Here is a 288358-nt window from a genome sequence, read left to right on the forward strand (position 1 = left end):
CTTTGGGGTCTGCTAATTTGGGATGGAAACCGCAGGCACTGTAAACTTGAAGTCATGCAAAAGTATGAAATGGATTTCTTCAGCTCTTCTTAGGAATATTTAAATTACTCTCATATTCAGTTTAAGCCATGGACTGTGTGTACCACTCCGACGCCAAGAGATCTGCCACATCCTTTCAGATGAAGAAACTGTTCTCGAATATTCGTCCAGATACAGAGTTCTGCCCCTCTAAGCTGTTATGCAGTTTCCTGTCTCCATAAACCCCTCCCACTCTCTTGCCCGTGTCGGGGGAGTTTGTTATTTCCTTGGGTCTGTCTTGTCGCAACAAAAATTTGATGCAACAGAAGGACCAGTGTTACAGCTCCATGTTACAACTCAGTTTTGTTTAGAAAGTAAAGGAAAATACATCCTCCAGTTGTGAGGGCATGCCAACCCAAAAGACCCAAAGAGAAGAGAGGCCCCCCAGCCCAATTTTGGCTCCCCTTTTTATATGTTTTTTTCTCCTCCCCCTGAGCCTGCCCTATGTAAATTGGTCTAGCATGGAGGGCTATTTGTTTTACCTGAGGTTCTCTCTCCGGTCTTCCGACCTTCCTTTGTTCTATTTTAGTGGGCTTTTCCCTTCCTTGTCTTTTAGCCACCTCCATTCTGGACTCCTTTTTCCTATTTTGACTACCTAACACCACCAATGTATTTGTAAGATTGAAGTTTGTAGCAAGTGCCTACTTAGGAGTTCTTTGTGGATTGTTTTAATTTTTTTTTTCTTTTCTTTTTTTAGCTGCCATTTAAGCATTCCTGTGGCACCCATCAATCATTTCAATATAATTGTTTACTTGGAAGCGGTTTCTCCTAATTCAAATTGTTTTAAGCAGAGGTAGAGAACCTCTACTGATCAGAGCATTTGTGATTTAAGGCTTAACAGCCTTGGGGAGAATCTTCACCCCGTCTCACTTTCTTCCCCAGGAGGGGGTGCTCGGAGCAAGTGGAGCTCGCTGACAGGGGGGCGGCCCATTGGAGAGAACCAGGTCAGATGACGTCACAGCCCCAAAGAGCAGCAGGTGTGGATGGATCCCTTTGTCCCTCGGGCTTCCCAGGCCCCCTGTGACTGGGGAAAGGGCTGTTATACTGCACTCAGGGAGACCACTTCTCAGGATGGGGTCGGATGGAGAGGTCTTTGGGGAGAAGGACATCCCCCATCATAAGTAGCATGCTATCAGTGACACTTAGCTTCAGCCCTTGAGAGGAGGGAGCTCCCACTGTGTTGGGGGCTACAGGAGTCCTGGCCAGAACTCCCTGTTTCCCCTTCCACTGTGAAGGAGCAGGTTGGAACAAGGAAAGCCGGGGCTGTAGAAAAAAATGTAGGGCAGGATGCCAGGGCATCTCCCACTTAACTCTTCAGGAATGGCATCCCAAGTTGGAGGCTTCCTGACAGCGGCAAAATCGTACCAGTTGAGTCCAAGAATGGCTTTCCCATTGGCCAGGGGGGAGATGGCCATCTCCCGTTGGGAATGTGGCAGAGCACCTCACATCCATTCCTTGGATGCTAATGACTGTGGGAATGAGGGAGTCATCTAAAAAATAAATAAATAAACCTCATCACAAAGAACAGTTGAGTTGAATCACTGTTGTGCCTGACACAGTGGGAGGCACATGGTAGGCACTCAGTTCAACAGGATGGGGGAAAAAATATACTGGGTTGGCCAAAACGTTCATTTGGGCTTTTCCATACCATCTTACGGAATATCCCTTACTTATATCCCTTAGAAAAGTACAAAACAAACTCACGAAAGCCCAGGCTGATGACAGGCACTCCCCTCAGTGCCATCAGATCCTGAGTCACAGTAGAGGCTTCAGGGACCTCCGCTCCTGCCTCTGGATTTTCCCCCGTCAGGCCCTGTACTGTATGCCACTCGAGCTGCAATTATGCCTCCTGACAGAGCTGTGCTGAAAACAGATAGCCCTGAACATAGGACTCCCTCATTCAGATTCCTGTTATGAATTGGAGCCTGTAAGCAGCACTCCAAGAGCTCAGCGCAGCTGTGGAGAACCCCCTGAGACAAGATACAGCTGATTGTGGGACCCCCACCATAACCTACTTGCAGGAGGAGGGGGCCTCCCCTCTCCTAGGTCCCTAGCCAGGTGCCAGGTGACGAAGGAGGTCACCCCTTCCCAGACCCCTAAGCTCCCTGTGGGCTCCTTAGGATTCCCTGAGTGAAGAGCAAGGAGAGTTCATAGACTTCAGAATGATTATCTCCACATTCATATGTGATCCAGCTCTTCACGCCTTAGTTGGGACATTCTGCTGAAGGAGGGGACTCAAGGGTTCACAACAGACCCAACATCAGCTTGTCGTCTTAGCCCTGACCAGCAGTTGGCTTGGACAGCATGTGTGTATAAACCCATGGGCAATCGATCGTCTAAGAGTTGATGATAAAAGAATGAGAGAGTCATTTCCTAGGCAGGTTGATAGGAAATCTAGGGGTCCCCAAGGAGAGAGGGGTCTGGAATTCTCAAGGAGGAAGAAAGGACAAACTTTTCACAGTCTTTGTAGACCAGGACCTGGGGACTGGAGTCGATGAAAATGAGAGGGTAACAGGCAAGAAGGCCAGGGGTCTCCAAATGGAGAAAATAGCCTACAAGTGTCAGACATTTTTATCTCTCTTAAGCGGCAGGAGGAAACAAACTAGCAATATTTTTTCCTTCTTTATACAAATTTAAAGGGAGGTTTCTCTTAAAATACTGTGTTGCCATAATGACACCTGGTTTCACCTGAAGTTAGCTATTCTTGAGCCTAGAGATAACCAATGCCTTTTTCTTATGGAAATGTTTGTCTTAAGCTATGCTAATGTACTATGCCTTTACCCCAAACTCTGTCTCCAAGTCGGTTCCGCCTCTTGGCCCAGAACCTACTTGACAAACCAGTATGTTATACTTAGATATTGTTCCCCTAATCTATGTAAATGAAACTATTTGTATGGTGGTCTGCCCTTCTTCAAGATTCAAGTTAATCATTTTATGGCCCAGGATAAACCATTTGGGGCCAAGATTATCCCAAAATGCATCTTATGGGTGAGGGGCCTGGTGCCATTCTAAATTTTAAGACATTCCTTTCTTTCATTAACAGACTGCTGGTGACTATATAACATCCAGCTGAAGACTAGCAGGGGGGTACTCTTTCTGCCCCCTTCTGATGCCTATGTCAGAAGCTTTCTCTATCTCCTTTATACTTTAATAAAACTTTATTACACAAAAGCTCTGAGCGATCAAGCCTCGTCTCTGGCCCCGGATTGAATTCTTCTCCTCCGGGGGCCAAGAATCCCGGTGTATTCGCGTGATTCAACAACAACCTTTCAAGAATTCTGGGAATTTCTTCCCTACCAGATACCCATGATGTACATCAAGGTAACACTTGTCTGTATATATACTGAGGCCTCGCCAGGACACTCTTATCCACATCAGAGGCCCAGGTACTGCTGATAGTAACCAAGGCACTCATTTCACTTCTCAGGACATCTGGTGGAACACGGCATTCAGTAGAGTTTTAACCTCTCTTCCAAGTCTCAGGGTTCAGGCCTCATAAGAGCACCATAATGGCTCATTGAAATAAATTTAAATCAGTTGAATGAAAGATGACCTTTTCCAGTTATCAATCATCATCTGAGATGAATATTAGTGCATCTGTCTTTATCTTTTTTTTTCTAATAGACTTATTTATGGCAGTTTTACGTTTACAGAAAACTTGATGAGAAATTAAACAGAATTCCCACATAACCCCTGTGCCTCTGGATAGTTTGCCCTATTTTTAGTAATTTGTATGACTGTGGTATGTTTGTTACATTCAATGAGCTAATATTGATGCATTAAAATCTACATGTAAAATTGCTTTGATTCTGTGTGTTATGGGGTTGGCCAAAAAGTTCCTTTGGGTTTTTCCATAAGATGTCACCAAAAATCCAGATGAACTTTTGACCCACCCAATAAACGGTCTGGGCTTTGATGTTAGGAAATAACATATCTTTCATTTCTGTATCTTGTACTTTCGCTCTTCTAAAAATCCCTTGTGCTCCACCTCTTATTTTCTCCCTCCCACCCCAAATCATTGGCAACCGAAGATCTTTCACTTTCTCATAGTGTTGTCATTTCCAGAAAGATACAATCACTTAGCAATCTTATTTTAAGGTTTCTCCATGTCTTTTTAGCTTGATACATCATATCCTTTTATCACTGAACAATATTTCATTGAGTGGATGTTCTCATGATTCTTTTCTCTATTGTTTATTGGAGGATATCTTGGTTACTTGTAAGGCTTGGCAATCATGAATAAAACTCTTATAAAAATTCATAATTAGGTCTTTTATGAACCTAAGTTTCAGCTCATTTGGGGAAATAGAAAGGGACATGCTGGAGTGGGTGGAAAGAATGGGTTTAGTTTTAAGGAACTGCCTGTTTTCCAAACTAGGCATCAGTTCAGTCACTCAGTCATGTCCAACTCTTTGCAACCCCATGGACTGCAGCATGCCAGGCCTCCCTGTCCATCCCAACTCCCAGAGTTTACTCAAACTCATGTCCATTGAGTTGGTGATGCCATCCAACCTTCTCATCCTCTGTCATCCTCTTCTCCTCCCACCTTCAATCTTTCCTAATCAGGGTCTTTTCAAATGAGTCAGCTTTTCGAATCAGGTGGCCAAAGTATTGAAGTTTCAGCTTCAACATCAGTCCCTCCAACAAACACCCAGGACTGATCTCCTTTAGGATGGACTAATTGGATCTCCTTGCAGTCCAAGGGACTCTCAAGAGTCTTCTCCAACACCACAGTTCAAAAGCATCAATTCTTCGGTGCTCAGCTTTCTTTATAGTCCAACTCTCACATCCATACATGACCACTGGAAAAACCATAGCCTTGACTAGACAGACCTTTGTTGGCAAAGTAATGTCTCTGCTTTTTAATATGCTGTCTAGGTTGGTCATAACTTTTCTTCCAAGGAGTAAGCATCTTTTAATTTCATGGCTGAAACTAGGTATATCATTTTACATTTCCACCAATAGTGAGTGAGGGTTCCTGTTACTGCACATTTTCTCTACTGTTCGGGGTTTGTTCTTGATGATTTGATTTGAGCCATAATAGTAAGTATCTAGTCATATCTCCGGAGAAGGCAATGGCACCCCACTCCAGTACTCTTGCCTGGAAAATCCCATGGACAGAGGAGCCTGGTAGGCTGCAGTCCATGGGGTCGCTAAGAGTCAGACACGACTGAGCGACTTCACTTTCACTTTTCACTTTCATGCATTGGAGAAGGAAATGGCAACCCACTCCAGTGTTCTTGCCTGGAGAATCCCAGGGACGGGGGAGCCTGGTGAGCTGCCGTCTATGGGGTCACACAGAGTCGGACACGACTCAAGTGACTTAGCAGCAGCAGCAGCAGCAGCAGCAGTCATATCTCATTCTTCTTTTATTTGCAGAGACATTACTTGGAATGTCTGAAAGAAAAGGTGTGGCCTTGGGAGTTTTGACACAACCCCGAGGGCCTCGCTAGCAACCTATTGCTTATCTAAGCAGAGAATTAGACGTAATTTCATGCGAGTGGCCCCACTGCCTAAGAGTAATTGGGGCAGCGGCTTTATTAACACCTGAAGCTTTAAAAATAATTAATGGACAAAATCTTACTGTACTGACTTCTCATGATGTGAGTGGAATCTTAAATTCTAAGGTTAATATTTGGATGACAGACAGTAGGCATCTTAAATATCAGTCACTGTTGTTAGAAGGACCACTAACTAAGCTTAAAGTTTGTGGAAATTTAAATCCTGCCACTTTCCTTCCTGAGAAGGAAAATGAAACACCTGATCATGATTGTTCCCAATTCCTAACTTTAAACTATGCAGCTCAGGAAGATCTAATGGATACCCCATTAGACAATCCTGACATGGAAATATTTACAGATGGCAGTTCTTTGTTTGGGATGGAGAGCGTAAAGCAGGTTACATCGTGGTGACTGCTGAACAGGTTTTAGAAGCAAAACCTCTCCCCCAGGGAACCAGCACTCAGTTAGCGGAGCTTGTGGCTCTGACCCGAGCTCTAGAGTTAAGCAAAGGGCAGCGGGTAAATATCTACACTGATTCTAAGTATGCTTATTTGACTTTACATGCTCATGCTGCAATATGGAAAGAAAGACAGTTTAAAACAGCAACAGGAGAACCTATTAAGCATTTCAGAGAGATCGAGAGACTTTTAACTGCTATATATTGTCCTAAAGAAGTAGCTGTTATGCATTGCAAAGGACACAACAGAGATGGGAGTAAAGTAGCTGAAGTAGTCAGCTGGCTGACTGTCAAGCCAATATACTGAGGAAGAATTAGAAAGATATGAGAAAAGAGGAGCAAAGATTACTTTATCAGTAATCAGGATGGTTACAGTCCGAGAATGGACGATTAATAATGCCTGAAAATGCTCAATAAAAAATTCTTAAGGGTTTACACCAGAGTTTTCATTTGGGTGCAGCGAGTACTTACCAGATGGCTTCTCATTTGTTTGAAGGTAAAAATGTAATGAAAACCTTAAAGAACATTATCAAAAGGTGTGAGGTTTGTCAGAAAAATAACCCAAAGACTGAAAAGCTAGCAAAGTCTGGATTACAACGAAGTGGGAAGTATCCTGGAGAGGACTGGGAAATTGATATTACTCATATGCCGAAAGCTAATGGATATTCTTGCTTACAAGTTTGGGTGGACACTCTTACTGGATGGATTGAGGCTTTTCCCTGTCGTAGTGAACAGGCTAAGGGGGTTATAAAGATTTTAATCCATGAAATTACCCCCAGGTTTGGGCTGCCATGGAGCCTTCAGAGTGACAATGGCTCCGCCTTTAAAGCTTCTGTAACTCAGGGGGTGTCTAAGGCTCTAGGAATAGAATATCACTTACACTGTTCCTGGAGACCCCAATCCTCAGGGAAGGTTGAAAAAGCTAATGACATTATCAAAAGACATCTGCTCAAATTAACCCAAGAGATGCAGGACAACTGGGTTATAGTCCTACCCATAGCTTTGATGAGGGCTCGAACTTCCCCGAAAAGGAGGGACTGTCCCCCTTTGAATGTATTTATGGAAGGCTTTTCTTATGCACAGACATTGTTATAGACCCTGAAGCCTTGGAATTAACTAGTTATGTAATTTAGCTCTCAGCTTTTCAACAGACATTAACAGAACTCCGGGAGATGACTCCTGACCCAGCCTCTGAGTCAAGCAAGCCCCTATTTGAGCCAGGAACCAAGGTCCTCATAAAAACATTGGGGTCTGAGGGCCCATCCCTTGAGCCCCTCTGGGAAGGCCCTTACCAGGTTATTCTTTCTTCTCCCACAGCTGTCAAAGTGCCAGGAATTGATTCGTGGGTACATCACACTCGAGTTAAGAGGTGGCACCCTGACCAGAACTAAGTGACTTCATTTTATATCTTTACTTTCTATGCTCTGACTTTATACTTTTCAGATGGGCCTGATAATCTGTGTGAGCCTACTTCTGCTGACTCCAAAAATCCTGAGTCTGCCATTTGATCCTCAAGACAATGCCTTCCTGTCCTGGGCTCACTCCTATGCTGCATTCCACAATCAGTCTAACTGCTGGGTCTGTGGAGTGCTCCCCTCATCATCAGTGGAAGGCTTCCTGTGGTGGACATCTCCACTTCAAGGAAAACACTTTCTCCAAGTCTGCAAATACCTTCAGTGACAATCGCATGTGATTCCTCTTCTTAAACTGATGACATCTAACAATCCTAAGATGGACTGATGTAACTATGGACATGATTTTTAATTTTGATTTTAACTTGTTTTATTGACTATTTTGCCTTGCATCTGTAACTGTGTAATTGGATTTGTTTCTAGTCGCATAAAGGCTTTTAAGTTACAAATGGTTGTCCAAGCTCCTATGAGTGCCACAGCCTCTTCCAAATATTACTTGGGGCCTCTGGATCAGAGACCCTCAATATGACGGTTAGGAGAATATGTTGCCTTGCCCATTTAGGGACAATGCCCCTTATCAGCTTGGAAGCAGTTATGGAAAGAAAACGACACCCCTTTCCCCTAGCAACATAATTCTCCTAAAAGAAAAGGGGGGAATGAGAGAGTCATTTCCTAGGCAGGTTGATAAGAAGTCTAAGGGTCCCCAAGGAGAGAGGGGTCTGGAATTCTCAAGGAGGAAGAAAGGACAAACTTTTTTGTCCCTCTACATTCCTTAGGATTATATAACAATAATGTATCCTGCTTGAAGACAGTCTCTAGAAAAAACCTTCTGGCTAATCCTGTTATCTTAAGGTGTAAATTAAGGGAGTAGGTCTAGTGAGGTCTTTACAACCTCCAGACATTCTTTTGATTCACTGTAATGACTAATTAGAGAGTATATAACTCCATGGCTAACACTAGCAAGGGGATACTGTTTCTGCCCCCTTCTGATGCCTATGTCAGAAGCTTTCTCTATCTCCTTTATACTTTAATAAAACTTTATTACACAAAAGCTCTGAGTGATCAAGCCTTGTCTCTGGCCCCGGACTGAATTCCTCTCCTCCGGAGGCCAAGAATCCCAGCGTCTTTGTGTGGTTCAACAACAACTTTTCACACTAGTAAAGAATCCACCTGCCAATGCAGGAGATTCGGGTTCGATCCCTGGCTTGAAATACCCCCCGGAGGAGGAAACCCACTGCAATATTCTTGCCTGGGAAATCCTATGGACAGAGGAGCCTGGCAGGCTATACACGTCATGCAGAGTGTCAGACACAACTGAGCAACTGAGTGCACGTCATAAAACATATCGCTGTCCTGGGAAAAGATCAAAATTCAAACTTCAAAGTATGATTTCTACTTAATTCATATTGCTTTCATACCATTGTAAAGTTGAAAAATTATAAGTTAAAGCATCATAAGTTGGGGGCAGTTGATAGAAGCCTTTTTTTGTTTGTTTGTTTTCCCCTTGTTGTTTTTGTTAGAAAGGAATTTGTAAAATTTTTTATGGTCTGTGGTTTTATATCTGTTAAATATTTAAAGGATTAAATCTTGAAGTGATTTCCTATGTAGAAAAGTTTAATTTCAAAAAGCAAAAACTAGGGACTTCCTTAGTAATCCAGGGGCTAAGACTTTGAGTTCCCAATGTAGGGGGCCTGGGTTCGAGCCCAGGTCAGGGAACTAGATCGTACATGCATGACTAAGACACAGTGCAGCCAAATAAATAAATATTAAAAAAATTAAAATAAAAAGCAAAAGCTAATTAAAAATAATGATTAATTGTAGAAAAATACAGCATATGTAAGTTTCTCTTCTTATTTTCACTAAGTAATGCATGGGAAGGTTGAATCAAAAACCAATTTTTAAAAAAATTCCTAATATAGGAAACTTGTGGTGTTGGAGAAGACTCTTGAGAGTCCCTTGGGCTGCAAGGAGATTCAACCAGTCCATCCTAGAGGAAATCAGTCCTGATTATTCATTGGAAGGACTGATGCTGAAACTGAAACTCCAGTACTTTGGCTACCTGATGCGAAGAACTGACTCATTGGAAAAGAGCCTGATGCTGGGAAAGATTGAAGGCGGGAGGAGAAGGGGATGACAGAGGATGATATGGTTGGATGGCATCACCGACTCAATGCAATAAGTAAACTCCAGGAGTTCGTGATGGACAGGGAGGCCTGGCATGCTGCAGTCCATGTGGATGCAAAGAGTCGGACACAACTCAGTGACTGAACTGAACTGAACTGAAGATAGGAAACTAACCTACATATCCTGCTCTATTTTGCTCGTATTTCAGCCACCCTGGAGTAAGAAATGGCAACCCACTCCAGTATTCTTACCTGGAGAATTCCATGGACAGAGGATCCTGATGGGCTACAGTCCACGGGGTCGCAAAGAGTTGGAGACAACTGAGTGAATAACCCTTTGAAATAAGCAGTTTTGATTACTTCCTGATTTCATTTTGTTAGTGTTTCCTTGTATAAAAACAAACCAATGCGAATGCTTACTGGGTTTGTTCTCATAATGAGCTGTCAGGGGTTCACATATTTGATGTTTGCCTAGTATTCTTGCCTGGAAAATCAAATGGATGGAGGAGCCTGGTAGGCTACAGTCCATGGGGTCACAAAGAGTCGGACACGACTGAGTGACTTCACTTTCTTTCTTTCTAGTACTAAAAGTTAAGCCTCATCCCTCCCTTTTATCCTAGTGGCTTCCCTGCTGGCTCAGACGGTAAAGCGTCTGCCTGCAGTGCGGGAGACCCGGGTTTGATTCCTGGGTCGGGAAGATCCCCTGGAGAAGGAAGTGGCAATCCACTCCAGCACTCTTGCCTGGAAAATCCCATGGACGGAGGAGCCTGATAGGCTACAGTCCATGGGGTCACAAAGAGTCGGACACGACTGAGCGACTTCACTTTCTTTCTTACCCGGACAGGCTGATAAGAAAGCCTGGAGGCTCTTGCTTTGTGAGCTGCTGTTTGCTGGGGAGCTTTTCCTATGCCCTGTGCTGGCTGCCCCTGTGTAGCATGGTTGACCCCACCAAGCCTGAGTTCTATATACAGAGGACACCGAGTTGGAAGTTTTGGGAATTCCTTATCTTTTCTGAGTAGGAGTATGGGAATTAGGTCTTTGTTAAAATAGTGCTCAGTCGATGTGTTGGCTGGAACCTGCCTGTGTCTTTAAGTAAAAATGTAATTGAGGCTGGGATTGCCTGCTCTTAGGAGAAGAAAAGCCTGATTACACCCTGTGAAGGAGGTGAGCCCTTCAGATGGTCACTGCTTGAAGAACAGTTATTTCAGAGAAAAAGCATTCGGAAAAAGCGGCCACTAGGTGGCAGGCTGAGCCCACGCCTAGTAGCAGAGGGCTCAGTCAGTCAAGTCAGTCACAGTCACTCTCCTGTCCGATTCTTTGTGACCTCATGGACTGTACCCCGCTAGGCTCCTCTGTCCATGAGATTCTCCAGACAAGAATACTGGAGTGGGTTGCCATTTCCTCCTCCAGGGAATCCTCCTGAGCCAGGAATCGTACCTGCATCTCCCGTGACTCCTGCTTTGCAGGCAGATTCTTTATCTGTGAGCCACTGGGAAAGCCCTTCACTAGGACCTTTAGGTGTCTCTGCTGCTGCCCCTGCCTCTACTGCAACAAAGCTCCTGACCCTCTGAGTTAGGGGGACAAAACACATACACAGCAAAGGCATTAGTTCAAACCTGTTTAAGCCTGGGGTGCTTAAATTCTATAAAATAACCAGTTATCGTGGAGGAGGTCTCTGATCCCAGTGACACTAGTGTGCACCTCTCTGGAAGCAAACATTTATGAATGCCAGGGTAGAGAGGACACGCTCTTTTCTAAGTATATCTTGTGACTTAACACATTATTGGGGCTTCCCTGGTACCTCAGCTGGTAAAGAATCTGCCTGCAATGCGGGAGACCTGGGTTTGATTCCTGGGTTGGGAAGATCCCCTGGAGGAGGGCATGGGAACCCACTCTAGTATTCTTGCTTGGAGAATCCCCATGGACAGGCGAGCCCAGCAGGCTGTAGTCCATTGGGTCGAAAAGCGTCAGACACTACTGAGCAACTAAGTACAGCGCACACACAGCACAACACATTATTGACTAGGGTATTCTTACAGAAACTAACACTTGTGGCATTAATACTTCTCCAGTCAATAGTGTGTTAAATTGTAATCTAGGGAAGAACAGGAGAGAAGGAACAAAAGGAAAAAGATACTGGAAAAGGTCCAGAATTTTCCAATTGGAAATACAAAACGCACTAAAAGAATTTACAGGAGTTTCCCTGGTGGCACAGTGGTTAAGACTGCGCTCCCAATGTGTGTGTGTGTGTGTGTGTGTGTGTATTGGGGAGGGGTGGGCTGGGTTTGACCCCTGGTCAGAGAACTAGATCCTGAATGCCACAACAAAGACCCTGCATAGCCAAACAGATTTCTTTTAAGTAAGAATTTACATAGCTAAACAGATAAAAAAGACAGTCCTTGCCTTTTGGACCTCAGAATGTAGGGTTTTTTTTTGTTTGTTTCCTTTGGTTGGTTTTATTATGTTTTTTAGCTGCAGCCTGCAGGATCTTAGTTCCCCAACCAGGGCTCAAACCCATACCCCTGCATTGGGATCGCAGTCTTAACCACTGGACCACCAGGCAAGTCCCGACAACTTAGGTTTAGAATCGGTGTTACTGTCTTCCATAATGAAAGAATTTACAAACCTTCCTACAGTTACTCACTGCAAAGTCTTGTATTTGCTCTATTTAAATTTATACTGCATGATCTTAGAGGAATTGCTGAATATAATATAGAGGACATATTGGTATACTTTAGAACTCTGCCTGTCCTTATGATCACAGCGCCCATTGTTGTAAAATATCCAGTAGTGAGCAGGAAAGCTCTGAACCAGTAAATCATACAAATTAAGTTCTTGCTACTTCCAAATTGCCTTCACAAAATGAAATTCCATGGTCCTTATGCCTTAGTTAAATTAGTGGTATGGTCCAGTACAAGTTAAAAAGGGCCTTTGAGGATTGAAAACTGTTGTTAGAAACCTTTAATTTTGGGATTATATAAATTTGCAATTATCCCCAGTGCTTCTACTTTGAACAGCCTCATTTGACCTGTTCTTAAGCCTAGAAAGAATTACAGACACCTCACAGCGGAATGCCATGGTCTTGAGGCTGTTGTCCTACCAAGTAAACCCCTTATTCCCAGTCTCCAACGTTGTGGAAATGACTGACTCCATCCACTCAACAGCTGCTGAACATTCTGCTTTCACAGATTTGGCTAAGTCTGTTCTGTTCAGTGTCTATTTCAGCAGCCCCTCATCTGCATTTGGCCTTCTCCTCTGAAGGGACATGGATAGCTTTACTTGGTTACCCTGGGGGAACCTCAGCACCATTGCCACAGCACGCAGCCTCAGCGGGTAGGGTCTGTGCTGGATCCACTTTGGGCCATGAGCAGAGGGGTGCCGTGCCATTAATGACATCCCTTCTGAGGAAGTTCATTTGACATTTAGGACATACGATATTGAAAAAGGAGGGTTTTAAAAAAGTGGATGGGCATTGCTTCAAACATATGAGGCCTTTCCTCAAGCAACTTCACTTATATTGACATTTTTTATTTTCTTATAACCAGCAGTGCCAGATAATCAGACAGGTTTCTGACCATAGGTAATATTTATGGGCTCCTTCCTCCAGAAAAACAAACAGACAAACATATGAGGCCTGCTGCTGCTGCTAAGTTGCTTCAGTCGTGTCCAACTGTGTGACCCCATGGACAGCAGCCCACCAGGCTCCCCTGTCCCTGGGATTCTCCAGGCAAGAACACTGGTGTGGGTTGCCATTTCCTTCTCCAATGCATGAAAGTGAAAAGTGAAAGGGAAGTCGCTCAGTTGTGTCCGACCCTCAGTGACCCCATGGACTGCAGCCTATCAGGCTCCTCCATCCATGGGATTTTCTAGGCAAGAGTACTGGAGTGGGGTGCCATTGGACATCCTTTAATGGATGCATTAAAAAAATAAATAAACAGAAGGCTTCCTCCTTCCTGATACCATGAAGAAATAGCAGTAGTCCCTCTCAGCACACACAACACTGTCTAGATTTCTTCGGTGTTTTGGAGGCAACAAATCCTTTGTTTACAAGTTTATTGGAGCGCATATGCTGTTACTTGCAAATTGGGCCACCTTGAACTGAAATCCCCTACTACAGAAGGCTCTAGACTGTTTAATTTGCCTTACAAAAGGCACACCACAGGGCCTTCAGTACCTACCTCATATACCTCCTGGTTACCCATGATGCCTTACATTATAATTTCTGTCTCTCTTTTTTAAATTTTATGTATTTATTTTTGGCTGCACCGGGTCTACATTGCTGCATAAGTGGTTGTAGCAAATGGGGGTTACTGTCTAGTTGCAGTGGTCAGGCTTCTCATTGCAGTGCCTTCTCTTGTTGTGGAGCACAGGCTCAAGGGTGCGTAGGCTTCAGAAATTGTGGTGCAGGGGCTTAGTTACTCTGTGGCATGTGGAATCTTCCCAGACCAGGGATCAAACCTGTGTCCCTTGCATTGGCAGGCAGATTCTTAACCTACTGGACCACCTGAGAAGTCCTCTCTCTTATCTTAGTAATGATCACAAGATATTTATCAGTTTTATTAATCATGCCAGAGAACCAGAGAACCAGCTCTCTAATTGCAGTGCACAGGCTTCTCACTGTGGTGGCTTCTCTCGTTTCAGAGCATGGGATCTAGGTGCATGGGCTTCCATAGTTGTGGCTCACGGGCTTAGTTACTCCATAGTATGTGGAGATTCCTGTTTTGGAGGAGTAAACCTTTTCATAGTCTATTGGGAGCATGTGATATCATCAGCTGAGGAATTCCTGTGCTCAGGGATTTAGCTGCTGTGTTGCATTTAGTCACTCAGTCGTGTCCAACTCTTTGTGACCTGGTGGACTGTAGCCTGCCAGCCTCCTCTGTCCATGGGATTTCCAGGCAAGAATACTGGAGTGGGTTGCCATTTCCTTCTCCAGGGGATTTTCCTGACCCAGGGTTTGAATCCAAGTCTCCTATGTCTCCTGCATTGCAGGTGGATTCTTTACCACTGAGCCATCAGGGAAGCCCAGGGATTGAGCTGTCATGCTTCTTTACTCCCTAGGGGAGCTTGGATGTAACTGTATGTAGGAGGGCAGCCTCTAGAGTGGCTACTCAGGAAACAACTTCCTCCTGAATGGAAAATGATTTTTTGTTCTTTTGGAGGAAAGTACTGCTGACACCTTTATATGATGTATCACAGACAAATCCACCATCTGACCATTATGGACTAGAAGAAGCTCCCTTGCAATCTTCAGCTTCTTAACTTAAAAAAAAATTTGGCTGCATCGGGTCTCAGATGCAGCATGAGAGGCCCTTGTTGAGTCATGTGGGACACTTTGTTGCCGTGAATGGGCTCTCTTGTGGTGTTTGGGCTCCGGAGTACACAGGCTCAGTAGTTACAGTGTGAGCCCAGTTGCTTTGCAGCATGTGGGATCCTAGTTCCCTGACCAGGGATTGAACCCGCATCCCTTGCATTGGAAGACAGACTCTCAACCACTGGACCACCAGGGGAGTCTCACTGACTTTTGAAAAAGTGTCAGCAGGCCCCAGGAGAGATTGTTGTGGTTCTATAGGAAAACACTTTTTTGGTATGTTGTTATCTCTGTGTGTGTGTACCAAAAATTGGCTGCAAACAGTCTTGATGTACACAAACATAGGGAGTTTATAATCTTAAGTTTTTATGCCTTCTTCCTCATGTCTGAGCTTGAAGTTACAAATAACTTTCTAACCTGTCAACTTGAACAGAGAGAAAAAGAAAGAACTGGGTTTGTGATAAATATTACACAAAGTAGAAGCTGTGCTTTTCTGCAAGAATATTTTCATTCTAAGTTGGCAGCATCTGATTACTTCTAAGGGCTTGGAATACTTTAGGACAAAATGGCCAGCTGGATCTTGTTAAAAGTTGGATGCCACAGGCCTCCTGAACTCTCATATTTGGAGATGGGAATAGAACGCTATGCTTTTATTCATTTTACCCTCATGCAGACTTGAGCCTCTCTCATGGAATGTATAAATGGTGGGTAGTAAAGAAGGAGAGGAAGGAGTTTTTCTCTCAAGAAGTGGGTGATCTTGAATTGATATTATTTGTTTCATTTGTATAGCATTTCTGCCATTTCTCAACATACTGTGGACCCTGCCACTACATAGCAATAGATTTGTAATGCGGGGCTTCCCTGGTGGCTCAGCGGTAAAGAATCCGGCTGCCAAAGCAGGAGACACAAGTTTGATCTCTGATGCGGGAAGATCCCACATGCCTCGGAGCAGATAAGCCCATGTGCCACCACTGCTGAGCCCGTGTGCAGCAACTACTGAAGCCCATGGCCCTAGAAATGGGGCTCCACAAGAGAAGCCACAGCGGTGAGAAGCCCGAGCACTGCAACTAGAGAGCAGCCCCCACTTGCCACAGCTAGAGAAAAGCCCACACAGCAACGAAGACTTGCTGCTGCTGCTGCTAAGTCGCTTCAGTTGTGTCCGACTCTGTGTGACCCCATAGACGGCGGCCCATCAGGCTCCCCCGTCCCTGGGATTCTCCAGGCAAGAACACTGGAGTGGGTTGCCATTTCCTTCTCCAATGCATGAAAGGGAAAAGTGAAAGTGAAGTCGCTCAGTCGTGTCCGACTCTTCGCGACCCCATGGTCTGCAGCCTTCCAAGCTCCTCCATCCATGGGATTTTCCAGGCAAGAGTACTGGAGTGGGGTGCCATCGCCTTAGTGTAGGCAAAAATAAATAAAACAGACTTGTAATGTGATCACAGTAAAACAATGTAAGTAGTTTTCACATGTTTATGATGCTGTTAAACTTATGAAGAAGCAAGCGTGGACAGAGAGTTTCTGATGAACAAGTCAAAAAATAAATGGGAAATAACAGAGTCATAAGTAACCCTCCTATAAGTACAGTATGGATGTACAGGGCTGTCAGTCTCACTCATCCTATTGTACACATATTTGGGATGTTTTAGGACTCAGTGGTCTTTGAGGATGTGACTGTGAACTTCACCCTGGAAGAGTGGGCTTTACTGGATTTTTCACAGAAGAAACTCTACAGAGATGTGATGGGGGAAACATTTAGGAACCTGGCCTCAGTAGGTAAGGATGACAACTGACCTTCACCTTGTCAAAGGACAAGTTTTCTGCCCATCAGTATTTTTCTAAGAGGTGGAACGTGTAAAGGGAGGACATTGGTAAATAAATTAGGTGTTGTCACAGCTTATTGTAGAACTAGAGTCTACTGATTTTTCTATAACTTCTAATACTTTGGAATAATTTTTATGTGTATTTTAGGAACAACATGGGAAGATCATGACACTGAAAATCAGTACAGAAATCAGGGGAGAAAACTAAGGTGAGTGGCATTCACAGGAGAAAGCAGTATTTCACATGAGAATTATGTTATTGTACCAGATTTTAAAAAGAAACAAGGTAACCCATGCTTCAAATGTATTGCTTCTAAAAATTTTCACCAAATTACTTTCTTATATATGATATAATGTTCAGTGTTTGCAAAATAGTTCACTTGGAAACAATATTAATAAGCCCTATATATAAATATCACCATTTTGGTGAGTCCTCTTGTAGAGTACTCGGTATATTCAATTTCGAACAATTCACACGTGATAGGAAAAAACCTATGCTTTTGCTATAAATTGTAAAAGTGTAGCTGAAGCATTTTAAATAAATATGAAGTCATTAACAAAGAGATCATTAATACTTCCTTCTTGTTTTTTTTTTGCAGAAGTCAGAAGGCAGAGAGAATCTGTGAAGGTAAAGAAGATAGTCCCTGTGGAGAAAACGTCAACCTTATTCCAAATCACAATCCGAACAAGAAAACTCTTATCAGAGTAAGACCACGAGGACGCAAAGTATGTGGAAAAGACCTCATGCATCATTCCTCCCATAACAGGTCCACCAGAAGTCACATTGGACACAAGCCATATGAGTATCAGGAAAATGGAGAGAATAAATGCAATGTATGTGGGAAAGCCTTTAGTTACCTGCAGTGTTTTGAAAAACATTAAAATAAGTTACAGTGGAGAAAAAAACCTATAAATGTAAGAAATGTAGGAAAGCCTTCATATGGCTCAGAACTTTGCCTCTTATAAGTGTAAAGGCTGTGGGAAAACTTATAGTTCTTCAGCTTCACTTCAGATACATGAAAGAACCCACACTGGGGAGAAATCTTATGAATGTCAACATTGTGGAAAAGCCTATAGATATTATCAAGCTTTCCGAACACAAAAGAGGACTCACACAGGAGAAAAATTCTATGAATGTAGAAAATGCAGTAAAGCATTCAGTTGTCTCAGTTCACTCTGAATACAGGAAAAGACTCATACCAGAAAGAAACCTTATGACTGTAAACAATGTGGTAGAACCTCCAGATATTACCCCTCCTTCAAAACACAAGAGTTCACACAGGAGAGAAATCCTATGAATGTTAGTCATGTGGTAAGACTCAGTTCTAACACAAGTTTCCAAATACATAAAAGAAATCACAATGGAGAAAAACCCTACCAATGAAAAACATGTGGTAATGCCTTCAGTTGTCCCAGTTCTTTTCGGAAACATCAAAGAATTCATACTGGGGAAAAACCTCATGAATGTAAGGAATGTGGAAAAGCCTTTAGAGCTGTTGCAAGCCTTCACGCGCACTTGATCACTCACACTGGAGTTGGACCTTATAAGTGTAAGCAGTGTGGGAAGTGTTACTGAGAGGGTAACAGGCAAGAAGGCCAGGGGTCTCCAAAGGGAGGAAATACCTGCAAGTGTCAGACATTTTTATCCCTCTTAAGTGGCAGGAGGAAACAAACTAGCGATTTTTTTCCCCTTTTTTATACACATTTAAAAGGTTTCTCTTAAAATACTGTGTTGCCATAATGACACCTGGTTTCACCTGAAGTTAACTATTCTCAAACCTTGAGATAACCAATGCATTTTTAATGGAAATGTTTGTCTTAAGCTATGCTAATGTGCTATGCATTTACCCCAAACTCTTGTCTTCAAGTCAATCCTGCCTAATGGGTCAGAACCTACTTGACAAACCAGTATGCTATACTCAGATATTGTTACCCTAATCTATGTAAGTGAAACTATTTGTATGGTAATCTGTCCTTCTACAAGATTCAAGTTAATCATTTTATGGCTCAGGATGAACCATTTGGTGCCAAGATTATCCCCAAATGCATCTTATGGGTGAGGGGCCTGGTGCCATTCTGAGTTTTAAGACATTCCTTTCTTTCATTAACAGACTGCTGCTGCTGCTGCTGCTGCTGCTGCTGCTGCTGCTAAGTCGCTTCAGTCATGTTCGACTCTGTGCGACCCCATAGACAGCAGCCCACCAGGCTTCCCCATCCCTGGGATTCTCCAGGCAAGAACACTGGAGTGGGTTGCCATTTCCTTCTCCAGTGTACGAAAATGAAAAGTGAAAGTGAAGTCGCTCAGTTGTGTCTGACTCTTAGCAACCCCATGGACTGCAGCCTACCAGGCTCCTCTGTCCAGGGGATTTTCCAGGCAAGAGTACTGGAGTGGGGTGCATTGCCTTCTCCGAACAGACTGCTAGTGACTATATAACATCCAGCTGAAGACTAACAGGGGGGTACTCCCCTTCTGATGCCTATGTCAGAAGCTTTCTCTATCTCCTTTATACTTTAATAAAACTTTATTACACAAAGCTCTGAGTGATCAAGCCTCATCTCTGGCCCTGGATTAAATTCTTCTCTGGGGGCCAAAAATCCCGGTGTCTTTTTTTGTTCAACAACAACTTTTCATCTATTTCCCCCAGTTCATTTCAAATACACCAAAGAAGTCACACTGGAGAGAGACTTATGAATGTAAACGGTGTGGCAAAACCTTCAAGTGTTACCCCTCCTTTCAAAAACATGAAAACCCACACTGGAGAGGAACCCTATGAATATAGGGAGTGTGGAGGAGCTTTTAGCTGTTCAACCTCACTTTGAATACATGAAAGAACACACACTGGAGAGAAACTCTATGAATGTAACCAGTGTGGAAAAACCTGCAGAGGTTATACTTCCTTAGAAATGCACAGAAGAATTCATATTCTACGAATGTAAACAATGGAAAGGCCCTTGGATGTTGTCAAAGTTTTCAAAGACATGAGAGCAATCACACTGGAGAAAAACCCTACGAATATAAAAAATGTCATAAAGTGTTCAGGTGTCCCAGTTATCTTTGAACATGTGAAAGAACTCACACTAGAGAAAAACCCTATGGATGTAAACTATGAGGTAAAGCCTACAGAGGATACAGTTCCTTACAAAACCATGAAAGGACTCACACAGGAGAGAAACGCTATGCATGTACAGAATGTGGAAAAACTTACAGGTGGCATCAGAGTTTTCGAAGACATGAGAGAACTCACACTGGAGAGAAACCCTATGAATGCAAAGAATGCGGGAAAACCTTCAATCATCCCGCTTCCTTCCGAAGGCATGAAAGGACTCACCTCATGGGGTAAAACCTTTTGACTGTAAAGAGTGTGGGAAAGACTTCAGTTGGTCTTCATAGTTAAATGTTAAAACTCCTACCATAAATAATTACAAATGTGAGTAACATGAGAACTCATAGCTTGATGAAAATTAATCTGGGTATAATGTTCCAGAGTGCCAAAGAATCGATGCTTTTGAACTGTGATGTTGGAGAAGACTCTCAGGAGTCCCTTGGACTGCAAGGAGATCCAACCAGTCCATTCTAAAGGAGATCAGTCCTGGTGTTCATTGGAAGGACTGATGTTGAAGCTGAAACTCCAATACTTTGGCCACCTGATGCGAAGAGCTGACTCATTGGAAAAGGCCCTGATGCTGGGAAAGATTGAGGGCAGGAGGAGAAGGGGATGACAGAGGATGAGATGGCTGGATGGCATCACTGACTCAATGGACATGGATTTGGGTGAACTCCGGGAGTTGGTGATGGACAGGGAGGCCTGGTGTGCTGCAGTTCGTGGGGTCACAAAGAGTTGGACACGACTGAGCAACTGAACTGAACTGAACTGAATGTTCCAGAAAACTTTCAACCACAAAAGAATTTTTTTAACAGGCTGTAAATATATTGGGTTTATCAAGCCTCTTTCTTAAATTACATCACTAGAGTGTGAGTTTCTACTAGTTAGTTTTATACATGAGTATTGGGGTTATATAATTCTGCAAGTCATCTTTCAACAGTAGTTGTTCAGTTCCTCATTCATGTCCAATTCTTTGCGACTGTAGCCCACTAGGCTCTTCTGTCCTTGGAATTTCCTAGGCAGGAATACTGGAGTGTGTTGCTCCAGGGGATCTTCCCGACCCAGCAATCGAACCTGTGTCTCCTGTGACTCCTGCACTGGCAGGTGCATTCTTTACCACTGGGCCACCCGGGAAGCCAGCCAATAGTAGTACATGAGATTAAAAAGTAGTGCTTTTCCTTTGAATCAGTTAATATTTTCTCTCTCCATCTGAAAGTCTATTGGATCCATGGGTGAATTGAAATGCATATCTGATGCATGTGTAGTCAGGTTTCATTTTTTATAATTTTATTCTGTATTAAGAAGCAACTGGAAAATGTGGTCATTTGTTGGGATATTCCTACAGGATATCTGGATTCTGGACAATTTCTGGATGTCTTTATAGTCTGTTTTCTGTGTTTTATCTTTAACAACAAAGCTCCTTTTTTGAGACTTTCATGTGAATAATTGTTTTTATATTTGGACCTTTGCTTGTTGTCCTTCCTCTGACTGGTATTTGGTGAATAGATTTTGAGAAGAGAGACCTGTGATGGGACAGATATCTGATTCTCTGTGTAATATTAGAAACAAAATTTTCTAGCATCCATCCTATTTATGGTTCTATGTTAGAATTCACTGATAGCCTTACTTGCCTGGGATTTGGAAAGCAGAAGCAAACAAGGCATTAGTCAGAGTTTGGAGGCACCATACATGAAGAGAGACGCCTATATATGGGCTTCCCTTGTGGCTCAGCCGGTAAAGAGTCCACCCGCAATGCGGGAGACCTGGGTTCAATCTCTGGGTTGGGAAGATCCCTTAGAGAAGGGAACGGATACCCACTCCAGTATTCTGGCCTGGAGAATTCCATAGACTCTATAGTCCATGGGGTCACATACAGTTGGACACAACTGAGTGACTTTCACTTAAGGATACTATCCATGGGGTCACATACAGTTGGACACAACTGAGTGACTTTCACTTAAGGATACTATCTTTAGCCCATCATTTTGGATTCTTTGACCTTCCAATCAAGAGTACCTCAAAACCACCACCAGTGTTTGGTTTCCATTTTTGTAGAGCTGTAGGTTTCCATGATGTCTTCCTGAGATCCACATCAAAGATCCATCGGAGTTGGGATTTTTCTGTCCGGCCTCTTGTGTCCACCAAGAAGCTACTTTGGATTTTACTGTTTGGGAGTATTGTCTGATTCCCCTTTTCTCTAGACTATATCCATTTAAAGTCTAAAGTGTTTAACAAACACCTTATGCTGTTAATGGTGCTAGCGAGTGTGTTTTCCTGATTCACCATGACATCTACAGTGGTGCAGTAAAAAAACAAGGGAGTTTGTTTTGGCTGCCTTTGCCTGATCTTTTATTTATTTCTGAAAATAAACTCCTTCCTTGTGTTGGTGTGTCCTGTTCTTGTAGTTGACTATAATCTCTCACTATGTTTTAAATTATGTTTGTATGTAAGAAGTATGTGAGGTTTTTTGCCACAGGAATGCTTTGGTAGTTGTTTCATAGAAACATTTTATTAACTATTCTCTAAACCATCATGTGCTAATAAACACTGTGTTTTTAATTTCTTGAGAGGTTATATGAAAATGACCCATTATAATTATCAATTTTCAGGTAAACTTTCTAATTTTCTTCCTTTGTTCACTATATTTTATGAGTCAAGATTATGTGCATATGAATCCAGGTGTTTTTTCTGCCAGGAAATTTTTCTTTTTTTTTTTTAGTTTTAATTTTGGTCATGTAGCTAATTTCTTAATTGTTCTTAATACCCAGAGGTTAAATCATGTGGGGTTTTTTTGTTTGTTTTTTGGCTGTGCTATAGAGCATGCAGGATCTTAGTTCCTGGACCAGGGATCGAACCTGGGCCTTCTGCACTGAGAGCATGTAGTCCTAGTCACTGGACCACCAGGCAAGCCTGGGATTTACAGTTTCTGAGAGTGAGGTATTAAACAGTAACAGAGAATCTACAGTATTAGCATCATGCCTGGGATGCTTTGAGCTGCATGTTGGGGAGTCTCTGCTTTAACCATTCAGTTAGATTCAGTGCAGAAAAAAATGAAAAAAGGGACTGTCTTTATTTTTTCTCTCAGATCTTTCCCCTGAGTTTTATTCATCTTTAAATTCGAAGTAGACTCTATCTCTCTAGAGTTTGCTGCCACTCTGGGATTCAGTCTTCCCAGACACCAAGACCCAGGGCTGACTGCAGAATCATGGCTGACCCACTCATTCCTCTTAGTCTATTTCCTACCTTAGAGGACCTGTGATGAAGGAAAGGAGTCAGTGAACATCCTGGTGAATCTGAACCTCAGAGAATAAAGTAGTTCACACGGAACTTGAGACTGCCAGGGCTTCGGGGAAGGGGGTGCAGAACATGGAGGAATAGAGATGGGGTGATGGCTGCCCAGGAGTCAAGGAGAGAGGTGTTCAGGGGGTGACTAGGAAGGTAAACCTCACTTAAGTGGGATGTCAATTTTGTTCTTTAGCCACATCTGTGCCTATTTCACCAATCCTGGTGTCCCTGAGGGTGTGAACCCATCAGACAGAAGTTGCAGTTGTCTTCAGCACAACGAAGGGGAGACCTTTTCTCTCAGTCCACTGTGAACCAGGTGGGGGCCAAGCCAAGAAAGGCCTGGAGGTTGTGTCCGACCAACGTGGTTTACTTCTGTTCCAGCCAACCTCCTCTGGAACCTGTCTGGGAAAAGGGGACTTGCGCAGGTCTCACTGCAGCTTCCTCAGGTCCAGGTGTGGCAGGTAGTAGCCCATGCTATCGGGCTGTAGCTGCTGAACCTCATAGTCTGCCTCCTTCTTCCGCTGGTGGGCTCTGACCTGCGAGGGTGAACAGAGGGCTCAGAATGGACCAGTCATCTAGCCAACTGTGGGAGGCTACAGGTGAAGGACACGGCCGCAACCACAGACACCTGCTGTGCCTGTGTGTCTCTCTCCTCGTTTTCTCTTAATTTTCTCTCAGCCTCTCCTTTTCCCCTCTTTCACCTCTTTTTCTTCTTTCTTCCCTTGAACTCTCCATTTTTTCCTACCATTTTCTCTCTGACAGCCCCTTCATTTTTTTATCTTTTAAAAAAATTTGGTTTTTTGTTTCTTTTTTCTGATATCCTCTTCATATCTTGTCTCCTTCCCCTAACCCCAGCTTAACTGATATACAGTAAACTGCACATATTTTTAAAAAATGTTTAAAGTTTATTAGAATTAGACATCTTTCAAAGAATGAGAGTATGTAGTGGGTTTTTTTTTTTTGCCATTTACTTGAAATGTGATCAGTAATGTGCATGGTGGGTTCATTAGCTTTCAGCATCTGCTTGTAAATTTGGAATCAAATAACAGAAGGAATATATATTCCAAGTTATATATATATATACATTTTAAATTATTGGATCATGGTGGTCTAGCTGCTAAGTCGTGTCTGACTCTTGCGACCCCATGGACTGTAGCCTGCCAGACTGCTCAGTCCGTGGTATTCTCCAGGCAAGAATACTGGAGTGGGTTGCCATTTCCTTCTCCAGGGGATCTTCCTGACCCAGGGATCGAGCCTCAGTCTCCTGCATTGTGGGCAGATTCTTTACTGACTGAGCTACAAGGAAGCCCCTTATTGGACCATAATTGTTAACAAATACTGGTTGTCTATATATTAGTTATTTTATCAGTCAGTTTTAGTAATATTAATACTGTCTTTAAAAATTTCCTGTACCTTTTTCACACTCTGATCATTTAGTAATATGTGACAGTACTTTGAAAAATTATTTATTTATGGCTGTGCTTTGTTACTGTGGTCTTTGTTACTGTGCATGGGATTTCTCTAGTTGCGGTGAGTGGGAGTTAGGGCTGCTCTCTAATTGCAGTGCATGGGCTTCTCATTGTGGTGGCTTATCGTTGAAGCTCTTGAGCTCTAGAGCACAGACTGAGTAGTTGTGGTACATGGGCTTAGTTGCTCTGCGGCATCTGGGATCTTCCCTGACCAGGGGTTGGACCCATGTCCCCTGCATTGGCAGGCGGATTCCTAACCACCAGACCAGGAAAAGTCCTGCAGCATTACTTTTTTAATCAACTCACTTTACTAAAGAAAATAAAAATGCTGAATATTTTAGCTTTTGAACAAAATCATGTAAGCTTTTACATTATTATGAAAAATTGTATTATCCAATATTTTCTATTATTGTAAAGACTGTATAGACTCCAGAGAAGGTGATGGCACCCCACTCCAGTACTCTTGCCTGGAAAATCCCATGGATGGAGGAGCCTGATGGGCTGCTTTCACTTTTCACTGTCATGCACTGGAGAAGGAAATGGCAACCCACTCCAGTGTTCTTGCCTAGAGAATCCCAGGGACGGGGGAGCCTGGTGGGCTGCCGTCTATGGGGTCGTACAGAGTCCGACACGACTGAAGCTACTTAGCATATAGACTCCAGCTTCTAGTAATACATCATTGAGTAATTTGGACTAAATTTCTTATAAAGATAGGTAGAAAACTTAGATAGAATGAAAAAATGCCTATTTGAAACCTTTGGAGAACAAATAATGTTACTAGACTGGGATATATAAGATAATGGAGGCCCTGAGAAGGATCCTATTTGTAGGTAAACTGCATACATTTAAAGTGAATGATTTGATAAGTTTGGATTATAAACTTATTGAACCATTCCCTGTAATCAAAATTAGGAATGCTCATTATTCCCCCATTTTCCCTCATGTTCTTTTGTAATTCTTCCTCCCCTGCTATTTACAAACACATTCTTATTCCCAGACAACCACTGATCTGATTTCTATCCTCAGAGATTAATTAGTATTTTCCAGAGTTTGCTTATAAATGGAATCCTACAATAAGTATTCTTTTTCATCTAACTTCTTTCATTCAGCATATTCAAATTCAAATTATTTTGAGATTCATCATTGTATATGTTAATAATCCAGTATTATTGCTAAATAGTATTGAATTGTGTGAATATACCACACTTTGTTTACCCATTCACTTATTGATGGACTTCTTGGTTTGTTTTTTAGTTTTTGGCTAGCACCCCACTCCAGTACTCTTGCCTGGAAAATCCCATGGACGGAGGAGCCTGGTAGGCTGCAGTCCATGGGGTCGCTAAGGGTCGGACATGACTGAGCGACTTCACTTTCACGCATTGGAGAAGGAAATGGCAACCCACTCCAGTGTTCTTGCCTGGAGAATCCCAGGGACGGGGCAGCCTGGTGGGCTGCCGTCTATGGGGTCACACAGAGTCGGACACGACTGAGGTGACTTAGCAGCAGCAGCAGTGCAAATATTATTATGAACATTTGTGTACAAGTCTTTGTATAGATATGTGTTTTAATTTCTCTTAGACAAATTCCTAGGAGGGAACGGTTGCACAGACATATGCAACTTTGAAAATTTATTTTTAATTGAAGTATAGTTGATTTACAATGTTGTGTTTGTTTCTGCTGTAGCAAAGTGACTTAGTTATACACACATATATACTTTAAAAATATTCTTTTTTATATTATGGTTTATCCTGGGATACTGGATATAGTTCCTTGTGTTAAAAAGTAGGATTTTGTTGTTTATCCATTCTATATGTAATACTGTGTGACTACTAACCCCAATGTGACATTTACTTATTTTTATTGTAATTGCTCTACAGTGCTATGTTACTTTCAGGCATGAGCAAAGTGAATCAACTACATGTATACATATTTTATACATTTATACATTTTTTAGATTTCCTTCCCATTTAGTGGAGAAGGGAATGGCAACCCACTCCAGTATTCTTGCCTGGAGAATTCCATGGACAGAGGAGCTTGGCGGGGCTACAGTCCATGGGGTCACAAAGAGTGGGACACGACTGAAGCAACTAACACTTTCACTTTCCCATTTAGGTCACCACAGAGCACCCAATGTAACTTTTAAAGATGCAGCCAAGCTATCTTCCACCAGCACTATAGGAGAGTTCCAGCTGCTTCATATCTTCACTGACACTTGTTAACGTCATTTTGCTTTTAACCCTTCTCATGCATAATGGTATCTCATTATAACTTTCATTTACATTTCCCCAATGACAAATGTTGTTAAGAAAAGGAAAAGGCAAACCCCTCACAGACTAAGAGAAAATATCTGCAAAACACATCCCCGCAGAGGACATATCCTTCTAATATATAAAAAACTCTTACAACCTGATAGTAAGAGAACAACACCTCCTTGCTTACCAGGAAAAAGCTGATCAGGCCCATGATGAGCACCAGGAGTCCTGCCAGGCAGATGAGGATGATGGCCCAGAAGGGGAGGTCTGGGGAGACAAGTCCTGGTGTGAGACACCATCTATCATTCCTCCAGGGCCCTGCTTCCCCTGCCCCCACGCTCCCCTGGCCCACCGACCCTGACTGTGCCTTAGAAATCCCAGTCTTGGGTTGACCAACTTTCATCATCATCCAATACCCTGGGTATGTGGCTGTTTTCAATGAGGCAGAGAACCAGAATATTCCCTCTCCACCCTGGGCTACAGCATCTTTGAGGCTTACCAGAATTCTCAGTCACAACATCATTTCTGTTGGGAGAATACCCTGAAAGTGAATGAAATGGAGAATACATGTGAGTGTGTTTTACCCTTTTAAATAAAACTTTTCAAATATACAGACAAACAGAACCAAGTCATAAATATCCATCATCTAGAAGTAACAATATTTATTTCACACAGTTAAAACAATATTATTTGTTGTTTAGTCACTAAGTCGTGTCTGACTCTTTGTGATACCATGGACTGTAGCCCTCCAGGCTCCTATGGACAGAGAAGCCTGGTGGACAACAGTCCATGGGATTTTCTAGGCAAGAATACTGGAGTGGGTTGCCATTTCCTTCTCCAGGGGATCTTCCCCACCCAGGGATTGAACCTGTGTCTCTTCCATTGGCAGACAGATTCTTTACCACTAAGCTACCAAACAATATCATACCTAGTGTATAACTATTTGGCTTCCCAGGAAACGCTAGTGTAAAGAACCTGCCTGCCAATGCAGGAGATGGAAGTGATGGGGGTTTGATTCCTGCGTCAGGAAGATCCCCTGGAGAGGGGTACGACAACCCACTCCAGTATTCTTGGATGGAGAATCCCATTGATAGAGGAGCCTGGTGGGCTATAATCCACAGAGTCACAGAGTCGGACATGACTGACATGACTTAATAAGCACGCACGTATGTATAACTTATTAACACTTGCCACACTTGTTTCATCCCATAATTCCATTGAAATATTAAAGTCATGTCGACATAATGTTTCACCCCATTTTAGTTTGCATCACTGGAAAATGAGGATACTTTACTACATAATAACAAAGCCACAATCACACTACAAGAGTGTGATATTTCAAATCATACCTCTGGGAATGGATGGATGACTGGTGATGGACAGAACTATCTTATGCTAGTGAAGGGGAGAATGGGTCATAGGAGTTGACAAGACCATGGGCTCTCTCTAAATTTATAAATTCCTGCTCAAAAGCCTTCTGCCTATGAACACATTCACTCCCTTTTCCCTTTACTGAGTTTAATACTTATTTTCCAAGATTCACCTAGACTGTAATTTCCTCCAGGAAGCCTTCTGATTACCACTCCTAAGTGTGGATTGGTTCACATCAAATAATTCATTGTTTTCAACTGCCTATTCTTATTATTTCCAACTGTAACATAAACTATATGAGAAATGATTGGCACAGACTGGGGGAGGGTTGTAGGCCCCCCTTGCTGTACAACCTCTCCCTAGCCAAAATCTTTTTTCTTTTTAATTTTACTTATTTCTGATTTTAATTGAAGTATTCTTTTTAATTGGAGTAAAATTGCTTTACAATGTTGTATTAGTTTCTGCCTCACAACGAAATGAATCAACCATAAATATATGTATATGGCCCCCTCTCTCTTGGATCTTCCTTCCCATCTCTCCTCCCCAGGCAAATTCTTAAGATGTGCTGTGTGATATAAGCAGTGACAAGTGCCATTTTAAATTAAAATTAATTTTAATGAAGTAAAGTTTAAAAAAATCTGGTACTCTGTACTATTAAAATTCAGTAACCATAAAAGCCAGTCACAATAAGTGAAAGTGAAAGTCGCTCAGTTGTGTCTGACTCTGTGACTCCATGGCCTATACAGTCCATGGAATTCTCCAGGGCAGAATACGGGAGTGGGTAGCCTTTTCCTTCTCCAAGGGATCTTCCCAACCCAGGGATTGAACCCAGGTCTCCTGAATTGCGGGTGGATTCTTTACCAGCTGAGCCACCAGGGAAGTTCAAGAATACTGGAGTAGGTAGTCTACCCTACCCCTTCTCCAGCAGATCTTCCCGACCTGGGAATCAAACCAGGGTCTTCTGCATTGCAGGCAGATTCTTTACCAACTGAGCCATCAGGGAAGTCCTCAGTCACAATAACCATACTTCAAATATACTCAGGAGTCTCATGTGATGTATGCTCTGGGCAGCACAGGTATAGGACATTTCCATCATTAAGAAACTTCTACTGCATTATGCTGTCCAGGAGAGATGGCAAGTGTCTCCTGTGTCCCACTGGGTATTGCTTCTTCTCCCTCAGTGATGGGTAAAGTTTGGAAGACTGTGCCACCTCTGCCAGCCTGGGAAAGTTCAATGCTGACTCATCCTCAGGTCTCCAGACTCCCAGGAAAGCCCCTATGTGAGGAAGTTGGAAGCCCTCACTCCTGCCCCCATGATCAGGGAGTCTTACCGTCCACAAGGAGACTGTTCCTGTCCAGGGTGAAATTCTGCAGCTGAGTACCATTCTTGGTCAGACGCAGGAATTCCTCATAGATGACAACTTGGTACGGACTCCGAGCCAAAAACGCGAAGTTACACTGAGCGTTTACCCCAGTGTGGTTGCTTGGAGGGACAGACCTGGAAGGACACCAGTATATGGAGTTCTACCCCCGTTCTAGGTTCTCTGCTGGCCCTGTCCAGGACAACTTTCTGCAATGATGTAAACATTTGTGTCTGCAGTATCCAGTCATTATTTGCCCCTTGTTACCAAGCACTTAAAATATGGCTACTGTGGGACTTCCCTGGTGGTCCAGTGGCTAAGACTCTGTGCTCCCAATGCAGGGGGCCTGAGTTCAATCCCGGGTCAAGGAATCAGATCCCATATGCCACAACTCAGAGTCTGCATGCGACAACTAAAACAGATTCCGCATGCTGCAATTAAGACACGGCAGTGGCTCAGATGGTGAAGAATCTGCCTGCAATGTGGGAGACCCAGGTTTAGCCCCTGGGTCTGGAAGACCCCCTGGAGAAGGGAATGGCAACCCACTCCAGTATTCTTGCCCATGGAGAATTCCATGGACAGTCAAATAATAAATTAAAAAAAAAAAAAAAAAAAAGGGTGAATCTGCACATTATGAAAGCAAACCAGAAAGAAAGAAATCAAATTTGCCTCAAAAAGAAACATGACTAGTGTTAAGTGAGAAACTAAATGTCTCATTTTATTTAATTGGATTAATTTATAAATAAATAAGCACAACGAGAACATTTTGAAATGCTGGAGTAAGGACTCTCGAAAATCTGTAAAAGCAATGAGAACACTGGTAAACATGGCCAAAATCAACTTTTTCAGAAGTCTAGAAATTTACCAAAGGCTGGCAACAAGCCAAGCAGCATTTAGGTAAGAAAAAAATGTATCTTGGTAAACAGAGTCAATGTTATGGCATTATAGCTTGCACAGTTCTCATTCCACTCTCACAAGGGACTCAGTAACTGTGAAAGCCGGAAGGTTAGAACCAGTTGACTCATTAGCATGGATCTTCCTCATTCTTCCCTCACCCCCACTAGCAAACAATTTCCGTTCTCCCTCTAGGGATTTACTCTTCTGGACAATAGGCATTCCATTTTTATGAGAATCACATGCTGTGTGGTCTTTTGTGACTGATCTCTTTCATTAGAATAGTGTTCTTAAGAGGGAGATGAATATAGGCATAATTATGACTGATTTGCATTGTTATACAGCGGAAAACTGAAAGCATTAGTCGCTCAGTCGTGTCCAACTCTGCAAAACCTTGGACTGTAGCCTGCCAGGCTCCTCTGCCCATGGGATTTCCCAGGCAAGAATACTGGAGTGGGTTGCCATTTCCTCCTCCAGAGATCGAACGGGTGTCTCCTACAGCTCCTGCATTGCTAGGCAGATTCTTGACCGCTGAGCCACCAGGGAAGCCCCAGTGTTTAGGTATCAGGTCTGTGTTCCTAGGGCTCTCTTCCATAACAGGTAGGAACTGAAAGACTGCAGCAGTGGGGACACTTCTAAAGGACAGTGCGAGTCTCCAAAGTGATCAGGTCCTGAGCTGGAACTCACCTGAATGCTGAAACTTCACAGTCAGAAAAATGAGTCTTGATGCTGCTGTTTCGGAAGAGCTGGTTGAGCTGAAAGATAGGGCAAAATTTCCTAGGTCAGAATCCATGACTCTGGCACTGGAGAATGCCAATTAGCCAATGAGTACACTGCCCCATTTATTTATTTTTCTTTTGGTCAAATGGTAAAGAATCTCCGCTGCCACTGCAGAGGGCACGGGTTCAATCCCTGGTCAGGGAACAGAGATCCTGCATGAGGCACAGTGCAACCAAGAAAACAAAAAATAAAAGAAAAACCAGCCCAGGTATGTACACCAAAGCATGTTCTGTTCCAGGATATTACTTGGGCTAGTAATTGAACTCGTCTATGGCTGTCTCTTCATTTGTCAAATGCGAATAAGAACCTATCTTTATGAACTATTAAAAAAAGAAGTCACCTTCTGGATAACCAACAAGGATCTACTGCATAGCACAGGGAAATACACATAATATTTTATAATAACCTACAATTGAAGATAATCTGAAGAAGGATATATATATATATATATATATATATATATATATATATATATATGAATTGCTATGCTGTATATCTGGAACTAACCCAATATTGTAAATCAACTATACTTCAATTAAAAAAATGTCCAGGGGACTTCCCCTGGTGGTCCAGTGGTTAAGAACTGCCTTCCAATGCAGGGGATACAGTTTTGATCCCTGGATGGGGAACTAAGATCCCATATGCTGCAGGGCAACAAAGCCCACAGGCTGCAACCGCTGAGCCCATGCACTCTGGAGCCCATGAGCCACAACTACAGACGTCTGTGTGCTACAATGAAGACCCAGCACCACCAAAATAAAATAAAAAATAAATAAAATTTAGAAATGTCCAGAGGCTAAACTGAAAAAAAATAAAGGTAAATGTGCACACTAAAATAAAAGGTCACCCTCTGACTCCTCGGTGTCCATAGGTCAGTCTCTGCAGAGGAACAGATTGGGCACAGAAGCCCATTCTTACCGCATCCTCAATATTTCTCTTATTTCTCTGGTATTTGGGAGTGTCTGGCTGCTTCATGTCTTGAGAATAGAATAGGTTGGTGACAGTGAAATTTAGCTGGACTTTCTGGAAACTGGGAGTGGTCGTTGGTTGGTCTGTGGGTAGGTGAATTGATGGCTCTGCTTCTAGAATAAAAGGAAAGTGAAAGTTCCCATTAGGGGAAGTTTTCAACAAAGAAGTCATTAGAGTCAGTCTACTTATTCCTGGCACTGTGGACTGAGCTGGGTTTTTAAAAGTGTGTTACAGGAACTTCTCTGGTCCCCGAGTGGTTAAAGATCTGCCTTGCAATGCAGGGGATGGGGATTTGACCCCTGATAAGATCTCACATACCGTGGGGCAACGAAGCCCACTTGATGCAAAAGAGAAGCCAGTATGCTGCAACTAGAGAAAGCCTGCGTGTGCAGTGAAGACGACCCAGGGCAGCCCCGCCCCCGCCGCCAAAAAGAGTAGGCTATAATAAAAAAGAATGAAATAATACCATTTGCAGCAACATGGATGGCATAGAGATGATCATACTAAGTGAAGTAAGTCAAAAAAAGAAAGACAAATGCCATATGATATTACTTATATGTGGAATCTAAAATATGATATAAATCAACATATCTATTAAACAAAATCAGACTCACAGACATAGAAAACAGACTAGTAGCTGCCAAGGGGGAAGGAGATAGAGGAGGGAGGGAATGGAGTTTGGGATTAGCAGAGGCAAGCTATTATATATAAAATGGATAAACCGCAGGCCCTACTGTATAACAGGGAACTATTAATATATTCAATTGTCTGTGACAGACTCTAATGGAAAAGAATATGAAAAAGGAAAATACATATGTGTATATGTTCTTGTTGCTTAATCGCTATGTCATGTCCGATTCTTTTGCGATACCATGGACTGCAGCCTTTCCAGGCTCTTCTGTCCATGGGATATCCCAGGCAGGAATACTGGAGTGGGTTTTCATTTTCTTCTCCAGGGTCTTCCTAACCTGGGGATCAAACCCATGTCTCCTGCATTGGCAGGCAGATTCTTCATCACTGAGCCACCTGGAAAGCCCATATATAACTGAATCGTTTTACTGTATTGAAGAGGGTAACACAGCATTGTAAATCAACTGCACTTCAGGGAAATTTTTTTAAAAATTGGCTACTGAAGACCATCTGCCCACCTTGAGTCCATTCATCTGTCTGCCTGTCCAGCTGTCCACTAAGCATTGTGAGAGTTCACAAGGTTGGGGGGAAGAGGAGATTTCTCTGAAGCAGTTGGCAGGTGCTGACCATTCCAGTGGGCATCCATCATCTTTGCTGATCTAGGTCCCTAATATGTCTTTCTCCCCCTCCCCAATCATTGACCTGGTAGAGGAGAATCACCAGAGGACAAGCTTTCTAAAGTAGAACGCTGAGTGTGCCATGTTCCTCCCCAAACCATTCCAGTGCCCAGGAAAGTCTCTGCCCACATCTTTAGCCACAGTTGTCACCCATCTTATGTCAAGGTGTATGCTCCAGCCACACCAAACTCCTTATAGCCTCCTTCAATGACATGCTTTATCTTCTAGGTTACAGACACATGTGGCTCAACTCCCTATTTCTTCCCTTCAGCTAAGTCCTATTCTCCTTCAGATCTGTTTCTTCATCACTTCCTCTAGAAAACTTTCCAAGAGAAAGCAGTGTAATCCTTCTTTGGAATTCCCACAGACTTTCAAAATTCCTCTGTCATAGCAGCAATTACAATGTATCATCAGTGCCTATTTATTTTCATGATATATACATTTAATGAATAAATGAATGAATCAACCAATGTATGACTCATAACAGCCTAACAAGGAAACCCAGGATCCTTCCCATTTTGGGTTAGAAAAACTGACATGTGAAATAATCATTCTGTTGGTTACAATTGCTGGATTTTCTCTTCCTGTCTCCTGTTGGATGACATTGCCATGAGTCATCAGCATGGGCTTCCAGAAAGCCTCTCCTTTTTCCTCTGTAGCCTCTATCCATGTCGCTCATATCCAGAAGCCCTATCCTTCTTCATAAAACCATCTTTTGGACTTCCCTCATGGTCCAGTGGGTAAGATTCTGACTGCCAATGCAGGGACCCCTTGGTCTGGGAAGATCCCACATGCCGTGGGGCAACTAAGCCTGCGCACACATCACAACTACTGAGCCCATGCTCTGGAGCCTGACAGCTACAACTACTGAAGTCCAGGTGCCTAGAGCATATGCTTTACAATGAGAGAAGCCACCACAAGGAGAAGCCTGCACATTGCCACTAGAGAGTAGCCCCCGCTCGCTGCAACTAGAGAAAGCCCACTCAGCAATGAAGACCCAGCGCAGCCAAAAATAAATAAAATTTTTAAAAAGACTAAGAATATACAGTAGTCATGTACGGATGGAAGAATTGGACCATAAAGAACACTGAGCACCAAAGAATTGATGCTTTCGAACTGTGGTGCTGGAGAAGACTCTTGAGAGTCCTCTGGACAGCAAGGAAATCAAACCAGTCAACCCTACAGGAAATCAACCCTGAATATTCATTGGAAGAACTGATGCTGAAGCTGAAGCTCCAATACTTTGGCCACCTGATGCGAAGAGCTGACTCATTGGAAGAGACCCTGATGCTGGGAAAGATTGAGAGCAAGAGGAGAAGGGGGCAACAGAGGATGAGATGGTTGGATGGCATCACTGACTCAATGGACATGAGTTTGAGCAAACTCCGGGAGATGGTGAAGGATAGGGAAGCCTGAGGTCATAAAGAATCAGTTGGACATGACTTAGCGACTGAACAACAACAAAAGAATTTTTAAAAATACCTTTTCCAGCCATGACATATCCCCCTCTATGTCCCACCTGTCACATGCACATCTGTCAGCTGGTAGGTGGCACCCAGCCAGTGGGATGAGGCGTTCAGGGTCTTGTCTAGAAATACTTGCTTCACCATGCTGGAGTCCACTCTGGAGGAGAACTGGGCCTTGATGGTGACCGATATGGGATCCAACCTGGGAACAGAGACCATGGGATCTCAGCCAGCACCCAACACCAGCAGTGTGTCCTGAGTTCCTGCTTTGTAGACTCAAAGACCTAAGGGTAAGCACCGCAGTATCTGACTGCCTTCTTGCTCCAGGCAAGGGAAGAGACCCTGACCAAAAAGGGAAACGCTTCTAGGAGTTAGGAAGAGAAGCAATAACAGTAACAATAATGAATGTCTGTTGTGGACCTCTAAGAAGTGACTTCCACAGTCCTTCCCGGTCACTCTGGTAGAAGCTATAATTACAATCTGTTGTTTAGTCCTGTCCAACTCTTTGTGACCCCATGAACTGCAGCTCAATAGGCTCCTCTGTGGGATATTCCAAGCAAGAACACTGGAGTGGGTTGCCATGTCCTTCTCCAGGGGCTTTTCCTAACCCAGAGATTGAACCCAAGTCTCCTGCATTAGCAGGTGGATTCTTTACCACTGAGCCCCCAGGGAAGCCTATTTTTATCATTATCCCCATGTTAAAGACAAAGGAACTGAAATTACTAACTTTCAAAGTCAGCAGCATGTCCCATGATCCTCCCTCTCTCTAGTATAGATGTCCTAGGCCTCTACTCATCCTTCAGAGATGTGAATTCAAACCCAACTTCTGTGCCTCAGTTTTCCCATGCGAACATGTGGGATGCACATATTGCATCTCTCATGCAAGAATGTTAAGAAAATGAAATGAGATGATCGTGCATGACAGTACTCAACAGGCAGCCTGGCCATGGTAAATATTATTAGATTACTATTAGCTGAAAGTTGAAGGAGGTGGGTGCAGGGAGATGGTGGGTCCATGAGGGTAAGCCTTTTCCTGTACCCCAAAGACCTATGGAAGGAGATGGTAAGCTGTCAGGCATGTGGGAAGAATGGGCACCATGTCAATGACTTCCAGTCCAAGGATGTGCCAGCCAGTGCTCAGAGCCTTGAGCTGCCATCTCAGCCAATGCTTTCAGTCTCCTCAACTTACGTCAAGTTGGTGACCAGGCAGGAGAGGAATACGCCTTGTAGCTGGCTGCTTCTGTAGAGTTTGGTGACCTAGAATAAAGGGGAGGGAGGCTGGGTGAGATGGAGGTCTCTTGGGGCTGGAGGGCGCCACTGGAGCCAGAGAGGAACAAACACAGGTCTTGAAGCAAGGGAGGCCTCAGTTCTGATCCTGGTTCTGCCCTTAACTCCATTGTGTGCCCGTAGGCACAATGTTCCCTTTTCTGAGCCTCAATTTTCCCATCTGAAAAGTGGGGCAGCAGCTAGGGTACCAACTCTGGAATCTGAAATAACCTAGAACATGTAGGTAAAGGGAAGAGTTGAAACAATTACTTAATAGATGCAGGGCAGGACTTCTCTGGTGGATAAGAATTCACCTGCCAATGCAAGGGATATGGATTCGATCCCCAGTTAGGGAAAATTCCACATGCTGCAGAGCAGCTAAGACTACGCCACAACTACTGAACCCGTGCTCTGGAGCCCAGGAGCCACAACTACTGAAGCCTGTACACCAAGAGCCTGTGCTCCACAACAAGAGAAGCCGCCGCAGTGAAAAGCCCGTGCACCATGACAATGAGTAACCCCCACCTGCCGCAACTAGAGAAAGCCCGAGTGCAGCGATGAAGACCTAGCACAACAAAAAATAAAATATAATAATAATAAACATGGAAGGGGAATAGCTTAGAAAAATAGGTGCATGTCAGACTGAGGAATGAGAGGGGCACTCAGGGTAAGGAGAGATGGGAGGGGCGAGAAAGACCCCCACCTTGTCACTGATGTCCCACAGCAGGGCGATGTACTCTGATGATGTGGGGTCTTGGTTGCTGAGATTCCAGTTGATTATGTGGAAATTTAGCTGGTATTCCCTCTGGATAGATAAACTCTGGGGTGCATAGCCTGGAGCCACAGAGAGGAAGAAAAGACCGACAAAGACTCAGCTTTTAGCATAGAGACATGTTGGCCCAGGGGACACCTTACCTACTACCACCATAATCAAAATCAGGTCCATGTGTTGGAGACTGTAGGGGTTCTTGAATGGAAAGTCACCCCATAGAGGAGGAAAACTGGAATTTTATAAGAAATCTCCTGAGCTGAGCTTTTCTGCTTGAGCTTATGCAGTTCCTGCTTCCTGGAATGCTCTTCCACCCTCCTCTTTTCCAGGAAAACTCCTATTCCTACTTCAGGAGCCCATTGAGATGGAGCTCAATAAGAGCAGGCACTCATCTGTCTTGTTCTTGTCATGTCCAGTGCCTAGTATAGTTTCAGGCACATAATATCCTCCTCCAGGAAGCACTCCTTGACTTGCCCTGCCTCTGCACTCCCATGGCACCCTGTTAATAATAGTGTCTCTGCCTTTTCTGTGTCCCCAAGTAGTATTTTTTTTTAAGTTTATTTTATTGAAATGTAGTTGATTTAAAATATTGTGTTAACTTCTACTGTGCATGCGTGCGTGCTCAGTCGCCTCAGTCGTGTCTGACTTTTTTCGACCCTGTGAACTCTAGCCCACCAGGCTCCTCTGGCCATGGGATTCTCCAGGCAAGAATACTGAGTTGCCATGCCCTCCTCCAGAGGATCATCCTGACCCAGGGATCGAACTCAGGTCTCCCGCATTGCAGGCAGATTCTTTACTGCTGAGCCACCAGGGAAGCCCAATTTCTGCTGTACAGCACAGTAATTCAGTTATATATATATCTTTCACATTCTTTTCTATTATGGTTTGTCCCAGGATATTGAATATAGTTCCCTGTGGTATAAACTAGGATCTTGTCGTTTACCCATTCGATATATGATAGTTTGCATCTGCGAACCAAACTCCCACTGGATCTCTCCCCCATTCCCCTCCCCTTGGCAACCGTAAGTCTGTCCCCTGCGAGTCTGTTTCTGTTTCATACATACTTTCATTTGTGTCCTATTTTAGATTTCACATATAAGTTATATCATATGGTATTTGCCTTTGTCTTTCTGACTTACCTTACTTGTGTCCCTAAGTAATCTTTAATTCCCTTGATTATGACTTTTTCAGGATTAGAACTTGTGTATTCTATCTCCATGCCCAGAATATGGCTTGGTACAGAATGGTCATGCATATGAGTTTGTTGAATGAATGAATGTGAATTGCAATGGATCCCCAAATATTAGGACTGAGATACTCAACTTGCATTTGTTCACTCATTCATTGGGTATTACAAGGTACCAACATATTAAGAATAGGATCCAGTGCCATGTTAAACAAACACTAATTCTGTAGAGTTTGAACCATTAAATAATTGCTGCAAAGTGTGATAAGTGTTGGGCTTCCTAGGTGGTGCTAGTCAAAGAACCCGCCTGCCAATGCATAAGAGCCCTGGGTTCAATCCCTGAGATGGGAAGATCCCCTGGAGGAGGGCATGGCAACCCACTCCAGTATTCTTGCCAGGAGAATCCCATGGACAGAAGAGCTTGGTGGGCTGCAGTCTATGGGGTTGCAAAGAGTCAGACGTGACTGAAGCAACTGAGCACGCATGCATGTGATAAGTGTTGGTTTGGTGCTCAGCTAGGAACAATGGGACCATGTCCAGCAGGGTTTCTCATCCTCAGAACCACTGAAATTTGAGGCTATATAATTCTTGGTGGTGAGGGTCTGCTGTGCATTGAAGGATATTGGTTACATTCTTGGCCTTTATCCACTAGATGCCAGGAGCACCCTCCCCTACTGTGGTAATCAAAAATGTCTCCAGACACTGCTGAGTATCTCTCAGTGGGGCAGAAATCACCTCCAGGTATGAACCACTGCCATGGAAGAACCTTGCATTGAACTTCAGTCCCAAGAGATCCCATGGGTTAGACATTTTGGTTTTGAATGAAAATTCATTGACATTCATTTGGTCAAAGAATGTCATGCTACTTTCCTGAACTGACAAGGAAGACCAATCCCATGGAGGTTTGGAAGGTGCTCCCCAGACAGAACTTGGGCTGACTTGTTCAAGAGGAAATAAAACAGAACAGGGACAAGTAGTGATCGCTGTTAATACAAATTCAGCATAAACACTCACCATTGATGAAGAGGCTGTCCTTGACCAAAGTGTAGAAGCCCAGCTGGGTGACACCATGGGTCAGTTGGCTCAGCTCCCAGTAAAGCTGCTCTATGTCCAGCCTGTGGCCCATGGGGTCAGGGTGGTAGGTGCAGACGACATACACGCTGGTGGCTGCACTATCCTTCTCAGGTCTAGGGAGAGGGAGGTGGGAACTCAAAAGACAAGTCTTGAAACCTCTGGGTGTGGGGCCCAGAAGAGGGAGAAGCAAATGAGAGGTCAGTGGGAAGACAGAGAGGGGTAGACACCAAAAGTGTTCTTTACTGGCAAATACTCAGGAAAAGGAATTACTTGAGGGAGATCAGTCTGCAACTTGAGTAGAAGGGGCCCAGGCTGCTCTTCTGGAACAAGGATCCAAGCTGGGGAGACAGGAGAAAGATGATGAGCAGAAAGGACAGGCACTGGGGCAGAGGATACATGGGAGTGATCCCACCAGTGGTTGCTGGGACCAGCATCTCACCAGGCGATGCAGGATCATCTTGGTGGAGTTGAACATGGCGAAGCCATTGCTCATGTCTGATGAGTATGGAAGGTTGGTGATGGTGAAGTTAAGCGTGAGGGCCTTCAGGTTGTATCCCATAGCTGCGATAAGAGAGGGGGATAGATGGTTACCACTGAGAGCTGACCTGGAACCACATCAGAGTTCCATATTCATTGTAATTGGTTGTCTTCCAGTAGCACTACCACCCACCAAGTCAAAACCAGTGTTATCTGTTCAGCTCCTCCTCCCTCATCTCCAGTTAATACCAGTTGTACTTGCAGAACAGTTCCTGCATACATCCCCTCTCTCCATCCCTGTCGCAGCTCAGGTTTTATCTTCTCCGACCTGAACTGACACCCCAGCAGCCTCGCTGCATGCCCTTACTAACGGATGTTCTCTACACCGAACAGTAGAAGAAATTTTCTTAAATAAAAACCTGACTATTGTCACCACTGTTCTAGGACCACTTGTGGCTCCCTATGGCCTTCAGCACGAAGTTCAACTTTTTTGATCTGGCACTCAAAGTCCTTCTTAATCTGGTTCTTGCCAACCTTTTAGCTGAATGTGTCCATTTACTTCATCTACACCAGGGCTTCCCTGGTGGCTCAGACAGTAAAGAATCTGCCTGAAATGCAGGAAACCCAGGTTCAGTCCTTGAGTCTGGAATAACCCCTGGAGAAGGGATAGCTACCCACTCCAGTATTCTTGCCTGGAGAATTCCATGGACAGAGGAGCCTGGTGGGCTACAGTCCCTGGGGTCACAAAGAGTCAGTGTGACTGAGCAACTAAGGGATCCATCTACTCCAGCTTAAGCTTTAAACTTCATGCAAACCAAATCCCTCTCAGTTCTCCCCATACGCTATGCTGTTTTTGACCACTGACATTTTTGCTCATGGAATCCCACCAGCCAGAAAAACTTTTCATTCCCTATTTGCCTGGATGGCTCTTACTTTTACTTAAAGACTCAGGTCATATGAAAGTTTCTCCAGAAACCCTTTCCCTTCTAAATACCAGTTGTACTTGCAGAACAGTTCCTGCATACATCCCCTCTCTCCATTCCTGTCACAGCTCAGGTTTTATCTTCTCTGACCTGAACTGACACCCCAGCAGCCTCACTGCATGCCCTTACTAACGGATGTTCTCTACACTGAACAGTAGAAGAAATTTTCTTAAATAAAAACCTGACTATTGTGCCAGGGGCCTTTCCCCAAGACATACATTATAATAGTCTGTTAGTCACAAGAGTGGGGGCTCCATGAGGGCCAGCATCAGACTGAATTGTTGGTATAATCTTTGAGATAAAAGCATGATTGCCCTAAAGCCAGAACTGCACACCCTGGCCTCCCAGCTCCTATGTTACAATTGGCCGGTGGATATGTGGGGCTGGAGAGCTTCTCTTGGGCAGGAAAAGGGGCCTCCGATACCTGTGGTGGATTCTGGTTGCACAGGTGATGGTGAAGTAGGAAGGAACGTGGTAGCTGGTGCGGGAGCTGTGGAAAGGGGAGGTATTAGGGAGGAACAGAGCCCACTCCCAGACTTGGAGAAGCCCCCCAGGCTCACCTGGGCTGTATAAGTGGTTGTCCAAGCACAACCATTCATAGGTTTACCATTAATGAGTGAGAGCAAAGGAATCATTGGGTAAGTAGAGGGATGAACAAACCTGTGAATGAAATGAACCCAAGAGAGTGGGTAAACAACAGAGAGACTGAACAAAGAGGACAGACAGATGGAAGGGCAGAAATATGGACAGATGGATGGGATACCTGGATGATCAGAAGAAGAATGGACAAAAGGAGGATCAAAGAGAAGGAAGGAAGGATAAACACAAGGAAGAAAAGTTGAGAGACAGATGGAAGTGCAGAAGGAAAGAAGGAAAAACAGGTGTATAGGCAGAAGGATGTTTGGATGGATGAATGGATAGATGGATGGATGGATGGAAGGAAGAAAGGGAGGGAAGGGGGAAGGGAGGAAGAGGTTGGAGAGCAGGTATAACTGGGAGGATGGAAGAAAGGATTGGTGAAAAGATAGGTGAAGTGATCACTACAAGCGTGAATGGACCGATATGGCCAAACCGCTGAGTAGCCACTGGAGCTTGCACCTTGACACTATGACCCCTTCTGCCTCTCCTATAAAAGATTTTGTTATTAGGAAGCAGAGACTACAAGGTCATTATATGACCTCAACCCTTATTACTGTAGGGAATGCTCATTCAATTTCTTCCTCCAACCCAGAAGGGTGTGGAAAATTTGGAGAGCCAATACCATGGCTGTGGGTCCCAAAAAGAGACCAAGGACTCATCATCCTTTCTCCCACTGACACTTTGTCCGCACTCAGGAGACACAACCTGAGTTTGAGGCAAGCTCCCTTTGTCAGTGAGAAGAAAAGTTAGGTTAAAGACCATTGAAGGCTGAAATGGACAGTGGATGAAAAGATACCTACTTGTAGGAGGCTCATCTGGACCACGTTCATTATAACCTGGAAGCAAAAAAGCCACACGTTAAGGGGAGGTGGAGAAACAAGCCCGGGTATCCCTGCCTTTGTCCACATGGGGTTCCTTTCTGGATGTCATTCCTTCTGTACCAGGTGAGTATCCATGCATCTTCTAGGATCAGACTTAAATGTCATCTCCACAATTAAGGCTTTCCTGACCTTTGGATTAGAAATTAATTGTGGGACTTCCCTGGTGGTCCAATGATTAAGACTCCATGCTTCCAATGCAGGGGGTGCTGGTTTGATTCCTGGTTTGGAGAACCAAGATCCCACATATTGCACAGTATGGCCAAAAAGAAAAGAATAAAATGAGCGTCATAAAGGACCAGGATGTCTCCCTGCCTACCTGATGGGGCAATGGTGAAAAGAAAGTGTGAGTTGTCAAACTCTATTCCCAGGCCGGGGACAGACAAGGGAACCAGAGTATAATTTCAGTCAACTTCATCACAGCTGTGCACTGACCATCAGGGACCCCCTTAAGGGTCACCCTTTCAAATGCTGTTTCTTTCTGGATTTGAGGCTCATTCCCAGTGTGTCTGAAGCTTGGACCTCCTAGATGTTCAGAGTTCCTGCCTTCCTTCCTGGCTAGAGGCCCCATCCAAGAGAGAGGCCCATCTTGGTCAAAAGTGAGGAGTGGGACACAGGAAACTCTACTCAATACTTTGGAATGGGTCTATATGGGAAAATAATTTTTTAAAAAGTGGACATATGTATATATATGTATAAATAAGCAAAATTTTTAATCATTCCAGTTGCACATTTAAATAAAATGATGATGTTTTAAATCACTAAATAAAAGGAAGAAATAAAGGAGGTCAATAACTTAAAAAAAATTACCCCAAACTGATGTAGAATGTAGAATTAGATGCTATGTCATTTGTGAGTAGTGATGGTTTTGCTTCTTCCTTGCTGGTTTGTGTGTCTTTTGTTTCTTTTTCTTGTCTGATTGCTGTGGCAGGAACTCCAGTGCTATGTTGGGTACAGGTGGTGAGGGTGGGCATCCTTGCGTTGTTTCTGGCATTGGGGGAAGGGCTTTCAGCCTTTCACCATTGACTGTGATGTTGGCTATAGGTTAGTCATAGATGGGTTTGTTGTGTTGGGATGTGTTCCCTCCGTACCCTTTGATGGGGTCTTCAGTTGTGAATGGGCGTTGAATTTTGTTGAGTGCCTTCTCTGCATTTCTGATCATGAATTGATCATGGGATTTTTATCCTTCCTTTGTTGGTATGTTATATTACATTGATTGACTCGTATACGTTGGACCATCTTTGTATTCCTGGAATTGATCTTATTTAAGCATGGTGTATTAAAAAAGAAAGTGAGAAGTGGGGAAAGGAAACAGATATGAGCTATTCTTTCTCTAAGTCTTCCCTAGAAAGATTTTTTTTTTTTTGTGGCCATGCCCCTCAGCATGTGGGATCTTAGTTCCCTGACCAGGGATGGAACCCATGACCCCTGCATTGGAAGCATGGAGCCTTAACCACTGGACCACCAGGGAAGTCCCTAGAAAGATTCTTCTATGAGTTAAATGTATAGAATGGAGCACAATTTTGGATCCTGAAAATAGTCTTGTACCCTGACTCTGCCACTCTCAAGCCACACCCACTTGGAAATTACATAATCTTTCAGAACCTCGGTTTCTTTGCCTCTAAAATGGGTTTGATCAAGGACCAGGTTTGCAGGGTGGCTGTGTGAGTTCAGTGTGGAGTCAAGATTCACACCAGAGTCTGTCTCAAGGTTTCCCCTGGAGAACTGACTAGCTAATAGAGACTCTTCTGGAGTTAGGGTGTGGACCCAGTGAAGTGGGCTGAGAACCACTCACCATTGAGGTAGAGACTGTCCTTGTCCAGAGAATAGGGACCCAGCCGGGTGATGCCGTGGGTCTGTCTGCTCAGCTCATGGAACACCTTCTTGGCCAGCAGACCGGGGCCGCTGGGGGACTGCCGGTAGGTGCAGAGGATGTTCACACCTGTCTTGGCACCATGGTTCACAGACCTGCGGAAGGAGAGGTTGGCCTTTGGGAGATGCAGTCCACCTGGCACTTATTTATATGGTCACCACATATACCTCACTTTCTGTGTTCCAGCCTTTTGGAACCATTCTTAGTTTCTTCACCTAGTCATACTCTCTCACCCTAGGATCTTTGCACATGCAGTCCCTTCTGCCTGTAAGCTTCTCCCCTTCATTTTTTACTTATGTAATTTCTTGATCATCCTTCAGGTTGCCACTTACATACTTCATCCTCCTCCAAGAAGTCTCCCAGACTGGGTCAGCTTCCATTCAGGCTCCCACAATATCCCATGCTTGTCGAATCACAACCCTGGCTATCTTCTATGTGAGCATATGTTATTTGTCCCTATTACCTCCGGATGGTGACCTCCATGAGGTCAGGGAAAGGACAGTCTAGTTCACTGTTGTCCTGTGGAGCCCCCCGTACCTAGCACACTGCCTGCTCTGTGTGAAAACACAAGTCCTGCTGAACGGATTTTCAAATATGGTTCATCCATACAGTGGGATGTTATCTGGCCTTAAAAAAGAAGGAAATTATGGCAAACGCTGAAGCACAGATGGACCTTGAGAACATTATGTTAAATGAATTAAGCCAGTCACACACACAAAAATACTGTATAATGTACAGTTCTATGAGGTACCCAGAGTCATCAAGTTCATAGAGACAAAATAGAATGGTGGTTGTCAACATTCAGGGGTAGATGGAAATGAAGAGCTGTTGTTTAATGTTTAATGGGGATAATTTCAGTTTTGTGAGTTCTGGAGCCTGTTTGCACAGCAATATGAATGTATGTAACACCACTGAGCTATATGGGCTTCCCTGGTGGCTGAGGAGTTAAGAATCCACCTGCCAATGCAGGAGATGCAGGTTCAACCCCTGGTTTGGGAAGATCCCCGGAGAAGGAAATGGCAACCCACTCCAGTATTCTTGCCTAGGAAATCCCATGGGCAAAGGAATCTGGTGGGCTGCAGTCCATGGGGTCGCAAAAGAGTCGGACATGACTTATCAACTAAACAACAACGACTGAACTATACACTTAAAAATGGTTCAGATGTAAGTTTCATGTGATGTGTATTTTACAATTAAAAAAAATCAATTTGACATATGGTAGATATTCATTTAATAGGAACTTGGAGAAGGAAATGGCAACCCACTCCAGTGTTCTTGCCTGGAGAATCCCAGGGATGGGGGAGCCTGGCGGGCTGCCGTCTATGGGGTCGCACAGAGTCGGACACGACTTAAGCGACTTAGCAGCAACAGCTATGGTAGGGAGAGATTAGAAGGGTTTAGAGTTGTTTAGCCCCTGAATCCCTTGATCCTTGATGAGACCATTCCTACAAAATGTGATACACTAGACCCTAAAAAAGGTTCTTGCAAAACCAGCACTTCAAAAATGCATGCATGTATACGTGGAATCGAGAGAGATGGTACTGATGAAGCTACTTGCAGGGCAGCAATGGAGATGCACACATAGACAACAGACATAGAGTGGGAAGGAGAGGGTGGGATGACTGGAAAGAGTAGCGTGGAAACATACACATTACAATATGCAAAACAGATAGCCAGTGGAAATTTGCTGCATGACTCAGGGAGCTCAAACCAGTGCTCTGTGACTACCTAGAAGGGACATATGTATACCTATATACATATGTATACTTATACCTATGTATGTATACATATGTATATGTATACCTATGTATGGCTGATTCATGCTGATGTATGGCAGAAACCAGTGCAATATTGTAAAGCAATTATCCTTCAATTAAAAACCAACTTCTTAAAAAAAATGTATGCCTGCAGTGGCATTTACACCTCCATAAATGCTGAGAACTAGGTGTCTAGTGCTAAAGAAAGACATGCTAAAAAAATGTTCTTGTGACAAGAAGAAAAATGTAATTATGTCTTGATGGGTGTTAACTAAATGTATTGTGGTAATAATTATTTTACAATATACAAATATATCAAATCATTATGTTGTACACTTTAAACTATTAATAATACAGTGCTATATATCAATTACAACTCAATAAAACTAGAAAAGATGAAAATAAAATGACACACAAAAGGCAAAAAGGAAAGAAAACATTCGTCTTCCTTAAAAGGACAGTATAAATTCATGTGTGTGTGTGTGTGTGTGTGCTAAGTCGCTTTAGTCGCATCCGACTCTTTGAGACCCTATGGATCGCAGCCTGCCGGACTCCTCTGTTCATGGGATTTTCCAGGCAAGGATATTGGAGTAGGTTGCCATTTCCTGCTCCAGGGGATCTTCCCAACCCAGGGATTGAGCCTGTGTCTCCTGCTTGGCAGGAGGAGTCTTTACCACTGAGCCACCTGGAAAACTGCTCTCCCATTTCTATTTCTTTATGCTCTCACTGCCTTTGAAATCACCTTACTTAGATATTTATTCTGCTACTAGGTATCAGTTTTATTGACTAGATGTGGGCAGGTCTACTGCCTGCCACCCAGAGTACCACCTGCCTCAGAGGCTGTACCATCAGTGTCAGTTGAATGAAAATATGAATGAAAAGTACTTCACCCATACCAACAGGTCACAGACCGACCAGGAGAAGTGAGATTAACTGCTCAGTGGACACGGAGTTTCTGCTCAGGGTGATGAGAAGTTTTGGGAGTAGACAGTGATGATGTCAGCACACCATTGTGCATGTAATCAATATCACTGAATTGTACACTTAAAAATGGCCAAAAAGGCTAATTTTACATCTGTATTATTTATGTTATTGGGCTTCCCTGGTGGCTCAGTGGCAAAGAACCTGCCTGCCAAAGCACGAGACATGGGTTCCATCCCTGGGTTGGGAGGATCCCCTGGAGAAGGAAATGGCAACCCACTCTAGTAGTCTTGCCTGGAGAATCCCATGGACACAGGAGCCTGGAGGGCTATGGCCCATGAGGTCACAAAAGAGTTGGACATGACTTAGGGACTAAAACAATGATAACAACAACAAACAAAATTATGTTATCACAATTTTTAAAAATTAATAATGTAATGTGAAAAAAATGGATGTAGAATAGGACCCTCCAAGGATAGCCTGCTGCCTCTGGGAGCAGCTCCCACAGCCAGGAGTCCACGTCCTTAGGTGGCGTGCCAGTGGTGGGGATGGTGGGGGTGTTCTCACCTTAGGGAGATGACTCTGCAGCCCGCATACCGGGCACCCAGGCTGCTCCTCTGGAACAATGGGCTGAGCTGGAGAGAAAGGAGAGAGCCATTGGTGGTCACATGTGGGTGTCGGTCCACAGGAAGGGCACGATGGGGTGAACGGGAAAGGAGGCATCTCACCAGGTGCTGCATGAGGGTATCTGTGATGTTGAACTTGTGGGAGCCTGGGTGACCCATGTCTGCAGAGTAGCGCAGGTTGTCGATGGTGAAGTTCAGCGTGAAGGGCTTCTCGCTGACCTCCCCAGCTACAGTAGGTAGAGAGAGAGTCCAGGCTCACTGGGAGCTTGGGTCCCAGTGTCCACCCAGGTGGGGCTTCCAAGGGTCCTGTGTCTTCTTCCCAATCAACCTGAAGGTCACTTGCTGATGTGATGGCTCCAGCAACCAGTGAGGGTTGGCTTAATGATTTGGGGACTCATTTTTTGCGCCCTTATGTAGGCGTGGAGGGCTCTGTGAAAACACTGGTGGCTTTGTCCTTTCCCAGGAGAAAAGGGCACTGATGACCCCAGACATCTGTCATAGTCTCTCTGCTTTCCAACTCTCTGTCTCTGTCTCTCTCTCTATGCACATATATTTATATTTAAATATAAATTTATAAGTGAATGTATACTATGTAAACATGTAGTTAATATATTGTATATTATGTAATATATAAATAAATATACATATCTTCCCATATATATATATGTGTGTGTGTGTGTGTATATTTCTTTCTCTTTCTCCTCCCCTTACAGCCAGGTGTGCCAATCTTTTATGCATTGGTTAAAAAAACCCAACAGTCTAGCAGCTATAACCAACCTTTCAGCATCTCAGTGGACTGATGTGTAAGATAATATAATAATGACTCCTGCTTCAAAGGTTGTTATGAAGTTTCAACAAGTTAATTTTTGTAAGACATTTAAGCACAGTGCCTGGAACAGATGGATCAATAGTTGGGGTGACTTGTATACACCCCAAGAGGAGTAGAATAAAGGAATGTATGATGCAAGTGAGACGAGAGACCCCTTGACTTGACTCTAGACTAGATAAGCACAGCAGGAGCTAAGTGATTAAGCGAAAACTTTTCTCTGGGATAAAACTTTACTTCTCTCTCCTCCTTTCCCTCCACTCCTTTCTATGTATGACTACTTCCAGCTTTCCTTCTGCTCACCTTTCCTTCCATGTTTCTTCCCAAACATTTGTCCTTTCTTCTTCCTTCTATCCTTTCTTCCTTTTTTCCACCCACCTATCCGTACACCTGTCCTTTTATCCTTCCTTTCTTCTATCCATCCACTTATCCATCCATCCACTCATCCATCCTTCTTTCCTACCTCACTTTCCCTTCCTTCTTCCCCTTCTTCTCTCCTTCTATGATCCTTCTGTCCCTCTTTCCTTCATTCCCTGCTTTCTTCCATCCATCTTTCCTTGCTCCCCCCTCCTTCAATCATTTCCTTTCTTCCATCCATCCGTCCTTTCATTCCATTCATTCCTATTTCCCTCCTCACATCTGTTTATACATCCTCCCTCCTCCCCTTCACTTTCCCTTCTTCCATTCATCTTTCTGCCTTTCATCAGCTCATCCATCTTCTCTCTCTCTCTCCTTCCACTCATCACTTCTTTGATCAGTGATGGACCCAAGGACAGTTTGGGTGTGTTGAAATAACACACTCCTAAGGCAAGGGTGAGTTTCCCTGATGTGTTAATAGTAAAGAATCTGCCTGCCATGCAGGAGATGCAGGATACACGGATTTGATCCCTGGCTTGGGAAGATCCCCTGGAGGAGAAAATGACAATCCACTCTGATATTCTTGCCTGGAAAGTCTCATGGACAGAGGAGGCTGGCAGGCTACAGTCCACGGGGCAGACAAGGGCGGTAGATTCTTGAAAACCTACAAGGTCCTCATTACAGGATTTGCTGGGAATGCATTTTGGTGAACACCTATTATGTCTGGTCCATGAACTAGAACATAATAGGTGTGCACCAAAAATCAGCATGTCTTTTGAGATAAACTCACTATAAATAGCAAGAAATGACAACATGAGTTTTGGAATTGCATGAACTCTTGGTTTTCTTAGTTATCTGCTGTGTAGCTTGGGATTCTGAGTCTAGTTTCCTCAACTGTAAAATGGAGCAAAATCACATGACTGCATGGAGAATTAAGGTATAGAGTGCATATACTTTAATGAATTGTCCCCCCATTCATATGTTGAAGTCCCAGTCTCAGTTCCTCAGAAGGTGACTGGAGACCTCCCTGGTGGTCCCGTGGCTAAGATTCCCAATGCATGGGACCTGGGTTCGAGCCCTTGTCAGGGAACTAAGATCTCACATGCCAAAACTAGGAGTCTGCATGCCGCAACTAAAAAACGATCCTGCATATGCACCTTAAAAAAAGGTCCTGAATGCTACAACTAAAGATCCTGCATGCCATAACCAGCACCCGAAGCAGTCAAATAAATAAATAAAATATTAAAAAAAGAGTACTAGGGAGATGGTGTTAGGAGAATTAAAATGCAAGCCATATGAAGGTCAGAATATAGTGGGATAACACTTGTTTTTCAGTCACTCAATCATGTCCAACTCTTTGTGACCCCATGGACTGTAACCCACCAGGCTCCTCTGTCCATGGAATTCTCCAGCAAAAAACACTGGAGTGGGTTGCCATTTCCTTCTCCAGGGGATATTTCTGACCCAGGGATTGACTTCACGAATCCTGCATTGTGGGCAGATTCTTTGCTGCTGAGCCATGAGGGAAGCCGGGTGGGAGAACATAAATGTGTCTAAAACCTCCTGGGCGGGAACTTCCCACCAGGAATCAGGAGAGAGAGAAGGGATAAGGTAAGGACCTTCCAGAAGCTTCCCTCATGTAGGACAGAGGGTGAAGGAGAAAAACTGCTTTCCAACCCCAAAGTGGAGGCGGGCCAGGAAATCCAGGCCAGGCATACTCACTGGTGGTAGTGGGGGCCAGGGCTGCATAGGTGTAACCTGCAGACAGAAGATGAGAGAAGCTGAATCAGCATTGGGGTGAACGTAAAAGATTAAGGGATATATGGTATTTGTTCTTCTCTTTCAGACTGTCATATAGAATTAATTAAGTCAAAAAGAGTAAAACAAATATTGTATATAAACGCATATATGGGGAGTCTAGCAAATGGCCCTGATAAACCTATTTGCAGGGCAGGAATAGAGACAGAGACATAGAGAAAGGACACGTGGACACAGCGGGGAAGGACAGGGTGGGATGAATTGGGAGATTAGCATCGACGTCTATACACTGTGTGTGTGTGCTGAGTTGCTTCAATTGCATCTGACTCTGTGTGACCCTATGGGCTGTAGCCTGCCAGGTTCCTCTGCCCATGGGATTCTCCAGGCAAGAATACTGGAGTGGGATGCCATGCCCTCCTCCAGGAGATCTTCCTGACTCAGGGATTGAACCCACATGTCTTATGTCTTCTGCATTGGCAGGCAGGTTCTTTACCACTAGCGCCACCTGAGAAGCCCTTATATACTCTGCTATGTATGAAATAGCTAGCTAGCAAGCTCCGAGAGTTGGTGATGGATAGGGAAGCCTGGAATGCTGCAGTCCACGGGGTTGCAAAGAGTCGGACATGACTGAGCAACTGAACCGAACTGGGAAGCTACTGTATAGCACAGGGAGTTCAACTCAGTGCTCTGTGATGACCTAGATGGGTGGGATGGGGGCGGGGTGGGAGGCTCAGGAAGGAGGAGGGGTATGTATGCTGACAGTTGATTCACACTGTTGTACAGCAGAAACTAACACAACATTGTAAAGCAATTATGTGCACGCATGCTCATTTATGTCTGACTCGTTGTGACCCCATGGACTGTAGCCTGCCAGGCCCCTCCAGGATTTTACAGCCTTCCAGGCCCCTCTGGGATTTGCCAGGCCTCTATGGGATTTTACAGGTGAGAATACTAAAGTCGGTTGCCATTCCCTTCTCCAGGGAATCTTCCTGACCCAGGGATCGAACCCTCTCTCCTGTATTTCCTGCACTGGCAGGCAGATTCTTTATCACTGAACCACCAGGGAAACCCCAATTAAAAAAAAAAAATGAAGGAAGTTATTTCAAGGAAAAATTGAAAACATGTTATTGAGAATTTGAAGCATTTTAATGGATTAATGTCATTATTGCTATTAGAAAAATAAAATTAAGCAAAAGTAGTGGCTCAGATGGTAAAGAATCTGCCTGCAATACAGGAGATCTGGGTTCGATCCCTAGGTTGGGAAGATCCCCTGAAGAACCCACTCCAGTATTCTTGCCTGGAGAATTCCATGGACAGAGGAGCCTGGCAGGCTACAGTCCATGGAGTTGCAAAGAATCGGACATGTCTGAATGATAGACACTTTCACTTTCATACAAAAAATAAAATAAAAAATATTATACATTAAAAAAAAGATTAAAGAAGAGGGTGGATTTAGGGACCTATGTGGGGAAAGCAGAGAAGAAGAGGTGGTGGAGTGATGTTCAAGAAGAAGCAAGCAGGCAACAAGATTGGGCAGAACCAAGTTATTACTTCATCATAATGAAGACAACCCAGACCAGAAGGAGAAAAAGACGGATCAGAGCTCCCTTTAGAAGAATGAAAACAATGGCAACTCAAGTCCCCCTCCTCTTGATAGACCATGGCTATAACAGTCCCTCACCATTCACGTAGAGGCTATTTCGGTCCAAACTGAAGGAGCCCAGTTGGGTGATGCTGTCTGTCTCACGGCTCAGTTCCCAGTACAGCTGCTGTTTGTTCAGTGCGGGTCTTGCGGGGTCAGAGCGGAGGCTGCAGACTACATTCACTCCAGTGGCTGCTCCCCTCTTTTCGGGCCTAGAGAAGAAAAGATGTAGGAACGTGGAGTACTACGGAGGAGGCCGTCTAGGTGTGAAAGGGAGGAGGCTAAGGGAGATGCTGAAGGCATTAGCTTGGACGGCTGCAGGGGTTCTCCTAAGTGTCTTTCATCTGAGACCAGCCCCTAGCAACTCAGGACAGAAAATGTTTTAATTAGAAATTTGCAGGGGTGTTCCCTGGTGGTCCAGGGTTAGGACTTGGTACTTTCACTGCCCTGCTTGGGTTCAATCCCTGGTGGAGGAACTAAAATCATGCATGTGATGTGACCAAAAAAAAAAAAAAAAGAGGGACTTCTCTGGTGATCCAGTGGTTAAGAATCTGCCTGCCAATGCAGGGGACATGGGTTTGATCCATGGTCTCGGAAGATCTCACATGCTGCAGAGCAACAAAGCCTGTGTGCCACGACTGCTGAAGCCAGCGCACCCTAGAGCCCGAGTTCCACAGCCAGAGAAGCCACCACAGAGAGAAGCCCATGCACCACAACTAGAGAGTAGCTAGCCATAACGAGAGAAAGCCTGCGCAGCAACGAAGACCCAGCAACGCCGAAAATAAATGAAAGCATAAATAAATAAATCGATTTCTTTAAAAAAAGGAATTTGCAGATAGGAATTTGCACTGATTATCCCACTTCTTCGCAGAGGACAGCTTTCATTTGAAACAAAATATCATACAGATTCTGTAAATAACAATGATGCCTTGTTTCCAAGCATGGAGCATAGTACCATCTGGGCATGAAGAAGGCATGAGGGGTTATGGTGGGCACTGGAGCTCAGTACTTCCAGGGACATGCCTAGCCACTGAGTCCAGCGCCCAGTGCAAGAGGGTCCACTGACCGGATGAATCATTCCATCTGAGGGAGTCTCACCTGAGCAACTCCAGCCTGCAGCCAGCATAGAGGGGGCCGACACTGGTCTTATTGAGCAAGACCCTGAGCTGGTGGGGAAAGAGAGGGAGGTGAGCCGAAGGGACGAGAGGATACACAGGGGCAAGGTGGACCTAACAGAGGCCGTCCAAGGGTCTCACTCGGTGCTGTAAGATCCTTTCGGTGGTGCTGAACTTCGGAGAAGATGGGCGCCCCATGTCCTCCGAGTAGTGCATGTTGGTGATGGTGAAGTTCAGGGTGAAGGACACCAGGTGAAGGTCAGTGGCTGCAGTAGGGGAGGAAGAGAAGGATGTCCAGTTGGGGCCACAGTCATGGCCAAGGTTTCCTGGGAGACTGGGACTGACATATACACCCTGTGTGTGCTAAGTTGCTTCAGTCGTATCTAATTCTTTGAGACCCTATGGGCCGCAGCCCACCAGAATCCTCTGTTCATGGGATTCTCCACGTAAGAATACTGGAGTGGGTTGCCATGCCCTCCTCCAGGAGTTCTTCCTGACCTAGAGATCAGACCCACATCTCTCACATCTCCCTCATTGGCAGGCGGGTTCTTTACCACTAGGGCCACCTGGAAAGCCCATAATACACTACTGTGTTATTAAAATAGATAATTAATGAGAACCAACTGTACAGCAGAGGGAACTCTACTCAAGGCACCAGAAGCAGATTAAGGAAAGCTGTGGGCTTCTCAAGCTGAAGGAGAGAACATTCTGGAATTGCCAAGACATGAGGAACCTTCGTTCATTCATTCTGTGAGCACTTATTGAATACCTAGTGTGTGTGAGGTTCTGTGTTGGACTCTGCGTGCCCAAAGATGAATAGGGCATGGGACTTCCCTAGTGGTCTAGTTGTTAAGATTCCACACTACCGATGCAGGGGGACGGGGTTCAATCCCTGGTCAGGAAACTAGATCTGGTGTGCCACAACTGGGAGTTCACATGCTACAACTAAAACTTGATGCAGCCAAATAAATAAAATATTAAAAAAAGATGAGTAGGGTAAAGTCTTTCATTGTGGCCAGTGGAGTGAGCAGGTCATTATGCTGCAGGGGAAGCTGGGGGTGGGGGATGGTGTGCAATTCCAGGATGGTCACCCAGCCAATGACTGGGAAAGATTCTTAGAGGAAGCATTATTTTAAGTGTAACCAAACCTATGAGTAAGAGTTAGGTGAATAGGAACGGAGCAGTGTTAAGCAGAGGGAACAGCGTGGCTATAGTCCTGGCAGGACGGCAGAACAATTACACTCAGAATGAAGTGCATTGGCCATGGGGGAGTGTAGGTGTGAGACTGGAGGGATCCTCTGAGCCCAGAAAACTGGGGCAGTGGTTATGCGGGACAAGGGTCTGGACTTGATTTGTAGACCAGATGGGGCCATCCAAAGATTGTCCACAAGAGAGGAATTAGGGCTCCCCTGATGGTCCAGTGGTTAAAAGTCCACCTGCCAATTCAGAGGACAGGAGTTTGATCCCTTGCCCAGGAAGACTTCACATGCCACAGAGCAAATAAGCCCATGCACCTCAATACTGAGCCTGTGTGCTGCAACTACAGAAGCCCGAGCACCTGAAGTCCGTGTTCCACAGCCACAGAAGCCACTACAGTGAGAAGCCTGTGCACCGCAACTAGAGAGGAGCCCCTGCTCGCTGCAACTAGATCCAGCCTGCAAGTGGCAGGGAAGGCCCAGCACAGCCAAAAATAAATAATAAAAGACAGGAATTATATGGACAGAGGCTCATTGGGAGGGACACTGCAGCTGCTGGGGGGAAAACTGTAGGAAGCCAGTGTGGAAATGACTGCAGTATCCAAATGCTGGTGGCCCAAAGAAAGATTAAGCAATGCAGATGCAGGGAAAGGAAAGACTCTCAAGACATTCCGAAAGGAGATGATTTTGTGATGGACGGATGTGGGTGGTGAGCAAGAGGGAGGGCCTAAGCTGGCACTCATGTCCCTACCTTTGGTGATGGGGAGAAGGAACAAGTTTGGGAGAGGATGATGATGTTAAGGGTCAGAGACCAAGAGGCCGTGTGATGTCTGGCAGCTGGGCGAACCCAGGGTTGGGAGCTGCTGTGTGGTTGGGACTGGACTCAGGGTTTAGATTCTGAACAACTGGACCCTAAGCAGCCAGATGGCCCTTAAGATCCATGGAAATGGATGTGTTCACTCAGGGAAGGTGAGTAAGCAATGAAGGAAGAAGTGATCTTGTGGGAATGATTTTGTAAAAATGCCTTGGGTACCAGTAAGAGCCTTTCTACCTGTAGGTTTGGAGGATGGAGCCAGAGAAGACACTAGGAAGAATGTGGAGGTCCAAGCAGAGGAAAAAGACACCAGAAATGAAATTGAGAGTGGTACATCTGTAAAGAAATAGTGGCAGTGGTGGTGGTTCTAGTTATTAAAATGTGCTTCTTTTCAGTTCAGTTCAGTCACTCAGTTGTGTCCAACTCTTTGTGACCCCATGAACCGCAGCACGCCAGGCCTCCCTGTCCATCACCAACTCCTGGAGTCCATCCAAACCCATGTCCATGGAGTCAGTGATGCCATCCAACCATCTCATCCTCTGTTGTCTCCTTCTCCTCCTGCCCTCAATCTTTCCCAGCATCAGGGTCTTTTCAAATGAGTCAGCTCTTCGCATCAGGTGGCCAAAGTATTGGAGTTTCAGCTTCAACATCAGTCCTTCCAATGAACACCCAGGACTGATCTCCTTTAGGATGGACTGGTTGGATCTCCTTGCAGTCCAAGGGACTCTCAAGAGTCTTCTCCAACACCACAGTTCAAAAGCATCAATTATTTGGTGCTCAGCCTTCTTCACAGTCCACTCTTACATCCATACATGACCACTGGAAAAACCATAGCCTTGACTAGATGGACCTTTGTTGACAAAGTAATGTCTCTGCTTTTCAATATGCTGTCAAGGTTGGTCATAACTTTCCTTCCTCTTTTAGCAGTGGATAAAGAAGATGTGTGTACACACACACACACACACACACAGGAATATTACTCATTCATGAAAAAGAATGAAACAATGCCATTTGCAGTAACATGGATGGGCCTAGAGATTGTCACACAGAATGAAGTAAGTCAGACAGAGAAGGAGAAATATCATGACATCCATTACAGGTGGAATCTAAAGAGATATGATACAAATGAACTAACTTACAAAACAGAAAGAGACTCACAGACTTAGAGGATAAGCTTAATGGTTGCAGGGGTGAGGGGGAAGGATGGGGGAAGGGATAGTCAGGGAGTTTGGGATGGCCATGTACACTCTGCTATACTTAAAATGGATGACCCACAAGGACCTACTTGTATAGCACAGGGAACTCTGCTCAATGTTATGTGGCAGCCTGGATGGGAAGGGAGTTTGGGAGAGAATGGATACATGTATGTGTCTGGCTGAGTCCCTTTGCTGTCCACCTGAAACTATCACAACATTGTTAATCGGCTATACTCCAATACAAAATAAAAAGGTAAAAAAAGTAAAAACAAAGAAACAAAAAATGTGTCCTTCTCTGCCCCGTGTAGCCTGCAGTCAGGGCACCATCCTCAGTTGTGTGTATCGGGGAGGGGAGGAGAGGTGACTCTTGCCACCTGCAATTCAGTCCACGTTTGCTATGCAGGTCCTCTGGGCCACTACCATCCAGAGGGCTGTAACAGGAGGGAAGGGTTGGCTGGTGAAACAACTCCTGTTTTTCAGGGGAAGGGAGGTGGTTATAGGCACATAGAAATACTCACTGTTGGCAGTGGTGGCTGAGGTCCGATGGGAGTAACCTGTAAAGAAGGGGTGAGACGATGAGAAAGGGGATGGAGAGACGTTTAATGAAGAGACAGCTTGGCCATTGGAGAGATGGCAGCTGGACTAATATGGCTCTGAGTCGTTAAAAGGAAGACCGCGTGCTCACCGGGAAGGGATCAAAGTCTACTACTGCCCTCGGTCTCCAGAGAGACAAAGGTGTGCTCTGTTGTTGTTTAGTCGGTAAGTCATGTTGGACTCTTTGTGATCCCATAGACTGTAGCCGCCAGGCTCCTCTGTCTGTGGGATTTCTCAGTCAAGAATACTGGAGAGGGTTGCCATTTCTTCCTCCAGGGGGCCTTCCTGACCCAGGGATTGAAACCGAGTCTCCTGAATTGCAGATGGATTCTTTACCACTGAGCCACCTGGGAAGACCAAGGTGAGCCCTAAGCACTTTGAAACATGAGTCCGCAGTGGAAGTGCAGAACCCTTCTGCAGCAGAGCCCACTCAGTGGGGATGAAGAGACCCACCCCCAACATAGCCCCTCACCACTGATGGAGGCACTGTCATCACAGAAGCTGGGAGAAAACATCCCAAGTGCTTGGGTTGGGGACCTCATCATCTTGGGGAATCCAGGAAGGAAGGGGCTACACCTGGGACTTTGGTGGGTATTGGTCTCTGTTTTCCCAGGGTTGGAGGGAAATGGGGGTAGGGAGAGGAGGCAATGGGCTCCTGGACTCTTCTCTTCCCAAGGGCTGGGATTCAGACAGAGGGTTATAGAGACTTCTGAGGCCTCTTAATACTGCTAGGCGTGGTGAGCTGAGTTTGGTGGTTGTATCCTACACATGTAGGGGGAGGAAGGGAGAAGAGGGGGAAAGATGAGTCAAAGTGAAGAAAGGATAGGGAGAATGTGGGGCCTCATGAAATGCAAACATTAAAAAAATGATGGTGGTCTTCCCTGGTGGTCCAGTGGTTAAGAATTTGCCTGCCAATGCAGGGGTCATGGGTTCAATCCCTGGTCTAGGAAAATTCCACATGCTGAGGAGCAACTAAGTCCATGCACCACAACTACTGAAATCCACATGCTCTAGAACCCATGCTCCGCAACAAGAGAAGCCAGCACAATGAGAAGCCTACACCCCACAACAGAGAGTAGCCTCCTCACTGCAACTAGAGATTGCACGGCAACAAAACCCAGCAGAAACAAAATAAATAAAAAGGATGGCAGACCCTCACCATTGACGTAGAGACTGTCCTGGTCCAGGGAGTAGGGGCCCAGCTGGGTGACACCGTGTGTCAGTTGACTCAGCTCCCAATACAGCTGCTCTCTGTCCAGCCCAGGGCCCACTGGATCAGGGCGGTGGGTGCAGACAGCATCCACTCCAGTGGCCGCTCCATTCTTTTCAGGCCTGGGAAGAGCAGCAGGAGAGGAGGTTGACAGTAAATGGAAACTCTAGGAGTAAGGGAGGGTATCGAGATCTCTGGGGATAGGACAGGAAGGGGCCAGGGGAAATGGGAAGGCTGGTAGAGAGGTGAGAAGTCAGACTTAGATTTTCTGAGAGCACAGACTTCCAGCCAACCTGGGACTTTAAGCAGAGTTGGTGTTGGGGGGAGGAAGTATTTCAATTAAATTGCAAATCTGAAGCCTGCTTCTTTCTGGGATGGGGACAAGAGAGCTCACACTGGAGACAGATGAAGAGCTGGATAGGTGAACAGCTGGAATTTGGGATTAAAGCAGGTTAAGAAGGCATGTTTCTCTTGAGAGAAATCATCAGGATAGAATTGAAAACCTAAAGGAAATGCCCTCATTGGTCAAGGGGAGGAGAGGGGGGGAATTCAGAAGGATGACCAGGCTAGGGGCTCAATCCTGCTGATAGTCTGCAGAATCTGGGGCCTGTTGGGGGAAGTCCTTGGTCCTTAAGTCGGTGACTCCTGAGTACCACCTCAGCTGAGGATACAGGGAAGACAGGAAGGAGGAAGGTCAAACTCCTTGGGTCTGGGAGCACTTGAGGCAGCTCTGGCTGCCAACGCCAAGGTCTTACCTGAGTGCTGTCAGTCTGCAGCCTGAGTATAGGTGGCCCACACGGGTGTTCTTGAACAAGAGTCTGAGCTATAGAGGAGGGAGAGGGAGAATAGGAAGTGTGAGGGTTGGGAGACGGGCAGATGTGATATGGGCGTGGTTGGCATCCGTGGGAGCAAGGGTGAGGTAGGTGGGGCTTGTGTTTGGTGGGCGGGGCAGGAGTGAAGTGGGCGGGGCTCTCACCAGGTCCTGCAGGACTCTCTCCGTGTTGTTGAACTTCCAGGAACCAGGGCGATGCATGTCTTCCACATAGAGCAAGTTATTGATGGTGAAGTTGAGGGTGAATGGCACCAGGGCAGGGCTGGCTACTGTAGTAGGAGTTTGCGAGAGATATCCACTGAGCTCACCCTATGCTCAATAAGCTGGGGCATGGGTCATCCCATGTACATGTCCTCAAAATTGGGGAGGGTCTTCCTCCAGCATGGGTAGTTTCCACAGGGAGATCCCAGACATCGCCCCCACTGGAAGCACTGGGGATAGTTATGGAAAAGTGCACTAAAGAGTAAATATTGGGTTGGCCCAAAAGTTCCTTCGGGTCTGTCCATGTGCTATAACAGAAGAACCCAAACAATTTTGGGGCCAACCCAATATATCCATAGGCAGGATGCAAGCATATCTGACTCTTCAGTTAACTAAAATTCCAGACAGATGTCCTGTTTTTTTTTTTTTTTTTTTGAGCTTTTTTTAAAGAAACAATTATTTTTCTGAGATTCATCTACTTATTGTTTTTAAAATTTTGTTTGAAGAAATGCTTGCATTGCATTTTTATGGGTAAGACTCTGTTGTAAGTACCTTCCTTACATTTTAACTCATTTACTTCTTGAGGCAAAACCTTTGGAGGGAGATAGTATTCTTATCCCCATTTTACAGATGTAAAAACTCAAGGGAGGTTAAGTAATTTGCCCCAAGCCATTTAATCTATAAATGGCAGAGCATAGAATGAATCCAGCTGTGTGGTCCAGGAATCTGTGCTCCTAACCCCTCCACTTAGGACCACTGGCAAGAACCACCTGTAGTGACCACTCATTCTGGCCTGAGTGGTCAGTGGTGAGAACTCCTTCGGATGCCCTAGCTGATGAGTATCTAGAGATTCAAGCAAGCCAGAGATAATGATATCTCAGACTCTCAGTCGGGTCAATGGGTGGTATTGAAATCTACTCTGGGCCAGTTGGAGGCCAGGAATGGGAAGCTGGCCTCTGATCAAGCCAGAGTCTGCCTAAGTCCCTGACCAGGACCTGTGAGACAGCTATACTTGTAGCTCATGCTATTCCTTTCTTTTCTGGAAATAAAAACTAAATTCCCTGAAAGAACCAACTCTTCTCACCACCAAATCTCACCCATGATAATGCTAATTATAATTCAATATTTACTTGCACATTCACATCTTTAGTCTCTGTCTTTCATGTTGGAAGGCCATCTAAGACTAGCCCTTTCTATTCTCTTTGCTGCTGTATCACCGGGGCCTTTTACATAGTAAGTGCTAAATAAATACTTATCAAATGAATGAATGAATGAATGAGTATGATGATCTCCAATGACCAAGTGGCCAAGATCTTTGCAGGAAAAAAGTGCAGAGAGGAAGCTCCTACCAGTAGATACTGAGATGGGGGCCATAGAAGTCGCTGGGAAGATGGTAGAGGTTGTGGCAACTGAGAGGAAAACACAGCAAGGCAAATATAGCAGTAGAGAGGGCTTCTCTAATCAAGGAGGGCCCATCATGGAACCTTAAGATCCTTTTCCTGTTCAGCCTAAGGGCTGTACCGGGCTTGTCTTTTCCCAGCTGGAGAGTGAAAGTAGGGAAAGTCCAGAGATTTCTTGGTTCCTTCCACCTCTGGGTACATGGACTAAGGATAACAGGGAGGAAGGATGGGCCCCAAAGCAATGGGACATTAGGGCCCACAAATTACTACTCACTGCTGGGGGTGGAGTTCAGGGCCTGATGGGTATAGCCTGCAGAAAGAGAAGGAGACAAAAGATCAAGGTATAAGGATGGTGGGGTGGAAGTGGCAAGAATCTGGGGCAAGAATTTGAGTTTCTATGAATCTATTTATTTAATAGATTTATTTAATACCCACACTGGTAAAGAATCTGCCTGCCAAGCAGGAGACACAGGTTCAATCCCTGGGTCAGGAGGATCCCCTGGAGAAGAAAATGGCAACCCATTCCAGTATTCTTGCTTGGGAAATCCCATGGACAGAGGAGCCTGGAAGGCTACAGTCCATGGGGTTGCAAAAAAGGTGGACATGACTTAGGGACCGAGTCACTATAACAGCGATTTATTTAAGTAGTGTTCATGGGGCACCCTCAAAGTGTAGACCGTATAGACAAACCTTAGAGAATGCAATGAAAACAGAGAGATTTTTTAATAGATTAAAAAAAAATGTGGACCACTTTTAAAGTCTTTTATTGAATTTGTTACAATATTGTTTCTGTCTTATGTTTTGGCTTTTTGGCCACAAGGCATGCAGGATCTTAGCTCCCTGACCAGGGGCCGAACCCTCACCCCCTGCATTAGAAGGTGAAGTCTTAACCATTGGATCAGCAGGACAGTCCTGGGGGGACTCTCTGAATCAGGTCATCTGTTGTTTATCCCTCTGCCATCTCTCCCCCTCACCCTGTCTGAGTGTCTGATCCCTCAATGTTTCTCCAGAAATGCTGTGAACGAGGGAACAAACCAAAGGTGCAGGCTGGTTTGAGACAAGCTCAAACCCTCCCCATACCGGGTAGGAGGACAGGTGATCTAAAATGTATGCCATGAGCCCAGGGCACGCGGTCTGCAGTGAGCCCCGCAAGGAACCAGGAGGAGGTCCTGAGTGTAGCTCATGGTATGGTGAACGGTGGGGAGGGGCAGTTAGTGCAACAAGGTTAAGGGAGATGTGGGGACCCAGTATGAGTCAAGGATACTCTGGTGCAATAAAAGGGGTTTCAGGGGGTAGAGGCCATCAAGGATTCCCCATCAGCATCCTCTCATCAGGAGAGAAGGTCTTGAGGGTGGATTCAAGATTAAAAAAACCATGAGGGGCTTCCCTGGTGTCTCAGTGATACAGAATCCACCTGCCAGTGCAGGGGACATGGGTTCGACCCCAGGTCCGGGAAGATCCCACATGTTTTGGAGCAACTAAACCTGTGTGCCACAGCTATTGAGCCTGTGCTCTGAAGCCCGGGAGCCACTACTGTTGAGCCCAAGTGCCGCAACTACTGAAGCCCGTGTGCCCTAGAGCCTGTGCTCTCCAACAAGAGAAGCCACTGCAACGAGAAGCCTCAACTAGAGAGTAGCCCCCGCTCAACTCAACTTGAGAAAGCCCACAGAGCAAAGACCCAGCATAGGCAATAGATAAACATATTTTCTTTTTAAAAAAGAAGAAACCATGAAGCCAAGATCTGAATCAACACACCCAGAGCACACAGCCAAGCCTCTAAGGGCAAGACATTGAGTGTGATCTCAAGTCTGAGGGGCTCACCATTGACGTAGAGACTGTCCCTGTCCAGGGTGTAGGGACCCAGCAGGGTGACGCCATGGGTCAGGTGGCTCAACTCCCAGTACAGCTGCTCTCTGTCCAATCCAGGGCCTTTGGGGTCAGGGCGATGCATGCAGATGGCGTCCACTCTGGTGGCTGCGCCATCCTTCTCAGGCCTGTGTAAAAACCTCCATATGGTTGGTCCAACTAGCTCTCCATCTGTCCATCCTGCCTTCCCTCTCTTTGCCACCCCTAAGGCAGAAACCTCAGAAGCCTGAATTAACAAGAAAGCTGCTGGGATCACCCTCTGTGTTTTTTCAGTCTTCTAATTTTACTGAGACTTTCAATGGCTAAGTCAAAGATCTCTCTTGGTAAATGTCACATTGCACTTGAAAATATTTGGGTTATTTTCAAATATCTTTGGATATTGATTTCTAACATAATTCCACAGTGATAAGAGAACAGACTCTGTATGATTTCAATACCTTTAGGTTATGAAATTTTTGCACCTTGTTTTATGTCCCTGGATATGTTCCAGTGTCTCCCAGTATATAGTCTATGGGAATTTGAATAGAATTTGTATCCTACTGTTGTGTGAAAACTGTATAAATCTTAATATCACATTCCTATAGGTAATTATTCCTTGGAGAAGGGCATGTCAACCCACTCCAGTATTCTTGCCTGGAGAATCCCATGGACAGAGGAGCCTGGTGGGCTACAGTCTATGGGGTTGCAAAGAGTCAGAGACAACTGAAGTGACTTAGCACACACACACGCACATGTAATTACTATACCTACACTGTATATAATATAATATATACCGGGCTTCTCAGGTGACATTAGTGATAAAGAAGGTTTTTTATTATGTCTCCTGCCAGTGCAGTAGACATAAGAGGTGCAGGTTCAATCCCTGGGTGGGGAAGATCCCCTGGAGTAGAAAGTGGCAACCCCTCCAATATTCTTGCCTGAAAAATCCCATGGACAGAGAGCCTGGCAGGCTATAGTCCATGGGGTCACAGAGGGTCAGACACGACTGAGGGACTGAGCACACACCCTGCAAGGATGTAATGCAGGCAGTGGAGGCAGTGCTGTTTAAGGGCTAGGAGCTTGGCTCTAAACCTGAAATGCTGGGGTTGTTCTGTGTGACCTTCACAAATGACTTAATCCCTCTGAGCCTCAGTTTCTCCTTTTGTTCTTGCTTCCTGAGTGTAGGGAGAAGACTGATGATTAAATATAAAGTAGCAGCACACTGCCTTGGTCTTAGCACTTGTTAGTTGCTGGTGTTATTGTTGTTATTAGTACTTAGTATCCATGAACAGTAGTCATTCTAAGCGTGAGTGAAGTCAGGGAGCTGGTAGACTATGGTCCCATTAACCTGTTGGCTGTGTTGTTGGGGAGGGTCTTACCTGAGCAAGGCTAGTCTGCAGCCCGAATAGAAGGATCCCAGACTGCTGCTATTCTTGAACATGTGTTTGAGCTATTAAAAAGGAGAAGGGAGTTGAGAAGGAACCGCTGAGAGAGGCCAGGAGGAGCTGGGATATAGGTGGACTAATAGGTTGGGTAGGTGGGGCTGGCACTAGTGGGCGGAGCTGGGGCAAAGTGGGTGGGACTAGTGTTAGTGGGTGAGGCTGGCATTGATGGGCAGGGCTCTCACCAGACCCTGCAGGATCAACTTGGTGGCGTTGAATTTCCAGGAGCCAGGGCGCTGCATGTCCTCCTCGAAGGTTAGGTTGGTGATGGTGAAGTTGAGGGTGAAAGGCATCAGAAGAGGGACTCCTGCTGCAGCAGGGGAAGGAAAAAGACCACTCCTGAGTCAGACCTGGGCTGAGCTCTAAGATAACTTCCAGGGACAGAAATGGAGGGCCCAGATCTGAGGAAGCAAAGATTCCTAGCTGGCAGGCCACCGTAGGACCAGAGACAGAAGGCTAAATAAGGGGCAAAGCAAAATGCTGTTAAATGCAGTAGGGTGCACATTCCTTAGGATGACTATTATTTTTTTAAAAAAGAAAGAAAAAGAAAAAGAAATTTTGGGAATTCCCTGGCAGTCCAGTGGTTAGGACTCCACCTAGTCTTTCACTGCTGAGGGCCCAGGTTCAATTCCTGGTTAGGGAACTAAGGTTCGGCAAGCCATGCCGTGTTAAAAAAAGATACTGTTGGTGAGGATATGGAGAAATTGAATCCTCATGCATTGTTGGTGGAAAAGCTGGTGGAGTTGCTATAGAGAACAGTTTGCTGGTTCCTCATAAAGTTAATTCACTCCTAGGTATGTACACCCAAAGAACTGAAAACAGGGACTTGGAGACTTGAAAACAAATGTTCACAGCCGCAGCATTTACAGTAGCCAAAAAGTGGAAGAGACCTAAGTATCCATTAACAGATAAATGGATAAAGAAAACGTGGTATATACAATGGAATAGTATTCAGCTATAAAAGGAATTTAGGAAGTCAAGAGATACCTGGAGTAACAGGCAAATTTGGCCTTGAAGTACAAAATGAAGCAGGGCAAAGGCTAACAGAGCTTTGTCAAGAGAATGCACTGGTCATAGCAAACACCCTCTTCCAACAACACAAGAGATGATTCTACACATGGACATCACTAGATGGTCAATACCGAAATCAGATTGATTATATCCTTTGCAGCCAAAGATGGAGAAGCTCTATCTAGTCAGCAAAAACAAGACCAGGAGCTGATGTGGCTCAGATCATGAACACTTTATTGCCAAATTCAGACTTAAATTTAAGAAGGTAGGGAAAAACCACTAGACCATTCAAGTATAACCTAAATCAAATCCCTTATGATTATACAGTGGAAGTGACAAATAGATTCAAAGGATTAGATCTGATAGACAGAGTTCCTGAAGAACTATGGATGGAGGTTCATGACATTGTACAAGAGGCAGTGATCAAGACCATCCCCAAGAAAAAGAAATGCAAAAAGGCAAAATGGTTGTCTGAGGAGGCCTTACAAATAGCTGAGGAAAGAAGAGAAGTCAAAGGCAAAGGAGAAAAGGAAAGATATACCCATTTGAATGCAAAGTTCCAAAGAATAGCACAGAGAGATAAGAAAGCCTTCCTCAGTGATCAATGCAAAGAGGTAGAGGGAAACAATAGAATGGGAAACACTGGAGATCTCTTCAAGAAATTTAGAGATACCAAGGGAACATTTATGCAAAGATGGGCACAATAAAGGACAGAAATGGTATGGACCTAAAATAAGCAGAAGATATTAAGAAGAGGTGGCAAGAATACATAGAAGAACTATACAAAAAAGATCATCATGACCCAGATAACCACGATGGTGTGATCACTCACCTAGAGCCAGACATCCTGGAATGTGAAGGCAAGTGGGCCTTAGGAAGAATCATTATGAACAAAGCTAGTGGAAGTGATGGAATTCCAGTTGAGCTATTTCAAATCCTGAAAGATGATGCTGTGAAAGTGCTGCACTCAATGTGCCAGCAAATTTGGGAAACTCAGCAGTGGTCACAGGACTGGAAAAGGTCAGTTTTCATTCCAATCCCAAAGAAAGGCAATGCCAAAGAATGCTCAAACTACCGCAAAATTGCACTCATCTCACACACTAGTAAAGTAATGCTCAAAATTCTCCAAGTCAGGCTTCAGCAGTATGTGAACCGTGAACTTCCAGATATTCAAGCTGGATTTAGAAAAGGCAGAGGAAGCAAAGATCAAACTGCCAACATCTGTTGGATCGTTGAAAAGGCAAGAGAGTTTCAGAAAAACATCTACTTCTCCTTTATTGACTATACCAAAGCCTTTGACTGTGTGGATCACAACAAATTGTGGAAAATTCTTAAAGAGATAGGAGTATCAGACCACCTTACCTGCCTTCTGAGAAATCTGTATGCAGGTCAAGAAGCAACAGTTAGAACAGGACATGGAATAACAGATTGGTTCCAAATAGGAAAAGGAGTACATCAAGGCTGTATATTGTCACCTTGCTTATTTAACTTAAATGCAGAATTTATCATGTGAAATGCTGGGCTGGATGAAGCACAAGCTGGAATCAAGACTGCTGGGAGAAATATCAATAACCTCAGATATGCAGATGACACCACCCTTATGGAAGAAAGCTAAGAACTAAAGAGCCTCTTGATGAAAATGAAAGAAGAGAATGAAAAAGCTGGCTTAAAACTCAACATTTAGATAGCTAAGACCATGGCATCCAGTCCCATCACTTCATGGCAAATAAATGGGGAAACAATGGAAACAGTGACAGACTTGATTGTTTTGGGCTCCAAAATCACTGCAGATGGTGACTGCAGCCATGAAATTAAAAGACACTTGCTCCTTGGAAGGAAAGCTATGATCAACCTAGATAGCATATTAAAAAGCAGAGACATTATTTTGCCAATAAAGGTCTGTCTAGTCAAAGCTATAGTTTTTCCAGTGGTCATGTATGGATGTGAGAGTTGGACTATAAGGAAAGCTGAGCACCAAAGAATTGATGTTTTTGAGCTGTGGTGTTGGAGAAAACTCTTGCGAGTTCCTTGGACTGAAAGGAGATCCAATCAGTCCATCCTAAAGGAAATCAGTCCTGAATATTCACTGGAAGGACTGATACTGAAGCTGAAGCTCCAATACTTTGGCCATCTGATACAAAGAACTGACTCATTGGAAAATACCCTGATGCTGGGAAAGATTGAAGGTGGGAGGGGAAGGGGATGACAGAGGATGAGATGGCTGATGGCATCACCGACTAGATGGACATGAGTTTGAACAAGCTCTGGGAGTTGGTGATGGACAGGGGGGCCTGGCATGCTACAGTCCATGGAGTTGCAGAGTCGGACACAACTGAGAGACTGAACTGAACTGAACTGATAAAAGGAATGAACTTGTTATACTTCTACAACATGGATGAATCTTAAAAACATTATGCTAAGTGAAATAAATCACACATGAAAAGACAAATACTGTATGATTCCCCTCACATAAAGTTACCTAGATTAAGTAAATTCACAGAGGCAGAAGAGAGAATAGAGGTTACCAGGGCTGGGCACGGGGGTTAAGGGGATTTAATGTTTAATGGGTTTGGAGTTTCTGTTTGGGATGCTGCAAATTTTCTGGAAATGGATGGTGGTGATGACTGTACAATATTGTGAATAAACACTTAAAAATGGTAAATTAAAAATATTTTAAATAGTAAATTCTATTGGTTCTATAGTAAATTCTCTCAGCCCCTCACCAGTCATGTGACCAGGGGCACGTTACTTAACTTGTCTGCCTATCTCCACTTCTTTATCTGTAAAATGGGGAGAATTATGCATTGTAGAGAAATTATGAAGGTTAAGTGACCGTTAAAAGAGTCTGCACATTTCAAGGATATTATGCTGAATGAAAGGAGCCAATCCTCAAAGGTTACATGTACTTATATAACATTCTCGAAATAACAAAATTATAGAGATGGAAAACAGATCAGTAGTTGCCAAGGGTTCGAGTGGGAAAGATTGTTGTTTGTCATGTCTGACTGAGACCCCATGGACTGTAGTCCTCCAGGCTCCTCTGTCCTTGGGATTCTCCAGGCAAGAATACTAGAGTGGGTGGCCATTTCCTTCTCCAGGGGATCCTCCTGACCCCAGGAGCAAACCCAGGTTTCCTGAATTGCAGGCAGATTCTTTACCGTCCATCACAAGGGAAGCCCTTAGTGGAGGGGAGGAGGGACTAAAATCTTATTCCCTCTGCCTAGCACAGAACACATATCCAATAAATATTTGTCACACTAAAATCCTTGGTACTCCCTGTGGTAGGTGTTTTATGCACATTTTCTTTCTTTTTACATTAATTTTTTAATTGGCATATAGTTGATTTACTCACATTTTTATTTCACTTTCACAACGACTACCAAGTATTATTATTCTTACTTGGCGGGTGAGGAAACTGAGGCATTGAGAGGATAAGTAAATTACGCATGGTCATCAGAGCTGGATGGATGAAGAATTCATATTTCATGCCCTTAAGGAATTTAGAGCAGTGCAGGGGCAGCCCATGGTAGTTCTCATTGTTTCACGGCAGCTTGTCTCTGAAACCCAAGGGTCCTAGCTTTGAGGCTTCCTAGAAGGATCTGGGGGCTTTCCTGGTGGCTCACACAGTAAAGAATTCACCTGCAATGCAGGAGACCTGGGTTCAATCCTTGGGGTGGGAAAATCCCTGGAGGAAGGCATGGTCACCCACTAAATTCTTGCCTGGAGAATCCCATGGACAGAGGAGCCTGGTGGGCTACAGTCCATGGGGTCGAGAACAGTCGGACATACTGAGTGACTAAGCACACACAGCAACAGAAAGATCTGGAGAAAGAAGTCACCTACCTGTGGAGCTAGGGAAGTGGGTTGGCACCATGGAGGTCCCTGGGAAGGTTGGGGAGGTCCCAGCAGCTGAGGAGAAATGGTCCGGAGTGAGAATAGGGATTCCAAGCGGTGCATGGATGCCACCACATGTATCTTTCCAGTCCAATTGGAGCCACTGTACGTAGCGGGCATTGGATGAGACACCCGGGTCCTCCCATATCTCTACTCCCTGAGGCTCTGGAAGGAGGGGATCAGTGTTTGTCCACCAGGGGCCTGGAGCACAGGGTTATCAAGGTCTTGAGTACTCACCACTGGTGGTGGAGGCTAAGGTCCATTGGGTGTAACCTGCAATGAGAAACGGAGACAGGATTGGGATGCAAGCAGGAAAGAGATGGCCAAGATAGAGCTCAAGGACCAACACCTCCCACCCTCGACTGAGACTTCAAGTTGCAAAGCAACAGTTATGATTGAGGAACAACCGTATCTTGTTCTTAAAAGGCTTGTGACCCCGTGTGACCTCTTAAAAGGCTATAGACCACCAGGCTGAGAAATCAAAGATCCAATATATGTCTTCACGGGTTCACAATTTACTGTTGTTTTTTAGTCACTAAGTCTTGTCCAACTCTTTGCAACCCCATGGACTGTAGTCCACCAAGCTCCTCTGTCCATGGGATTTCCCAGGCTAGAATATGAGAGTGAGTTGCCATTTCCTGCTCCAAGGGATCTTCCGGATAGAGATGAAACCTGTGTCTCCTGCCTTGGCAGGTGGATTCTTTACCACTCAGCCACAAGGGGAGCCCTTGCAATTTATTTGGGAAGATAAATACACTGACATTTCTAGAATGTGGGCTCTAAATTTGTGCTTTTCTAGAGGAGATTTTGAGATATTGCCAGGGGGAAGATGAATGGCCAGACTCTTGGGTCCCCATTGGCTACAGGCAGATTGATAGTATCTTTCATCTTCTTTTTTTTAAATTTATTTATTTGGTTACACCAGGTCTTAGTTGTAGCATGTGGGATGAAGTTCCCTGTTAGGAGCAGAGTTAGTTGCTCTATTGTGTACAGCTCTTTGCAATTCCCATGGACTGTAGCCAGCCAGGCTCTGCTGTCCATGGGATTCTCCAGGCAAGAATACTGCAGTGGGTTGCCATTTCCTTCTCCAGGGGGATCTTCCCAATCCAGAGATGGAAGCTGGGTCTCCTGCATTGCAGGCAGTTTCTTTAGCATCTGAGCCACCAGGAAAGTTTCCTGACCAAGGATCAAACCTGGGACACTTGCATTGGGAATGGAAGTTCTAAGTCTCTTTCATCTTCTGGAGAAAGGCTCTGTGCCTCAGACAAGTTTATAAATCAAAGTCCTGGAATGCAGGAATAGCCCATGGGCTTTCTTGAGTCATCAAGAGAGATTGCTCAAGTGGGAAATGATACACAGGATGGGTCCTGTGGCAAACTGGAGAATCCCATCCCTTCTGGGAGGGCAGAGCATCAGCTTCAACATGTGGTTACAAAAAGGACACTCAGATTTTGCCCATCTCTGACAGTGAAAGTATTTGATGAATGTCTGTCCTCTATTATGTCTAAGATGGAGAAAATGATTCTTTCTAGAGTTTTGATCATTAAATGGCAGGACTCATGGCATACAGTTAGAATGCAAAGGCAATCCATAAGTGATCTATGTGTATGTATAAGGCATTTAAAAATGTTTATTTTATATTGGTGTGAAAATGTGAAGTCGCTCAGTCATGTCTGACTCTTTGTGACCCCTATACAGTCCATGGAATTCTCCAGGCCAGAATACTGGAGTGGATAGCCTTTCCCTTCTCCAGGGGATCTTCCCAACCCAGGAATCGAACCCAGGTCTCCCACATTGCAGGCGGATTCTTTACCAGCTGAGCCACCAGGGAAACCCATATGAGTGTAGTTGATTTGCAACGTTGTGTTGGTTTTGGGTGTGTAGTGGGGGTGATTCAGTTACACACACACACACACACACATATATATATCCACTCTTTTTTAGATTCTTTTCCCATGTGGGTCATTACAGAGTATTGAGTGGAGTTCACTGGGCTGTACAGTGGGTCCTTGTTGACTTTCTATTTTTTATATAGTAGTATGTGTATGTTAACTCCAGATTTCTAATTTATCCATCCTCCCCCTTTTTTTGCATAAGTGTTTAACTGGAAATTTTCTATGTGCAAAATTTAATCCCTCTATATGAAACTTTTATCCCAATTTTACTGACAAAGAGACTGAGGCTTAGAGGGATTAAGTAAATTATTCTAAGTCACAAGATTGAATTTATCCCAAATCTGTGGAGTTCCATTCCTTCTTTCACACCATCCTTTACCTTAGAACTACTCAGTCGTGTCAGACTCTTTTTGATCCCATGGACTATACAGTCAATGGAATTCTCCAGGCCAGAATACTGAAAGGGGTAGCCTTTCCCTTTTCCAGGGGATCTTCCCAACCCAGGGATCGAATCCAGGTCTCCCACATTGCAGGCAGATTCTTTACCAGCTGAACCACCAGGGAAGTCCAAGAATACTAGAGTGGGTCCTCTCCAGTTGATCTTCCTGACCCAGGAATCGAATCAGGGTCTCCTGCTTTGCAGGAAGATTCTTTACCAGCTGAGCTACCAGGGAAGCCCACTTAGAACTATTCATAAAAACCTAAGAAGGGCTTCCCAGGTGGCTCAGTGGTAAAGAATCTTCCTGCCAGTGCAGGAGATGAGGGTTCGATCCCTGGGTTGGGAAGATCCCTGGAGGAGGAAATGGAAACCCACTCCAATATTCTTGCCTGGGAAATCCTATGGACAAAGGAGCCTGGCAGGCTACATACAGTCCATGGGGTTGCAAAGAGTCTGACACAACTTAGCAACTAAAATAGCAATAACGACCTAAGAAAGATAACACTGTTGGAAATAGCTGATATGCATTAAAACAAAAAACCTTTAAAATATGTTAACATTATTTAGATGGAATATTACATTGGTTTGTCATCTGAAAAAAAAAAAGAAAAGACGCTCACCATTGACATAGAGGCTGTCCTTGTCCAAAGTGAAGGATCCCAGCTGGGTGACACCATGAGTCTCATGGCTCAGTTCCCGGTACAGCCTCTCTCGGTCTAGTTTAAGGCCCATGGGGTTAGGTCGGTGGGTACAGACAGCATCAACTCCAGTGGCTCTTCTGTTTTTTTCAGGCCTGGGTAGGGTAGGACACAGGCATAGGGAGGTGGGAATTCCAGAAAAGGGCACTGGAAAGCCTCACTGAGGGAAGGAACTGAGAAGGGAAAACTGGAATGGTTTTGGTGTTGAGGGAGAATTGGAAATGACTATGCCAGCCAAGGTCCCTGAACACAGAGGATGTAGCATCTAGAAATGCTGATATTTGTGCTAAGCTGGCACTTATAACAAGGCATCACACACCGTAACAACAAAAGCAGGACAGAGGGGTTGGAAGGAAGGAATCTGAGGGTTCGACAAGGTTAAAAAAGGTGATGTCAAATTCCTTAAATTCCAGCCTTGCCACTTAACTGCTGAGTGACTTTGGCTAAGTCTCTCAACCTCTCTGTGGCTCAATTTTTTTCATTCATTAAATGAGGTAATAGTATAGACCTCACAGTACTTAGCACTCAGCTCAATAAAGGCAGCCAAGTTTACTACATATTAATAGGGCCAGTGTGCTTGGTGAATGGACCCTGTGATGAGAGAGACTGAGTTTTTTGAAATAGTGAGGTCAAGCTGCCAGTCTAGGGTAGAGGTGAGATGGGGGACGGTATCGCAGAGCCAAAAATATCTCAGTGGATCAATGGAATCAGTGGAAATGGGAAGACCTAGAATCATGTCTGGAGGGCAAGAGTGACTATCTTTGGAGCTGGGGGCATTCCATTCTCTGACAAAAGGTCAGTGACCGGGAGATGTCACCCAAGGGAGTAGGGTACCCTGAGTATACATATGGGGTTTTCCACATGCTGAATTTACTCTCAGTACTTGAATATATAAAACACTGTAGGGCTTCCCTGGTGGCTCAGGGGTAAGGAATCCGCCTGCTAATGCAGGAGACAAGGTTCGTTTGATCCCTGATACAGTAAGATTCCACATGCCGTGAAGCATCTAAGTCCGTGCACCACAACTACTGAGGCTGTGCTCCAGAGAGTAGCCCCCACTTACTACAACCAGAGAAAGCCCATACACAGCAACAAAGATCCAGCATAGCCAAAAATAAATAAATATAATTATTAAAAAAGATTGTGAATAATTTATTGCATGCATAGATATAATGATGCAACCTCTACAGCAAGCTTTCTTAACCTTGGCACCATGAACTTTTCAGGTCAGGCAATTCTTTGCCTTCGGAGACTGTCCTCTGTATTGTAGGATATTTAGCAGCATCCCTGGCCTCATTCACTAGATGCCCTCACCAGTAACCTCCACTCTTGAATTGTGACAACCAAAAAAATGTCTTGGATTTCCCTGGTGGCACAGTGGATAAGAATCTGCCTGCTAATGCAGATCCCAGGGTTTGATCCCTGGTTTGGAAAGATTTCACCTATTGCAGGGCACCTAAACCTGTGGACTACAACTGCTGAGCCCTTGCTCTAGAGCCCAAGAGCCATTAACTACTGAGCCTGAGTGCTGCAACTGCTGAAGCCCTTGCACGTACAGCCTGTGCTCCACAACAAGAGGAGCCACTTCAGTGAGAAGCCTTTGCACCACCATTAGCGAGTAGCCCCCACTCACCGCAACTAGAGAAAAGCCTGCACAGAACAACGAAGACCCAGCACAGCCAAAAAGAAATAAATAAGTAAAATGATTTTTACAATGTCTCTAGATATTGCCAGATATCCCCTGGGAGTGAAATCACTCTTGGTTGAAACCTACTGCTCTCTAGTGGTGAAGCTGACATGACTATTTGGTTCCTTGATGAGTTCCAGAAGAAAGGTCTTTCTGAAAAGTTCTACCTTCTCTTCCTGGGAAGGAGAATCTAAGGATTTTGCATTTTCTGGTCAGAAACACAGTGTGAGGCAGGGTGAGAGCTGGTGGTCAGCTGGCCCTGGGATAGTGGGTATAAGTTGTGAGGCTCTAGGTCTTGGTCATTACCCCACCCTCTTCCCCGCATTACCCGGGGGTCTACTTTGGCATTCTCACCTGAGCAAGGTCAGTCGGCAGCCAGAATACAGGAGTTCAATACTGCTATTCCGGAACAAGGGTTTGAGCTGGGGATGAAAGAAAGGGAAGTGAGCATATGATGCTCAAGGGTCTGGGCAGGACTCAGGTAGGCACTGGAGGGGTTCTCACCAGGCGATTCAAGATCCTTTCCATGGTGTTGAATAGCTCAGATCCTGGGGGACTCATGTTGTCTGTGTAGTTCAGGTTGGTGATGGTGAAGTTGAGGGTGAAAGGCACCAGAGACGGGCTCATGCCTGCCGTGGGAAGGGAGAGAAGGGTTCATTACGACCTCTGGCTGGGATGGCTGTAAACGGTGGGTCCAGAGCTGTCACCTTAGCCTCAGCGTCCAGGGAGTCAGGCTTGAGATATCCAACCCGTGTCACCCTTGCATCCAGCCAGACTTAGAGAAGGCGAGGGGCCTCCGTACCGGAAGGACAATTTTAGCTGGAAAAAGAACCGCAACTCTTTTCAGCCTGATACGTTTGAAGATAAACAGCTATTAGATATTTCTGGGGGAGGAAGAGAAGCAAAGTCACTCGATCACCTCCAGCGGCAGAGACCTCCCATAGTCTCTGACTTCATCAGGAGAGACTGTGAAACTACTGAGTGGTCAAGACTGTCCCCCTCATGAAAGTGACCCCTCCTTCTTTGTCAATAACCATTGTTGAAGAGTGCATTTTATTTTATTTTTTAGTAAATAGTTTCAAGCTGAAGTATAGTTATTTACAATGTTGTGTGAATTTCTGCTGTACAGCAAAGTGAAAAAGTTGAAGCCATGGTGGCTGAGACTTTCTCAAACTTCTTTAAAACATGCATTTTCAGATTCAGGAAATTTTATAAAATCCAAAAGAGGAGAAACTCAAAGAAAACCATGCTCAGATTCATCATGATCAAACCGTTGAACACCAAAGATGAAGAACAAATTGTGGATACATCTAGAGACAAATGACAGTGTCAGTCATGGGGTAACTTGATTTATAGCACATGTCACATTTCAGACATGTTATATAAACAGTTAAGTGATCAGGGTGGAGCAGTGAGGAAGAAGAAAGCATGCATCCTGCCTATAACGTGTAAAAAGTTTGCAGTGTCTTGACTTGCAAAACAGAATTCCTGAAGGCAGAATTCAAATTACGAACCATAGTTTGTATCTCATAACTCTGGATTCACATGGTGGGATTAAGGTTCAAGGATGCTTACCCTCCACCATGACCTGTATAGTCAAAGCTATGGTTTTGTCATGTATAGATGTGAGAGTTGGACCATAAAGAAGGCTGAGCACCAAAGAATTGATGTTTTCAAATTGTGGTGCTAGATAAGACTCTTGAGAGTCCCTTGGACAGCAAGGAGATGCTTTCGGAAACTCAAAACAGTCAATACTAAAGGAAATCAGTCCTGAATATTCACTGGAAGGACTGATACTGAAACTGAAGCTCCAGTACTTTGGCCACCTGATGAGAAGTGCTGACTCTTTGGAAAAGACCTTGATGCTGGGAAAGATTGAAGGCAGGAGGAGAAGCGGGCAACAGAGGATGAGATGGTTGGATGGCATTACTGATTCAATGGACATGAGTTTGAGTAAACTCTGCGAGATAGTAAAGGACAGGGAAGCCTGGCGTGCTGCAGTCCATGGGGTTGCAAAGAGTCAGATACCACTTAGTGACTGAACAACAATTCTCACTCTGGGCATGATAAAGACCCAAAGACTCAAATTAAAAAAAAAAAAATCTTGGGCCTTTCCTGGTTTAAGAATCCACCTGTCAGTGTAGGGGACACAGGTTCGATCCCTGGTCTGCGAAGATTCCACATGCCTTGGAGCAACTAAGCCTGTGAGCCACAACTACTGAGCCCATGCACCTAGAGCTTTTACTTTGCTACAAGAGAAGCCACTGCAATGAGGAGCCATTCCACTGCAACACAAGAAAGCCCGCGTGCAGCAACGAAGATCCAGGGCAGTGAAAAAAAAAAAACCAAAACCAAAAACTTAAGGGCTGGGGTAAGACAGGTTTTATGGTATAAACCAAGTCCCTGTACCAGGTACCTGGAAATTCAGGAGCCCTCAGATGAGAATATGGAGCAAGAATCAACTCAAGACTAAGATCCTATTTTCTGGATGTTCAAATACAATCCACAAATTCGAACCTATACTGAGATTGCTATATTCATCCAATCAATAAACATAAGGTGAATGCTGATCAGGTGTTAAGCTTCAGGGTGACAAATGCACAAAGACTGAATAAAGCAAACTGGGGTAAATTCCATGCAAGAAATACTCAAGGTGATATAATAGAGAAAGACCCGTGAGCCAGGTATGGATTCAGGAGAAATGCTGTATCATTTAAGTGATTTTGGAAGGTCTTTCAGTGAAGGTGGTGATCAAGCTGAAATGTGAAAGTTAAATACGTTGCTAGGCATACCTCACGGAGAAGGCACTGGCACCCCACTCCAGTACTCTTGCCTGGAAAATCCCAGGGACGGAGGGGCCTGGTGGGCTGCAGTCCATGGGGTCGCTGAGTCAGACACGACTGAACAACTTCACTTTCACTTTTTACTTTCATGCATTGGAGAAGGAAATGGCAACCCACTCCAGTGTTCTTGCCTGGAGAATCCCAGGGACGGGGGAGCCTGGTGGGCTGCCGTCTATGGGGTCGCACAGAGTCGGACACGACTGAAGCAACCTACCTAGGCATACCTCATCTCCAGAAAGGGCTACTAAAGAGGCAAGACAGAGGTTAGGACAGTAGAAGAACAGACAAGCCTCTGATGTGGCCAAAGCTTAGAAAGCGTGAGAGAAAATGTGGGACAGGATGAGGCTGGGTGGCCATTAGGGACCAGACAGTGCAGAGTTAAGTTTCCTAGGTCCCAGAGAGCAGGTCCTACCTGTAGAGCTGAGGATGGGGGACAGAGATGTGGAGGATTCCAGAGAGAATGTAGAAGTCACTGGAGCTGAGGAAAAAAAATGGGGAAAATGATTGAATTCCATCTGGAACAGATTGTAGAAGCAGAAATTTTTCATTGGAATTTGTATTTCTATCTTAATTTTTTATTTGATGTGGACCATTTTTGAAGTCTTTATTGAATTTGTTATAATATTGCTTCTGCTTTAGTATTTTGGTCATGAGGCATATGGGATCTTCTACAGGTGGCTCAGTGATAAAGAATCCACTTGCTAGTGCTGGAAACGCAGGAGATGCAGGTTCAGTCCTTGGGTTGGGAAGATCCTCTAGAGAAGGGCATGGCAACCCGCTCCAGTATCCCTGCCTGGACAATCCCATGGACAGAGGTGTCTGTTGGGCTATAGTCCATGGGGTCACAAAGAGTTGGACACAACTGAGCAAGCATGCAGGCTCCCCGACCAGGGATCAAACCCACACCCTCTGCACTGGAGGCGAAGTCTTAACCACTGGACCAAGAGGGAAGTCCCTGTGTTTCTATCTCGACTCAGAACAATAACTTGGGTAGGTTAGGAGCTGCTCTGAGGCTACGGCTGGGCATTTAGGGAGGAGGCATTGGGAATTTCTCTCTTGAAAGATGTGCTCTGGGGAATAAGGGTCCAGCGGGCATTGAAGAGACACAGTTTGAAATACTCACTGCTGGTGGTGGGCATCCAGTACTGACGGTTATAACCTGCAGAAATGGAGAAAAGAGTACAGAAGGACTGTTATGATGTTAAGGAGTTGGATGGCAGACCTAGAAATGAAATTAACAAATTCCCTGAGATCTGCGTGAACAATAATGGTTACATCTTATTCTGTGACCTGTGCCTTGTCCTTTGAAAATAACAACGAACATCCTTACTATTGTTATTGCTAAAGTGTTTTAAATTAATTTTTTATCAGAATATAGTCACTTTACAATGTTGTGTTAGCTTCGACTGTATACAGATACAGAAAACAAACGTATAGATGTTGTTCAGTCACTAAGTTGTGTCTGACTCTCTGCAGCAGCATGGACTGGAGCACATTAGGCTTTCCTGTCCTTCACTATCTCCCAGAGTTTGCTCAGACACATGTCCATTAAGTCAGTAATGCCATCCAACCACTGTATGAACACCAAGGGGGAAAAGCAAAATGGGAGGAATTGGGAGATAGGGGATTGACCTGTATACACTATTGATACTATGTATAAAATAGATAACTAATAAGAACCTACTTTATAGCACAGAGAACTCTACTCAAGGTGCTTTGGTGACCTGAATGGGAAGGAAGTCCAAAAAGGAGGGGATATATGAATATGTATGGCTGATTCATTTTGCTGTACAGTAGAAATTATTGCCAAAACTAAAATGCATTAATAATATCTGGCTCTATTTATTGGGAATGCATCAGAAGTAATGCTAAACACTATAAAGATAATGGGGCAAATTTATGAATGAGTGTGTGTTCCAAGCCTCTGCTCTCTCAATCTCTAAAGACAATTTTGTCCTTGCTCTTTCACCTTCTCTGCCGCTACAAAATTTTTATGATAGTATGGTCTTTTCTGGCTTAGTTTCTGGTTTTTTCTTTGATTGTGTGTGTGTGTGTGTGTGTAATGTAGAATTGACAAAATTGTGGCAGGTGGGGAGAGCGGTATGTGGTGATAAAGGTACAGTGAGATGGAAGAAAGGGGATGCATGTGGTTCAAAATAGAGAAAATCTGGATCTGGGGTTGGGTAGTGAGAAAGAGGGAGAAGGCAATGGCACCCCACTCCAGTACTCTTGTCTGGAAAATCCCATGGACGGAGGAGCCTGGTAGGCTGCAGTCCATGGGGTCGCTAAGAGTTGGACACGACTGAGCGACTTCACTTTCACTTTTCACTTTCATGCATTGGAGAAGGAAATAGCAATCCACTCCAGTGTTCTTGCCTGGAGAATCCCAGGGATGGGGGAGTCTGGTAGGCTGCCGTCTATGGGGTCGCACAGAGTTGGATACGACTGAAGTGACTTAGCAGCAGAGGCAGCAGTGAGAAAGAGAATAGACTCAAAAGTCAGATGAATGGTAGAAAGATTGGAGCCTGAAAGAAACTGGGGAAAAGAGAATTTCTTTTTTTTTTTCAATGATGATGCATTTTATTTTTTTAACTTTTTATTTTGTATCGGTGTATATTGGATTAACAATGTTATGATAGTTCCAGACAAACAGTGAAGGGACTCAGCCATACATATACATGTATCCATTCTCCCCCAAACTCCCCTCCCATCTAGCCTGCTACATAACATTGAGCAGAGTTCCCTGTGCTATACAGTAGGTCCCTGTTGGTTATCCATTTTAAATATAGCAGTGTGTACATGTCCATCCCAAACTCCCTAGCTGTCCCTTTCACCCATCCTCTGACCCTACCCTGGCAACCATAAGTTCATTCTCTAAGTCTGTGAGTCGAGAAGAGAATTTTTTTATGATGTTCCCTCCATCATGGAATGCATGTCTCTGATACTCTCTGGGAGATGCGAGTGAAGGCTGGACTAAGGGGAGCTCCGTGATTTACTTGGATTGTTGCTAGATCATCTCATTTGATTGTCAGGACAATCCTGTGTGGTATGTGTGTTTAGTCCATTCTATAGATGGGGCCTTAGAGCCTGGAGAGGTCACATGGCTTGTCCAGCGTCACATAAAACAGAGGTCTGTCACTCATCAATCTCCATGCTATTAATATGCTTTCAGTTAGTCCCAATCCTGGAGTTAAACCTTCTATAGACACCACACAGGATGTGTTATTGTCAATCCAGTAAAATATGTATTCCAAACCATATAGAAAGGACATTTCCAAGCTGACATAGAAGGGAAATAACTAATCAAGCATCAGGTTGGATTGCTGGCTAGAGATCATCAAACCCTCTCTCTTCCTGTCCTGACAGGCTTGCACTGGATGGTCTACAGTGTTGCCCTGTGGTTCAGAACTTGGAATTTAGACTTAACCTTCCATTTGAGTCTTGACTCTCCCTTGCATTATGGATGGGTTATCTGGGGCAAATGATTTCCTGCCTGAATGCATGATGGCTGTCTGTAAAAATGAGTGGAATAAGTCACAGAGTTTGGGGTAAAATTAATATGAGGTCACATAAATAAAGTCCTTATCATAATTCCTGGCACGGAAGAAACTTTTGGTATGAATTAGCTACGGTTGCAGTTATTAGTCTTGGGGCACCGTGGCCACTGCTGCTGCGGTGCGTTGCATGCGTGCATGCTCCATCACGTTCTACTCTTTGCGACCCCATGGACTGTAGCCCACCAGGCTCCTCTGTCCATGGAATTTTCCAGGCAAGAATACTGGAGTGGGTTGCCATTTCCTCCTCCAGGGGACCTTCCCAACCCAGGAATCAAACTTGAATCTCCTCCATGGGCAGGCAGTGTCTTTACCACTGAGCTACCTGGGAAGCTCAGGTATATATTTCATTACATATCACAATTAATAAAGTGTGCAATAAGCGTAATGTGCTTGAATCAAACCATCCCCCCTCCACCTCCACTCTGGTTCGTGGGAAAATTTTCTTCCTCAAAACCAGTCCCAGGTGTCAAAAAGGCTGAGGACCACTGGTCAAGAGAGTTCTTCATGGTGGGGAGGCTGCCTTTTGCATTGTGGGATGTTTAGTAAGACCCTGATGCTGGGAAAGATTGAAGGCAGAAGGAGAAGAGGGCGACAGAGAATGAGATGGTTGGATGGTATCACCGATTCAATGGACATGAACTTGGGCAAACTCCAGAAGATGGTGGCGGACAGGAAAGCCTGGCCTGCGGCAGTCCTTTGGGTCTCGAAGAGTCAGACACGACTTGGCGACTGAACAAGAAATGTTTAGTAGCACTTCTGGCCTCTAACCACTAAATGTCACTAGCAGCCCCCCAGTGATGACTTGAAAACTGTCTCCAGACATGGTCAAATATCCCCTGGGATGCAGAATCTTCCCAGGTTGAGAACTATTGGTATAGAGAGACATGGGACTGTAGGAAACCCTGGCTGCAACACGGACACTCACCATTGACATAGAGGCTGTTACTGTCCAGAGTGTATTTGCCCATCCTGGTGACACCATGAGTCAGCTGACTCAGCTCCCAGTACAACTTTTCTCTGTCCAGCCCAGGATGTGTGGGGTCAGGATGGTAGGTGCAGATGGCATCCACTCCAGTTGCTGCTCCATCCTTTTCAGTCCTAGGATGGCAGGAACAGAGGAATAGGGACATTCAGAGATGTGGGTGAGTTATATACTTTGTTCATCTTGAAATAGGCTGGGACCTGGGATGTAAGACTTTGATGCAGGGCTTGCACTTGGACAAATGTCTCCTCCAGTAATAAAGTATGAAGAAAATATAATGGGCTAAAAATAACTGAGTGTTTTTGTGCCTGTGCTCAGTTGCTCAGTTGTGTCTATTTGTGACCCCATGGATTGTAGCCTGCCAGGCACCTCTGTCCATGGGATTTCCCAGGCAAGAATACTGGAGTGGGTTGTCATTTCCTTCTTCAGGGGATCTTCTCCACCCAGGGATTGAACCCATGTCCCCTGCATCTCTTACATTGGCAGGCAGATTCTTTACCACTGCCCCAGCTGTTGGGGCAAATTATAGACAACAAAATACAAAGAGAACAAACAAAAAAAACCCCAACCCAACTGTCACTTAACAAAAACAGGGGTTTGGGAGCAAAAATAGGATACTACGCATGCACCTTGCACACAGCACCACCAAATCGGTGGGCAGACCACCCAGGTCACCGCTCTGGCCTGACCCCCTGGAAGCACCCCTATCCTCAGCTCATATAAGGGCCAGTTTGCTCCACCCCTCGGGGAGCAAACAAACAAGGGAACCGTTGCTTGCTCTCACTCCCTACTGCTTCCGCAGGAACTCCAATAAAGCCTTGCCTGAATTTCCTGTCTGGCATCTGATCAATTTCTATTAAGGACAAGAACCCTGGTTGGTAACAGTCTCTCTCTTAATGAATCCTCCTGCCAATGCAGGAGACAGAGGAGGTGCAGATTCGATCCCTTGGTTGGGAAGATCCCCTGGAGGAGGAAACGGCAACCCGTTCCAGTATTCTTGCCTGGAGACTCCCATGGACAGAGGGGCCTGGCGGGTTACTATCCATGGGGTCTCAAAGAGTCTGATACGACTGAGCGACTAAACAACAGCTGCCCCGCCACATCATAAACCACAGGTCTTCCCCTCCAGGTGAGCTGGCCTGTAACAGTGCAGCCCTCAGGTTGTGTGTGTGTGTGGAGGTGGGGGAGCCTTGCCTTACCTGAGCAGGGTCAGTCTGCAGTTAGAGTAGAGTGGGCCGACACTGGTGTTCTTGAGCAGAGGACCAAGCTGAGGGGGAGGTGAGAGGGAGATGAGTGGGAGGAGCCAAGGTGCCGGGTGGGGTGAGGACAAGGCAGGCCAGCACAGGGACTGAAGGGCTCTTACCAGGTGATTCAGAACCTTCTCAGTGAAGTTGAACTTCTCGGATCCTCGGTGCCCCATGTCTGGGGTATAGAACAGGTTGGTGACGGTGAAATTAAGGGTGAACGGCACCAGGGCTGGGCCCATGTCTGCAACTGGAGGGAGAAAGAGAGAGAGGAGACCTGTCAGTCTTAGGTCTGAGCTGTTCAGGGCAGGGGCGTAGGAGGGACTAGTGGCATCTCTCTGGGCATCACTGTTCAGTAGGTGAGTCAGACTGAGATGGCCCACTGGGATACCCCCCCACTCTTCAGTCAGCTAGAGGAGGAGAAGGGACCTTTGTCTTAGAGGTGTGACATCAACTTGAAAGGGAACCTCAACTCTCTTATCTCAGAGTGTCCAAAAGGTTGACATGATGTGGGCTGTTTTGTAGGAAGGAACAGGAGGTACCAAGACCTTTTGAGCTCAAGCTTTAGGCCACAAATACTTGAAAAAAGTCAAGAAAATCAAAATAGCAGTAACTTTTTAAAATGTGCATTTTATATATTCTATTAATCCTAACTTATAGTTACCAGAGGGGGAAGGAGGGAGGGAAGAATAAACTGGAAGATTGAAATTGACATATATACACTGCTGCTACGTCGCTTCAGTCATGTCCAACTCAGTGCGACCCCATAGACAGAAGCCCACCAGGCTCCTCCGTCCCTGGGATTCTCCAGTCAAGGACGCTGGAGTGGGTTGCCATTTCCTTCTCCAATATATACACTACTATATATAAAATAGATCACTAATAAGGACCTGCTGTATATCACAGGGAACTCAACACTCTGTAATGACCTATATGGGTCATTATATGGTCTATATGGGAAAAGAATCTAAAAAAAGAGTGGATATAGATATATGTAGAACTTTGTTGTACACCTGAAACTAACACAACATATCCTAATAAAAATTGAAAAAAAAGTGCATCTTATATATTTCATGGACAAGTCTACATTTATTAAAATTTTTTTGAATGATTTGAAAAATTTTACACAGTTTTAAATTTGCAACTATTTCCATTTACAGGTATTACAAAATATTGGCTACATTCCCTGTGCTGTACAATACATACTTGACTCTATCTTACACCCAATAGTTTGTATCTCCCCCTCCCCACCTCTGTATCGCCCTTCCCCAACTCCCAATGATAACCACTACTTTCTTCTCTATACCTGTGAGTCAGCTTCTTTTTTGTTATATTAACTAGTTTGTTGTATTTTTTTAGATTCCACATATAAGTGATATCATACAGTACTTGTCTTTCTCTGTCTGATTTATTTTACTAAGCGTAATGCCCTTCAAGTCCATCCAGGTTGCTAACAAATGGCAAAATTCCTTTCTTGTTTAAGAGGAGTAGTATTCCATGCTGTGTGTGTGTGTGAGATCTTTATTGATTCATCTGTTGATGGACACTTAGGTTGCCTTCATAACTTGACAATTATAAACAGTGCTGTTCTGAACATTGGGAGTGCAGTGTCTTTTCGAATCAGTGTTTTTGTTTTCTTTGGCTATATATACCCGAGTTAAACTGTTGGATCATATAGTGCTTCTACTTCTAGTTTTTTGAGAAACCTCTATATACTGTTTTACTCAGTGGCTACATCAATTTACATCCCCATTAACAGTGTACAAGGGTTCCCTTTCCTCCACATTCCTGGTAACAGAATAGCAGTAATTTCCAGGAAGGAACTATTCATAGAAATAGAATAGAGATCAGCTAGGGAAAAGCTATTTTCTAGGAGGTGGTGTCTGAGCAAGAACATGCTGAGATGAGATCTGGAGAACAAGGAAGAACCAAGCACAGCTGAGTTCATAGAACAGTAAGTTCCAAGAACAGTAAGGATGGATGGATGTTTGGGCCCTGCAGGAACAGAAATGAGGCTGGACTAGAGAGCAGGGTAGACAGTGGGATGGGCTGAGGCTGTGTGGGCATCAGGGTCCAGACCATGCAAGAATCCATCAGCCATTGAATGGAAGTTGAAGTTTCATGAGATCCAAAGATTAGATTCTTACCTGTAGAGCTAGGGATGGAAGTTGGAGATGCTGGAGGTCCTGGAGAGAAGGTGGAGGTCACTGGAGCTGAAAGAATAAAACTGTTGGGGCCTTTCATAAAGCTATGAGAGGTAACAGTGGTTGATGGAAACTTATATCTGTTCCTTGGCTTAACATGAGACTTCTGCTGGTCTGAGGCTATTGTGGGGCTGAGGATTTGGGGAATGGGGAATGGGAAAGGGAACAGGTTTAGGGTGGAAGGGTCCCAGGGTCATGGAAACATTTGAGCCCTCATTACTCACTGCTGGTGGTGGGGATCCAGTACCGATGGTTGTAACCTGCAAGGAGAGGCAGAAAGAAAGCATAAGATGATGGGAGAACATTAAGAAAGGAGTGAAGTGTAGAACTAGAAACACAAACTTACAGACCTTACTGAGTATTTTCTTTGAGATTCACCAATAAATAATGATGGTTCTTCTTTTTTTTTTTTAATTTTTTGGCCACACAGTGCAGCATGTGGGATCTTAGGTCCCTGACTACAGATCGAACCTGTGCCCCCTGCATTGGGAGGGCAGAGTCTTAATCACTTGACCACTTGGGAGGTCCTGATGGTTACTCTTTGTGAGTGAACTGCCTCTTACTCTGGTCCTTCTGATTAATTTCATCCTCATAACCATTAACCTCAAAGAAGACAATGATCAAACCACTCTCAGTTTTTTTGGGAATTTACCAGCTGCCTGGAATATTATCAACCTCACCAAATGAGTGTGTTAGTCTCTCAGTCATGTCCAATTCTTTGCCACCTCATGGACCTGTCCATGGAATTTTCTAGGCAAGAAAACTGGAGTGGGTTGCCATTCCCTTCTCCAGGAGATCTTCCAAACCCAAGGATTGAACCCATGTCTCCTGCATAGGTAGATGGGTTCTTTACCACTGAACCACCCAAGAGGACCCTATCCACGATCTAGAACCATACTTATTCAAATCCTCTTTCCCCCATTTTCTCTTATTCTCCAACTTTATGCTCTCTGGCTGACCCCCAAGTCTCTCTTTCTCTCTCTTTCTGTCACTATCTCAATGGAGTGGGTTGCCATTCCCTTCTCCAGGGGGTCTTCCTGACCCAGAGGCTGAACCCGGGTCTCCCACATAACAGGCATCTTCTTTACCATCTGAGCCACTGGAGCTTTATCAAATGAACAAGGACAACAATTTCCTGTGAGTGTTTTCAGCCTTGTTTTTGTTTCTTCATCCATGATATACAATTTTGACCTTGTGCTTTGAGTTTCTCCCACTCCCCAACTCTCCAAAGACAAAGCTTGAGCTTTGACAGCATAGTTCTTGGACTTCTGTGATGTTGGGATTGAGATAGTGAGAGAGAGGAAGAAAGAGAGAGACGTGGGGGTCAGACAGAGAGTATAAAGTTGGAGAATAAGAGAAAATGAGGGAAAGAGGATTTGAATAAGTATGGTTCTGGATCATGGCTGGGATCCTCATTGGTGACTCAATGGTTAAGAACCTGTCTACCTATGCGGGAGACATGGGTTTGATCCCTGGGTAGGAAAGATCCCCAGAAGGAAATGGCAATCCACTCCAATATTCTTGCCTGGGAAATCCCATGGACAGAGGAACCTGGTGGGCTACAGTCCATGGAGTTGCAAATGAGTCGGAAATGACTTAGAGAATAAATAATAACAACAAAGAAATGTAACTGAAACTTATTTTGTATTTGATGGTTCGAATGGGTTTATTGAAATAAAACTCCTCTCTGAGACTGGGCCACATGGTGCCCAGTTAACTTGAATTATTCAGGTTTATCTCATTTGACCCTCACACTAATCTTAGATGACTTTAAAAAAGAACTTCACTCTAAAAAATGGACAAAAGTCTAGAGAGGTCATGACTTGCCCAGGGCCACAGAGTAAGTAAAAGGCAGGACCAGGGCTTAACTGAAGCAAGACCTGTAATTCACCAAAACCCACAGTAGTTAATTACTGCTTTTAGGTAATTCTTAAGGACTACTGAAATACAAAACAGATTTTAATCCAAGAAGAAAGACATTGTCCAAGTTGATATAATGAGGACATAATTAGTTTAAATTGTCATATTAGAGGTCCTTTATTTTTTGAATATTTGTTTCTATTTACTTGTTTATTTGGCTGTGTTGGGGCTTAATTGTGTCACATGGGGTCTTTACTTGTGGCATGTGAACTCTTAAGTGCAGCATGTGGGATCGAGTTCCCTGACCAGGGATCAAACCTGGGTCCCCTGCATTGGGAGTGTGGAGTCTTAGCCACTGGATCACCAGGGAAGTCCCTAGAAGTCCTTTAATATGCTTTTCCATCCCAATATTTGAGCTTGGTATTTAGCTGGGTTAGTCTGGAGTGTAGCCTAGTAATTAAGCAGGCTTAGATTTTACAGTCAATTTAGGTTTGAGTCCCAATTCTACCAATTGTATTAGTTTGTCTGGTCTTGGAAAAATGGATTTCTCTTCCTGAGCCTTGTTTGTTCCTCTGTAAAATATACATAAAACTCCAAAAATATACATAAAACTCCAAAATATACATAAAAGTCCAAATATACATAAAACTCCATGTTGGGCAGTTTTACCAAGGCATAATACATACGCTCTAGAACATGGGTCCTTCAATATATACTAGCCTTTAGTCCAGGTGTTATTGTAGGTATTGTTGCTAAGAGCATTATTGCAAAGGAATTTGTTGCTAAAAAACATTACTAACAGCTTTGTTGTTTATTTCTTAGGTGGGGTTTAGTTCCAGCAGAGCCTTGGAGAGTGAGTAAAGGACCACAAGCTGTTATTGGGAAAATAAAGACGTGAGGATTAGTCACTGCATTGCAAACTCATTGTTTCTCGGGGAAGAGTTAACCCCAGTGACTGCTGTGGGCTTGCTTTCTTCCTAGATGTCTGCGTGTTTCATTTGGGCTTCTGTGAAAGGTCATTGGAATGAAGAAGACTTTGGAGGGAATCTTTATTTCCAGATCTGAAAAGTTCCTTTTAAGTTGTTCTGAGGGGAGAGAACTGAGTCCCTATGGAAATTCTAGGTTGTTCCAGAACCATGAAAGTGGGTACAGAGAAATCACACTGCAAAGAGGCCCCATCTGGGGAGAGGGAGGAGACCCCAGCTAGCGCAGAGCTACTCACCATTGACATAGAGACTGTTCCTGTCCAGGGTGTAGTGGTCCAGCCGAGTGACACCCTGGGTCTGCTGGCTTAGTTCCCAATACAGACGTTCCGTGTCCAGCCTGAAGCCTGTGGGATCTGAGCGGTACGTGCAGACAGCATCCATCCTGGTGCCTGTTTCATCCTTATCAGCCCTGGGGAAGAAGGGACACAGGAACAGGAACATGAAGGACGCTTAAAGGTTGGATGCTCTTCACATTGCTTCCCCTTCAATTGTACTCCTTGGTTTTATTTTTTAAAAATTCTTTTTGGAGGATAGTTGACTTACAATTTTGTGTTAGTTTCTGCTGTACAGCAAAGTGAATTAGTTAGACATGTATCCACTTCTTTTAAGATTCTTTTCCCATATAGACCTAGGCCATTAAAGAGTATTGAGCAGAGCTCCATGTGGTATAGAGTAGGCCCTTGCTAAGTTGCTAAGTCGCTTCAGTCGTATCCTACTGTGTGTGACCCCATAGACGGCAGCCCACCAGGCTCCCCCATCCCTGGGATTCTCCAGGCAAGAACACTGGAGTGGGTTGCCGTTTCCTTCTCCAATGCATGAAAATGAAAAGTGAAAGTGAAGTCGCTTCAGTCGTGTCCGACTCTTAGCGACCCCATGGACTGCAGCCCACCAGGCTCCTCCGTCCATGGGATTGTCCAGGCAAGAGTACTGGAGTGGGGTGCCATTGCCTTCTCTGAGAATAGGTCCTTAGTTGTTTATAAAAATGAGTTATCTGTTTTGTATAGAGTAGTGTGTATATATCAATCCCTGTCTTCCAATTTATCCCTCCCTACACCTTACTTGCTGGTAACCATAAGTTTGTTCTCTACATCTGTAACTCTATTTGCATTTTGTAGATGTTTATTTTTACCCTTTTTAAGATCACTTCCCTGTTTTTTTTTTTTTTTATTAATGAAGGCAGTTTTTTTATTTGTCTAATTTTTCAGTAATGCTGAAATATATTAATATTTTATTTGTTTTCTGGCAATTTTTACTTCTATGAATTTTCTTTTTTTTATTCATTTTTATTTTTTATTTTTTAATTTTATTTTATTTTTAAACTTTACAATATTGTATTAGTTTTGCCAAATATCAAAATGAATCCACCACAGATATACATGTGTTCCCCATCCTGAACCTTCCTCCCTCCTCCCTCCCCATACCCTCCCTCTGGGTCGTCCCAGTGCACCAGCCCCAAGCATCCACTATCATGCATCAAACCTGGACTGGCAACTCGTTTCATACATGATATTATACATGTTTCAATGCCATTCTCCCAAATCTTCCCACCCTCTCCCTCTCCCACAGAGTCCATAAGACTGTTCTATACATCAGTGTCTCTTTTGCTGTCTCGTACACAGGGTTATTGTTACCATCTTTCTAAATTCCATATATATGAGTTAGTATACTGTATTTATGTTTTTCTTTCTGGCTTACTTCACTCTGTATAATAGGCTCCAGTTTCATCCACCTCATTAGAACTGATTCAAATGTATTCTTTTTAATGGCTGAGTAATACTCCATTTATTTGTTTTATTTTATTGTTTTGGCTGTGCCAGGTCTTCATTGCGACATGTGTGGGCTCTAGTTCCCTGACCAGGGGTGGAACCCAGCCCCCCTGCATTGGGAATGTGGAGTCTTAGCCACTGGACCACCAGAAAAGTCCCTGGGTCAGCACTCTTCCCTGGATTTCACCTGCTTTTTCTAACACATCTTTTTCCATCTTATGTGGGGCTCCAGATCCCTCCAGCTCCTAAGTGCAATACTCTGCAGGGCTACTCCTTAGCTCTATTTCTTGTTTTCATCCCCATTCTTTTTTTTAAGTTTTAATTTTTTAAATTAATTTTTATTGGAGTATAGCTGCTTTACAATGTTTGTTAGTTTCTACCGTAGAGAAAAGTGAATTAGCCGTATGTTTACATATACACCCTCCCTTGTGGACTTCCTTCTCATTCAGGTCACCAGAGTGCATTAAGTAGAGCTCCCTGTGCTATACAGCATGTTCCCATCAGTTGTCTATTTTATACATAGCAGATCAGTAGTGTATATAAGTCAATCATAATCTTCCAATTCCTTCCATCCCCCCTTCTGTCTTGGTATCCATTTATTTGTTCTTTACATCTGTGTCTCTATTTCTGTTTTGCAAATAAAATCATCTATACCATTTTTCTAGATTCCACACGTGTTAATTTACGATATTTGTTTTTCTCTTTCTGACTTATTCACTCTGTATGATGCTCTCAAGGTCCATCCACATGTCTGCAAATGACCCAATTTTGTCCCTTTTTATGGCTCAGTAATATCCTCATTCTTTTTATTAATTGATTCAAACTCATTGTTTCACCTACCAGCCCTTAATACACTCCCTGTCTACTCATGAAGGTAAATACAGATAGTGACCACTCCAGTAACCAGAGTCCTGCTTGGGCCCTGGGGTTGGGGATGTAAAAATCTTAGGGAGGACAACAGAGATTTCTAGGATAGGGAGCATGTGGAATTGTGGTGCTGAAAAAGACTCCTGAGAGTCCCTTGAACTGCAAGGTGATCAAACCAGTTAATTCTAAAGGAAATCAACCCTGAATATTCATTGGAAGGACAGATACCAAAGTTCCAATACTTTGGCCACCTGATGTGAAGAGCAGACTCATTGGGAAAAGACCCTGATGCTGGGAAATTTGAAGGCAGGAGGAGAAGGGAGCAACAGAGGATGAGATGGTTAGATAGCATCACTGACTCAATGGACATAAATTTGAGCAAACTCCAGGAGATACTGAAGGACAGAGGAGCCTGGCATGCTGCAGTCCATGGGGTCCCAAAGAGTTGGACATGACTTAGCAACTGAACAGCAACAGCATGTGGAAGGGAAACCCAAGAGCATCATAGACCTTGGAGACTGTGAATGAATCACCCCATGGCTGGCTGTGACATGGTGTAACAACCTTCATGGAGCCTGAAAGGGGGGGATTTTATTTTCACATGGGCAAATCCAAAGGCTGAGGTCAACTCTTTGGGAACACATGTTGGGTGGGCAACCAAGTTTGGAGAAAAACAGAGAAAATGAGTTAAGAAGAAATAAAGGGAAAGATGGTTCAAAAATATCTTTGTCTTGTGGAAGCAACCTAGATGTCCATCAACAGATGAATGGATAATGAAGATGTGGTACATACAAACAATGAAATATTACTCAGCCATAAAAAGGAACAAAATTGGATCATTTGTAGTCATGTGGATGGACCTAGAGTCTGTCATACAGAATGAAGTAAGTCAGAAAGAGAAAAACAAGTTATATTAATGCATATATATGGAATCTAGAAAAATGCCACAGATGAACCTATTTGCAGGGGAGGAATAGAGATGAAGATGTAGAGAAAGGACATGCGGACACAGGGGAGAAAGAGGACGGTAGGATGAATGGAGAGCATAGCACTAACGTGTATACACTACCATGTGTGAAACAGATAGCTAGTGGGAAGCTACTGTATACCACAGGGAGCTCAGCTTGGTGCTCTTTGACAACCTAGAGGGGTGGGATGGGGGTTGGGGTGGGAGGGAGGCTCTAGAAGGAGGGAATAGATGTATACATATAGCTGATTCACTCTGTTGTACAGCAGAAACTAACACAATATTGTAAAGCAATTGTGTGTTGAGTTGCTCGTGCATGTGTGTGTGCTAAATCATTTCAGTTGTGTCTGACTCTTTGAGAACCTGCCAGGCCCCTCTGTCCATGGAATTTTCTAGGCAAGAATACTGGAGTGGGTTGCCATTTCCTACTCCAAAAGCAATTATACTCCAATTTAAAAATGTTCTATAAAAAATGTTATATATAAAAAGAACTAGTTCCATGAAAACATATTTTAAATAAATAAATAAAGGAAAAAAAATCTTTGTCTTGAATTTAAGCTGACCCTTCAGTGATTCACCCAAAGCAGTGGCTTTTTCAGGAAGGAAGAAAGATCCCATTCCTCTCTTGTCTGGGAATTCTGTTTGGTATTATCCATGCACTTCAAAGTATTCCCATCACATGTCCCTATAGCATAGTACAGCAGTTCTCAAAGTGCAGCCCAGACTCCCCTAGAGTTCCTCAACCTTACAGGGCATCCACCAAGTGAAAAATATTTTCATAGTTATACTAAGATATTATTTTCACTTTTACTCTTTCAAGAGTATACAATGATTTTTTTCTCCAGAGGCCACAAGGTGAAATATTGTAAATATGGAATGCAGAAGCATATAGTCTGCTGTGTCTTCCACTAAAGCCAGATGGTAATATTGTGGAAAAATAGAAACGATGACCCCCTTCCTCATTATGCTTTTCTTTTGGCGGGGGGTGGGGGTAGGAGAAATATGGCTATTATTCATGCATTCTTCTTCTTTTTTAATCTTTTGGCCATGCCACGAAGCATGTGGGATCTTAGTTCCCTGGGAGACGTCTCACCTGAGCAAGGTCAGTCTACAGCCGGCGTACCGGGAACCAATGCTGCTGTTTCTGAACAAAGGCCTGAGCTGGAAAGAATGAGAGGGAGATGAGTGAGAGGGACAAGACAGCAGGCTGTTGGGAGGCCGAGGCAAGGTGGGCGTTGGTGTGGGTCTCTCACCAGCAGCTGCAGGTCTTTCTCAGTGTCTTTGAATATCTTAGAGTCCGAGTGTCCCAGGTCTTCTGTGTACTGCAAGTTGGTGATGGTGAAGTTGACAGTAAAAGGCATCAAGAAAGGATATGCAGCTGCAATGGCTGGGAAAGTAAAATGAGGCCAGTTCTGAGTCAAGCCTGGGCTGAGGGTGGGAGCTAAGGCTCTGAGGGCACACCTTTATCCCACTCCCCACATCGGGGTCTGGCATAGGCTGTCCCACCTGGGACACCCCATGCAGCAGTCCTTGTCCAAGCTCCTCCCATATCAGCTGACCAACCATCCCAGTTTGCTTGGGATTACATGGATTCTTAGGGCATCCCTGGTGGCTCAATGGTAAAGAACCTGCCAGCCAATGCAGGAGACACAGGTTCAATCCCTGGGGCGGGAAGATTCCCTGGAGGAGGATATGGCAACCCACTCCAGTATTCTTGCCTGGGAAATCTCATGGACAGAGGAGACTGGTGGGCTATGTCCAGTCCATGGGGTTGCAAAGAGTCAGACATGACTTAGTGACTACAAAAACAACAATATGTAGGTTCTTAGGATGCAGAATCGATCACCTTGTTCCCACTTCCCCTTTGCTCTTACCATTTCAGCACATACCAGCACCTGCATCTCTTTGTCTTAGGGGACTTAGGCCCAGGGACCATCCCTGTAGCAGTGATTCCTGGGAGTTGGTAGATAAATATCCTAGCTCCCTCCCCACCCAAGATAGGTTAATTCCACAGTTCATGTTCTGTGCATTCTCCTAGGGTCCCCCTCCAGCCTCCAGAACTGTGAGACAACAAATTTCTGTTGCTTAAGCCACTCAGTTTTTTGTACTTTGTGAAGGCAGGCCTAACAAGTAATTCACCAAATGACTTAACAATTTCTATTCTAGGTATATACCCAAAGGAATGGAAAGAGGGACTCAGAGAGATCAGTGCACACCCAAGTTCATAGCAGCATTATTCATCATAGCCAGAAGATGGACACAGCTTGAGTGTCCAACAGGTGACCGGACAAAATGTGGTCCATCTGTACAAACGGAATATTATTCATCTGGTGGCTCAGTGGTAAAGAATCTGCCTGCCTCTGCAGAAGATGCGAGTTCAATCCTTGGGTCAAGAAGATCCCTGGAGAAGGAAATGGCAACCCACTCCAGTATTCTTGCCTGGAAAATCCCATGGACAGAGGAGACTGGAGTGCTACAGTCCATGGGGTCTCAAAAAATCTGACACGACTTAGTGACTAAACAGCAAAAGTCAACAGGAATGAAGTTCTGATAAACACTACAACATGGATGAACCTTGAAGATACCATGCTACACAAAACAAGCCAGACACAAAAGGAAACATACATTGTATGATCCCACTTATATGAAATGCCTATAATAGGCAAATTCATATAGACCATGAATAGATTAGATGTTACCATGGGCTGGAAGGAGTGGGAAAGGGGGAATTTTTGCCTAATGAGTTCACAGACCCTGTTCAGGGTGATAAAAAATTTTGAAAACAGGTAGTGGAGATGTTTGCACAACAGTGTCAATGTAATTCATGCTGCTGAACTCTCCATTTACATATGATTGGTAAATGTATATACTATTTCATATATGCCCAGTTGCTTAGTCGTGTCCAATTCTTTGTAACTCTATGGACTATAGTCTGCCAGGCTCCTCTGCCTATGGGATTTTCCAGGCAAGAATACTGGAGTGGGTAATAATACTCCAATTATTTCATATATGTATATTTTTTATCACAATAAAAACATTATTCTTACTTGTTCCTGAAGTCACAGTCACAGAGGCCAAGGTGGATGTTCCAGGTGTGGTCACATGGGCAAAAGGACTTCCAGCCAGTGTGTTGAAGGTGGTTGTGGTCTCGGCCACAGTGGGGCCTGAACCTGTGGCAGCTAAATGAGTGGTCTCAACAGTGGTGGTTTTCAGGATAGTGGTTGTACTTAATTCTTCCACATGACTGGTTTTTGGTTGCATTGTGGTCTCTGATGGTCTCAAGGTCACAGTGTCCCCTGCCACATTTTTGGGAAATTCTGAGAGTTCAACTGAGGTTGCAGGTGGTGAGGTTTCTGTGTTCCCAGAAGTTACAGTATAAAGTTCAACGGTTGTTGCAGGGGTCCTGGAAGGCCCAAGACCACCAGGGGAAAGAGTCAGAGCAGGGAGACTTGTACTGGCCTTGGCTTCAGGACTGGTGGCCAGTAAACCTGTGGTCTCTGGTAAACCATGGGAAATAGCTGACACTCTAATAGCTGTGCTGAGTTCTGTCTCCTCAGTGGAGACTGAGGCTGTTTCTGCAGGAACACCAAGTGAAACAGTTGGATTTAGATCAACTCTGGCTGTCATGGTCACAGGTATGGTGAAGAGAGAGAATGTTTCTGGTGGACTGAGAGAAACAGTCTGAGATGGAAGAGCTGTACTAGTCTCCAACTCAGGCCAGATGGATGGTGAGGCTGTGGTTTCTGGTAAATGAGGAAAAACAGTTGAAGCAGGAGAATTTGTGCTTGTCTTCGCACTGGAAGAGGTGACTAATAAGGCTGTGGTTGCTGGTTCACCAGGAGAAAGAGTCAGAGGTAGAATAACCATGGTGGTGTCTGTCTCAGAGTTCACTGTATATGGTAAACTAGGGGAGACAGTTGTAGCTGGGACAGCTGAACTGGTTTCTGTCCTAGGTCTGGTGGCTGTTGAGGGTGCGGTGTCAGATTCACTATGGGAAATACTGGGGGTTGTCTTCAGAACAGTTGGGCTGGTCTCTTCAGGATGGGTGACAAGTGAGACTGTTGTATCTGGCCTTCCAGGAGAAGCAATCAGAATTGGAACAGCTGAACTTGTTTCAGTCTGGGTGACCCCTGAGGCTGTAGTCTCTGGTTTCAGTGTGGAATTAGTCTGAGGTGGAGAAGTTGTACTGATCTGTGTCACGGAATTGGTAACCAGAGAAGTCACCAGCCCTGATACACCAGGTGAGACAGTTGTAGCTGGGACAGCTGAACTTGTTTCTGTCCCAGGACTGGTGGCTGTTGAAGTTGTGGTGTCTGATTCACTCTGGGAAACTTTGGAGGTTGTCCTGGGAACAGTTGAGCTGGTCTCTTCTGGATGGGTGACAAGTGAGACTGTTGTATCTGGCCTTCCAGGAGAAGCAATCAGAATTGGAACAGCTGAACTTGTTTCAGTCTGGGTGACCCCTGAGGCTGTAGTCTCTGGTTTCAGTGTGGAATTAGTCTGAGGTGGAGAAGTTGTACTGATCTGTGTCACGGAATTGGTAACCAGAGAAGTCACCAGCCCTGATACACCAGGTGAGACAGTTGTAGCTGGGACAGCTGAACTTGTTTCTGTCCCAGGACTGGTCGCTGTTGAAGTTGTGGTGTCTGATTCACTCTGGGAAACTTTGGAGGTTGTCCTGGGAACAGTTGGGCTGGTCTCTTCTGGATGGGTGACAACTGAGACTGTTGTATCTGGCCTTCCAAGAGAAGCAATCAGAATTGGAACAGCTGAACTTGTTTCAGTCTGGGTGACCCCTGAGGCTGTAGTCTCTGGTTTCAGTGTGGAATAAGTCTGAGTTGGGAAAGTTGTACTGATCTGTGTCACAGAATTGGTAACCAGAGAAGTCACCAGCCCTGATACACCAGGTGAGACAGTTGTAGCTGGGACAGCTGAACTTGTTTCTGTCCCAGGACTGGTGGCTGTTGAAGTTGTGGTGTCTGATTTACTCTGGGAAACTTTGGAGGTTGTCCTGGGAACAGTTGAGCTGGTCTCTTCATGATGAATAACCAGTGAGACTGTTGTATCTGGCTTCCCATGGGAAACAGCCATAGTTGGAACAGCTGAACTGGTTTCTGCCTCAGGACTAGTGTTTGTTGAGGGTGTTGTGTTTGATTCACTATGGGAAACACTGAGGGTTGTCTTGGGAACAGTTAGGCTAGTCTCTTCAGGATGGGTGACAAGTGAGACTGTTGTATCTGGCCTTCCAGGAGAAGCAATCAGAATTGGAACAGCTGAACTTGTTTCAGTCTGGGTGACCCCTGAGGCTGTAGTCTCTGGTTTCAGTGTGGAATTAGTCTGAGGTGGAGAAGTTGTACTGATCTGTGTCACGGAATTGGTAACCAGAGAAGTCACCAGCCCTGATACACTAGGTGAGACAGTTGTAGCTGGGACAGCTGAACTGGTTTCTGTCCCAGGACTGGTGGCTGTTGAAGTTGTGGTGTCTGATTCACTCTGGGAAACTTTGGAGGTTGTCCTGGGAACAGTTGAGCTGGTCTCTTCAGGATGGGTGACAAGTGAGACTGTTGTATCTGGCCTTCCAGGAGAAACAATCAGAATTGGAACAGCTGAACTTGTTTCAGTCTGGGTGAGCCCTGAGGTTGTAGTCTCTGGTTTCAGTGTGGAATTAGTCTGAGGTGGAGAAGTTGTACTGATCTCTGTCACAGAGTTGGTAACCAGAGAAGTCACCAGCCCTGATACACCAGGTGAGACAGTTGTAGCTGGGACAGCTGAACTTGTTTCTGTCCCAGGACTGGTCGCTGTTGAAGTTGTGGTGTCTGATTTACTCTGGGAAACTTTGGAGGTTGTCCTGGGAACAGTTGGACTGGTCTCTTCATGATGAATAACCAGTGAGACTGTTGTATCTGGCTTCCCAGCGGAAACAGTCATAGTTGAAATAGCTGAGCTTGTTTCTTTCCCAGAATGGGTGACCTCTGAGGCTGTTGTCTCTGGTTTGTGAGTAAAATCAGTCAGAGTTGGAAAAGTTGGAACAGCTGAACTGGCTTTTGTCTCAGAATGGGTGATCCATGAGGTTGTGGTCTTTGATTCATATAAGGAATCAGTCAGAGTTGGAAAAGTGGTACTGGTCTCTGCCTCAGAAATGGTAACCAGTGAGGTCACCATTCCTGGTATACTGGGTGAGACAGTCTTAGCTGGGACAGCTGAACTGACTTCTGCTGCAGGACTGGTAGTCATTGAGGGTGTGGTGTCTGATAAACCCTGGAAAACATTGGAGGTTGTCCTCGGAACAGTGTGGCTGGTATCTTTGGAATGGGTGACCAGTGAGACTGTTGTTTCTGGCTTCTTAGGGGAAACAGTCATAGTTAGAATAGCTGAATTTGTTTTTGTCCCAGAGTGGGTGACTGCTAAGGCTGTTGCCTCTGGTTTGTGTGTAGAATCAGTCATAGTTCTAAAAGTTGTACTGATCTCTGCTCTAGAACTAGTGATCAGAGAAGTCATAACATCTGGCACACTAGGGGAGATAGTTGTAGTTGGAATGGCTGAACTGGCTTTTGCCTCAGAACTTGTAGCCATTGAGGGTGTGATGTCTGATTTACTATGAGGAAAACTTGGAGTTGTTCTAGAAATAGGAGTATTGGTCTCCATAGAATGCATGACCCATGAGGCTGCTGTCTCTGGTTTATGTGAAGAATCAGTTGGAATTGTAAAAGCTGTACTTGTCTCTGTCCCAGAACTTGTGAAAAGTGAGGTCACCAACCTTGGCATAGTAGAGAAGACAACTGAAGTAGCTGAACTGGCCTGCATCTCAGGATGAGTGACCAATGAGGCTGTGGTCTTTGGCTCAAAGGGAGAAAGTGTCAGAGCTGGAATAACCATACTAGTTTTTGTCTCAGAACTGGTGGCTTGTGGGTTCACTATATGTGGTACACTAGTGGAAACAGGTGGAGTTGGACTAGCTGGACTGGCTTTTGGCTCAGAATGAGTCACCCATGAGGCTGTGGTTTCCACTTGACCTGGAGAAGAAGTCAGTGTTGGAAGAGTGGTACTAATTTCTTTCCGAGAACTAGTAACCAGAGAGGTCCCCAACTTGGATACACTAGGTGAGACAGTTGTAGCTGGGACTGGTGAACTAGATTCTGTCCAAGGACTGGTGGCTGTTGAGAATGTGGTGTCTGTTTCAGTATGGGAAACACTGGGGGTTGTCCTGGGTAAAGTTGGACTTGTCTCTTCAGGATGGGTGGCCACTGAGACTGTTGTATTTGGCTTCCCAGGTGAAACAGTCATAGTTGGAACAGCTGGACTTGTTTCAGTCCCAGAGTGGATGATCCCTGAGGCTGTTGTCTCTGGTTTGTGTGTGGAATCAGTCAGAGTTGGAATAGTTGTACTAGCCTCTGCAACAGAACTGGTAATCAGTGAGGTCATCATCTCTGGTACACCAGGTGAGATAGTCATAGCTGGGACAGCTGAACTGCCTTCTGCCCCAGGACTAGTGGCTATTGAAGGTGTGGTGTCAAATTCACTCTGGGAAACATTGGGGGTTGTCCTGGGAATACTTCGGCTGGTCTCTTCAAGATGGGTAACCAGTGAGACTGTTGTATCTGGCTTCCCAGGGAGAATAGTCATAGTTGGAATTGCTGAACTTGCATCTTTCTCAGTATGGGTGACCCCTGATGCTGTTGTCTCTGATTTGTACATAGAATCAGTCACAGTTGTAAAAGTTGTACTGGTCTGTGCCACAGAATTGGTAACCTGTGAAGTCACTATCCCTGATACAGCAGGTGAGACAGTTGTAGCTGGGACAGCTGAACTGAATTCTTCCCCAGGACTTGAAGCCACTGAGAATGTGGTGTTTGATTTACTATGGGAAACACTGGAGGTTTTCCTGGGAACAGTTGAGCTGGTCTCTTCAGGGTGGGTAACCAAAGAGACTGTTGTATCTGACTTCTCAGGGAAAACAGTCATAGTTGGAACAGTTGAACTGACTTTTGTCTCAGAATGAGTGACCCATGAGGCTGTGGTCTTTGGTTCATGTAGGGAACCAGTCAGAGTTGGAGAAGTTGAACTAGTCTCTGCTGTGGAACTGGTAACTGGTGAGGTCACCATTCCTGATATGCCAGGTGAGACAGTTGTAGTTGGGACAGAACTGACTTTTGCTCCAAGACTGGTGACCACTGAGAGCATGGTATCTGATTCATTATGGGAAATAGGCATTGTCTTAGGAACAGTTGGGTCAGACTCTGGAGGCTGGGTGACCAAGGACACTGTTGACTCTAATTCATGCAGGAACCCAGTCGAAGTTGGAAAGGTTGTACTGGTGTCTGTCCCAGAACTAATAACCAGTGAGGTCACCATCACTGGTTTGCTAGGTGAGATAGTCATCACCGGAGTGGCTGAACTGGCTTCTGCCCCTGGACTGGTGGTTGCTGAAGATGTGGTGTCTAATTCTCTAGGGGAAAAATTCAGAGTTGTTTTGGAATCAGGTGTGCTGGTCTCTGTGGAATGAAGCCATGAGGCTGTTGCATCTTGTTCATCAGGGGAGACAGTCAAAGTTGAAAAAATGGAAATGGCTTCTGTCCCATGATTGGTGACCAATGAGGCTGTTGTCTTTTGTTCATGTGGGAAACCAGTCGTAGTTGGAAAAGTTGTGCTGTTCTTTGCCCCAGAAGTGGTGGTTGGTGAGATTTCCACCCTTGATACATCAGGGGAGACAGTTGGAGTTGGAACACTTAAATTGGCCCGTGTCCCAGGATGGGTAATCAAGGAGACTGTTGTTTCTGGCTTACCAGGGGAAACAGCCAGAGTTTGATCAGCTGAGCTGGTCTCTGTCCCAGGACTAATAACCAGTGAGGTCACCATCCCCAGTACTTCAGGGGAGACAGTTGGAGTTGGAACAGCTGTACTGACTTCTTTCCCAGAACTTGTAGTTGTTGGGGATGTGCTGTCTGATTCTCTAGGAGAAACATTCAAGATTGCCCTGGAAACAGTTGGACTGGTCTCTGCAGGATGGGTGACCCATGAGGTTGTGGTCTCTGGTTCATCTGAGGAAACAGTCAGAGTTGGAACAGCTGCACTGGTTGTACTGGGAACTACAGTGCTGGTTTCTGCCCCAGAACTAGGGACCAGTGAGGTTGCAGTCTCTGGTCCTCTACTGAAAATAGATGAGGTTGTCATGGGAACTACAGTGCTGGTCTCTGCCCCAGAACTAGTGACCAGTGAGGTTGCAGTCTCTGGTCCTCTACTGAAAATAGATGAGGTTGTCATGGGAACTACAGTGCTGGTCTCTGCCCCAGAACTAGGGACCAGTGAGGTTGCAGTCTCTGGTCCTCTACTGAAAATAGATGAGGTTGTCATGGGAACTACAGTGCTGGTCTCTGCCCCAGAACTAGGGACCAGTGAGGTTGCAGTCTCTGGTCCTCTACTGAAAATAGATGAGGTTGTCATGGGAACTACAGTGCTGGTTTCTGCCCCAGAACTAGGGACCAGTGAGGTTGCAGTCTCTGGTCCTCTACTGAAAATAGATGAGGTTGTCATGGGAACTACAGTGCTCATTTCTGCCCCAGAACTAGGGACCAGTGAGGGTGTAGTCTTTGGTCCTCTACTGAAAATAGATGGGGTTGTCATAGGAACTGTGGTGCTGGTCTCATCTCCAGGTCTGGTGGTCAAAGAGGCTGTCATCTTTGGACTATCTGGGGTTGTGATGATCGTTCCTATTGTGCTTGTGCTGGCCTTTTTATCTGATGTCCTGAGGAGAGGCAGCATTCCTGAAGTGGGAGTAGACACTCTGGTAGTCACTGTCACTGTGGTCTTCAGAGCTGTGGCAGTGGTCTCTGTCCTCTCTGTCCCTCTTGTTGATAATCCTGTGAAGTGTAGGATGGACACAAAATTGGGACAACATGATTACTCTTTACTGGGTTGGCAATTGCTTATTTTGCCTCCATGTCAGGAAAGGGAGAGAAATGTCTCTGCCTGGTATGTGCTGAGATCCTTCTGGAATGGGAAAATGCCCTCACCTTGCCTGGGGTTTCCCAGGTGGTGCTAGTGGTAAAGAACCTGGCTGGCAATGCAGGAGATGTAAGAGATGCAGGTTTGATTCCTGGGTCCAGAAGATTCCCTGGAGAACAGCATGGCAACCCACTCCAGTATTCTTGCCTGGAGAATCCATTGGACAGATGACCCTGGTGGGCTTCAGTCCATGGGGTCGCAGAGTCGGTCATGACTGAATCGACTTAGCATGCATGTTCCTTGCCTGACTCACCTTGGGCTGCACCTCCTCCATGAATTTTTTTTATGTTGTTGTGGGTTTGTTTGAAAGTATTACATGTATAATATCATGTATGAAACGAGTCGCCAGTCCAGGTTTGATGCACGATACTGGATGCTTGGGGCTGGTGCACTGGGACGACCAGAGGGAGGGTATGGGGAGGGAGGAGGGAGGAGGGTTCAGGATGGGGAACACAGGTATACGTGTGGTGGATTCATTTCGATATTTGGCAAAACTAATACAATATTGTAAAGTTAATGTTCATCGCAGCACTGTTTATAATAGCCAGGACATGGAAGCAACCTAGATGTCCATCAGCAGATGAATGGATAAGAAAGCTGTGGTACATATACACAATGGAGTATTACTCAGCCATTAAAAAGAATACATTTGAATCAGTTCTAATGAGGTGGATGAAACTGGAGCCTATTATACAGAGTGAAGTAAGCCAGAAGGAAAAACATAAATACAGTATACTAACGCATATATATGGAATTTAGAAAGATGGTAACAATAACCCAGTGTACGAGACAGCAAAAGAGACACTGATGTATAGAACAGTCTTATGGACTCTGTGGGAGAGGGAGAGGGTGGGAAGATTTGGGAGATGGCATTGAAACATGTAAAATATCATGTAAGAAACGAGTTGCCAGTCCAGATTCGATGCACGATACTGGATGCTTGGGGCTAGTGCACTGGGACGACCCAGAGGGATGGTATGGGGAGGGAGGAGGGAGGAGGGTTCAGGATGGGGAACACATGTATACCTGTGGCGGATTCATTTTGATATTTGGCAAAACTAATACAATTATGTAAAGTTTAAAAATAAAATAAAATTTAAAAAATAAATAAAAAAAAATAAATAAAATACTGCAGCTGGGGAAAAAATCAGTTTCTGAGTTAATTATAAATATTAAGGGTGTGAAAATAAAAAAGAGAACAATGAAAAATTGAAAATGGAAACCAACTTAAGTTTTTATTTTTCCCCACTCAGGTAGAAATCAGAAAAATAACAGAAACAAAATTTAAAAACATAATGAAGCAAAACTCTCCTTAACAAAGAACCATGCACATAAGATGAAAGAGCTCTCTGTAAGCCAAATAAATCAAATTGCTCTTTTTATTAAATATAGACAGAGGTGGCAGCTATGTTGCCCAAATTCCAGAGAGTATAAATAACTCAGGACCATATTGGAATAATCTCTAATCTAAAATGAGTGAAAGCAGAAAAAGGAAGAGAGGAAAGGTATGAAAATTAGATCACTGTTTTTTCTTTTTTTGACTGGGCCCTGTAGCTGTGGTTAAGATGCTGCACTTCCAACGCTGGGGATGCAGGTTTGATCACTGTTTGGGGAACTAAGATCCCACATGCTACATGGCACAGCCAAAATACTCCTAATGAGGACTTATTGTATAGCAGAGGGCATTCTAGTCCATACTATATAATTGCCTATATGGAAAAAGAATCTGAAAAAGAGTGGATAGGGACTTCTCTGGTGGTCCAATGGCTAAGATTCCATGCTCCCAATGCAGAGGACCTGGGTTTGATCCCTAGTCAGGAACTAGATCCCAAATGCCACAACTAAGAGTTAGCATGCTGCAACTAAGACCCAACACAGATAAATAAATAGTTTTTTAAAGAGTGGATATATGTATATGATACATGAAACATTCACTTTGCTGTATGAAGCTAACACAACATTGTAAACCAACTATTCTCCAATAAAAGTTGTAAAAAGTTATATCATCATTATTTTGTTCCTTTGCTGTCTCCTCTACTGGACTGAGAGAGCTCCACGGATGCAATGCCAAAATATTTTCATCTATGTATCCTTAGTTTATGTCACAGTCTCGAACACACAGTAAATTAATAATAGGCATTGTTAGAATTAAGTGAATATGTGAAGTTGACACATTCAACCTTGAACTAAACTCACTCAGCCATGTTAGGAGGGAAGGAAAAGTAGCATCTACCTGGTAACTACTTGACAAAGATCCAATTGGGACAGGGAAGCCTATTACAACTCCATATAATTCTTTGTCCAAAGAAACAGGGCTTCCCTGGTGGCCCAGTGGTGAAGAGTCCACCTGTCAGTGCAGGAGACACAAGTTCCATCCCTGATCTGGGAAGATCCCACATGCTGCGGAGCAATGAAGCCTTTGTGCCACAACTACTGAGCCTGTGCTCTAGAGCCCGGGAACCACAACTACTGAGACTCTATGCCCCAACTACTGAAGCCTGCATGCCCTAAAGCCAGTACTCCATTATAAGAGAAGCCACTGCAATGAGAAGCCCGAGAACCACAACTAGAGAGTATCCCCTGCTCTCTGCAACTAGAGAAAAGCGTGCACAGTAACAAAGACCCAACACAGCCAAAAATAAATGACTAAAAGAAAGGAGGCAAGAATATACAATAGATTAAAGACAATCTCTTTAACAAGTGGTGCTGGGAAAACTGGTCAACCACTTGTAAAAGAATGAAACTAGAACACTTTCTAACACCTTACACAAAAATAAACTCAAAATGGATTAAAGATCTAAATGTAAGACCAGAAACTATAAAACTCCTAGAGGAGAACATAGGCAAAACACTCTCCGACATACATCACAGCAGGATCCTCTATGACCCACCTCCCAGAATATTGGAAATAAAAGCAAAAATAAACAAATGGGACCTAATTAAACTTAAAAGCTTCTGCACAACAAAGGAAACTATTAGCAAGGTGAAAAGGCAGCCTTTGAATGGGAGAAAATAATAGCAAATGAAGCAACAGACAAACAACTAATCTCAAAAATATACAAGCAACTCCTACAGCTCAACTCCAGAAAAATAAATGACCCAATCAAAAAATGGGCCAAAGAACTAAATAGACATTTCTCCAAAGAAGACATACAGAAAGAAAAAATTTAATTTTTTAAAAAAGAAACATTTCATCCTTCTCAAGCAAGAAATAAAAGCATAAGTCATATTATTGGGAAATAAAGTGTTGAACCTACCTGTAAGACTAGCAGATGCGGATGCCTGGGGAATATGGATGGTGGTGCCTCCATGGGCTGCTTTATTGGGTATCTTTGTGATATGCTTCACAATGTCATCAGTGCCTGTAGGAGAAGGTAGGGAAGAAACCTAAGGTAACTCATCTCTTCCAGAAGGAGAACATGATCTAAATGGATCCACTTAATTTGACTACACAACTCAATTCTTCTCAACCGTCTGTATGGACTGGAACCAGGGCTATATGTCTTGAGTGGCCACACCCATTCATAGATCCATCCATTCACCCAGAGACTCAACCATCCATCTACCCCTATATCTACCCATTTATTCTTTCATCCATTCATCCTTTTATCCTTTCCTCCTACCATGCATCTTTCTTTTCATATTTCTCTCTTCTTTCTTTGCAACTTTTCATCCCTATTTCTTCAATCTTCATTTCCTTTGATCCTTCCTTCCACCCATCTTCCTTATTTTCATCCTTCCCACTATATATTCACCCTTCCTTCTATACACCCATCTTTTCTTCAGTCGTCTCTCTCTTCATTCTCCCTTTCTTCCTTCCTCCCACCCAACCATAGTTCTACCTTTTTACCATTCTATTCATCACTTGCTTTCTGAACACCCATGACTCAACTACCAAGTAATGCTTTAAGGATGCATCAATCCCATTCAGTGTGTTGAATTTGGTTGTGAATTGTTAAAGCTAGTTTGAGAAGTAAATCACCCTCCTGTACATATTGCCTAGTGAACAAGTGCTGGAGTAGTTGGAGGGCCTCACTGGATTTGTGTCCAGACAAAATCTGTGGTTGAATTCAACTTAACCATGGAATGAAATCCCCCTAAGTTCCCTCCCTCATCTGCTGTTCTTTTGAATGTGGTATTTCTCCTCCTAGGTCTTAAGGTCCTCCCATATCCACAGATACTTTTTCCCTCAGTTTTCATTCACTCCTTTTTCTTTCCCTTGCTGATTCTGTTCTCAATATAGAAACAGGCTCAGTTTAAAGGGGGAATCTCTCCTTTTATTTATGTATTACTTTACCTGTCGTTTCAGTCCTCTAAAACTCAGTGATGCTCCTAGAATCTTTGAGGACCACATGTTGTCAAAGAACTCACCTTATTTCCACTTGGCTCTTCTGCAGCATTTGACAGAACCATTACTTCTTAAAACTCTCCCTTCTGGCTTCTAGGAATCTCCTGCTTCTTCTACGTCTCTGACCATTCCCGCCTAGCCAAGTGGTTAAGAGCATGGTTCCTAGTGCCATGCTTTTGCTTATACAGTCTGAGTTCTTACTACTTACCAGCTTTAATGACTCTGAACAAATTACTCAACCTCTCTCTATATCTCTATAACTCATTTGTAAACCGAGTTTATAATAATTCCTTCTCAAACGGTGTTCCAATGGGAATTAAACAACTTACTAGAATAGCATTTGACACAGAAGAAGTGTTCTATAAACATTTGTTGCTGTTATTATTATTGCTGTCATTAGAATTAGCAGTAATGTTAGAATATCCATCATGGTACTCTAATTACTCAACTGCTTGCTTACTTAGTTTTGTTTCCCCAATGCCCATCTCAGTGCCTGGAAATGAAAATAGATCAACATATAGTTTTTCTAAAGGAATTTCTGGTGCAGTAATAGACTCCTAGGGCTTCCCTGGTGGCTCAATGGTAAAGAATCCGCCTGCCAATGCAGGAGGCATGGGTTCAATCCCTGGGTCAGGAAGATCCCTTGGAAAAGAAAATGGCAACCCACTTGAGTATTCTTGCCTGGGAAATCCCATGGACAGAGGAGCCTAGTGGGCTACAGTCCATGGGGTCACAAAAAAGTTAGATGTGATTTAGCAACTAAACATCAACAAACAATCAGACTCCTGATTAATGCCATTTCCTTCTCCAGGGGATCTTCCTGACCCAGGAATTGAACCTGGGTCTCCCACATTGCAGGCAGATTCCTTACCATCTGAGCCACCAGGGAAGCCCAACTCCTTTTTTACCTCTCAGGAAAGAAGCCAAGCCCCAAATAATGAGAGTGTAGGAGCTGTGGGTCCTTACTTGTTGACTGTGTTGAGTGTGGAATAACTTGAAAAGAACTTGTCACTGTTCCCAAACCAACATTCCCTGTCATTCTAGTGTCCATAGTGGGTGGCAAAGATGTCCTGTATGGCTGGGTCCAAGTCTGCAGAGTACTGGTCATAACCAAGGGTGATTCACTCGTTCTTCTGCTCTCTGTGTCAAGGTTGGTGTCTACTGTGCTTGAGGTGGCTGGGGAGGAAGTAATCCAATGAGAAAGGGAGCTCATTGAAGGATCAGTGGTATGTAAGGTTGAAGAGGGGAATGGTGTTGAAACTGAAGAAGATAGACCATTTGCAGTGGTAGACTTGGTATCCTCCTTGGGGTCTGATTCTGTCCTAGAAAATGGACCATCTGAGGAGGTAGCTGAGATGGCACCTGGAACTCCAGATGTGGCAAAGGAAGCCATGGCCTCTGATGCGGGAGATGTCAGTGTGTTAGCAAGAATGGTCTCAGCTGAAGACACCATATCTGTGTGTAGGTGATGAGTACTTGCTGATACAGGCATAGAAAGACTGGATTCTGGGAGAGTTATGCCAGCAGATCCTATTACGGAGGGAGAAGCATAAAAGCGCGTGACTGTTTTCACTGGAACGTCAGTATCCTGTGTAGACAGAGACTGAACTGGTGCTGATGATGTCACAGAAGAGGTAACATCCATCTTGGGACTCTTCAAACCATGAGTGGACAGAGCCAATGCAGGTGTGTTCGTGAGTGTGCTGGAGCCAAAACGCAGGGTCATACTTGTCTCCTTCAGTCCAGGCGTCAGATGGGAAAGTTTCTTGGTCTCAAATGTTGTGGTCTCAAAGGAGGAAGGCTTTAATGTGGAAAGAGTGATCCCATCCCTGGAGGAAGCAGGATATGTGATCCTGGAGGACTCAGGGAAATTTGAGCCAGAGGAACTAAGTTCATGGCCAGAACTGCTGGAACCCTCAGTGGTCATTGTGGTGTGCATGGAAGGAAGAATTTTCACTGTATCTGTGGAGAATTCAGAAGTGGAAAGTGTCTCCATGGTAGGACTACTCAAAGGTGGAGATGAAGTGGTCACTGGTTTGAATATGGCATCCAATTTCTCTGTGGTATTCATGAGACCACTGGTGAGAAGTGAGGTCGCAGGGGTGGGAGAGGAGGGGCTCTTCCCTGGTACTATGGAGAACTGAGGGGAGGGTGACATCATGGCAGATGAATGCACTGAGGAAGATGGAGAGCTGGTTGATGTGTCCAAGGTAAGTGTGCCCTGTGATGTAGCCTCAGGGAGACCTCTCTGGCTGGTGATGGTCATTTCTGCAGATTCTGTGGTCATAGGGGATGTGGAGAGGTTGGTGATGATGCCTTCAGGGGTGTCTGGGGACACTGTGGATTGAGTGGGGCCAGGGATGAATGTGCTGCTGGAGGAGATGGGTTGTGTCTTAGAGAGCTCAGTAGTTGTATCAGTGGGCACTTTGGAAAGAAGAGTGATTTCCTCTGTGGTTGAACTGTTCTGCTGGATGGTGCTGGTCTCTCTAAGTTCAGGGCTCAGAGAGGATGTGGAGTCTGTCTCAATTGTCATAGTTTCAGTAGAGTGAGGCATTGCTGTGGAAACAGCAGTCTCTCTAGAGGTGGAAAGAGAAATGAATGGAGACGTGACATCGGATGGCTCTGAGTCAGCTGGGGTAGAGGAATGAACTTCAGGTCCAGAACTTGTGTTGACCCCATGGGTCCTGGCTGTGCTTTTGGAAGGCTGAATCACCTCTGTACTTGTGGAGACTCCAGAAGTGGACAGTATCTCAATGGTGGAGCTGATGTTAATGGAAGGTGAACTGGTCACAGGTCTCAAGCCAGTGCCCAATGTGTCTGTGGTCTTCACCAGACCATGGGTAAGAAGTGAAGTCACAGGGGGAGGAGAGGAGGGGCTCCTCCCTGGTAATGTGGGAGACTCAGGGGAGGGTGATGTTATGGCAGATAAAGTCACTGGGGAAGATGGAGAGCTGGTTTCTTCCACAGAGGCAGGGCTTGTCCAAGACACATCCTGGGGACCCCTGCTCATGAGAGTGCTCATCTCTGAATGTGTAAAGCTCTGAGTCACAGCTGGGTGAGTCCCTGGCCCAGAGGCTTCAGTCACTGTGTTCAAGGTAAGTGTGCCCTGTGATGTAGCCTCAGGGAGACCTGTCTGGCTGGTGATGGTCATTTCTGCAGATTCTGTGGTCATAGGGGATGTGGAGAGGCTGGTGATGATGCCTTTAGGAGTGTCTGGGGACACCGTGGATTGAATGGTGCCAGGGCTGGAGATGCTGGTGGAGGAGATGGGTTGTGTCTTAGAGAGCTCAGTAGTTATATCAGTGGGCACTTTGGAAAGAAGAGTGATTTTCTCTGTGGTTGAACTGTTCTGCTGGATGGTGCTGGTCTTTCTAAGTTCAGGGCTCAGAGAGGATGTGGAGTCTGTCTCAATCATTGTAGTTTCAGTAGAGCGAGGCACTGGTGTGGAAACAGGGTTCTCTCTAGAGCTGGAAGGAGTAACAATTTGAGATGTGACATCGGATGGCTCTGAGTCAGCTGGGGTAGACGAATGAGCTTCATGTCCAGAACTTGTGTTGACTCCATGGGTCTCAGCTGTGTTTTCTGAAGGCTGAATCATCTCTGTACTTGTGGAGATTCCAGAAGTGGACAGTGTCTCAGTGGTGGAACTGATCTCAATTGAAGGTGAACTGGTCACAGATGCCAAGCCAGTGCCCAATATATCTGTAGCTTTCACCAGACCATGGGTGAAAAGTGAAGTCACAGGGGAAGGAGAGGAGGGGCTCCTCCCTGGTAATGTGGGAGACTCAGGGGAGGGTGATGTCATGGCAGATAAAGTCACTGGGGAAGATGGAGAGCTGGTTTCTTCTACAGAGGCAGGGCTTGTCCAAGACACATCCTGGGGACCCCTGCTCATGAGAGTGCTCATCTCTGAATGTGTAAAGCTCTGAGTCACAGCTGGGTGAGTCCCTGGCCCAGAGGCTTCGGTCACTGTGTTCAAGGTAAGTGTGCCCTGTGATGTAGCCTCAGAGGGACCTGTCTGGCTGGTGATGGTCATTTCTGCAGATTCAGTGGTCAGAGGGGAGGTAGAGAGGCTGGTGATGATGCCTTTAGGAGTGTCTGGGGACACTGTAGATTGAGTGAGGCCAGGGCTGGAGATGCTGGTGGAGGAAATGGGTTGTGTCTTAGAGAGCTCAGTAGTCATATCAGTGGGCACTTTGGAAAGAAGAGTGATTTTCTCTGTGGTTGAACTGTTCTGCTGGATGGTGCTGGTCTCTCTAAGTTCAGGGCTCAGAGAGGATGTGGAGTCTGTCTCAATCATTGTAGTTTCAGTAGAGCGAGGCACTGGTGTGGAAACAGGGTTCTCTCTAGAGCTGGAAGGAGTAATAATTTGAGATGTGACATTGGATGGCTCTGAGTCAGCTGGGGTAGAGGAATGAGCTTCATGTCCAGAACTTGTGTTGACCCCATGAGTCCTGGCTGTGCTTTTAGGAGGCTGAATTGCCTCTGTAGTTGTGGAGACTCCAGAGGTGGACAGTGTCTCAGTGGTGGAGCTGATCTCAATTGAAGGTGAACTGGTCACAGATGCCAAGCCAGTACCCAATGTGTCTGTGGTCTTCACCAGACCATGTGTAAGAAGTGAAGTCACAGGGGGAGGAGAGGAGGGGCTCCTCCCTGGTAATGTGGGAGACTCAGGGGAGGGTGATGTCATGGCAGATAAAGTCACTGGGGAAGATGGAGAGCTGGTTTCTTCCACAGAGGCAGGGCTTGTCCAAGACACATCCTGGGGACCCCTGTTCATGAGAGTGCTCATCTCTGAATGTGTAAAGCTCTGAGTCACAGCTGGGTGAGTCCCTGCCCCAGAAGCTTTGGTCACTGTGTTCAAGGTAAGTGTGCCCTGTGATGTAGCCTCAGGGAGACCTGTCTGGCTGGTGATGGTCATTTCTGCAGATTCAGTGGTCAGAGGGGAGGTAGAGAGGCTGGTGATGATGCCTTTAGGAGTGTCTGGTGACAGGCTGGACTGAGTGGGGCCAGGGCTGGATGTGCTGGTGGAGGAGATGGGTTGTGTCTTAGAGAGCTCAGTAGTTGTATCAGTGGGCACTTTGGAAAGAAGAATGATTTTCTCTGTGGTTGAACTGTTCTGTGGGATGGCGCTTGTCTCTCTAAGTTCAGGGCTCAGAGAGGATGTAGAGTCTGTCTCAATCATCATTGTTTCAGTTGAGTGAGTAACCGATGTGGAAACAGTGGTCTCTCTAGAGGTGGAAAGAGTAACAACTGGAGACGTGACATTGGATGGCTGTGAGTCAGCTGGGGTAGAGGAATGAGCTTCATGTCCAGAACTTGTGTTGACCCCATGGGTCTCAGCTGTGTTTTTGGAAGGCTGAATCGCCTCTGTAGTTGTGGAGACTCCAGAGGTGAACAGTATCTCAGTGGTGGAGCTGATCTGAATTGAAGTTGGACTGGTCCCAGGTCCCAAGCCAGTACCCAAAATGTCTGTGGTCTTCACCACACCATGGGTGAAACGTGAAGTCACAGGGGAAGGAGAGGAGGGGCTCCTCCCTGGTAATGTGGGAGACTCAGTGGAGGGTGATGTCACGGCAGATAAAGTCACTGGGGAAGATGGAGAGCTGGTCTCTTCCACAGAGGCAGGGCTTGTCCAAAACATCTTTTCAGCACCTGTGCTGTCTTCCATCTTTGTCACCTCAGTAACAGAACTAGTGTTCATATCAGGAAGGATAGTCGTTTTCTCTGTGGATGATCTGGTTTCCTTGGAGGTGCTGGTTTCCCTCATTTCAAACATCAAGGAGGAACTTGTCTCAGCTTCAATTCTTGGAGTCTCAGAGAAGCTAGACATTGGGATGGAAACAGTGGTTTTCCCTATGGTGATGGCTGTATTCATTGGAAGTACAGTTTTGGATGGTTCTGAGTCAGTTGAGACAAAGGAACGTGATTTGTGTTCATCATCGGTGGTCCTCATATTGGTTACTGCTGTGTTTTTGGAAGGATCTCTACTTAAGCTTTCCTCCTGATGGGTGCTGGTATCCCTCAGTCCAGCGGTCAAGGAGGATGTTGGCTCTGTCTCAATCTGTGCAGTTTTGGAAGAGTCTGGAGTTGATGTGGAGACATTGGTGTCTCTTATGGTAGAAGAGATAACCACTGCAGATGTGGCTTTGGGTGGCTCTGTGTTGGCTGAACTAGTGATCCCCGTATCAGTTACTGCTGTGATTCTTGAAGAATGAGTTGTTTCTGTATCACTGGTGGCTTCTGAAGAGGTTTGTATCTCCTGTGAGATGTTGTTCACACTTTCAAGTGTACTGGTCACAGGTTCCAAGCTTGTGCCCAAAACTTCTGTGGTTTTTCCCAAGTCAGAGGTAAGAACTGAGGTTGCGGGTACAGGAGAGAAGGTATTGTTCCCTTCCGGCATAGACAAATGTCCTGGATCTGCGGCAGCTGTGGTGGAAAGCTGGGTAGAACTCTTCTCTGCTTCCTTGCTAGCAAGATCTGGCCTCCTCAATAAAGTGACTTTAGGGCTACTTACTATTGTAGCAAGAATGATCCTACTTGTAATGTCCCCTGTGGAGGTTTCTGGCTGAGAGGTAGTTGTGCTGATCATGTTCTCCAAAGGGAGTTTGGAAGGAGTTGTGACCCCTTGATGAGCTGAGGTAGTGGTTATGGCTGATGACACAGAACTCCTGGTGACCCAGTCATGAGTGGACAGAGAATCAGGCAGAGGAGTGGATGGGAGGACCTTGGGGCTAATCTTTGTATCTGGATGGTCCATGGAAGCCATTGAGACATGCATGGCTTCCATTTGTCTTCTACTGGGAGTCCAACTGGTGCTTAAAATGTCAGCAAATGAGGTGCTCATCCTCTCAACAACAGAAGTTGAGATGGGCACAGATGCAGTTTCATCTAAAGGACTAGATGTTCTTACACTTGTGCTGGCCTCTGTCTTTTCAGCTGAAGCATAGGAGGATGGGATGATTAGGCTGGTTCTGACGACAGTCACAAGGTCATGGAGGGTAGCCTCAGAGCCTGACTCAGTGCTTGATGCTAAGGATGAAGTTTTACCCATTGCAGAAATTGCTGTAGGAGAACTTGTGGCTTCCAAGCTTGAAGTCATGTTTGGGATGGTCCAGGGACCAAACGTTGAGGCTGGTGAAGCTGTGGATGGCCACATGAGTGGGTACTCAAGAGCAGATGTGCTGGTCTCTGTGGCCAAGGTGCTGTCCATGGTGCCCACACTCTCCTTTGGCTTAGGCTTGGTAGTCAGGACCGAGTTGGTTTCCATGGTGGTGATACTTGGAGTGAGGGCTGTGGTTACATCCGTGGTGCTCACTGCTGCAGGAGATGAGGTCTGTGATAGTTGCCCAAGATCAGAGGCAACATCACTGGTCACTACACTTGTAATGGCCGCCAGCATCTTAGACCCCATTGAGGGGAATGTGACAGATGGTGAAGAGGTTGTTTTTCCTTCTGAGGCATTAGTGAGGCTGGTCATGGCTTGGTTTTCAGAGGTCAGAGTTGCCAATATGGTTGGTTCTATGGAGGTTTTAGGCAACATGTCTGTGGTCCCAGGAGATCCACCAAGAGTGAGGTCCCTCCCAGCTGTCTGCTCTGACCTCATTCCAGTTGTCCTTGGAATCTGAGTTGGGCTGCTTTGTGGACTAGTCCCTGTGGTGACTTTAGGAGCTGACCCTAGGGGGATAGAGGACACTGTGCCTGGTGACTTCTTGGTCCCTTCTGGAGTCCCAAGGTGAGTGTTGGTCCAGTCCTCAGATGGGGAGCCTGAGACCCATTCTGTAGTTGTTCCTCTTGCTGGTGACTTGGCTGCTGTCATGAATCCTGAGGGTGAGTGCAGGAGGCTGATGCGGCCACTCCCTGTGGCCATGGACTGAAGGGTACCTGGTTCCACAGTGCTCACCATAGGGAGAGCTGCTGTTGAAGTCTTCTGAGAATTTTCCAGAGTATACCTGGTCTCTGGGCTGATGCTAGGCTCCTGGGAGCTTATGATTTTCAAGGCTGTAGCCATTTCTGGGCTTCTTGTGGACATACCTGTGATTAGAAAGCGAGTTGGTAGGTGATATGCAAGCGATACAGAAAGGGTGTCCTCCTGGTTGACAATATAATTTGTTCCTTCCTGTGATTTCAATTCAAAATATTTCCTTCTTCTCCAGAAAAGAAAATATTTACCCTTTCCTACCACACTTCCAGAGTCTGGACACCAGGGAACATACTGACCATCCCAAAGTTGGATCAGAGTGGGTTGGGATTAGGGTGAGTGGGGTGAGGGCTTTGACTCATGTTGTTTGCTCAGAAGAAATTGTTACCTGGAACCCAGTGTACTGCATACCCTAAAAAGAAAGACTCTGTACAAGGAAGGGCGTGATGAATCTGGACTCTGCCCATGCTAGAGACTTTCCCTACTCTGTTTTTACTTTCCTCCTTGGTGCCTGCTCTTGTTGAACCACTTTCAACCTACAACTTGCAGCCTCCTCTAGATGTCCTAAATCTTAGTTCACTGAAAGGCCATGTAAGGATTTCTATTTGAGAAGCAAGAGACTAGAAAGGCGACAGAATTCTTTTTCTTTACCTTCAACCTCTTTCAAATTCATCTGTCTCCCTGAACCCTTTTCCCATCCTTGAGGAGAAGGACATGTAACTGCCACAGGGGTGAGAAGCTCAATCTTCTAAGAGCACTCTTTCTGGGGACTACTTTTTCATATTATTCTCACTATGGTGGCATGGCCAAGGACCATGATCCCTTCTTCTACTGCAACAAAAGAAACCTATATTACCTTAAGTCTGTCTGTATCCTCCCTATCAACACAAGATTCCAGCAATGATCTCTGATTTAGAAACAAAGTGGGCAGAGAACTGGCCCTGTGACATTTTCTGTTGCTGAATTGATTGGCTATTATTAAGAACAATACAAATAACTAAGGTGAAGCAATAAACGTGTTCCATGAATACAATCTCTAGGAAAAAAACAATCAACATCCTCAGAGGGGCAAAAAGTCAAAGAAATCAATTTCAAGCCTTGTCATTTTACTTCCTTAAACAATGCAACTTTTGACCCCAGAGATGAGGGGAAAGGACAGACATGGGATAGCCTTGAAGGAAATAGAGATGATGGGCTTCCCTGGTGGCTCAGTGGATAATAATCCATCTGCCAGGGCAAGAGACATGGGTTCAATCCCTGGTCTGGGAAGATCCCACACTCCTTGGAGTAACTAAGCCTGTGAGCCACAACTACTGAAGCCCTCATACTCCAGAGCCCATGCTCTGCAACAGGAGAAGCCACCTCAGTGAGAAGCCCATGTATCGCAAGTAGAGAGTAGCTCCTGCTCGCCACAACTCCAGAAAAGCCCATGTGTCAACAAAGACCCAGCACATCCAAAAATAAATAAATAAAATTATAAAAAAGAGAGGTAGAGATGGTGCTCCTACTTACCCACACTGATCGTAGTCATAAGAGATGCAGGATTACTGGTTGGCCGAGCGACACCTCCATGTTCTCCTTGACTTGGCTCCCTGGTGATAGTGGCCACAGACTCATTTGGCCCTGAAGTAGAAGACAGAGGTGTCACCTTTGATTGCCTAAGAATATGGATCTGTGAGGACCATTCTCACTAGTAACTGGATTAGCAATGCCTTCATTTATCTCTCAGAAGGGATTTAAAGAATAACTGTCTCTTTTACATTAAATCTTATATTAAATCAAACCCTCAAGATGGTCATAAGGGATGAAAAGCTTTTTGTTAATTGTGGGGACTTCTCATTTGATTGGTTTCAATAAAATAATTTTCTGACAAAAAAAGATTATTTTTTCCTTTAAAAAAAAAATTATTGACGTATGTTTGATTTACAATGTTGTATTAATTTCTGTTATACAGCAAAGTTATTCAGTTATACATATTATATATTCCTTTTCACATTCTTTTCCATTATGCTTTATCACAGGGTATTGAATATCGTTTCCTGTGCTGTACAGTAGGACCGTGTTGTTTATCCATCCTATGTATAGTAGTTTGTATCTGCTAATCCCAAACTCTCAATCCTTCCCTCCCCACCCCTGGCCCACTTGGCAACCACAGTCTGTTCTCTATGTCTTTAAGTCTGTTTCATAGGTATGCTCATTTGTGTTGTATTTTAGATTCCACATATAAGTGATATTATATGGTATTTGATAGCAAGTCTGTGCACAGAAATGAAAAATCCCGCATGCCTCAATGAAGATCCCACATGCTGCTACTAAGACCCAACACAGCTAAATACATAAAAAATTTTTTAAGGTAGATTCTGCCTAGGAGGTATTAAAGGAGATCCCTGACAGCCATCTTCTCCCATTCAGTCACATCCACAAAAGCTTAGAATTCCAATGCAAAGGAATTGAGGGTTCTTACTTGTAAATGGGGTGAAATTGTCAAGGACTGGAGCAGATCTGAACTCTGCACCAGAGGAGCTCTCCTTGGTAAGTGTAGTCTCAGCTATGCCAGATATGGGGACCTTTGGTGGTTCATCCTTAGCCGCTGAAGTGGTGATGTCCACAGTGGTCATCCCAGGGGTCCTGTCCTCTCCTGTAGCAGTGCTCAGGGCCCAGCAGGAATCTTTTGGGGATCCAGTACCTGGGAAAGTGTTGGTTTTCTGAGACTGAATGTTTGTGGATAATGTGACTGGTGTCAGCTCTGAAGCAGGAGGAAGTGACATGAGGACTGTGGGTTCCCGTGCTTCAGAGGAACTGGAGGAAGGTAAGATGAAGCTGGGAAAAGAGACTGGGGAAAAGAGAAATTTGGTTTCTTCTTTAGAGAAAAAGCTTTTCATGATAGTGTCCCTGGACCTCTGCTCACAGGAGCAGTCATCTTAGTCATATCCAAGGGTATCCCTTCCCAGAAATCTGTGATTGTTTTGTCCAGAACAACTGCATCCCCAGGCTTCATCCTAGTGGGACCCGTTGATGTTGTAAAGGTAATATGTAAAGATTCCATTGTAAAACTGTTGGAAGAGGAGGTAGAACTGTTGACATTGGTTCCTTTGAAGATATTGGATATCCCCAAGGACTGAGCAGGGTCTGGGCTACACATTCTGTCCCGAGATGTGAACTCAGTCCTGGTGACATCAGTAGCAGCAGCACCATCCACCTGAGAAGGGATTGTGCTTCTCTCTATGGCTGAGCAGGTCTCCATTGGCCCAGAGGTTTCAGTGGAAACAGGTTCTTCCTGAGTCCCGGTAGACACAGGATAAGTGGGAAAAGTCTGAGACAGGTTGGTGGTCTCCACAGTGGACGTCGTAACCACTGAAGAAATGGTCTTGTGAGACCCTGAGTGTGCAAGGGCAGAGGAACATGGCTCAGAACCAGAACTGATAGCCTGATGAGTGGTCACTGCCGCTTCTGTCAAATGATTCACCTCTGTGTCTGGGGTGGTCTTGGAAATGGCCAGTCTATCCGGTGAACTACTGATTAGAATTGGAGATTTCTTGATCCCAGATTCCATGCTTGTGCCCACAAGCTCTGTGGTCTTCAGTGGTCCAGAAAAGTGAGAGAACTCCTTGATTGTCTCCAGGGAGATGGAAGAGACTGGTGCTATTTCTGTGGTCAGTTGTGTGGTCAAAGATGTCTGTACTTCACTTCTAGAGATGGATGGATCTGTCATCTCCAATATAGGAGCCCCTAGGCTCTGTCCCTGGGCACTTGAATTGAGGGTTTGGGTTCTCACTGGAGATGTGATCTCTCCAGGAAGAGTCATTGAAACTGTGGACTTCTGTCTCGAAGATATAGAAGTCATGATGGGAGAAAGCACGGAGCTCTGCTCTGGCTCTCCACTGGTGAGCACAAGCTCTCCGGTGATGGACACTTCAGTGCTACTGACTGACTGTGGCAACGTGACCCCATCTGTCATGGTCCTTGGAGGGAATGGCAGCAATGAGACAGATGAGTTATCACTGGACCCTGAGGTGACTCCTTGAGATCTTGTGGTTCCAACATGAACTGAACCTATTATAGACGCTGAAGACACAGATCTTCTAGGGGCCAAATCCAAAATGGAGACATCAGGCATAAAGGCTGGAGGGGAGCCATTATGTCAGTCTGTGTGTTTGGCAGCTCAAGAGAAGTAATGAAAACAGGGAGGGCTGTTATATCAGATCCTTGGGGAGTTGAGTTTGTACCTGAAATCTCAGAGTGCTCACTTCCTGGTCATCAGGAAAAATTGCAGTGGGAGCAGATGTGCTTATGTTCTTTGGACTTAAGGCTTGTGCTGAGGTCAGTGATTTTTATCTGAACAAGGGGACTATAGAGCTCCCAGAATCATTCCAGTGAAAATTGAAGAATGATGGGTAGATCCTGTTGCTGTGGCCGTTGCTAAGGACGATGATGTTCTTCCTGTATTATTGACTTCAGGAAAATCATATAAGTGGCCAGCTGTGCCTGTGGAAGTCCATGGAGAAGTCCCTGGTGCTTGGGTGCTGGGTGGGGTTTTGAAGCCTCCTCTGTAGGGTAGGTATTAAAGGTGAAACTGACCTCACTCCCTTGGGGCTGGAGGTGATGACCTTCTGAGTGAGGTCCCCACCCTCGATTGTTAGCTGTGCAGGAAATGATGTCACAGAAAGGGCCCCAGGTGGAGATGTAGTTTCAATGATCTCCTGTCCTGTGATGGACTCAGACTTTGGCCCCACTGAAGAGAAGGTAGCCAGCAGTCTCTTGCAATACTGATAAAGCTGATAGTGGTTGAGTCTTCTGGTCTACCAGAAATCCAAGGCTGAAATAATGTAGGCTCTGGAGGTGGTAATAGCTATGTCTGTATCTACAGAGGAGACCCTCAGTGTCAGGTCACTTCCGGCTGTCTGTTCTGACCTTGGGCTAGCAGAGGAATAAGCATCACCCACAGGTCTATGTATTATAGCTGCTATTTAGCTGTCATTGTCTTTTTACTCAGGGCAATGGAAGGAATGACTATGGAGCTGACCCATATCATGGTTCTGAGTTCAAATTTATCTGTCACTGAACCTTTGATTACTTTTTTTTTTTTTTAGGCCACACTGCTCAGCATGTGGGACCTTAATTTCCTGACCAGGAATCAAACCCATGACCCTTGCAATGGAAGCGTGGAGTCTTAACCACTGGACTGCCAGGAAAGGCCCAACCTGGGGTTACTTTGGTGATCATAACAAAGCTGGTTGCAGAGTCTTGAAGGCTGGTGGGGCATGTGCTTAAAAGGGCATACATGTTCAGTATGGTCCTTCCTATGGAGCCAAGCCATGTGAATAAGTCATTTCAATTGTCTTAAGAATCAGAATTGAGCTGACTCACTGAATATTCCCTATGAAACAAGGGAGGATATTGATCCTCTTTTTTAAACTTTTATTTCCTTCCTTATACTTTGAGTTTATTCTGTTCTTTTTCTTTATTTATTTAAATATTTTTTGGCTATGGTGGGTCTTCACTGCTGCATGTAAGCATCCTCTAGTTGCAGCAAGCAGGGCCTGCTCTCTAGTTATGGTGCCTGGGCTTCTCACTGCAGTGACTTCTCTTGTGGAACATGAGCTCTAGAGTGTGTGGGCTTCAGGAGTTGTGGTACACAGGCTTAATTGCACCACAGTGTGTGAAATTTTCCCAGACCAGGGATTGAACTTGTGTCCCCTGCCTTAGCTGGTTGATTTCTAACCACTGTACCCCCAAGGAAGTCCCCTTCTTCCTACATATTTTTATATGCTTTCACTTCTCTCATCAAAAAAGAACAGAAACCCTTTATCTTCTAGCACAGAGGGACATGTCAAATTATTATCACATATTTACACTTTTATTAGAATTCCTTAGAACTGTAAACAATTGGACAACATATCAGGAAAAAAACATGGAACATCAACATCCTTTAAACTTGTACCACTTATATATTTACACATAAAGTTACTGTATATATAAAAAATATTTTCAAAGATTCATGGGCTTGGGGATATTTAAAAGACACTATTGCCACATTTGAATATTTACTAAAAAAATTCCACAAAATAATTTCAAACATTAAGCTACTGCAAAGATACAGCAGATATAAAAAAAAAATGATAAAAGTATAAACTTTCAAGAATGTCCCAGACAAACTCTCAGTGAAGTTTTGCATCATTCTAAACATTTTAAGTGAATACCTCCTCTCAACTACAAGCCATGTATTGAAAGCTGTAACAGTGGACAAGAATTCTTTCACCTTCTGTTATAATCATCTTAGCAATGAACTGTCCTATAAAATAAACCTATGGCATCTCACTTTTATGTTTCCTGCTCATGGCCACCACTGATCTATCTTAGTGATAGTGCCTGTTTTAGGAAAGCCCTTCATACTTGTCCGCTGACTTGTAGAGTCACTATATTTATTCCTAAGTGGATGCAGTTGGCTCTTGCGGATATAAATTACCAAACAGAAGCAATTCATGTTAGAAGTCAGATTAGAAATCTCCCTAAAAATGAGTATCAATGGCCTCTGAGTACAAAAGTAGAAAGTTGTGATTATCTACTAGAATCTGGAACACAGACAATCAATTATCTTACTTTAAAGTGAAACTGTTAGTCACTCAAGCACGTCTGACTCTTTGCAACCCCATGGACTGTAGCCACTAAGCTCCTCTGTCCATGGAATTCTCCAGGCAAGAATACTGGAGTGGGTTGCCATTTCCTACTCCAGAGGATCTTCCTGACTGAGGGATCAAACCTGCATCTCCTACATTGGCAGGCAGATTCTTTACTGCTCAGCCACCAGGGAAGCTTCTTACTCCAAAGACCAGGAGAAAAGACTCAAGCATTATGTACCAAAATATGATCATACATACCCAGACTGATGGTCTCCAGAGATGTGGAGCTACCCATTGGCTGCGTGGTGCCTCCAGGTTCCTTCAGATCCATGGTGGTGGTTGCCACTGACCCTGAGGGAGAAGGGGACAGAAGTGTTAGTCTCCCATCCCCTTAAGATGCACATCCACAGGAAATGCTCTTGCTAGATCCTGGCTCAGTATCTGAGCCTCATCTGCCTCTGAGAAGGCACTCTGGAAGGAATAATTCTCTTATTGGCATGAAATCAAACCCACAATATGACCTGCGTCTTAATTGTGGAAAATAGTGGGATTGCTGAATGTATTGGCCTCAAGCAAAAACATTTGGTGATAGTATGTCTACATCACTTAAAAAAATATATTGAGGACTTCCCTCGTGGTGCGGTGGTTAAGGGGGACACAGGGGGACACGCGGGGGACACGCGGGGGACACGCAGGGGACACAAGTCTGATCCCTGGTCTGGGAATTTCCCACATGTCATGGAGTGATTAAGTCCATGCATCACAACTACGGAGCCTGTGCTCTAAAGCCTGGGAGCTGCAACTACTGAAGCCTGCGTGCCTGGAGCCTGTGCTTCACAACAAGAGAAGCCAGCACAATGAGAAGCCCATACACCGCCACTACAGAGTGGCCCCTGCTTGCCGCAACTAGAGAAAGCCAGTACACAGCAAGGAAGACCCAGCACAGCCCCAAATAAACAACTGAATAAGTAAAATAAAAACACTGGATTCTCCTTTATTCATTTATTTATGGCCACACATGTGGGATCCTAGTTTGCCAACCAGAGATTGAACCTGCACCCTTGGCTCAACTACTGGACAATCAGGGAAGTCCCTCCATCACTTATAATGTGTGAACTCACCATTGTTTAATTTTTCACTCCTATCGTTTGGACTCCACATAAGTAAAATCAGAATAATACCTGGAGTTACTTTATCTGGTTAGTTAATATATACAATTATTTCTTGATTACTCATTTGGTCATTTTCTTTTATCATTCTTTTATAATTATTATCACACACACTCTACCGCTGGGAAGGGAAAAGCTAGGCTCTGGCTGGAAGGACCTGAATCTGGGCTCAAGAATGCTAAAAGTGTCACTAGTTGCATACAGATAATAGAATGACCCGATGAGATAAGTGGAAACTGAAAGGGGAGGTGAAGGATACTGCGGAGACTTTGTAAGTGAGAGCAGAAGGAGATGGGGACAAAACATGGAGCTGGTTGCTTCTAGCAGAGCCGGGCGCAGGAGGTGAGGTGGTGTTTCTGGCATTCTCAGACTGGTATGTGAAGGCTGAAACTGGATGTGTTAGTTAATTAAAGGTGAGGTTCTGGGGGTGGGGATTTCTCTGGTGGTCCAGTGGCTAAGACTCAGAGCTCCCAATGCAGGGGTGCGTGGGTTTGGTCCCTGCTCAGGGAACTAGATCCCCCATGCTGCAACTAAGAGTTCGCATGCCGTAACCAGGAGTTCGCATGCTTCAACTAAGACAGAGCTCAGCCAAAGTAATAAATAAATAAAATAAAAATAAGGTAGATGCTAGGGGCAGAGACTCTCTCTTCTGACAACTCCATTGAGGGAATGAGGTGGAATACCCAGGAGGACCAGAGGTGTGCTTCCATAAACCAACACTTGTGGCGATATGCCTTGGTGATAAGGAAGTCATAAAAGGTAACTTGAGCTGTTCCCATTTACTAGTTTCAGTTTTATCCCTTAACATGCTACTGAAAAATGTGGTCACTGTGACTGTGTAAATGAGAGCAGAAGGAGATGAGGACAAAACATGGAACTGGTTGCTTCTAGCAAAGCCAGGTGCGGGAGATGCTGCTGCTTCTGCTAAGTTGCTTCAGTCGTGTCCGACTCTGTGCGACCCCATAGACGGCAGCCCACCAGGCTCCACCGTCCCTGGGATTCTCCAGGCAAGAACACTGGAGTGGGTTGCCATTTCCTTTTCCAGTGCGTGAAAGTGAAAAGTGAAAGTGAGGTCGCTCAGTCGTGTCTGACTTAGCGACCCGGTGGACTGTAGCCTACCAGGCTCTTCTGTCCATGGGATTTTCCAGGCAAGAGTACTGGAGTTGGGTGCCATTGCCTTCTCCGACAAGAGATGAGTGAATTGCAATTGTTTGTGGAGTCAGAGGTGGGCTGGTTCCAGTCCCAGAAAGTGTAATCCCACCAGGGGTCAAATGATAGAGTGCATCAGAAAATGTACCAACTGGGAATTCCCTGGTGGTCCAGTGGCTAGGATTCTCACTTTCACTGCCGGGGATTGGAGGCTGGATCCTTGGTTGGGGAAATAAGATCCTACAAGCCGGACCCATGGCAAAAAAAGGAAAGAAAGAAAAGAAAGAAAAAGGTGGTGCATATATACAATGGAATATTACTCAGTCATTAAAAATAATTAAATAATGTCATTTGAAATATCACATGACATCCCTCATATGTGGAATCTAAAAAGAAATGATTCAAATGAACTTACAAAACAGAGACTCACAAACTTAGAAAATGAACTTATGGTTGCCAGGGGGAAGGGAAGTTAAGGACATTGGGAAAGTCATGTACACACTGCTATATTTAAAATGGATAACCAACAAAGAGCTATTGTACAGCATATGGAACTCTGCTCAACGTTATGTGGCAGCCTGGATGGGAGGGGAGTCTGGGGGACAATGGATGCATGTACATGTGTGGCTGAGTCCCTTTGCTGTCCACCTGAAACTATTACAACATTGTTTGTTAATCCAGCTATATCCCAATACAAAATGTTTTTGGTGTTAAAAAAATAAAAATTAAAAAATAAGTTAACAAAATGGATAACTAACAAGGACCTACTGTACAGCACAGGGAACTCTGCTCAATGTTACATGGCAGCCTGGAGGGGAGGGGAGTTTAGGAGAGAATGGACACGTATATGTATGGCTGAGTCCCTTCACTGTTCACCTTAAGCTATCACATTTTAGTTGGCTATATACCAATACAAAATGGGCTTCCCTGGTAACTCAGCTGGTAAAGAATCTGCCTGCAATGTGGGCCACCTGGGTTCGATCCCTGGGTTGGGAAGATTCCCTGGAGAAAGAAATGGCTACCCACTCCAGTATTCTGGCGTGGAGAATTCCATGGACTACTCCATGGGGTCACAAAGAGTCGGACATGACTGAGTGACTTTCACTTTCAATACAAAATAAAAAGTTCAAAAAATAAGTAAAATTAAAAAAAAAGAAAATGTGCCAACCAATTGGCTTGAGGGCTGGAGCTAGAAGCACCCACTGACTGAAATGGAGACATTGAGTTTGGGACACTGCTCTTGGCCAAGAAAAATCTGTAGATGTCTCAGAGGGAGATGTGGTTCCCACGGGCAAGTGGCTTGTTCCCATCTTTCTTTCACACTCAGAGCCCCTTGTGGATTTTACACTGGTGGGAGCTAGAGAATGAACAGTGACTGGGCCACTTGTGTCTCTGCTGTGAGTGTGGCTATGGGTGCTTCCCTAAGAGAAGTCCTTTCCATGGAGGTTGCTATTGGAGAAGTAAGTCTAGGAAACACCATGGAAGCAAAAAGAGAAAAGGCAGAGGCTGAAATAGTGGTTGGTGCAAAACATCATCTTGAAAGTGTTGAAATGAAGTTGTTGAAATGAAATGGTTAGTCTCTCAGTCATGTCTAAGAGAAGTCCTTTCCATGGAGGTTGCTGTTGGAGAAGTAAGTCTAGGAACCACCATGGAAGCAAAGAGAGAAAAGGCAGAGGCTGAAATAGTGGTTGGTGCAAAACATCATCTTGAAAGTGTTGAAATGAAATTGTTGAAATGAAATGGTTAGTCTCTCAGTCATGTCTGACTCTTTGCGACACCATGGACTGTAGCCTGCTAGGCTCCTCTGTCCATGGAATTCTCCAGGCAAGAATACTGGAGTGGGTTGCCATTCTCTTCTCCAGTGGATCATCCCAACTCAGGGATCGAACCTGCAAATACTGAGCCAGATACCGCAACCCACACACACTAGAGCCTGTGCTCCACAAAGAGAGAAGCCACAGCAATGAGAAGTGCAGGCACTGCTACTGGAGAGTAATGTCTGCTCTAGTGAAGTGCCCTTGCAGCAACGAAGACCCAGCACAGTCAAAAATAAATACATAAATAAGATAATTAAATAAAAAACTAAACTGGTCTCTGGCCAGATTCTGTTTAGACATACAGTGAAATAAATAAAAGTGCCGTTGTTGGATATCACTACTGCAGAAGCAACGCAGAAGTCCTAGATGAGAAGGGCTGTCCTGGTGGAGTTTGTAACTGAGACACTGCTTGTGGCTCTGAGCTAACTCCCTAGGTGGGATGAAGAAATCTGAGTTGAATGTGTGCTGTGTGTTTCCATGGTGAGGAAGCTGTGGGTAGGGGGCAGAGGTGATGACCTAGGTGGTCATTAAACTGAAAGTAGAGGTCTCAGGTCGAGACATGGATAGATTCAAAATTTCCCTTGGTTTCCTCTCCAGTAGGTGGGGCTTCCCAGGTGGCTCAGTGGTAAAGAATCTGCTTGCTATTGTAGGAGACACAGGTTCGATCCCTGGGTCAGAAAGATCATTTGAAGAAGGAACTGGCAACCCATTCCAGTATTCTTTCCTGGAGAATCCCATAGACAGAGGAGCCTGGTGGGTACAGTCCATGGGATCACAAAAGAGTCGGACGTGACTCAGCAACTCAACAGTGTTAACAATAAATAGGTGACTGTTGGTCTCTGCTGAGGAGGAAGGGGTGAAGAGAGAAAAGTGGATTTCTTTCGAGAAATATTGACAAGGTTGAGGGGATGAGGATCAGCTGACCCCTCTGAAGCCAAGGGGGTGAGTGTGGGGAGGGTGGGTGAACCTGTGATATCAAGAGAGATGCCAAGCCTGAGGACACATTTGTCCCTTTGCCTGATAGAGATGAGACACACAGAGTGGAAGTCATACCTCTGACTCTTTCAGTACCTGTTTCTGCATTACTGAGTGTACTGGAGAGAGGGGAGGCCGAGCTGGGCTCTGTCTTTGCTGTGGTCTCAGAGGTCTCTGTGTGCACAGAGGAGGTGAACGTAAGATCTGAGGATGTGCCGAGCCCTGATGCTGTACCACCAGGAATTGAAGTGGACATCAGCAGAGGAGGGCTGGTGCTTTTCATGATATCTCCTGCAGGGCCGGTTTCAGGAGAGAAAAAATGATGTCTGGAGGTTGATGGAGTCAGACCCCAGCTGCTTGGCTCTCCAGAACCAGGATTCCCTGTAGATAAGACTTCTGGAATTGTGGAAGAAATCTTGCTTGATGTTGGGGTTGTCCCTGCTGGAGCACTTGAGCCAGGAGCCACTGTGATCACTGCTGTAGCCATAGACACTGGGGCACTGCTGATGGCCGGGGTCAAATGTGTAATAGTTTCAGAGGAAGCTGTGTCTCTGGTAGTTGGGTAGGTCATATCCTGGCTGGTCCTTGTGTCGCTGTCACCTGTCTGAGAGATCTCAGTGGGAGACATAAACTCCTCAGTGGTTTGTCTGGTTGCGGCTTCTAGGGTGGGTGTGTCTGAAGATGTTTCTCCAGGTGATGCCGTTTCAGTGAAGCTTGTGCTGGAGGTGTTGATACGGCCTGTCTCACTGGTCAGTGTTTCCTCTCCAGAACTTGTCTCTGTCCCCCAGGTGGACTGGGGTTCAGTTGAGGGTTCACTTGTACCTGAATTGGTCCATGATGCTTCTCCTGGGGTGCTGGAATCAAGTGTCCTGGAGATGTCTGAGCTCTCAGGGGCAGTTGTGCTGGGGCTGTGTCTTTCAGAAGTGGTGTGTGGTGTTCTGAGCTCCCATCCTGGATGGGATTTTGAGACCTGAATTGAGCTTGTCCCCCTGCCGTCCGCAGAACTGAAGCCTGGGGAGGGGGCTGAAGTGGTGGCTGAATTATTCTCCCGTCCAGGAGCAGAGGTCACAGATGGAGCCACAGGTGCAGTCAAAGTTTCTCTGGTATGTTGCTCAGTCATAGATGGATGAGTACTGGTCACCTCTGAGACAGAGGTGGTGGAAGGGGATGTAGTTTTCACTCCTGGAACCTGGGTGATGCCGAGGGTGGCCAGACCAGTGGAAACTTCTGAAACCAAGGTGCTGGCTGTTGTGATGGGAGGTGAGTCTGTGGCATCAGGGGATGTACTAGGCATGAGGACAGTCCTTGCTGTCCCTTCCCCTGAGGGAGATGGGTGGTCCAGAGGGAAAGTAGTACCTCTGACTCTTTCAGCACTGGTTTCTGTATGACTTGATGTTCTGGAAAGAAGAAAAGCTGGGTTTGGCTCTGTCCTTCCTGTGCTCCCAGGGGTCTCTGTGTCCTTGGAGGAGGTGCCCATGTGGTCTGAAGATGGGCTGGACCGTGATCCTGTAGGATCAGTAATGGAGGTGGACAGGAGCAGAGGAACGCTGGTGGGGCTCATGAGGTCTCCTGGTGGGCTGGTGTCAGGAGAGGAGAAGTGATGCTCAGCATTGGATAGAGTCAGAACCTGGCTTCTTCCCTCCTTAGAATCTGGCTTCCCAGGCATTTTGGAAGAAGTCTTGCTTGATGTTGGGGTTGTCCCTCCTGGAGCACTTGAGCCAGGATCCAGCATGGTCACTGCTGTCAGCATGGACACAGGGGCAGAACCGAAGGCTGAAGTCAAACCTATAGCTGTTTCAGATGGAGCTGTGGCTCCTGTAGGTAGGGGTGCTGTATCCTGACTGATACTTGTGTCACTGTCACCTGTCCATGTGATCTCAGTGGAAGGTGTAATCTCCTCAGCCGTTGGGCCAGCTGTGGCTTCTAGGGTGGGTGTGTCTGAAGATGTTTCTCCAGGTGATGCTGTTTCAGGGAAGCTTGTGCTTGGCTCAGTGGACACAGAAACCACCCAGGTAGTAAGAGACGTGTGGATAGGGTCTGTGTCAGCGGTCACTGTTTCCTCTGTAGGACTTGTCTCTGTCCCCCAGGTGGACTGGAGTTCACTTGAGGGTTCACTTGTACCTGTGCCAGCCCACATTTCTTCTGATGAGGTGCTGGAATCTAGTGTCCTGGAGATGGCAGAGCTCCCGGGGGCAGTTGTGCTGGGGCTATACCCATCAGCAGTGGTGTCAGGACTTCTGAGCTCCCCTGCTGTGTGTGATGGAGAGACCTGAGTAGACCTTTCTTGCTGGCTGTCAACAGTGCTCAAATCTGAGGTGTTAGAGCTGGTACCCCAACTGTGTCTTTTTTCAGTAGCAGAGGTCTCAGGTGAAGATATAGAGGCACTCAAAGTTCCCTTGGTCTCATTTTCAGCCACTGTTGAATAGTTGATGGTGTTCTCTGGGACAAAGATGGTAGAAGGAGATGTAATTGTCACTTCTGAAACGCCGGAAAGGTTGATGTTCTCAGGACTCCTTTGTTCTCCAGAAGTTAAAGTACTGGTTTTGCTGATGCTGGTTGAATCTGTGGTCCCTGTGGGTCTAGAATTCTCCGGTGTGATGTGGGTGCTGCTGCCTGGTCTTGTCAAGGACTGGGTAGATGTCGTTGATGCAGTGGGGCCTGTGGGTTCAATTAGGGATGGGTCATTGTTAGCTCTTGGTGTTCAAGTTTAAGACTAGTCCTCTGGAACTTCCCTGGTGGCTCAGTGGTAAAGAATCCACCTGCCAATGCAGGGGACACGGGTTCGATCCTTGGTTTTGGAAAGATCCCACATGCCGAGGGGCAACTAAGCCTGTGTGCTACAACTACTGAGCCTGTGCTCTAGAACCCGTGTTCCACAGTGAGAAGCCTGAGCACAGCAAAGAAGAGTAGCCCCACTTTCTGCAACTAGAGGAAGCCCTCGGACAGCAACAAAGATCCAAATAAATTTTATTTATTTATTTTATAAATAAATAAAGATTTAAAAATAAATAAAATTTTAAAAGAAAAAAAAGTAGTCCTCTGAGTGGAGTTGGCTGCTACAAACCTACTTTGCTTTGCTTTGCATGAGTGCTCAGTCATATGAGACTCTTTGTGACTCCATGGACTGTAGCCCTCCAGGCTCCTCTATCCATGGGACCTTCCAGGCAAGAATACTGGAATGAGTTGCCATTTCCTCCTCCAACGAATCTTCCCAACCCAGGGATGGAACCCAGGTCTCCCACACTGCAGGTGAATTCTTTACCACTGTGCCATCTGGGAAGCCTACTACTGAGCTCCTGCAGTTTTATTTTGTGGTGTGAGATTTAGGTAGAATCTCTGGGCTCTGTTGGACAAAGCTGGGTCTGTGTGAACTGTTATATAGTAGGGGCTGGACGAAACATGGGCAACTCTTCTGAACAAGAATACATAAATTTGGGTGGAATGAACTGGGAGGTTGAGATTGACATATATACACTACTATGCATAAAACAGATGACTAATAAGAACCTACATATAGGCCAGGGAACCCTACTCAGTGCTCTGTGGTGACCTAAATGGGAAAGAAATCCAAAAAAGAGGGACTATATACAAGAATTGTAGCCTCCAATCTGTTCTGGACTATCTTTGATTGGTTTGTGTGCTGTTATGTGAAAAATAGCTGATGATACGGTTAGATCTGGGCTTCCCTGTTGGTGCAGTGGTAAAGAACCCACCTGCCAATGCAGGAAACACAGGTTTGATTCCCGGGTCAGAAAGATCCTGCCGGAGGAGGAAATGGCAACCCACTCCAGTATTCTTGGCCTGGGAGAATCCCCATGGACAGAGGAGCCTGGCAGGCTACACAGTCCATGGGGGTCTTGAAAAGGTTGGACACGACGGAGCGACTAAACAACAAATGTATGTATGTATGTGCATAGCTGATGCACTTTGCTGTAGAGAAGAAACTAACATAAATTGTAATGCAGCTATACTGCAATAAAAAATTTTTAAAGAAAAGTGAATTTGGGCAGGAGAAACAGGAGGGTGTTGCAACCACAGGAAGTTCTTGAAGATGAAAAGCTAACCATTTCTCAGTTCCCTTTCTGAAATCTTTCAATGGATCCTCACTGCCTACAGGATAGAGTTCCTTAGTGTGTCATGGTCCTTAATGATCCATCCCCTTGTGTCTCTAAAATGGTGCTTCTCAACCCGTTGTGATTGTTCTTCCAGAGAACAGGTATTATCTATGCACTTTCAGTTGTCAAAGCTAGTGATCTTCTACTTCCATCTAGTGGTCAGAAGCTAGGGATGCTCCTAACAACTGTAATGCATAGCCCCTCCTGCAAAGAATTACCAGGCCTTAATCTCAATAGTGGGTCCCTGGTGGCTTAGAGGTAAAGAATCCTCCTGCCAATGCAGGAGATGCAGGAGACACAGATTCAAGCCCTGGGTCGTTAAGATACTCTGGACAATGGCTTGGCAATCCATTCCAGTATTCGTGCCTGGAAAATCCCATGGACAGAGGAGACTGGTGGGCTATAGTCCACGGGGGTCACAGAGTTGGACACAACTGAGTGACTAAACTCAACAACATCAATAGCGCTGAGGGTGAAACTCTCTGCTCTGTCCTTATATCCCACAGAATCCATCCTCTCATCTTCTTTAAACCACAGCCATGTTCTCACAGTTCCCCAGCCCAACAGCAGAATCCTTCACTCATCTTTCCAATGATCACCATGCCCTTTACACAAATGAACACCTATTCATTAATTCAGCTTCTGTTATTGTATTCACTCTTCTCTTTTTACTGAACTGTCTTTTTTTCTTTCTTTTTTTAATTGGCCTCACCTGCAGCTTGTGGGATCTCAGTTCCCCAACTAGGAATGGAACCCATGCCCCCTGCATGGAGGGGAGTTGGAAGTGTGGAGTCTTAACCACTATTATTGTTGATGTGTCTTGACTCTTTTGTGACCCTATGGACTGTAGCCCATGAGGCTCCTCTGTCCATGGGATTTCCCAGACAAGAGTACTATAACTGATTTAACTTTTATGCAGATTACATCATGCAAAATGCTGGGCTGGATGACTCACGAGGTAGAATCAAGATTCCTGGGAGAAATATCAACAACCTCAGATATGTAGATGATACCACTCTAATGGAAGAAAACTAAGAGGAACGAAAGAGCCTCTTGATGAGGATGAAAGAGGAGAGTGAAAAGCTGGCTTAAAACTCAACAGTCAAAAAACTAAGATCATGGCATCTGGTCCCATCACTTCATGGCAAATAGATGGGGAAAAAATGGAAACAGTGACAGACTTTATTTTCTTGGGCTCCAAAATCACTGTGGATGGTGACTGCAGCCAAGAAATTAAAATATGCTTGTTCCTTGGAAGAAAAGCTATGATAAACCTAGATAGCAAAGAGATCAAACCAGTCAATCCTAAAGGAAAAGCAGCCCTGAATATTCACATCAGGTGGCCAAAGTATTGGAGTTTCAGTTTCAGCATCGGTCCTTCTGATGAGTATTCAGGACTGATTTCCTTTAGGATAGATTGATTGGATCTCCTTGCAGTCCAAGGGACTCTCAAGAGTCTTCTTCAACACCACAGTTCAAAGGCATCTATTCTTCGCCACTCAGCTTTCTTTATAGTCCAACTCACATCCATACATGACTACTGGAAAAACCATAGCTCTGACTAAATGGACTTTTGTTGGCAAAAGGACTGATGCTGAAGCTGAAGTTCTAATACTTTGGCCACCTGATGGGAAGAGTGGACTCATTGGAAAAGACCTTGATGCTGGGAAAGATAGAGGGCAAAAGGAGAAGGGGGCAACAGAGGATGAGATGTTTGGATGGTATCATCGACTCAACAGACATGAGTTTGAGTAACCTTGGGGAGATGGTGATGGGCAGGGAAGCTGGGTTTGCAAATGGACGCAACTTTGTGACTGAACAACAATTAACTGATTCATGTTGCTGTACACCTGAGACTAACACAACATTGTACAGGGTTGGCCAAAAAGTTCATCTGGTTTTTCTGTAACATCTCATGGAAAAATCTTTACAAACTTTGAGGGCAACCCAATAAATCAACTACGTGTGTGCTTAGTCGCTCAGTTGTGTCCGACTCTTTTTGACCCCGTGGACTGGAGCCTGCCAGTTTCCTGTGTCCATGGGCTTTTTCAGGGAAGAATACTGGAGTGGGTTACTATGCATCAACTATACTCCAATAAAAAAAATTTTTTTAAAGTAACAGTTCTTTGTCTCTGAAGCATCTTCCAAAGTTCACGTCCCAGATGAGCCATGCTTTCAGAGATACAACTGTGAAGAAAGCAGAGACTCAAAAAAATAGGTTGAACATTGTCCCCAGGGATGTCCCAAAGCAGGACTCATGACAGGACTGGGGACCGAACCCTGGCTGAAGAAGAGGTATCTGTGGGTACCACTTGACACAAACCCAGAGGCTTCTTCAGAAGGCCCTGCGGCGATAGAGAAAGGGGTGCAGAGGGAGAGGTGGCAAGCTGAAGGCTTCTGTAAGAGCCTGGGGAGAGCTCAGCACTGAGCTGGTCCTGGGGCTCTCAAAGGAACTGCAACTGTTGGAGAGATGCTTTGCTTGTCTTCCTGTCAGTGCTGTAGCACCTGAGCTTGGGTTCTGCTTCGGACAGAGCAGACGAACTAGCATCCCCTTAGGCTATCAGGACAGCTGTCATGACTAGGGAATGAGGCTGCAGACCAGTAAGTCTCATCAAGTGAGATTTTTTGCCTTTATTATTCATGCAACAAATATTTCCTGCATACCTACTATTTCCAGGTACTATGACAGGCTGCATTTGGCAACGTCTGGAGACACTTTGGGGATTCCCAGGTGACTTCCCAGAGCAACTCAGTGGTACAGAATCTGCCTGCCAGTACAAGAGACACAGGAGACTTGGCTTCCATCCCTGGGTCGGGAAGATCCCTGGGAGAAAGTAATGTCAACCCACACCAGTATTCTTGCCTGGGAAATCCAATGGGCAGAGGAGCCTGGCGGGCTACAGTCACAAAGTATCAGACCTGACTGAGCACATACTCATGGAGCATTTTTGGTTGTCATGATTCGAGGGTCGGTTGCTATTGGTATCTTGTGGGTAGAGACCAGGGATGCTGCTTAATATCTTCCAATGCACAGGACAGTGCTCCCACAACAAGGAATGATCCAGACTCAGATATACTGACCTCTGTGCCCTCTGTGTGCGCTTGGTCTAAGCTTATAGCTGTTCCATAGAAAAAGCAGATAGGAACCCAATTTAGTGGGTTGTCAACAGCACCAAAAATGTAAGAGGATAACAGAATAAGGCATCAGGGCACACTGGGTGCAGCAGGGGTAAATGATTTTACAAAAGTATTTTTAGATACACACACACCTAAGCACAGAGCTGGTCACAATGTAAAATGTATTTCTTTTTCATTCCCTCATAGCTCAGTTGGTAAAGAATCTGCCTGCAATGCAGGAGTTAAAGTGAGTCTCTCAGTCATGTCCAGCTCTTTGCAATCCCCTGGACTATACAGTCCATGGAATTCTCCAGGCCAGAACACTGGAGTGGGTAGTCGTTCCCTTCTCCAGAGGATCTTCCCTACCTAGGGATCCAACCCAGGTCTCCCGCATTGCAGGCGGATTCTGTACCAGCTGAGCCACAAGGGAAGCAATGCAGGAGACCCCGGTTTGATTCCTGGGTTGGGAAGATCCACTGGAGAAGAGATTAGGCTACCCACTCCAGTATTCTTGGGCTTCCCTTGTGGTTCAGCCGGTAAAGAATCCACCTGCAATGCGGGAGACCCGGATTTGATCCCTGGGTTGGAAGATCTGGACAAGGGAAAAGATACCCACTCCAGTATTCTGGCCTGGAGGATTCCATGGGCAGAGGAGCCTAATGGGCTATAGTCCATATATTCGCAAAGAGTCGGACACACAGAGCAACATGCACACACACACACACACACACACACACACCCTCTCCCTCTTAGACTTCCCTCCCACCCCACCTCCCATCCACCTTTCTAGATCATCCCAGAGCACCGAGCTGAACCTCCTGTGCTATACAGCAGCTTTCTACTAGCTAGCTATTTACACATGGTAGTATATATGTGGGTGCAGGTGTGCATGCTAAGTTGCATCAGTAGTGTCCGACTCTTTGCGACCCCATGGACTGTAGCCTGCCAAGCTCCTCTGTCCATGGGGATTCTCCAGGCAAAACTACTGGAGTGCGTTGCCATGCCCTCCTCCAGAGGATCTTCCTGACCCAGGGATCAAACCCAGGTCTCATGTCTTCTGCATGGGCAGGCAGGTTCTTTACCACTAGCGCCACCTGGGAAGCCCTAGTGTATATATGTCAATTCTAATCTCTCAATTCATCCCCCCTTCCCCACAAAATGTCCATATGTCTGATCTCTATGTCTGCTTCTCTATTCCTGCCCTGCAAATAGATTCCTCACATTTTTTTTTAAGATTCCACATATACACATTAATATACAATATTTGTTTTTCTCTCTCTGACAGTTCACTCTGTCCTGCTGACTCTAGGTCCATCCACATCTCTACAGATGTATTTCTTATTACGGATCCTAGTCAGAAACTCTGCCAGGTGTTCCTGCATCAGCTCATCCTCTGCCATCTAGCTTCGCCTGGCTTCCTTCCCCATCCCATCTCTTCTCTCACACTGGTGTCACTGGGAAGGGAGCTGGTGTCAGCATCTCTGGGCATTTACAGAGCCAGGCCGCCTGGAGGAGAGCTCCAGCTCTCCCACGGACCAGCGGCATGAGCTTGGGCAAGTCACATACACTAACAGCGCCTCCATTTCAGTTTCCTTATCTGCAACGTGGAAGTTATAAGAGTGCTTCATCAGGCCACTAAGAGGATTAAATGAATTAATCTATGTAAAGGGCTTAAAATAGTGTCTGGGACTTCCCTGGTGGTCCAGTGGTTAAGACTCTGCCTGCCAATGCCTGGGACACGGGTTCGATCCCTGGTCGGGGAGGATTCCATATGCCGTTGGGCAACTAAACCCGTGTGCCACACTACTGAGCCCACACATCCTGGAGCTCGTGCTCCACAACAAGAGAAGCCACTGCAACGAAGCCCAGGCACCACAACTAGAGAGGAGCCCCCGCTTGCTGCAACCAGAGAAAGACTGTGCCCAGCTTTAAATAAATGCATTTATTAAATAAATAAAAAATCCCATTGTCTGGCATATATTGCTTTTGATTGCTGTATGAGTATAATTTGTCAAAATTCACCAAAGACAGTGGACTGGATGTGAATTAAAATTTAAAAACATAAAATAAAATAGAATAATAAAAATAATTGAAAAATATTGTTTGTATCTTGGCTCATTTTAGCATAGCACTGATTGCTGTTATTATGATTATTAGTTAGAAGGAGGATGTAAATGGTATCAGAGTACCGTTAGGGAGTACTTCTGATTCCCAGAGAAGTGGGAATCAGAATAAGAATCAATGATGGGGGCTTCCCTGGTTGTCTGGTGATTAGGAATCCTGGTGCCAATGCAGGGGACACAGGTGAGGAAGTTCCCACAGGCCTCAGAGCAACTAAGCCTGTGTGTCACAACTACTGAAGCTCGCACATCTAGAGCCCGTACTCTGCAACAAGAGAAGGCACCGCAATGAGAAGCCCGAGCACCTCAACTAGAGAAAGCTCTTGAGCAGCGACAAAGACCCAGTGCAGCCAAAAATACATAATAAAATTTAAAAAAAGGATCAGTGATGGGGAGCAGGGATCAGATTCACTGTATCTTGTTGCTTAGTTGCTAAGTCATGTCTGACTCTGGGACCCCATGGACTGCAGCACGCCAGGCTTCCCTGTCCTTCACCATCTCCTGGAGCTTGCTCAAACTTATGTCCATTGAGTCGGTGATGCAATCCAACCATCTCATCCTCTGTCGCCCTCTTTTCCTCCTGCCTTCAATCTTTCCCAGCATCAGGTTTTTTCCAATGAAAAGGCTCTTCGCATCAGATGGCCAAAGCATTGGAATTTCAGCTTCAGCACCAGTCTTTTCAATGAATATTCAGTACTGATATCCTTTAGGATGGATGGTTTGGTCTCCTTGCTGTCCAAGGGACTCTCAAGAGTCTTCTCTGGCACCACGTTTCATAAGCATGCATTCTTTGGCACTCAGCCTTCTTTATGGCCCAGCTCTCTTGGGGAGTCCCAAAACTGGGTGCCCAAAGGACAGCTGTCCCAGAACAGACATTGCAAGCGGCTGGCTGGTCCAATGGAAATGAATGAGACTGGTCAGGATGGGTAGGGGACAGCCAGGCAGGATGCCCTGCTCAACTTCAGTGTCTGTTCCCTTGACTGTTGAGAGGTCTGGCCCCATGCATGTATGGGGCCGCACCAGCCAGGGCAGCTCCTGGGATGTCTCCTCCAAGGCAAGGACCCAAGGTGGGGGCGCAAGGAGGTGAAGCCCAGCCCAGACAGCAGAGGAAATGCCAAGCCCAGCCCTACCCTCAGGAGGGGACTCAGGTAGTGCACTGAGTCCCTTGGTCCTACCCTGCCTTGCTGACCTACCCTGCACCCCCCAAGGGACTGCTGGTTGGGTAGGGGTCCTTTGGGGGTTTCAGCACCAACCAAAGTCCTACCTTCCCTGGGAGGAGAGATCTAAGGGCTCCTCTCCCTCCCTGAGAAAAGTGAGGACATGCTGTCAGAAGAGAAAGAAGAGGACCCATCAGGGCTTCCACGGTGGCTTAGTGGTAAACAATCCACCTGCCAATGTCAGGGACACAGGTTCAATCCCTGGTCTGGGAAGATCCCCAGGCTGGGGAGCAGCTAAGCCTGGGTGCCACAACCACTGAGCCTGTGCTCTAGAACCCAGGAGCCATAACTACTAAAGCCCATGCTCCTACAGCTTGTGCTCCACAACAAGAGAAGGCACTGCAGTGAGAAGTCTGCACACCACAACCAGAGAAGAGCTCTCGCAGCAACGAAGACCCAGCATAGGCAAAAATAAAGAAATAATTTGTTTTTGTTTTTGTTTTTTTTTTAAAAAAAGGAGAGTACCCCTCATAAGAAAAAAGAGCTTGTTTTGCTCTCTCCCTGTCTCACACACACTGTCCCACATACATATGCACACTTACACAAGTGCACACACACAGCCAGAACTCAAGTCCTGGTGTCCTGGATTTCAAGCTGGTCCTGCCCCGCTCACTCAACGGAACCTCAGTTTCCCCATTTTTAAAGCACAAATAACATCAGAGCCCACCTGCCTCTGGGTTGCACAGGGTTTTACTGGGATGCATTAGTTCATTGACTCACAGGAGGCTTCCCCTCACCCTGCCCTACTGACGAGAGCAATCCACCCCAACACACTCCAGCACCCCAGATTCTCTGCCCAAAATCTCTTCTCTTTATCACCATTTTAGTACTTACGTGTGCCTAATTGCTTAGTCATGTCCAACTCGTTGCCACCCTTTGGACTGTAGGGTTCCAGGCTCTTCAGTCCATGGGATTCTCCAGGCAAGAATACTGGAGTGGGTTGCCATTTCCTTCTCCAGGGGATCTTCCTGACCCAGGAATCAAATCCTTATCTCCTGTGTGTCCTGCATTGCAGGCGGATTCCTTACTCACTGAGCCATCAGGGAAGCCCCTCTTAATACTTAAATGCATAATTTATTTACTGTTGATATGGGTTTTGATCTGTCTCCCCTGCCAGAATGTCAGCTCAGCAGGGATCTTTGTATTGCTCATAGCAGTATCCCCATCACCAGAACAGTGCCTGTCACACAGTAGGTGCTCAAGAAATTGTCACTGAACAAATGAATGAATGAATGAATCACTGTGTAATAGTGTTGAGTAAAGAGGTGAGGACCTCCCCAATAGACTGAAGATGCACAGGGACCCTTAATGTGAGGGGAAGGGGGACCCCCTCCGACTGAGGAGAATGAAGACCCCCCTCTCTGGGGGAGACTGAGGACACCCCTAGAAACCAGACATGAAAGAGAAGGGTGAAAACTCCATCCAGGTGGGCTGGTGGGATGTAAAGTTGTTGCTTTTTAGTCACTAAGTTGCGTCCGACTCTTTGTGACCCCATGGACTGTAGCCCACTAGGCTCCTCTGTCCATAGGATTTCTCAAGCAAGAATATTGGAGTGGGTTGCCATGCCCTCCTCCAGGGAAACTTCCCAACCTAGGTATCGGACCCACATCTGTTGCATCTCCTGCATTGGCAGGTGGATTCTCTACCATCGTGCCACCCAGGAAGCCAGGATATTAGCCCCTAGACAGCTGAAGTGCATATGAAAGGAACAATTTCAGTGAATCCAGACTCTTGCATCTTCCTGTACTTAAGTGAAGTGAAGTGAAGTGAAATCGCTCAGTCGTGTCCGACTCTTTGCAACCCCATGGACTGTAGCCTACCAGGCTTCTCTGTCCATGGGATTTTCCAGGCAATAGTACTGGAGTGGATTGCCATTCCCGTACTTAGAAAGGCACTAAATTCCTTAACTTGGGCTATCTGGTTTTCCTCCTGTATTTCTTTCTTTTTTTTTGGCTGTCCCTTGCAGCATGTGGGATCCTACTTCCCTGACCAGGGATGGATGGAACCCATACCCCCTACACTGGGAGTGTGGAGTCTCAACCCCTGGACCACCAGAGACCCTGGTTTTCTTTAATTAACATCATCTTTTGATGTTCAGACTACCTGCCCTTTGTTGCAAAACTTTTATATAACCTGGCTCCTCCCCTCGCCTCCTCGGAGCAGTTCTCTCAGGGTTACTTGAGATGCTGCCTCCTGGGCTTGAAGTCCTAAAAATTTCCACCAAATAAAACATAACTCTCAACTTCTAAGTTGTGAGTATTTTTTACATTGACAGAGGGGTGATGAAGGGCAGTTGCTGTCTACCCTGGGGGATGGGGATACCCAAGGGCCAGAAAAAGCCAAGAGAGGAGAAACACTCCTCAACCCTCAGTCTTTTCCAGGCAGAGGGTGAAGTACAGGGCTTAGGAATCATCCAGAAATGGGAGTTCGGATCCCTTCCCTCACTTGTTAAAATTTTTTTTTAACCTGATGCAAAGAGCCAACTCATTGGAAAGACCCTGATGCTGGAAAATATTGAGGGTAATAGGAGAAGGGAGTGGCGGGGAACAGATGGTTGGATAGCATCATCGGCTCAGTGGACATGAAATTGAGCAAACTCTGGAAGACCGAAGAACAGGGAAGCCTGGTGTGCTGCAGTCCACGGGGTCACAAAGAGTTGGGCACGACTTAGTGACAGAACAACAAAGTAGTTGCTTTACCTCACCATGCTAGTTACCACTGTACAGCAAAATGAGTCAGCTGTACATATACATATGTGCGCGTGCAAGCTAAGTCGCTTGAGTTGTGTCTGACTCTTAGCGACCCCATGGACTGTAGCCTGCCAGCCTCCTCTGTCCAGGGGATTCTCCAGGAAGAATACTGGAGTGGGTTGCCATTCCCTTCTCCAGGGGATCTTCCGGACCCAGGGATCAAACCCAGGTCTCCTGGGTTTCCTGCATTGGCAGGCGGCTTCTTTACCACCAGCGCAGCCTGGGAAGCCCATGCACATACATATATCTCCTCTTTTTTTGGATTTCCTTCCAATTTAGGTCACCACAGAGCCCTGAGTGCTTGCTGTGTGACTTTAAACAAAGGGCACAATCTCTCTGAGCCTGTTTTCTCTTTGGTAAAATGGGAGGCAATGTACCCCTACTCTCACCCATGCAAGCTTAATCCAGGGGTGAAAGCTCTGGTACGTAGTAGGTCCACAATAGAAAATGATGATTACTGTGGTCCTCTGGGATCTTGTCAGGTTTCAGCCACACAGTCAAAGAGGGGAAAAGTACAGGATGCAGATGTAGAAGAAGATTCACCGCATGGGGTCTAGGGTGGAGGGAGAGGTGAGAGGGGAATGGATCTTCACCAGCTCTGGAATTTTAAAAATTACCCTTTAGTGAGATAGAAACTCAGAGAGGTTAGGCATCAGGCCCAAGGACACACAGCCTGTCAGCACCGGATTTACATTTTTTTTAGTCTCTGACCAGGAATCGAGGAAGTCTTTTCCAGAAATAAAGTGAAGAGTCCAGAAAGGTGTCTGAATTGACCTGCCAGGGGAACCCTCCCTGACAGGCTCCCTGTTTACTGTGGAATTGATGGGCAATTGGGGAGGGATGTCAACCCTTAGTCCAGGCAACCAGCCCTCCTTGGGGTGGGAGCAAAAGCCCGCTCCATTTACACGGCCCTGGGCATCTGACTCTGAGGAAGCCTCGGGGTCAAAAGCAGTTAAACAGCCTCTGTTTGTGGTGACATGCTCTGGGGACAGCTCAGGGGGACACGCCCCATCAGAGGTGGTGGAATTGTCTGGTACAAACCCGCCCACCATTCAGGCCATTGTGTGGGTGCCTTTCAGTGGCGTCCAACCGCAAAGCTTTTCCAGGGCCCAGAGCTGTCCTGGGTGACTCAGGGCTGGGGGCTGGGGCACCCTCTCCACCTGTTCCAGGAGCTGCAGAGAGTGAGGCTTGAGTTGGGGAGGGACTAGGAGGTGGCCCACCCACCCTGGGTGGCTTCCAGCCTGCTAGTGTCTGTGGCCTGAGCCCCTGAGAATGGGGGAAAAAGGATGCCCTCACCCTCACTCCCCTTCAGGCTCTAGAAGCTTCTGTTTTGCAGCCAAGCATTAAGGACAGTCCTTTCTCCTGGGAGGAGTAAATTAACAGATATTTAAGCACCTGGCACAGTGCAGGAGATGTGGGTTTGATTCCTGGGTTGGGAAGATCCCCTGAAGAAGGAAATGGCAAACCACTCTGGTATTCTTGTCTGGTAAATCCCATGGATTTACCAGTGGGGCCTGGTAGGCTATAGTCCATGGGGTCATAAAAGAATCAGACACGACTTAGTGATTAACAAACAACAACAGTGTGGATGGCAGTTTTCAGGTTATTTTGCACACCAGAGGACTTCCCTGGTGGCTCAGACAATAAAGAATCTGCCTACAATGCAGGAGACCTGGGTTCAATCCCTGGGTTGGGAAGTTCCCCTGGAGAAGGGAATGGCAACCCACTCCAGTATCCTTGCCTGGAGAATTTGGACACCAGAGTGGTTTGGCTGGAGAGCCTTAATTTCCTACCCAAGGGGTAAAACTGTGCGGGGGTCTGGAAGCCCTAGAGTGACACATGGAGAGTCTTGGACCTTCTTTTGGTAGAGAAGAGAGCCTGGTTCCTCTCCCCAGCACCAAGCTGGAGTCCCACCTCTTCCTGAGGCCAGTGGGCTTTCTCTGGTTAGCCAGGCCCAAGCTGACCTCCGAAATGACTAATAGACCTGTGAGGTCCTCCTTGGGGTCCAAGAACACACCTTCCTTAACCCTCACAAGCTGCCTTTCTGCTTCCACCCGTCCCCTCAGTATCCCCTGATCATGCAGCCCAAATTTGCTCACATCACATCAAAGGACCCAAATACACCTTGCAGCTTCCTGTCTCCTGGCCTTTGCCCCCTCGGTTCTCCCTGCCAGGAGTGTCCTTTTCCTTCTTCCACTGACCTCGTCTGTAGAAATTCCAGCCAATCCAATACTGCCCTGCAGTTTTGGGGAAACTGCCCCTTCTCTGTACCCCTAAGGTGGCAAAGCTCTTGCTCAACTTTGTACCAAGAGAGACTGGGCACCCCTCTGTCTTGCCCACCAGCCTGGAGTTCCTGCAAGCCTGGGGCTGTGACTTGCTCATTTCCTATCTGAGAGCTGAGCACAGGTACTGAAATCAGAGGTGTCAATAAAACAACAAAAAAACAAAAAAATTGGAACTTCCCTGGCTGCCCAGTGCTTAAGACTCCAGGTTCCCAATGCAGGGGGCACGGGTTCGATCCCTGATCGGGGAACTAAGATTCCCAAACACTATGTGGCTCTGTCAGAAAATATAAAATAAAATAAAACTCATCATAAAAAAGAAACCAAAACCCAGATGGATAACCAATAAGGACCTACTGTACAGCACATGGAACTCTACTCTATATTCTGTGATAACCTTTATGAGAAAAATCTAAAAAAAGAAGGAATATATGTACATAAATTACTGAATCAGTTTGCTATACACCTGACACTAACACAACATTGCAAATCAACTATCTGCTTAGTCATTGAATCGTGTCTGACTTTTTGGGACCCCATGGACTGCAGCCAACCAGGCTCCTCTGTCCACGGGGATTCTCCAGGCAAGAATACTGAAGTGGGTTGCCATGCCCTCCTCCAGGGGATCTTCCCAATCCAGGGACTGAACCCAGGTCTCCCACATTGCAGGCAGATTCTTCGCCATCTGAGCCACCAGGGAAGCCTATAAATCAACTATACTCCAATTAAAAAAAAAAAAAAAAAAGCCCTAGGAAATGAACGTGTCAGTGAGCCAGTGAAAGGAGGAATACTTGACCATCTCTAGTCCTGCAATATTTTATTCCCACTGTAGCCATTCTGTGATGTCTCCTCCAGTCAGCGTGGAAAACCAGCCCGACCTGGCTGACTGTGATGGAGGCCTTTGCCAAAGAAAGCAGAAGCCCTCCGGACTGCCCCCGAGGGGGCTCGGGAAGCCTGAGGCACCTGTCACATCTGTCCCTCTCTCCTCCAGGTATGTATCTGCCTCCTCCACTGACCCCAACCCAGCCCGGCTTACCTGGCCAGCAGGTGAGGAAGAGGCTCACGGTCAGAGCCACCAGGTGCCCTCGCCGATGGCGCCCTGGGCGTGCAGGGTCTTTCCTGCCCATGCTCCTGCCCACCCTCCTGCCCACCTGCCTGGGCAGTGCTCCTCACACCCCGAACGAGCCCCAGTGACTGAACCCAGCCCAGCCCGGCCGGGCTCCTGGGAGGGTGGTGAGGACACGCCTTGCTGAACTTCCCAAGAGGGGCAGGGCTTGCCCTAGGGGGAAGTAGTGGTTCTGTGGCTGGCAAAGGTCAGCTGGCTTTATTCAGAGCCCTGGTGATGACTAATGCCTGCAGACTGATACTGATACTGTGCAGGGCCCTGTGGGGCTCCTGGGCGCAAGCCCTTTCTGTGTCCCACACCTCCATTTCTTTGATTATAGGAAACAAACCTTCATTCAGCCTTTAAGACCTTCCCTGAGTTCCAAGGGGCAGATTCAAGCAGTTGTTAATTAGCGAAGGGATGGAGTGTAAGACCAGGGAGAAACTAACAGTCAAGAGCAGCCTTGGGGCAAGGTCCTGATTCCCCATCAATGGATACACAGAACATCTTTGAGCTCTTTTGCAGAAACTGAAAGCCTCTCCAGGTGGGAGAAGTTAATGATTAATAATGGTATGCTGCCCACAAGCATGTAGACCCCAAACCATTGAACTTGAAGGTTGATGATGCTGAGTCCTACTTACCTCACCACTGACCCCTCAGAAGAATATCCACAAGCTGATCATGCCCTCTTTGAACAATTACTATAAAACCTCTCACTCCTGGTGGCTCAGCAATAAAGAATCCACCAGCCAATGCTGGAGATGCGCGCTCCATCTCTGGGTCATGAAGATCCCCTCGAGAAGGGCATGGCAACCCACTCCAGTATTCTTGCCTGGAGAATTCCATGGACAGAGGAGTCTGGGTGGCTATAGTCCATGGGGTTGCAAAACGTCAGACACAACTGACTAACACACAGCACAATCTTTCCCAAGAGAAAACACGTGGTTTTGAGGGCATGTGCCTGCTGTGTCCCCCTTTGCTTGGCAAAGCAATACAAATTTCCTTTTCTACTTCACCTGGAATTCGTCTCTGATATTTGATTCAGCACTAGTGTACAGAGAAGCTGAGATTTTGGCATCAATACCCTCTGTGAAGAGGGGCACATGGGACCTCCACACACCAGACGAAACCTGGCTCCTGAAAAGCCTGCTGCCAGACCAAGAGATGCCCTGAAGTGGCCATCTGGCTGGGCTTAAAGGCAAACAGAGGTCTGGGCATAGATCTGCCCTAATCTTTCAAGGCCCCTGGTTTTACCTGGCTGACAACTTCCTGCTCAGGAGCTGGCACTACCAGACTGAGCCGGGTGGACCCTCTCCGGGGGAGGCACGGCTGGCTCAAATGGTTTTGGAATGTGCGGGAGTGGACGGGAGATTGCATTCCCATGTGAGAACTCTCTGGCTGCTGGGGGAGTGGAGGGCTGGACTTGGAGTACCCTTGGGGAGACCTGCAGAACTGCCCTCTGCCACCCCTGGACCCCTCTAGGACCCACATGGCCAGCATGGAGGATGTAGCTAAGCCATTCAGCAGCCCCCAGGGGCAGAGAAGGCCAGGAGGGGCTGGGCTTGAAGGTTACTTATCACCCCAAGCCTGGATTGTTATAACAGCTGCCCCTTAAAAACTGCCTCTCCCCCACCATCTGCCAAACACAGACTGTGCCAGGATGATCCTCTGTAGGTACATGATCCTCAGTGGCCCCCATGTGCCTGCCTCATCCAGAGGCTCAGGAGATCCCCATCCTCCTTCCTGGTACACCCCTCAAGCCTCTCACAGCCAGACAGGTGGGTTTATCTTCTCATCCAGGGGATGACATAGGAAGGCACCTAGTGTGAAGGTGACAGGCAGGGGCTACCCCACAAAACCTCACATCTCTCCTGCATCTGGTTGCTGTTGTTATTTAGATGCCCCGGTACCCAGAGCCAAACTCCATGGATCTGTAGCCAAGGCGAGCTTATCAGAACACTCCCACACCCAGCTCCTTCATGCTCAATGCAACTTCCTGCTAACCTGTTCTCCTCCCTTCTTGCCCTGATGATCTCAGTTCACCCATTCTCAGCTCAGACACACTCTGAGCCCTGAATACCCTTCAGGCATGCAGCCTGGCCAAGATGCACAAGCGATCAAGATGGGCTGACAGAAGCACTGTAGTGGCCCAGTGGCTAAGATTCCGAGCTCCCAATGCAGGGGGCCCAAGTTAGAGATCTCCGGTCAAGGAACTAGATCCCACATGCCGCAACTAAGACCTGACACAGTCAAATAAATAAATAACTGAGAAGTCAGTTGGAGATATCAGTCCCAGACTGGGAAGGGGCAGAGGATCAAGGAAGGCTTCCTGGAGGAGGTGCCATGTACACCAAGTCCTCAAGCTGGAGCCAGCTGGGCCAGGGTAGTTGGGGAGTGGAGAAAGGAGTGTTCTGGGGAGAAGACACAGCAATAGCAAAGACTGGAGGCAGCAGGAAGCCGGAAGTGAAGTCCGGCTTTTGTCCAAATCCTCTCCCTTGGTTGTCTGCCTGGGCACCCCCTCCCTTCCTTAAGAAAACAATCACAGAGAAACAGAGGCCAAGCCAGAGAGTCCAGTGGGAGATTACAGGGTTCGGTTCCCCCTGCCTCACAGCGGGGAAAATTTGGTACCAGAAAAACACCAGGACCAACAAGATCTGTGACAGAGGAGGACCAGACCCCAGACCTCGAGATTCTTCAAACTCTTCCTGATTTAGCAAATTATTTATTTATTTATTTTTGGCTGTGCTGGGTCTTCATTGCTCTGTGCCAGCTTTCTGTAGTTGCGGCAAGTGGGGTCTACTTTTCATTGCAGCGTGCCAGCTTCTCATTGCTGTGGCTTTTCTTGCTGTGGAGCAGTGGCTCTAGACACTCGGGTTTCAGTATTTGTGGTGCCTGGGCTTCGTTGCTCTGAGGCATGTGGACTCTTCCTGGACCAGGAATCAAACCCACGTCCCGTGCACTAGCAGGTGGATTCTCATCCACTGCACCTGCAGGGAAGTCCTGTTCAAACGATTTAAATCTTCTGTCTCTCCAGAACACGACAACAAGCACTTCCGAGCACCATGTGGGAGTCCTCAGGGTCCTGGAGCTGCCCTGCTCTTGAAGGGGTGCACAAGGGTTTATAGGTTTAGGTTCACGGTGGGTAATCACAACTTTACTGTTTACTGAATACCTACTACATGCTGGGCATGGCTTCCAGTCGTCATCGAGACCCTGAAGCTAGGTGTCACTCCCACAGCAGTTCCCGAAAGTGGTTGCTACTCATTGGCCCCATTGCAGAGATGAGAATGCTGAGGCTTAGGGATTTGCCCCAAATCATGCATCTAGCACACCACAAAGCTAGGGCTTGAACTCTGTTTTGATGAAGAACAGTGCTCCTCACCTAAGGGCTATTCCCCTCCCCCCACTCTCCACTCCCTCCACTCCCTCCCCTCTCCTCCCCACTTTCAAGGTAGCTCAGTGGTAAAGAAACTGCCTGCCAATGCAGGAGACGCGGATTCCATCCTTGGGTCAGGAAGATCCTCTGGAGAAGAAAATGACAACGTACTCCAGGATTCTTGCTTGGGAAATCCTATGGACAGAGGAGCCTGTCGGGCTACAGTCAAAGGGGTCGCAAAGAGACCAACACAACTGAGTGACTGAACAACAATAAATAGTCGTTTTTGGTTGTCACGAGGAAAAGAGGCGCTGCTACTGGCATCTAGTGGATGGAAAACACAAATGTTGGTTAATAGCCTATAGTGTGCACTGGACAATAAATTATCCAACCCCAAATGTCAACAGTGACACTGATTAAAAAACAACAGAACCAAAGCAGAAAGCAAAAAAGCCTGATCTAAAGCCACACTGTTGTCCAGTGGAACTTTCTGGATAATGTTCATTTTCTATTTGTTGGACAACAGGGTCATTCACCAGGAGCCACACGTGGCCACTGAGCACTTGAAATGTGGCTAATGTGACTGAGGAACTCAGTTTTTAATTTTGTTCAATCTGAATCAAAAACAATAATCTTCAGTTCAGTTATCAGAAAATTTATGAGTAGGTTGGAACAGCACAAATGCTTGCATTTTTCTTTTTTTTAATTTATTTTATTGAAATATAGTTGATTTACAATGTCTTGTTAATGTACTGTACAGTAAAGTGATTCAGATATATAGATAGTTAGATACACATATGTATACATAGAGAGCAGTAAACACATATATAGAGAGGTATACAAGGACTGTATGGGTATGGTCCATGGAATTCTCTAGGTCAGAATACTGGAGTGGGTAGCCGTTCCCTTCTTAAGGGGATCTTCCCAACCCAGGGATCAAACCGAAGTCTCCCACACTGCAGGTGGATTCTTTACCAAGCTGAGCCACAAGGGAAACCCAGGTATACATACACACATATATGTGTATATTCATATACATATATATATATATAAATGTATATTCAGATACATATATATGTATATTCAGATACATATATATATATATGTATATTCAGATATACATTCTTTTTAGTGTTCCTTTCCATTATGGTTTATCCCAAGATACTGAATATAGTTCCCTATGCCATACAGCAGGAATTTGTTGTTTATCCATTCTATATACAATATAACAGTTTGTATCTGCTAATCCCAATCTCCCAGTGCACCCCTCCCCCACCCCTTCCCCTTGAGAACTACAAGTCTGTTTTCTATGTCTGTGTGTCTGTTTCTGTTTTGTAGACAAATTCATTTGTGTCATATTTTAGATTCCACATGTTTTAGATTCCATAAGTGATTCATAGTATTTGTCTTTCTTTTTGATTTATTTCACTTAGTATGGTAATCTCTAGGTCAATCCATGTTGCTGCAAATTGCATTATTTCATCCTTTTTATGGGTGAGTAGTATTCCACTGTATATATGTACCACACCTTGATCCATTCAGCTGTTGATGGATCACTAAACTGTCTCCCCTAAGTTAGTGGTCCCTGCACTTGTGACAAGGATGGAGTGGGATCCATATTCCCCTCTCTGCCCCTGGTGATGTTTAACTATGTCAGCAGGACCACTTGGGAATGGGGAAAGATGACGGCAGGTCTCTGGATGCTCTTCTCTCCCAGGTCTGCCTGCCTCTCTGTGAGCACGCACTGCAACTGTGGAGCCCAGGTGCTCTGGAGTCCATGTGCCACAAGTAAAATTGGTGCATCACAACAAAAGATCTCACACGATGCCACAAAGATCCTGTGTGCCGCAACTAAGAGTCAACACAGCCAAATAAATAAATAATTTTTTTAAAGTTCTATAACTCACACAAGACTGTGCAGTGATGCAGTTTGAGTTTCCATTCATAATATGTTTAAGAACACGCAAGACTAACAGATGGGGATGGAAGTCAACGATGTTCTGAGGATGGAGACACTGTTTGGAAAAGGAGCATGAAGGAAACTTCTAGAGCAGCAGTTCTTAATCTAGGGCAATTATGCCCCCCAGGGGACATTTGGCACTGTCTGGGGGACATTCTGGGCTGTCCAAACTAAGACGCATTCTCAAAGAAGACATACAGATGGTCAACAGGTACATAAAGGTGCTGAACATCACTAATTATCAGGAAAGTGCAAATCAAAACCATAAGGAGATGTCACCTCAACCTCTTATGATGGCTGTTATTGAAAAGACAAGAGATAGTTCATAGCAGTGCTGTTCACAGTAGCCAAGGCATGGAAACAACCTAAACAACCATCAACAGAGGGACGGATAGAGAAGATGCGGTTCATGAATGCAGTGGAATACTACTGAGCCATAAAAAAGAATGAAATAATGCCATTTGCAACAACATGGATAGACCTAGAGATTATACTAAGTGAAGTAAGCTAGACAAAGACAAATATTATATGCTATCCTTTTTATGTGGAATCTAAAAAAAATTACAAATGCACTTACACACAAAACAGAAAGAGACTCACAGAAAACAAACTTATGGCTATCAAAGCGGAAAGGAAGAGGGGCAGGGATAAATTAGGAGGTTGGTATTAATGTATACACACTACTATATATAACACAGATAACTAACAAAGATCTACTGTTTAGCTCTGGGAACTATACTCAGCATTTTGTAATAACCTATAAGGGAAATAACCTACAAGGAAAAAATAGTTTCCCTGATAGCTCAGACTGTAAAGAATCTATCTCTGAGGCAGGAGACCGGGGTTCGATCCCTGGATGGGGAAGATCCCCTGGAGAAGGAAATGGCAACCCATTCCAGTATTCTTGCCTGGAAAATCCCATGGACAGAGGAGCCTGGCAGGCTACAGTCCATGGGGTCACAAAGAGTCAGACTCGACTGAGCAACTTTCATAAGGGAAAATAATCTGAAAAAGAATACAAATATATATATATGAATCACTGTTCTGTATAACTGAAACTAACATGATATTGTAAAATGATTATATTTTGATAAAAGATAAAGAGTTTAGCACCTTAAGATAATCATATATATAATATATATATACATGCATACACACACATATATATGTATATATCAGATCAGATCAGATCAGTCGCTCAGTCGTGTCTGACTCTTTGCGACCCCATGAATCGCAGCACGCCTGCTATAAAAAAGAAAAGAGATAAAAAATGCTAGTGTGAATGTGGAGAAAATGGAATCCTCATGCACTGTCAGTGAGAATGTAAATTGGTGCATTAAAATATTTAATTTAAAATATTAAAAATACTTAATTTAAAATATTTAAAATAGAACTACCATAGAATCCAGCAATCTCACTTATGGGTATTTATCCAAAGGAAACAAAATCACTATCTCAGAGAAATATCTACACCTCCACTTTCATTGCACCATTATTCACAATAGCCAAGACAGGGAAACAACTGAAGTGTCCATCAATGGACGAATGGATTTAAAAAAGCATCACACACACAGTGGAGTATCATTCAGTCATAAACAGGGGAAATCTTGTCATTTGTGACACCATGGATGCACCTGAAGGGTATCATGTTAAATGAAATGTCAGGCAGAGAGAGACAAGCACTGTATGATCTCACGTGAAATCTAAGCAAACCATATTCAATAATACAGAGAACAGGACTTCCCTTGTGGTCCAGTGGTTAAGACTCTGCCCTTCCACTGCAAGGGACATGGGTTCCATCCCTAGTCGGGGAAGTTCCCCATGCTGTGTGGTGTGGTCAAAAACAACAACAACAACAAACAACTGAAATAAAACCAAGCAAAAAAAAAAATAGAGAATAGATTGGTGGTTGTAAGAGATGGGGAATGCGGTGTGAAGGAAATGGGTGAACATAGTCAAAAGGTGCAAACATCCAAGAAACAAAGGACAAGTGAGAAGCGATGCGTGGGTGGTGACTGGGGTCAAGGTTAACACCCTGCAATGCACAAGAGAGCCCCTCCCAACAAAGAAACGTCCTGCTCCAAATGTCAGTGCAGTAGAGACTGAGAAACCATGTCTTTGCAGAAAGGAATGTTCTATACCTTGTGCGGGGCGAAGGTTATACGTAAGTAAAAACTCATTGAGTCATGCACTTATGACCAGGGCATTGTGCACTTTACAGGGTAGCTGTTATACCTCAACAAAAAGTCTTTTTTAGGGACTTCCCTGGTGCTTCAGTGGTTGACACTTAGCCTTCTTATTCAGGGGGGTGTGGGTTCGATACCTGGTAGGGGAGCTAACAGCCCACATGCCTCAAGGCAAAAAAACCCAAAATATTAAGAAAAAGACAAATAATAATGCAACAAATTCAATAAAGACTTTTTAAAAAGTTTTTTTAACTTTAAAATTTAATTTTTATTTTCTATTGGAGTACAGTTGATCTGGGCTTCCCAGGTGGCACTAGTGGTAAAGAACCCACCTGCCAATGCAGGAGATGTAAGAGACCTGGGTTCGATCCCTGGGCTGGGAAGATCCCCTGGAGGAGGGCATGGCAATCCACTCCAGTATTCTTGCCTGGAAAATCCCGGGATCAGAGGAGCCTGGTGGGCTACAGTCCATAGGGTTGCAAAGATTTGGACAGGATTGAAGGCATTTAGCACACATGCGCAATTGATTGACAATGTTGTGTTAGTTTCAAGTGTACAGCAAAGTGATTCAGTTATACATACACACATACCTATTCTTTCAGGATTTGAAATAGCTCAGCTGGAATTCCATCACCTCCACTAACTTTGTTCATAGTGATGCTTTCTAAGGCCCACTTGACTTCACGTTCCAGGATGTCTGGCTCTAGGTGAGTGATCACACCATCGTGATTATCTTGGTCATGAAGCTCTTTTTTTGTACAGTTCTTCTGTGTATTCTTGCCACCTCTTCTTAATATCTTCTGCTTCTATTAGGTCCATACCATTTCTGTCCTTTATCGAGCCCATCTTTGCATGAAATGTTCCCTTGGTATCTCTAGTCTTTCGCATTCTGTTGTTTTCCTCTATTTCTTTGCATTGATTGCTGAGGAAGGCTTTCATATCTCTTCTTGCTATTCTTTGGAACTCTGCATTCAGATGCTTATATCTTTCCTTTTCTCCTTTGCTTTTTGCTTCTCTTCTTTACTCAGCTATTTGTAAGGCTTCCCCAGACAGCCATTTTTCTTTTTTGCATTTCTTTTCCATGGGGATGGTCTTGATCCCTGTCTCCTGTACAATGTCACAAACCTCAGTCCATAATTCATCAGACACTCTATCTATCAGATCTAGTCCCTTAAATCTATTTCTCATTTCCACTGTATAATCATAAGGGATTTGATTTAGGCTGATGATGCTGTGAAAGTGCTGCACTCAATATGCCAGCAAATTTGGAAAACTCAGCAGTGGCCACAGGACTGGAAAAGGGTCAGTTTTCATTCCAATCCCAAAGAAAGGCAATGCCAAACAATGCCCAAACTACCACACAATTGCACTCATCTCACATGCTGGTAAAGTAATGCTCAAAATTCTCCAAGCCAGGCTTCAGCAATACATGAACCATGAACTTCCAGATGTTCAAGCTGGTTTTAGAAAAGGCAGAGAGACCAAAGATCAAATTGCCAACATCTGCTGGATCATGGAAAAAGCAAGAGAGTTGCAGAAAAACATGTATTTCTGCTTTATTGACTATGCCAAAGCCTTTGACTGTGTGGATCACAATAAACTGTGGAAAATTCTGAAAGAGATGGGAATACCAGATAATCTGCCCTGCCTCTTGAGAAACCTATATGCAGGTCAGGAAGCAACAGTTAGAACTGGACATGGAACAACAGACTGGTTCCAAATAGGAAAAGGAGTATGTCAAGGCTGTATATTGTCACCCTGCTCATTTAACTTATATGCAGAGTATATCATGAGACACGCTGGGCTGGAAGAAACACAAGCTGGAATCAAGATGGCCGGGAGAAATATCAATAACCTCAGATATGCAGATGACCCCACCCTTATGGCAGAAAGTGAAGAGGAACTAAAAAGCCTCTTGATGAAAGTGAAAGAGGAGAGTGAAAAAGTTGGCTTAAAGCTCAACATTCAGAAAACGAAGATCATGGCATCTGGTCCCATCACTTCATGGGAAATAGATGGGGAAACAGTGAAACAGTGTCAGACTTTATTTTTTGGGGCTCGAAAATCACTGCAGATGGTGACTGCAGCCATGAAATTAAAAGACGCTTACTCCTTGGAAGGAAAGTTATGACCAACCTAGATAGCATATTCAAAAGCAGAGACATTACTTTGCCAACAAAGGTCTGTATAATCAAGGCTATGGTTTTTCCAGTGGTCATGTATGTATGTGAGAGTTGGACTGTGAAGAAAGCTGAGCACCGAAGAATTGATGCTTTTGAACTGTGATGTTGGAGAAGACTCTTGAGAGTCCCTTAGACTGCAAGGAGATCCAACCAGTCCATTCTGAAGGAGATCAGCCCTGGGTGTTCTTTGGAAGGAATGATGCTAAAGCTAAAATTCCAATACTTTGGCCACCTCACGCGAAGAGTTGACTCATTGGAAAAGACTCTGATGCTGGGAGGGATTGGGGGCAAGAGGAAAAGGGGACGACAGAGGATGAGATGGCTGGATGGCATCACTGACTCGATGGACGTGAGTCTGAATGAACTCCAGGAGTTGGTGATGGACAGGGAGGCCTGGCGTGCTGCAGTTCATGGGGTCTCAAAGAGTCAGACACGACAGAGCGACTGAACTGAACTGAGGATACCTATTCTTTTTCAGATTCTTTTCCCTTATATGGTTATTATAGAATATAATGGAGTTCCCTGTTCTATGCAGTAGGGTCTTGTTGATTATCTATTTTATGTATAGTAGCCTGTATACATTAACCCAAATTTCTAATTTATCCCTCCCCACTTTTCCCCTCTGGTAAGTTTGTTTTTGAAATCTGAGTCTGTTTCCGCTTAGCAAATAAGTTCATTTGTATCATTATTTTTTAGATTCCCCATATAAGTGATATCACATAATATTTAAAATATTTTATATGCAATTGGCAGAGGGCAATGTTGAACCAAAGCCTGTCTGAATAATATTGGGTTGGCCAAAACGATAGTTCTGGTTTTTCCATTAATACCTGAACAAACTTTTTGGCCAACCCACAGTTTTTCACCTGAACAGCAGTCACATGTTGCTCATCGACTCCCTGCTTGCCTTCCTCATCAAATTCCTCATCAAACCTCCACAGCCCTCAGGTCTGACTTCAACCATCTCTTAAGCCTTTTTCCGCCCCGCTCTTCTCTCCACCCTCTCTCTCTCTCTCTCTGATCTACCACACTGGTTTCCTTGCTGGGAGTTGCACATGTGAAAGCTGTGCAACCTCAGGGCCTTTGCACATGCTCTTTCACCTGCCTGACTCTCTACATAACTGGCACCTGCCCATCCCTTTAGCCCCCACGGAGATATCACCTCCCCAGAGAGGTTTACTAGTCACCATCCCTGCCCCCCACACCCAACTGTTCTGCCTTATCCATCACTTGCCATCTCATCCTCCTCTTTTTTCTCCCCGCCCCATTCCCGGGATTCCCTGAGGGCTCAGACAGTAAAGAATCGGCCTGCAATGTAGGAGACCTGGGTTCAATCCCTGGGTCGGGAAGATCCCCTGGAGGAGGAAATGGCTACCCATTCTGGTATTCTTGCCTGGAGTATTTCATGGACAGAAGAGCCTGGCAGGCTACAGTCCATGGGGTCACAAAGAGTGGGACAGGCTGAAGAACTATCACATCACCCCCACTCCAATTTTCTAAACTATATTATCCATTTGTTTGCTTGTCTATTGTCTCCATTTGCTCCTGGTGGGCAGGGCTGAGTCTACCTTAGATATGGCTGTATCCACCCCGCTAAACCCTGGGTGGGACAAAATAAGCCCTCAAATATTCGTTGAATAAAAAAATAAAGTCCTAGGATTTCCTCAGTGGACTTGAGAAGGAAACTCTGTTCTATTTACTGTTTGAGGGCCTAGTAGCCTAGAAATCAGCCTTCTAGGGATGCCCCACGTGGAACCCAGTTCTGGACCACCCTTCACTTCCATCCTCAGAATATTCTATGTTATTCTTTTTTTACTATTATTATTTTTTAATTTTTTTTGGCTGTGCTGCCACAGCATGCAAGGGCTCTTAGTTCAGTTCCCCAGCAAGGGATCGAACCTACACTCCTCGCAGTGGAAGCATAGAGTCTTAATCACTGGACCGCCAGGGAATCACCCACCCCTTCTACCTCATTCTTGCCTCTCTGCCCCCAGCCCCACCTGAGTTCAAGCCTTCGTCATCTCTGACTTTTTGAAATTTGGCCTCTTTACTCATGCTCTTCCTCCAGCTCCACTCACCCTGTTCCCCTCCACCCAGCCGACAGAATGACTTTCCAAAAATGCAAAATGGCCCATGCCCCACCCCTGGGCTGAATTCTTCAGTGGCTTCTCACTGCCCTCAAGTCCAACCTCTCCAGCCTGGCCCTTAAGGCTACTTCTGATCTGGGGCCAGCCCCCCACACCCACCACCCCATTCCCCTCCCTCCGCCCCTCTGCATCCACTTGAGCACTGTTTCCCCATGAACCAGTGCTTTAGTCATGCTCAGAGCATCCACCCACCCACTACCCCAGCATTTGGCTTGATCGCTCCCCTTCAAGCCTCTGCCCTGACTGTTCCTCTGCCAGGACTCCCCTCCCCACTTTCACCTGATACTTTCCTTCAAAGGCTTTGTTTATAGGTCCTGTGATTCATGAAGGGCTCCTCCCACCTCTCCCCCACCTCCGCCTCTCCTCAATGTTTAGCTCCTCTCCTGGTTATCAGAGATTCCTCCCTGAAAGAGCTTGACCCCATGAGCACACATCTATGTTTGTATCTCTGACAGTCCCAAGATCAGTGAATACTACAAAGGGTATCTGACACACAGAGTGTGCAAAAAAATAAAAATAAAATAAAGGAATTTGCTGACTGATTCATTCATTTACTTACCTATCACCAGGCACCAAGCACTGGACATAAATAAAGAGATGAATGAAACAGATCCACTGCACCTCCTCTGTGTTTTCTGTACCTCTCTGGTGCTTCGTTCCCTTCCCCCCACCCTTTTAAAGACATTTAGTATTATTATTTTATTTTTTGGCATAAGGGATCTTAGGTACCCAACCAGAGATTTTGAATAGGCGCCCCCCTACAGTGGAAGGGAGGAATCAACCACTGGGCCACCATCCACGTGCCTGCTGAATTGCTTAGTCGTGTCCCACTCTTTGCGACCCCATAGACTGTAGCCCACCAGGCTCCTCTGTACATGGGATTCTCCAGGCGAGAACACTGGAGAGGGTTGCCCTCCTCCAGGGGATCTTCCCAACCCAGGGATTGAACCGAAGTCTCTTACGTCTCCTGCATTGGCAGGCAGTTTCTTTACCACTAGGTCCACTTGGGAAGCCCATTGATGTTTAGAATCAGATAATCCCTTGCTGTGGCAGGGGGCTGTCCTGTGGGGGTGTTTGTAGGGTGTTTGTAGGTTTGTAGGGTGTTTAGCAGCATCCTTGATCCTTACCTACAAAATGCCAGCAGCCCCTCCCCAGTACTGACAGTCAAAATGGCTCCGGATATCACCAGCTGTGCTCTAGGGGCAAAGTGAAAGTGAAAGTTGCTCAGTTGTGTCCAACTCTTTGTGACCCCATGGACTATAGAGTCTGTGGAATTCTCCAGGCCAGAATACTGGAGTGAATAGCCTTTCCCTTCTCCAAGGGATCTTCCCAATCCAGGGATCAAACCCAGGTCTCCCATATTGCAGTCAGATTCTTTACCAGTTGAGCCACCATGGAAGCCCTAGGGGGTAAAATCACTCCTAATGGAGAACCTAATTGATTTATAGTCATATCAAAGAATCTCGTCCGAAGACAAAATCCAGTTATGAGGAAGAAAAGTAATTCCAAGTCCAGCCCAGTGGTTACAGCTTAGAGTTCACATAAAAATTCACTGAGTGATACACTTAGGATTTGTGGATTTTACTGAGCATAAATTATACTGCCATAAGAAGAATAACGGAGAAGGCAATGGCACCCCACTCCAGTACTCTTGCCTGGAAAATCCCTTGGACAGAGGAGCCTGGAAGGCTGCAGTCCATGGGGTTGCTAAGAGTCAGACACAACTGAGCGTCTTCACTTTCACTTTCACTTTTCACTTTCATGCATTGGAGAAGGAAATGGCAACCCACTCCACTGTTCTTGCCTGGAGAATCCCAGGGAAAGGGGAGCCTGGTGGGCTGCCATCTATGGGGTCGCACAGAGTTGGACACGACTGAAGCAACTTAGCAGCAGCAGCAGCAAGAAGAATAAAAGAGAGGATAATGTGCTGTATCTCTGGGATGAGGCTGGTGATATTTTATAGCTCAATAGAAATTCGGGTTATACCAATGTATGTATTTGTTCAAAGTTGGCAAATTACACCTGAAGAAGGTGAAAGTGAAGTCACTCAGTCGTGTCCGACTCTTTGCGACCCTGTGGACTGTGCCCATAGGATTTTCCAGGCAAGAGTACTGGAATGGGTTGCCATTTCCTTCTCCAGGGGATCTTCCTGACCCAGTGATCGAACCCCGGTCTCCCACATTGTAGGCAGATGCTTTACCATCTGAGCCACCACACCTGAGATCTATGCATTTCACTAAATGTAAATTAGATCTCAAAAGATAAAAATCTACACACAAATACTGAGCTTTAGTTAATACTCCACATGGTGAACTACTTGGAGGGTACTGATAATTCAACTTCTTTGGGATGCATCAAAATTAGGATGGTTAGATAAGATGGATAGAGGGATGAAGGAATGAATGGATGGATGGATGCTGGATAGATGGATGGATGGATAGATGGACAGATAGACAGATGTGTGATAAAGCAAGTATGCCAAAATGTGAAAGTAGAAACCAGTTGGTAGGTATATGAGAGTTCAAAGCAGGATTCTTTCAACTTTACTGTATGCTTGAAGTTTTCCAAAATAAGCTGTTGGAAAACAGTGCCTTGGGCTATGTATGATTTTGTGCATAAGTTTTCATTCCTTAAATAAGGAAAATATAATAGCCTCTATGGCTATAGGTTCAGATCCACCTCTGACCAACCTGTGCCCTTTCTTCCTCTGAACCTGCTTTCTCTCCCAACTAGGGGTCGTGATTTATTGAGGCAGGGTTACGGGCATAAGCCCTGGAGTCAGACACATGGGGTTCACATCAGGACTTTACCACATCAAAAGTAAGTAGCCTTGGACAACGGCCTCACACTCTGTGCATCTCAAACTGGACAATGGCATTTGCAGCAACATGAATGGAGTTAGAGGTTGTCATACTAAGTGAAGTAAGCCAGAGAAAGACAAATAAATGATCTTTCTTATATCTAAATCTATAAAGAATCTAAAAAGAAGGATTCAAATTAGCTTATTTACAAAACAGGTAGAGACTCACAGACATAGAAAACAAACTTACAGAGAGTAGCACTGACATATATATGCTGCCATGTAAAGCAGACAGTGGGAAGCTTCTGCATAGCACAGCAGGCTCAGCTTAGTGTTCTGTGATGATCGAAAGGGGTGGGATGGGAAGGGTGGGAGGGAGGCTCAAGAAGGGGGGATATATGTATACATACGGCTGTTTCACAATGTTGTACAACTGAAATTAGCACAACCTTGTAAAGCAGCTATACTCCAGTAATAAAATAAAATTACAAAAAAAGAAAACAAGCTATGGTTATCTAAGAGGAAAGGGGGGAGGGGTAAAATAGGAGGTTGGGATTAACATATACACATTACTATATATAAAATGGGCTTCCTAGGCGGCACAGTGGTAAAGAATCTGCCTGCAAATGCAAGAGATGTAAGAGACTTGAGTTCGATTCCTGGGTTGGGCAGATTCCTGGAAGGAGTAAATGGCAACCCATTCCAGTATTCTCGCCTGGAGAATCCCCATGGACAGAGGAGCCTGGCGGGCTACAGTCCATGGGGCAGCAAAGAGTTGGACACGACTGAGCTACTGAGCATGAACACATATGTAAAATAGATAACCAACAAGGACCTACTGTATAGCATAGGGAACTACAGTCAATATAGTAACCGATATTATATTTGTAATCACCTATAAGTGATGGACACGGAGGCTTGGCGTGCTGCGATTCATGGGGTCGCCAAGAGTCAGACACGACTGAGTGACTGAATTGAACTGACTGATAAGGGAAAAATGTAAAAAAGAATTATATAACTGAATCACTGTGATGTACATCTGAAACCAAGACAACATTGTAAAAAAACTATAAGTCAATTAAAAAAAAATGAATCAAGGGGTGAGGGAAAACACTGGGCAATAGCTGTACCTCTGTATTTCACAGCACTGCCAATGGGGCTGAATGAGAAACCTGGTATGTGTGCAGCAAAAGAGGTGGCAGTGAGCACACTAACCTGGGAGTGTGGGTGAGACACCTCACTGCCATCCACCTGGGGGAGACCTTGAGAGACCTTAGAAAAGTAGAAGAGGATGGCAGGGAAGGGCAAAGCCAAGGGAATATTTTCTTGTAATTATTTACAATAAATAAATAATAAAATCTATTCATTCTCATTCCCCCTGGTGATGCAGCCTGAGAAATAGAGATTCCAAAGGCACATTTGCTCTTCTTCACTTGCAGATCTTGAAAGCAGGATTAAGATGCCTTCCAGGGACTTCCCTGGTGGTCCAGTGGTTATGACTCCATGCTTCCCCTGCAATGGGCATGAGTTCCATCCCTAGTCAGGGAACTAAGATCCCGATTGTCATGGGATAAGGTAAAAAAAAAAAGACACCTTCTAGGACTTGCCATGGAGTCTCCAGCCCTCAGCTTAAGGGTTTATTTTACTAAGTCCCTCTACCCATATTTCCTGAATTGTGTGAAAGTGGAGGCAAAGAAGATTGAGGTTTCAAGTGTGGGTGACTCTGAGGGCATAATCCTCATGTTTATGGGTTAAATTGTGTCCTCCCCCCAAAAAAAGATATTAAAGTCCTCACCCGCCAGTGCCTGTGCATGGAACCTTATTTGGAATACGATCTTTCCAGATGATCAAGTTAAAATGAGATCATAAGGGTAATCTCTAATCCAATATGACTGTGTCCTTATAAAAGGGGGAAACTTGGATACAGGTAGACATGCACAGGGAGAAGACACGTGAAGATGAAGGCAGAGGTCAGAGTGATGTATCTGTGAGACAAACAATGCCAGAAATTACCAGCAGGGACTTCTCTGGTGGTCAAGGGGTTAAGAATCCACCTGTTAATGCAGGAGATACAGGCTCCATCCCTGGTCTGGGAATATCCCACGTGCCGTGGGGCAACTAAGCCCGTGTGCCACAACTACTGAGCCCATGTGCTGCAAGTACTGAAGCCTGCAAGTAGAGCCCGTGCTCTGCAACAAGAGAAGCCACCGCAGTGAGGAGAAGCCGGTGTACCACAACTAGAGAGTCACAGCTAGAGAAAACCCCAGGCAGCAGGGAAGACCCAGCGTAGCCAAAAAAAAAAAAAAAATAAACATAAATAAATTTAAAAACAAGCTTTCCAGCAAACCACCATGATCTAGGAGAGAGGAATGGACCAAACTCTGCGCTAAAGCCATCAAATGAAGCCAACCCTGACAACACGTTGATCATGGACTTTCATCCTCCAGAACTCAGAGATAATCCATTTCTGTTGTCGAAGCCACTCAGCTTGTGATGTTCTATTACAGCAGCCCTAGGAAACAGATACACCTGTATCCAGTAACAAGGAAGCCAGCCCTGGGGCAGGAGGATAAAGGGGCAATGAGTCAGATCAAGCTGACCAGGTGTTTCCAGGGGCTGCTGCATGACAAGTACTGTGCCAGGTATGAGGATGTAGTTGTGTGCAAGGGTCACAGCCTCTGCCTGGAGGGAGCTTTAGAGTGACCCAAAGGTTGGGAAGATATTCTAGAGGAGGAAACGCCAACCCACTCCAGTATTCTTATCTGGAAAATTCCATGGACAGCGGAGCCTGGTGGGCGACAGTCCATGGGGTTGCAAAAGAGTCAGACACGACTGAGTGCATACACACACACACACACACACACACACACACACAAGGAGCCAAGCAGTAAGGAATAGTCCACAGCCACTGTGACTGCAGATGATTTACAAGGTGGGGATTTAATCTAATCTGGGAAGTTGGGGAAATGGGGTTGGGGAGGGTGGTATGGAGACATGAAGTGTGAGTAATACCAGAGGAGCATTTAGACAGATGGGACAGCATGCCCCAAATCCAGAGATTAGAGTGAGCTGGGGCAGAAATTTGGGGAATGATAACCAGAGAGAACCTGGAGAGACAAGTGGTGGGACCAGAAGACAGTGGACACAGATGTGGCTGGCAAAATCATGCCCTCCCAAAGATGTCCATGCTTTCATCCCCAGCATGTGCAAATGGGACTTTCCATGGCAAAAGGCGAGGACCCTGATTGAGCAGAGTTCCCTGGGCTGTACAGTAGGTCCTTGTTGCTGATCTATTTTAAATACAGCAGTGTGTGATGGATGAATATATTCACAAAACCATTCACAGCCCTGCAGCTGAGATGTCCTTCTCTTGGGACCCTCCTCAAGGAGATGATGGCACTGACATCTCTGGGAAGAAATCTTTGGGGAGTTCTTGGGCCCTGCAGGCAGGAATGGGGGGCAAAGGATCCACTTTGGAGAGGCTGGGACCTCTCGTAAGATCACTGAGGGATTCAGGAAAATTCAGTTTTAAAAGAAGAACTTCCCAAGAGGGGTCTTTACAATGGTGCCACAGTCACAGATTTTTAATTACATGCTTGGGTCTTGCCCAGCCTATAAGGACCTGATGTAACATTCCCCAGGCAGAGTCTTTCAGCCTTCATTTGCATGCCTCTAGTGATGGGGAGCTCACTACCTTACTCAACTCTTATGATTAATCATATTAACATATCAAAAGTCTCATGATTAATCACGATGGCACACCTCTATTGGTCCAAATTCTGACCTCTAGAGCGCCAATATCTTCTTCTTTCTTCCAGTGTGAGATCCTTTGGGTTCTTGTCAGAGGCAGACGGGCAAAATAATGTATGTAAATGCCTACTTAGATCTCTGCATTCATAATAAGGCCCAACGTCACATGATGACTGAGCTAGTTGCAGTAGGCAACTTTCAAAGTTGGTCCTCCATAGAGAACAGAGGTTGTCAAGGAGGAGGGTGTTGGGAGAGGAATGGAGTGGGAGGTTGGGGTTAGCACATGTAAGCTTTTATATATAGAATGGATAAATGACAAGGTCCTAGTGTACAACACAGGGAACTACATGCAATATCCTGTGACAATGGAAAAGAATATAAAAAAGAATGGGGCTCCCCAGATGGCACTAGTGGTAAAGAACCTGTCTGCCAGTGCAGGAGATGAAAGGGACATGGGTTTGATCCCTGTGTCAGGACGATCCCCTGGAGGAGGGTATGGCAAACCACTCCATTATTCTTGCCTGGAGAATCCCATGAACCGAGGAGCCTGGTGGGCTATAGTCCATGGGGTCACAAAGAGTCAGACATGACTGAAGTGATTTAGCACACATGCATGCATGCATATACATGTATAACTGAACCACTCTGCTGTACAGCAGAAATTGACACTACATTGTAAATCAATTATATGTCAATAAGAAAAATAAAAAGCAAAGGTGGTCCTCAATGTTCCCTACTTTCCAACAGTCACCCCCTTGTGGAATCCCCTCAGGTATGAGCTGGACTTAATGAATCAGCTCAAATGAATAGAATATGGCAAAAGGGATGGTATGTCACTTCATGAGATGTTACAGAAGACTGATGCTTTCATCTTGTCAGAGGTCTGTTGCCTTCCAGGCTTGCATGCATTAACGAAGCAAATAGCCACGTGGGAGAGGATCATGTGGCAAAGAACTGAGGGTGGTCTCTGGTCAAGAGCCAGCAAGAGGGATTTCCCTGGCAGTCCAGTGGTTAAGGCTTAGTCTCCAATGCAGGGGTTATGGATTCGATCCCTGGTGGAGGAGCTAAGATCCCACATGCTTCTTGGCCAAAAACCCAAAACATGAGATAGAAAGAATATCATTACAAATTCAATAAAGACATTAAAAATGGTCCACATCAAAAAAAGAAAAAAAGAAACTCAGAAGAAACTGGGGGTCCTTAATCCAACAGCCTCTGGGAATTGAATCCTGCCAACAGTGCACTTGGAAGGCAAGTTCTTCCCCAGCTGAGCTTTGAGATGACTGAAGCCACAAATGTCACCTTGACTGCAGCTTGTGACAGAAATTGAGGCAAATGACCCAGTTAAGCCCACCCAGATGGCTCCCCACAGAAACTGTGACATAGCAAATGTTGTTTTAAATTTTTACATTTTGGGGGGAATTTGTTACTCAGCAACAGATGACTAATACAAATGCCCCACCTAAGCTGGTGCCTGCCCACCCTCTTGACTTCATCTCACAGAACTCTTCTTATTCACAACACTCCAGGCACTCCAGCCCTCTTAAAGCCCCCCAGTCCCTTGAGACACATTCTCTCCTTAGAGCATTCACAAAGGCTGCTCCATCTGCCTGAAATGCCTTTCTCTTTGCAGGATCTCTCTTACCATTGAAACTTGGCTCAAATGTCACCTCTTCAGAGAGGCTTTCCCTGATCACTTTGTCTGAGGTCACCACCAATGCCTTGTTCACCCAGTTCTATGTTCACTTTTTTTTTTTTTTAACACCCTTCTCGATTTTTTGCCTCCATGAGAGCAAGGGCCTTAATTGCTTTGCTTGCTGTGCATAGCTTCTGCTTGGCACCAGCGTAGCCACAAGGCTGGTGTGCTGGGCTATGCTCAGTCACGTCTGACTCTTTGTGACCCTAAGGACTGTAGCCCACCACACTCTTCTGTCCATGGGATTTCCAGGCAGGAATACCAGAGTGGGTTGCTATTTCCTCCTCCAGGGATCTTTCCAACCCAGGGATCAAACCCGTGTCTCCCGTGTCTCCTGCATTGGCAGGAAGATTTTTTTACCACTGAGCCACCTGGGAAGCCCATGAGAACAGAGGCCTTGAGCATTTTGCTTTCTGTGCATCACTTGTGCTCAGCACCAGAATGGCCACAAAGCAGGCGCTCAATAAATATTTGCCAAACCAGTGAGCGAATGAAGCATGCCAATGAGACACGTTGGCTTGATGCTCTGAGCTAGAAAACAAAGCAGGGGAAGGAACTGGTGCCAAATTCATCCCCAGATGTCCAGCACTACCTTGTGCCCAGCTCTTGCCGGCTGGCCATGCAGGGGTCAGCCTGCATTTCCTCCATCATTAGCAGAGGCTGTGGCATTTCCCAGCTGCCAAGAGGACTCGCTTTGGTTGCAAAATTGGTCTAGTGACCGTCATGCCCTACTGACCTCTGTGGTCTCCTGGCCACACCTGTGGGTGTCAGCCAGCTCAGGTAGAACCATGACGGTTGCTAACCACAAGTGTCCACAAAAGCAGCTGGGCAGGGCTGTAAGGAAGGGTTCAGTGGGGCCAGACCAGGAAACCCCTGGCTAAAGTGCGCTGGCTGTCCTGAAATATACAAAGAACACATTCAGTCCCAGGGAGGTGGTGACTTAGAGGGTCCCTGGCCAATGGATTTAAGGAGCTCTCCTCTTGCAGTTGATGTCCATGAGCCAGACACTGTGCTAAGCCTTTGTCATATGTTATTACATGTTCTCAGACACCCAGAGGAGAGGCATTGCTCTTACATCCACATTAATAGATGAAGATGTTGAGGGTCAGTGGGTTAAGAAATGTGTCCAGGGCTTCCCTAGTGGCTCAGTGGTAACAAAATCCACCTACCAATGCAGGAGGCTTGGGTTTGATCCCTAGTCCTGTAAGATCCCACATGCCATGGGGCAGTTAAGGCCATGCACCACAACTTCTGATCCTCTGCTCTAGAGCCTGGGAGCTGCAACTACTGAGCCCGTCTCCATAACAAGAGAAGCCACTGCATTGAGAAGCCTTCACACCCCAACTAGGGATTAGCCCTGGATTGCCCCAAACAGAGAAAGTTTGAGCACAGCAACGAAGACTCAACACAAATAAATAAATAAATGAAATATTAAAAAAAAGAGACAGGTGGAAATAAAATGAATAATATATTCCAGAGCTTGGCAAACTTTGTAAAGGGATCGAGTAAGTATTTTAGCTTTCATAAGCTGTGCTCTTGTGGGCTCTGTTATATATTCCTATTTGTTCTGGATTTTGGCAGGGAGAGGAGGGAGCAGGTTAGGGTTGTTTTGTTTGTTTTGTCCCAGCCCTTTAAGCATGCAAAAACCATTCTGAGCTTGAGGTCTGCACAAAGGAAGAGCCATAGGGTCTTTGTCCATGACCTGAAGGACTCAAGACGTAAATGGTAATCAGTTTTGAAATAATCAAAGGAGGAAGAAGAGGGGGAAAGAGGAGAAGGCAACTGAGGTGAGCAGAGAAGGAGTAGGTGGAAAGGGGAAGAAAGAAAGAGACTTGGGGCTTCCCTAGTAGTTCAGGGGTTAGGAATCTACCTGCCAGTGCAGGGGACATGGGTTCTATCCTGGTCTGGGAAAATCACACATGCCGCAGAGCAACTAAACCCATGCTCCACAGCTACTGAGCCTATGCTTTAGAGCCCGTGAGCTGTAGCTGCTGAAGCCCACATACCCTAAAGCCCATGCTCTGCAACAAGAGAAGCCGTAGAAATGAGAAGCCCTTGTACTGCAACTAGAGAGTAGCTTCTGCTCACCACAACTAGAGAAAAGCCTGAGCAGCAGCAAAGACCAAGCACAGCCAAAGATAAATAAATAAATAAGAAGAAAGGAAGAGACTGTTAGGGGAAGCACACTGACTGAAACCGCCCACTCTGCCCAGGCACCATAATAACCATCTGCATGAGTTAAGACAAGAGGTCCTGGTAAGGAACATGGAACTAATAAGCCACCACGAACTGGAAGAGCTCGGGAAAGGTCAAAAGGAGACACCACGTGTCCTAGCACATCCCAGTATCCTCCTTGCTGGCATCCATCTTGGCTGAACAAGGCATGCGCCACCAGGAAGGACTCTGAGTCAGAATCATGGGCCAAAGACAATGCGGAAACTAATCCCATTACCAGAAAACCCGAGACTGCGAGCAGTTCTCCTGGGTTCCCTTATCCTACTGCTCTCTGCCTGGGCTCCCCTTGCCAATAAAGTCTCTTGCTTTGTCAGCACATGTGTCTCCTCAGACAACTCATTTCTGAGAGTTAGACAAGAACCTACTTTCGGGCCCTGGAAGGGGTCCCCCTTCCTGCAATAAGACTAGGAGGAAGGAGAAGAGACATCGGTTAGATCTTTTTGTCTTTCCCTCTCCTCCCCATCTCTCACCTTGCAGGTGAGCCCCTTCTCCTCCAGGTTCAATTTCAGTGCCTGATGAAAGGAACCCAGATTCTCTAACCCAGGTTAGACCCCCTTGCCAGGATCCCAGGTCCTTCTCCTCACCTCCAGCACATCGCACTCTATTCAGTTCAGTTGCTCAGTCGTGTCCGACTCTTTGCAATCTCATGGAGTACAGCATGCCAGGCTTCCCTGTTCTTCACCAACTCCTGGAGCTCATCACACTCTATTGGGACAACTTATTTGAAGTCTACCTTCACTGCTTGCCTCTGAGCTGTGTGATGCCTGGAAGGATCTGGCTGCAGTGACCTTGACCCTTGACATTAGGCACAACCTCAACATCTGTCAAACCAATGAACACAGGGACTTCCCTAGGGGTCCAGTGGCTAAGACTCAGCTCCCAATGCAGGGGTCCCAGGTTCGATCCCTGGTCAGAGAACTAGATCCCACATGCCGCAACTGAGAGTCCACATGCCATGACTAAAAAAATGATCCCGCCTGCCGCAATGAAGATTGATGATCCTGAGTGCTACACCTAAGACCTGGCACAGCCAAATAAATGTATTTTTTTAAAAAAAGAAAACAATGAATACAGAACTAAAGATGGTAAAACATTTGAATGACCAATGTCAACTTGGAAGATTAAAACAGCAAAAGGACTTACCATCTCTGATCTGTGAGTGGGAGGCTGGCTGGTGCCTCTGCTCTGAGTGAGGAGGGTGTGGCTGTTCAGGGGACCCTAGATTCACTGGGACCTTGGAGCCTCCCGGATCCCATCCTTGGTTTCTGGCGCCTGGCTGCTGGGAACTCAGAGAACCCAAGGAGACTGGGCTGGATGCTTCCCTTCTGATCAGCTTTCTCTCGTTCGTTTGTCTCTTGTCATCAGCGGAAGAATCACTCGTGTTTGTGACTCTGGACAGTGAGCGTGTCCCTGGAGGTCTCCCAAGGGAGACAGGCACGTCTGGGCACTGTTCCTCTGCAGAAGGCTGAGATGTGGGCACATGGTGATCACCTAGAATCCCCGTGGTTGCCTCTGGGCTAGGCGGTGCTCTGGTGCCTAGGTGAGTAATTCCTCCTGGAGAGAAGAGAGAGAGGAAAGAGGACAAGTGTTACCTCTTGGGTAGTTTAGAAAATCCTGAACCACAAATGCACTTTAAAAGAGGCATTTCTTGGGGGTGTGGAGAAAAGGGAACCCTCTTACACCATTGGTGGAAATGTAACTTGTTGCATCAACTATGGAGAAAAGTATGAAGGGTCATCAGAAAACTAAAAATAGAGTTGCCGTGTGATTCAGTAATCCCACTCCTGGACATATACCGGCACAAAATATGATTCAAAAAGATGCATGCACCTTTATGCTCATACCAAGAGTATTCACAATAGTCAAGACATAGAAACAACTTAGATGTCCATTGACAGAAAGATGAATAAAGAAGCTGTGGTACATAAATACAATGGGATACTACTTAGCCATTAAAAAATCCCAGAATGATGCCATTTGCAGCATTATTATGATGGACCTAGAGATTATCATAGTCAGTGAAGTAAGTCAGAAAGAAAAAGACAATTACCATATGATATCACTTACATGTGGAGTCTAAAATATGACACGAAATCTGTCTACAAAACAGAAACAGACTCACAGACAAAGAGAAGAGACTTGCGGTTGCTAAGAGGGAGGCCAGTGGGGAGGGAAGGACTGGGAGTTTGATACTAGTAGATGCTAACTCTTACATGTAAAATGAATCAACAGCAAGATCCTACTGTACAGCACAGGGAACTGTATCCAATCTCCTGGGATAAACCATAATGGAAAAGAGTAAAAAAAAAAAAAAAAAAAGAATGTATATGGGTGAATAACTGAGTCCCTTTGCTGTACAGAAGAAATGAGCACAACACTGTTAATCAACTATACCTCAATTTAAAAAAAAATTTTAAAAAGAGGCATTCTGGGCTTCCCTGGTGGCTCAGTGGTATAGAATCTGCCTGCCAATGCAGAGACATGGGTTTGATCCCTGGTCTGGGAAGATCGCACATGCCAAGAAGCAACTAGGCCTGTGCACCATAACTACTAAGATGTGCTCTAGAGCCTGAGAGCCACAGCTACTGAGCCCATGTGCCCTAGAGGCCGTGCTCTGCAACAAGAGATGCCACCGCAATGAGAAGCCTGTGCACTACAATTAGAGTAGCCCCTGCTCACCACAACTAGAGTAAAGCCTGTGCAGCAACAAAGACCCAGCACAGCCAAAATAAAACTGGAGCTTATTATACAGAGTGAAGTAAGCCAGAAAGAAAAACACCAATACAGTATACTAACACATATATATGGAATTTAGAAAGATGGTAACAATAACCCTATGTACGAGACAGCAAAAGAGACACTGATGTATAGAACAGTCTTATGGACTCTGTGGGAGAGGGAGAGGGTGGGAAGATTTGGGAGAATGGCATTGAAACATGTAAAATATCATGTATGAAACGAGTTGCCAGTCCAGGTTCGATGCACGATACTGGATGCTTGGGGCTGATGCACTGGGATGACCCAGAGGGATGGTGTGGGGAGGGAGAAGGGAGGAGGGTTTAGGATGGGGAACATATGTATGCCTGTGGTGGATTCATTTTGATATTTGGCAAAACTAATACAATTATGTAAAGTTTAAAAATAAAATAAAATTTAAAAAAAGAAAAAAAAAGTTATTATAAAATAAAAAAAATAAAATAACACAGTGATGCAAAAAAATATATAAATTAAATAAATAGATTAAATATTTAAAATATATAATGTTATAATTATAATAATTATTATATTATTAATAATCATATTATTATATATAAAATATAAATAAATATAAATTATTTTAAGGAAGAAATGCATTTTTTAAAAAAGAGGAATTCCTCTATAGACATGCCCTGAATACCAAATACCCATCATTACCAATGAATTTTGCAAATAGCAGAAGCAGCCAGACTTGCAGCCCAATTCTGGAAGCTGTAATAATACAAATTTTTAAAATGGCAGCACTTTCTCAGTCTCCTCTTTGAAATTTAATCCACTTAGAAATCACGTGTTTAGATGCAGATTCTGATACAGTAGGTCCTGCTGAGATTCTTCATGTCTAACAAACCCCCAGATGCTGCTGTTGCTCCACAGTCCTTACAGAGATTTAAAACATGACTATTTGGGCAAAACTGATATTCAGTGACTTTGCTGGATGAATGAATGGATGAATGCCAAGGCAATCATTCGCTCTAAACAACTGCCAAGTCTCCTTTTTCTCTGTATCTGCTTTGCCCTTTACAACGCATCCTCCTTACAGGTATTTCTTAACTTTCCATCTCCAGGAATAGATCAAAATCTTGCCACAGTCAGCCAGGCTATATGATCTGGCTGCCTTCTATCTGCTTAGCTTTTTATACTGCTTACCTTCTCACTCTCAAGGCTCCCACAACTCTGGTAGCCAATGAATCTTTCAAACTGCAGCGTTCCTTCTTACCGCAGGACCTTTGCACAGACCATTCTCTCTGTGCCCAAGTAACCCTTTCTCTCTTAATTATACATTATGTAGCTCATTTAGTGTCTGTCTTCCTACTGGAGTGAAAGCTTCAAGATGGGGACTGTATCCATTTTACTTACTGCTTGTCCTCAGAGCCCAAACAGTGGCTGGCAACAGACAGGCAAGCAGTAAATACTTTTTGAATGAACAAATACCTTGTATCTAAAAATTACAGTCATACTTCTGTCTGTTTCTTATACTTTAACCTTTGTATTCCATTGCTTTTGCTCTGAGTTAAGAAAGCTGCCTATAGCCTGAAATATGTAGGATATACCATTCTCAAGGCTGTGACCATCAAGGGTAAAACACTTCCACATTCATATAGAGATAAAAAGTTTCAGAACAGAGAATAGCATTTGTCTTGTGGGTTTACCGGAACATTATGACCTGATCTATGAGGACAGCTGCAAAAACAAAGGATTTCTATGCCAAGAAGTTTGCGGCAACCAATCCCGCCCCTCCCTCACCTTGCCTTTAAAAATGTTTTGCTGAAACCCTTCCAGGAGTCTGGGAGATTTTCAGAACATGAGCTCCCTGACCAGCCCCACGCCCCCAACCCAGTTCTCGTTGCTCAGGCCTGCAATAAACCTTTCTCTGTTTCAAACTCAGACCTTCCACATTCAAGAGCCCAAGCTTAGGCTGATGTTGATTTTGAAAGAAATTTCTTAGATGGATCATTGCAGTTGGGTCAAATGGGGTGCTGAGTGATGCCCAACGGATCATGTGCCCACAAAGACATTGGTACTATAAAAGCAACGTCGACTTTCAAGCTATTAATTCCTGTAACACCCCTGGCTACAAGCCAGGACTCAGGTTTCAACAGACGATGTCATTTAAGCTGGGTTTCTCAACCTTGCACCATGGATATTTTGAACATACTGGATAATTCTTTGTTATGAGGGGTTGTCCTGTGCATTATAAGATGCTCAGCAGCATCTCTGGCTTCTCCCTATGAGATGCCATGGCATCCACCCCTCTCCCCAGGTGTGTCTAGCAGAAATGTCTCCAGCCATTACCCAGTTTTCCCTAAGAGTCAGAATCACCCCAGCTTGACCCCAGTGGATTAAAGCTTGCTGATGGATGGTGGGCCTCTCCAATGAGAGATACAAGTTCCTTTCTCGTGGTCTGGCTTGATCCAGGAATTACATTTATACTACCTACAGCAGAGGGCTTCCCTGGTGGCTCAATGGTAAAGAAACTGCCTGCCAGGAGACTCAGGTTTGACTCCTGGGTCAGGAAAATCCTCTAGAGAAGGAAATGGCAACCCTCTCCAGTATTCTTGCCTGGGGAGTCCCATGGACAGAGGAGCCTGGAGGGCTATAGTCCTTGGGGCTGCAGAGTTGGACTGACCTTAGCAACTAAGAACGCAAACACAACAGAGGTGTATAATATTTGAGGGGTCATGAATCCATTTGAGAACCTGATGAAATCTATTAATTCTCTGAGAAGGGATGCACAGATGCTCAAGCCCACTTCCTAAATATTCAGGAAGATTACTGAACATCTGAAGTCTACTAATGCCCTACTCAGGAGTTAATGGACTTCAGTCTAAAAAACCCTCATTAAAAAAAATTGGATAGCCAATGTATCTTTCAGGTATTTTTTCGTTAATATAGTATTTATGCATGAAGGGACCTTCTCTGGTGGCTCAGTTGGTTAAGAAATCGCCTGCAATGTGGGAGACCCAGGTTCGATCCCTGGGTCGGGAAGATCCCCTGGAGAAGATCATGGCAACCCACTCCAGGATTCTTGCCTGGAGAATCCCAAGAACTGAGGAGCCTGGCAGGTATGGTCCACAGGGTCACAAAGAGTCGGACAGGACTGAAGTGACTGAGTATTAACTATGCATTAGACTCCTCCACATTCCATGAAGAAAGAAATATAAAGCTACACACAGCAAATTAAGTTTTAAGTGAGGAGATCGGAGGGAAAGGAAAAATGAAGCAATGTCTAAAATCTTTGGTGCCTGTTTTTTAAGTTAATAAAGTGCTTTATATTAAGTCAACACTGGGTATATAACTGACTCTGATTGGATGTAAAGGGGAAAACGTAACCAGATCATATGTTCCATTGTCGTAAGGGAATTCCCCAAGATAGGGTCAATATTTTCCCTCTATTTTTTTTCTCTCTCCCTTTCTCTTTTTCTTCAATAATGTCCTCAGAATACAAATAGGCTCACTAAGGACCCTGTGATTGAGCCCATAGAGAATTTGTTGAAATGGTTTTGTTACTGACTCTCTAATCAATAGAAACTGATGAGGCCAGTCAAGAAATTCAGGCAAGACTTCTCTGGTAGTCCAGTGGCTAAGACTCTGAGCTCCCAATGCAGGGGAACCACATTCAACCCCTGGTCAGGGAACTAGATCCCGCTAAGAGTTCAAATGCCGAAACTAAAGGCCCCGCATGCCACAGTGAAGATCAAAGACCTTGCATGCTGTAACTAAGACTCAGTGCAGCCAAATAAATAAATAAAAATAAAAATTAAATATTAAAAAGCAGAGACATTACTTTGCTGACAAAAATCCGTCTAGTCAAAGCTGTGGTTTTTCCAGTAGTCAAGTATGGAAGTGAGAGTTGGACTACAAGGAAAGCTGAGAACCAAAGAATCTATGGTTTTGAACTGTGGTGTTGGAGGAGACTCTCAAGAGTCCCTTGGACTGCAAGGAGATCCAACCAGTCCATCCTAAAGGAAATCAGTCCTGAATATTCATTGAAAGGACTGATGCTGAAGCTGAAACTCCAACCCAATCCAGGATTCTTGCTGGGAGAATCCCAAGAACTGAGGAGACTGCCAGGCTATGGTCCATAGGGTCAAAGTCAAGAAATTCTTGACTGGTAAAATATCCACCTGGTAAAGAATTTCTTGACTGGCTCAGTTGGTAAAGGATCCGTCTGAATACTGGGCTTCCCTTGTGGCTCAGCTGGTAAAGAATCCGTCTGCAATGCAGGAAACCTGGGTTCGATCCCTGGGTTGGGAAGATCCTGTGAAGAAAGGAAAGACTACCCACTCCAGTATTCTGGCCTGGAGAATTCCATGGACTGTGTAGTCCACGGGTTCACAAAGAGTCGGACACCACTGAGCAACTTTCACTTTCCAGGAAGATTCCACGTGTGGAGGGGCAACTAAGCCCTCAGGCCCTAGAGTCCATGCTGTGCAACAAGCCACTACAGTGAGAAGCCTGCTCATACCACAACTAGAGAGTGGTGGCCCCCACTTGCTGCAACTAGAGAAAGACTGCACACAGCTAGAGAAAGCCCACGCACAGCAACAAAGACCCACCGCAATCAAAAATATAAATAAATGGAAATTAAAGTACCTGTTTTAAAACAAACAAAAAATTAAAAAAAGAAATTCAGGCAAGACTTTACTGGGACTTATGCTACAGATTAGGGGACAGGCTTCCTTGCTCAATCCTTGATGACAGAGAGAGCTGGTCCCTTATATGGAGGGACGGTAGGGGGTGGTTCCAGAGGTTGGGCCAGAGGGGTGGCTTGGGTGATCTGCCCACACTGCTGATGGTGTTGAATGCAGGGGGCATGCACAGGACCCTGCTTTTGCTCCCAGCTCCTCAGGAATGGCAGTTAGATTTTTTGGTCTTTTTGTATTTTGTTCATAACTTGCCCCAGCTGAGCATGGGTGCAATTATTTCTAGTCCCTTATAGTCTGGGATTCCCTGGTGGCTCAGTGGTAAAGAATCCACCTGCAATGCAGGAGACTCTCTGTGTTTGATCCCTGGGTCAAGAAGATCCCCTGGAGAAGGAAATGGCAACCCTCTCCAGTATTCTTGCCTGGGAAATCCCATGGACAGAACCTGGCAGCCTCAGTCCATGGGGTCACAGAAGAGTTGGTCACGACTTAGTGACTAAAACACCACCACCAGTTTCTTTGTATTCCATTGCTGGAGGACACCTTTGTCCAGGCCCAAGCACTGTAGCAAAGGGTCCCAGGTTCCAAGTTTCAGGTCCCGCCCTGTCTCAGTTTCAGCCCAGTCTAAAAAGTTTTTTTTTTTTTTTTTTTAATACAGGAATTTCTAAAGGCTAGTTAGTAAATGCCAGCATGGATTTGAAAAGCTTTTTTGCCTGTTGCCTGCTACATAGCAGGATCTGTCTAAAGATTATTCTTATTACTTTATTATTATAATTGTCACAGCTGTTTAGTAAGGTGGGTGTTACCCTAAGACACCTTGTCGTTGTTTAGTTGCTCAGTCGTGTCTGACTCTTTTCGACTCCATGGACTGTAGCCCACCAGGTTCCTCTGTCTGTGGAATTCTCCAGGCAAGAATAATATAGTAGGTTGCCATTTCCTTCTCCAGGGGATCTTCCTAACCCAGGGATTGAATTCACATCTCCTGCATTAGCAGGAGACTTCTTTACTGCTGAGGCATCAGGGAAGCCCCTTACAGGTAGGAAAACTGAGGCTCAAGGAGAAGTTGTGCTGGGGGGCGGTGTTCACAGAGCTGGCAAATGGCAGGGTGCTGTTTGTAACATAGTAATATTCTCAGGCCACCTGATGTGAAGAACTGACTCATTTGAAAAGAATCTGATGCTGGAAAAGATTGAAAGTAGGAGGAGAAGGGGATGGCAGAGGATGAGATGGTTGGATGGCATCACCAACTCAATGGACATGAGTTTGAGCAGGCTCTGAAAGTTGGTGATGGACTGGGAAGCCTGGTGTGCTGCAGTCCATGAGGTCGCAAAGAGTTGGACACACCGATCAACTGAACTGAACTGAACTGAATATTCTCAGGAAAGTACGGTCATCGCAGATCAGTCTGGTACATTCCAGGAAACAAGATGACTCCAAACTGATGATATGTGAATATATGAAGAATAGATACAGTGTCCATCTCTCAGAGTTAGCTCGACTCATTTCCCTGCCACCAGAGGAAAATGTTTTTTTTAGACAGGTAATCATAGACCTCACAAAGTTCTGGCATGACACCCAAGGGGGAGGAAACAACAGGTGTGAGAGCTGGAATAAAATAACTTATTCTAGGACAAAGCATCTTGAGAGGGCTTGGCCCCTTTTGACGTGGGGCTGACTCACCACTTTTGTCTTCAGATGCGTGACCGGGGTCATACACACATACCTGGGGAGGGGGAGGGTAGTGGGCTCAGCAGACACTGAGAAGCCTGATGTGAAATGGAAAGTTTGAAAAAGTTAAACATTGGAAGTACATTTCCAGGAAGACCATGCCCCCTACACACAGCCCCAGGTGCTTGAAAAAGTCATAGGGATGGGCCAGCTAATGTTCCCTGAAGGATAAGATCTGAAGTGAGCATCCTTGCCAATACTTGTGATCTCAGATCAGCCATTCTCAAGTGTGAAAGAGGAGGACTTTCCTGGTGGTCTGATGGTTAAGACTCTGTGCTTCCATTGCAGGGGGTACAGGTTCGATTTGTGGTCAGGGAACTAAGGTCCTGAATGCTGTGAAGCCATAAATAAATAAAAATGAAAGTAAGTTTATTTAAAAATAACAAAGTGTGAAGGGATATCTTGCTGTGTTTTTTTTTTTAATATGGCTGTTCTGGGTCTTAGTTGCAGCACATGGGATCTAGTTGGGATCTAGTTCCCCGACCAGTGATGGATCCCAGGCTCCCTGCATTGACAGCACGGAGTCCTAGCCACTAGACCACCAGGGAAATCCCTCACTTTGGCTTTGATTTGCATTTTCCCAATGATTAATGATGTCCAGCACCTGTCAGTCATTCATTTGTCTTCTTTGGGTCATGTCTATTCAGTTCCTCTTTTTTTTTCGGCTAGAGTAGAATCATTTTGGCTAAATGTTTTCAACACACACACACAAAGAAATTGTAATTATAAGATGTGATGGAGGTGTTAGCTAAACTCTGAGGGTGATCATTTTGCAATATATTAGTGTATCAAATCACTACACTGTACGCCTTAAATGTATGCAGTGTTATATGTCCACTGTAACTCAAGAAGCTAGAGGGGAAAAAAGAAAGAAAAAGAAAAGAAAAAATCTCAGGTGTGCAACTGAGAAATGGGAAACTCCTGGGGGGTGGGGGTGGGGTGTATTTTTCTCTAGAGCAAACTGAGACACACGATGCTCCGAGGAGTAAATAGCCGAGCGTTGACCAAGTCTTTCTCCAGGGGCAGCTTGCAAGCCCCAGGCTGGGGTTAGAGGTGACAGTGAGTGAAACCCCTCGAGTTATCTAGGAGGCCCTCAGAATGGTCCCTTCTGTAGAAGAAAATCTGCCTTTTTCTTCCTAGAAGCTGTGGGCAGATAGGCCATGGAGACAGGCAAATTTGGGCTTTAAAATCAGTCAAATTTGAGCTGAAACCCTGGTCTCTCTCCTCGCCGAAATTTTACAGTTTTTACCAGGTCACCTAAAATCTAAGACTCAATTTCCTTATCTTTATTTTTTTTTTTTTCATTTTTTTTCCCACTCCTTTCTCTTCATTGAAGGAAATGGCCTACCCTCAGTCAGTTCAGTTCAGTTCAGTCGCTCAGTCGTGTCTGACTCTTTGTGACGCCATGAATTGCAGCACGCCAGGCCTCCCTGTCCATCACCAACTCCCGGAGTTCACTCAGACTCACGTTCATCAAGTCAGTGATGCCATCCAGCCATCTCATCCTCTGTCGACCCCTTCTCCTCCTGCCCCTAATCCCTCCCAGCATCAGAGTCTTTCCCAATGAGTCAACTCTTCGCATGAGGTGGCCAAAGTACTGGAGTTTCAGCTTTAGCATCATTCCTTCCAAAGAAATCCCATACTGACAAACACTTTGGTTCAGTCCTCACTTTCTATCTTCTATTCTTTTTCTTTCTTTATCTTTAAAAAGAGGGGGACTTCCCTAGAAGTCCAGGGGTTAAGACTCTACACTTCCAATGTAGGGGGCACAAGTTCCACCCCTGGTCAGGGAACTAAGATCCCACATGCTGTGGGTCATGGCCAAAAATAAATAAATAAATAAAAGTACCTATTCCCAAGCTCTCTTAAAAATATAAAAAGAATTAAAAACAGATAAAATGAGGATAATAAAAAGTGGAAACATTAAATTGCCATTCTTGTGGTTGAAAACCAATATTGACATTTCCCTGTGATTTGAGGTGTCTGTGGGGATTGACAGAGATCATTCACAAGGTGTCTAGTCATTGCTCAATACAGCAAAATATTAGAATAGTTTGTTAATTATTTTTCAACATTTTATTTATTTTATTTAAATGTAATTAAAAATATACATAGTGAATTTGCTATCTTAACCTTTTTTAAGTGCACAGTTTATTGGTATTAAGCATATCCATATTATTGCACAACTATATCCACCATCCATCTCCAGAACTCTCTTCATTTTGCAAAACTGAAACTGTCCCCATTAAACACTAACTCCCCATGCCCCCTGTACCCCTCATGCTACTTAGAAAAAAAAATCTTTTCCTCATCTCCAGTTTCTGGTAACCACCCATCTATTCTCTGTTGCTATGAGTTCAGCTTTTGTTTTGTTTTTTAAAGATTATACAACTCAGGGAATTTGTGGTGGCCTGTGGTCAGGACTTCACACTTTTTTTTTTTTTAGTTCTGGTCAGGGAACTAAGATCCCAAAAGCTGCACGTTGAGTGGAACAGCCAAAAAAAAAAAAAAAAATCCACAACTCAACGGTAAGAAAACCAAACATTTCAATTGAAAAAATGGACAGAGGAACTGAATAGACATTTTTGCAAAGAAGATATACAAATGGCCAACAAGCATATTTAAAGGTGTTCAGGATCACTAATCACCAGGGAAGTGCCAATCAAAACCAAAGATGAGTTATGACTTCAAGCCTGGTAGATGGCTATTCTCAAACAGGCAAGCGATAACAAGTGTTAATGAAAATGTGGAGAAAAGGGAACCCTCTTGCACTGTTGGTGGGAATATCAATTGATACAGCCACTATGGAAAACAGTATGGCAGCTCCTCAAAAATTAAGAACTATAACTACCGTAAGATCCAACAATCCCACATTTTGGATACATAGCCAAAGGAAGTAAAATCAGTATTTGCTCAATTATTCCAGCTCGTGATAGATTGAATTTGCCTTCATTCAGGAGGAACTGGATCATCAGCAATCAGAGTAATTGAAGACTCACTGTCATTTATTTGGGGGGAGCAGGGAAAAAGGCCAAAGCTGCTAATTAATATTTTAATTGAAGTAGCTGTTTTACAATATTGTGTTAATTTCTACTGTACAGCAGAGAGATTCAGCTGTACATATATATAGTTTTTTAATATTCTTCTCCATTATGGTTTATCATAGATATTGAATATAGTTTCCTGTGCTATACAGTAAGACCTTGTTTTTTATTCTATGTACAATAATTTGCATCTGCTAACTTCAAATTCCTGCTCCATCCTCCCCTCACCTTCCCTCCCCATTGGCAACCATGGCTGTTTAATTTTTAGTTGGAAAGAACTAAAATTTACTTTACATCTCTGATGAGAAATTTGAAAAGTTGTGTCATGTAAATGGAAAATGTAAATGCAAGTGTCAATGTAAACAGAAAAAACACAAAATTATTTCTATCATAGGATCACAAGTATGTAAATGTTTTTGTAAAAAGAAATTATAAAGATAAGACACTCTCAAATACCCAAAGATATAAATCCCCACAAAAGAATAATATCAATAGGGAAGAACAGTCAATTGCATTTTTACAATGTGGTTATGATTTTTTCCCTTTCTTTTAGCTTTTATTTATTTATTTTTTTAATTTATTTTTTTCTTTTAGCTTTAAAATTTTCAGTTCCATAAACTCCTTGAAGGTGAGGATACCCTAGGTATAGATCAGAGTCTAGTGCTGTTTGCTAAATGAATAAATGAATCAGTTCACTCAGTATTCAGTACCTGTTTGCTGAGTGAATAATTTAAAATACTTTTAGTGTTGTATAGTTGAACATAGACATATATTCTATAGGTGAAGAAAAATAATCCAGATGAGCCTGTGTGATTGACCCAGAAAACTTTTCTTCCTCTTCTGAATTATATTGGCCATTTGTATGGAGTGAAAAAGCTCCTTATCTGAGAGTCCTGGGTCTTCTAACCTGTGTGACTTTAGAGAAGTGAAGATATTGTAAAATAATAATAAAGTGATGAGTTTTGAGTATTGATTACTTTTAATATAACAACTATAATCATTTTAAATAATGGCTGTTTATCAACTTGCTTCCAAGGTTATGGAGAATTTCACAACAGTCTCTTGCTATCTGGTACCAACACTGCAAGAATTTTAATCTCATCTTTTCTGAGTGAGGTAGAAGATAGACGGGCCTCTGGACTGAGCAGCTGGGGTTTGTCAAGTGGAGTAAATTGGAGCTTCCTTTTCCCTAGACACTCCAAGGACAAAGTTAATGGCATGAGCTGAGTTCTGCTAGGGTAAAGAGATAAGACGACCACTTCTACCAATGCTGAGGTCAAAGAAAATTTCCCGACTGCAAATGGCAGGAAGGCTTCTTGGGGGTCAAAAAGCTAGGGGTTGTCATCCCGTAATAGGTGTTGTCAAACTTCCTGTTAGCCTCTGCACTGGAATTCATCATGGCAAAAATATTGTGCACACAAATTGGGGACGGCCCTAGGACAGATCAGGTATAGAAAAAGAAGCAAGATAATTTGCCAGAGGAAAACAAAGACCTAGTAGAATTTCCCTATATAAATAATTTAACTGCCTCTTTACTGTGCTCTTCCTCATACGGGAGGACACCACACCCTTGCCTTGCTTCTGTCTTAAATAAATCAACTCCTTCTCTGTGTGTTGCGCTGGGATAATAATAATAACCAACCTTGTGCCTGTTTTAACAGTTTTTGCCTCCTGGAAACATTCTTGCTTTCAAACCAGACAAGAGCCTGGGCAACTTTGCTTCTAGCCTCTGGCCCCTGGTGGATTAGCTGCCAAGATTCCTGGTTTTCATCCATCAGGGAACTAAGGTCTCTCTTCAAGCCTGCTCACTGCTGTGTCTCTGAGATGAAGATCATGTCACATCAGACACTCTCCCAGGGCTCATGGGATGCCCTCAATCACCACCCATTCACTCAGCATCCTCACATTCTAATGCCTGTTCTGCTACTGCTGTTAAGTTGCTGAGTCATGTCTGACTCTTGTGACCCCATGGACTGTAGCCCATTCAGCTCCTCTGTCCATGGGGTTTTCCAGGCAAGAACGTACTGGAGTAGGTTGCCATTTCCCCCTCAAGCGGATTTTCCCAACCCAGAGATTGGACCTGGGTCTCCTCCATTGGCAGGTGGATTCTTTACCACTGCGCCACCAGGATGGATCTATGTATGTGTATAACTGATTCGCTTTGCTGCACAGCACCAACTAACACAACATTACAAATGAAGTATACTCAGGTAGCGCTAGTGGTAAAGCACTGGCTTGCCAATGCAGAAGACATAAAAGATGCAGGTTCGATCCCTGGGTGGGGAAGATCCCCTGGAGGAGGGCACAGCAATCCATTCTAGTATTCTCGCTGGGAGAATTCCATGGACAGAGAAGCTTGGCGGGCTATAGTCCACATGGTTGCAAAGAGTCGGACACAACTGAAGTAACTTAGCACACACACACCAATAAAAATTAAAAAGAAAAGAGGAAAGAACAGTTGGTTCCAAAGCCAGTGCACTTAGACACTCTCATGGCCCTCAAATTCCTCAGACATCAGTAGGGGGAAATCTATGGGAAAGGGGAGGGGATATCTGAGGCTCAGAGACCCCTAACCCCACCCACCCTAGGAGGGAGGCCTTGCACTAAGATTGTCTGAACTGGAGAAAGCCAAGAGTTGAACAACACATTTGAAATTGTCTTTTCTCCCTGACAGATTGATGGCTAGGGCGGATTTTCTGCTTCCTCGTGTGGAGTCCTGTCACATAACAAGAGGGAAATATTTGCAAACAAGTGGAAGAAAAAGTGAGGTGTGGAACAAAGCACAATTGTGTTTCTGGATGATTGTAAATGAAACTCTCTCTCTCTCTGAGTGCAGTTGGCCCCAGAGACAGAGCTGAGGCCACCACCCTGCTTCTAATGGGTGACTAATAGACTCACCACCCACCACTACAGGGACATCTGTATCAGCGGAAGTGTCCTCAGCTGATTAGGCTGAAGAGACCTTCCCTGGGACTTCAGGGCTCAGCCTGTCAGGAAAATGAGAGAAGAGGAATATCAGCTCTTTACCTGAGGAGTCTCCCTATTTAAAGTCACCCTCACCTTTCACTAAAGCCAAACTGACCTGCGGTCAGAGATAGTCACACCCAGATTCACTCACCCCAAATCTGCACTACTTTCCCAGACACAGCTGCTCACAGGTCCTCACCCCCAGTGGCATGCTGCCTTAGGGACACGTAGATACAGAAACATCCTTCCATGAGCTTTTCACTACAGGGATGGGTTTTCATCCTCTTAGAAACATATTAACTGTTATTTGTCTCTACTACTGCCTCTTTTCAAAGAAGCACATAACCAGAAAGTCTTCCCAGGTGGCTCAGTGGTAAAGAATCCACCTGCCAAGGCAGGAGATATGGGTTCGATCCCTGGGTCAGGGAGATCTCTGGAGAAGGGGATGGCAACCTACTCCAGTATTCTTGCCTGGGAAATCCCATGGACAGAGGAGCCATGACTACAGTCCATGGGATTGCAAAAGAGTCAGACATGACTTAGCGAATAAACAACACAACCAGAAGCAGACCAGCAGGGCTCCTCCGCAATTTTAAAATCTACCCTGCTGACCACAAGATGTCTGCACCCCATGTTAATCATACCATTATTTACAATAGCCAAAATGTGGAAGAAACCTAGGTGTCCATTGATGGATGATGGATCAAGAAAAAATATATGTACACAATGGAATATTATGTGTGTTAGTTGCTTGGTGGTGTCCAACTCTTTGCGACACCATAGACTGTAGCCCACCAGGTTTCTCTGTCCATGGAATTCTCCAGGCAAGAATCCTGGAGTGGGTAGCCATTCCCTTCTCCAGGGGATCTTTCTGACCCAGGGATCAAACCTGGGTCTCCCACATTGCAGGAAGACTTTACTGTCTCAGCCACCAGGAAAGAAATGGAATATTATTCAGCCATAAGAAGAATAAAATCTTGCCATTTGCAACAACATGGATGGATTTTGAGGGCATTAGGCTAAGTGCAATAAGTCGGACAAAGACAAATATCATATGATCTCACTTATACGTGGAACTTAAAAACAAAACACAATAACTCAGAGATATAGAGAACAAACTGATAATTGCCAGAGGCAGGGGGTAGGAGATGGGCAAAATTGGCAAAAGGTACACTCTTCCAGTTATAAAAAGTCCTGTGAATGTAACGTACAGCACAGCGACTGTAGTTAATAACACTAGATTGTATTTTGAAAGTTGTTAAGAGACTAGATCCTAGAACTTCTCATCACAAGAAAAAAATTGTAATTGTGTATAGTTATGGGTGTTAACTGGGCTTCCCTAGTGGCTCAGACCATAAAGAGTCTGCCTGCAATGCAGGAGATCTGGGTTGGGAAGTTTCCCTGGAGGAGGACATGCAACCCAGTCCAGTATTCTTGCCTGAAGAATCCCATGGACAGAGGAGACTGGTGGGCTACAGTTCATAGGGTTGCAAAGAGTCAGACACGACTGAGTGACTAAGCACAGCATACGAGTGTTAACTATGCATTAACTTCTCATGGTGATCCTTTGCAATATATACAAATATTGAACCATTATGTTGTACACCTGAAACAAATATAATGTTATATGTCAACTAAGTTGCAATTAAAACTTTTTTTCAGAATAAGCAAGTTCTTATTCTCAAATATATTTACAGACATTCAGTCCCCTCAGCCAAACACACTTTTCTAACAGATTCTCCACACAGGCACCTAGAGCTCCCTGAATGTACACCCACAAATCTGCAACACCAGGAACTGACCCCCAGATGTTGAAAGACGTTCAGCCCAACAGTAGACTCACTCACCAACTCATCAGCACACTTTAACCACAAAGGAAACAGAGGGGGTGTATATTGACACATACCAGCTCAAGGACATACCCACACACACCCTTAATTCCCCACAGATATATCTACAGGTTAGGGAGGAGACAAATATATATGAGACCAGGGCATTGACAGACAAGCAGGGAGTGTTCTGATACCTCTCAAGCCCTAGCAGTGACACTTAATTCACTTATTCATTCAACAAACATATATCGAGTGCTTCCTGTGCGAAAGGCACTGTTTTAAGCATTTAGGAAAGGTCAATGAACAAAACAGATTTTACACTGTTTTAAACATTTAGGAAAGATCAATGAATCAAAGCAAATATTCCTGTTTAGGAAGATGTCAAAATTAAAATGTCCCGGGATATCTTGTACCAGAAAGTAAGGAAGGGTTCCAAGATTAATGGGGATAGGGACTTCCCCAGCTGCCCAGTGGTCAAGACTCCATGCTTCCAATGCAAGGGGCACGGGTTCAATCTCTTGTCAGGGAACTAAGATGCCCCATGTCATGTGGCTTAACCAAGAAAAAAAAATTAATGGGGACATATTGATAAGACAAAGGAGGCAGACTAGAAGAGCTCCCATTGGCCAAAGCTGAGATCATTTGAGCATCAGCAGAAGTGATGATAATAAGCAATGATACTCCATTGAATGCAATAAGATCAAGAGTTTATACCAACATAAATTAATAATGAATAATATCTAAATGAGGGAAAAGAGAAAATTTCCTCATAGTAGAATGGCAACCAGCAAATGTAGAAGTGCAGAGCTAGAAAACCAACATTTTGCAGCCATCGTAGGAATAACTGATTCAGCCAGAATCAAAAATGGAGTCTGTGACAGTTAAGCGCATGGGTCAATTTGACTTAAAGCCAGGAATGCCCACACATTTGGCCAACTTTATTTGGATATTTGGATAGTATATTGAGTATTTCTGGATATTTCTGTGAGGGTGGGTTTTTTTGTTTTTTGTTTTGATGATATTAAAACTTGAAATGGGCTTTCCAGATGTCTCAGTGGTAAAGAATCCACCTTCCAGTGCAGGAGACACAGTTCAATCCTTGGGTCAGGAAGATCCCCTGGAGGAGGAAATGGCAACTCACTCCAATATTCTTGCCTGGGAAATCCCATGGACAGAGGAGCCTGGCTGGCTACAGTCGCATCTCTTGCATTGCAGGTGGATTCTTTATCGCTGAACCACCTAGAAAGCCCTAAAATTAATATATTGAGGCTCTAACACTCAGTGTGATGGTATTTTGAGATGAGACCATTGGGATCCAGTTAGGATTAGATTAGGTCATGAGAGTGGGGTCCTCATCCTGGGATTAAGGGCCTTAAAGGCAGAGATTCTCTCTTCTCTATGAAGGCACAGAGGAAAGGGCTTATGACACCTCAGTGAGAGGCCAGCCAAGAAGACAGTCACCTACAACCCAAGGGAAAGGCACCAAACTGTCAGCACCTTGGTTTTGGACTTCAACCTCCAGGAGTACTGTTAATTGCTCAGTTGTGTCCGACTCTTTGTGACCCCATGGGCTGCAACCCACCAGGTTCCTCTGTCCATGGAATTCTCCAGGCAAGAATACTGGAGTGGGTTGCCATGGCCTTCTCCAGGGGATCTTCCAGACCCAGGGATCAAACCCAGGTCTCCCACATTACTGGCAGATTCTTTACTGTCTGAGCCACCTGGAAAGTCCAACCTCCTGAGTTATGAGAAAATAAATTATAATTGTTTAAGCCACCCAGTCCATTTTGTTCTGGCAGTCTGAGAAAACGAAGACATTCAGATTCTCTATTGCCACTAAAAATTGCCTCTCCTCTCAGCCCCAAAGTCAAAATTTTCTCCTGAGCACATGAAGCCATACTGGGACACAGCCAAGTGCTTCTTTCAAGGAGTGGTGAAATCCCAGATCTCAGTGTAAAGCCTGGCAGATAGAAGGTCTTTTAGCATTCTGAGACTCATTTCCAGAGTGATGGGGCTATGGGGTGGTGTCCCCTCACTCCAAGAAGAGATTCTCAGGCATCAGGTTTCGACTTGGTTCAGCTCAGTTCTGACACTATCTCTGCAGAGGTAGCATCAGGTTACTCAGGTTAAGAGTTCAGTCCTACAAGACTGCCCCACACTCACCCCACAAACACAGCTGTTATCTGTTCTTCTGATCAACAGGCTATAAATCAGAGGTTCCCACAATTTTCTTTTGGTATTTGATTAATTTGGAAGAAATGACTCACAGATATCAAAGAAACTATACTTATCGGATTACTGTTGTTGTTTAGTCATTAAGTCATATCTGATTCTTTTGTGACCCCGTGGATTGTAGCCTGCCAAGCTCCTCTGTCCCTGGGATTTCCCAGGCAAGAAAACTGGAGTGGGTTGCCATTTCCTTCTCCAGGGGATCTTCACAACCCAGGGATTGAACCCCTATCTCCTGCGTTGGTAGGCAGATTCTTTATCATAGAGTCACCTGGGAAGCCCAACCAGATTATGAGTTTATTATAAAAAGATACAATTCAGGGACAGCCAGATGGAAGAGATAGAGGGCAAGGCATTGGGAAAGGATCGAACCTTCATGCCCTCTCCAAACTTCCCATTCTTTCCAAATATGCATTGACCTGGAAGCTCTCCAAACGCTGTGCTTTTGTGTTTTTATGGAGACTTCATTATATAGGCATGCTTGATTAAATCATTGACCATTGGCGATTGATTCAACCTCCAGCCTCTTTTCCTTCCCCTTCTAATGACAGGATTGGTTGGGTCTCCTAGCAACCAGCCCCCATCCTTAGATGAGGTCCAAAATTCACCTCATTAACGTAACAAAAGACAACTTGATCATTCTTGACATTCAGAAAATACCAAGGGTTTTAGGAGCTCTGTGCCAGAAACTGGGCGAAGACCAAATATATACTTATTATAAGTTATATATCACAGAAGGCTAGAGGGGTGATTGGCTGGTGACCAAGATTCTTTGCTTGATCAAACTTTATTTTTACTTTTCTAAAAAAATTTTTGGCCACCCCAACTGACTTTTGGGGATCTTAGTTTCCTGATTAGGAATTGAATCTGTGCCCTTGGCTTTAAAGCACAGAGTTCTAACCACTTGGTCACTAGGGAATTCCCAAGCTAGACCAAACTTTAGTCAGATTTCAGAAACTTCTCCTAGCTGCATCTGTGCACTTCCTGGTAAAGTTAAACTTTAGCAAGAACACTCCCGTACCCTGATCACTCTCAATAACTCATATTTAATATAGTAATAAATAATATCAACTATCCAGTTGGGCTTCTCAGGTGGTGCAGCAGTAAAGAACCTGCCTGCCAATGCAAGAAATTCAAGAGACATTGCAGTGGGCGATAGATGGGTTCCAGGTTGGCTGCATTTCCTGAGGCAAGAGATAGGTGGGCTCCAGTTGAGGAATTTACAACCGGCCCCCTGTTTGGTCTTGGAAATGGAAGTAACAGAAGAAACAGGGTAAATAGCCAATCTTTGTCTCTTCTAAACATCTCCAGTCAAATCCTAAAGGAAATCAATCCTGAATATTTATTGGAAGGACTGACACTGAAGCTGAAGCTCTAATACTTTGGCCACCTGATGTGAAGAACCAACTCATTAGAAAAGACCCTGATGCTGGGAAAGATTGAGGGCAGGAGGAGAAGGGGATGACAGAGGACATGATGGTTGGATGGCATCACCAACTCAATGGATATGAGTTTGAGCAAGCTCCAAGAGAAGGGGAAGGACAGGGAAGCCTGGGGTGCTGCAGTACACGGGGTTGCAGAGTCAGACAGGACTGAGTGACTGAAAAGCAACAACAACAAACATCTCTAGGGAATAATCATAGCAACGACAAAGAGAGGCAAAAACCCTGTCTGAGTAAAGGATAACGGAGATACTATACATGTGCACAAGGGCTCCTTGGAGTCAAAAGTCAGGGGATAATTTCAGGCCATAATGAGTCTTGCTCCTCCCAGAAGCCTTCACTTCAAGGTCCATCTTGGCTGAGGGGTACATGCACACCCCAGGGGAGGATCCCAGGGTAGGTCAGGTGTGGAAAAAGAAACCAGATAATTGATCTGAAGGAAGACAGCCCAGAAGAACTGACCGATGTCAATGACTTATCTGCCTCTTTACTGTGCTCCTCCTCACTAGGGGAGGAGCACCTTTTCTCTGTGGGTGTGCGTCTCTGCCTTGCTTCTGTCTCAACTAAAGAAACTGTTTCTCTATGTGCTGGCCGACTTGTTGTTGTGCTATTTCTCTAATAATAAACTTTGTACCTCCATTTACTGTTTCTGCCTCCCTGATAAATGTGTTTTTCAGTGGGGGCAAAAATCCAGGGAAAATTGGCTAGGGTTCCTGGTTCTCATCCAGGCTATGCATGTTCAGTTCCTGGGCAGGAAATTAAGATTTCACTTCATGCCACCGCTCACTGCTGCCTCACTGAGATCAACACGGGTTTGATCTCAGGGTTAGGAAGATCCCCTGGAGGAGGAAACAGCAACCTGCTCTAGTATTCTTGCCTGGGAAATCTCATGGACAGAGGAATCAGGTGGGCTACAGTTCATGGGGTCTCAAAGAGCCGGAAATGACTGAGCACCACCTCCCCCCTTCCTACCCTCCCACACATTATCTAGTTGCTGCTGCTGCTGCTAAGTCGCTGCAGTCGTGTCCGACTCTGTGTGACCCCATAGATGGCAGCCCACCAGGCTGCCCCGTCCCTGGGATTCTCCAGGCAAGAACACTGGAGTCGGTTGCCATTTCCTTTTCTAGTGCATGAAAGTGAAAAGTGAAAGTGAAGTCGCTCAGTCATGTCTGACTCTTAGTGACCCCATGGACTGCAGCCTACCAGGCTTCTCTGTCCTTGGGATTTTCCAGGCAAGAGTACTGGAGTAGGGTGCCATTGCCTTCTCTGATTATCTAGTTAGTTTCACCAAAATCCTCCTTATCTTTGATGCTTCTTAGTAATTTCTCATTCATTGATTCCCACCCTCCCAATCCTGCTTTTTAGCTATAGATTCCCACTTGCCCATGTTGTTTATGGAATTGATATCAAGCAGGACCTTGTGGGCCCCCTGGGCACAAGGCCTTTCTGTCCCCCATTTCTTTGATTAGAGGAACAGCCTTCACTCAGCCTCCATGAGTTTCCCTGAGTTCCAAGGGGGCAGATTCAAGCTGTTGTTAATTAGGGAAGGGAGGGGATGTGAGGCAGTCAAGAGCAGCCTTGGAACAAGGTCCTATTTCCCCATCAACAGATACACACAATATCTTTGAGCTATTTAAAAATACTGAAACCTCCTCCAGGTGGGAGAAGTTAATGATTAATGACAGTCTGTTGCCCACAAGCATGGAGATCCCAGACCTGTCGGATCTCAAGGTTGATGATGCTGACTCCTGTTGCAATGAAAAGGAAAAAAGAATGAATTTTTCTCTTTCCCTTTCCTGAGAACAAAGAATTAAAAAGAGAACAGTGAGCAGGCCTGAACATTCCTAGCTTTTTCTACTTTTAACTGCTCCTAACTCTGAATGTCTATAACTAAGTTTCCTTCTCTGCCCCTAACTCTGTGCTGCTGCTGCTAAGTCACATCAGTTGTGTCCAACTCTGTGCGACCCCATAGACGGCAGCCCACCAGGCTCCTCGGCCCATGGGATTCTCCAGGCAAGAGTACTGGAGTGGGTTGCCATTGCCTTCTCTGGCTCTAACTCTGTAGGAGCTAACTATTTTCCTTTGACTTTATGCTAAATACATCCCCCTATCAGCTGTTTATAATTATAACATCCTTCTCCTTGTAGTTATATATCAGAAGGAAGGCCACAGAGCCGCAGAACTGCCAGACTCAATTACTGGGTTACTGATGCCAGTTTATGACTGTCTTTGAAGCAATGCAAGAGGAAGAAATAAAGATCTTATCACTTTTGTTCCTCATCACCTACTCCTGACTGCAAGGCCTTGCCTTATATAAGCCTCTGCTGCTGCTGCTGCTAAGTCACTTCAGTCGTGTCCGACTCTGTGCGACCCCATAGACGGCAGCCCACCAGGCCCCACCATCCCTGGGATTCTCCAGGCAAGAACACCGGAGTGGGTTACCATTTCCTTCTCCAATGCATGAAAGTGAAAAGTGAAAGTGAATTTGCTCAGTCATGTCCGACCCTTAGCAACCCCATGGACTGCAGCCTACCAGGTTCCTCCGTCCATGGGATTTTCCAGGCAAGAGTCCTGGAGTGGGGTGCCATTGCCTTCTCCAATATAAGCCCCTAGGCTCTCACAGATGGGGGTCACAGTTCTTGAGGCATGAGCCTACTGTGTTTCACTCTCCGCGGGCTGAGAATAAAAGCCACCTTTCGATTTCCTCCAAGCTCTGTCTCCGTGTTTTTCATTCAGCTTTGGTGGGCAGAGGCCAAGATTTCAGCTGGCAACACTCCCATTTACCTCACCACCAACCCACCAGAAGAATGTTCAAGAACTGGTCATGCCCTCTTTGAACAATTATTATAAAACTTCTCTTCCTCAAGGGGAGGACACGGTTTTGAGGGCATGAGGCCATTGTGGCTCCTTTGCTGGGGAAGCTTTTCTACTTCATCCTAAGCTCTGTCTCCAAGATTTGATTTGGTACTGGTGTACAAAGAAGCTAAGCTTTTGGCATCAAAATTAAGCCCAGTCTGTCTTCTCCAGTTGAGAATTCCATCACACTGATCCCTATACCTGATATTTCGCCTTGAATAAAGTCTTTCTTACCATGTTTTAATAATGTCATTAAGCATTTTTTAAAACACTGGCAGAATAAATGAAGGGGAAGGTGAAGGTGAAGTTGCTCAGTCTTGTCCGACTCTTTGCGACCCCATGGACTGTAGCCTACCAGGCTTCTCCGTCCATGGGATTCTCCAGGCAAGAATTACTGGAGTGGTTTACTGTTGGGGGCCCGGCGTGAGGCACTCTGCCCATGGCAAAGGTCATGAGGAAGGAGGCTCGACATACGCAAAGGCGGGATTGAGCCTCAGGAGTCCCCCTGGAAATTCTCAAGCATCTACCCCCATAACCAGAGCCTGCCTACTTTGCTACTTTGTGCTCTCCCCTACACCTCTGACTTTAAGGGGGGCTGTCCCCCACCACCTCTTTCGGAGAAGGAGTTAACTTAGAGCTCCAGTTAATAATAATTCCTGGGCGTGATAGGAGTGTTTCAACCTACAAACTCCTCTGAAGGTTCTCTAGCCTGCCTGACAGGCTTGTCCGGCCACACGTGATTGCTCACAGCCTCCCAACCGTGAGAGGCACGAGATGCTTTAAACCTTCTAAAAACAGGTTCCTTACAAAAGTTAGAAAACCATTAGTATAAGTATAGTGGACTGATTAGAAATTGCTGGGCATACACACCGAGGAAACCAGAAGGGAAAGAGACACGTGTACCCCAATGTTCATCGCAGCACTGTTTATAATAGCCAGGACATGGAAGCAACCTAGATGTCCATCAGCAGATGAATGGATAAGAAAGCTGTGGTACATATACACAATGGAGTATTATTCAGCCATTAAAAAGAATACATCTGAATCAGTTCTAATGAGGTGGATGAAACTGGAGCCTATTATACAGAGTGAAGTAAGCCAGAAAGAAAAACACCAATACAGTATACTAACGCATATATATGGAATTTAGAAAGATGGTAACAATAACCCTGTGTACGAAACAGCAAAAGAGACACTGATGTATAGATCAGTCTTATGGACTCTGTGGGAGAGGGAGAGGGTGGGAAGATTTGGGAGAATGGCATTGAAACATGTATAATATCATGTATGAAACGAGTCACCAGTCCAGGTTCAATGCACGATACTGGATGCTTGGGGCTGGTGCACTGGGACGACCCAGAGGAATGGTATGGGGAGGGAGGAGGGAGGAGGGTTCAGGATGGGGAACACATGTATACCTGTGGCGGATTCATTTCGATATTTGGCAAAACTAATACAATATTGTAAAGTTTAAAAAAAAAAAAGAAAGAAATTGTATTGGTGAAGGGTTTTTCATTTGTTGAGCCGATGTTTGTTGCTAAGACTCCACATCCCCTGCCCTTACACACATTAATGAATATATAGAAGAAATAAGTATTAACCTTTGATATTAATCACGTTAGACCTTAGGCTAAGTAAATTCTTTCCTTAACTAATACCCACTACACCCTCACCCTATAGGAATGTAACTTTATTTGGGTGGCATCTGTTTTAAGAATAATCACCCTTGGAGAAAAAAGTGTTCTGGTTGACTGACCATTGTCACAAGGAGAGGGTTGTAAATTGTCAGCAGGCCCCCCTGGCCAGAAGATCATGCAACACCCCTAAGAACTCTGTATACATTTGTGTGAAGCACCTGACTTTAATAAAAGTCAGGACTGCTGTCCCCCGTGACTCCTGTATAACATCTCAGTGTATAAAAACAGACTCTGGAAAATAAAGAATTGGGATCAGTTCCTCGAAATACTGGTCTCCCCATGTCTCTCTCTCTCTCAAACTCTGGCTGAGTCTCCATCTGGAGCACAGAACCCGCCATGCTTACTAATTATGCCTGGGCTTCTAAGATCCGACTGGGGAGGCCTCAGTGTCTCCTCTCCTTCGGGAGAACAGAAGGACGCCTGCGGCCTACGTAAGTGGTGCAAGATTCTTGTCTTGAAGTTTTATTGGTCTCCCGCGTAAACCAAGCTACTCAGCCTCTTTTCTCCACTGAATTTTCCTACTGAGCTATCCTCATTCTATTACTCTTTACATCTCTAATTAATGTCTAATTGAAGCTATTGTATCCTGATCCTCGCCGAAGCCGTCTCCCCTTCGAATACCCTGGATAAGCCGGGACTGGACCCCGGCAGTTTACCATTTCCTTCTCCAGAGGATCTTCCCAACCTGGGGATCAAACCTGGGTCTCCCGCATTGGAGGCAGACGCTTTAACCTCTGAGCCACCAGGGAAGCCCAGAATAAATGAAGGGAGGAACAAATGAATGAATGAGTAACCTTTCAAAAACAGGTGTGCCAGCCATTACCATTACTAAGGGATGCTAAGCAGACTGGAGAGGTATACTGATGAATGGAAAGGAGAAACTAAAGCTCATAGTCAGCAATGAAAGTAGGTCTGGGAAAATCTGCCTGAGGGTAGGAGGGGAAGATACTGTGCCGCCTTCAAGGCAGTGCTGTTCTCTAGAAATATGAGCCACAAATGCAAGCCGCAATGATAATTTAAAATCTCCTACTGTTAAAAGAAAAAAATATTCTAACAATTGTTAAAATGGTGAAGTGTGAGACTTCCCTGGTGGTCTAGTGGTTGAGTCCATCTTGCAATGCAGGGGATGAGGGTTCGATCCCTGGTCAGGGAACTAGGATCCCACAGTCTGTGGAGCAATTAAGCTTGTGTGCTATCTTGACTAAAAAATATAGTCACAAACTGAAAGTAGAGAATTATTTTATTTGGTGGGAATGTTTAGGACTCTGAGCCTGCGAGACAGCATCTCTGTAGCTCTGAGAAAATTGCTCCAAGGAGGGAGGCGGGAAAGTCAGGCCAGTTTGCAACAAAGGGAGAAGACAGTCTGATCCTCAGAGATCCGGTATCAAGTGAAGGAATTTAGCATTTTATGTATGGGAAGATGTAAGCCTCTGGACTCACTGAATTCATTCCTTTCATATGCACCTCAGCTATCTGCTTCCTCATTCACCTTGCTTCTTGCATTCTCCCAGCTCCTCAGCAATCACCGTTGGGTGATGGCAGCATCTGCTGGATCAGTTTTGGGAGCCCTCATTCACTTTTGGAGGCCAGAAATCATTAATGGCTGTGACATTGATTGATTAATATGTTGATTAATATGGCAGGAGATATTTTAATTTCACAGCTGCAACTGCTGAGCCTGTGTGCTCTGAGCCCTTGCGACACAACTACAAAGTCTGTGCACCGCAGCAAAAGATCCTGCATGGCACAGTGAAGATACTGTGTGTTACAACTAAGACAGGAGGCAGCCAAATAAGCAAATAAGTATTTCTTTAAAAAAGAAAAAGAAATTCTGAGAGTAGATTTTTTTTTTTTTAATGATGAGGACTACTTTATTTAAAACTGTTGCCATGGAAGAATTAAAATAGACGTGAGAGATCAGAGATCAAGATGAGATGGTTAGATGGCATCATCAACTCCATGAACAGGAATCTGAGCAAACTCCAGAAGAGAGTGGAGGACAGGGCAGCCTGGCATGCTGCAGTCCATGGGGTCTCAAAGAGTCGGACATGACATAGCGACTGAACAACAACAACAAAAAGAGAGGTCAGTGTTAACTCAGAATACAATTAGGAAAGCCAGTCAGTCAGTTCAGTCGCTCAGTCGTGTCTGACTCTTTGTGACCCCATGAACCGCAGCACACCAGACCTCCCTGTCCGTCATCAACTCCCGGAGTCCACCCAAACCCATGTCCATTGAGTCAGTGATGCCATCAAGCCATCTCATCCTCTGTCGTCCCCTTCTCCTTCTGCCCTCAATCTTTCCCAGCATCAGGGTCTTTTCAAATGAGTCAGTTCTTCGCATCAGGTGGCCAAAGTATTGGAGTTTCAGCTTCAACATCAGGAACACCCAGGACTGATCTCCTTTAGGATGGGCTGGTTGGATCTCCTTGCAGTCCAAGGGACTCTCAAGAGTTTTCTCCAACACCACAGTTCAAAAGCATCAACTCTTCGGGGCTCAGCTTTCTTTATAGTCCAACTCTCACGTCCATACATGACCACTGGAAAAACCATAGCCTTGACTAGACGGACCTTTGTTGGCAAAGTAATGTCTCTGCTTTTTAATGTGCTATCTAGGTTGTTCATTACTTTCCTTCCAAGGAGCAAGCGTCTTTTAATGTCATGGCTGCAATCACCATCCGCAATGATTTTGGAGCCCAGAAAAATAAAGTCTGACACTGTTTCCACTGTTTCCCCATCTATTTTCCATGAAGTGATGGGACTGGATGCCATTGTCAGGCGAGTGTATGCTCCTCTGTTCTGTCTCATCACAACAAAGATTTGGAGTGACGGACCTTAAAGCCCTGAGTGTCACAGCTCTCGGGTCTTGGACAGACCGTGTTATAGCTCTCAGGTCTCGAACGGACCGTGTTATAGCTCTTAGACAAATCAGTGTTACAGCTCAGTGTTACATCTCTATTTTATTTAGATAATAGCAGGAAAATCCATCCTCAAGACTTGAGGGCATGTCAACCCAAAGACGCGAAGAGAAGAGCGCCCCAGCATGCGGGAGAGAGAGAGAAAGACCCCCAGCCCTTTGGCTCCTCTTTTTTATATGTTTTTTCTCCCCCTGGGCCTGCCCTATGTAAATTGGGCTAGCCAGGAGTGTTGTTTGTTCTATCTGAGGTCCTCACTCCGGTCCTCGGACCTTCCTGTGTTCTATTTTTGTGGCCTTTTCCCTTCCTTGTCTTTTAGCCACCACCATTCTGGATTCCTGTTTCCTATTCTAACTACCTAACACCATGACCTTAGTTTTCTGAATGTTAAGCTTTAAGCCAACTTTTCACTCTCCTCTTTCACTTTCATCAAGAGGATTTTTAGTTCTTCTTTACTTTCTGCCATAAGGGTGGTGTCATCTGCATATCTGAGGTTATTGACATTTCTCCTGCCAATCTTGATTTCAGCTTGTGCTTCATCCAGCCCAGCGTTTCTCGTGATGTACTCTGCATATAAGTTAAATAAGCAGGGTGACAATATACAGCCTCAATGTACTCCTTTTCCTATTTGGAACCAGTCTATTGTTCCATGTCCAGTTCTAACTGTTGCTTCCTGACCTGTATACAGGTTTCTTGAGAGTCAGGTCAGGTGGTCTGGTATTCCCATCTCTTTCAAGTGGGGATTTATACCCAAGGAGACGGGTGAGGGGGGTCCATGCATGAAAAATCACTGAGGAGATGTCAAAGGTCGGGGGTTTCTTGTTTAACTGACTTACCAGGATTCTTGCTAAAGGTAGGTCAAAGATTCGGAGAAGGCAATGGCACCCCACTCCAGTACTCTTGCCTGGAAAATCCCATGGACGGAGGAGCCTGGTAGGCTGCAGTCCATGAGGTCTCTAAGAGTCGGACACAACTGAGTGACTTCACTTTCACTTTTCACTTTCATGCATAGGAGAAGGAAATGGCAACCCACTCCAGTGTTCTTGCCTGGAGAATCCCAGGGATGGGGCAGCCTGATGGGCTGCCATCTATGGGGTCGCACAGGGTTGGACACGACTGAAGCAACTTAACAGCAGTAGCAGCAGCAGGTCAAAGATTTGTACAACAAAAGTGAGGGATCAGGAAGTTGACCAGATATTCAGGAATGATCAGTTATATGGATGAGTGGATTCTTGATAAATCACCTTGGTCAGAGTTTTGCCAAGACTGGGCTAGGCAGCCTTAACAAGGACAGAATGGAAACAGAAAGCCAAGTTCAAGGTCTACTCAATAAGAAGATTCAGATAAGAATCCCCCTGCCAATGCAGGGGACAGAGGTTTGATTCCTGGGCTGGGAAGATCCCACTTGCTGGAGGGCAACTAGCACAGATGTGCCGGAACTCTTGAGCCTGTGCTGTACAGCCCAGGAGCCACAACTACTGAGCCCACGTGCCACAAGAACTGAAGCCTCTGCATCTCAGAGCTTGTTCTCTGCAACAAGAGAAGTTACCACAATGAGAAGCCCACGTATCTCAGCTAGGGTGTAGGCCCTGCTCTCCACAACTAGAGAAAGCCAGGCACAGCAATGAAGACCCAGCATAACCAAAAATAAAATAAATAAATTATTTAAAAAAAAAAAAAGATGACTTAGGGACTTCCCTAATGGTCCAGTAGATAACACTCCCCACTCCCAATGCAGGAGACTGAAGTTCAAGCCCTCATCAGGGAACTAGATCCCACACACCATAGCTAAGAGTTTGAAGGCTGAAACTAAAGATCCCACGTGTTGCAACTAAGACCTGGAGCAGTCAAATAAATTAATTAATTAAAAAGACTCAAAAGAGCCTGACTAAAGTTTGCTTAAGGAGAGAACCTTTATCACTATCATCTATGCTTTAAAATAAAAGTATAAATGGGGACTTCCCTGGTGGTCCAGTGGCTAAGACTCTGTATTCCCAGTGCAGGGGGCCCAGGTTCCATGCCCAGTCAGGGAGCTAGATACCACAAGCCACAACTAAAAGTTGCTCCATGCCATAACTAAGACTCAGAGAAGCCAAAAAAATTAACAAATAAATAGTTTTAAAGGAGAAACAGATGATATTAGTTCTAACTATGTGTTTTATTGAACCCAACATTTTTGACTTATAATCAATGTTGAAAAACAGTAATGAGAAATCTTGCATTCTCTTATTCTATTTTATTGTTAAACTAAGGCTTCATCTTATGTTCATTTTGGACCAACTACATATCAAGTGCTCAGTAGCCATGGGAAACTAGCGGCTACCTTAGTGGACGGCACCGCTGTGGCAAAATAGATCCACGTTGCTGATGCAGCCACAAAAAACCACAAGATGCATCAGAGAGGAGCCCAGGGGTGCCAGGCAAGCTGTCAAGAGACGGAGAGAGAGAGAGAGAGAGAGAGAGAGAAAGCTGCTCCCACCAAGCTGAGAAGTTGGTTCAGGACTGGAAAGAAAGGATATTTCAATTTCAGAGACCTCAATCAAGGTACCCAGGTGGAAAACAGCCTTCACTCTAAGGACTAGATCGGTCATTTCCTCCCTCCAGGCAGGAGCTTGAACCCACCAACGGAAGACTTTAAGACAAGAGATACCAGAAATCCAGTGACTCTGTGATTCTATTTCCAACCCATCCGCTTCAAATACATTCCCGGCTGGTTTCATTCCACTTTTTTCCTGTTACTCAGATAAAAAGTTCTACCTGATATTCTATATTTTGCATCTTTTAAAAATATTTATTTATTTGGCTGTGCCAGGTCTTTGTCGTGGCCCGTGTGATCTTTAGTTGCAGCGTGTGAACTCTCAGTTATGGCATGCGGGATCTAGTTCCCTGACCAAGGATCGAACACCGGCCCCACGCACTGGGGGCACAGGAGTCTTAGTTACTGGACCACCAGGGAAGCCCTTGCATCTTTGTTTAATGTCCGTACCTGCTTCCAGAATTTCAGCTCCAGGAACAAGAAGATCGTGTCTGTTTCGTTAAACCAGAAAGAGGCTGTTAACTTGGATACATTTCTTATGTGCTCTGACTCAGTTAACTCATCTGGAAAATGCAGGTAAGCATGGCTACCACACTGTTGGGCTAGAGAGGGCATTACATGCATTAATATCTTCCTGTGCACGGCCCAACCATAATGAGCACTCAGTAAAGGGGAGCTGTAGTTATCTTTCTCACTTTCCAGACTCACTTCTGCCTCAGGGCCCTTGCACTTGTTCCCAACGCCTGGAACATCATTTTTTTTGCCAAATATCCACATTGTGGAGACCTATATCAAGGTCTTGGGCTTCCCAGGTGGTGCTAGTGGTAAAGAAACTGGCTGCCAATGCGAGTTAGATATAAGAGATGAGGGTTTGATCCCTGGGTCTGGAAGAACCCCTGGAGGAGGGCACAGCCACCCACTCTAGTACTCTTGCCTGGAGAATCCCATGGACACAGGAGCCTAGTGAGCTATAGTCCATAAGGTCACATAGACGCAGCTGAAGTGACTTAGTACACATGCACACATGTACACATGCACACCAAGGTCACAGGTGGAGCCCTGTATCAAGGTCATCTTCAGAACTGATGGAGTCCCGTAGCAACCAATGCCGTGAACCCCCCAACCTAAACCAGCCAGCTCCCTGACTCCATATATATTAACCACTGTAAAATGGGCCTCCCAGGTGGCACTAATAGTAAAGAATCCACCTGTCATTGTAGGAGACACAAGAGATGTGGATTAGATCCCTGGGTCGGGAAAATTCCCTGGAAAAGGAAATGGCAACCCACTCCAGTATTCTTGCCTGGAAAATTCCATAGACAGAGGAGCCTGATGGGCTACAGTCCATGAGACTGCAATCAGATAGAACTGAACACACACACAGACACACACACACACACGACTCTACAACATCCTAACCAATCACCTAATGCCACCGTCCCAGCAGGAATTTTGTCTTAAGGCTATAAAAATTGGCTATTGGCCCACGAAAGAGGTAGACTCTCCCTGAGCTGGCCTGCTGTTCTAACATCATCTCCTGTTCTAACAAACTAACTCTTGTTCTGTCTCATGCCTGGAAATTCTTTTCCATCCCACACACAGACCACGACATATATGACTCCATTCTCACCCCTGTGAGTCCTCCTTTCAGATGTCGCCTCTTCAAGACCCACCCTTACCCCGCAATGCCTATCACCTACCATCTCTTCTCTTTCTTCTCACAGCATTAGTACAACAAGATGTGATACATTTCCTTGCTTCTTTGTCCCAGCCCTTTCTCAGCTCTAGGACAGCCCCTGCAAGGTCCATTTTGCTTATCACTGTATTTCCAGTGCGGTGCCTACCACACAGTAGGTGCTCAGTGAATGTAGGTGACATGAGTAAGTGATGGGAAAAACCTTCTTCTCAAATCCTTCTCTCCTGTCTTCTCTCTCCCCCTCACCTCAGACATATATTTCCCTTCCTTTTCTTCTTGTTGTATAGTCGCTAAGTCATGTCTGATTCTTTTGCCACTTCATGGACTGAAGCCCGCGAGGCTCCTCTGTCCATGGGGTTTTCTAGGCAAGAATACTGGATTGGGTTGTCACTTCCTTCTCCATGGGAGTCTTCCTGATCCAGGGATCAAACCCATGTCTACTGCATTGGCAGGCGGATTCTTTACCACTGAGTCACCTTCGAAGCCCTTCCCCTCCTCTTAGCCATCCCACAACGTCCTCCCTTATCTTTCATCTCCTGCAGAAGAGGGATGTGGATCTGGAACCCCTGCCTCACCACCCCAGGACCTTCAGACCCTACCTTTGTCACCTTGGCAAAAGGTGTCTCTTGGCAAGTTGTTTAATCCTTCTGAGCCTCGGTTACCTCAACTACCAAACCCACACAGGTAGAAATCCTGCTATCATATGGCTGTTGAGAGTATTAAGTGAGATTATTAATGTAAAGCTCTCAACACAATGAGTCACACTGTAAATATCAAGCAAATGGGGAAATGAACTATTGCAATAATAATTCTTATCTAAATACAATTAACAGTGACTTCCCTGGTGGTCCAGTGGCTCAGAATCCACGCTCCCAATGCAGGGAGTCTGGGTTCCATTCCTGGTCAGGCAACTAGATCTTACATGCCATAACTAAAGATTTTCCACATATTGCAGCAAATAGTGAAGATCCTGCATGTTGCAACCAAGACCTGGTGCAGCCAAATAAATAAAAATAAATATGGCTAATAATTATAATGATGTATATAATCAATAATCATAACAGCTATGCCATTTCAATTCTACCACCAGTCAGCTGTATGGGCTTCTCTGAGCCACAGTTTCTTCATCTGTAAAGTGGCAATGACGATAATAAAATCTTCCTCAAAACATTCTCATAAGGACTTTGTGACAAAGACCATGGGCGATGGTTCCAGCACATGGTTTTGCTACATAGGTGTGGGCTGCTATTTTGACTAGCATGGGGGCTTCTCAGCTGGCACAGTGGTAAAGAATCTGTCTGCTAATACAAGAGATGAGGGTTTCATCCCTGGGTTGGGAAGATTCCCTGGAGAGGTGAAGGGTTAACCACTCCAGTATTCTTGCCTGAAGAATCCCTTAGACAGTGGAGTGAGGCAGGCTACAGTCCATGGGGTCGCAGAGTACAATGTGACTGAGTACACACACACACATTTTGACTGGTTTAAGCGAAAGGGCAGGCTGTCTCAAATTAGATGCTTTTTAAAGAACTACATTGCCCCCTAAAGGAAGCCTCCAAATCCTCAGGCTGGTGCTTATCGCAATTGAACAGTCTTGGACTGTATCCCAGTTATACCTGTGAATGTTGTTGACCTGTTGAATGAGCAAATGACAAAACCTCTCTGAGCTTCAGTTTCTTCATATGTAGTACAGAGTGGATAACATGTACTTTACAAATGAGGTACTTTATGAATGAAGATTTAAAGGAGATGGGAAGCTTATCTGGACTACGGAGGTCTAGTAACAATTATTATAGTAAAATAAATAATAATTTTTATGTTAATAATGGATGCTAATGTTATATATATATATAATAGATTATATAATTATAATTATATAGAATATATTAAAAATAATATATAACAATACATAATTCACAGTACAATAAATAAAATGTTAATGTTTAAAAGATGTTAATTAATGTTATGTTATCATATAATTATAATAATAAGTTTGTAATATAATTCTATATAGTAATACATAATTGTATAATATGGGACTTTGCCTTCCAATGCAGGGAGTGCCAGTTCAATCCCTGATCAGGTAGCTAAGATCCCACATGTTTTGAGGCCGAAAAACCGAAACATAAAAACATAAAACAGAAACAATATTGTAACAAATTCGATAAAAACTTTAAAAATGATCCACATAAAAAAAAATCTTAAAAAAAAAGTGGCTACTATGGCTTAGGCACTTAACTGTTATTTTTATCTGAAGTGAAAACTGAAAATCCCTCAGTCATGTCCGACTCTTTGCGACCCCATGGACTATACAGTCCATGGAATTCTCCAGGCCAGAATATTGGAGTGTGTAGCCTTTCCCTTCTCCAGGGGATCTTCCCAACCCAGGGATCAAACCCAGGTCTCCTGCATTGCAGGTGGATTCTTTGCCAGCTGAGCCACAAGGGAAGCCCAAGAATACTGGAGTGGGTAACCTATCCCTTCTTCAGAGGATCTTCCCAACCCAGGAATTGAACCGGGTCTCCTGCATTGCAGGCAGATTCTTTACCAACTGAACTATCAGGGAAACCCTAAACAGAACTTCCAAAATCCGGGATTTTTGTTAAATCAAATAAAAACATTGACATGTGACTAGAGGCTATCATATTGAGAAGTACACTTTGGGACCCTTTCCTCAACTACCACACTTCACCTCCTGACATAGTGTCTGTGATTGAACAAACTGGCTGTAAGAAAAGCATTTTTTTTTTTTTTTTTTTGGCTATGCTGCTCAGTTTACAGGGAATCTTAGTTCCCTGATAAGGGATTGAACTTGGGCCCCGGCAGTGAAAGCACCAAGTCCTAACCACTGGACCTCCAGGGAACTCCCAAAAGCAGGGATCCCCAACCTCCAGACCACAGACTGGTACTTCCAGTTACATGAGTGGCAGCGTTAGATTAGAAACAAAGTACACAACAAAGGTAATGAGCTTGAATCATCCTGAAACCATCCTCCCCATCCTCCCTGGCCCATGGGAAAATTGTCTTCCATGAAATCAGCCCCTAGTGCTGAAAAGGTTGGGAAGGGCTGCCCCCAAACATTCTTTATATAACAAATGCAGAGGAATAATCTTGACTTCTGTAAAGAAATACTTCTTCCCATATTCCTGGGAATATGAGACCCTCACTTCCCACTTGATTTGGAGATGCTAAGTCTTAGATTAATGTATCACCTTCTGCTAAATTTTATAAGAACCAGCAGTGCCACTGTGAAAAGGAGAATTGGGTCCCTCCACTCAGCATCTTGGAAGCAATAGCAAGCGGTAGTGCTTGTTGTCCAGTCATTCAATCGTGTCCGACTCTTTGCGACCTCATGGACTGCAGCATGCCAGGCTTCCCTGTCCTTCACCATCTCCCAAACTCATGTCCATTGAGTCGAAGATGCCATCCAACCATCTCAGCCTCTGTTGTCCCCTTCTCCTCCTGCAAGTGGTGGGGACTCTAGCAAATTGAAAACCTCCTCCTGCTCCATTTAAAGGAACAGGTGTTGCTCTGCTTCTGCTGGGAGGTACCCCTATGATGGCTGAAATTTCAAACTTTAAAAAAGAAAGTTGGAAACCTGGAAACTTTATGAACTACTGGATTTTGAAACATCAAGGAATGAAAATATTTTTGAGACACTTTGCAGCAAAACAAACATGTCATCCTTGGGCTTGAGTCAAGCCCTAGGCCATCATTTCAAAACTTTTGGTTTTAATTCCCTGGTGGTTCAGTGGTTAGGACTCCCTGCTCTCACTGCTGAGAGTCCGGGTTCAATCCCACAAGCAGTGTGGCTTTTTATTTCAATCGATTGTTCTCCGTCTTTGCCATTCATTAAAATCTCCTGTGAAAGCTTGTTCTTTTTTTTTTTTTTAACAGTGTGAAAATTATCCTTAAAAAAAAAGGAGTATAATTGCTTTACAATGCTGTGTTAATTTCTGCTGTACAAAGTGAATCAATATATGTATACATATATTCCCTCCCTCTTGAGCCTCCCTCCTACCTCCACCCCCCTCCCCCCAACTAGGTCTTCACAGAGCACAGGGCTGAGTCCTGTGAAAGCTTTTTTTTTTTAAAGAAAAATACCAATCTGGGGTGGAGTGGTGACGTAGAATTGTTTTGAAAGTTTCCAGGCATTCAGTATGCTTGAGCACCCTCAATTTGAATGCCTCATTTCAAATGCCGATTTGATCCTTCATGCAATAAACGTCTGTTGCATGTCCAAGTGCTCTGTTTTGTGATGAAGAGGAAGAGTTTAACTTTTATATAACTTCCTGCTCCTTCTGCCTCTGTAACTCAGCTTGCCCCTTGCAAAGTCTGGGTCACGTAGGTCATGTAGTCTCGGAAAGTGGAGAACTGGAGCTTATCTTACTTGCCCTTGTCCTGCTCTTTGCAATTGCCCAGCCCCTGCAAACCTGCTTAATCACGCCTGTCCATGTAAAGGTCAGGCATCTCCTTCCCCATCCTGACTGAGCAGGAAACCCCTGGGTTTAAACCAGCCTATTAACAGTCAGTGTTGCCCACTGTAGTCTGTCTATAAAAACTCTGTAACCTCTTTGTTCTGGGCTCAGAGCTTGGAGTGTTAACTCCTCTGGGCCGCCGGTGTAATAAACCTGAGTTCTGCAACTCTCCGAGTGTGGTGCTTGCTTTCTCGAGTACTGGTTTCTGCAACAGTGACAGTGACAAAGCAGGCACTCGATAGATGGGACAGAAATGTTACAGCAGGCCGGGAGCTAGGGATGGGCAGAGAAAGGGGGTAGGGACCAGGTGGCAGGAAATCCCACCGGGAAACAGTGGGGTCCACAGGCAGACAAAGGAAAGCAGGAGCCTCCAGACTGACTGGAAACCACACATTTTGGGTGATTAGCATTTCCGCTCTGGAAGCGGACACAGACAGGTGGGGAAAGGCAGGAATCTCCTGCATCTGAAAGTAACCTCTTGTTCATTATGCTCTCATTACAATACAATTGTTTGGGTTTCCCGGGTGGCTCAGAGGTAAAGAATCCGCCTGCCAATGCAGGAGATGCGGGTTTGAAGATCCGCTAGAGAAGAGAATAGCAACCCACTCCAGTCTTCTTGCCTGAGAAATCCCTTGGACAGAGAAGCCTGGTGGGCTATGGTCCATGGGGTCACAAAGAGTCGGACACAACTTAGTGACTAAAACAACAATAAAATTAGCCTTGCAGACCAACAAGCGTGAGACGGCACGACACCTCTGATCTAAGCCAAATAAGGGCAAAAATCTCTCCTCCCGGTGGGAAAGTGGAGCTGGGATGAAAACCTGGGAAGACGACCCCCACACTCTTCCTTCCCCTTCATTTGTATGCTCCTCATACCTGCCTCTCCACCAAGAAAACCAGGGCAGCAACTCCTCACCTGTCTGCCCGCTCTCCCTCTGAACCGATACTTGCCTAAATACTTAATTTTCTTAACCTCCTTGCTTTTCCTCAAATTCTTTCAACAAAGAAACAAACTTAAGTCCGCTGTGAACAGAAATGCAGAAAAACAGGCACCTAGCTTTCTCTCTCTCTCCCCACCTCCTGCCTGCCATCTCTCTTTCTCTTTTTCTCGCTTCATCTCTCCTCTTAAATCTTCCGCTCCTCACATGTGTCACCCAGAGTAGAAGGTAGGAAGGGGAAGAGCATAAGCTCTCATTTACGCCCTTCTGTTCTCTCTTCATTTTCACTGACATTTAAGCTCTGAAACCGCTGGGAGGCCTGGAATCTATGAATGACTTCCTGGCAAGCCTTGGGGAGACTTGAGCAGAGCAGTTCTGACATTCTTTAATCCTCACCAAACAGGATCAGTCATGAGGCTTACAGCACAGAAGGAAACCTCCAGATAACTTCCTTCTGTGAGAACACGAAAGCAACCATGGGGGAAGAAACAATAAAGCAATATTGATGGGGTGGGTGGGAGGTGTCCTCTGCTTTGCACTTCTATTCTTCTTTCAAAGATTGCAGAGAGCAAAAAAAAAAAAAGAGTTGGAACAAATAGAAACTTGAAGATAGAAATGTTCTGGCTTTGAGTCAAGGGCTGTGCTCTCTCCTGGGGCTGCTTGGAACTGAGTTAAAAAGAAACTTGGGGGACTTCGCTGTGGCTCAGATGGTAAAGAATCTGCCTGCAATGCAGGAGTTCCAGGTGTGGTCCCTGGATTGGGAAGATCCTCTGGAGAAGGGAATGGGACCTGGTGGGCTACAATCCATTGGATCAAAAATAGTCAGGCAAAGAGACATGACTAAGTGACTACTTGAGGGATTTCCCTGGTGGTCCAGTGGTTAAGATTCCATGCTTCCAATGCAGGGGGCACGGGTTCCATTCCTGGTCTGGAAACAAAATCCCACATACCACAGCTAGCCAAATAAATAAATAAAAATATTTTTAAAAATTAAAATGAAACTTGGTTTGAATGATTCCACTTCCTCAAAGACAGGCATGACCACGTTTACTTATCTCATTTCTCTCCCATTTGTTTTATCTGACATTTGAGCTCCGAAAGGGGCTTCCCCAGTGGCACTAGTGGTAAAGAATCCACCTGCCAAAGCAGGAGATATAAGAGATGTGGGTGCGATCCCTGGGTTGGGAAGATCCCCTGAAGGAGGGCATTGTAACCCACTCCAGTATTCTTGCCTGGAAAACCCCATGGCCAGAGGAACCTGGCAGGTAGAGTCCATGGGGATCCAGAGAGTCAGACACTGTTGAGCAGACATGCACGCAATGAGCTCTGAAGTAGGGAGCTTGGAGGCTGGCGAACTATGCTACCAGCCCCCAGCCAGGCTCTCTGTTTTGTTATAAGCCACATCTAGAGCTCAGAAAAGGCTTGTCACTTTTCTTCTCTGCTCAAAACCCTGCAGCCCATCTGTGTATCCATCCAATAAATATGTACTGTGTCTAGTGTAGGCTAAATTCTATGCTAGAACCTAAGGATTAAATTATTATTGCTATAATAACACCAAAACCTGCAAACACTTGTACACATAGTCTCTATTCAGTGTCCCCTTCATGTTCTAAGAGTTATTTATTTAACCCTTAATGGAACTCTCCTATGTTCCCCTTCTTATGGAGGAAGAAACAGAGGTTCCGAGAGTCACTATGCCACACATCTGAGCTGGAATTCCAATCTAGGCTGTGGGGCTCCATATGGGTGCCACTGTCATGAAACATATAGTCTAGGCAGGGAAACAATTATTCAGCAAAGTATTTTCAGGAATTTCAATGCTCTGGGGATTCTAAAACAGAGTATTTCCTGATTTCTTTTTCTAAGAGGAGCTGGTCACACTGTGAATGATGAAAAGGAGCCAGCCTTGGGGACAGCAACAGAGAGAATACTCGGGGAAGAGCAAATAGCAAATGCAAAGGCCCTGGGGCCCCAACTTATTCAGAAACAGCAGAGGCCAGTGTAGCTAGAGGAAGGGGCTAAAAGGCAGGGGCAGAAAGCAGTGGTTTTAGGCCACATGGGGAGTAAGGATTTTACCCTGAGAAGAGGAGTCTGGGAGCATAAGCAGGGGAATGGGAGATGGGCTTTCAATCCCTCTTGGTCTTTATTCATGCCTCAATAGCCCTCACCACAGGCCCTTATCATTCTTGTTCCTATTAACACCCAGTTCTTGGACTTCCCTGGTGGTGCAACGGATGAGAATCAGCCTGTCAATGCAGGAGAAGGCACATAGAATCTTGTGGGTCCGGGAAGATTCTACATGACTCGGAGCCACTTAGTCCATGTGCCACAGCTACTGAAGCCTGAGCGTTCTAGAGTCTGTACTCCGCCACAAGAGAAGCCGCTGCGATGAGAAGCCTACACATGGCAACTAGTGAGTAGCTCTGCTTGCCACAATTCAAGAAAGCCCACGTGCAGCAACGAAGATTGGCTCCTCTGTCCATGGAATTCTCCAGGCAAGAATACTGGAGTGAGTAGCCATTCCTTTCTCCAGGGGATCTTCCAGACCCAAGGATTGAACCCCGGTGTCCTTCACTGCAGGCAAATTCTTTACGGTCTGAGCCACCAGGAAAGCCCAAAGACAAAACTAAATAATCAAGCAAATAAAGATCCAGTTCTTGTGAATTCTTTGTAATCCTCTCAATAACAAAAAACCCCACCCCAACCTCTTCTCTCTGCTCCCTTTGACTCTACATCCAGGGCTTGTCTGTGAAAGGACAAATAAAAAAGAAAAATTAGACTTAAGTTTCCCAATCTCCCAGTTTCTGTGGGAGGGCAGGAGGCTAACTTTAGCCAGGGCCTTGCTCTAAGTTGCAAAACTACCTCCATCACAGAGAGATGAGAAATTTGGTTTTGTTGTGAACAAAGCCAATTAGCCAACACCAATGGTCACTCCAATTCCCAGGGTGAATCTCAGATGACCTGGCTATGATAAATGGTGCTGTCAAGTCCTCTGATTTGAGGATGAATTATCCTTTATCTTGTAAATATGTGTGTAATAGGTTGTAGCAGCTCCGCTGTGGAAAAGGGTAAACTTTCTTTCCGTCTGGCAATCTCTCAGCAAATTGCCTGTGAAGTGCACCATATTAATGCTTGTAGTTTCATTGTTTTTAATTATATTTCCCCAACATGTGCATGTCACATCCTACTTTTTTTTTATAATTTACATAGCCAGTCTAAGAGTTCCAGGAAGTCTGAGATCGTTAGTTTATTGTTATAATTTTATAGTGACATAGCAAACTCTTCTGGGCTTCCCCACTGGCTCAGCAGTTCAAGAATCCACCTGTAGTGTAGAAGACACAGGTTCAATCCCTGGGTTGGGAAGATCCCCTGGAGGAGGAAATGGCAACCCATTTCAGTATTCTTGCCTGGAGAATTCCAAGGACAGAGGAGCCTGGGGGGCTACAGTCTGTGGGGTTGCGCAGAGTTGGACAGGACTGAAGTGACTGAGTGCACACACACGGGGGACTATGCTATCAATTCTGGGTGTGAATCTTGTGTGGCCTGGACAAAGCATTCAATATCTGTGTGTCTGAGTTTCCCTTTTGGTAAATTAGAGCTACGAATAACACCACTTATTTCAGAGGGTTGTTACCAGGACTTATGGGGCAAAGGCTTAGCACAAATCCCAGCACAAAGCAAGTGATTTTAGTCTATAATAATCATCAGGACTTCTCTGATGGCTCAGATGGTAATCCGCCTGCGATGCAGGAGACCCAGGTTCAGTCCCTGGGTTGGGAAAACCCCCTGAAGAAGGGAATGGCTACCCACTCCAGTGTTCTTGACTGGAGAATCTCATGGACAAGGGAGCCTGGTGGGCTGCAGTTCTTGGGGTCGCAAAGAATTGGACATGACTGAGTGACTAACACACACACATAATCACCAGCATGCTTTCAGGACAGTTCATGCTCATTGAGTCAGCACCATGTCAAACCCAGGTGTTAATAACAAATGGTGTCCACATTCTCAATAAAAGCTAATATTTTGTCTTGTCTGGGGCGCAGGCACTGGGTTTATTCCTTTTTATTTATTTATTTTTAAATTGTGGTAAGATCCATACAACATGAAATTTGCTGTCGATCTTTTTTAGGTACACAGTTCATGGCATTAAGTACATTCATGTAGCTGTGCAACCATTACCACCGTCCATCTCCAGGTGCATGCCATCTCCCCAAACTGAAACTCTGTCCCCATTAAACAGTAACTTTCCATCCTCCTCCCCTAGCCCCCGGCACCCACCATCCTGCCTTTTAATCTCTGTGAATTTGACTCTTCTATGAACCTCCTATAATTTGAATTATATAATATTTGTCCTTTCATGTCTGAATTATTTCACTCAGCATAATGTCCTCATGCTGTAGCCTGTGTCATAATTTTCTTCCTTTTACAGGACTAATATTCCATTCTGTATTTTGTACATTTTATTTTTAATTAATTTTTTAATTGAAGGATAATTGCTTTGCAGAATTTTCTGGTTTTCTGTCAAGCATCAACAAGAATCAGCCAGAGGTACACCCATGTCCCCTTCCTCCTGAACCTCCCTCCCATCTCCCTTCCCATCTCATCCCTTTAGATTGTTACAGAGCCCCTGTTTGAGTTCCCTGAGTGATACAGCAAATTCCCATTGGCTACCTATTTTATATGGTGTTGTAAGTTTCTCTCTCCATACATCTCATGTTACTCTCTCCATACATCTCACCCTCTCCCTCCTCTCCTCCCCCCGTGTCCATAAGTCTGTTCTCTATGTCTATTTCTCCATTGCTGCCCTGCTAATATTTCACTCTGTATTTTATGCATTTTATACACATCCATTCATCTCATCTGTTAACAGACAGATGAGTTGGTTCCACCTTTTGAGTTGGTTCCACCTTTTGGATATTATGAATCATGTGCCATGGATTCCACCATCCAATTCCTGAGCTTGACCTGTCCTTCCAACACAGACTGCTTTTTACTCTTAGTCAATTTTGTCCAATAGCTTCCCAGAGCTGCAACTTTTTTTTTTGGCTGTGCTGCAGGGCCTGTGGGATCCCAGTTCCCCCAACCAGGGATTGAACTCATGTCCCCTGCATTGGAGGCAGTGAATCCCAACCACTGGACCACCAGAGAAGTCCCAGTTTGCATCTTCTGATCCTGCTTGATCCTTAGAATCCCCAGGTGATGTTTCCATTATTAAATTCACAGAGTACCAGGCATTGTTCTACCAGCCTTTCAGAGCCCGTTGTTGGCATGCATACATTCTCAGTCATGTCTGACTCTTTGCAACCCCATGGGCTGTATCCTGCTGGGCTCCTGTATCCATGAGGTTTTTCAGGCAAGAATACTGGAGTGGATAGCCATTCCCTTCTCCAGGGGGTCATCCCAATCCAGGGATCGAACCCAAGTCTCCTGCATTGGCAGACGGAGTCTTTACCATCTGAGCCACCAGGGAAGTATTTTATATACAGTATTGTGTATATGTCAGTCCCAAACTCCAAGTTTATCTCTCCCTTCTTCCCTGGAAATTTGAGTTCAGTAAGTGGGAACCAAGAATCTGGATTTCAACACCTCTTTCCTACTCTCTACCCCCTCACACACAGGTATGATTTTTATGTGGGCAAGACCCTTAGAATCCTCAGGGGGTGCTTTCATTATGAAACTCATAGAGTACCAGGCATTCTTCTGCCAGTACCATGTCTCAGAGGAAGGCCTCTATGGGCTTTCTGGCTGGCATCGATTCATTGAGGTATTGGTTTTCATTTTCTGTTTTGTTTGCCGAGTTAAGATTGCTTCTGTTTATAAAGCAGACATTGACCCAGGCTGTAAAACAGTGAACCTCAAAATGTGGTTTCCTGGACTAATTTGACCAGTTGTATCAGCACCACCCCTTTGTGCCCATGTATTTGTTCTCTATGTCTTGTGTGTCTATTTCTGCTTTGCAAATGACATGGATGGACTTACAGAAAATTTTAAAATATATATATATATTTATTTATTTACTCTATTTTTGGCTGTGCTGGGTCTTATTTGCTGCACATTGGCTTTCTCTAGTTCTGGTATGAGGGCTTTTCATTGTGGTGGCTTCCCTTGTGGTGGAGCACAGGCTCTAGGGAGCACGGGCTCTAGGGAGCACGGGCTTTAGTAGTTGCGGCATGTGGGCTCAGTAGCTGCAGCATGCAGTCTCAGTCGCTCCTGGGCACATGGGATCTTCTTGGGCCAGGGATTGAACTGGTGTCCCTTGCATTCCAAGGTGGATTCTTAACCACTGGACCACCAGGGAAGCCCCATAAAATGTGTTTTAATAAGCCCTGTAGGTGATGTTGAGGTATCCTCCATCTGAGAACCACTGGAGTAAAAGTTCCTACTTTATCTCACTTCACATCCCTCTGCAATGTGGGTATGGGGCTCATAAGTAGGCAGACTCCAACCTCACTCAGACATTCTTTGCCTTAAACCTCACCACCTGGGGCTGGGGTTCCTACCCCTTGACTCAGGTCAGGTCAATGCAAGACCCTCTCTGACAACAGGGATCATCTGTAACCCTACCTTCTTGGAGAAAGTTCCCTTCCCACAGCACACCCCCAGCTCAGCTACCCTTATTTCCTGACCCTTCTGTTATAAGGTGAATTGTCTCCCTTTGACATATGTCAAATTCCTATGGTGAAGTCCTAACCCTTAGTATACATCACATGGTGACATTATTTGGAAATAGGGTTGGTGCTGATGTAATTAGTTAAGTCACGATGAGGTCATGGGCTTTCCGGGTGGTGCTAATGGTAAAGAACCCGCCTGCCAATGCAGGAGATGTAAGAGATGTGGGTTCGATCCCTGGGTCAGGAAGATCTCCTGGAGGAGGGCATGCCAACCCACTCCAGTATTCTTGCCTGGAGAATCCCATGGACAGAGGAGCCTGGCAGGCTACAGTCCATGGGGTCAGAAAGAGTTGGACATGACTGAAGTGACTTGGCATGCATGCATGAAGTCATGCTGTGGTAGGGTGGGTGTAACCAAGCAGAAACCTGTGAGGCCTTTTCAGAATAGACCCCTACCCATGTCCTCTGCTTGTCTTTTATCTGCAGAAAAACTTTAGTCAAAGAGTAAATTTAACCGGAGAAGTGAGAAAATGCAGAAGGAAAGGAAAACAGTCAGGCAAGACAAAATAATAATGCTTTAGCCACTGAACAAAGTCAAGGACCTTAAGTTCTTCCTCATAGACTATAGGCATTATTCTGAACTATGTCCTCTGAGCTGTTTTGCAGATACTGAAATCCCCACCAGGTGGAGAGTTAACTGTCTGCTGCCCATGTGAATGTAGACCCCAGATCAGTTGGAACCAGAAGGCTGATGGTGCTGACCCCCAATTGTCTCATCACCAACCAATTAGAAGAATGTCTACGAACTGATCACATCCTGCTCCTTTAAGATTCCTCACTACTCCCTCCAGGGTGGGGCACACAGTCTTGAGGGTATTAGCCTGCTGTGGCCCCTTTGCCTAGCAAAGCAATAAAACTATTCTCTTCTGTGTCCTCAGACGCTCAGTCATGTTTGACTCATGTTGTGACCCCTTGGACTGTGGCCCACCAGGCTTCTCTGTCCATGGGGTTCTACCGGCGAGAATACCGAAGTGGGTAGCCATTACCTTCTCCAAGGGATCTTCCTGACCCAGGGATCAAACCCACATCTCTTACATTTCATGCATTAGCAGACAGATTCTCTTCTACTTCACCCAAAACTCTTTCTCCGAGATTTAATCCAATATCAGTGTACAGAAGCTGAATTTTGGCAACGTGGGTCTCTAATCCAATGTGACTGGCGACCTTATAGAAAGGAGAAACTTAGACACAGGCAGACACACACAGAACACCATGTGAAGATGAAGGCAGAGATCATAGTGAGGCTACCAGAAGCCAGGGAATGCCAAAGTTGCCAGCAAATCACCAGAAGCTAGGAGAGAGGCATGGAAAAGATTCCCTGGGACTTCCCTGGTGGTCCAGTGGTTAACAATCTGCCTTGCAATGCTGGGGACATAGGTTAGTTCCCTGGTCAAGGAACTAAGATCCCATATGAAGTAAAAAGTGAAAGTGTTAGTTGCTCAGTTGTGTTCAATTCTTTGCAACCCCATGGACTATAGTCAGCCAGGCTCCTCTGTCCTTGGGATTCTCCAGGGAAGAATACTGGAGTGGGTAGCTGTTCCCTTCTCCAGGGGATCTCCCCGACCCAGGGATCAAACCCAGGTCTCCTGTATTGCAGGCAGATTCTTTACCATCTGAGCCACCAGGGAAGCTCCACGATCCTATATGCTATGGGTCAACCAAACCTGAGAGCCACAGCCAGAGAATCCGTGAGTTGCACCGACGATCCTGTGTGCTACAAGTAAGACCTGAAGCAGCCAAGTAAAAAAATAAAATATTTTCTAAAAAAGATTCCCTTTCACAGCACTCAGAAGGAACGAACCCTGCAGACACCTTGCTCTCAGACTTCCAGCCTCCAGAACTCTGAGACTGTACATTTCTGTTGCTTAAGCCTCTAGTCCGTGGTACTTTGCTATTCGCCCCAGGAAATGAATGCAAACCCCTCATCTCTCCCTACTGTGCTTCTACTTTCCCTGTGAGTGCTGTAGCCCTGATGCATCATCAGAGCCTGCAAGGATACGTGGCAGGGACTCAACACATAAACTCCCTTTGAGTGACTGAGGGACCTTTCCAGGGGAGGCAGAAAGAACGTAGGACCGAGTTAAGGGACAGGAGTCTGGGAGTAATATTCCATTGTATATGTGTTGGAACTGGATCCGCCTCTCCTGCTGTATGGCCCTGGGAAAACCCTGACTCTCGCTGAACCTCAGTTTTCTCCTCAATACAATGGAGTCTACAAGCAACTCACGCAGTTCAATATAAAAAAAACCAAATAACCCACTTTAAAAATGGGTGGAAGATCCAAACAGACATTTCTCCAAGAAGATTTAGAGATGGCCAAAGACCACATGAAAAGATGCTCAACATCACTAATTATTAGAGAAATGCAAATCAAGCATGTAATGAGATATCACTTTACCCTGGTCAGAAGCCATCATCAAAAAAAATCTATAAACAATAAATACTGGAGAGAGTGTGGAGAAAAGGACCCCTCCTACACTGTTCGTGGAAATGTAAATTGGTACAGCCACTATGGAGAACAGTATGGAGGTTCCTTAAAAAACTAAAAATAGAACTACCATATGACCCAGCAATTTCACTCCTAGGCAAATATCTGGAGAAAACCATATTTCAAAGATACATGAACCCCAGTGTTCATTGCAGCATTGTTTACAATGGTCAAGACTTGGAAGCAATCTAAATGTGCATCAACAGAAGACTAGATAAAGAGGATGTGGTACATATATACAATGGAATATTACTCAGCCATAAAAAGAATGAAATAATGCCATTTGCAGCAACATAGATGGATCTAGAGATTGTCACGCTGACTGAAGTAAGTCAGACAAAGAAAGATATACATGATATCGCTTATATGTGGAATCTAAAGAAAGGGTGCAGATGAACTTTTTTGCAAAACAGAAGTGGAGTCACAGATGTAGAAAACAAACTCATGGTTACCAGGGGATAAGGGAGAGTAGGGATAAATTGAGCTTCCCTGGTGGCTCAGATAGTAACGAATCCACCTGCAATGCAGGAGACCTGGGTTGGATCCCTAGATTGGGAGATCCCCTAGAGGAGGGCATGGCAACCCACATCAGCGTTCTTGCCTGGAGAATCCCTGTGGACAGAGGAGCCTGGCGGGCTACAGTCTGTGGGGTCACAGAGAGTCAGACACGACTGAGCGACTAAGCGCAGGACAGCACAGGGTAAATTGGGAGACTGGAGTTGACATAAACACACTCCTATAAATAAAGCACAGGGACCTTTACTCAATGCTCTGAAATGGCCTATATAGGAAAAGAATCTAAAAAAATGTGGCTATATGTATATGTACAACTGATTCATTTTGCTGTACAGCAGAAACTAACACAACATTGTAAATCAATTATATGCCAATAAAAATTAAAACAAAAATGGGGCCATCAGATAAGCCAGTAAATCTAAGCTCCTTGTTATCATAAATCCTGCTTGCTGCCTCCCCTCAAGCCTGAGTACAAAATGTGGTTTCTTCTGGGTGCCAGGCAGAGAAGGTCCCGTCCACGCCCCTCTGCCCATCTGTGTGTGTGCTCCCCACTTCATAACAGTAATGGTCAGTGCTTACTGACCTTTTAAGTGTGCCAGCCATTGTCTCCATGACCCCATCAAATCCTCCCAACGTGCCCTTCGAGCTAAGTGCTGTTCTCATCATTGTGTCCATTTTGCATACAGGTAAAACTGAGCCTCAGAAGGCCAAGGCAAGTGGCTTCAGGAGTCACAGCCAGTGACTGGGCAAGGTGGGATTAAACCTCCAAACTCAGGCCTTCAGTGGCTGTGCTTCCCACCCCCAGCCAGACTGGACCCAGATTACAAGATAACTATTCAGAAGGCCTACAGGGGGCTTGGCATGGCCAAGGACAAATCTGTCAACAGTTCAAAGCATTTCACGTCCTCAAGGGGCTCATGAGCTAGAGGGGGAGATAGACAAAAAATTGAATCAATAACAGTGGAAAGTGAAGTCAGGTGGAGTGAAGGAAAATAAAGAGGAGAAGGGGAGGAAGAGTGGTCTCTGGGGGTGAGATGTTTAGAAACGTGGAAGAAGTGATAGTTGGGTGGTGACCACGTTGGAAAGGTCAGTGCAGTGCAGCTGACCCTCAAAGCCATCCAGGAAGGACCCTAGGCTCTCAAACACCCATATCCCTTCCCCCACCAAGAAGACCAGCAAAGGCCCTTACCTGTGGGCAGCAGGTATCTCAGAGCCAGCAGCACCAGGAGCCACTGCCGGCCTCCAGGGGTGCCCTGCCACGGGAAGGCCATTCAAGGCATCAGGAAGATGTGGGGGGCCACTCCTTGGCCTTGGTGCAGCCTCTGAGTCGAGCTCACAAACGTGTCTGGCACCTCCTCTCCAGGGCCAGGAGGCCAGGTGGCTGAGATCTGGCAGGTATCAAATATACCCAGTTGGTCTAATCCTGTGAGGCCGGACAGGGCTGGGAAAGTCCGCCTCGCCTGTTCCCAGGCCCCGATTGGCTCCCTGGGCCCTTGGTTGAGCCCTCCTGATTCTCAAGAAGACAGGGATCCATGAGCATGGAGAAGTCACCTGCCAGACTTGGCCATGAGTTTCAGGGAAAGACTCTACTAGACAGTCGTACCTCCCTGGCATATTCCCCAGACCCAGGGCCACGTCACAATTTTCATAAGCCACAGGTACTTTTGCTTCTTTATTGGAAAAGACCCTGATGCTGGGGAAGATTGATGGCAGGAAGAGAAAAGGGTGACAGAGGATGAGATGGTTGGATGGTATCACCGAGTCAATCGACTTGAATTTGAGCATTCCAGAAAATAGTAAGGGACAGGCAAATGGCGTGCTGCAGTCCAAGGGGTTGCAAAGATTCGGACACGGCTTAGCAGCTGAACAACAGCAACGACAAGAGCATGGCCTCTTCTTAAGATTCTCAGAGCACACATTAACAGCTCACAAAGGAACAGACCCCTTAAATCCAGCACTTGCCAAACCTGTTTGGGCAAAGACTGGTTTTAAGAACAGAGAGGTTGAGTAAGTTACCAAAGTCACACAGCCAATTTCAACATAGGTCCGTCAGGTGCCACAGACCATGTATTTCATCATTGTCCTGAGCTGCTACTTTCCTGTTGGAACAGAGTGTGGACATCCTGTATGATCTCAGGCATCTTAATTTTTTTTTTCCTTTTTTGACCACACTGCACAACTTTTATTGGGATTTTTAGTTCCCTGACCAGGGATTGAACCTCAGCCCTTGGCAGTGAAAGTGAATAGTCTTCACCACTGGACTGCCAGAGAATTCACAGGCATCTTAAAATTTTTAAACCTCGGTTTCCTCACTCAGTTAAATGGGGCTAATAATAGTACCTACCTTTTAGAGCCCCTGTGAGGCTCTTTCTAAAACTTTTAGAATAACTCAGGCTGCTCTAATAAGCACTAAGGCAAAGTACTCTTTAAACCCTGAGATGAGGATTTCCCTGCTGGTCCAGTGGTTAAGAATCTGCTTGTCAATGCAGGGGACACGAGTTTAATCCCTGGTCTGGGAAGATCCCTCATGTTGCAGGGCAACTAAGTCTGCATGCCAGAGCTACTGAGCCAGCACTCTAGAGTCTGCAAGCCACAACTACTGAAGCCCGAGTGCCTAGAGTCCGTGCTCTGCAACAAGAGAAGCCACCACAATGAGAAACCCCTGATCACCATAACTGGAAAAACCCTGAGTGCAGCAATGAATATCTGGTGCAGCAAAAAAAAAAAAAAAAAAAAATATATATATATATATACACATAAATTAAAACAATAACAACAACAGCAAAACACAGATGAATAGTTCAGAAATACGTGTGGAGAAATATGAAGTGTTGGCTATGTGCTGGACTCAAGGCAAAGTCTTTTGTATGATGCTCCTTCTTCAAGCCTTATCAGACCACGTCATGTAGATCAGTGCTTCTCACACTTTTTTGTGCACATGAGTCACGTGGGGACCAGAATTCACTTGTTGTTGTTTTTGTTCAGTTGCTCAGTCGTGTCCGACTCTTTGCGATCCCATGGGTGGCAGCACGCCAGGCTTCCCTGTCCTTCACCATCTCCTGGAGTTTGGTGACACTCATTTTCATTGAGTCAGTGATGTCATCCAGCCATCTCATCCTCTGCCATGCCCTTCTCCTCCTGCCTTCAATCTTTATCAGCATCAGGGTCTTTCTAATGAGTAGGCTCTTTGCATCAGGTGGCCAAAGTATTGGAGCTTCAGCATCAGTCCTTCCAAAGAATCTGCATTTCTGACAAGTTCTCTAGTGATACTGATGCCGCTGGACCAAGGACGACACTTGAATTAGCCAGGAGTTATTCCCACTTTTCCTGAGAAGGCAATGGCACCCCACTCCAGGACTCCTGCCTGGAAAATCCCATGGACAGAGGAGCCTGGTAGGCTGCAGTCCATGGGGTCGCTGAGGGTCGGACACGACTGAGCGACTTCCCTTTCACTTTTCACTTTCATGCATTGGAGAAGGAAATGGCAACCCACTCCAGTGTTCTTGCCTGGAGAATCCCAGGGACGGGGGAGCCTGGTGGGCTGCCGTCTATGGGGTCGCACAGAGTCGGACACGACTGAAGCGACTTAGCAGCAGCAGCATTCCCATTTTTCAGAGGAGGCAAACTGAGGCATAGAGAGATTAAGTGGCTTGCCATAGCTCACAGAACCAGTGAGGGTCAGGGCTTTTATGGACACCAGGATCTGATTGCAGGGTCTCTTGACAGCTGCGGTCTGCAGACTTCCTGCCTGGAGTCTAATCAGGAAGGACCACACTGCAGGCAGAAGAATTGCACCTTGTTTTGAAGGTTCCTTCTGAGGGAAGAAACCTCAGGGTAAGGATGAGATTCTAGAAAAAGCCCCTGATGGTCTTGATTTGGAAGTAGAGGTCCTGGGGGCAAAAGGGGACCAATGAGGGGCTGCTGGCATGAGTCAGGGAAACAATTTGATTCATAGTGATGGGACCAGAACAGACACTAGGTGGGTGGAACAGAGTAGGCTAGGAGAGTGATGGATGACAGTGATGGTTGAGAGAGTAGAACAGGGGTCCAGGAGGGGGGTTCTGTGGTCCCCTGCTTCTCCTGGATCCAGGCCCACACAACCCTGGATGTGGTCACTTTGCCCAAGTTAAAAACTCTTAATGGTTTCTCATGACCCCAGGACAGAGTCTGCTTCTTTAACTGGCAAATAAGACTGTGAAGGCAGGGGTGGCATGATTTAATGCTCTGCTATCACTGTCTTATAATTCTTCATCATTTTCAAACAAGCAATCCCTCTTTTCATTTTGCACTGGGTCCTTTCTATATATAATAGTTTGCACCTGCTAATCCCCAATTCCCAATCCTTCCCTCCCCCACTGCCCTTTCATCTCGGCAACCACAAGTCTGTTCTCTATGTCTGTGAGTCTGTTTCTGTTTCATAGATAGGTTGATTTGTGTCATATTTCAGATTTCACATGTAAGTGACATCATATGGCGTTTGTCTTTCCCTTTCTAATTTATGTCACTCAGTATGATAATCTCTAGTTACATCCACGTTGCTGCAACTGACACTATTTTGTTCTTTTTAATGGCTGAGTAATATTCCATTGTATATATGTACCACATCTTCTTTATCCATTTATCTGTTCATGGACATTTAGGTTGTTTCCATGTCTTAGCTATTGCAGCACCTATATGGGCTTCCCTGGTGGCTCAGGTGGTAAATAATTCTGCCTGCAGTGCAGGAGACCTGGGTTCGATCCCTGAGTTGGGAAGACCCCATGGAGAAGGAAATGGAAACTCATTCCAGTATTTTTACCCGGGAAATCCAAATCCCATAGACCGAAAGGCCTGGTGGGCTGCAGTCCCTGGCACAAAGAGTCAGATATGACTGAGCAGCTAATTGGATAGATGGAAGAATGAAAAGATGAATGGATGAAAATATTTGCTAATAATGGAGTTGACATGAGGGGGGGAAATCAGAAAGGGCCACCCAGAGGAGGCATTTGATTCCTTTGGGTTACAAATAGCCCCAGAGGGTCGTCTTTTCAAATACAGCATCAGGGGCAGGAGCGATCAGTGTTCTTTAACAGGGATGCTTTTTTTTTTTTTTGGCTAAAGCAGACCCAGAGGGCAGAGAATCTGAGTCCTTTTAGCACACCAGGAAATTGTACTCCTTCTCCCTGTGGGGAATGCAGAAACCCTGCCCAGAAATGGAATTAGTAATTGAGCTGTTCCGTTGTCCCTGAATGGTGGCTCCATTGTCTCCTCCCACGTGACTAAGGAAAATGTGGAGGATGAGACAGGGGCCTGACGCTGCTCAGCTCCTCAAGATATAAACACAGGGTCTGAGTCTGGGTCCAACAGAACCAGGACTCCAGGGACAGGCTAAAAAAGAATGGATTTCTGGAATCTGGGTCTGTATCCCCCGGTTTAGGTGTATTTGCCACACACATCAACCCCCAAATAAGCACAGTGTTAAGTGTGAGGACTCTGGAGCCTGATGCCAAAGTTCAAATTTTGACCTGTCTCCCTCCTAGCCGTATGACTTTGGGCAAGTTATTCAACCTCTCTGGGCCTCCTGTCTCTTCACTTGTCAATGGATATGTCAGGCGAGTGTATGCTCCTCGGTTCTGTCTCATCACAACAAAGATTTGGAGTGACGGACATTAAAGCTCTCGGCGTGTCACAGCTCTCAGGTCCTGGACAGACCGTATTATAGCTCTTAGAAAATCAGTGTTACAGCTCCGTGTTACAGCTCTATTTTATTTAGATAATAACAGGAAAATCCATCCTGGAGGCATGAGGGCATGTCGACCCAAAGACGCGAAGAGAAGAGCTTCCCAGCACGTGGGAAAGAGAGAGAGAGAGAGAGAAAGTTTTGGCTCCTCTTTTTATGTTTATCTCTCCCTGAGCCTGTCCTATGTAAATTGGGCCAGCCAGGACTGTTTGTTTTACCTGAGGTCCTCACTCCGGTCCTTGGACCTTCCTTTGTTCTATTTTCGTGGGCTTTTCTCTTCCTTATCTTTTAGCCACCGCCATTCTGGACTCCTTTTCCTTATTCTAACTACCTAACAGATATAAAGAAACCATATCACAGAGGAACTGTGCAAAGTGGTTAGGACTGCCTGATGCACAGTAGGCCCTTTCTGTGAGTTTTTCTTTTTGAAATATTTTATTTGGGACTTCCCTGGTGGTCCAGTGGTTAAGAATCTGCCTTGCAAGGCAGGACACATGGATTTGCCCTTGGTGGGGGAACTAAGATCCCACATGCTGCAGAGCAACTAAGCTGTGCCCTGCAATAAAGGACACTGAATGATGCAACTAAGATCTGAGACAGCCAAATCAATAAGTGCTTTTGAACTGTGGTGTTGGAGAAGACTCTTGAGAGTCCCTTAAACTGCAAGGAGATCCAACCAGTCCATTCTGAAGGAGATCAGCCCTGGGTGTTCTTTGGAAAGAATGATGCTAAAGCTGAAACTCCAGTACTTTGGCCACCTCATGCGAAGAGTTGACTCATTGGAAAAGACTCTGATGCTGGGAGGGGTTGGGGCAGGAGGAAAAGGGGACGACAGAGGATGAGATGGCTGGATGGCATCACCGACTCAATGGATGTGAGTTTGAGTGAACTCTGGGAGATGGTGATGGACAGAGAGGCCTGGTGTGCTGCGATTCATGGGGTCACAAAGAGTTGGATACGACTGAGGGACTGACTGAACTGATATATAATTTTTTATTATTACCTTTTTTTTTCCTTTGACCATGCCGTCAGGCATGTAGAATCTTAGTTCCCTGACCAAGGATTGAACTGGAAGGAGACACTGCGTGTCCATCCACTTCCCAGAATCCCTCTCGGTAGCATCCATCTTGGCTGAGTGATGTGTGCGCCACCAGGAAAGACTCTGAATTAGAATGATTGGCCAATGACCACCCGGAAACTAATCCCATCACCATAAAACCCGAGACTGCTAGCCACGGGGCAGAGCAGTTCTCCTGGGTTCCCTTACCCTACTGCTCTCCACCCAGGTGCCCTTTCCCAATAAAATCTCTTGCTTTGTCAGCACATGTGTCTCCTCGGACAATTCATTTCCGAGTGTTAGACAAGAGCCCAGTTTCGGGCCCTGGAAGGGGTCCACCTTCCTGCAACATTGTGAGTGAGTTTTAATAAATGCAAGAAGTTAAGTGGGAAACTTGAACCTGCCCTTTCTGCCCTTATTCCTGGGACTACAATTTGATTCTCATCATGTTGTAGCCACTCGTTCCGGGAAGTAAACTCACTCAGTAGGACAAGGCAGATAGTGGAGTGCAGTTTATTATACTGGTGGACCCAAGGCAGTCTCCTCTTAGACAAGGACCCTGACCGACTTTTGTGAAACCTTATATGCCTTAAGTGTACTGCTCAAGCCCACATCCCCAAATTCCTTAAACCTAGCCTGGAAAATGTTAAAGGGACCGACTTTTGTGAAACCTTATATGCCTTAAGTGTACTGCTCAAGCCCACATCCCCAAATTCCTTAAACCTAGCCTGGAAAATGTTAAAGGGAGATACAATCAGGTTAGAGCCATGATTCATAATCAGAAGGGTCAGCTGATTATACACTGTAGCCTACACCAATGGGTGCCATAAAGATGGCAAAAGTGATTGACTACATAGGGATTATTACATTCCTTTTGGCGATGGGAAATCTTGATATGGAATCTGGTGTTTATCATTCCGGGAGGCCAGTTCAGCCGTAGGTTTGTTATCCCCAGGCATATAGTCCAAAGCTCACTGAGAGTGCAAGATGGAGTTTCCTTCTTTTTCAAGGTGGAGTCAGCTTGGCCTGTTCCTTTCTTCCCTCAATCACACCCAAAGGAATTCAGAGCCTAGTGAAAGCTCATTTTGCACACAAGAAAACTAATGCTCAGAGCTCATGGGCACAAGATTGTGAGTGCTGGTGTCTCCTGTCAACTTAAAAGGTATTCACAACCTCAAAGTTGAGAGTTATGTTTCATTCAGTGGGAATTTTTAGGACTTCAAGCCCAAGATACAGCATTTCAAGTAACACTGAGGAAACTGCTCCAAGGATTCGAGGAGAGGAGTGAGATTGCAACAAATTGCAGGTAGTCTGAACAAGAAAAATTAAAATTAATCAAGGAAAACTGGGTCACAAAGAAGGTTGAGCACCAAAGAATCAATGCTTTCAGGTTGTGGTGACTCTTGAGAATCCCTTGGACTGCAAGGATTTCAAGCCAGTCAATTCTAAAGGAAACCAACCCTGGATATTCATTGGAAGGACTGATGCTGAGATGAAACTCCAACACTTTGGCCACCTGATGGGAAAAGCTGATTCATTGGAAAAGATCCTGATGCTGAGAAAGATTGAAGGGAAAAAGAGAAAGGGACAGCAGAGAATGAGATGAGCATCACCAACTCAATGGACTTGAATCTGAGCAAACTCCAGGAGATAGTGGAGAACAGAGAAGCCTGGCGTGCTGCAATCCATGGGGTCCCAAAGAATCAGACACGACTGAGCGACTGAACAACAACAACGAAACAACTCAGGAAATGTGCATCAGATACCGTTGTCTAGGTTCTTTAGAGAGAAGCTAAAGCAGACTTCCCTGCTGGCTCAGACGGTAAAATGTCTGTCTACAATGCGGCAGACCCGGGTTCGATCCCTGGGTTAGGAAGATCCCCTGGAGAAGGAAATGGCAATCCACTCCAGTACTATTGCCTGGAAAATCCCATGGACAGAGGAGCCTGGTAGGCTACAGTCCATGGGGTTCCAAAGAGTCGGACACTACTGAGCGACTTCACTTTTTCATTTTCAAAGCAGAGTATATAGGGGAAGGGCCTGTCCGGGGAAAACCCCATAGGGTCTTGCCTGTTTACACTCTCTCTATCCTATAGGGAAATGCTTCTTCTCTCTCCCCTCACTCTGTTTTGGGTTTTTCCTGGAGAACAGTCCTTAGATTTGCTAAAACCTGATAGTTCAGACTTATTCCTTGGACACTTTGGAGGATACCCTAGCTCCTTCACTGAACCCAAGGCCCTAAATAGAAAGCCTGTCCATAGTGAATGCTCACTGTTCTCTAGGTTTTCTGGGCACTGGAAACAAAAAGATGAATGGAACTCGGATTTCCCTGGTAGTATGGTGGTTAAGACCCTGCACTTCCAATGAAGGGGGCACGGATTGATTCCTATTTGGGGAACTAAGATCCCACTTGATGTGTGCTTTTTCCAAACCTCCCCACCTCAAACCCCTCTGTGATAGTTATACAACTCTGTAAATATACCAAAAATCATTGAATTGTGCAAGTAAAGCAAGTGAATTGTATGGTATATAAAATGTAACTCAATAATAATAATAATAATAAAAGCAGGCACAGATCTGCATATAAGACTGCTACTGCTGCTAAGTCACTTCAGTCGTGTCCGACTCTGTGTGACCCCATAGACGGCAGCCTTTGGGGCATCAGTGTCAGTTACTAAAGTCCATGTCTGCCCCTTTGGCTGATATGGGCCCACCTGGCTGGCTCTGACCCCAGGGTAACATCTCCATCCGTCCGGCCATTCACACTCCTATGCTGGTGACTCATGCCTTCCCCACTTCCACACCTTTTCATTGTTCTGCATCTCTCTGCTCCCCATACTCTCCCATACACTTTTTTTTTTTCTGGGAAGTGCTGCAACTGTCGTGTGTGTGTGTGTGTGTGTGTGTGTGTGTGTGTGTGTGTGTTAGTTGCTCAGTCATGTCTGACCTTTTGCCACCCTGTAGACTGTGGCTGACCAGGCTTCTCTGTCCATGGGGTTCTCCAGGCAAGAATACTGGAGTGGGTTGCAGATTGTTTACCGTCTGAGCCACCAGGGACAAATTGCCTTGCCTTTAAAAACCTGCTCCTTGGGACTTCCCTGGAGGTCCTGTGGTTAAAACTCTGCCCGTCCTTCCACTGAAGGGAACGTGGGTTCAATCTCTGGTTGGGGAACCAAGATCCCACATGCTGCATGTTGTGGCCAACCAAACAAAACCCAGCTGCTCGTTATTTATTCTTAGAGTGATTCCTTGTACATGCCAGGGTGCTCTCTCACCTCAGGGCTTGTGCACTGGTTGGCCTCTGTGTCTGGCCATAGGGTTCCCTACTTCATTTTTTTTTTTTTACAGCTCAATCAGACATATCTTTTACTAAACAGACAGCAGATAGCACACCTCCGAGATGTGGCAGTGGGCCAGTCCCAAAGGAGTGGCCCTTCCTTCAGCTTTTTAAAAAAATTAATTTAATCTTTAAATAAAATGTTATTGAAGCTTCTCTCGTAGCTCAGTGGGTAAAAAAATCTGCCTGCAGTGCAAGAGACCTGGGTTTGATTCCTGAGTCCAGAAGATTCCAAGGAGAAGGAAATGACAACCCACTCCAGTGTTCTTGCCTTGACAATCCCATGGGCAGAGGAGCCCGGCAGGCTATGTCCATGGGGTCACAAATAGACACTTAGCAAATCACCACAATAGTTGATTTACAACGCTGTGTTAGTTTCTGCTGTACAGCAAAGTGAATCAGTTATGCATATACATATATCCACTCTTTTTAAGATTCCTTCCCCATATAGGTTTTTACAGAGTATTGAGCAAAGTTCCTCGTTCTATACAGTAGGTCCTTATTAGTTCTCTGTTTTATGTCGGAATGGATAAAGAAGATGTGGTACTTTTATACAGTGAAATATTACTCAGCCATAAAAGAGCAAAATACTGTCATTTGCGGCAGCATGGATGGACCTACAGATTTCATTTTAAGATGAAGTAAGTCAGAGAAAAATAGATACCATATAATATTGCTTACATGTGGAATCTTAGAGAAATGGTGCAACTGAACTTATTTACCAAACAGAAATAGAGTTGTTAGGTAGTTAGAATAAGGAAAAGGAGTCCAGAATGGAGGTGGCTAAAAGATAAGAAGAGAAAAGCCCTCGAAAATAGAACAAAGGAAAGCCCGAGGACCGGAGTGAGGACCTCAGGTAAAACAAACAACACTCTTGGCTGGCCCAGTTTACGCAGGACAGGTCCAGGGAGAGATAAACATATAAAAGAGGAGCCAAAGCTCTCTCTTTCTCTCTCTGTTGAGCGCGCGTGTGCTGGGGCACTCTTCTCTTCGCGTCTTTGGGTCGACATGCCCTCACACCTGGAAGATGGATTTTCCTGTTATTATCTAAATAAAATAGAGCTGTAACACAGAGCTGTAACACTGATTTGTCTAAGAGCTATAACATGGTCTGTTTGAGACCTGAGAGCTATAACACGGTCTGTCCAAGACCTGAGAGCTGTGACACGCCGAGGGCTTTGATGTCCGGCACTCCAAATCTTTGTTGTGGACGAGACAGAACCAAGGAGCATACACTTGCATGACAGAGTCATAGCTGTAAAAACAAATTTATAGTTACCAGGGAGGAAATGTGAAGGGGGGGGGGGAGGGATAAATTAGAAGATTGGGATTTGACACTTAAAAGATAATAATTTATTAATTAATTTTTGGCTGTGCTTGGTCTTCCTAGGTGCACAGGCAGGCTTTCTCTAGTTGTGGTGAGCAGGGGTTACTCTCTAGTTGCAATGCATGGGCTTCTCTTGTTGTGGAGCGCGGGCTCTAGGCCATTGGGGTTCAGTAGTTGTGGTGCTGGGGCTTAGTTGCCCCAAGGCATGTGGGATCTTCCTGAACTTGTGTTCCCTGCATTGGCTGGGGGACTCTCAACCACTGGCCCACCAGGGAAGTCCCCTTCCTTCACTTTTTAAGGTCCTTAAATCAAATGCCACCTTCTCAGAGAGATCTTTCCTAACTTCAATTTAAAACTGCCATCCTATGTATAGCATGTTAGTTAATCATATAGTATTGACCGTAGTTCAGTTCAGTTCAGTCACTCAGTCGTGTCTGACTCTTTTTGACCCCATGGACTGCAGCACGCCAGGCCTCCTTGTCCATTACCAACCCACGGAGCCTACTCAAACTTATGTCCATTGAGTCAGTGATGCCTTCCAACCACCTCATCCTCTGTCATCCCCTTCTCCTCCCACCTTCAATCTTTCCCAGCATCAGAGTTTTTTCCAATGAGTCAGTTCTTCACATCAGGTGGCCAAAGTATTGGAGTTTCAGCTTCAGCATTAGTCCTTCCAATGAATTTTCAGGACTGATTTCTTTTAGGATTGACTGGTTGGATCTTCTTGCAGTCCAAGGGACTCAACAGTCTTCTCCAACACCACAGTTCAAAAGCATCAATTTTTTGGTGCTCAGCTTTCTTTATAGTCCAGCTCTCACATCCATACATGACTACTGGAAAAACCATAGCTTTGACTAGATGGACCTTTGTTGGTAAAGTAATGTCTCTGCTTTTTAATATGCTGTCTAGGTTGGTCATAGTTTTTCTTTCAAGGAGCAAGTGTCTTTTAATTTCATGGCTGCAGTCACCATCTGCAGTGATTTTGGAGCCCCACAAAATAAAGTCTGTCACTGTTTCCATTATTTCCCCATCTATTTGCCATGAAGTGATGGAACCAGATGCCATGATCTTAGTTTTCTCAATGTTGAGTTTCAAGCCAACTTTTTCACTCCCTTCTTTCACTTTCATCAAGAGGCTCTTTAGTTCTTCCCTTTCTGACGTAAGTGTGGTGTCATCTGAGTATCTGAGATTATTGATATTTCTCCTGGCAATCTTCTGCTTCATCCAGTTCAGCATTTCGCATTATGTACTCTGCATGTAAGTTAAATAAGTAGGGTGACAATATACAGCCTTGACATACTCCTTTCCCTATTTGGAACCAGTCTGTTGTTCCGTGTCCAGTTCTAACTGTTGCTTCTTGACTTGCATACAGATTTCTCAAGAGGCAGGTCAGGTGGTTTGGTATTCCCATCTCTTTAAGAATTTTCCACAGTTTGTTGTGATCCACACAGTCAAAGTTAATACAGTATGAATACAGTATTGCATATTTGCAAGTTGCTTAGAAGTTCTCATCATAAGAAAAATAAATTCGTAACTATGTATGGTGACAGAAGTGAACTAGACTTATTTCAATCTTTTTGCAATATATACAAATGATGAATCATCATGTTGTATCCTTGAAACTGATAAGTCAATTATACCTCTATAAAGGTAATAATAATGAAAAATTAATCTTGTTTGTACAAAACTTCTACGTGAATGTTCACAATGGTATTACACACAACAGGGAAAATGTGGAAACAACTCAGATGCCCATGAACTGATGAATGGATATACAAAATGTGGTCTCTTAAAACATATACCCCAAATATGTTTTTGTGTGTGTGTGTGTGTGTGTGTGGTTTAGTTGCTCAGCCGTGTCTGAGTCTTTGCAATCCTATGGACTGTAGCTGGCCAGGCTCCTCTGTCCATAGGATTTCCCAGGCAAGAATACTGGGGTGCGTTGCCATTTCCTCCTCCAGGGGATCTTCCTTGTCCAAGGATCCGAATGGTGTCTTCTACATTGGCAGGCAGATTCTTTACCCCTAAGCCACCAGGGGAAGTGTCCCCATAATCCACTGCTGTGTCAGTCTTGTCTCTTCACCTTCACTTTCTTCTTCAAATTCTGTCTTGTTCCCCATCCCTCAGATGAAGTGGGCCCTACATCCTGTCTTGTTCCAGGGTCTCCTCTAGACTTATACATGCTCATTTTTGTTTTATTATTCATTGTATCTTCCCTTATCTCTCTCCCACTGCCTCTCTCTCTGACTCTCTTCTTTCTCCCTCCCTAATTCCTTCCTCTCTCCCCTCCTGCCTCCCTCTCCCTGCCTGGGAAAGAACTGGGCCCTGTGGATCCTCCCTATTTGGACCCCAGACAGTGCTGGCCTGGGGTGTGGTCGGAAGAAAGGGCACAGATTCCTTGAATCCTGACGGTGGGTGGAATGGATGAGAAATTCAGAACACTTAAGGCTACTTTCCTAAAGTGCCCCAACTTGGGGAGCCTTTGGGGAAGCTGTGAGTTTGTGGCTCCCCTGTGGTGAAGTACCTGAGGCGGGGGTGGGGTAAGGACCCAGGATTTGCTAGCCTGTGCCTGGTACCAAAAAGGCATTACATGGAAACTTGGAAACTTTGGTTTCAAGGACTTGAGGGGAGAGAGACGTCTTAGGTATGTGTTTCTGCTGCCCCGGTGTGTCTCAATGTGGAACTGCATGAATTGAGTGTCGAGCCCAGCACCGAAGTCCAGCTTTGGAGAACAGCCAATCCTCAACCTCCCATTACATTGTGGGTCAATTAGTCTGAAAAAACGCCTCTAGGAGGATGTCAAGGCATCAGGCAGCCTCTAAGGTGGCTATGAGCCCCAAATCCCTGTCCCCTGGTATTTACTCCGTGTATAATTCTCTTGCCTTGAATATGGGCTGGACATATGACTTGCTTCAGACAAATGGAATACAGCAAAGGTGATAAAAACTCATTCTGATATTGGATTATAAAGATTGTCTGGTTGTACCTGCCTCCTCCTCATCTTCACTCATCCCTTCCCCCACCCTCTCCTTCCTTTTTCCCTCCCTCTCTCACTCTCTTTCTTTCTCTCTGTGTGTCTCTGTCTCTCTCCCTCTTTCTCTCTCTGCACTATGAAAAGGTTTATATGTCCAGGCACTCTTACCAATCAGCAGAGAACTGAGATCTGCTCGGTGTAAGACTGGAAAACAGATCCTCTATCCTCAGTCAAGGTATGAGATGACCAGTCTTTGCTAGCATCATTTTTGTTGCTGTTGTTTTGGCCACACTGTGTGGTTAGTTCCCTGGCCAGGAATTGAACCCACAACTTTCAGAGTAAAAGTGGGAGTCCTAACCACTGGACCGCTAGGGAATTCCCCTTTCTAGCATCTTGACTGCAACCTTATGAAAGACCCAGAACCAGTCACCCAGCTAAGCCACGCCCAGTTTTCTGACCTGACAAGACCATAAGATAATGACTGTTGGTTGTTTTAAGCTGAGTTCTATATTGGGTTGGTAATACTTGCAGGATTTTATTCCAGGATTAAGAAGTGAACAAATCTAAATATATGTTTAAAAGCATGGGGTCTTCCCTGGTAAAGAATCTGTGGTAAAGAATCTGCCTGCCAATGCAGGAGACATGGGTTCAATCCTTGGTCCAGGAAGATTCTGCGTGTGACGGAGCAGCTAAGCCACAACTATTGAGCCTTCATTCTAGAGCCTGGAAACTGCAACTATTGAGCCCATGTGCTGCGATTACTGAAGCCCCAGTGCCCTAGAGCCTATGCTCCTCAACAAGAGAAGCCAGTGCCCTACAACTAGAGCGTAGCCCCCGCTCATGACTAGAGAAAAGCCTGCACAGCAATGAAGACCCAGCACAGACAAAGATAAATAAGTAAATAATTACACGAAAAAAAAAGCATGGACAGCTCCTTACAACTTATTTAAATACTGGCTTATGTCTGACTTTGCACATGCAGTTCCCTTCTTTTGGCACATTGTTCCCATCTCCTTCACAGGAATACTTCCCTCTTGCCTGATTCAGCAGGACTCAGTTCAGAAGTCACCTTATAATAGAAACCGATTGCTCTCAGAAGTCCCCAGATTAAAATACCATCCCCATTTGTCTCTGTCACGTACCCTTCCTTGTGCCTTTGAAGTCCTTCTCACCTTTGGTAATTATCTGGCACAGAGATCATTTCTTTATTTATTGTTGTTTTCCCTGCTGAATGGGGAATGGTTGCTTTGCTTTCTATTGTTTAATTTCTTTTTAAAATTAATCTCAGTGAAATTAACTTTTTTTCTGTTGTGCCATCCTTGGTATGTTATCCTATGTATAGATGTGTGGGATTTGGGAAGTAGAGTACCACTTAAATTTTTTAGCACCTTCAGAGTCACTGCTCTGATATCAAGATGCAGCAGAGTTCCATCACCACTCCCCTCCCCCACCACAAAACTCCTTGTACTAAACCTCTGTAGTTATAGGAAAGGGCTTTGTTTTCTCTTTCTTGCTTGCTGCTTTACAGTCAGAGCTCATTTGTTGAATGACTGAATAAAACATATATCAATGCCAACAAATGTGGGAAGTTGATATTGTGAGGGCTATCAGGATGACTCTCTCCTGGAGTTGTGGTCTTAATTTCTTTTCTCTCTCTCTCTCCTTAAGCAGGCTTCTCTTGTTGTGGAGTACAGGCTTTAGATGAGAACGTTCAGTAGTTGGAGCCCACGGGCTTAGTTGCTTCATGGTGTGTAGGATCCTCCTGAACCAGGGATCCAACTGTGTCCCCTGCATTAGCAGGTGGACTGCTAATCACTGGACAACCAGGGAAGTCCTATATACATTATTAAAATCTGGACCACTTCTAAAGTCTTTATTGAATTTGTTACAATATTGCTTCTGTTTTATGTTTTTTTTGGCTGTGAGGTATGTGGGGTCTGAGCTCTCCAACCAGGGATCGAACCTGCACCGCCTGCATTGGAAGGCGAAGACTTAACAGTTGGACCATGAGGGAAGTCCCCCATCTACATGTTTAACTGGAGTGTAGTTGATTCACAAAGTTGCATGAGTTTCAGGTGTACACCAGAGTGATTCAGTTACACATATACATGTATTCCTTTTCAGATTCTTTTCTCTTACAGGTTATTACAGACTATTGAATAGAGTTCCCTGTAGTATACAAAGGATTGTAACCTTGTTGGTATAATGGTGTGTATATGTTAATCCCAAACTCCTAATTTATCTTCCCTGCACTTTCCCTTTTGGTTAAGTTTGTATTCTGTGGTTGTGGGTCTATTGCTGTTTGTAAATAAATTCATTTGTGTGTATGTATATATACATATATATATACATATTTTAGATTTGTGCTCTTAACTTCTTTTTTGTTATAGCTTTCTAAAAATAATTTTATGTATTTATTTTTGGCTGGGCCAGGTCTTCTTTGCTTTGCAGGACTTCTCTAGTTGCAGCGAGCAGGGGCTACCTTTCGTTGCGGTTTACGGGCTTCTCACCGTGGCGGCTTCTCTTGTTGTAAAGCACAGGCTCTCGTGAGTGGCTTCAGTAGGCGGGGCCTGCAGGCTCTAGAGCATGGGCTCCGTAGTTGCGGTGCACTGGCTTAGTTGCTCTGGGCGTGGCATGCAGAATCTTCCTGAACTAGGGTTGAACCCGTGTTCCCTGCGTTGGCAGGTGGACTCCCATCCACTGCGCCTCAAAGAAAGTCTGCTCTTAACTTCTTAACAAAAAGCAAGACAGAGATAGTTTGGCTGACAGAATCTTAAGACATTTTTATTGAGGCATGAATGAGGTATTCCTCATTGCACAGGAGGCGGAGGGAGGTAAGCAAGTGCTTCAACTCAAACAGGATACAAAGGGAAAGGTTTGCACGAAATTCATGAGCCCCTGAGTTCTAATACTTTCCCGTCTCCGGTCATTCCAATCCTCTCTCAACCAGCGTTGTAATGATTTGCATTCATATGGCAGGGGCATGAAGGGAAATTTCGAGGAGCGCTTGTGGACCAACTTTCACTTGATTTTTGGTTTTTCCAAAAAAGGACCAGACTGATGGGTTCCACCTCCTTCTCCAAACTCCAATATTCTTAAATTCTAGATTTTATTTACCAGAAAATGGAGGATTTCACTGTCTTTCCAGTCTACCACAGGGCCAGGTCTGGAGGTCTGTTGTTTCAACTGAAAAAGTTTAATACTCTTGAGAAGAAAGCAACAGTGATGATCCTTAAAGATTGTTTATGGTGAGACTCAGTCCTTGTAATAGTGAAGTCATGTCCCCAGGAATAATAATACTTGTGCATTCAATCTATCTGCCTTCTTTAAACAAAAAATAAGTCCATCAAGTGACCTATATAAGCAATCCAGCTTTGAATGAGGTTGTGTCAAACTAATATGCCTTTCTCAAATGGTAATTTATTTAAAAAATTAAGATATTAGAATGCATAAAGAAATGTGGTACATATATACAGTGGAATATTACTCAGCCATAAGAGGAATGCAACTGGGTCATTTGCAGAGAGGTGGATGGACCTAGAAACCGTGGTACAGAATGAAGTAAATCAGAAAGAGAAAAACAAATATATCTTAATGAATATTTGTGGAATCTAGAAAAATAGTATAGATTAATTTATTTGCACAGCAGAAATAGAGACATGGATGCGCAGAACAAATGTGTGGACACCAAGGGGGAAAAGGGGGTGGTGGAATGAGAGATTAGGATTGACCCACATACACAATTGATACTATGTATAAAATAGACAGCTAATGAGAACAGACCGTATGGCATCTGTTCCCTCAATGCTCTGTGATGACCTAAATGGGAAGGAAGTCCAAGAAAGAGGGGATGTATGTATGCATAGCTGATTCACTTGCTGTGCAGGAAAAACTAACACAACATTGTAAAGCAACTATACTCCAATAAAAAAATTAAAACATTAAGTTGTTGAGTACAAGAGTGGGAGAAGGAGATAAAATTGTAGGTGAGGTAGGCTTGGCCAGAGGTTGGTAGTTATGTGGCTGAGGAAAGAGGTGTATTGGGAGTTCATTAAACAATTATGCCAGCATTGTGTGTGTTAAAATTTTCTATTAGAAAAGGTTTAATTAAATAATTGAGAGATTGTAAAAAAAAAAAGAAAGGAAAGCTACAGAAGCAAGTTAGATGTATGATTATGCAAAACCATTCTGCTTAAGATGGTGTCAGCTGCTTAGCATCATTTGAAAATTTCTGGCCCCATTCAAAGTCACCACTCTTTCCATTTTAGTTGTAAATCTCTGTATGAGAGGTGCAGTGCTAAAGAATCTGTCTGCCAATGTAGGAGACACACGAGACACGAGTTCAACCCCTGGGCCAGGAAGATCTTCTGGAGTGGAAACAGCAGTCCACTCCAGTATTCTTGCCTGGAAAATCTGATGGACAGAGGAGCCTGATAGGTTACAGTCCATGGGGTCACAAAGGGTCAAACACGACTGAGCACACACACACATGCACATACACTCCGTATGAGTATTAAGACTACTCCACGATAGACATAAATATAATGTATCGCCCTTTTAGGAACTTCAGAACGATGAAAAGAGCTCAGAGAAGCATGGTAAGATGACAGAAATGTGCAATGAATAGCTCTCATTTCTGGTATCAGCCGTGTTACTACTTGTTGCAATGCATGGAATAAGTAATGCAATACACACATAGGTATGTATTGAGAAGGAGACACACCTCAGCTTTCTTCTGGTTTAGAGGTTCATCATGGAATTGACTAATATTCTCCTCTTTGTCTATGAAGATAAATGCCACAAATGACGGTTCTTCACTTTCTTAGTGTATGATCTGAATCTCTTTCTCCCTTGGGCCTTGCACAAGAAGATAGGCTAAGTGACAGGAAGGGTGGACAGCTCATTCAAAGTTGCTCCTTGATGTTGGTCCCTGCAAGTCAAATTAACTCTCTGGTTCTCAGGAGAAAGCCATACTCTTAGCTTGGTCCTATAGCCCTCAGGACCTCGCATTCCCCAAGTCATTCACCATAAGTGGACTTCTCACTTCACAAATGCATGTTTTTCTCTCTTTCACTTGCTCTGTCACCTTTTCACATGTTGTTGGTTTTCTGAGGCACTCGTTCTCCAGTTTGGCCTGAATGATACCATCTTATACTTTGGGTTTCTAGCTCACCTCTCCCAGGAGACCTTCCCTGATTCTCCCTTCCATACTCTGTTGGATATTCCTACTATATCTTTCAGATGACACCACCCTTATGGCAGAAAGTGAAGAGGAACTAAAAAGCCTCTTGATGAAAGTGAAAGAGGAGAGTGAAAAAGTTGGCTTAAAGCTCAACATTCAGAAGACGAAGATCATGGCATCTTCACCATCTTCATGGTCCCATGACTTCATGGGAAATAGATGGGAAAACAGTGGAAACAGTGTCAGACTTTATTTTTTGGGGCTCCAAAATCACTGAAGATGGTGACTGCAGCCATGAAATTGAAAGACGCTTACTCCTTGGAAGGAAAGTTATGACCAACCTAGATAGCATATTTAAAAGCAGAGACATTACTTTGCTAACAAAGGTCCATCTAGTCAAGGCTATGGTTTTTCCTGCAGTCATGTATGGATGTGAGAGTTGGACTGTGAAGAAGGCTGAGTGGTGAAGAATTGATGCTTTTGAACTGTGGTGTTGGAGAAGACTCTTGAGAGGCCCTTGGACTGCAAGGAGATCCAAGCAGTCCATTCTGAAGGAGATCAGCCCTGGGATTTCTTTGGAAGGAATGATGCTAAAGCTGAAACTCCAATACTTTGGCCACCTCATGCGAAGAGCTGACTCATTGGAAAAGACTCTGATGCTGGGAGGAATTGGGGACAGGAGGAGAAGGGGATGACAGAGGATGAGATGGCTGGATGGCATCACTGACTCGATGGACGTGAGTCTGAGTGAACTCCGGGAATTGGTGATGGACAGGGAGGCCTGGTGTGCTGCGATTCACGGGGTTGCAAAGAGTTGGACACGACTGAGCGACTGAACTGAACTGAACTGATATTCCATTTTACTATAACTGTCAAAGAACTTCTCCAACTGTCAGCTATAAACTTCAAACTATAAGGATTTTTGTTGCTCCTGTTCATGACTCTATGTTCGGCATCTAACATCAAACCCAGGATACATACTCAATAAATATTTGTTGAGTGCTCACTGGTGGCTCAGTTGGTAAAGAACCCACCTGCAATGCAGGAGACACAGATTCAATCCCTGAATCTGGAAGGTCCCCTGGAGAAGGAAATGGCAATCCACTCCAGTATTCTTGCCTGGGAAACCCCATTGACAGAGAAGCCTATCGGGCTACAGTCCACAGAGTCATGAAAGAGTTGGACATTACTGAGCAACAACACACCAAAGTAGATTCTGAACCAGAATGAATCCAATCTGCTAGAACTAGACTGATCCTTGTAGAAATACAGCATGAGACATGCCCCCAAAGGACACTTGGTGGTCCCAATAATTGAGAAAATAGTTACAGGGTTATCTTGAGCTTCTGCAATTCAAAATTTACAGTGGTACTCTCCCAACCCATGCAATTCCAGATTTTTGCCCAAGGACCCAGCTGTTTACATCATAACTCCGTGGAAACTTCCAGGTGTCCTGGTGGTCAGGAGGATGAGGTGATTTTTCTGTTGACCAGCTTCATCAGGGCCCCCTTCAGGTCTCTGTTCCTCAGGCTGTAGATAAAGGGGTTCAGCATGGGGGTGACGGCAGTGTACATCACAGCAGAGGCTTTCTCCTTCACGGCTGTGCGGACAGATGAAGGACACAGATAGACCCCAATGGTGGTCCCGTAGAAGAGTACAACCACGGAGAGGTGGGAGCTGCAGGTGGAAAAGGTTTTCTTCCTGCCTCCGGCAGAGGGCACCTTTACGATGGCCACAATGATGTGAGCATATGAGGCCAGAATGCAGATGAAAGGTGTGGCTATGATCATCCCTGCCACAATGAACACAAAAGTCTTGTTCACAGAGGTGTCAGTGCACGAAAGTCTGAGGAGCGGGGTGAGGTCACAGAAGTAGGGAGGCAACTCAATATTGCCACAGAAAACCAGACGGGCCATCAGGAGGATGTGGGTGAGGGAGATGAAGCCGGAAAACACCCACGGGCCTCCAACCAGCAGGACACAGAGGCGTGGGCTCATGATACTGGTATAGTGTAAGGGGTGACATATAGCCACAAACCTATCATAAGCCATCACGGCTATTAAGACACTGTCCATGATGCCAAAGAAATGGAAGAAGTAAATTTGTGTCAGGCAGCAGGAATAAGAGATGGACTTGCTCTTGATTTGGATGCTCACCAGCATCTTGGGGACAGTGTCACTGGCCAGGCAGAAATCAACCAAGGAGAGATTGGCCAAGAAGAAATACATGGGGGTGTGGAGGTGGGAGTCTGTGCTGATGGCCAGGATGATCAACAGGTTCCCCACTACGGTGACCACATACATGCAGAGAAACAGAGCAAAGAGGAGAGTCTCCTGTTCTGGCTTTTCTGAAAGTCCCAGGAGGATAAACTCAGAGGAGCTGGTTTGGTTGTCTGTTTCCATGGATATGATTCCTCTGGAACTATTGAAAGGGTGAAGTTACATGAATACTATTGAGATGATTCTGAAAGATTCGAAGAGATTACCTTCAATTTCCATGCATGAGTGTGTTCAGTCATGTATGACTCTTTGCAAGCCTCACCAGGTTCCTCTGTCCATGAGATTTCCCAGGCAAGAATACTGGAGTGGGTTGCCATTTCCTCCTCCAGGGATCCACCCTAAATTTCCAATCTGGACTAATTTTGTCAACTTGAACCACTGATGTAGTGTTTACATCTCTTATGTCAAGCTTTGGCTCAAGGTTGCTCCCTTGAATATCCCTGACTCATACAAAGACTGACAGTAAACCATGCGTGAACTCTGGCTGGGGAAACTACTAAAGGGTTTACTTCATGACACAACAAACTAAATCCAGAAAAAAGCATTATCTGAGAAGCAATGATCAGCCAAGAAATTGGTAGTAATGTAGAAAAAATCTGAACAAAGCATTGTTTTAAAATAGTAATAATACAGGCTTCCCTGGTAGCTCAGCTTGTAAAGAATCCATCTGCAATACATGAGACCCCAGTGCAATTCCTGGATGGGGAGGATCCCCTGGAGAAGGGATAGGCTACCCACTCCAGCATTCATAGGCTTTCCTGGTGGCTCAGATGGTAAAGAATCCTCTGCGATGCTGGAGACCTGGGTTCGATCCCTGGGTTAGGAAGATCCCCTGGAGGAGGGTGTGGCAACCCACTCCAGTATTCTTGCCTGGAGAATCCCCATAAATAAAGGAGCCTGTCTGGCTACAGTCCATGGGGTCACAAAGAATAGGACACGACTGAGAGACTGAGCGCACACACAGCTTGTACCTGTGCTGTGCTCAGCTGTGTCCAACTCTTTCAGACCCCATGGATTGTAGCCAGCCAGGCTCCTCTGTCCATGGACTTCCCAGGCAAGAATACTGGAGTGGGTTGCCATTTTCTCCTCCAGGGGATCTTTCCAACCCAGGGGTCGAACTTGCATATCTTGCGTCTCCTGCATTGCAGGTGGATTCTTTACCAGGTGAGTCATTGGAAAAGCCCATGCATGTAAATAATGGGGATTGAAATACTATGAGACCTGGGATTTGTTTATCATAAAATAATATGAGACAAAATGGGGAATTAAAATTGTTGTAATGTTTTTGTGTTGAGTTGCAGGAAAATAGAAACAGTGAACATTTTGGACTTTCTACAAAAATACGCATGATTAAAGTTTAGGTGTAACTACTTAAATAATGGGTATAGAATATATAACTTTAAAATTATAGTAGGGATATGACAGGCTTGCCTGGTGGCTCAGCAATAAAGAATCCACCTGCCAATGCAGAAGATGAGGGTTGGATCCTTGGGTGGGACCCCAACTCTGATAAAACAAAAAATAACCTTCTTGGTAGAAGTCTCATGGTTTTCAGAATTGATTTCCAGACTTACAACTCCAGACTCCTAACTCCCAGACTTGAATTTCTGCCTGCCAACTCAATTTTTCTACCAGGATAATCTGCACAAATGTAGTGTTTCTCAGAAGGTAAAGAATCTGCCTACAATGCAGAAGACCTGGGTTCCATCCCTGGGTGGGAAAGATACCCTGGAAAAGGAAATGGCAACCCACTCCAATAGTCTTGCCTGGGAAAATCCCATGGACAGAGGAACCTGGCTGGCTACAGTCCATGGGGTCACAAAGAGTTGGACACCACTGAGCAACTAACACTCACTCAGTGTAGAAAGATGGAAGCACTGAGATAATTGGATTCAGACAGACCAGGATTCAAATTCTGGTTCCATTACTTAGTGACTATTAACCTCTCTTGGTGGCTCAGTGGTAAAGAATCTACCTGCCAGTTCAGGAGACACGTGTTCAAAGCCTGGGTTGGGAAGATCCCCTGGAGAAGGAAATGGCAACCCACTCCAGTATGCTTGCCTGGGAAATCCCATAGGGTCGCAAAGAGTCAAACAAGACTGAGCCACTAATGCTAACCCCCTCCCCACCCCCCCGCCCCCAGCCTCTCTAAACTTCATTTTCTGTATCTTTATCCTTAATAATACCCACCTGGATTTTCTTAGAAGCTGAAGTGATGTAGCCCATGGAAGGTGACTGGAACAGTGCCCAACAATATAGTATGATCTCAGCCAACATTTGGCAGCATCATCTCAGGTTTAAGGAAGAGCTGTGAAAAGAGAAATACCTGGGTGTGATTCATGGGCTCACCGCTTACTAGCTAGGTGATCTTTATTTATTTTTATTTTTTAAAATTGGAGCATAATTGCTTTACAGTGTTGTGCTAGTTTCTGCTGTACAACCATGTAAATCAGCTATAAGTATACATATATCCCCTCCCTCTTGAGTCTCCCTCCTACCCGCCTCCCTCCCACCCCTCTAGGTCCTCACAGAGCACTAAACCGAGCTCCCTGTTCTATACAGCAGCTTCCCACTTGGCTAGGCGATCTTAAGTGAGTTACCTAACCACTAAAATCTCACTTTCTTGGTCAAAAGGGGATGAGAATAATGATGTATAGATAATAGGCTTGCTTTGAGGATTAAATGAGATGTTGGTATAAAATTTTCTACACAGTATCTGACAGAGAATAATATAATTATAAAAGCGGTGGTTTTCCTTTCTCTTTCTTCCTGGCAGACCAAGTTTATCATGCAAATAACAAAGTCTGTTTCTTTTCTGGTGACCTTATTTCCGTGAATAAAATCATCATCACTTCAGACACCTGTGATTGAAACTTTGACTTTTCCTCCCTTGTTACTTCCACTGCCAAAGCCAATCTGTCAGTGAGTTGCTACATCTACAAGCTGAACTGTCTATTCTTACAGTCGTCTTTCCATCTACCTCCTCCCATCAAGGCTCTTCTTAGTTCTGGTTGTCGAGTATTAGTCTTGAATTAGTCCTCATGCATCCTTTCTGTCTCCTTCAAACCATCATGAAATCACTGACGGAATAATCTTCCTGATAAGTCAGAAAGAAAGAAACAAATATCATATATTAACACATACATGCTGAATCTGGAAAAATGGTTTACAGATGAATCTATTTGCAAAGCAGTAAGATTTTTATTTTATTTACACACTCACTGTCTTTTTTTCCCCCATAAACAATTATTGGTGGCTGCATTATGCCAGGATTTGGAGTGAGTAGTGCAGACAAAGACACAAATAGACACAAACCTTGTCTTCCAGACACTCTAAAGCAGGAACTGTGTGCCTTTGTTCATTTTTTAAAAATTTATTTTTAATTGGAGGATAATTGATTTACAATGTTATGTTGATTTCTGCCATATGACAGCCTGAATCAGCCATTAAGTGTACATATTTTCCTTCCCTCTTGACCTCCCTCCCACTCCCCACACCATCCCAGCCCTCTAGGTCATCACAGAGCACGCTCCCTGTGCTATACAGCAGCTTCCCACTAACTATTTTACATACGGTAATGTATATGTTTCAACACTATGCTCTCAGTTTGTCCCACCCTCTCCTTTCCCCGCTATGTCCACAGATCTGTTCTCTATGCCCGTGTCTCTATTCCTGCTCTGTAAATAGATTTCTTTGTTCATTTTTGTAGCCAACGTCTTACCTGGATATAAAAGATATACACGCCATCTTCAATCAATGCATAAATAAATAATGATCCTCTTTTTTTATTGTCTCCTACAGTACCAGGCACTGTTCTACATTCTTTGTCAATTAGCTACTCAGAACAACGCAATGTTGGTAGGTCTGTTTCACACATAAGGAAATGGAGATGCAAGGAGATTAATAAAATCAAGTGGGGTTTCACAGAAAGTGAGTGGCGAACTAAGCCACGCAGTCTAAATATGGAGCCTGTACTCTTAAAAAAAATTTATTTATTTATTTGGCTGCCTCAAGCCTTAATTGCAGTACTTGGAATTTTTGTTGCATCATATGGGATCTTTTGCTGAAGTGCGTGGACTCTCTAGTTGCCTCTCAGACTTAGTTGCTCCAAGGCATGTGGGATCTTACTGACCAGGAATCAAGGGATCAACCAGGGATCAAACCCAAGCTTCCGGCATTGCAAGGCAGATTCTTTATCACTGGACCATCAGGGATGTCTCTAGAGCCTGTACTCTTAATCCCTTTAATTTAAAAAATCAAGAGTGAATTAGTGAATTTACAGTTGAATGAAGGAAACAAACTCAAGAAGCATTTATCAACTTATGCTGAAATGGGCAAATTATCCTGAGAATTGCAAGACTGCTTAGTATATGCAACTCCAAGGGCTTCAGAGACTCAGTGATGGAAAGAACTCAAACCTTCACCTACAAAAGTTTGGTGGGAACTCCTTTGTTCTTTGAGATACTCAAGCGAGCTTTGGAAATATCTGGTTCGGGTACTAAGAACCGTACTGAAAGTCACGGGCTTTGGAAAGGGCTTGGTGGCATCACATTTGGACTAAGTTGAACTAGGTAGCCAAGTGTGGTTATTGGATTCTGGGCTGGAAACTGTGTGTTGAATGGAGCCAAGTAGACTCTCCCAGTTCTCTGAGAACATAGCAGCTCTAATACCTGCTGGCATTCTCTCCAAGTTCTCTCTCTCTTTCTCCTCCTCCCTCCCTCTTTTTTGTCCCCAGATCCACTTACAGGGCTATCTTTCCTCTTCTTGACCTTATCACAGGGGCATGAGGCAAACATGGTTCCATTCCCTCCCTGCTGATGGACAATAAAGATGTTGGCTCTGCTTCCAGGAAAGGACAAAATGATGAAGTTAGATCAGAACAGAAAGATGTTCATAAAGGCAAAGGTATGCAGCCTCCTGGCCCAAAGAAGGAAAGCTGGAGTGGAGGATAAATTGTAGGAACGGAGGGAATATTTACGGTTTCTGGGCCAATAATAAGTCAATTCCCAAGGCTCCTTGTTAGATAAATTGTTCAAATTCACCTCTGTTCCCTGAATAGTTTGACTTCCTTGGGGGGCTGGAACATGGCAGTAAAAAGGTTGTATTGAGTATACTAGGTCTTCAGGAGGCAACTTGGAGCAAGTTGTGTTTCCCAACTTGCTCTGCACCCTGTCCTCAGGGAACAAATTTTCCTAGTCTCCCAGACTCTGTCTCCCCAAGGCCCAGGGCTTCTCATAGAGGAAGTTTCCATTTTTCTTTGAAGTCAGTCTTCCTCATCACTCTAAGAATCAAAAACAGGGCTTTCCTGGTGGCTCAGTGGTAAAGAATCCACCTGCCAATGCAGGAGACACCGGTCTTCCTGGTCTGGAAAGATCCCACATGCCGCGGAGCAACTAAGCCTGTGAGCCACAACTATTGAGGTTGTGCTCTAGAGCCCAGGAGCCGCAGCTACTGAAGCCTGCATGCCCTACAGCTTGTGCTCCACAATAAGAGAAGCAATGAGAAGCCTGCACACCACAATAGAGAGTAGCCCCTGCTTGCCACAACTAGACAAGAGCCCGCACAGCAATGAAGACTCAGCACAGCCAAAAATGAAAATAGCTCACTAAATAAAGGAGTTTCCCTGTAGCTCAGTCAGTAAAGAATCTGCCTGCAATGCCGGAGACCTGGGTTCGATGCCTGGGTCAGGAAGATCCCCTGGAGAAGGAAATGGCAACGCACTCCAGTATTTCTGCCTGGGGAGTCCCATGGACAGAGGAGCCTGGCAGGCTACAGTTCATGGGGTTGCAAAGAGTCAGACACTACTGAGTGACTAAACCTAAATAAAAATTTTAAAAAATCTTAAAAACATTTTATTTAAAACAATCAAGCAAAAAGTCTCTGTATATCCACGCAGTGATGTAATACACAGATACAAGGCTGCTTCCAACACCGCTTAACCTCAAGAGGGAAACTCTGTAAAGACACCATTTCTCCCTTCCAGTTCTGCCAATGGAGGAAGCAGAATTTAACTTGATGGGCATACATAGAAAGGAGTTGACTGAATGGGTCTGCAGAAAGATCTTCGATCTGAATATTGGTCCCAAGATAGTATCAGTAGGTGTTTCTCTCTTCGCATTTTTAGGAATTCAGATTCATGAAATCTTTGTCAGATTTTTGGGTCTTGTGTCTACTTAATAAACATCCATAAAACTGACTGGTACATTAAGTGCCAGTTTAAAAAAGCCTTTTGTTATAGAAATAACCAATTGCAGACAAAAGTAGATTCAGTTCAGTTCAGTTCAGTCGCTTAGTCGTGTTCAACTCTTTGCGACCATAGCACTAAAAGATGATGTGAAAGTGCTACACTCAATATGTCAGCAAATATGGAAAACTCACCAGTGGCCACAGGACTGGAAAAGGTCAGTTTTCATTCCAATCCCAAAGAAAGGCAATGCCAAAGAATGCTCAAACTACTACATAATTGTACTCATCTCACATGCTAGTAAAGTAATGCTCAAAATTCTCCAAGCCAGGCTTCAGCAGTATGTGAACCATGAACTTCCAGATGTTTAAGCTGGTTTTAGAAAAGGCAGAGGAACCAGAGATCAAATTGCCAACATCCGCTGGATCATGGAAAAAGCAAGAGAGTTCCAGAAAAAGATCTAATTCTGCTTTATTGACTATTCTAAAGCCTTTGACTGTGTGGATCACAATAAACTGTGGAAAATTCTGAAAGAGATGGGAATATCAGACAACCTGACCTGCCTCTTGAGAAACCTGTATGCAGGTCAGGAAGCAACAGTTAGAACTGGACATGGAACAACAGACTGATTCCAAATAGGAAAAGGAGTACGTCAAGGCTGTATATTGTCACCCTGCTTATTTAACTTCTATGCAGAGTACATCATGAGAAACGCTGGGCTGGAAGAAGCACAAGCTGGAATCAAGATTTCCGGGAGAAATATCAATAACCTCATATATGCAGATGACACCACCCTTATGGCAGAAAGTGAAGAGGAACTAAAGAGCTTCTTGATGAAAGTGAAAGAGGAGAGTGAAAAAGTTGGCTTAAAGCTCAACATTCAGAAAACTAAGATCATGGTATCCAGTCCCATCACTTCATGGCAAATAGATGGGGAAACAGTGGAAACAGAGGCTGACTATTTTTTGGGGCTCCAAAATCACTGCAAATGGTGATTGCAGCCATGAAATTAAAAGACGTTTACTCCTTGGAAGGAAAGTTATGACCAACCTAGACAGCATATTAAAAAGCAGAGACATTATTTTGCCAACAAAGGTCTGTCTAGTCAAGGCTATGGTTTTTCCAGTAGTCATGTATGGATGTGAGAGTTGGACTATAAAGAAAGCTGAGTGCAGAAGAATTGATGCTTTTGAACTGTGGTGTTGGAAAAGACTCTTGAGAGTCCCTTGGACTGCAAGGAGATCCAAGTAGTCCATCCTAAAGGAAATCAGTCCTGGGTGTTCATTGGAAGGACTGAAGTTGAAGCTGAAACTCCAATACTTTGGCCACCTGATTTGAAGAGCTGACTCATTTGAAAAGACCCTAATGCTGGGAAAGATTGAGGGCAGGGAGACAAGGGGATGACAGAGGATGAGACGGTTGGATGGCATCACCAACTCAATGGACATGAGTTTGGGTAAACTCTGGGAGCTGGTGATGGACAAGGAGGCCTGGTGTGTTGCGGTTCAGGGGGTTGCCAAGAGTCGGACATGACAGAGCGCCTGAACTCTGAAGGTTGAGTTATATGATATTGTCAATACTCTAATTTTTGACAAAGAAAACTCTCAGTTTTTAACATGACTTGGCTTTATGTAATGAAAGCCATGTATTCATCACACAGGTTCAGTGATTACCAATTAGAGTCTTGTTTCATCTGTATTCTATCTACTTTGACCTCTTCTCCAGGATTATTTCAGAGCAGATTTTATATATCAGATGATTTCAGTACAACTCTAAAAAGACAAGTTCTTTTTAAAAGCATAAGCATAATCCCATTAGTGTACTTTAAAGTATTAATAATAATTATATTATCAAATTATAATTTTATTAAAATATAAAATATCCAATTAATACTCAAATTAACCGAATTGCCTCATGATTTTTTAATAATTTTCTCACATTAGAATCCAAATAATATCCCTATATTCCAATTGGTTGATAGCTGCTTAAAGTCCTTTCTAACCTATAGGATTTTTTTTTTGTTTCCCCTCTTGTATGTGATTCTTGGAATTTATTTGATGAAGAAATGGTCTGGATTTTGCTGATTGCATTTGTGTGTTATTGTTTCAAATATGCTTCTTGTAAGTTATAATTATAAATTGATGTGTAGATCTAGATACTTGATCAAGTCCTGGGTTCATTTTTTGGGGAAAGGATACTTTATAGTGATGTTGTGGAGTGTCCTGAGGAGGTACATACTTTTTTTTTTCAGCTTTATTGACACATAATTGACTAATAAAATTGTAATATGTTTAAGTACACAAAGTGAGACTTCTTCACTTTGGTTCTTCACAGTGGTTAAGACAGCGTGCTTCCAATGAAGGGGGCATGGGTTCGATTCCTGCTTAGGGAACTAAGATCCCATATGTCATGCAGTGTGGCCAAAAATAAATAAACAAGTAAAATAAGAATGAAAAGTTTGAATTAAAAAAAATACAGGAAGCAATAATTTTATATGCACATACATTGTGAAGGGCTTTCCTAGTAGCTCGGCTGGTAAAGAATCCACCTGCAATGCAGGAGACCTGGGTTCCATGCCATCCTCTGGAGGAGGGCATGGTAACCCACTCCAGTATTCTTGTCTGGAGAGTCCCCGTGGACAGAGGAACCTGGTGGTCTACAGTCTATGAGTGGTCAAAGAGTCTGTCATGACTGAAGACTAAGCACAGCATAGCACTGCACATTGTGAAAGGATTTCCACTACCAAGTTAATTAACATACCCATCACCTCACATATCCCCCCACCCTTTTCTTAGATTCTAAATGTAAATTATACCATGAAGTAGTTTTTTTTTTTTCTCATTTCATTTAGCATAATGCCTTCCAGGTGCATTTTTTTTGGGTCACAAATGGTAGGATTTCCTTCTTTTACAAGACTAAATAATGTTCAATTGGACATATATACACCACATTTTCTTTATCTTTTCATCTGTCTATGGGCACTCTTTTCATACCTTGACTATTGCAAATAATGCTGCAATAAACATGAAAATACTGAAATTTCCTTGAGATGGTTTCATTTCCTTTGGATGTATTCTCAGAAGTGGAATTTATGTATTATATGTTAGGTCTACTTTTCATCCTGAATTAGGGTCTGTGCTGGACTTTCATTGTAAAGAATCTGCCTGCAAGGCGGGAGACCTGGGTTTGATTCCTGGGTTGGGAAGATCCCCTGGAGAAGGAAATGGCAACCTACTCCAGTAGTCTTGTCTGGAGAATCCCATGGACAGAGGAGGCTGGTGGGCTATGGTCTATGGGGTCGTAAGAGTTAGACATGACTTAGCAACTAAACCACCACACCACCAGGGTGTGTGTTACATCTAATGATTGACATCATCGTTTTTTAAATACAAATTTATTTATTTTAATTGGAGGCTACTTACTTTACAATATTGTATTGGTTTTGCCATTCTTCAACATGAATGTGCCCTGGGTATCCATGTGTTCCCTATCCTGAACCCCCCTCCCACCTGTCTCCCCGTACCATCCCTCTGGGTCATCCCAGTGCACCAGCCCCAAGCATCCTGTATCCCGCATCAAACCTGGACTGACGTCATCTTTATACAAGGAAGGAGGGGTAGGTTTGAGACACACAGACACACAGAGAAGGGTCATGTGAAGATAAACAGATTTAGGATTTATATAGCCCCAAGCTGAGGAACACCAAGGGTTTCCTGCTGCACTACTATTTTTCATAGCACCCGAAATTTTACATTTCCGCCAATAAAAGTTATTTTTTTCTCTTTGTGTGTTCTGTTTGGTTGTTTTCGTCTGTTTGTTTTTATAACAGCCATCCTAATGGGTGTGAAATTTCATTGGGGTTGATTTGCATTTCATGTGGAGTGCCTTTTCACATGCTTACTGGTTATTTGTACATTCTCTTTGGAGAAATGTCTATTTAAGTCCTTGCCCCATCTTTAATTGAGTGTTTAGCTTGTTATTGTTGTTGACATGTAGGAATTCTTTATGTGTTCTAGATATTAATTCCTTAGTAGATCTATGGTTTACAAATGTCTTCTCCTATTCCATGAGCTGTCTTTTTATTTTGTTCATAGGGCCCTTTGACATTCAGAAGCTTTAAATTTTGTTAAAAATTTTTATTGGAGTATAGTTGGTTTACAATATCATGTAAGTTTCAAGTATACAGCAAAGTGAATCTTATATGTATGCATATATCCACTCCTTTTTTCATTCTTTTACCATGAAGGTCCTTACAGAGTACAGTTCCCTGTGTGATAGGTCCTTATTAGCTGTCTATTTTATATATAGTAGTGTATATATATCAATCCAAATCTTCCAGTTTATTCCCTGCCACTTATGCCCTGGTAACCATAAGTTTGATTTCTATATCTGTAACTTTATTTCTGTTTTGTGAATAAATTCATTTGTACCTTTTTTCCCCCCAAGATTTCACATATAAGCCATATCATACGATATTTGTCTTTATTTGTCTGACTGACTTCACTAGGTACTGCAATCTCTACATCCATCCATGTTGCCGCAAATGACATTATTTCATTCTTTTTTATGACTGAGTAAAATTCCATTGTATATCATTGTATATATACCACAACTTCTTTAGTCCTCTGTTGAAGGACATTTAGGTTGACACCAGGGTCAATCTATTCTTAGTATATGGAAATGGAACTGATTTTCATGTACTGCTCTTATATCCTTCATGAACTGTATAGTTTTGCTGAATTTGTAAGTTCTAATAGGTTTTTTTGTGTGGCATCTTCAGGGTTTTTCACCTATAAGATTATGTCATCTATGAACAAACATCATTTTACTTTTTTCTTTCCCAATTTGGATGCCTTTCATTTCTTTTTCTTGTCTAATTGCTCTTTGTAAGAGTTCTAGTGCTATAGTGAAAGAAGTAGTAAAATCAGGCATTTTTGTTTTTTTCCTTACATTAGAGGAAAAGCTTTTGGTCTTTCATCATTGAGTATGGCAGGACTGATGCTGAAGCTGAAGGTCCTATACTTTGGCCACCTGATGTGAAGACCCAACTCATTGGAAAAGATCATGATACTGGGAAAGACTGAGGGCAGGAGGAGACAGGGGCAACAAAAAGTGAGATGGTTGGATGGCATCACTGTCTCAATGGACAAGAGTTTGAGCAAACTTAGGGAGATAGTGAAGGATAGGGAAGCCTGGCATGCTGCAGTCTACGGAGTCCAAAGAGTCGGACATGACTTAGTGACTGAACATTAAGGATGGGGTGGAGGTGGAGGGGGTCAGGATTGGGGACACATGTACACCCATGGCTGATTCATGTGAATGTATGGCAAAAACCACTACAATATTGTAAAGTAATTAGCCTCCAATTAAAATAAATGAATTAATTTACAAGAAAAAAGAAAAAAAGAACAACAATCCCACTCATGACACCTCAATTACAGTCTATAAGAGAGCTTAAAGCAAAGTCATACTTGGTCCACAGAAATTATGAAATAATAAATGTGTATTATTTTAGCTGAACTACATGGTGTACTTACAACACTTGCAGAATTTATCCAAGATTGAGAAAGGAAAGAAAAACTTAAATGAGAAGTACATAGAGAGACTTCCCTGGTGGCCCAGTGGTTAAGAATCCGCCTTCCAATGTAGGACTTATGGGTTCGATCCCTTGTCCGGGAGCTAAGATCCCACACGCCTTACAGCCAAAAAATAAAAATGTGAAACAGAAGCAATATTGAAACAAATTCAATAAAGACTTCAAAAATGGTCCACATCAAGAAAACATCTAAAAAAGAAAAGAAAAAAAAAGACACGGACAACTCCTAATCCAAACTTGTTTCTGACTGCATATTTAGCTTCCTTCATCTAGCACGCTGTCCTTGCATTATGGCTTTCATGTCCTTCTCACTATCAGTATTTGGTTAATTAAATTTTTTTTTAATTGTTATTTCCCCTGCTGCTGCTGCTGCTGCTGCTGCTGTGTGTGCTCAGCCAAGTCTGACTTTTTGTGACCCATGGACTACTGTAGCCCACCAGGCTCCTCTGTCCATGGAATTTTCCAGATAAGAATACTGGAGTGGGTTGCCATTTCCTACTCCAGGGGATCTTTCTGTCCCAGGGATCGAATCCAAGTCTCTCTTCTCCTACATCGGCAGGCAGATTCTTTACCACTAGTGCCACCTGTGAAACTTGTTTGGGCTAGTAATGGTTGTTTTGTTTAATTTTATTTTTTTAAAGGAACGTCAGTAAACTGTGTTTTGTTTTTAATGTTCAGAGCTTGGAATTTTATCCCATGTATACATTCATGATAATTGAAGGAAAGAGTACTATTTTAACATTTCTGGCCTCTAAAAGTCATTGCCCTACAATTAGGAGAAAAGAGTTGATAAGCTCTCATGCTGTCTTTTTGTAGACATGGGGAAAAACCTTTACTTTCTCTTGTTTAATGCTTTGTGCCCACTGCTAAGAAAAATAGCCATCATGGAATAGATATTTGGTAAATGTTTGTTGAATGAATGAATGAAGCATATATTGGGGTCAACAAATGATTGAAGTTGATATCAGAATGATGAACAAGACAAATCTCTCCCAGAGCTCTGATTTTTATTTATTAACAGGCAGAAAATATTCTGGAAATCTTAGGTTTTTATTGGCTGATGGAACATCTCCTTCCATAGAGAAAAGGGTGGTTAAATCAGTGCTTTACCTCAAGTTGTATCTATCTGTATCAGAGAGAGAAATATTCATAAAGATTCTATGAGTCCCCATATTGTGATCATTTTTCCTTTTTTTAAAAAAAAGGTATTTTTTTAAAAATGTGGACCATTTTTTAATGTTTTTATTGAATTTGTTACAATATTGCTTCAGTTTTATGTTTTGGTGTTTTGGCCATGAGGCATGTGGGATCTCAGTTCTCTGACCAAGGATTGAACCCACATCTCCTGCATTAGAAGGCGAAGTCCCAACCATCTGACTGCTGGGGAAGTCCCTGTAATCACTTTCAAAGTCACTGGCAATTCAAACCCTCTCCCAGCCAACATGGTAGAATGGTAATTTCTATTCATGTGGCAAGAGAATAGAGGGGAGTTAGGAAGAAAGAGTGCTGTGGTTCAACTTTTACCTGTGTTGTTTGTGTGTGTTTGTGTGTGTGTTATTCTAAAAGGGCATGGCCAGGGACTTCTCTGGTGGGCCAGTAGCAAAGACTCTATGCTCTCTCTGAAGGGGGTCTGGGTTTGATCCCTGCTTGGGGAACTAGATCCCACATGCCCCAACTAAGACCCAGCACAGTCAAATAAATACATAAATATTAAAAAAATAAATAAAAAGGCATGGTAAGATCCATGAGTGCCCCATGGGCAAACTAGCGTTTTTAAATTTTGGATTTTATCCATTAGAATATTACCCACCAAGTGCATTTTCACTTTTCTCACATGTACCCTTACTAAGAGAGTACTAAGATGGGACTGCAACAGGTCTGTTGATTCAACTGATACATTCTAATTTAATTTTCATGAAAGGAAAATACAGAGGCAAACTAGATGTAGGATTCTTTAAAGCCATTCTACTAAGGATGACATCAGATTCTTAGCACCTTTTGAAAACTTCTGACCTCTGCAAAGTCACTGTCTGCTTTACTTTAGTTGTAACGCTCCATATGCATAATAGGATTACTCTCTAATAAAGTGAGACTTAATGCTTTCATAGGAGATTTAGAGTGACTAGATGAGACATAGAAAAGAAACAAAGCGTAGTATTAGGCACAAGATAAACTCATAATGAGTAGCTCTCATTTCTGGTTTGGGCTTCTCTGGTAACTCAGCTGGTAAAGAATCTGCCTGCAATGCAGGAGACCTGGGTTCAGTCCCTGGGTTGGGAAGATCCCTTGGAGCAGTGCATGGCAACCCATTCCAGTATTTTTGCCTGGAGAATCCCCTTCCCTGGACAGAGGAACCTGGCGGGTTACAGTCCATGGGGTTGCAAAGAGTCAGACGGGACTGAGCAACTAAGCAAAGCACAGCTCATTTCTGGTATAAGCAGTGTTACCACTTGGATACATTCCACAGGCATATATGGCAATTGAGGCATGCCAAAGCTTCCCTCTGGTTTAGAGATTTATGATTCAGTTGACTGGTATTTTGCTCTTTGTCTATGAGATATACACCAAAAAATAGTATTTCCTCATTTCCTTAGGGCATGGTCTGAATCTCTTTCTCCCTTGTGTCTTGCACAACTTTTATCCAGCACAAGCCTTCATGCTCCCCATGAAGACAGGATAGGAGTGGGAGGAAGGGGGCTGTACAACTCATCCCCATGCTCCCCGACTTTAGTCCTTGGAAGTCAAGTTAACTGGCTGGTTCTTTGGATTGGTCTTTGGACTGGTTCTTTAGGTTGATCCTAAAACCCTCAGTACCTGGCACCTCCCACATCATCCAGCGTAACTGGACTTTTAACTTCACAAATGCATGTTTCACTCTTTCTCTTGCTTTCTTACCTTTCCACAAGTTGTTTTGTCTTTCTGAGACGTTCTTTCTCCTCATTTTGCCTGATCAACATATTCTCATCCTTTGGGTTTTTGGATCACCTCTCCTGGAAGACTTCCCCTAAATCTCCCTCAGACTCTGTTGTATGTTCCTATTGGATTCTATCCTTCCTCTCATGTTTATATTCCATTCTACTACAACTAAGTGTACAATATCCTCTCCCACACTCAGCTGTAAACTCCAGACTATTGGGATCTTATCTCTCCTGCTCATATTTCCATGAGCAGCATTTACATCCAGCCCAGAATATGTACTTAATAAATATTTGTTGAGTGTTCAATGGTTTCAAAACCAGGGTAAACCCAAGCTGGTAGGGCTACGCTGATCTTCTGGGTGATAGCATGAGGTTTACCTAAAAAACACCCTTTTTGGCTTCAGTATTGGAGAAAATGGGCTTCCCTGGTGGCTCAGTGGTTAAGAATCTGCCTGCAATGCAGGAGATGCAGGAGATGCAGGTTTGATCCCTGGGTAGGGAAGATCCCCTGGAGAAGGAACTGGCAACCCACTCCAATATTCTTGACAGAAAAATCCCACAGAGGGAGGAGCCTGGTGGGCTACAGTCCATGTTGTCACAAAGAGTCAGATGCCATTGAGTGCGTGCACGTGCACTCACACACACACACACACACACACACACACACACACACACACTTGAGAAAATAGTTATAGGACCCTCCTGATGTTCCCTTTTAAACTTCTGCAATTCAAAATTCAGAATGGCTGCACTTCCAACTCTTGTAATTCCATACACTTGTCCAGGACCCTAGATTTTGAGGTCCTGCCCCTAGGAAGCTCCCAGATGACCTTGTGGTCATGAAGATGAGACGATTTTTTTTTCTCGTGAGATTCCTTAAGGCCCTCTTTAGGTCTCTGTTCCTCAAGTTGTAGATAAAGGGCTTCAGCATGGGGGTGACGGCAGTGTACATCACACCAGAGGCTTTCTCCTTCATGGCTGTGTAGACATATGAAGGACATAGACCCCAAAGGTAGTCATATAAAGGAGGGCAACCACAGAGAGGTGGGAGCTACAGGTGGAAAAGGTTTTCCTCCTGCCTTCTGCAGAGGGCAACTTCATGATAGCCACAATCATTTGAACGTAGGCAGCCAGAATGCAAATGAAAGGCATGGCTATGACCATCCCTGTCACAATGAGCACAAAAATCTTGTTCACAGAGGTGTCAGTGCATGAAAGTCTGAAGAGCAGGGTGAGGTCACAGAAGTAGTGAGGCAACCCAGTATTGCCACAGAAAACCAGACGGGCCATCAGGAGGATGTGGGTGAGGGAGATGAAGCCAGAAAATACCCACGGGCCTCCAACCAGCAGGACACAGAGGCGTGGGCTCATGATACTGGTATAGTGTAAGGGGTGACATATAGCCATGAACCTATCATAAGCCATCACGGCTATTAAGACACTGTCCATGATGCCAAAGAAATGGAAGAAGTACATTTGTGTCAGGCAGCAGGAATAAGAGATGGACTTCCTCTTGATTTGGATGCTCACCAGCATCTTGGGGACAGTGTCAGTGGCCAGGCAGAAATCAACCAAGGAGAGATTGGCCAAGAAGAAATACATGGGGGTGTGGAGGTGGGAGTCTGTGCTGATGGCCAGGATGATCAACAGGTTCCCCACTACAGTGACCACATACATGCAGAGAAACAGAGCAAAGAGGAGAGTCTCCTGTTCTGGCTTTTCTGAAAGTCCCAGGAGGATAAACTCAGAGGAGTTGGTTTGGTTGTCTGGTTCCATGGGTATGATTCTTCTGGAAGTATTGAAAAGGGAAAGTTACCTGAATGCTAGGACAATTATTCTGGCAGATTAAATAATTTTATTCCAAGTGTATTCAGTCAGTTCAGTTGCTCAGTTGTGTCTGACTCTTTGAGACCCCATGTACTGCAGCACACTAGGCTTCCCTGTCCATCACCAACTCCTAGAGCTTACTCAAACTAATATCCATTGAGTCGGTGATGCCATCCAACCATCTCATCCTCTGTTGTCCCCGTCTCCTCCCACCTTCAATCTTTTCCAGCATCAGGGTCTTTTCCAATGAGTTAGTTCTTTGAATCAAGTGGCCAAAGTACTGGAGTTTCAGCTTCAGCATTAGTCCCTCCAATGAATAGTCAGGACTTACTTCCTTTAGATGGACTGGTTGGATCTTCTTGGAGTCCAAGGGACTCTCAAGAGTCTTCTCCAATACCACAGTTCAAAAATATCAATTCTTCAACGTTCAGCTTTCTTTATAGGCTAACTCTCACATCCATACATGACTACTGGAAAAACCATAGCTTTGACTAGACAGACTTTGTTGGCAAAGTAATGTATCTTGCTTTTTAATATGCTGTCTAGATTGGTCATAGCATTTCTTTTGAGGAGAAAGCATCTTTTAATTTTATGGCTGCAGTCACCATCTGCAGTGATTTTGGAGCCCCCCAAAATAAAGTCTGCCACTGTTTCCACTGGTTCCCTATCTATTTGCCATGAAGTGATGGGACCAGATGCTATAATCTTAATTTTCTGAATGTTGAGTTTTAAGCCAACTTTTTCACTCTCTTCTTTCACTTTCATCAAGAGGCTCTTTAGTTCCTCTTCACTTTCTGCCATAAGGGTGGTGTCATCTGCATATCTGAGGTTATTGATATTTCTTCTGGCAATCTTGATTCCAGCTTGTGCTTCAATCAGCCCAGTGTTTCTCAAGATGTACTCTGCATATAAGTTAAATAAGCAGGGTGACAATATACAGCCTTGACGTACTCCTTTTCCTATTTGGAATCAGTCTGTTGTTCCATGCCCAGTTCTAACTGTTGCTTCCTGACCTGCATACAGGTTTCTCAAGAGGCAGGTCAGGTGGTCTGGTATTCCCATCTCTTTCAGAATTTTCCAGTTTGTTGTGATCCACATAGTCAAAGGCTTTGGCATAGTCAATAAAGCAGAAATAGATGTTTTTCTGGAACTCTCTTGCTATTTTGATGATCCAACAGATGTTGGCAATTTGATCTTTGGATCCTTTGCCTTTTCTAAAACCAGCTTGAACACCTGGAAGTTCATGGTTCATGTACTGTTGAAACCTGGCTTGGAGAATTTTGAGCATTACTTTACTAGCGTGTGAGATGAATGCAATTGTGCGGTAGTTTGAACAGTCTTTGGTATTTCCTTTCTTTGTGATTGGAATGAAAACTGACCTTTACTATTTCCTTAATAGTATATACACAAACAGAACCAATGTTAAATAGGCCATACATAAAATTAGCCCTTAGTGTGTGCATTTGTAGGGTACATTCACCATAGTACCGCATGTACATATACAGGTAATATATATCTACCCGTATATGGAAACTACATTTTTGAGCTTAAATGTAGTATCAATTAGGAGAGGGGTAAAGCAGTGCCTTTAAATATAGATTTAAAAAAAAGAACTATAATACAATAACAATAAAAAATATGTTGAGGTAGGGTACTTGAAATGAATGTGAGCCAAGAAATGTTCAGGGAGAAGGTCAGTGTAAAGAATTATCCACAGCAAAAAGTTTTTCACTTCTGAGCCTTGCTCCTCAAGAATCTGAACTGCCCTGTGATCACATGAGAGTAAAAGAATTTGACTAATGGGAAGCTTTGGATATTGAACCCCCAAGAGACAGAGAGACTGCAAATAAGTCTGCCTTTGACCACCCCACTCAAAAACCCTCCCAGGTCATGTGAAACACACCTGACGCTGGTCACAAGGACCATCATTTTTGCCCAGGAGCCCGGTGCTTCACTGTTTTCTGTGCTACTTGAATGGACCCAGAGCTTCCATTTTTCCTCCTTCACATCCAGGGAAGAACTGAATGTCATCACTTAGTGTTGGCACCATGCGCTTTGGAGTCCTCTATTTCATGTTCTGCAAATAGGGACGGGCATTTGTTTAGCAGTCGATCTGGGGGCAGCTATGAGGTGAGTTCCTGAAGAAGATGAGCAGAGCTGGGTTACCTGGGAGGGGCTGCTAGTGGCCCATCAATCTCCCTGGTCTATTTCCTTGTACCTTTGCACTTATGTGTGACTGTCTCTCATTCTGCTGATCTACTCTGATCCCAAAGTCCAGGGACTTTTTCCATCCTCAAGATTAATCTGCTTGCTCAACCTGAAGAATGTTCTAAACTTCTCTTACATGCCCTTTATTACTTTGTCAAGGGGCAGAGGGGTGCACCCAGCTTCTGCTTTCCTTCCCATTGCTGGCTCATGATACCACTTTATAGAAGAAAAGTTAGTATTGAAAATATTTCATGATTATGAATAATCTAAGAAAGAAGAGGTGGACAATGAAGCAGATCCCAGTCTACTGGTTTCTCTTTAGCAATGTATGAAATATCTTAAAGTGCAGAGCGCCATAGAATACATAAGCATCTATCCATGCTTCCAGGATTAGTAAAATTTTTGTTTTGTCATCAGAGCTCTTTTATTTATCTATTTTATTTTTGGCTGTGCTGGGTCTTTGTTGCTTCTTGGGCTTTTCTCTGGTTGCAGAAGCAGGGGCTATTGTCTAGTTGTGGGGCTTGGACTTCTCATTGCAGTGGCTTCTCTTATAGAGAATGGGCTTCAGGGTGCACAGGCTTTAACAATTCTGGTTCCTGGCTCTAGAGCACAGGCTCGATAGTTGTGGCACACAGGCTTGGTTGCTCCTTGGCATGTGGCATCTTCCTGGACCAGTGATTGAACCCGTGTCTCCTGCCTGCTGCATTGGCAGGAAGATTCTTTACCACTGAGCCACCAGAGAAACCCCAGAGTTCTTTTATTAAATTAACAAAAATGTGAATAAATAGAATCTATCTTTTTTTAAATTTTATTTTATTTTTAAACTTTACATAATTTTATTAGTTTTGCCAAATATCAAATTGAATCTGCCACGTTCACTTTCATCCCCAGAGGCAACCACAATCTTGAATTTGGTTGTTCTCCATGTGTTATTTAAAATTGTTTTACACATTTCGTGTGTGTGTTTGGGTGTAAAAGGCAATAATGATAGTGCCCCACTATAGGAAAAAGGATAATTTAAATAGTGATGTTTTTGTGATGTTTTCTATATCTATAGAAGACATAGAAGCAAGGTAAGATAGTTAATGAACCAGAAAAAGCTGTACCAAGACATTAAACACTATTTTAAAATGCAAAATTCCATGTACAATGTGTAAAGAGTAAATGCAGAACAAGAATATAATTTATGAGTACTTAGTCATCATATTAAAATCAGAGGAGAATAGTGAACACCAAGTTCATTATCATGATTCCCTTTGGGAATGAAAAATAATTGAGGATATGAAAAAAAAATTCTTTAAAATATCTACCTCAAATTATGGCAATATATTTTAACTTAGTGGTCCTTAGTGGGTGGACTTTGTTATCTGTACTTTTTTATGCTTGCAATGTTTCATAATAAGAATTGAACTTTTAATATTTTGTTATTTTAAAGCATTTAAATTGTATTGTGATATAGATGTCTTTAGGGGCAAATTCTTTCTCTGAACTTTTTATTTGGGTTGATATATCGAAGTCTAACTTATTCACTTTAATTGTGACATGTTTTATCATGTGTCCATGAGAAAGGAGCATTAATCACTGATGTCATTTGAATTATGCACTCCTTTTTCTCCGGGGTTTCCCTGGTGGCTCAGATGGTAAAGGGTCTGCCTGCAATTTGGAGATGTAGGTTTGATCCCTTGGTCAAGAAGATTCCCTGGAGTAGGAAATGGCAACCTACTCCAGGATTTTTACCTGGAGAATTCCTGTTTCTCTATCTAAGCAAGATTCCCAACAGGAGTTTCAGCATATCCATTTTTCCCTGAAAATTACAGTTATCATGCTAAAGATATTCTTCCTTTCTCCTCTCTTCCTTTGTCTTACTCTTCCAATTACTTTTCTTCTATAATAAACCATGCCTGGTGGTGCCACTTGTGTCCATTGCAGAAACAAATCACAATAAGTAATATTAAGAGTGTCTTGTATATAAAACACTGTACTTGTGACTTTTGTCTGCTCATCCTTCCTGCATTCCCGTAAGGTTTCATGATGGTTCTTATTGTCCAAATGGGATTGGGGCTTCTCCCACAGTTGAAAAAATTTCCTCGTTTACAGAGCAAGTGCTGGAGACATAATTAAATTCAGGAGCAACTGAGTCAAAATCTTTAGTGATGCTGTTACAGTTGCTGCTGCTTCTGCTGCTGCTGCTAAGTCGCTTCAGTCATGTCCGACTCTGTGCGACCCCATAGACGGCAGCCCACCAGGCTCCCCCGTCCCTGGGATTCCCCAGGCAAGAATACTGGAGTGGGTTGTCATTTCCTTCTCCAATGCATAAAGTGAAAAATCAAAGTGAAGTCACTCAGTCGTATCCGACTCTTAGTGACCCCATGGACTGCAGCCTACCAGGCTCCTCCGTCCATGGGATTTTCCAGGCAAGAGTACTGGAGTGGGGTGCCATTGCTTTCTCCAGTTACAGTTGCTAGCTTTTATAATTTAATGTTAAGAGCACATATTTTGTCATTGTTGAAGCAGAGTTTACCGAGGGCCAATCAGTTCCAAATATCAGTATCCTGATGAGCTATTCGAGGTTTTCCAGGTGGCTCAGCGGTAAAGAATCTGCTTGCCAGTTCAGGAGACATGGGTTCAATCCCTGGGTCAGGAAAATCCCTTGTAGAAGGAAATGGCAACCTACTCCAGTGTTTTGCCTGGGAAATCCCATGGACAGAGGAACCTGGCAGCCAAAATCACAGAGTTGGACACAACTTAGCGACTAAACACAACAATTAAACTCAGAGTGAGTTTAGTTACAACAATGGAGCTATTCCTGTCATAAACTTTTTCTAAAACATTGGTTCACCAGAATATTTGAGATAATCATTGATGCACCCAGGACACAGTCAAATACCTCTTGCATGTTTCAGGTGAACCAATGGTTATATTCTTAGGAACTCACCATAACACAGAAAGTTGGAATGCTCTTGAGTTGATCCTGATATATAAAGGATTGTTTTGGGAGCAAGTGGGCAAGGCTTCCTGACCTAGACATAGATTGGGCACTTACAGTCATAGAAGAAAGATGTTCTGAAGTGCCATACTAATTTTCCACATTTCTTTTCCTAATATTGTCAGTTTTTATACAACAGAGACAGATATGCCCTCAACAAAAGCAATATGGAACCAATCATATTGCTGAGTTTGATTATTTCCGTGTGTATGCTCAGTCGTGTCTGACTCTTTGTGACCATGTGGGCTTTAACCGGCCAGGCTCCTCTGTCCATGGAATGTTCCAGGCAAGAATAATGGAGTAGCTTGCCATTTCCTACTCCAGGGCATCTTCCCGATCCAGGGATCAAACCCGGTTCTCCCACATAGCAGGCAGATTCTTTACTGTCTGAGCCACCAGGACGCCCAATTATTTCCATGAAAGTGAAAGTGTTAGTCACTCTGTCCTGTCTGACTCTTTTCAACCCCATCTGAACCACCAGGGAAGCCCCATAGTCTACCATAAAAAGAAGGAAATGAACGCAGGGACAGATCTCACTGGCTGGGCTACAATGGAAGGAAAAACAAAAAAGAAAAGGAGAAAGAGATTTACAATTGTCCATTAATGGAGATAACAGACATCTCTTAAACTTGTTAGTTTAAGATCTCCAGGGGATCTTCCCAACCCAGGGATTGAACCAGGGTCTCCTGCATTGCAGGCAAATTCTTTACCATCTAAGCAGCTATATGCATACATAAATCCCCTCCTTCTCGACCCTCTCCCACCACACCCATCCTATAGCATCCTTCTAGGTTATTACAGAGCACCGAGCTGAGCTCCCTGTGCTACACAGCCGGATCCCACTCGCCAGTTACTTTACACATTGCAGTGTATGAATGCCAGCGCTACTCTCCCAATTCTTCCCGCCTTCCCCTTCCCCCACTGTGTCCACATGTCCTTTCTCTACATCTGCATTTCTATTCCTGTCCTTCACATAGGTTCGTGTATACCATTTTTCTAGATTCCATACATGTGCATTAATATACAACATTTGTTTTTCTCTTTCTGACTTACTTCACTCTGTATAACAAGGTCTAAGTTCATCCACCTCACAATAACTGACTCAAATTCATTCCTTTTTATGGCTGAATAATATTTCATTGTGTATATGTACTACAACTTCTTTATCCATTCATCTATTGATGGACATATAGGTTGCTTCCATGTCCTGGCTATTGTAAATAGTGCTGCATTAAACATTGGGGCACGTGTGTCTTTTTTTAAATAATGGTTTTCTCTGGGTATACTGGGGCTTCCCAGGTGGCGCTAATGGTAAAGAACCCACCTGCCAATACAGGAGACATTAAGAGATGCAGGTTCGATCCCTGAGTCAGGATGATCCCCTGGAGAAGAGCATGGCAACCCACCCACTCCAGTATTCTTGTCTGGAGAATCCCAAGGACAGAAGAGCCTGGTGTGCTACAGTTCATGGGGTCGCAGAGTCAGACACCACTGAAGTGACTTAGCACTCATGCATGCAGAATATAATAAGCCATTTTTACTGATTATAATGTTAAGTTCCACAGTTATCAAGGTTTCCAGGTATCTGAATGTAGGATTCTCACTTTGCTTTTTCTATTTTAAGACTGATTGACAATTGTCTCCCTCTTCCTACTGTTGTTGTAGCAATTCTTCTGTCAAGCAGACTGGACACTTGTGTTGGGAGATTTTATCTTCCTCACTCCAGGATTGTGCTTTAACACGCCAACAGATTGTTGCTTTTTAGTTAATTTTGCCTTCATTTAAAAAATGCCATGCACTTTCTATTTCCTGCAATTCTTCTTTTTTGGAATATATAAGTAATCTTGTCATATTATATGTTAAATACTCTTGGGAGAAAAGAGAGTCTCATTCACATAATAGCTTATGTTTTCAAGTAGCGTATTCTTTTTTTTTTAAAGAATATTTATTTATTTTTGGGTACACTGAGTCTTCACTGCTGCACACAGCCTTTCTCTAGTCGCAGCAAGTAGGGGCTACTCTCTGTTGCTGTGCACAGGCTTCTCATTGTCGTTGGCTTCTCCTGTTGCAGGGCACAGATTCTAGAGCATGGGCTCAGTAGTTGTGGTGCACGGGCTTCGTTGCTCTGCAGCATGTGGGATCTTCCCAGACCAGGGATCGTACCCAAGTCCCCTGCATTGGCAGGTGGGTTCTTAACCACTGGACTCCCAAAGTCCTCAAGTATCATATTCCAATCTTGATCTCAGGTTCTGAGTGTGGACTCTTTCCTGTTGCTGTCACATCTGGATACCACCCTTGTGGTCAGATGTTAGAAGAGTTTCAAAATCAGGGTAAGGATTTATTAGGTGGAAGTTTTCAAAGGCAAGTGATGGAATTTGGTCAACCCTTCCTGATACATAAATCTGTACTCCCCGACGCTTGCATCACCCAGTGGCGGAAGTTCAATTCTAAAGTCTGGAAACCTGAGTGCGAATCACTTCACCAGCTCTTGCTGGAGTGCCAAGTATTTTGCATCCATACCTCATACCGTCATCTCACTTTACCTTTATCTTTCCATGGGGCCATAGATAAACAGGAGGATGTTAGAAGAACCTGATTCATAGGTCAACAGAGAATAAAATTAGTTAGAATGACATATTGACAATGTACGAGATTTGCCATAGTACCTCCTTGCCAAGATTTGGTATTGATTCGTATCATTTTTTTTTTTCATGTTTACCAATTTTGTGCTTAGTTGCTCAGTCACGTCAGACTCTTTGTGACCCTATGGGCTGTAGCCCTCGAGGCTCCTCTGTCCATGGAACTTTTGAGGCAAGAACACTGGAGCAGGTTGCCATTTCCTATTCTAAGAGATCTTTCCGACTTAGGGATGGAACTTACGTCTCTTGCATCTCTTGCACTGGCAGGTGGATTCTTTGCTACTGGTGTCACCTGGGAAGCCCCCTTACCAACTGTACTGAAGTATAGTTATAGTACATCACCCACTGTAAGCGTATGAGTCCATGATTTCAGTAAATTTATAGAGTTGTGCGATTATCAGCATAATCCAGTTTTAGAACATTTCCATCACTTGGAAAAAGCTCCCTCATTGCCTTTCACAATTAATGTTCACTCCCACCCTTACAGTTTGACCAATACTTTTCTGCTTTCTGTCTCTATAAACTTGTCTTATGGGGACATTTCATATAGATGGAATCACATAATATGTAGTTTTTTGTCTCTATCTTCTTTCACTTAGCATGAAAGGTTCCCATTCATTCATAACATGTATCAGCAATTTGTCCCCTTTAACTGCTTCATGGTATTCCATTGTTAATGATATTCCATTGTATGGAAATACTTTTTTCCCCCTCCATTCTTCGGTTAATGGGCATTTGGATTCCTTCTACTTTTCACTACGGTGAATGATGTTATGAGCATTCGTATATGTAAATGTCTATGTGAACACATGTTTGCATTTCTCTTGGGTAAATGCCTAGGCATGAGACTGCTAAGTCATATAGTATTTGTTCTTAAATTTTTAAGAAATTTTTTGTGGCTGTACTATTTTGTATTCTCAGCAACTCCAGTTTCTCCACTTAGTAGTGTCTGCTTTATTATAATAATAATAATTAATATTATTAGAGTCTATCTAATGGGTGTCGTAGTGGCATCTCACTGAAGCTTCATTTGCATTTTCCTAATGACTGATATTCAGCACATTTTTATGTAATTTTTTGACCATTCATGTATCTTTTTTTGAGAAACATCTATTAAGAATATTGTCCATTTTAAAAATTTGAGTTACTTGTCTTTATTATTCAGTTGTAAGAGTGCTTTAAATTTTTTAATATAAGCTCTTTATCAAACAGTTGCAGAAAGAATTCGTGAGAATGAGAAAAGTGCTGAAAAATATGCCTCACACTAGAACACTGTGCTGGTGGTAGTGTGAGCAGTTAATAATACATTTATTTCAGTGATACCTGTTAATGCCATTATTAACTACAATGCTTATAGCACAGTTTTGTGATAAGAATTCAATGAGGCATAAATGGAAAGGGAGAAGAAAGGATAGAATTTGATGACCATTGAAAAGGGAGTGGTTGAACTGAGTTTTGGACATGAATTCCCAGAGCACTGAGAGAACACAGATGAGTCAGGCCATCATTTTCCCCATTAAATGTGCTGGGTCTGCACAAGCACGTGAACGAGTTGATTTTCTAGTCCCGCATTGATCTGGGCTCCAGAAGACTGGTCTTCAAAGTAAAACCTAATCCAGCAACAACAACATTTAGAAATTTGTTAGAAAGGCAGATTTTGAGTCCCATGCCCAATCTTCTGAAATTCATATTCTGAATTTCATATTCTGGGGCCAGCAATATGGGTTTGGACAGACGCTCCAGTGGATTTTGATGCAAGAAACAGTTTGAAAAAAGAAAGGCAGATTTTGAGTCCCATGCCCAATCTTCTGAAATTCATATTCTGAATTTCATATTCTGGGGCCAGCAATATGGATTTGGACAGACGCTCCAGTGGATTTTGATGCAAGAAACAGTTGGAAAAACTCTACTCTAAAGCCCATGTTTAATATGCGTATGGTTTGTGTGTGTGTGTGTTATTTTATTTTTGGGCTTCCCAGGTGGCTCAGTTGGTAAAGAATCTGCCTGCAATGCAGGAGGCCTGGGTTCTATCCCTGTGTTGGGAAGATCTTCTGGAGAAGGGAAAGGCTACCCACTCCAGTATCCTGGCCTGAAGAATGCCATGGACTGTATAGCCCAAGGGATTCCAAAGAGTTGAACACGACTGAGTGATTTTCACTTCACTATTTTATTTTTAAAATTTTTATTAGGGACTCGTTTCATACATGATATTATACATGTTTCAATGCCATTCTCCCAAATCTCCCCACCCTCTCCCTCTCCCACAGAGTCCACAAGACTGATCTATACGAGTCGCCAGTCCAGGTTCGATGTACGATACTGGATGCTTGGGGCTGGTGCACTGGGATGATCCAGAGGGAGGGTATGGGGAGGGAGGAGGGAGGAGGGAGGAGGGAGGAGGGTTCAGGATGGGGAACACAGGCATACCTGTGGCGGATTCATTTCGATATTTGGCAAAACTAATACAATATTGTAAAGTTTAAAAACAAAATAAAATAAACAAATTGTATTGGGGTATAGCTGATTTACAATGTTGTGTTAGTTTCAGGAGGTGTACAGCAAAGTAAATTAGTTATACATATATTCATTCTTTTAAAAAATATTTATTTACTTATTTATTTTTGGCTGTACCAGGCCTTAGTTACAGCACACAGGCTTTAGTTATGTGGTGAGGGTTCCAGGGCGCGAGGACTCAGTAATCGTAGGGCATGGGCTCAGTAGTTGTGTCTTGGGGGCTTAGTGATCCAGGGACATATGGGATCTTAGTTCCCCAACAAGGGTTTGAACCCATGTCCTATGCATTGGAAGGTGGATTCTTCACCACTGGACCATCAAGCGGAGTCCCTATCCACTTTTTTTTTTTTTAGGATTCTTTTCCCATATAGTCATTACAGAGTACTGAGTAGAGTTTCCTGTGCTATACAGTAGATCCTTATTAGTTATCTATTTTTATGTATAAATATATATCATTTATCTATCTATAAAATAGATACTAGTTTATATAAAATAATGTGTATATTCCTGGAGAAGGAAATGGCAACCCACTCCAGTATTCTTGCCTGGAGAACCTCATGAACAGAGAAGCCTGGAGAGTCCATGGGGTCACAACGAGTTGGACATGACTTACGACTGAACAACAGTGTGTGTATGTCAGTCCCAGTCTCCCAATTTATCCCTCCATCCCCTTTCCCTATGCTTGATTTTGTTTTCCCTGCTTGCTGGTTGGAAGCTTTGGAGGATTCCCAAGGAATAAGCTATACATTGTTCCATATTTTATTTCTATTAGTTGGTACAATGTGGGAAAGAATAAATTAGTTTAGAGGGAGTACAGAGGACAGAAAGAAAAGAGGTTGAGAAAGTAAGACTAAAAGAGGGACAGAAGGTAAAGAAAAAGATGAAAAATATTTTCAGTTCAGTTTACAATGTAGATGTTATAGTGTTCTAAAAGAATGGGTTCTTGTACATCAATTATGTGTCCTATCACATGTATTTGTTCTTTTTTAAAAAAAATTTTAGTTTAAATTGGAGTATAGCCGATTAACAATGTTGTGATAGTTTCAGGTGAACAGTGAAGATACTCAGCCAGACATGCACATGTATCCATTTTCCCCCACACTCCCCTCCCATCCAGGCTGCCGCATAGCATTGAGCAGAGTTCCTTGTGCTATAGAGTAGGTCCTTGGTTATCCATTTCAAATATAGCAGTGTGTACCTGTCCATCCCAAAGTCCTTAACTATCCCTTCCCCCCCAGCAATCATAAATTCGTTCTCTAGGTCTGTGAGTCTGTTTCTGTTTTCACATGTTTTTTTGTTTTTTTTGTTTTTTTTTCTCATCAGACTCAGCCACAACATGGAAACCAAAAACCAAACAGATATAGCAGAATTTCTCCTCCTTGGTCTCTCAGAAGATCCAGAAGAGCAGCCCCTCCTCTTCGGTCTATTCCTGACCATATATCTGGTCACTGCGCTTGGCAACCTGCTCATCATGCTGGCCATTGGCTCTGACTCCCACCTCCACACCCCCATGTACTTCTTCCTCTCCCACCTGTCCTTCACTGACCTCTGTTTCAGCACCACCACAGTCCCCAAGATGCTTGTGAACATTGAAAGACGGAGCAAATCCATCAGTTACACAGGCTGCCTCACCCAGGTTTGTTTTGTCCTCTTATTTGCAGGCTTGGAAAACTTTCTCCTGGCAGCGATGGCCTATGACCGCTATGTGGCCATCTGCCACCCACTGAGGTACGTTGTCATCATGAACCCCTGCCTCTGTGGCCTGTTGATTCTACTCTCCCTGGTCATCAGCAGTGCAGATGCCCTGCTCCACACTCTGATGGTATTCCGACTGTCCTTCTGCACAGAGCTGGAAATCCCCCATTTCTTCTGTGAACTGGATCAGGTCATCAAGTTGGCATGTTCTGATACCCTCATCAATAACATCCTGGCATATTTAGTGACTAGCATATTGGGTGGTGTTCCTCTCCTTGGCATTATCTTCTCTTACACTCAAATTGTCTCCTCCATTCTGAGAATGCCCTCAGCTGGTGGGAAATATAAAGCCTTTTCCACCTGTGGATCTCATCTCTCTGTGGTTTCCTTATTTTATGGGACAGCTTTTGGAGTGTACATTAGTTCTGCACTTACACACTCTTCCAAGGAGACAGCAATAGCCTCATTGATGTACACGGTGGTCCCTCCAATGTTGAACCCCTTCATCTACAGCCTGAGGAACAGAGACATGAAGCAAGCCTTGCGGAAACTTATCTGAGGAACATCTTTTGTAGCTGTGTCACCTACCTTGTACTTGGGCTCCAGTACGAGTCAACAAACAAGAATAATAGGTTGGACCAAATGCCTGACTCTTACTTCACCAAAGTGCTGCAGTGGTGAAATTCCAAAATAACTAAAACACTTCAATTTAGGCTTGAAAACTGACTTTGCTCTTCTCTAATATTGAGATGTTTAAAATGTGTGTGAACTTTTTGATTATGACTTTTTGGTCAGGTTCTATCAAATTAAAACCTGAATTAGGCATTCTTTCTATAGTGATACTGAGGGGAATGTTTTTAGGAGAATGGTTGGGATAGAAAGAGGACACTGATTACAAAATATTGTAATTATGTGAAGGGATGGATATGATCATTATTCTGGCTGCAGTAGTAATTTCATTAGGCTTATATATCAAATTATCATGTTAATTTCCATTGATTATCTGTTTTACATAGCCAGTGGAAATTAACAGGACAATTTGATATATATACCTAATGGAATTATAACATTGATATATGGCAGAAATGAAACCAATATTGTAATGCAATTATACTTCAATTAAAAATAAGGGTAATTTAACTTGTCATGTTAAACAACTCAAATGAATATATATTTTTTACTTACTTATTTTATTTTGGCCGCACTGGGTCTTCGTTGCGGCCTATAGGCTTTCTCTGGTTGTGGAGCATGGAGCCAGTTGCCCTACTACCTGTGGGATCTTGGCTCTCCCAGCAAGAATTGAGCCTGTGTCCCATGAATTGGAAGGTGGATTCTTAACCACTGGACCACCAGGGACGTCCCAGTATGTATTTTTAAAAAGAGGTGGAGAGGAAAACATAGTGTCCTCTTAGCGTCTCGGGGTGAGACAATTAGTTAACATGAATTTGGGAAAAAAGAAGGAATTTATCAAACTAAAGTCCTTTTTTGTTTGTTTCATTTCCTGTGCAAAAGCTTTTAGTTTCTGGTAGCTTCCTTGTTTGTTTATTTCTTAAAGATTTTTTTTTTTTTACTCTCAGTTCAGTTCAGTTCAGTTGCTCAGTCGTGTCTGACTCTTTGTGACCCCATGAATCGCAGCACGCCAGGCCTCCCTGTCCATCACCATCTCCCGGAGTTCACTCAAACTCACGTCCATCGAGTCGGTGATGCCATCCAGCCATCTCATCCTCTGTCGTCCCCTTCTCCTCCTGCCCCCAATCCCTCCCAGTATCAGAGTCTTTTCCAATGAGTCAACTCTTTGCATGAGGTGGCCAAAGGACATAATTCAATCCAAAGTTCTCCAATGTGGAGAAAATGTATGTTGAATCTATTATGTGAAAATTGAGAAAAGGTGATAACAAAAGTCTAAAAAGGGAGTAGGAAGTCTGTGTATATTGACCACAGAGGAAAATCAGGTTGTGCTCTATAAAACTGAGGTGAGAAATTAAGAAACAGAAAACATTCAACAGTTCTAGAATTGCACCATGAAGGTTGAGTGTCAGAGAATTGATATTTTTGAACTGTGGTGCTAGAGAAGACTCTTGAGAGTTCCTTGGACAGCAAGGAGATCAAATCAGTCAATCCTATAGGAAATCAACCCTGAATATTCATTGGCAGGACTGATGCTGAAGCTGAAGCTTCAATACTTTGACCACCTGATGTGAAGAGCTGACTCACTGGAAAAGACTATCAAAGATAGCAGCCCCTGCTCACTGCAACTAGAGAAAATCCACATGCAACAAAGGAGACCCGAGCAGCAAAAAAAAAAAAAAAAATTAAAAAGAGGAAAAGATTGTCAGCCTTAAGAAGGAAAAAGGAAATTGAGCAAAGTTCACTTGGATACTTCAAATGCTTTTGTAGTTGTGGGATTTTAAACATTTTAACCTGTGCTAATTACTTAGCAGGGACCTTAGCCCCTGGTATAAAGGACTTGCTATTTAAGATGCTCACAACTGGATGAGAAAATGAGACTTTATATCTAGAATCTCTTACCTTCCCTACCACACACAAAACAGTGTATGAAATAAATACATGCACACTCTTTCCTGTCTAGCTGTAGGTCACATTTTTACTTGAAAGCTAATGAGAAAAGACACCATACTATTTCAGACTTTATATGAACAGTAGTAATTAATCTCCACAAATAGGTTATTAATTCTAGACTTATTTTTCTTTTCCTTTATTCTCTAGCTAGGTAGCCCAACGGGACCCATCCTGTCCTTCATTTCCAAGTTTTTATGACATATGCTAAGTTGCTTTAGTTGTGCCCAACTCTCTGTGACCCCATGGACTATAGCCCGCCAGGCTCTACTGTCCATGGGATTCTCCAGGCAAGAATACTGGCATGGGTTGCCATTTCTTTCTCTGGTTTTATGACATATATAGAATTAATTAATCCCCTGATACTCAGTAACTTGATCTGTTGTCTATTACCTTTATGTTTTGACACATCTTTCTCAGTTGTATAATTAGCACGTAATGTCAGGAAAATAAATATGAAAATCAATCATGATAGTCAGATCTTCTTCCTCTTTTTCTGTTGGGCCCCATTACAGACTGGGTGGCTTGGGTACTGGCCCTGCAGGAGTCCCTGGTTTATGTGCCAGGATCAATTCAATGACACTTCCACTTTCTGTGTTAAGACCCATGAGAATGTGCTTATTGATTGCCCAGAACAGGCAAGAGTTGATTCCCTAAATTCTAGTTGCTTTAATACATTTTTGCATTTTTCTTGAGAATCAATGGTTTTGAGAAAGTCTCCAAGGTGTGAACAGCTTATTAGTATACTAATGTTTAGAGATGAATGGACTTAGGCATATTTTCTTCATTAATGGGAAATTCTGCACTATGAACATGGAGTCAGCACAAGTAACCATAACAACATCAATCCTCTGGGCTAAGACTTTGACTCAGACAGCCCTGAGCATAACTGCGCTGCAGCACTTGCCGTGTGAATAAGTATGACATGGTGAAGATCCCACATGCCACAACGGAGACCTGATGTAGCCAAATAAATGAATAAATACTTGTGGACACAGCCGGGGAAGAAGAGAGTGGGACAAATGGAGAAAGCATCATCAACATATATACACTACCATGTGTAAAACAGATGGCCAGTGAGAAGTTGCAGTATAACACGGAGCCCAGACTGGTGCTCTGTGATGACCTAGAGAGGTGGTTTGGTGGGAAGGGAGAGAGGCTTAGGAGGAAGGGGACATTTGCATAATTATGGCTGATTTGCACTGTTGTACAGCAGAAAACCAATACAACATTGTAAAGCAATTTCCCTAATTGTATACCTATGGCTGATTCATGTGAATATTTGGCAGAAACCAACACAATTCTGTAAAAAATTATCCATCAATTAGAAAATGAATAAATATAACAAAAGAAAAAATAATAAAATTTAAAATAAAATTTAAAAGAGAATGCATGTTGATGTATAGCAAAACCAACACAATATTGTAAAGTAAAAAAAAAACTAATAAAAGAGAAATGAAATAATGCCATTTACAGCGACATGGATGGACCTAGAGACGGTCATTACCTAGAATTGTCATTATTGTTGTTGCTCTTAGTCACTAAGTCATGTCTGAATCTTGGGACCCCATGGACCATCAAGCTCCCCTGTTCATGGGATTCTCCAGGCAAGAATACTGGAGTGGGTTGCCATGCCCTCCTCCAGGGGATCTTCCCAACCCAGGCATCGAACGCAGGTCTCCTGCATTGGCAGGCAGTTTCTTTACCACTGAGCCACTAGGAAAGCCCAGAGATTGTCATACTGAATGAAATAAGTCAGGCAGAGAATGACAGATACTGTATGGTATCACTGGTATGTAATAGAAAAAATACAACAGACAAGTTAATATAACTAAAAAGAAGCAGACTCTCAGATATAGAGAACGAATTAGTGGTTACCAGCCGGGAGGGAGGGGCAATAGAGAGGTGGGGGGGATTGGTGGCCTAAACTATCGGGTATAATATAGACAACAGGGATGTATTTTGCAACATGCAGATTATAGTCAGCATTTTATAACAACTGTAAATAGTGCTTAACCTTCAAAATGTGTGGAAAATATAAAAATCACTCATTTAAATTTTCTCATGCTATCAGCTCAGTTCAGTTCAGTCGCTCAGTCATGTCTGACTCTTTGTGACCCCATGAATCGCAGCACGCCAGGCCTCCCTGTCCATCACCAACTCCCAGAGTTCACTCAAACTCACGTCCATCGGGTCAGTGATGCCATCCAGCCATCTCATCCTCTGTCATCCCCTTCTCCTCCTGCCCCCAATCCCTCCCAGCATCAGAGTCTTTTCCAATGAGTCAACTCTTCGCATGAGGTGGCCAAAGTATTGGAGTTTCAGCTTTAGCGTCATAAAGTCTGACACTGTTTCCACCGTTTCCCCATCTATTTCCCATGAAGTGATGGGACCGGATGCCATGATCTTCGTTTTCTGAATGTTGATCTTTAAGCCAACTTTTTCACTCTCTTCTTTCACTTTCATCAAAAGGCTTTTTAGTTCCTCTTCACTTTCTGCCATAAGGGTGGTGTCATCTGCATATCTGAGGTTATTAATATTTCTCCCGGCAATCTTGATTCCAGCTTGTGTTTCTTCCAGCCCAGCGTTTCTCATGATGTACTCTGCATAGAAGTTAAATAAGCGGGTGACAATATACAGCCTTCACGTACTCCTTTTCCTATTTGGAACCAGTCTGTTGTTCCATGTCCAGTTCTAACTGTTGCTTCCTGACCTGCATATAGGTTTCTCAAGATGCAGGTCAGGTGGTCTGGTATTCCCACCTCTTTCAGAGTTTTCCACAGTTTATTGTGATCCACACAGTCAAAGGCTTTGGCATAGTCAATAAAGCAGAAATAGATGTTTTTCTAGAACTCTCTTGCTTTTTTGATGATCCAGTGGATGTTGGCAATTTGATCTCTGGTTCCTCTGCCTTTTCTAAAACCAGCTTGAACATTTGGAAGTTCACGGTTCACATATTGCTGAAGCCTGGCTTGGAGAATTTTGAGCATTACTTTACTAGTGTGTGAGATGAGTGCAATTATGCGGTAGTTGAGCATTCTCTGGCATCAGCTTTCTTTAGGATTGGAATGAAAACTGACCTTTTCCAGTCCTGTGGCCACTTCTGAGTTTTGTAGTGATTTGTTTATGGCATAAATATGACTGGACAAAATAACACGGTTTAGTTTAGGAAGGATAGTGAGGGATGGAACAAGAAGAGGAGAGATGTAAAGAGCAATCGTGAGATGATAAATTCTAATTTCAGGGAAGAATTCATGTTCTGAAATGACCACTATATCTTGCATATGTATAGAAACAGAAAGAGGAAACAAATTTTAGTACATTTCATTCTGATTCACTAATGTCACTTCCCTACTTTTTCTCCTGTCTCACAATATCACAGTTTATTTCTTCTAGAAGCAAGGGGCATTTGCATTGGGACACATACATACACATGCATATAACCACAGATGCACACACATACTCATACATGTGTATTAAAACAGCTTAACACAATGCCAAGAGACACAATAAAGTTAAGACTGTAGTTGCCTCAGAATGGAAGGGCAGGAATGGAGGAAAATAAAAATGGAATATTGTCTCTATGCAAAATGTTTTGTTACTTTGAGAAGAGAACTGTTTCGCCTCTGCATTCGCCATATCCATTTTTAACCTTTTGATCTCCAGGGAAATTCTCATTTGATGATTATGTCTTCTGATAATTTACCCGCTTATTTTATTTCAAGGTGATTTTATTTTCTTATGCACAGGTAAAAAGAAAATGGAAGGAATCCTTGAGGCTTTGTTTTGTTGTTTAGTTGCTAAGTCGTGACCCCATGGACTGTAGCTGGGGCTTCCCAGGTGGCGCTAGCAGTAAGAATTCACCTGCCAGTACAGGAGGCACAGGAGGGGCGGGTGTAAACCCTGGGTGGGGAAGATCTCCTGGAGGAGGAAATGGCAATCAGCTCCAGGATTCTTGCCTCGAGAACCTCATGGACAGAGGAACTTGGCAGGCTACAGTCCATAGGGTTTCAAAGAGTCAGACGTGACTGAAGTTACTCAGCAAACATGCACACACACATTATATTACTATATGATCCAGGAGTCCCACTCCTGGGTCTATATTTGGAGAAAAACATGGTTTATTCAGAAAATAAATTTTAGGTAGAGAATTAAGTATCTCCTTGTCAGTAGATACTTTAAATAAGTGAATTAAATTGTCTAATCTGAAGGACAGAGATTGGGAAAAGGATAAAAGAAACCTGATGTGGATATGTGTGATTTATAAGAGACTCACTGTAGATCCACAAACACAAATAGATTGCAAATGGAAGAATGGAAAAACGTAGGTAAATCATTACCAAAAGAGAGTTAATATAGTAATAATGTAGACTTTAAGTCAAAACTGTTAAACTAGACAAAGAAAGATAGATAGAAATAGGTAGCAGCCAGATAGGGATAAAATGGTTAATAATCAAGATTATAGAACAATTAGAGACATATACACACCAAACAATAGTGCCTCAAAATATGTGCCGCAAACTTGACAGAAGTGAAGTGAGAAATCCAAATTTCTACACTAACACTTACAGATTTTAATGCAAATTTTCAGCAAAGGATAGTAACTCTGGATAAACAAAAAAAAGACACAGAGGGCTTACAAATGACTATAAACTAACAAAACCCAAGAGACACACAAACACTGTGCTGTGTGCTTAGTTGCTCAGTTGTGTCCGACTCTTTGCAAACACATGGACTGTAGCCTGCCGGGCTCCTTTGTCCTTGGGGATTCTCCAGGCAAGAATACTGGAGTGGGATGCCACGCCCTTCTCCAGGGGATGTTCCCAACCCAGGGATTGAACCCAGGTCTCCCACATCACAGGCAGATTCTTTACTGTCTGAGACACCAGGAAAGCCCTATATAAACACTACACTCAACAAAAGCAGAAAGAACAATCTTCTCCAGTGCACGTAGAACACTCTTTCGATAATTTACATCTTAGGCCACAAAGCGAGTATCAATAAATTTGAAAATATTGAAATCATACAGTGTCATTTCTGACTACAGTGGTGTGAATCTAGAAATAAATGAGAATGTGTGTGTACATGCTAAATTGCTTCAGGTGTATTGAACTCTTTGAGGCCCCATGGACTATAGCCCACCAATCTTCTCTGTCCATGGGATTCTCCAGCCAAGAATACTGGAGTGTGTTGCCATGGTCTTCTCCAGGGGATCTTCCTGACCCAGGGATCGAACCCTATCTCCTGCATTGAAGGCAGCTTCTTCACTGTCTGAGCCACCAGGGAAGCCCTATATAAGAGAATAACAACTAGAAAACACACAAATGTGTGGCAATTAAATAACACAGTCCTGAAAAGGCAATGGTATCTTACTGATGAGTTTTCTCAAAGCTTCCTTCATGTCCCTGTTCCTCAAACTATAGATGAAGGGGTTCATCATTTGAGGGACAACTGTATAAATCACTGAAGCCACTGCAGTCTGCCTGGAAGAATTGACAAGAGCAGAACTAATGTACACCCCCAAGCCTGTGCCATAGAATAAGGACACAACTGAGAGGTGAGAAACACAGGTGGAAAAAGCTTTATACTTTCCACCCACTGATGGCATTCTCAAAACTGAGGAGACAATTTGAGTATAGGAGAATATGATTCCACACACAGAAACACCACCAAATATACTAGTTGCCAAATATATCAGGATATTGTTAATGAGGGTATCAGAACATGCAAGCTTGATGACCTGAACAACTTCACAGAAGAAGAGAGGGATTTCCAGGTCTGTGCAAAAGGTCAGCTGCAACACCATCAGGCTGTGGAGCAGGGCATCCACGATGCTAATAAACAAGGAGAATAGAATCAGCCAACCACAAAGGCGAAAGTTCATGATGGCCATGTACCTCAGTGGGTGACAAATGGCCACATAGCGGTCATAGGCCATTATTGCAAGGAGAAAACTTTCCAAACTAGCAAACACCAGGACAAAGCAGAGCTGGGTGAGGCAGCCTGTGTAAGTGACGCTCTGATTCTGCGTTTGGATGTTCACCAGCATCTTTGGGATCGTGGTTGTGCTTAAACAGATATCAGTAAAGGACAGGTTGTAGAGAAAGAAGTACATGGGGGTGTGGAGGTGGGAGTCAGAGATGACAGCCATGACGATAAGCAGGTTTCCCAGAGTGGTAACCAGGTAAATGGACAAGAACAGAATGAAGTGGAGTGGCTGCAGTTCCAGATCCTTTGTCACTTCCATAAGAAGGAATTCTGAAACTCCTGTTTTGTTTCTGGGTCCCATGTTGTGGACAAATCTGGTAAGAAAGATGGAAACAGACAACACAATCAAATGTGGGTTTTATGCACCAGCAGGAAGCAAAACATTATCATGAGATGAGATGGAGATAAACAGAAGACTAAGAAACGTGTCTTCTGTATGCATATTATTTCTATACTTTCTTAAAAAACTGCAGCTGATATAGCAGAATGTCATCCATTGTTAATTCCCATAAGGGCTTAATGGGTAGTCACTATTCATACTGTATTTTAGAAATAATTTTATTTCTGTTTATTTTTGGCTGTGCTGGGTCTTCCTTGCTGCGTGGGTTTTTCTCTAGTTGCAGCAGGAGGGGTCCACTCTCCAGTTGTGGTGCACAGGCTTCTCACTGTCGTGGCTTATCTTGTTGCAGAGCATGGGCTCTATGGTGTGTGGGCTCAGCAGCTGCAGCTCCAGGGCTCTGGAGCACAGGTTCAATAGTTGTGGTGCATGGAGCTTAGTAGTTCCACAGTGGGTGGGATCTTCCTGTATCAGGGATCAAACCCATGTCTCCTGAGTAGGCAGAAAGATTCTTTACCATTGAAGCACCAAGAAAGCAACTACATTATTTATGCTATACTACTTGGTAATTTTATAGAGAGAAGCAGACTAAGGAGGCAACTGAACATTGTGTCTCGATCCCCAGAGACCCCAGAGTCAAGCAACTGGAGTAATACATAGGCGAGCACCTAAGCACACATGTCAGGAATCAGGAATGGGAAAATAAGGTGAACTTCACCAGACTTCCTGCCCACCCACTACCCACCACCACAAGATCGCAAGCAAACGTCAGACAATTTTATAACAGTCATCCTGTTTTAAGAGACGCAGATTTCAAATATAGCAATGTGTACATATCAATCCCAAAATGGGGTTCTTCCTTCCATTCTTCCCCACTGGCAACCAGAAGTTCGTTGTCTAAATCTGTGAGTCTATTTCTGTTTTGTAAATAACCAACAACATCCTTTTCATACTGTTCATGGGGTTCTCAAGGCAAGAATGCTGAAGTGGTTTGCCATTCCCTTCTCCATGGCACCACGTTTTGTCAGAACTCTCCACTGCAACCCATCTGAAGATATTAAGAAGAGGTGGCAAGAATAGAGAGAAGAGCTATGCAAAAAAAAAAAAACCAAAACTTAATTTACCAAGATAACCTCAATGGCATGATCACTCGCTGTTAAAGTGCTGCACTCAATATGCCAGCAAATTTGGAAAACTCAGCAGTGGCTACAGGACTGGAAAAGGTCAGTTTTCATTCCAATCCCAAAGAAGGGCATTGCTAAAGAATGTTCAGACTACTGCAAGAACTTCCAGATGTTGAAGCTGGATTTAGAAAAGGCAGAGGAACCAGAGATCAAATTGCCAATATCTTTTGGATCATAGAAAAAGCAAGAGAATTCCAGAAAAGCATCTACTTCTGCTTCATTGACTATGCTAAAGCCTCTGACCGTGTGGAACACAACAAACTGTGGAAAATTCTTAAAGAGATGGGAATACTAGACCACTTTATCTGCCTCCTGTGAAACCTGTATGCAGGTCAAGAAGCTGCACTTAGAATCAGACATGGAACAACAGACTGGTTCCAAATTGGCAAAGGAATATATCAAGGCTGTATATCATTACCTTGCTTATTTAACTTATGTGCAGAGTACTTCATGTGAAATGCCAGGCTGGATGAAGCACAGGCTGGAATCAAGATTGCCAGGAGTAATATCAATAACCTCAGATATGCAGATGACACCACCTTTATGGCAGAAAGCAAAGAGGAACTAAAGAGCCTCTTGATAAAAAAAAATAAATAAATAAAGAGCCTCTTGATGAAGGTGAAAGAGGAGAATGAAAAAGTTGGCTTGAAACTCAACATTCAGAAAATGAAGATCATGGCATCCGGTTCCATCACTTCATGGCAAATAGATGGAGAAACCATGGAAACAGGACAGACTTTATTTTCTTGGGCTCCAAAATTACTGCAGATGGTGATTGCAGCCATGAAATTAAAAGACACGCTCCTTGGAAGAAAAGCTATGCCAAACCTAAACAGCGTATTAAAAAGTAGAGACATTACTTTGCCAACAAAGGTCCATCTAGTGAAAGCTATGGTTTTTCCAGTAGTCATGTATGGATATGAGAGCTGGATTATAAAGAAAGCTGAGCACTGAAGAATTGATGCTTTTGAACTGTGGTGTTGGAGAAGACTCTTGAGAGTCCCTTGGACATCAAGGAGATCAAAACAGTCAATCCTAAAGGAAATCAGTCCTGAATATTCATTGGAAGAACTGATGCTGAAGCTGAAACTCCAATACTTTGGCCACCTGATTCGAAGTGACTCATTGGAAAAGACCCTGATGCTGGGAAAGATTGAAGGCAGGAGGAGGAGGGGATGACAGAGGATGAGATGGTTGGATGGCATCACCGATTCAATGGACATGGGTTTGAGAAAGCTCCAGGAGATGGTGGAGGACAGGAAAGCCTGGCATGGAGTTGCACAGAGTCAGACATAACTGAGTGACTGAACAAGAATGAGGTCCTACAGTATAGCAAAGGGAACTCTGTTCAATGTTATGTGGCAGCCTGGATAGGAGGGGAGTTTGGGGTGGAGAATGGATACATGTATATGTATGGTTGAGTCCATTTGCTGTCCACCTGAAACTATCAGAACAGTGTTAATCAGCTATACTCCAATATAAAATAAAAAGGTAAAATAAGAGTTGTGGACTTCAACTCAAGAGGAAACAGTCTTGATTATGGGACAGCATGAATACAATACTAGTACATGAAAGGTGTTTGAATACTGGTGCAAAGTCTAAGGAAACATGAGACAAACATGACGGACAGTCAGGCAGGAAGCTTCTGGATAGCCTTGTTCTAATCATCTGATGCATGTTCTTTCATCACAGATAAACCATAGTGAGACACCTGTCCTCATTTCCAAACCTTACTGAGGGACATTAGGTTACCTGAGTGGCATCACAGTGGAATGGTGGTTGACATTTCTGCTGAGTGTTCCATCTGTATTCAGGAAGGGCAGAGGAACTGAGTGAGCCACCAGGCTCCTGGGCAAGAAGGGTCATCTATGGAAGGAGGCTCAGGTGTGTTACTGCTTTTCAGGGAAAGGACTGTTGAATGGGGCGGTCACAGGCAGAGCACAATCTCTGTACTCCCTAGAGGTTCAATTTCCAAAGCTCCTCATTAGTCAAGCAGTTTTATTATCACTGTGATCCCAGGACTGTCCAAACCCTTAGAAACCGAGGATACAATTCTATGATGCTATACTATACTATATATATAATCTTATAATAAGTTATTTTATTATATTTTATATAATTAATTATAAAATATATGCTATATATTACACAAATAGCATATTTTAAAGCATAGTTGTTAGTGTAAAAAACAACACAAAAATTTCAGGGTTTATCTCTCCAAGAGTCATTAAATGTTTTCTGATCATAATCTTAACTGTGTGTATTTTACACAATTGAATTGCAATATATTCTCTGTGACAATCCTGTCTCTGATCAATTACTATATCCCAACCACCTTTTCTAATTTATCAAAATGGCTTCAATATATATTAATAGTTTTCTTCACTTTCTGTCTCTATGTGTGCTCAGTCATGTCCAACTCTCTGCGACCCCATGGACTGTAGCTGGCCATGCTCCTCTGTCCATGGGATTATCAAGGCAAGAATACTAGAGTGGGTTGTCATTTCCTCCTCCAGGGGATCTTCCTGACCCTGAGACTGTACCCTCATCTCCTATGTCTCCTGCATAGCATGTGGAATCTTTACTGCTGAGCTATGGAGGAAGCCTTTAGCTGAATGGTGTGCTACAATAATTAAGACCTATTAAATTGGTATAGGTGTAAATATAAGACTTGTTGATGATAATATTGAGCCCAGAAAAAGACCAGAACATAAATGGACAGTTTATTCAGGGACATAAAAATGAATTTGGATCCTTATCTCCCATCAAGGCAAAACTAAATTCTAGAAAGAGTATTGTTTCAAATGTAAAAGCTAAAATGGTGAGTCTCTCAGATTGAAGTAACCTTGGGTTTTATTAAAAAATATCTAGGGAGCACAAACCATTGTGGAAAGTATTGACAAATGCACTGCATTAAAACTAAGCACTTGGGTTCATCCCATCACTCCCCAAAAGCCTAAAAAAAATCCAAAAGTAATAAACACATGCAAAAAGAAATTTGCAGTGCATACAACTTAAAATAATAACCTGGTGATACAAAGTCATGTGAATCAATTGGAAAAAGATAAGCCACTCAGGAGAAACACCACAAACAGAAACTTAACAGGAAGGAAATAAATATCTGAAAATTCTATCAATCATTTAATAATAAGATATACATGAATTATTAAATCATTTTCATACCCATTAGGCTGTCAGTGTTCTTGAAAATGTGTTGATGATGATATAGATCATCAGTAGTTTCCAATGTCAATCTTAAAGGAAACCAACCCTGAATATTCATTGAAAGGACTGTTGCTGAAGCTGAAGCTCCAATATTTTGGTCACGTGATGCAAACAGCCAACTCATTGGAAAAGATCCAGATGCTGGGGAAGACTGAAGGCAGAATGAGAAGATGGTGTGGAGGTGAGATGACTGGATGGCATCACTGATATAATGAACTTGGGCAAACTCTGGGAGATGATGAGGGACAGGGAGGTCTGTCATGCTGCAGTCCTTGGGGTCATGAAGAGTTGGACATGACTGGGAGGCTAAACAGCAACTTTCCAGTTCAGTTCAGTTCAGTTGCTCAGTTGTGTCTGCCTCAGTCGTCTCTGACAGATTTCCAATATATGTATAAATTTGTTCAAAAGAAGACTTATTGTAACCACACAAAGGAGACTCGGTATCTCTAATACCCAATATTTCCATCCCAATTACACAACACTCTCATTTACACCAGACACATATAAAGTACTATTCAAAATGATTTATTTATAACACCAGAAAACTAGTTACAAAGAAACAAAATTTCCAGCAGTATCAGAAAAAACATGTGTTTTGAAAAGATACTACATATGACTTACAAGTCCAGAGTATTGGAAATGAGTTCATTTCTGCTGCGTAAATACTATTTATTTTATTAAATGACGCAGATTAGAAAAACAAGCTGATAATACAACACGAAGGAAAACTAACCTAATTGCTAAAGAAAGTAGTAAAAATATGTGAGAATAGTAAGTTTCCAAATTATGAATAAAAGCACATCATGGAACCCAACGATATTAGTTAATTTTATTGAGTCCTTTACTACATGTCAAGTTGTCCGAGGTGTTTTTAATGCTTGTGGGGGTGGAATTCAAAGGGGAATTGCACTGCATATAGTCAGGCTTAGGCTCTCAAAATAAGCATTTTCTCCACCTTGAGGATGAGTTTCAGATGGGACATTTGATCCTATTCATGGTGAAGAGAATGAAGGGTGTATGTTGCAGATGACTCCATGCATTATTAAATATTAAGACACATAGGACTGAGTCAGTTTTCTGTTTCTGGTAAACATTTTGTGATATGATGCCTGCATGTGTTGCAGCCGTCTTGGCTCACAAGGGTAACTACTGCTCCCAGGTTAAAGACACCATCTGGAGGAGCAAATGACTTTTCTCTACATTCCCCAGTTCTGAAGCCTTTGTATTATAAGACAGCATTGTTTTGGCACATTTGAATCAGGGTTACTTTATCTCAGTAAAGATGAAAGCTTCCTCACTGATCAAAATTGAAAGTCTTGTAATCATCCCTAACCACTGAGACAGCAACAATATAGCAATTACAGAGGTCAGAAAACTGAGTTGTGGTGGGTGTTGGTGTTGCCATGCACACATACAGTTTATCTGTGGTGGGTATCAGGAATGAGTGAGTTGGAATTTGCAAGAACAGCTCTCCACATGTTTTACAGCAGGCTTGACCATGGGATGCAGTTCTGTTGTTGTTCAGTCACTAAGTTGTGTCCGACTCTTTGTGACCCCACGAACTGAAGCACACCAGGCTCCTCTGGCCTTTACTGTCTCCAAAAGTTTGTTCAAATCTGTGTCCATTGAGTCAGTGAGCCTATCTAACCATTTCATCCTCTGCTGACCCCCTTCTCCTTTTGCCTTCAATCTTTCCCAGCATCCCAACTCCAGTGAGTCAGCTCTTCCCATCTGGTAGCCAAAGCATTGGAGCTTCAACTTCAGCATCAGTCCTTCCAATGAATATTCAGGGTTGATTTCCTTTGGGATTGACTGCTTTGATCTCCTTGCAGTCCAAGGAACTCTCAAGAGTCTTTTCCAACACCACAGTTTGAAAGCATCAATTCTTCGGTATTCAGCCTTCTGTACGGTTCAAGTCTCATATCTGTACGTGACTGTTGGAAAAACCATTTGTTATCGTTCAGTCATTAAATCTTGTCTGACTCTTTTAGACACCATGGACTGCAGCATGCCAGGCTTCCCTGTCCTTCATATCTCCTAAAGTTTGCTCAAACTCATGTCCACTGAGTTGGTGAAAAAGCATAGCTTTGACTATATAGATCTTTCTCAGAACCAACCAAGAGATCAGGCAAAATCAAGGCTCTATGTCCACAAATTTATTAGATCCTCTCCCTGACATATCCAAATTTTCCACATTTCTTCTTTTGATGTTCCATTAATATCAGTATATCCCTTGTCTCCATTAGCTTCTTAAGGAGTGCATGGAGGAAAACAAGACTAGGAAATGGGACTCATTTGTGAAACATCACTGAGCCAAGGAAACAGGAAGTTGGGTTTCAACCTCAAGTTAAAATTCCCTTAGCCACTATGTTACCTAGTCATTTTAGAATAAGTTGGTGGGACAAGAGTCAGGCTTTCTGGTTCACCTGACATTCTGTTACTCTGGTTCATTCTAGAAATGCCAGTACAAAGCACAAGAGACAATCACAGAAAAGAAGTCCTAACGATGAGTTTTCTCAGAGCTCCTTTCATGTCCCTGTTCCTCAGGCTATAAATGAAGGGGTTCATCATTTGAGGAACAACAGTGTACATCATTGAAAGCACGGCAGTGTTTTTGGAAGAGTTAGTAAGATCAGAACTAATATACATCCCAAAACCTGTCCCATAGAATAAGGACACAACTGAGAGGTGAGACCCACAGGTGGAAAACGCTTTATACTTTCCACTTGCTGATGGCATTCTCAAGACAGAGGACACTATCTGAATATAAGAGAAAATGATTCCACACACAGGAATACCCCCAAATATGCTAGTTGCCAAATATATCAGGATATTGTTAATGAGGGTATCAGAACATGCAAGCTTAATGACCTGAACAACTTCACAGAAGAAGAGGGGGATTTCCAGATCTGTGCAAAAGGTCAGCTGCAACACCATCAGACTGTGAAGAAGGGCAACCACGATGCTAATAAACAAGGAGAATAGAATCAGCTGGCCACAGAGGGGGAAGTTCATGATGGCCATGTACCTCAGTGGGTGACAAATGGCCACATACCGGTCATAGGCCATTACTGCGAGAAGACTATTTTCCAAACCAACAAAGACTAGGATGAAGCAGAGCTGGGTGAGGCAGCCTGTATACGTGATGCTCTGATTCTGTGTTTGGATGTTCACTAGCATCTTTGGGATCGTGGTTGTGCTTAAACAGATGTCAGTAAAGGACAAGTTGTAGAGAAAGAAGTACATGGGGGTGTGGAGGTGGGAGTCAGAGATGACAGCCATGATGATGAGCAGGTTTCCCAGAATGGTAACCAGGTATATGAACAGGAACAGAATGAAGTGGAGTGGCTGCAGTTCCGGATCTTCTGTCACTTCCATAAGAAGGAATTCTAAAATTCCTGTTTTGTTTCTGGGTCCCATGTTGTGGAAAAATCTGGTGGGAAGGATGGAAACTGACAACATATCAAATGTGGGTTTTCTGCACTAGCAGGAGGATCACAAAAAGGCAAACACTATCTTGGGATGAGATGGAGACAGAGAAGAATAAGAAACATTCCTTCTGAATACATATTATTCCGTTACTTTTTTAAAAAACTGAACCTGATACAGCAGATATCATCCATTGTTAATTCCCATAGGGGCTTAAGGGGTAGTCACTTTTCATAATACCCCAACTATACTATTTAGATTATTTGAGACATTTGGTAATTTTCTAAAGAGAGACTAGGGAGGCAGTTTTATATTCTGTCTAGATTCCCCAGAGAACTCAGAGCCAGGAAACTGAAATAATACATAGGTATGTCAATAACCTTGATGTCCTTTGGACAGCAAGGAGATCAAACCAGTCAATCCTAAAGGGAATCAACCCTGAATATTCACTGGAAGGACTGATGCTGAAGCTGAAGGTCCAACATTTTAGCCACCTGATGTGAAGAGCCGACTCCTTGGAAAAGACTCTCATGCTGGGAAAGATAGAGGACGGGAGGAGAAGGGGGCAACAGAGGATAAGTTGGTTGGATACGATCACTGACTCAATGGACATGAATTTGAGCCAACCTCAGGAGACAGTGAAGGACAGGGAAGCCTGGCCTGCCGCAGTCCATAGTGTAGCAAAGAGTTGGACACGACGTAGCGACTGAACAATAATTACAAATGTCAAGAATCGAATGAGAAGATAAGATAAACTTTACTGAACTTCCTGTCCACCCACCCCATACCCCAACAAGATTACAAATGAATGTTGGAAACATTTTAATAGTTATCCTATTTTAAGAAATGCAGATTTGAAGTAGAGTGTGTGTACATATTGATTCCAAACTCCCTAACAGTCCCTTCCTCTCATTCTTCTGCCTTAGCAACCATAAGTGTGTTCTCTAAGTCTGTGAATCTGTTTCTGTTTTGTAAATAACCATAAGGTCCTACTGTGTACCATAGGGGCTCTGCTCAATGTTATGTGGCAGCCTAGATGGGAAGGGAGTTGTGGGAAGAATGGATATATGTATATACATGACTGAGTCCCTTTGCCGTCCACCTTAAACGGTGACTACATTGTGTGTGTGTGCGTGTGGCCATGCTCAGTTGGGTCCAACTCTCTTATGACTCCATGGACTCTAGCCTGCCAGGCTCCCCTCTCCATGGGATTTTCCAGGCAAGAATACTGGAGTGGGTCACCGTTTCGTTCTCCCGGATATCTTCCCAACCCAGAGATGGAAACCATGTCTCTTGCGTCTGCTGCGTTGCAGGTGGATTCTTTACCACTGTGCCACCTGGGAAGCCCATTAACCGGCCCTACTCCAGTATAAAGTACAAAGTTCAGAAAAGGGGGGTGCAGATTTCAACTCAAGAGGAAATGGTTTTGGTCATAATAGAGTGACTACAACATTAGTCAATGAGAGGCATTTGAGTACTGGTGCAAAGTGCAAGGAAACTTGAGAAGAAAATGAGAGACAGGCAGGAGGCCTGGAGTAGCTTATTTCTAGTCATCTGATGTATATTCTTTCCTCATAGCTTCCTCTGGATAAGTATAGCTAGACATCTGTCCTCATTTCCAAATCTTACTGAGGGACATTAGGTTACCTGAGTGGCATCACAGTGGAATGATGGTTAACATTTCTGTCGAGTGTTCCATACAGATCTGTATTCAGGAGGGGCAGAGGAACTGAGTGAGCCACAAGGCTCCAAGGCAAGAAGGGTCATCTATGGAAGGAGGCTCAGGTGTGTTACTGCTTTTCAGGGAAAGGACTGTTGAATGGGGCGGTCACAGGCAGACCACAATCTCTGTACTCCCTAGAGGTTCAATTTCCAAAGCTCCTCATTAGTCAAGCAATTTTATTATCACTGTGATCCCAAAACTGTGCCAATCCTTAAAGACCAGGGATATAATTCTATAATGCTTAGTATATTATACTAATCTATACTATATATAATCTGTTAACATAATAAGCTATAATATTATATTTCATATAATTACTTATAAAATAATACTATGTATTACACAAATAACATTTTTTTTTTTTTTAGTGTTTCATTTGATATTTATTAGATAAAAAGATCTCAGGACTTGGTCTTTTGAGTGTTGAATACAGAAGTCAATTTCTCTTCTCAAACTTTAAGTCAAACAGTAGAGAGGGAGGTTCAAAATACACAGTAATATTCCGGGAAAGCAGCTCTCTGGAAGTAATCCTGCCTTTTAGCAATTGCAGATTTCTCTGGTATAAATACTCCTGCTGCTGCTGCTAAGTCGCATCAGTCGTGTCCGACTCTGTGTGACCCCATAGACAGCAGCCCACCAGGCTCATCCATCCATGGGATTTTCCAGGCAAGAGTACTGGAGTGGCTTGCCATTGCCTTCTCCAACAAATAACATTTTAAAAACATGCCTGTTAATGTAAAAAAAAAAAAACCACAAAAATTTCAGGGTTTCATGTTTCCTGAATCTTAATCTAGACCATGTGGTTTTCACACAAATTTTATTCATTGCAATATATTCTCTATGACAATACCATCTCTGATCAATTATTATATCACTGCCATCTTTTCTAATTTATCAAAATAGCTTCAATATGTGTTAATAGTTTTCTTCACTTTCTGTCTCTGTGTGTGCTCAGTCATGTTCAACTCTTTGTGATCCCATGGACTGTAGCCTGCCAGGCTCCTCTGTCCATGGGATTAAGGCAAGAATAGTGGAGTGGGTTGCCATTTCCTCCTCCAGGGGATCTTCCTGAGCCAGAGATTGAACTTGGGTCTCCTGCATTGCAGGCAGATTCTTTACAATTGTGCCACCTGGGAAGCCCATTAATTGCCTCTACTCTGGTGTAAAATAAAAAGTTCAAAAAAGGGAGAACAGATTTCAACATCTGAGCCATCGAGGAAGTTCTTTAGCTGAATGGTTTGCTACAATAATTAAAACCTATAAAATTGGTACAGGAGTAAATATGACTTGCTGATGATAATGTAGAGTCCAGCCTAAGACCACACATAAATGGACAGTTTATTCAGGGATAGAAAAATGAATTTGGGTCTCTGCCTCATATCAAGGCAAAACTAAATTCCAGGAAGGGTTTGTTTCAAATATAAAAGCCAAAATGATGAATCCCTCAGATTGAAGTTACCCTGGGATTTATAAAAAAACATCTGGGAGCACAAACCATTATGGAAGGTATTGACAAATGCACTCCACTAAAATTAAGCCCTTGCGTTCATACCCTGTTCCCCCCCAAAAACCTAAAAAAAACAGAAAAGATATCCAAAAGCAAAAACACGTGTGAAAAAAATTGCAGTGCATTCAGGTGAAAATAATAACCTGGTGATACAAAGTCACATGGATCAATTAGGAAAAGGGAAGGAACTCAGCAGAAGTACCACAAGCAGAAATTTAACAGATAGGAAAGAAGTATATGAAGATAATATCAACCATTTAATAATAAGACACACATGAATTAATGAAATCACTTTTATACCCATTCAGTTCAGTTCATTCAGTTCAGTTGCTCAGTCATGTCCGACTCTTTGCGACCCCATGAATCGCAGCATGCCAGGCCTCCCTGTCCATCACCAACTCCCAGAGTTCACTCAGACGCATGTCCATCGAGTTGGTGATGCCATCCAGCCATCTCATCCTGTGTAGTCCCCTTCTCCTCCTGCCCCCAATCCCTCCCAGCATCAGTCTTTTCCAATGAGTCAACTCTTCGCATGAGGTGGCCAAAGTACTGGAGTTTCAGCTTTAGCATCATTCCTTCCAAAGAACACCCAGGACTGATCTCCTTTAGAATGGACTGGTTGGATCTCATTGCAGTCCAAAGGACTGTCAAGAGTCTTCTCCAAACCATAGTTCAAAAGCATCAATTCTTTGGTGCTCAGCCTTCTTCACAGTCCAACTCCCACATCCATACATGACCATAGGAAAAACCATAGCCTTGACTAGATGGACCTTTGTTGGCAAAGTAATGTCTCTGCTTTTGAATATGCTATCTAGGTTGGTCATAACTTTCCTTCCAAGGAGTAAGCATCTTTTAATTTCATGGCTGCAGTCACCATCTGCAGTGATTTTGGAGCCCCCAAAAATGAAGTCTGACACTGTTTTCACTGTTTCCCCATCTATTTCCCATGCAGTGATGGGACCGGATGCCATGATCTTCATTTTCTGAATGTTGAGCTTTATACCAACTTTTTCACTCTTCTGTTTCACTTTCATCAAGAGGCTTTTTAGTTCCTCTTCACTTTCTGCCATAAGGGTGGTGTCATCTGCATATCTGAGGTTATTGATATTTCTCCCGGCAATCTTGATTCCAGCTGTGTTTCTTCCAGTCCAGCGTTTCTCATGATGTACTCTGCATATAAGTTAAATAGGCAGGGTGACAATATACAGCCTTGACGTACTCTTTTTCCTGTTTGGAACCAGTCTGTTGTTCCATGTCCAGTTCTAACTGTTGCTTCCTGACCTGCATACAGATTTCTCAAGGGGCAGGTCAGGTGGTCTGGTACTCCCATCTCTTTCAGAATTTTCCACAGTTTACTGTGATCCACAGAGTCAAAGGCTTTGACATAGTCAATAAAGCAGAAATAGATGTTTTTCTGGAACTCTCTTGCTTTTTCGATGATCCAGTGGATCTTGGCAGTTTGATCTCTGGTTCCTCTGCCTTTTCTAAAGCCAGCTTGAACATCTGGAAGTTCACGGTTCACATACTGCTGAAGCCTGGCTTGGGGAATTTTGAGCATTACTTTACTAGCATGTGAGATGAGTGCAATTGTGTGGTAGTTTGGGCATTCTTTGGCATTGCCTTTCTTTGGGATTGGAATGAAAACTGCCCTTTTCCAGTCCTGTGTCCACTGCCGAGTTTTCCAAATTTGCTGGCATATTGAGTGTAGCACTTTCACAGCATCATCTTTCAGGATTTGAAAGAGCTCAACTGGAATTCCATCACCTCCACTAGCTTTGTTCATAGTGATGCTTTCTAAGGCCCACTTGACTTCACATTCCAGGATGCCTGGATCACAGGTCAGTGATCACATAATCACTATACCCATTAGACTGTCAGTATTCTTGAAAACATTGGTGATGAAATAGATCACTAGTACTTTCCAGTGTATACCTATTTGTTCAAAGAAAAACTTATTGGAACTACCCAAAGGAGACTTGATATCTCTAATACCCAATATTTCCATTCCAATTACAAAACACTCTCATTAATACCAGACACATATAAGACACTATTCAAAATGATTTATCTATAACACCAGAAAACTAGCTACAAAGAAATGAATCTTCCAGCATCAGAAAGAACATATATTTTGGAAAAGATACAACATCCATGTACAAGTTCAGAGTATTGGAAATGAGTTCATTTTTGCTGCATAAATAATATTTATTTTATTATGTTACCCATCAGAAAAGCCAGCTGATAAATACAACATGAAAGAAAACAAAACTAACCTAATTGCTGAAGCAAGTGGTAAAAATATGCGAGACCAGTAAATTTATAAATTAGAATATAAGTACATTATGGAACACAACAGTACTTGTTAATTTTTCAAGGTGATTTGCATTTTTACTCTAGGGAGTACAAACCATTATGGAAAGTACTGACAAATCCACTGTATTAAAATTAAGCACTTGTGTTCATACCCTGCCCTCTCCCCGCCCCCCAAAAAAAACTACAAAAGATATTCAAAAGCAATATCACATGTAAAAAGAAATATGCAGTGCATACAAATCTCCACATGTCTCACAGTAGGCTTGAGCCTGGGATGCAGTTCTGTTGTTGTTCAGCCACTAAGTCGTGTCTGACTCTTTGCAACCCCATGAATCACAGCACACACGCCAGGCTCCTCTGTCCTTTACTGTCTCCTGAAGTTTGCTCAAATTAGTGTTCATTGAGTCAGTGATGCTATCTAACCATTTCATCCTCTGCCAACCCCTTCTCCTTTTTCCTTCAATATTTCTCAACATCCTAGCTCCAGTAAGTCAGTTCTTCCCATCAGGTGGCCAAAGTATTGAAGCTTCAGCTTCAGTATCAGCCCTTTCAGTGCATATTCAGGGTTTATTTCTTTAGGATTGATTGGTTAGATCTCCTTGCAATTCAAGAGATTCTCAAGAGTCTTCTCCAACATCAGAGTTCGAAAGCATCAATTCTTTGGCATTCAGCCTTCCTTATGGTCCAATTCTCACATCTATACATGACTACTGGAAAACCATAGTTTTCACTATATGGACCTTTGTTGGCCCCAACCACAAGATCAGGCAAAATCAAGGTTCTTATGTCCACAAATCTATTAGATCCTCTCCCTGACATATCCAAATTTTCAACATTTCTTCTTTTGATGTTCCATTGATATCAGTATATTTCCTGCCTCCATTAGATTCTTAAGGAGTGCATGGAGGAAAACAAGACTAGGAAATGGGACTCATTTGTGAAACATCACTGAGCCAAGAAAACAGGAAGTTGGTTTCAACCTCAAGTTAAAATTCCCTTAGCCATTATGTTACCTAGTCATTTTAGAATAAGTTGGTGGGACAAGAGTCAGGCTTTCTGGTTCACCTGGCATTCTGTGACTCTGGTTCATTCTAGAAATGCCAGTACAAAGCAGAAGAGAAAATCACAGAAAAGAAGAAGTCCTAACGATGAGTTTCCTCAAGGCTCTTTTCATGTCCCTGTTCCTCAGGCTATAAATGAAGGGGTTCATCATTTGAGGAACAACAGTGTACATCATTGAAAGCACGGCAGTGTTTCTGGAAGAGTTAGTAAGAGCAGAACTAATGTACACCCCAAAACCTGTCCCATAGAATAAGGACACAACTGAGAGGTGAGACCCACAGGTGGAAAACGCTTTATACTTTCCACTTGCTGATGGCATTCTCAAGACAGAGGACACTATCTGAATATAAGAGAAAATGATTCCATACACAGGAATACCCCCAAATATGCTAGTTGCCAAATATATCAGGATATTGTTAATGAGGGTATCAGAACATGCAAGCTTGATGACCTGAACAACTTCACAGAAGAAGAGGGGGATTTCCAGGTCGGTGCAGAAGGTCAGCTGCAACACCATCAGGCTGTGGAGCAGGGCATCCACGATGCTAATAAACAAGGAGAATAGAATCAGCTGGCCACAGAGGGGGAAGTTCATGATGGCCATGTACCTCAGTGGGTGACAAATGGCCACATACCGGTCATAGGCCATTACTGCGAGAAGACTATTTTCCAAACCAACAAAGACTAGGATGAAGCAGAGCTGGGTGAGGCAGCCTGTATACGTGATGCTCTGATTCTGTGTTTGGATGTTCACTAGCATCTTTGGGATCGTGGTTGTGCTTAAACAGATGTCAGTAAAGGACAAGTTGTAGAGAAAGAAGTACATGGGGGTGTGGAGGTGGGAGTCAGAGATGACAGCCATGATGATGAGCAGGTTTCCCAGAATGGTAACCAGGTATATGAACAGGAACAGAATGAAGTGGAGTGGCTGCAGTTCCGGATCTTCTGTCACTTCCATAAGAAGGAATTCTAAAATTCCTGTTTTGTTTCTGGGTCCCATGTTGTGGAAAAATCTGGTGAGAAGGATGGAAACTGACAACATATCAAATGTGGGTTTTCTGCACTAGCAGGAGAATCACAAAAGGCAGACACTGTCTTGGGATGAGATGGAGACAGAGAAGAGTAAGAAACATTCCTTCTGTACACATATTATTCCGTTACTTTTTTAAAAAACTGAACCTGATAGTGGATATGATCCATTGTTGATTCCCATAGGGGCTTAAGGGGTAGTCACTTTTTATAATACACTAACTATACTATTTAGATTATTTGAGACATTTGGTAATTTTCTAAAGAGAGACTAGGGAGGCAGTTTTATATTCTGTCTAGATTCCCCAGAGAACTCAGAGCCAGGAAACTGAAATAATACATAGGTATGTCAATAACCTTGATGTCCTTTGGACAGCAAGGAGATCAAACCAGTCAATCCTAAAGGGAATCAACCCTGAATATTCACTGGAAGGACTGACGCTGAAGCTGAAGGTCCAACATTTTAGCCACCTGATGTGAAGAGCCGACTCCTTGGAAAAGACTCTCATGCTGGGAAAGATTGAGGACGGGAGGAGAAGTGGGCAACAGAGGATAAGTTGGTTGGATACTATCACTGACTCAATGGAGATGAATTTGAGCCAACCTCAGGAGACAGTGAAGGACAGGGAAGCCTGGCCTGCCGCAGTCCATAGTGTAGCAAAGAGTTGGACACGACGTAGCGACTGAACAATAATTACAAATGTCAAGAATCGAATGAGAAGATAAGATAAACTTTATTGAACTTCCTGTCCACCCACCCCATACCCCAACAAGATGGCAAATGAATGTTGGAAAAATTTTAAAGTGATCCTGTTTTAAGAAATGCAGATTTGAAGTAGAGTGTGTGTACATATTGATTCCAAACTCCCTAACAGTCCCTTCCTCTCATTCTTCTGCCTTAGCAACCATAAGTGTGTTCTCTAAGTCTGTGAATCTGTTTCTGTTTTGTAAATAACCATAAGGTCCTACTGTGTACCATAGGGGCTCTGCTCAATGTTATGTGGCAGCCTAGATGGGAAGGGAGTTGTGGGAAGAATGGATATATGTATATACATGACTGAGTCCCTTTGCCGTCCACCTTAAACGGTGACTACATTGTGTGTGTGTGCGTGTGGCCATGCTCAGTTGGGTCCAACTCTCTTATGACTCCATGGACTCTAGCCTGCCAGGCTCCCCTCTCCATGGGATTTTCCAGGCAAGAATACTGGAGTGGGTCACCGTTTCGTTCTCCTGGATATCTTCCCAACCCAGAGATGGAAACCATGTCTCTTGCGTCTGCTGCGTTGCAGGTGGATTCTTTACCACTGTGCCACCTGGGAAGCCCATTAACCGGCTCTACTCCAGTATAAAGTACAAAGTTCAGAAAAGGGGGGTGCAGATTTCAACTCAAGAGGAAATGGTTTTGGTTATAGTAGAGAGTGACTACAACATTAGTCAATGAGATGCATTTTAATACTGGTGCAAAGTGCAAGGAAACTTGAGAAGAAAATGAGAGACAGGCAGGAGGCCTGGAGTAGCTTATTTCTAATCATCTGATGTATATTCTTTCCTCATAGCTTCCTTTGGATAAGTATAGCGAGACACCTGTCCTCATTTCCAAATCTTACTGAGGGACATTAGGTTACCTGAGTGGCATCACAGTGGAATGATGGTTGACATTTCTGCTGAATGTTCCATACAGATCTGTATTCAGGAGGGGCAGAGGAACTGAGTGAGCCACCAGGCTCCAAGGCAAGAAGGGTCATCTATGGAAGGAGGCTCAGGTGTGTTACTGCTTTTCAGGGAAAGGACTGCTGATTGGCGCGGTCACAGGCAGAGCACAATCTCTGTACTCTCTAGAGGATCAATTTCCAAAGCTCCTCATTAGTCAAGCAATTTTATTATCACTGAGATCCCAGTACTGTGCCAATCCTTAAAGACCAAGGATATAATTCTATAATGCTTAGTATATTATACTAATCTATACTATATATAATCCTATAATATAATAAGCTATAATATTATGTTTTGTATATTATAATTACTTATAAAATATATGCTATGTATTACACAAGTAACATTTTAAAAACATACTTGTTTATATATATATATATTTTTTTTTTTTAACTTTACAACATTGTATTGGTTTTGTCATATATCAACATGAATCCGCCACAGGTATACACGTGTTCCCCATCCTGAACCCTCCTCCCTCCTCCCTCCCCGTACCATCCCTCTGGGTCGTTCCAGTGCACCAGCCCAAGCATCCAGTATGGTGCTCAAACCTGGACTGGTGACTCATTTCATATATGATATTATACATGTTTCAATGCCATTCTCCCAAATCTTCCCAACCTCTC

The 288358-nt window shown here is 44.2% G+C and overlaps 6 protein-coding genes and 3 pseudogenes across 15 annotated transcripts; 3 read left to right on the plus strand and 6 right to left on the minus strand.

Annotated features, from left to right (window-relative positions):
- The first annotated feature begins 17639 nt into the window (after positions 1-17639).
- LOC139183972 (zinc finger protein 709-like) lies at positions 17640-18275 on the plus strand (annotated as a pseudogene).
- Positions 18276-18609: 334 nt separating this feature from the next.
- Positions 18610-21023, plus strand: LOC109560904 (zinc finger protein 709-like; annotated as a pseudogene).
- Positions 21024-22854: 1831 nt separating this feature from the next.
- MUC16 (mucin 16, cell surface associated) lies at positions 22855-141579 on the minus strand. 10 transcript variants are annotated; one of them, XM_070792756.1, is made up of 51 exons: positions 141373-141571; positions 124814-127393; positions 119884-119976; positions 114518-114628; positions 106051-113118; positions 103994-104098; positions 93782-100591; positions 91988-92121; positions 91828-91895; positions 87371-87543; positions 84513-84548; positions 84232-84297; positions 82204-82334; positions 82040-82107; positions 80784-80956; positions 77425-77460; positions 76714-76779; positions 73963-74087; positions 73813-73880; positions 71694-71866; positions 68977-69012; positions 68689-68754; positions 64020-64144; positions 63772-63842; positions 62369-62541; positions 60822-60857; positions 59091-59215; positions 58870-58937; positions 58064-58236; positions 56829-56864; positions 53246-53370; positions 53088-53155; positions 52029-52201; positions 50312-50347; positions 47509-47633; positions 47348-47415; positions 44025-44197; positions 42152-42187; positions 41137-41202; positions 39692-39813; positions 39523-39590; positions 39193-39365; positions 36927-37057; positions 36147-36214; positions 35011-35159; positions 32134-32294; positions 31123-31190; positions 29512-29678; positions 27309-27350; positions 26997-27076; positions 22855-23624 (listed from the first exon to the last, which is right to left on the minus strand). In XM_070792756.1, the coding sequence occupies exons 1-51, from the start codon at positions 141461-141463 to the stop codon at positions 23517-23519; spliced, it is 21291 nt and encodes a 7096-aa protein (XP_070648857.1). In that variant the 5' UTR covers positions 141464-141571; the 3' UTR covers positions 22855-23516. The 10 variants fall into 10 exon arrangements, 8 of the variants coding, with proteins under 8 accessions (XP_070648857.1, XP_070648856.1, XP_070648855.1 ...); XM_070792755.1 differs by having other exon boundaries at positions 32134-32297; positions 141373-141570; XM_070792754.1 differs by having other exon boundaries at positions 32134-32297; positions 47348-47633; positions 64020-64141.
- A 90680-nt stretch (positions 141580-232259) lies between these two features.
- LOC109561181 (olfactory receptor 1M1) lies at positions 232260-233201 on the minus strand. Its single transcript, XM_019963577.2, has one exon. The coding sequence runs from the start codon at positions 233199-233201 to the stop codon at positions 232260-232262; it is 942 nt and encodes a 313-aa protein (XP_019819136.2).
- A 15305-nt stretch (positions 233202-248506) lies between these two features.
- LOC109560908 (olfactory receptor 1M1-like) lies at positions 248507-249552 on the minus strand (annotated as a pseudogene).
- Positions 249553-261286: 11734 nt separating this feature from the next.
- On the plus strand, positions 261287-262204 carry LOC109561183 (olfactory receptor 7G3-like). The gene has a single exon (XM_019963578.2). The coding sequence runs from the start codon at positions 261287-261289 to the stop codon at positions 262202-262204; it is 918 nt and encodes a 305-aa protein (XP_019819137.2).
- Positions 262205-269557: 7353 nt separating this feature from the next.
- Positions 269558-270511, minus strand: LOC109560907 (olfactory receptor 7G1-like). The gene has a single exon (XM_019963363.2). It carries the CDS (start codon positions 270509-270511, stop codon positions 269558-269560), a length of 954 nt encoding a protein of 317 aa, XP_019818922.2.
- Positions 270512-277440: 6929 nt separating this feature from the next.
- LOC139183893 (olfactory receptor 7G1-like) lies at positions 277441-278376 on the minus strand. Its single transcript, XM_070792194.1, has one exon. The coding sequence runs from the start codon at positions 278374-278376 to the stop codon at positions 277441-277443; it is 936 nt and encodes a 311-aa protein (XP_070648295.1).
- Positions 278377-285051: 6675 nt separating this feature from the next.
- LOC109560910 (olfactory receptor 7G1-like) lies at positions 285052-285990 on the minus strand. Its single transcript, XM_019963367.2, has one exon. It carries the CDS (start codon positions 285988-285990, stop codon positions 285052-285054), a length of 939 nt encoding a protein of 312 aa, XP_019818926.2.
- Between the last annotated feature and the right edge of the window lie 2368 nt (positions 285991-288358).

The sequence above is a fragment of the Bos indicus genome, chromosome 7, assembly GCF_029378745.1.
Source record: "Bos indicus isolate NIAB-ARS_2022 breed Sahiwal x Tharparkar chromosome 7, NIAB-ARS_B.indTharparkar_mat_pri_1.0, whole genome shotgun sequence".
In the NCBI taxonomy this organism is placed as follows: Eukaryota; Metazoa; Chordata; class Mammalia; order Artiodactyla; family Bovidae; genus Bos; species Bos indicus.

Excerpts from the sequence above, each read along its gene's own strand:
- LOC109560910 (XM_019963367.2), bottom strand. The coding sequence starts at position 285,990 with ATGGGACCCAGAAACAAAACAGGAATTTTAGAATTCCTTCTTATGGAA.
- LOC139183893 (XM_070792194.1), bottom strand. The coding sequence starts at position 278,376 with ATGGGACCCAGAAACAAAACAGGAATTTTAGAATTCCTTCTTATGGAA.
- MUC16 (XM_070792753.1), bottom strand. The coding sequence starts at position 141,463 with ATGGGCAGGAAAGACCCTGCACGCCCAGGGCGCCATCGGCGAGGGCAC. Across the intron at positions 71,867-73,812 it reads TGCCGACTGACCTTGCTCAG|GCCTGAAAAAAACAGAAGAG; the intron begins GTGAGAATGCCA and ends TACCCTACCCAG. Across the intron at positions 58,938-59,090 it reads AGAGAGTCCTGCAGGACCTG|CTCAGACTCTTGTTCAAGAA; the intron begins GTGAGAGCCCCG and ends CCTCCTCTATAG.
- LOC109561183 (XM_019963578.2), top strand. The coding sequence starts at position 261,287 with ATGGAAACCAAAAACCAAACAGATATAGCAGAATTTCTCCTCCTTGGT.
- LOC109561181 (XM_019963577.2), bottom strand. The coding sequence starts at position 233,201 with ATGGAAACAGACAACCAAACCAGCTCCTCTGAGTTTATCCTCCTGGGA.
- LOC109560907 (XM_019963363.2), bottom strand. The coding sequence starts at position 270,511 with ATGGGACCCAGAAACAAAACAGGAGTTTCAGAATTCCTTCTTATGGAA.